The following is a 272,351-nucleotide window of genomic DNA, read 5'->3' as shown; positions in this document are numbered from 1 at the left end:
TTTCTATTTAAGTTTTCATTCAAGTCTATGCTATAGGCTGTACACCTTTTCCAAGGTAGACCCTCCTTTGTTCTCCCTCCTTCCCCACCCATCAGTCCCTTCATCATCCTAGACAGTTTTATTTCTAGTTTTATGCCATATACACATACTCAATTGTATATATCTATATACAAAAACTAGGGACCACAAGTGAGAACACACCAATCTTTATGGCACTGCTTACTTTTCTTAATGTGATTATCTCAGGGGGCACCTGTTTTCCTGAAAATGACATTAATTTGTGTCTTTAAGGCTGAATGAAATCCGACTATGAATGCATTCTGTTTTCTTTATCCATCTCTCAGTGGTTGGACACCTGGTTTGTTCCATTTCTGTGCTCTTGTAGATAGTGTTACAATAATTACTGATGTGCAGTTATTGGGGTATGCCAATGTTCTTTAGGTAAATAGTCATCAGTGGGATAGCTGGGTTATATGGAAGATCGCTTTTCAGCCTTTCGAAAAATCTCCATAGTGGCTTCCATAGTGACTGGGGTAGTTCACGTTGCTACTAGCAGTGTATAAGGATTCCTTTTGTCTGCATTCTTGCCTACATTGGTTGTTTTATGAGCACATGTTAAGCACACATGGTACTAGGTTTCACTATAGGACTGCCATATTTAAGTGTGCACAGTGTATTTAGATCATACTCCCTTCTCTACAACTTCTGTTCTCCTCCACTCCAACTGATGTGTTCATCTTCCCAGACAATTCTGCTTCTATTCTCCCTCCCTCCCCCTCCCCTCTTCCTTCCCACCTCTCTCCTTCTCCCTCCCTCTTCCCACCTGTGTGTGCATTTGCATACACATGTGTGCACATGTGTGTGCACATGCACGCATGTGTGTGTTTAATGGACCCAAAACACCTATGTGGAGGTCCGAGTATGATTTATGAGAATCGGTTCTCTTCTCCCTCCCTGTGGGTTTCAGGGATGAAAGTTAGTCTGTGTGTGTGTGTGTGTGTGTGTGTGTGTGTGTGTCCCCCAATGAGTTTAAGTAGGGTTGCCTACAAGAGCATAGGTGAGAGGTTATGTACAGGATCATTGACAGCCTACCAGTGGATATACCCTCTATCTCCCTATTAACTACCTATTGATACTCAAGAAGGAGGGTGCTTCATGAGCTCGTCCCCTCCTCCAGGAGCAACCTTGGCAGGTCTTGTGTGTGTAATTGCAGTTGCTGTGGGTTTGGGCCTTGTTGTTCCAAGTTATACAAGGTATACAAGTTACTCACTTGAGATTTCTCAGGTGTTTTTACATTTATGTATTGATTAGTTGATTGACTTGTACATGTGTGTGTGCGTGTGTGTACATGTCTGTGTATGCACGCATGCATGTATGTGAGCGCATGTGTGCACGAGTGTGCCCATGTATGTGCATGTATGTGTGTGTGCATTGGATCCAAAGTGCATATATGTAGGTCAGAGTATAACTTATGGGAGTGGGGTCTCTTCTCCCTCCCTGTGGGTCTCAGGGATGAAAATCAGACTTGGTGACAAGATCGTTTCCCTGAGCCAGCTCACTCGCCACTCTCTGATTTTTAAGTGTAGAATCTTGTAGTTATAAACATTCCACTAATGACAACTTGCACTTATCTATGCTGCCTTTTCATCTTCATTCAATCCCAGGATTAAAACGGCTTTCATGCTGATGTCTTCAATGATTCATTCTCATTCACTACTGTGTTCTTCTCTGTGTGTTTCAGTGTTTCTCCTGCTACTGATTTGTGCTTCCAGTGTGTTCAGATAGAATAGAATAGAATAGAATAGAATAGAATAGGTTATTTCAATTTTTCTATGTTTGCTAAGACTCATTTTGTATCCTATGTTGCTATCTCCTTTAGAGAAAAGTCCATGGTTTCTGAGAAGAATGTGTATTGTGTAGTGTTGGAGTGTTCTGTATTTTCGTTAGTTCCATTTGACCTATGGGGTCATTTTACTCAAGTGGTTTTCTGTTTAATTCTGAGGATGGTGTATCTAGTGATGAGAGTGGACTATTGAGTTTACCCACTGTTACTGGGTTGGGACTCTATGTTTACATAAATTTGCTTCATGAAATCACATACATCTGGGTTTAATGTATATATATTTCCATGGTAACATCATCTTCTCAGATAATTCCCCTAACTAGTGTGAGGTGTCCTTCTTTAAACATTTTTTTATTTTATTTCTAAATTGTGTGTGTGTATGTGTTTGTGTGCGTGACCTTGTGGGTGCAGGTCCCCTGAAAGGCCAGAAGAGGGAGTGGAGAACCCCTAGAGTAGCTCTCAACCTTCCTAACACTGCTACCCTTGAATACAGTTCCTCATATTGTGATGATCCCCAACAATAACATTATTTTCATTGCTACTTCATAACTGTAATTTTGCTGCTATTATGAATCATAACATAAATACCTGCGTTTTCCATGGTCATCGGCGACACCTGTGACCTGTGAGGGTTGTTTGGCCTCTAAAAGGGGTTTGACCCACAAGTTGAGAACCACTGTTCTAGAGCTACGGTGACAGTGGTTTTGAGCTGTCCTACATGGGTGCAGGGAACTAAACGTAGGCTCTCTGGAAGGATAGAGTGTGTCCTTCACTGCTGTCCCATCTCTCTAGCCCAGAAAGACTCTGTCTATGTATTCTGACTAGTTTTGTTTTGAAGTCTGTTTCTCAGATATTAGAATGATGCAAACGGCTGCTTTCTACTGACTTCTGCTTGGATGCTTTTTATAAGCTTTCATCCCGATGTGGGTGAGATCCCATTGATGGAGACATGAATTTCTTAGAAGCAACTATATATATATATATATATATATATATATATATATGACTTGGGAACTGGGACCGTAAACGTTCTGTTGGCATTGAAAGGTGTGCACTGGCTTCTGTCTTTCTGCGGAGTTTTGTATTTTCATGTTCCTCATTTACTTGCCAGCTGTTCCAGCGTTGTCTCTTCTGTCCTGGAGCATTGCAGGTGTGTTGACTTTCCTTTTTAGTTCAGAGAATTCCTTCCAGTGTTGCCTGGAATGCAGACTTAGTAGCTATGAATTTGCTTAGCCTGTTTTTATCATGGATTTTTTTCTTATATATCCTATATGTATTATGTGGTACCATATGTATGTATCCAAGTAGATTTTCTTTTTAAAACATTTTTATACTAGTATATATTGTGCATTTAGTCTATGCCCCCAGCTCCAAGTAGATTTTTTTTCATATGACTGAGAATTAGAACTGTATTGATCAGCAAAGTGTAATTCCTAGGCACATAGCACTGGAAACACTGTTAACACTGGAAACAGATGGTAGGAGACATTTGAAACTGAGCCAAGCTCTTTGAGTTACAAAGCATCCTTCAGATTCATTTTGCTATTCATAGAGAGTTACGCATCACACTCTTAACTTACCTAATTGTCCTTAGCTGCAGCTAAGAAGCTCAGCAGCATGGTACTTTTAACTCTCATTAAGATGAGTTGACGTTCATTAAGATGAAATGACATCTTCCGAAGGCACCTTATACTGAGTGAGTGATTTTCATTCATCATCCTCTGGTGCAATTTGAAAATAACAGAACTCATTGAGTGGTATGGACTCCAACTTACACAGTACATTTCCTTTTCATAGATCCACTGGGGAAATGGTTACATCCCCCTCTTACATTCGAAGCCATGGTGTTGTGCTGTGGCCAGATGTGGCTATGTTGGAATAGAGATGGAATAATAATTATGAAAACATATGAATCTGAAAGGATACAGAGCATTTGCAGCTTTCAAGTACTGAGCCATCAGAAACATGTAACATGTGTAACACGTGTCTGGGCATCGTAACTATGAAAATGTTATAATAAGTAACACTCTGAAAAACCTCTTTCCTTTTCTGCTTCTAGAAAAAAAAAGCCATATTGCTCTCACATAACTGTAATTCTGCTACTGTTATGAATCATAATGTAAATATCTGATATGCAGGATATCTGATATGGGGTTGAAGCCCACAGGTTGGGAATCACTGACTTAGTCTACTGTGTTTGTTGTCTTCTCTGAGACAGATCTTGATATGAAAGCCCAGGCTGGCAGAAACTAACAGTCCTCCTGCCTCTGCTTCCAAGTGCTGGGATTACAGGCCACCATTCCTGCCATCGAAATTCTGATAGAAATAATAAAGGAGTTTGGATTCTTTCTGTGTTTCTCTAATTGTCCTGGTACAAGAAATTCAAGGTGTCTAATTATGGAAGCAATAATTTTACTTGATGCTGTAGTTTAGAGGGACTAGTGGAAAATGTGTACAAAGCTCTCTGTCAGACAGTAAAATATAACAAAACTATCTTAGTTTGCTTTCTTCTTAATTTAATTTATTATTTTTTTTTATTTTTTCCCTCTGTCTGTCCCTCCCAGTTCCTCCCCACCTCCCCTCCTGTTCAGCTCTAGCTTCTAAGTGATAGTAATAAGATAAAATAAATATAAACACATTGGGATACTGCAAAACACACAACAGAAGGAAAAGGTCAATAAAAGGCACAGGAAACACAGACACCTGCTCATTCACGCACTCAGGAGTCCCATGAAATCCCCTTGAGAGTGGTCTGCTTGCTCAGTGAGACTCTGGTTAACAGTTGGAGATAGTGTCAGGGTTAGGGTGGAGGCATGTGTCCACTTCTCCTTGCAACTCGGGGACCCCATCTGGTCAGACCCGTGCCAGCCCTGTCCATGCTGCCCCAGTCTCTGTGAGTTCAGTAAGCCTCAGTCCTGTGGTAAGGAGGCTTTGTTTGCTTGGTCTCTTCCATTTTCTCTGTCTTTTATACTTTATGCCTCTTCTATGGGTGCCTTGAGCCTCAGGGGAAGGGATTTAATGGAGACATACTTTTTATGGCCCAGTGTTCAAAGGATTCTCCCTCTCCCCATGTTGTCTGGCTTTGGGTCTCTGTATTGGTTCCCATATGCTTCAGGAGGAACACAAGATATGTCAGGTACGAGTTCCGTCTTGTGGAGTGGGCCTTAAGTCAAATCAGATATTGGTTGGTGACTCCCACGAACTTTGTGCCACCATTGCACTAGGGTATCCTGAAGGCAGGATACCACTGTAGATGAAAGGGTTTGTAGCTGTGTTGGTGTTTATGTTTCTCCTTTAGTAGTGTGCTGAGTACCTTCCTGTACCAAGAACACAAGCGCATAGTGGTGACGGCTCGAGGTTGGCAACCTAGAGCCGTCACCAGCCCGACTTCATGCTCAGTGAGTTGCATAGGTGTTGCTTTCAGCAACAGGGTTTTGCTATCAGTTTGTGGAGGTAACCTATAGTCTTGGCAGTAGCCTGAGTTGTTTGAGGGTCCCCAGGGGACCCCTTCAGCCAATGACTCGATTAGATGTAATCCATTGCCAGTACTGGAAGCTTCATTCGGTGACAAGAGATATCCAGTAACGCTCTGCCCTGTTACCTTGGTGATTTCATTTAGGTCACCCTCATACACATGGGAGCTTCTACCATATTAGATTTTTTTTTTTAGTTTGCTTTATAGTGCTGTGATAAAACATGATGACCAGAAGTAAGTGGGGAGGAGGATTTGTTTGGCTTATACTAACTTCCATGTGACAGTCCTCACTGAGGGAAGTCAGGGTAGGGACTCGAGGCAAGCTCCTGGAGGCAGGAGCGGATGCACAGGCCATGGAGGAGTACCATGTCCTTGCTTGCTTTCCACAGCTTGCTCAGTTTGCTTTCATGGAAAACTTATGACCACTTGCGTAGAGATGGCACCTCCCACAGTGGGCTGGGCTCTCCCACAACAATCATCTATCAAAAATGCCTGAAAGTTCCAGGACAGCCAGGGCTACACAGAGAAACCCTGTCTCGAAAAGAAAACCAAAAAACCAACCAACCAACCAACCAACCAACCAACCAAACAAACAAACAAACAAACAAAAAAGCCAGGCAGTGGTGGCGCACGCCTTTAATACCAGTACTTAGGAAGCAGAGGCAGATGGATTTCTGAGTTCCTGGCCTATAGAGTGAGTTCCAGGGCATCCAGGGCTACACAGAGAAACCCTGTCTCAAAAAACAAAAACAAAAACAACCCAAAACGAAAGAAAGAAAGAAAGAAAGAAAGAAAGAAAGAAAAAAGAAAGAAAGAAAATGCCCACAGACATTCATACAGGCCAATCTGGGGGAAGGCATTTTCTCAGTTGAAGTCCTTTCTTCCCAGCAACCCTCACTTGGGTCAAGTAGAGGAAAAACTAATTATCAAAGAAACAGAATGGAGTGTTCACTCGAATTGTTCCCTTCCAAGCATGCAGGGGTAGAGACCAGAGGTCAGCGCTGAATGGCATCCTAGACCACAGCCCATATTAATTTTGAGACAGGGTCTCTCACTGAAGCTTGGAGCTCACCAATTTGTCCAGGCACAAACTCCAGGGTCTTCCTTTCTCTACTTCTTGGCACTGAGAGCTGCATACAACCATGCTTGAATCTTGTGTGTGTGTGTGTGTGTTGCTTGCATGTATATATATGCATCATGTGCACATAGGGCTCATGTCTGTGAGCAGCCGTGTGAGATCTAGGAATCTAACTTAGGTCTTTTGGAGAGAAGCCAGTGCTCTCCAAAGAGAGCTGAGCCATCTCTCCAGTTCCATGCCTGAATTTTTACGTGGGTGCTGGATCCAAGCTCTGATCTTCATTCTCATGCAGCAAACACTGTACCATTGACCCATCTCCCTAAACCCCTCATGTGGATTTTGAAGCTGAAACTTTAACAAGAATTTAAACCGGTGGTAGACAAAGTTGCAGCTGCGGGTTTTGAATCATATTTCTCCCTTCTCTTGATTCACATCTTTAAGCGAGTTGCTTCAAGTCTTTGTGTCTTAATTCTTCAGTCTTCTCATCTGTAAAATGGGAATAATACTTTTACCTGCCACGCAAGATTCTCCTGAGAAACAGTGATTGTTTTTGCTAAACAGCAGAAGAATGTTAGGCATCTAGTGAGATTTCTTTGACAGAAGTTATTTTTATTTTTATTTCTAGATATCCAAGATGTCTTATTTAACATTTTACTGCTGTGAACAGGCACCATGGCCAAGGAAACTCTTATAAGGACAACATTTAATTGGGGCTGGCTTATAGGTTCAGAAGTTTAGTCCATTATCATCAAGGTAGGAGCATAGTGGCATCCAGGCAGGCATGGTGCAGGAGGAGCTAAGAGTTCTGCAACTTCATCCAAAGGCAGACAGGAGAAGACAGAAGAAGGCTTCCAAGCAGCTAGGATGAGGGTCTTAAAACGTATGCCCACAGTAACACACCTACTCCAACAAGATCACACCTCCTAATAGTGCCACTCCCTGGGCCAACCATATTCAAATCACTACACAGGAATTAATCTTTTGTTATCTTCTTTCAGTGTCTTCTTGTCTTTCTCTTGAGACAGGATCTCTCACTCTGAAGTCACTGTGTTGTAGCCTCCCAGGTGGGCCTCACACTTGAAGCAATCCTCTGAGCCTTGTCTTAGCCTTTCCACAGGGTTTTCATGACTGGAGTGCAGCAATTCTCTTCGGTTGATCTTTGCTAATATCTCAGGAATGTGCTGTTTTTTATGTCTCTAAGAGTAACTGTTTTAGGGCGCTGGGAAGAGAGGGAGTGACTTAGTTTCATTGGGCACGGAAACAGAATATTTTCCCCCAAACTCTCAATTCCCTCTGAGTCATGGCTTGGACCCACTGATCCCAAAATATATAAAATCAGCTCTTTAACCCTCTTGTAAGTCATGGATGTGTGTGTGCAGCCTCACTGAATAATGGTTCATCTGAAATGATTTTTTTCTAAGGCAAATAAAAACTAAAAACAGCATGGAGTCAGTCTATCTGCTGTGCATTTTCTGCCCTTTGGTTTTCCTTGTTAGCTTTCAAAGCAAAAGAGGACAAAGTAATCTGCCAAACTTGATGGTGGAGTTTCAGTGATGGAAAATCTTTACGGCCGTGTTCGAAGCAGTTGCCTAGGGAGATTGCAATGAAGCACAAAAGGTACCAACTCTCTAATGAGCACTAGTAACGACGATTACCAGCCAAGCTCCCTAAGATACAAGGAGGGCATGTTTCTGCTCTGGGCCTTAACAGGGCACTGACCCATGAGTCAGACCAGCAGCTTCTCTTGAAGAATACCAGTTCACAGGACAAATGTCCCATCAGGGTGTGAATGTGGGCTCGGTAGACATCTCTGAAGTGAGAAACCCTGTAAGGTAACCCATGAGCAATGCCATCAGGAATTTCCTAGTTTTCTATGCTAGGTTTTGAATGTTGATGCTTTAGTCTATAATCCCGTTCTTACTATTCTTGTTTTGTTTTATGATTTGGTATGAGTGAAGCAGAGACAGAGGGCTTCTCCCTACAAGACCTCCATTCAAAGCTTCCCATTGGCTAAATTGGTCCAGAAACCAGAACCGGAAGGAAGAGTTTCCCTGTGACACACAACAGCACACATCAGCCAGAGACAGGACTAGGACAGGATTCCTGCCCTCTGCAGAAGTGTCCCTCTCTTCCTCTGTCACTCAGGCTGCTCCTGCTTCACCCAGGCACCCTCACACTTGTGCACAGGTGACTGACAGGTGATAGGTGACAGGTGGTGGCATTGGTAGGGTGTTGCTTTCTCCTCCCTGCTTTGGATCAGTCTTTCTGGCTGTAATGGCGTCCTTCCATGGTTAAAACCCTAATCATAACTCCAGCTCCACAACTCATCAGGTCTCACAGAAGATGTTCTCTTCTATTGTGGGGCTTTGGGTACCTCAATATCACTTTGTTGATCCCCCTAATCTTGCCCCCACCAACATAAATTCTTCCCCATGCCCGCTTCTCCCTCGGCATACTTATGAGCTGGGCTGGAGGGAGAGATGTTTAGTGTGACACAGGTGAGTGCCTAGCAAAGGCAATGAACACACCTGGGAGCAGCTTCAGAGAACTGGTTGTTTTATTGGGGGTAGGGGGAAAGAAAAGGGTAGTTATGACCCCGAGGAGGTGGCCAGGATTTCTGGGGCAAAGTTTGTGTGACCATGTTCTGCATGACATCTTCTCATTTAAGCAACCTGGATTGAATTCTATGTGTAGGCAGAGCCTTGACTGATGCTTGGCCTCATGGCTTCCTTTCTGTGTCCTTATGAGTATCAGCTCTTCCCTTCTACATAGAACAGCAGTATGGCACAGTCAAGAGACTATGGTTCTGGTGGCAGACATACATAGCTATACTATGGGTTCAGCAGCAGTAATTCATTGAATACCTTCTGGGAAAGGTTAAATAGCGTACTTGTAAATCCCCATTTGCTAGTGGAAATGGGTCTCAAGAGTTTCAGTTGGCTTACATTGGAAAATCAGCCCTGACCTGTGAATTATATGTCCCCTTGCTGTGCTATCCTAAAGCAAGGTCTCACGAAACAGTCTCCCCTTTGTATTCTGGACTTTAGTGGCATAAATATTTGACTAAAGGAGATTACTCCCTTCAATTATCTCTATTCATTTCTAAAAGTTTCTTTAAACAATCTTTCTTTAATAGCTGTTCCAGGTTACTGTCCTGTCTTTTCTCTTCTGCCCCAGTTCCCACATATTTATCTTCTGTCTCAGACTCATGGCTTTGCCAAGGCTGAATCTTCTCCAGTGACATGGCCCATCTGTAGAATACAACTAGTGCCAAGGGTGTGGACTTTTATGCTCCTTAAGGATCTGGTCCTTGGAAGCCAACCTTGTGACCCAGGCTTGTGGGGTTAAAGGGAGAATGGCCATCTTGGCTCTGAGTCATCTCAGTCCTAAATAGCTTATGCTATAGAATCTCTCATGTCACTTCACATGCGCGCATGCAAGCATATACTTTCTCTCTATCTCTCTCTTTCCCTCTCCCTCTCTCTGTCACACACACACACACACACACACACACACACACACACACACACACGGACACACGGACACATGACCCAATTTTCAAATTTGTTTACCTAATTTATTAAATGTATCAACCATCACAGGATGAAAAGAGCAGGGGTGGTCAGGAACCTTAAATTCAGATGTCATCTGTGGATGAGAGACCAGTACATTTATAGAAGAATAATTTCTACTACCATGTACAGCATGAAGTAAGTTCCTGATAAATCTTAGATGCTATAATCATGAAAATGGAAAAACCCATTTCTGGACATTCAGATAGCTAGCACAAATATAAACACACACACACATACACACACACACACACACACACACACACACACACACACACACACACACACTGAGATGGTATCTTAGTTTGTGTTACTATTGCTACTATGAAACACTATGACCAAAAGAGCAAGTTGGGGAAGAAAGAATTTATTTGGCTTATCCTGCCACATCATTGTCTATTGATGAAAGAAGTCAGGACAGGCACTCCTCACACAAGGCAGGAACCTGGAGGCAGGAGCTGATGCGGAGGTCATGGAGGAGTGCTGACTACTGGCTGGCTCATCATACTTACTCAGCCTGCTTTCTATTAGAACCCAGGACCACCATTCCAGAGATGACCCCACCCACAATGGGCTGGGCCCTCCCACATCAATCACTAATTAAGAAAACACCCCACAGCCCAATCTTACGGAAGCATTTTCTCCACAGAAACTCTCTCCTCTGTGATAACTATAGTTTGTATCAAGATGACATAAAATTAGCCAGCACAGATGGCCTCTCATTACGTTACCCAGACTACCCTGGAGCTCAAGTGATTTCTTGACTTAGCTTTCTGAGTAGCTGAGACCATAGGCAGGTGTATCATGCTTTACCAGATGGTATGAGGTTTTTTTGAAGTTCAATTTATATGTTTCTTCTTACCAAAAGTCTGCCTTGCTCGCTTAGCATGAAGTGATCTCTCTACACAAACTAGTTTCCTAAGGCTGGTTACAAACTATCCAAACAGGGTGGCTTGAAACAGTAGACATTTATTCTTTCCTATCCCTGAAGGTTAGAAGTTTGAAATAAAGGTGCAAAACTCTCTTGCCTCTGTTACGCCAGGCTATGTTGTTCTTTGGCTTGGCTTATAGAGCATCACTCCAGTCTCTGACTCTGTTCTGTGCACACTGGTGTCTCTGTTTCCTCAGATACTGTTATATAAGGATAATAGTGGATCTAGATCTGTTGTGGATGAGCCTGTGAACCAGTCTCCTAATGAATAAAGGAGCCAATCACTGGGTGAGTAGGAGGGACTTCCCGGTTGGACGGAGGAAGAGAGGAAGCAGGAGAGAGTGAGGTTCTTTTGGATGGGGATAGCATGGGGACGAGATGTAGCTACTAGTGTCTCCCAGTTTCAATCCTGACGGATCTGCCACCAGAGGACTTAGATTTAATAAGGCTTACAAGATTAGGATTTCAGTTGTTGTACCCAGCAATTGAGTTACCATCGTTTCTGAACTAAGTTTGTGTTGTGTTTTCCTTCATGCAGCGTCTTGTCCGTGTTCACGAGAGAAAGGTATGGCAACAAAGCGTGGGTTTGCCTGAGGTGTACCACAAAGGCCATGGGGGGATTTGAAGCACAGGGCCGGAGTGGTAACGACCCACCAGTGGGAACCTAACGAGCTGGGTGGAGATGTTTCAGGAACTCAGGCCAGAGAGTCTCTTCAAGATAAGAACAGAGTTGCCAGCGCAAGGGCAGGAGTGTGCAGGTTCTCTTTAATATTTCCCGCAACAAAGTTCCTCTCTAAGGACCTCATTTTAACTTCATTATACCCTCAAAGACTTTAATTTTTTTAGAATCGCTTTTCTTTATTCTTTGACAATTTTATATATACACGTGATATATCTTGATCATACATACCCTCAATTCTTCCCACCAGCCCCCTGAAACATCCCTCGATACATCTCCCTCTCAAGTTCATGCCCCCCTCTTCATTTTTGTAACCAACCGAGTCAAATTAGAGATGCTTGTTGTAATATTAACTAGTCTTGTTGCCTTGACCTGGTCTAGGTTCCTACAGGTTCCCATAGCTCCAGTGAGTTCATGGGTGTGATGGGCATACAATATCCAGAAGCAGCACTTCACAGGACCCCTCCCCCATCTTCCAGCTCTTACATTCTTCCTACCTCCTGTTCTTTCCCTGAGCCTTGCAGTGTGTGTGTGTGTGTGTGTGTGTGTGTGTGTGTGTGTGTGTGTGTGCGCGCGCGCGCGCGCGCACATGCAAAGGGGGAGCACTGGGGTCCCACTTAGAGCTAAACACCCAACTGCTACTTATTCTCATGATGTTCACCAGCTTTGAGCTCCTATATTATTGCTCACTGAAGAAAACAGTTTCTCTGCCAAGGTTGACAGCAATGCTAACCTCTCACATAGTATAGAAGTCAACTTGTCCACTTAGCAAAATAACCTGCAGTTTAAATGTAGGTTTCTTCCAAGGCCTATGAACCTTTGACCCAAGGTCTTTTGGCCAGAGTCACAGCACCAGGCACAACTTTCCTCTGCTAGAGCACCCCCAAATCCAACCAGAAAGCAGTTGACTACCTGTTTAACTTTCATGCTACCATTGCAACAGTGAGTACATCTTGCCAGGCATGTTGGTCTGTGTCGTAGGACCTTTCAGAGTCAAGGACCAAGTAGGAGCACTGATCTCATTTCTTCCCAGGGGCCTAGCACCTTTCAGCACTGTGAAAGCTAGCCAGCAGAGAGTAAATGTTTAGGTCACTTCCAGTTTTATCTTCTCCAGCAACAGGTCTCATTGTCTAGTTATAGCTGGTAACCAAGAGCCTGTGTTATTTCAAGGAGTCTCTGGGGCCTCCCTGACCAGTACTCATGGGGAAGTATTGCACACCTGACACTGAGATTTTTATTTAGCAACCCATTTCTTTTGGGGGGAATACACTATTTCGGCTTTTTTTGGTTTTGTTTTGTTTTGTTTTCCAAGACAGGGTTTCTCTGTGTAGCCCTGGTTGTCCTGGAACGCACTCTGTAGACCAGGCTGGCCTCAAACTCAGAAATCTGACAGCCTCTGCCTTCCGAGTGCTGGGATTAAAGGCGTGCGCCACCACACCCCGTTTACACTATTTCTAAGATCAAATTTTGTCATACTTAAGAGTTAATATTCAACAAATGCTCTTGGAGGGTACGATTCCATCTATGGTACAGTCCAGAAATATTCTAAAAACGTAAGCACCACAATCTTACCTCTCCTTTGACCTTTGTCACATCGCTTATTTATCCTCCCATGTACATTCCAAGGGAAGAAGCTATTTCTGATTTGCTTTTGTGCCTCTGATAATACTTAGTAAGCAGCTGGGTTGGGGCTCACGCCTCCCTTTTCTGACTCATGGGCAATCTACTAGATTAAAACATGCTGTTTTCTTCCTGTTAGGTACATGAGGGAGTTACTTATGATTTCTGTTCTTCAGGTGATTTTTTTTTCTCCTTAAAAGTGTATCTATCGGAAAGAAGGGTTTGACAAACTGAAATAGCCATTTACAGTCACTTCAAGCGGTTCAATATTTATTGAAATTGAAGAGTAGGCTTCATTCTACCAGAAAGGCAATCTTGTTTGTCTCCAGTTTATGGCTCCTTTTTCTCTTTTTTATCTTCAGCATCCCGATGATGCCCTTGGTGACAGTTGCTATGGAAGTATTTTCATGTTGCCTACAGTGTTGGGTGGTGGGTTACCTGGAGCTGCTGTTAGTTCGGATTTATGATGATGCCTCAGCTGCAGGTTTAAACTGTGTGCTACTTTTCTAGGCTGGTAACTGCTTGTCAGTCGGGAGGTGATACTCGTTTTATTTTCACAGTCTGACTTATCACATGAATATTTTTTTCTTTTTTTCTTTTCTTGGTGGGCTCCTCAGTAAATATATGCAATTCCTTTGATGCATGGTGAGGTGTGGTTTAGCCCTATGAAAGCTGCAACATTGTGTGTCTATGTGCAGGATTTGTGTATGTGTGTATGTGCATTTATGCATCCTTTTTTTGGGGAAAGAGTTTGACCTTAAGTTAACAAGGATTTTATTAGGTTTATTTCATATATAGAGAGATATAGATAGATAGATAGATAGATAGATAGATAGATAGATAGATATAGATATAGATATAGACATGGATATGGATATGGATATGGATATGGATATGGATATGGATATGGATATAGATATAGATATAGATATAGATATAGATATGAGAGAGAGAGATGCTTGGTATGTAGTCTGTTAGCCTTGAACTCTCAACCCTACTGTGTTGTCCTACTAAGTGCTGGGAATAAATGCATATATCACCAAACCTGGCTTCAAATTATTTCTTTGATATAATAACCTTGCTCCTGTGCATCTGCTGCCAGTTTGGAATGTGTTGCAGTAAACTTCTAATCTCAATAAGCCCGTGCAAAAATACACAAGTCAGTAATTATACTTATAAGCTGTACTCCTAGATTGGGCAGATTTCCCACTGCACCACTCTATTCTCCGTTTACAAGATTCCCTTGCTACCTGTAGCTTCTTCAGGCCATGTGCTTCTGCTCCATCTTCCTCCCACCTCTTCTTCTTTCTTCTCCTCCGTTGTCCCCCACCCTTCCCCCACTCTCTAAAACCTCCAACGTCACCTTTCCCTTCCAGTGCCCAATCACAGGCTCCAGCCTGTATTTGACCAGTTAGAAGGTTCAGTAAAATCACTCCTCCTTGGGGCAGCCCCTCTGGAGGAAGCAGAGTTAACATCAGAAAACAAACAGCACCAGGGCAACCTACAACAGGAATGTACCTATTATTTTTCTTCTATGAATGCTTTTGTGTTTTCTCCTACTTTGGTTTAACCAACACCAAGCAGCTTGAGTCAGTGGTGAGTACATCGACACTGGCTCGAGTAGTGCACACACGGCTATGGGGAGTCTGCCAATTCTCCGAGCAATTCAGGAGGTACTTAGTGATTGACATGGTTTAGTTTGAAAAATGATCAATTTGCTCTACAGATGCTCTGGAAACTGATATCACTGCAAGTCATTGAAATTTATAATACGTCATTTCTTGCTTGACAACTCTGGGTATTTTTATTATGTAGCTTCTCTTGAAGGATTTTCAGTTTGCTCATTTGGAACAAAGTCTGTGAGTTAAAGGCAGTTAGTTCCTAGACACTGAGTCATTTTCCAGATCTGAGGACATTTCCCCCAGTTGACATTCCCCTACCAGGATACGGTCCAGCTTCTCCAATGTTCTGTCAGCGTACTCTCGGCTCACCATCAATGAGGAGCAGGCTTCTTGTCCTCTCTTAGGAAAAATAATGAGTCAGATAATTTAAGTTTTAAATGACAAAGTTAATAAAACATAGTGTTTAGTTTCAAGATTGTTAGTGGAAATAACCTGAACCAAAGAGACATCTAGAAACAGGAGGAAAATGCAGAGTTTTCATGCTTTTAAGTAGAATACGCAGAATTTCTCATTACTTTAAATAATTGTAGGATGAGTGAGTTTAAGTAAATCAAGAAACTGGAGTTTTGGCAGAGATAACAGCAGTTTCAAGCTTGAGGTTGTGTCTCTGTTCAGATTTGAGTATCAAGTCCATTCTGCTTCTAGGAAACAAATCCAGAAAGCCTACAGAAGCAAGAGGGAGCATACTTTCTTTGCTAAGGGGCTAATGATATTAACTCTGACAGTAGCAAAACCTTTAGCTTTGCCTAGTCAAGCAGTCAGCCAGACGAATCTTGCAGCCACAGCTGCTTTATGGGACTGGCTGAGTGACTGATCAAGTCAAGCCCAAGTTCAGCTAAGCACATGTTGCATAGATTTGATCCAGCTGTGGCCAACATAGCCCATATGTGTTGTTCATGTGTTCCCAGGGGACAGGGAGAGTGATTTGTTGCTGTTGAAGTATTTGCCTTAGGTACATACACATGTGTGTGCTTGGGAGTTCCTATGTGTATGTGCACATGTGCACATTGAAGTCCGAGGTTGTTGACTGTCTTCCCAATCATGTTCCACTTTCTCCTCCTTATCCTTCTGTTTCCTGTTCTTCATTATCATCGTCATCACCACCATCACCACCACCACCACTACCATCACTGAGACAGGGTCTTACTATGTAGCTTTGGCTGCCCTAAAACACAGGGATGTGTAGACCAGGTTGGCTTTGAAGTCACAGAGCCCCGACCACATTTGCTTTTGGAATGCTGGGTATCAAAGGCTTGCACGGCCATCCCTGGCTCCATATTATCTTTTGGTACAGTATCTCTCACTGAATCTCCCTGCTTGGGTAACTTGGTTGGCCAGCAAGTCACAGCAATCCTCCTGTCTTTGCCTCCTCAGCACAGAGATTACAGACAGTGCCACCCCGGGATTTTTACCCAAAATGAGAAGCCATCTCATGGAGGGAGCTCTTGACCTCCATGAGCTTTTAGCGTCCTTTTGAGACACTACCTAAAACCAACGAGCCCAACGAGTGTTGAGCAACTATTTACCTGGCCTCATTCTGTATTAACATCACTTTCTGTGAATATCACTACATGAAACTTTGGGCCACCCTTGCCATAAAGCGCAGTTCACATGCGTGGATGTGGATGGTTGGATCAGAGTCCGGGAGCCCAGGAGCTGGAGGCTCCAGGCTTTGAATACGCAGAAGACTGTATGGAGAAGAATTCAAGGAAGGGCCGCATCAGAGGGTAGGAGTTTCTCAGAGTGGCTCCTTTGGGGAAGGCAGTGCGCCATCTCCTTCCTACAGCAGGCACATGAACGTGGAACTCTGCTTTCTTCTCGGCCGCCTTCATTACGCTCTTTCAGCGATGATAAAATGCGAGTTTCACAGTTTTTATTAGTCACTCGAGGTTGCAAACTGAGAACCACAGCTGGGAAGGTTGGGGTTTGAGTTTGATTTGCGGAGTACATTTCATTCTCTGTCTTAGGCAATAATATTCTTTCCTTCTCTTGTAAAATGTTCAGTGAAACTAGTTAACTCTGGACACGGAGGAGGGATTCGTGTCCGGTGGCAGAAAACACACCTTCCAAGCTCTCCTTTACCGATCAGTGCTGTGTACTAAGTGCTGCATGCAAAGCCCTCAAAGGACTTCCCTCTTGGTTTAAGAATCTGAGGGCAGGTGTTGATTTCTGATTTTGGTGGGCATTAAATGCTTGGTCATCTCCATTGGTTTGATTCTAGCAAAAAAAAAAATAGCCTTGATAATTGTTTAAAGCAGTAGCCACTGCTATCTCCCTTTAATTAGACTTGAATATGCTGTTTAAGTGAATCTTAGGGAAATCTTAGGAAAACAGAGACGATTAAAAACCAAGAAAAGGGGAAAGGCATCGTAAACAAATGAAGGCTAGAGACTGAAGCAAAACTGAAGTCCAGTTCCAGACAATGGAGAAGATGGGACTGAACTTCGAGAGTGGTGAGGAGTGAAGCCTTTATCCTGCTGATGGGAGGAGAGGTCCCTGGCCTGGAGGAGCTGAGCACGTGGTCTACTCAGCATCTCTCAGCATCGCTCAGGGCTCTGAAAACGAAGTAGATCAACCTGGTTTTACAGCTGAAGTGAGGCGGTTATGGAAGAGCCCTGTGAATGAAGTCGACTTGTTTGGGTGGATAGAAGGTTCTGTGAATTATGTAAGCTGTTGCTTCACTGCAGAGAGGGAGGGATGGTGGTCTGTGGGACCTCAAGAATGTACTGTGTTGTCATTCTTTCACATCAGGAATGTAGCCAGAATGCCCTCTAGGTAGCACTCAAATTGCTATGTACACTTCTGTGCTCCGTAGAATAAAAGATTACAAAATGTTAGAACAAACAACCACATCACCACCAACTGGACAGAAAATAGTATTTAATTCAGCCTTTGAGACATGAATATATCATCTGTTGAAAGAACTAGCACGGCTTTTTAAATTTTGTGTCATCAAAATATCTTTGCCACCAATCGAGATGGTGACATACCTTTTTAATCCCTGCACTCAGGAGGCAGAGGCAGGCAGATCTCTGGGTTCCAGCCTAGCCTGGTCTACAGACTGATTTACAGGACAGCCAGGGCCACATAGAGAAACTCTGTCTCAAAAACCAAAAGCAACTATAAGAAGAAAATTCTTTGCTTAAAAGGTGGGATTAGGGGTGGGAAGAGCTTCCTTCCAGCCACGATCAACATCCTTGGTAGGATTTAAATTGCAATTAGTACTTTCCAATTATCTTATTATCTTATGTGTATCAGTATTATGCCTACATTTTGTGTTGCAACATGTTTTCGCTACTACCTAGGCAGGCCGGGGTATTGGACCCTTTAGAAGTGTATATATAGACAGTGTGAATTACTGGGTGCTGGGAATTGAACTCAGGTCCTTTGAAAGAGCAGCCTGAACTCCCGTATCATAGTACCTTTTTCTACTGAGTTTTGAAATGAATTCCAATGTATTAGTTACTGGGGAATTATAAGACCATTCATTTACATTCTCCTCCTAGTTAGCCTCATCTGTCAACTTGACACAGCCCAGAGTTACCTGAGGGTCCAGGCCAGTGAGCAGCATTCCTCTGTGGTTCCTACCTGGAGGAATTGCTGCCTGGCTTCTTTCAAAAGGTGAACTGTGTCTTGAAGCATAAAATCAGTAAACCTTCTTCTCCCCAGGTTTCCATTTGTCATGGTGTTTATCACAGCAGCAGACAGCAAACTAGGACAATGATCACGTTTTTCTTGAGATTTTCCTATAAATGAAAATGTTGTTTTTATTTCCTCAGACGGAAGGGATGAAATGAGAGCTGTACCCCAGCTTTATGAATACATGGCTTGGGGTGAACCCTGAGTGTTCCCTTCTCTGTACTAACTATCCTAGGCCTAGGCCTGGAAGCTTCTAGCCACCATACAGTCTAATCTCCTACGAGCCCAGACCTTGAAGGCTTCAGCTTGCAGCCTCCATCTGCTAAGCTAGGCCTAGAATGTCTTAGCCTCTGGGACTTGCTGCAGAATAAGCTCAGTCTTTCCAGCTCTTTCTGAGCTCTGGCTGGCTGATTCAACTCAGTTGTTCTGGCTCAAACTCCTCTCCAAGCTGACTGATTCAAGTTGGCTTCTCTCAGCTTCTGACTCAATTGCTCTGCTTAGAAAGACTGCCTCTGAACTCTACGGACTGAACTGCTCCCAACGGAACGTATCCAATCGACCTTCCTCTCTCCCTCACTGCTCTTGAGAGGGTCACTGAGAAATAAAAACCTTAAAAGTGGAAATGTTTTCAGTTTCCTAGGCTCCTCAGAGAAAGCTATTGATAATGGGTCTATAATCAATAATCACCCTGAAGTAGGGAGGATAGCTCCAGAGATCAGATAGTGCCCTGGACACCTGGCAGGGGGAGCTAACAAGGCCAGAGCTGAGCTGGTCTCTGAAATTCTTCAATGTCTCAGCAATTACAATGAAACTAACATAGTAGCCAATCAAAATTATACTGATGTCACTGCTTTGCCCCTACCCTATTAGAGGTTACCTAATCCTTCTAGAAAATTCCCCTGCATAAAAGGGGCCTGTAAGCCCCTCTGGTGGTCATCATTTTGATGAATGTTTGACCTCCCCCACACCATGCTGGTAATTTCTGCAGAATAGATGATCTATGCCTTTGAGTCTGGGGTCTTCCTTCAGCGATTCTTGAAACCTAACACTTTTAATTAGCTTCTCTTTCCTGTCTGTTTGAGAGTTGGCGGATCCTATCTCTGACTCATTCTGTCAAATCATTCTCTTATTCGTCACTTTGTCTGCCTCTCAATTAGATGTTGTTGTTTGGGATTAAAGGTGTGATGGAAAAGACATTTTGATGACACAAAAATTTAAAAGCCATGATAGTTCTTTCAACAAATGATATATTATTTATCTCTCAAAGGCTGAATTAAATACTATTTTCTGTCCAGTTGGTGGTAATGTGGTTGTTTGTTCTTTTTTGTTTTTTGTTTTTTGTTTTTTGAGACAGGGATTCTCTGTGTAGCCCTGGCTGTCCTGGAACTCACTCTGTAGACCAGGCTGACCTCGAACTCAGAAATCTGCCTGCCTCTGCCTCCGGAGCGCTGGGATTAAAGGCGTGCGCCACCACGCCTGGCTTTTTTGTTTTTGGTTTTGTTTTTGGTTTTTTTGTTGTGTTTGTTCTAACATTTTGTAATCTTTTATTCTACGGAGCACAGAAGTGTACACAGCAATTTGAGTGCCACCTAGTGGGCATTCTGGGACATTCCTGATGTGAAAGAATGACAACACAGTACATTCTTGAGGTCCCACAGACCGCCATCCCTCCCTCTGTCCACAGGGATTATTGCAAAGCCAAAATTATAAACCCACCTACATGTCAGCTCTCAAAATGAAGTAATCAACAGTCACATGGTAGAATATTATACAACAGTGGCAAGAGAGGAAAGTTAAAAACTGTTGAACCTGTTGCATGCAGCTGTCAACTCAACACTTAGGAAGCCGAAGCAGGAGGATTTCTGTGAGTTTGTGGCCAATTGAGACTAGATGGAAAAATTCTCTGTCAAAAATATGCGAGAAAACAAAATCTGTAAACCATTATATAAAAGAAAGGATTCCATTATATTCATAGTGGAATTGTCTGAATTTGTAAGCTGAATGGTTGCTAGAGAAATGATCATGAAGATATACTTTGTATTTTTTTCCCAAAGTTCATGATTCAGATAGCATATAAACTAGTCTGGAGTTCTCTGTGTAGCCCAGGCTAGCCTCAAACTCAGGATAATCCTCCTCCCCCAATCTCCGAAGTGCTGAGATTATAGGTGTAAGTCCCCATGACTGGGAAACTTATGCTTCTCTTTACATATCTCAAATAAGCAAAAGGAGATTGGGGAGGTGCAGGGAGAAGATGAGAAAGAAAATAAGGGAGAGAATGAGGAGAGAAGGTTAGACCTTTGAAGGCCACCAGAGGAAAACAAAGAATGGAAGGCACCTGAGTTCCAGGAGGCACACAGTCAGTCAGGAAGCCATGCTACAAATCTGGATGTTGTTCTCTGATGACCTCATACATCAAAGGCTTGGCCCTCAATATATGGCATTGTTGGAAGTGTCTAGGCTTAGTGGAAGAAAATTAGGTAAGGGGAGCATCCTTGAAGGGATATCAGAGTTCCGATCCTGTCTCTCCTTCATGTCCTGGCTCCCATGAGCTTGCCACATCTCCTTGCCTTTCATTACCCATTCAAATCCTGATCCAAATAAAACTTTCCCTTATAAAGTTAATCATATGTTATGTCAGAACGATGGAATGCTAGCTCAGTCCCCATTAGTGAGACTCAATAGGGAAAGAGGAATGCAGGGAGGGGAAATCTGAGTTCAGACCTCTGGGAAAATTAAATGAACTAGGAAAGATGGTGTGGTGGCTTGAACAGGAATGTCCCCATAGACTCATGTGTTTGAATGCTTGGACCACAGTCAGTGACACTATCAGGAGGTGGCCTTGGAGAAGTGTGTCACTTTTGGGGTGGGCTTTCAGGTTTCCTATCCTCAGAGTGTGCACTGAGACGCTCCTCTTGGCTGCTTCTGGAAGCCAGTCTCCTTGCTTGCTGCCTTCGAATCAAGATGTAGACTACTCAGATCCTTCTCCTGCTCCATGCCTGCTGGATGCTGCCACGCTCTCACCTTAATAATAATGGACTGAACCTCTAAACCTGTAAGCCAACCCCAGTTAAATGTTGTTCTTTTTAAGAGTTGCCTTGATCATGGTGTCTGTTCACAGCAGTGAAACCCTGAGATGGAGGCATTCTTTCCAAATCTGATGGGGCATATTCAGTTTGTTACCCATAGTGCTCTCTATTGTTCTAAGACACAGGTGTCAACAAGTCAGCCATTGGGCCACCTTTGTGGAGCTCCTTATTTCAGTGATTAATCTTTCCTTTCTTCTCAGGAACTTGGCGGTGTGAATAAACAATGGGTACTCACTTTACTGCATGAAGGCCACTGGGTGGCCTGGGTGGATATCTTTTTTACATGTTGCAGTTCCTTATTACATAAAACTCTACCGTTCGACGGGCAGTGGTGGCTCACACCTTTAATCCCAGCACTTGGGAGGCAGAGGCAGGTGGATTTCTGAGTTTGAGGCCAGCCTGGTCTACAGAGTGAGTTCCAGGACAGCCAGGGCTATATAGAGAAACCCTGTCTCGAAAAACAAACAACAACAACAAAAAACAAAACAAAAAAAAACTCTACCTTTCACTTGTTTGTTTTTTTTTAAATTTTTTTCTCCCTCCCTCCCTCCCTCCTCTGTGTAGCACTGGCTGTCCTGGAATTCTCTCTATAGACCAGTCTGTCCTTGAACCCAGAAGACTCCCTGCCTCAGCTCTCCAAGTGCTGGGATTTCAGGCGTGTGCCAGCACTCTGTTTCTCATTAACATTAGTTCTTAGAAGTTTTCATATTCTGTTTCCATTAAAAGTAAAAGGCTCTTGCTACCTAGCCCAGTCAGGCCTCCTGCCTCTGCTTCTTAAGTGTGGCCACTGCAAATAGACTTCTCTGTATCAGGCTCTGGTGGGTTGTGTGTTTGTTTGATTTTTTTAAAAGTGAACACATCTTTTTGTTGTGGCCCTGAGCACCGTCCGCAGGCCAGCACAAGCACACCAAGCACTACCACTGACCCATGTCTCTGAACACCGATCTTCTAAAAAGTAAACGTTCTTCTGAGGATTGAATTCGGGGCTTTGTGAGTGCTAGGTACTCTACCAACTGAACTATAGCTTACTGTGTAGCCCAGGCTAGCCTTGCATTTGAAGCAGTCCTCCTGTATCGCCTTCCCCAGAGCTATGATTGTAAGCATTTATGAAACTATGCCCAGTTTTTTTTTAGGAACCCTTTTAAATTTGAAATAATTTTACATTCACAGAAGTGTTTCAAAGGCAGTATAAAGTGTACAGTATGAAGATGATCTTCCGAATGCTTGTTTCTCAAATGTTAACATCTTCCTTGCTTCCATGGCTTGTTTTTTGTTTGTTTGTTTTTAATATATTGGCTGCTAGTATTGCCAGTGAAATTTGCAATTGTCTGTTAGTTAGAATGGAGAGCCACCTTAATGCTGGGTTATGTGTACACTCCCAGTCTGTAGCTCACTTAATGCTGGGTTATGTGCACACTCCCAGCCTGGAGCTCACTTAATGCTGGGTTATGTGCACACTCCCAGCCTGTAGCTCACTTAATGCTGGGTTATGTGCACACTCCCAGCCTGGAGCTCACTTAATGCTGGGTTATGTGCACACTCCCAGCCTGGAGCTCACTTAATGCTGGGTTATGTGCACACTCCCAGCCTGTAGCTCAACTGCACTAGAACAGGAACAGATGTCCTCTGGAGCTGGTGCACTCACCCGGGACTGAAGCAGGTGCTCCACTGTGGGTCAAAAAATGGGGTCCCCTGGGCGCTGGGCGAGGCGGACATGGGGAGTTTGACTGCGTGGACCTCAGGCTCTGGCCAAGTGGGCGTTGGGGTGGGCGTTGGACTGTGAGAAGCCTCGGGATCCAATTCCAGGGGTGAGGAAGGCTCAGTCTGGGGTCCCCGTGGACCTGCTGGAGTAGAACTCCGACTCTCAGGCACCACAGATGGTGGCACTGGGTACCGCGGAAGAGCCAATTCTGGGGTCTCTGGGCCACACGAAGGCCAGGGGCAGCAGGTTCTAGCTCTTAGACATCCCAGACACCTCTGTATGTGTCAGAAGAGCTGAGAACAGGTGAGGACTCTTGGGTGGACTCTGGCCCAGGGGCCGAAGGGAAAAGGGCAGGAGGAGAGAGCTCTGTGTTACCGTGGACAGACAGTCCTAGACAGGTTCTGTGCAGGTTGGTTTAGCAGAGACCATAGCTGGAGTGCAGGAAGGCTTCCTGGTGGGAGGTTAGATGCATGACTCTGTAGAAAGAGAGATCTGCTTCATTGCTCCTGCTCCATTGCTCCAGCGGGTCCTGATGAGAAGCGGCAGTCCATGGTTTTAAGGTATTTATTGTAGAAAGGCAGAGAGAGGGAGAGAGTGGGGAAGGAGAGGCCAGCCATAGCCATGTGGAGAGAGGGGAAGCAAGAGTAAAAGCAAGAGAACAAGAGGTAAGAGAGTAAGAGAGTGAGGAGGGGCAAGCAGCTCCTTTTATAGTGGGCCTAGCCTGGCTGTTGCCAGGTAACTGTGGGGGTGGAGGCCAGACAGAATACCAGGACGTTGGGGCATTGCCTGCATGACTGATAGCCTTAACACCTCTCTGCAGGGGGCTGTGGGAGGCTGTAGCTTTGACAGGAGCCAGGGGCCCAGGAGGAGTGTCAGGCAGAACACCTGTCCATTAGGGTCACTGGTGTTGCAGGCCTGTGCTCGACCAGGACCAGGCTGTCTGTGCACAGCTCACTGCCCCACACTCCACAGACCAGGCAATGCTTCCCCCCCCCCCCCCCCCCCGCCACGTCTGTGTGTGTTGACCTTCACATTTCTAGGCCTTAGGTCCAGGCTTGAAAATGTGATCTTTGTGACTCAATGCTCCAAGGTATGCTAATCATAAAACCGATAGTGACATTCCTCCACCCATCTGCTTCCTGGGTTCAGGGAGTGTTTGTTCAAAAAGGACCATCCTGACCATTCATGGAACCCGCTATGAAAATGTGCTATTGTTAGAGGCTCATAGAAACTGTCTTGAGAAATAACCCACACAATTACCAGGTATTCCTTGTGACTCTTATGACTTCCACTCCCTCGTGACTCTTAGCTGGTATTTTTGGTATTTTCCAACAATGCTGCCACCCACCTTGAGTTGTGGTTTCTTCCTTTAAATAACCCCTTACCCAGCTACTCAGGGCGCCACAGTCCTCTACCCCTGCGTGGTGTATGACTGTGGGCCTGAGAGGGCTCTTGAAATAAAAGTCCTCTTGCAGTTTGCATCAAGACCATTTCTTGTGAGTGATTTGGGGTGTCGCCTCTCCTGAGTCAGAATGTGGGGGAGTCCTCATGCTGTGGGTCTTTCAGTAGCAGCTGTGTGTACTGCTTCCAGATGAATCCCCACTCACTGAGACATTGATATATGACTACTAAGTCTTGTTCCTCATGAGGAAAAAGCCATAATATGGAGCTTCCATGTGACATTGGCTAATTTTTGACTCTGGGTTTGATCAAACATTTACTGACATACCTTAAACCAAGATGAGTTAGGCTAAGATGTAGAGCCCTGAGTTGAACACTGTGGTCCTTGTATTCAAGCAAAGCTTGCATACACTGCAACATAGTACTTCATTTGTGACTCATTTGTTTCAAAATCACGTTAATGCTTTTGTCTGAAGGCATCCTCCAGTCGGGCTAGGTGGGACTGTCTATACAGATTTCTTGTTATGCTATACATTTCTTGAGACTGAGACTGTGCACCGGACTTTGCTGTGATGTGTTAAAGAGTTTGATCATCTGAACTTCATTCTTTATGTCTTTCTCTAGAAGGTACCCTGATGCACCATCCCTTCAGCTAGTGCTTTGAGACTTTGAGCCTGGGGGGTGTTCCCCAACAATCACCTAAGTGCTACTACTTCAGTGACTTGTGTTCATTGCAAAGTCCAGTGACATTTCCTATTCATCCCGTTAGGTAGGGGCCTTGGTGAACTATGTTCTCCACCACATTAATAAGTTGAAGTCCCAACTCCAGTGCCTCAGAATATGAGTGTCTTTGGAGATAGTATTTAATAAGAAAATTGAGGTATAAAGATGGGCTCTAATCTAACATGATGGGTTATCTTTTGAGAGCCCTGAAAGAGACTACCCCTCCTTTTTTCCCAATTAATTAATTTATTCAATTTACATCCCAATCACAGTTCCCCTCTCCTTCCAGGTCCCCCTCACGGCCCCCATGCCCCCTTCATCTTTGAGACGGGCGAACCCCCACTTCCCGCATACCAACCCACCCTGACACCTCAAGTCACTGTGGGACTAGATACATCCTCTTCCACTGAGATCAGCCAACATAGCTGAGCTAGGGGAACAGGATTCACAGGCAGGCACCAGAGTCAGGGTAAGCCCCCATTCCAGTTGTTGGGGGACCTGCATATGTGCAGCAGGGCTAGGTCTAGCCCTTTGTATGAACTTTGGCTGGTTGTTCAGTCTCTGGGAGCCCCCAAGAAGACCTTACCCTTAACAGTTTATGTTAATAAACTTTAAGCAGATTCCTTTTTAATGCATGCTGTCTACTTTGTAAAACGTTAAGACCATTTTCCAAGGAGGAACACTGGCTTTTAGATGTGATCATCTATCACTCAAGTTGGAATGAAATCTTGGCATCCTTAACGGAGTCATATTTACACCTTCTTCAGTTTCCAAATCTCAGCCAGTGGAAAATATTTTCATCAGGAGTTTCGATCGGAAAGCCAAAATCAAGAGTGAAAACCTGTCTTTGAGGAGGATTACATCATATGGCACATGAAAGCCCATCTGGCTTAAGTCAGGGATAAATATGTAGAAGTTCAGTCCAGTTCAGCATCCCGCAGTGGAGTGTCTGTTCTGGGATAGAGGCAGAGCAGAAAACCCAGCGAGATGGTCTCTTCCATCTCAGGACCTTGCGGTCGAGGAATCAGACTTGTGTTTAAAAAATAAATTTTCAGAGAAGTGTGACTTCACATGGCAGTTAAAGGCTGCCAGGATCTGGCTGGGGTGATGTGAAATGACCTAATGACCTGTTTACTTTAGACAATCTCACCGAGGAGGTCATTAGGACAGTGCATCAAAATGCTGTCCATGTGCATGGTAAAACTGGGGTTGAGGGCAGTTCTTGGATTTTTTTAGGCAGTCTGTTTTTCAGGCCAGCTCCTTTGAACATCACTATTGAAGATGATTGGAGGATGATGTGCCCTGTACAATGGAGTTCAGCCCAACTTAAATTTAAACAGAGAATAGAATTCTACTAAATGCTTAGGCTTGAATTGGAGATTTTAAAAACCGTGCATCTCTCATAATCTTTGGACACTGTCAGAACTCTTCCAGAAAGTTAATTTGACCAGAGAAATGAAGCCTTTGGCCTTGTGGTGCCTACACAATTATCTATGTAAGATGTGGCTCATAAATACTAATATTTAGAGTTAGCTTCACATTGCTAAAGCAAAGGTGAACTTTTAAGAAAGTCCTGTATTCCTTTCAGTCTCATATCTAGAAACAATCCTCGAGGAGAACAGCTTTGCTGCTACCATGTTCATGTGAGGTTCACCTCACCTCACCAACAAACACATTGGTCTAGCCTGGGGATTCTGTGGTCAGCAGCACACTTTTCGAATCTGAGGGACATGCCCAAATTAACACACAAACCTCCCTCCCATTGCAAACTTCTAGATGTAATCAGGGTGCTGAGAAGGTCTGGGCAGGACAAAGTGTGTCTGGGATGTTAAGGGGGTCCCTATTATGTCATTATTGCAAGGTGCATGTGTGCATGCACATGCATGCATGACGTGTGTGTGTGTGTGTGTGTGTGTGTGTGTGTGTCTGTGTGTGGTTACTGGCAAGTGGAGGTATGAAATCAGGCAAAGGTGTGGCTTACTGAAAAGAACCTTCATGCCATGCCTCCATAGGGTTCAGAGACAAGACAGAGGAGGAGGAGGGATTGTGATGTGAAGGGGAACAGAAGTTACTTCTCTGGAAATCTCCCCACTGAGATGTCAGGAATCCATTTTCCAAAATCTCATTTTCTTTTACAATGTTACAAGGTCTCTATGTATTCCCTCAGAAGAGAAAGATGGCACAAAGCTCCCATCAATGCATCTCTGTTCTGAAGGCTGCTAGTGTCTTGGATTGAATCACTGTCTGTCCTTCAGTATGCATTCTTCATTACTATATCAATTAAATCTTTAGACTTTTCATATAAATCCTGAATTGTATCAGAGTCCAAGAGAAAGCAGATGGTACACTCAAAATATGTTAATTTTTTTGTGTGTTTGTGATAATCTATGAACATGTGCTCTAAGTCAGTTTGTTATGTTGCTAGTCCTGTGGAGGGACAGGAATTGTTACCAGACCCAAAGCCAGTGGGCCATTCAACATCAGCCACCTTGAGATGTGTAGTGATTGAAGAACACAGCCCTACAGGGAGACGGCTTAGGAAGTAAACGTGTTGTGCCCGACCCCCCTCCCCCCCACTTCACTTCTTCAGGTCTCCTTCTGGGACTAAGCTTAAGTGTAAGCACATGGCACTTAAAAAATGCTTATAAATCCCAAACAAGCTGCTATCAGAAAGCAAGAGAGAGGGATGGAGTGATTTTTTTAGGTAAGGGATGGGAAATTAAATACACCTGGAAGGTGACCTGCTTATGTCCCCGGGCCAATACTGCTTGCTCCAGCTGTAGTTCATTTGTTTACATTTGAGGGGTTTGTTTTTTGTTTTGTTTTGTTTTTTAAACAAAGGCCAAATTTATTTGTCCATTTCCCTTCCCGCAGTGGATAGTATCTGGTGTCTTAGCGTTTTGATGTGCCTGGGAATATTCTTTGTTTGTTTGTTTGTTTTTTGTTTTTCGAGACAGGGTTTCTCTGTATAGCCCTGGCTGTCCTGGAACTCACTCTCTAGACCAGGCTGGCCTCTAACTCAGAAATCCTCCTGCCTCTGCCTCTCGAGTGCTGGGATCAAAGGCGTGAGCCACCACGCCTAGCCACCTGTGAATCTTCTTGTGTGTTTTGGTGTATGGGCACAGAATTTCTCTGGGAACTCTTCAGTGGTTAGATTTGAACTCTTGAGCTGGGGCAAACACGTGGACACCTCCAGGTCACACTAGTTTAGCATCGGTTCATCTGTTTCTGAAGCATGTGACGTCTTCTTGAGATTCTGCATTCTCAGACCTGGACTGGGGTGTTCCTGTGCGTGACCTTCTCCCTGGTTGTTCTTGTGCTTTCACGCGTTCTTATGCATTTAGTCAGCACTGTTTCCTCTGCCCCGAAAATGCCCCCTCCTTGTTTACTATTTGTTTATCTACTTATATTTATGGAGATGGGGGTGTCATTGCATACAGGGTGGCCCATCCTTGGGGATGATCCTCCTGCCTCCGTTTCTCTGTAGCTGGGGTTACAGTATGTGCCACCTTGTTGGTTTATGTGCTGCACAGGATCGGGCCCAGGGTTTCCTGCACACTAGGTAGGCATTCTACTAACTGTGGCATATCCCAAGCCCCGCCTTTTTTTTTTTACTAGTTATATTTGGATATTAATTCTGTGTTGGTTGCAACTGTTCCAATTCTGTGGATATTAGAATACGTGTGTACTTAATTTTAGACTTAGTTTTTTTTTTTATTCTAATGTATCTTCCCAAATCAATCTGTTCTTTTTATATTCACCTTCATTATCCGCTCTTGGGACCTGTTACTTTTTAGCTTGTGCTTTTAAAGTGGTTAAAAGATATACAGCACAGAATTGTCCATTTTAAGTGTACAGTTCAGTGACAGTGTGGACATTCAATTCATTGCACGGGCATCATTGCTCTCCAGCTCCAAACTGTTTAATATTTTTCTTCTTTGTAGTTTATTTTATAATTCTGTATCTTTCTCTTTCTCTCTGTGTGTCTCTCTGTTTCTCTCCGTCTGTTTCTCTGTCTCTCTCTGTGCGTGTGTGTGTATGTGTGTGTGTATGTCTATGTATGGGCATATGTACATGAGTCCAGAAAAGGGGGTTGGGTCTCCTTGTGCTAGAGTCACAAGGCTGTTGCTGTCTGTCTGATATGGGTGCTGGGAACTGAACTGGAGCCTTCTGCAAGAGAAGTACATGCTCTTTATTACTAAACCCTCTCTCCAGCCTCCACTGCTTTTATTAGTGTCTCCCCCACCCCTGCCCCATCTTAGTTAGAATTTTACTGCTGTGAACAGACACCATGACCAAGGCAACTCCTAGAAGGACAACATTTAATTGGGGCTGGCTTACATGTTCAGACGTTTGGTCCATCATCATCAAGGTGGGAGCAGGGCAGCATCCAGGCAGGCATGGTGCAGGAAGAGCTGACAGTTCTACATCTTCATCTGAAGGCTGCTAGTGAAGGCTGCTACATCTTCATCTGAAGACTCACTTCCAGGCAGCTAAGATGAGGGTCTTAAAGCCCACGCCCACAGTGACACACCTACTCCAACAAGGCCACAGCTCCTAATAGTGCCACTCCTAATAGTGCCCTGGGTCAAGCATACAAACCATCACACCCCCATTTTGAATGTGGTTTTGCTGTGCTGTTCCAAGTGGCTTCCAGACCTTAGGTGTAAGCCATCTCATTACATTAGTCTCCCAAATAGCAGAGAGTACAGGTGCCTGCCAACTGTGCCTGAAACATCATGCATTGTTTAAGGACTTCTTTGGGGGCGAAACAGTATAAAGACCATGTCTATATTTGTTCTGAAAGTTTTACTAGTTTGTCTCTCTTGAGTAGGTCTTCCACTAGCTGGAGTTGGTATCTGTGGGTAGTGAGAGATAGAGAATAAAACTGCTCTCCCACAGTCAGTCATTTGTCCTTGTGTCATTTGGAACTGTCCATCTTTGCTCCATTGACTTGAGCAGTGGATTTGTCACATGTAGGCTTATTTATAGGTGTGGGACTGCTTCTGGATTCTCTGTTCTGCTCAGTTAACTTGAATATTCCTGTTCCAATATCACAGGGTTGTAAGACTGTAACAATCTTCCCATTGGTACACGCTTCAAAGGTACAAAGATAAAATCCTTACTTTTCTTACTGTCGTTGCTTCGTAGTCACATGCTTATCCAGCCTTCCCCAGCCACTCAATCTAGAATTTCTAAGGCTCCTCCAAACACTATGCATACTCCTTCTCTGGTTGAATTGTTTATTGCTTGGCAGCTATTTATATTAATTCATAGGTTAGTTTGTTTATTTCGTTTCCCATTAGACCATAAAGTTCTAGAGGGTAGAGGTGTGTGGCTCTTCCGTCAGAAAACACTGCCTGGCACTTAGTAGGGCTCTCTGATGTTTCCAGAATAAAAGAAACCGTGCTTATATCTGGGAGGCCATTTCTTCCTCCCCGTAGTACCTCTTAAGGGAATGTTTCCTCTCCTGCTCTCTTGACCTTCACTGATGGAAGCCAAGGGAGAAAGAACGGGATGGTTGTTTCTAGACTTTTTCCATAGCCAAACTCTCGGAAATAGGAAATGAAGTCAGGAGGGTGGAGGGAGCAGAAGGTGGCCAAGTTTTTATGGGTCAGCCACTCTGCTGGAAAGACTTCTTTTCCTGTGACTCCATGTGAGCAGGGCTGGAAGGGCTGTGGTCACAGATGCTCTCTTGGTAAAGATCCTTAGCACATCCTCCCTTTAGGATAACATAACCCAAACTGGAAAAGAACAGGGATGCACTCTGACTTAACCAAATATGGCGACTAAACCCTCAACTGTGTAATGCACCACACAATAGTTCTGGGGCAACGACGTCAACTACGGGTGAATGCCAGCTGGGTTAGACGGTCTGCAGCTGGTATTGTCCAGCAGCGGCTCCGTGCTTGGTGCTCAGCAATGATTCATGGAAATTATGCTGCAAAAGGTGCTCTGTGCTTTATTCTGGGATAAACTGAGGAGCCGAGTCATTCCAGAAGGAATGCGTATACAGTTTTCAGATGAGTGCTCGAAGTTTCTTAGGTTAGAGTCACATTTGATTCAAACCATCTGTTTAATGTGAAGCCGAACCCAGCATCTTTCCAGGACTCATCAATCTCGTTTCATAAATAATTATTAAAGGCTCTTGGAATCCGGGAGCTGTGGTTACAGAAGTGGCACAGTCGTCCCTGCTTGTGACTGCTTATGGTTTAGCGAAAGTAAAATTGTGCTTGTGTATATATATATTTTTCCCTTTATGAAATCAGTGTCCATAGTTTGCTCAGTCTTTTTTGCCGGGGCCATTATATTAATCCATCATTGTTGATGAGATGGATGTATGAGAGCTCACTGACAGCATCTCTGAGATGTCCATATCATTGCTGGGACAGGGATGTCAACCTTCCAATTGCCTCTGGATACAGAAAACAATTTATATAGTGTGCAGTGACCTACCCTGATACTAGGAAATTACGACGCTGGCATAGCTGATAGACTCAGCCTATTTTCTTCTCTGAGATCAAATATAGGTTTTTAGGGGGATGGAAAGATGGCTCAAGCAGTCCTGAGCACTCTCTGCTCTTCCAGAGCCCTCAGGTTCCAATCCCAGCCCCCACCTGGTGAATTACAGCAGCCTGTAACTCGTCCCAGGGCATCTGATGCCCTCTTCTGGCCTCTGTTTGTCAATGCATTTAACACATAAATACTCAAAACCACCCCTACCAATATATATATACAAAAACAAAATAGATTTTTGGTATGTTGTAAAGGCAGCTATTCCATGGCATAATAAGATTTTTGTGTGGTTAAACATATTTTTTCTAGTTCTTTATGAATTAGTCATAAAATGACATTACTTATGTCATATTTTAACTTTGAAGGTAGGCGTTTAAGAGATTGTATTGAAAGGTCCAAACACCTTGGGGATAAGAATTTTCACTTCCCTGGGAAGCAAACCAAGCTCCTCAAAGGAAGCCACTGACAATGGGCCGTTGATCAGTGACAGCCCTGACTTAGGGAGGATAAGTCTCCAGCTGATTCCATTTCTGGGACACCTGGCCAGAGGAGATAACAAGGCCGCAGCCAAGCTGGTCTCTGAAACTCTTCATGGTTTCACTAAATATAATAGAACTAATATAGCAGCCAATCAGACTTGTCCTAATGGCACTGCTTTGACTCCTATCAATCACATTAGAGGTTACCTTACCCTTCTGGAAAATTCCCCTAGCCCTGCATCAAAGGGGGCTTATGAGCCCCTCAAGCCGTTGACATTTGGATGAATGGTTGACCATTCATGCCATGCTGTTTGCTGGCAGTTTCTGCAGAATAAGCACCTTTGCATGCCATTTGAGTCTAGGGTCTCTCTTTAGCAATTCTTGGACCCTAATAGTATAAAGGGGTACATGAAGAGAAATCAAAGTGGCTGTCAAAAAAAAAAAAAAAGCTTAAAATCAAATAGCCAGGGAATTCTTAACAAGCCTTAAATCATTTGAAACTACAAAATTGGCTGACTCATAGGTGCATTTTTTTAAAGAAGACAATATTTTTTAGTGGTTCATGTTTGGAAAAGTCTGTGGTAGAGGGTTATAAACATAAAAATAAATCGGGCACAGTGGCACGTGCCTTAAATCCTAGCACTGGTGAGGCAGAAGCAGCTCTTTGTCAGTTCAAGGTCAGCCAGATCTACACGTGCCATTTCAGACCAGCCTGGCTTACATAGTGAGACCTTGTTTTATAATCAGAGTGTGGAGAAAATAATGGCACCATATGGGGATCATAAGGAATGAGGGTGGGACTTCAAGGGAACGACATATGTGGCAACAGTGAGCTCTTTTATTGTGAAATATTTGCCAATTTTGCAAGGAAAAAATTTCATTGCCGACAGTAGTAATAAACATTTTCATACTTTTATGAGCTAATTGTTCAGTTCCTGTTAACATTTTCTCTAATAAACTCATACTCTTTCTGACTGAAAAATAATTCTGGGGACTTTTTTAGCTGCACAATTTAATGTTTTTTTTGTTGTTGTTTTGTTTTGTTTTGTTAGCTGCACAATTTAATGTTTTTTTTTTTTTTTTTTTGTTTTGTTTGTTTTTTTTTGTTTTTTTTCGAGACAGGGTTTCTCTGTGTAGCCCTAGCTGTCCTGGAACTCACTCAGTAGACCAGGCTGGTCTTGAACACAGAAATCCGCCTGCCTCAGCCTCTCAAGTGGTGGGATTATAGGCGTGCGCCACCACGCCCAGCTTTATGTTTTTATATATTCAGATATTTAGTTTTGTTTTCTTTTTATTCTTTGTGATTTCACTTAAATTTCCATGGTGTCCTCATTCTAATCACGGTATCTCTCCTTCTGTGCTTCAGCCCCCCCCCCCCCCCACACACACACACAAGGCAGTTAATATATTTTAGGAGTGTCTATGGATTTGGTGATGATAATTGTATATAGGCCACAGAGGAGAAGTGAGTACCCTACTGTCATACGAAAGAAATCAGGCCAGTGAGGTTGGCAGAATGGAGTCCCCTGTCAGGAATCCTTTGGAAGTCACCGTTCTTTTATGTGTAAATTGGGGCTAATTAACTAGAGTCTGTTTTGTGTGGCTTGAGAATAAAAATTGACAGATAAACAGGTTCCGTTTCAAGGGACAGCCGCCGATTTAGTCTATCTTAGGTGGGTACTTTGAGGCTTCAAAGTACTAGGATATACTATGCATTTCTAAACCCGACCACTCCCAGCCCCATCCCAGAGCTTGTGGGTGGCTTTTGTAGGGGGACACGCCGCCTCGAACACACTGTAGACCGCAGCGGCCGTCCAGGCTCTTAGGACGCCACCTAGCTGGCCTCGCTGTGGTCCCGGAGCGCTTTTTGCTAAGTCCTGCAGGTTCCTCCGCTCCCCGAAGTCTATGCTCGCTCGCGTGTTCCCTGGCGAGCATCGCGCGGGGACGAGCAAACCGACGTCATTCTTACAGCTCTTTTCTCGTCCGGAAGATGAAGGCAGCGTTGCTAACAACGAGGAGGGACAGTCCTTGTGTCGTGGGCAAAGCGGACACGGCGGCTCCTTCCCACCTCCTGGAATGACAGAGGGGAGGCCACCCCCGGTAAAGCGCCCGCAAGCTTCCGGAGCCTCAGTTACCCTGACTCTGGCTGCAGCGCGGGAATGTTTGCCGTTTGCACTGCAGCCCCAAGCCCAAAGGCGTCTCCGCGCAGAGAGGGCACCTGGGGTTCTGGAAAACAAAAACAAAAAACCCAACAAAATCTCCATCACTTGCATTCAAGATATCTTAGGGCGGGTGTTGCGGCTCAGCCTAAGCCCAGCACTTGTGGGAGGTTGAGGCAGGAGGATCGCCACCAATTCCAAGTTAGCCTGGGCTTCGGTGCGAGACATGGTCTCAAAAGAACTCACATCCGTCAACAAAACAAAAAACAAAACCAGCATCAAAAAGTCGGTCGGCGTGCAAAACGCTCCAGACGCGCACTACCTTCAGTCGCTACCGCGCCACACCGCGGTGGGCGGGGCGCCAGGGGGTGGGACCTCTGCGCATCACTTCCGCTTCCCGTTCCAAATGAACTCTCCCGCCACTGGGAGAGAGCGGCTGTCAGCGCGGGTGTTTCTTTCAGCCTGGCTGCTGGCTGGTTAAACAATCTACTGCGGCTTTATTTGGGACGGAGAGAAGCCGTGGAGTTGGAAGCTTGTGAGCTGACCTGGTGGGACCGAGTGACAGGTGGTGTCGGGTCGGAGGGAGGCTCCGGGTGGGATGGCGGGGAGGGCGGCCCGGGAAGGCGCTGGGGCCGGAAGGGAAGTTAAGGCACTTTTGACTATTCTGGAAAGGCTGGATTCCAGAGTTAGAAGTACGAGAAGTAAGCCTCTCATCTAGGTAGAATCTACTTTGCTTTACCTTGATTTCAGGAATTTAACACCCCCCTCCCCTCAAACCTCATCTTGTCTTGGGTTCGCACATGCCTGAGGGTGGCAGGCAGCAACACTTAGTGATCACTCTTTGGCTTACAAGGGCCACCGTCTACATATACCCCAGTTTGAGCCCTTCCCACATTCGCCCCTGTTATTACAGATGTGTATAGAAAATCTAGACAACACAGCAGGGTCTAGGAATAATCCCTTTAAAAAAGTCTGTGCATCCAATATTTTGTGTTTCCATAAATATTTACTCTATTGACTCAGCCTTTTTCCGTCATTTTAACATATATATTGCGTTGCCACCTAAGCACTATATATTGCAATATATACTATATAACATATATATATAATTTATATAATATATAATATAAATATATATTTATATAATTTATTTCACTGCTTTCAAAAGGTGGTCAAGATGCAGTTCTCAGGAAGGATCCGGAAGAAGCTGCGATTGGCGGGTGACCAGAGAAATGCTAGTTACCCTCACAGCCTTCAGTTTTACCTGCAGCCGCCTACTGAAAACATATCGTTGACGGAGTTTGAAAACTTGGCTTTTGACAGAGTTAAATGTAAGTGGCATTTAAAGTCCAATGTTTGTGTCCTTGAGAAGTGCAGTTATCACACGATGAATAAAGGCAGTTCCTCTTTGTTCAGCAGCCCATTCAACATCCGTTGGTGATTTGCTGTTGAAGGTTTGTCATTCACTTCTTCACTGTAGTATGCACATTGAGTACTCTGCTTCCAGGTGGCAGGGACTTTGTAATGAGTAATGCAATTAAGGTCTATGTTGAAACTGTATTTGCTATGTGGAGACAGACGTGTAGAGTTAAAATCATACATCAGATTACTTTCTGCTTTGATAGAAGTAAATATTAATGCCCCTGGAGTGTAAAAGTGAGAATAACTAGCTTAGTCTACTTAAGGAAGGTTTCCTAGAGAAGTTGGAATTTGGTCTGGTTTCTGAAGAAATGAGCAGACAGTAGGGATTTCCCAGCAGAAGCAGTGAAGGGCTTTTCCAAACTGTGATAATGGTCTCTACAAAGGCTTGCGGCTGTGAAAGAGAGCTATGCTTCCGGTGTGAGTAGTTGAGGGAGAGTGGAGACGTGTGGACATTTGAAGGCATATTATAATGCGCAGGACCGAGGTGTGAGAAGGATGCAGCCACTGAACTGGAGGCCTCTTATCCTTTGTGTGTGAGAGAAGAAATGAAGGAGCTAGCTATGAACTGAGACAAATACAAGCCCTCTTAGAGTTTATGTTCCAGAATATTCTTGCTGGAGTAATCAGGAGATGGGAAAACACTGTTCATTTTTCTTAGAGCAGCAAGATAAGAGCTGTCAACGCAGGAGAAAGCACTTATTACTGTCCAATGTAGTGAAGGCAAGAGGGGGGGAAGGGCACAGGAGGCTTAGCAGTGTCACATGTTTCCTAGTGGTTGAAACCCTTGGCTTCGTCGTGTCAGATGGAACCGCAAGGACCCCTAAACAGTGGTGGTGCTAGTGAAGGGCTTGAGAGATGCCAAGTAGGTGTCATGAAGAGTGGTTGGAGGTCAGGACTGAGGGAGCCGGTACGGCAAGAAGGCATGGGAAGTGGAGATGCATGTGGAACATGGTCGTGTTCTTAGGTGGCAGTGCAGAAGATTCATTTCTGGTGTTGAAGCATCATTCCTTGAAGGGATTTCTGTGAGGAAGGCTTGCACCTGGCATTAGGAACCTTTGAATATTCGTGACTTCTATTCAGGATGGCTCCTTCTGATGACCCGGTGCCTCTCACTGCTGGGTAGTCATCAGGAAAGGAAGGCTCTCTCTCTCTCTCTCTCTCTCTCTCTGCCTCCTCCTCCTCCTCCTCTTCCTCCTCCTTTTTATCTTATGATGTACTCAGTCAAGGTAGCTCCAGACTGCAAACCTTGTCTTCACACTGACAGGCAGGCTTTTTCACTTCTCAGCATTTGGTGGCTTGGTACATCAGGAAAGATCATCCACCATTTGTCCTTTCCCTTCCCTTCCCTTCCCTTCCCTTCCGTTCCCTTCCCTTCCCTTCCCTTCCCTTGTTGAGCATCTCTGGGATTAGAATATCATGCATTTTCTGCACATTGGTGCAGTTTATCAGTTTCCAAGCACAGTTCACGTGATGTACCTGCGGAAACAAAGTTGTTAATACTGTCAGATGTTCTAAGAAAAAATAATTAGAGAATTGCTTTCTGTAGGTTTTTATCTTTGATTTATTTATCTTTTGTCTTGGATTTAAACTTTTCTTCCTTTTAATCTTTTCCCCCTAGTGCTTAAAGCAATTGAGAACCTCGGTGTGAGCTATGTGAAAGGAACCGAACAATACCAGAGTAAATTGGAGGCCGAGATTCGAAAGCTCAAGTTTTCCTACAGAGTAAGTAACGGGAAGTCGGCGGCGGGAGAGCGCTCCCTTCAGTCTGTGTGCGTTTATATTGCTGAGTTATGGGGAGAGGCTTTTATAAAGATAAACATTCTGCTGAGCTGATTGACATGTAGTTAGATGATTGACATGTAGTTAGATGATTGACATGTAGTTAGATGATTGTAGTACAGCAGTTTCCCACCCTCAGGCCTGCTCTCCGCCTGGCCTGTTAATTCCTCATTGCAGGACTCCTGTATATTGTGCAGGTTCTTGGAGAGACCTTGCCTTCTGCGCATGGACTGACTACAGAGATCCCCTATGTATTTGTGTCACACAGGGTGAAGCAAACTGTTTTTTTCTGCGTACTTCAGGAGTGTGTGCAGTGGCTACCTGGCTTGGGTGGGGGTAGTTTAGAAGACTGACCAGGAGGAGGTCCTGAATTTCTGCAACTGCTATTTATTTATTGATTGATTGATCAGTTGATTGATTGGTTGTTTTAGAGGGGTTTGTTCTGCAGTGCAAGTGTTCCTAGCACTTGTGATATAGCCCAGGCTGGCCCTGCTCTGTTCCTTAGTCCCTGGAGGGCTGAAGTAGCTGGTACATGGTACCACCTCTGGCTTGGAACTACATCGTGACAGATACCATGACATTTTTATTTTGGGAGGATAACTGCCAGCAACAGGTTGATTGGGTCATGGTGGACAGGAGCGAACAGGAACCTGGAATGATGCGAGTCTGAATTTCTGAGTGACGGGGACGGTCGGGGGGGGATATTAATGATGTAGACTGAAAGGATTTTATTGGCTTATCCCAAGGCGAAACCAGAGAGAATAGTGGCAGTGTCCCTATCTCTGCTGAGGACAGTGTATGAGTTCATTAAGTACCGACAGAATTGGAGGGAGGAGAGGTTTTACTTGTGGCTTTAGCAGTCAAGGCCTGGCAGACTTTGTAAAGGTGGGAGCGTGCAGTTGGGGTTCCTCACCTATGGGGCAGACAGCAGGCAAAGGACACAGCCACAACCAGAAGTAGGTGTAACAGAGGTCTGCCCCTGATGACCTGCTGTAGACGGTGAGGTCCCGTGTCTCCGTAGTGATATTTTAGGGTGTGGCACACAATAAGAGAAGCTAGTCCTAGGACTAAGAAGCTGAGTTTTGTTCCAGACGTGGCTGGGACACATGTGTGACAGGATCTTGTGGACGTCTGTATGTGCAAATCTGGGCTTGGAAGGCGTGTTTACTGGGAGAGGAGCTTCCAAGCTTAGCATCCACAAGGCTTAAGTCCTGGGAAATACTGGAGACGAAATGGGGGACGGCAGGGGAGACTCCAGTGTCTGAGGTGGGTGGATGGGAGGTGTCTGGGGAGGAGATAAGAAGGAGCTCTGTGAGGATAGGAAGATGATCTGGGACGCCACAGAAGCCAAAGAGCAAGAGTGGCCGTATTAATACTGACAGCAAAACAGCACCAGATATTTGTAGTCTGCTTATTCTGTGGTAAATCTGGCTGTAAGAACACTACTTACGGACTCTAATGGAATTTGTCTTATGAGCCAGGTACCAATAACTGTCTTATTTTATGAATGAGGGCTCTGTTTGCTTATACTTCATGCTCATAATATGGTAAGTGGTAGAGCCAAGATTTTAGCCGGGGCATTTTATTTTGTGATGGTATTTCTAATCCTAACAGTTTCAGAAACTCAAGGTAGATGACATAGATGAATTGTACAGGGTGTAGTGGATTTAGCATCTGGATGACCTTTGCAGACAGGGCAGAAACCAGAATAGTGGGAGTGGTTGGGGGAGAGAGTGGCGAGGTAGCTATGAATACTCTTGTAAGATGTCTACACAACATTGCAGGGGAGAGGCAGGACAGCATACATATAGACTCACTGTTATCCGTGACACACATCCTTGTTTTTTATTTGTGTGAGTGATGGATGTACGTGTGCAGGTGTGCTCACCCTTGTTGGATTGTCCAGTAGCCAGAGATTGACACTAGGATGCCTTCCACAGTCATTTTCCCTCCAAGGCCACCAGAGGCAGCAGCCAATGAGTTGGAGGTTTTAGTTATTGGACAGTGAAGGAGGGATGCTCTGTCCATGGAGATGGGAGGGGAGGCAACATGCCGTGTTGATGCACCGTCTCAATGCTGTTGGGGAAGGCACTACAACAGAGGCCTCAGGGCAGCTGGTGAAGACTGAAGCTGCTCTCTAAAAAGTGAGGAGGGAGATGTTCACCTATCAATCCCAGCTCTGCTGCTGATAGGTTTAATGCTGTTGTTTGAATCTGGAATGGCTCCCAGTGGCTTGACAGTTAAAAAGATGGTCCCCAGCTTGGTGTATTTGAAGGGAGATGGAAATCTCTAAGAGGTCAGGATAAGGCCCAGTGGGAGGATTTTGGTCACTGGGGCATCCTTTGAAGGGCACAGGACACCCTGGTCTCCCTACACCCTTGGCTACTTCCTGCTGCTCCTATGCAGTGAGTGGTCCTGCCTCAGCATGTGGCAGAATAAGTGACAGTACTAAAATCCTCAAATAGGAGAGGTAAGTTATTGGACCTTTATCCTTTTAAATAACTTACCTCTCCTATTTTGTAAGAGTAACCAAAAGCTGACTGTAACAATTATGTATATGTATGCAATTATATATTTACATGCTTATGTATGTATTCTTGTATATTATGTAAGCATATATATATAATATATAATATATATATGTATACACACACACATACATACTACATTCTAAAGTCCTATCTCTAAGTGCTGAGAACAAAGTCAGTTTTTGGTTACTTGTGTGAATGTGTGTGTGTGTGTATGTATTTAAATAAATAAATAAATAAATAAATAAATATATTATATAAAATTATATATACATACATACATATATGTGTATGTATGTATGTATATATGTGTATGGTTTTTTGTCTATACTTAGAACAGTTGAAAGAAGCTGAGGGTTGATTTGTAGAACTGGTTGAGAGGGTGAGCATCCTGGGTATAGGGAAGTTAAGAGCAGTGACTGATGGAAGGCAGTTGCCGCCCCTGCTCAGGAGCTTTCACTGAGGTAGTATAGTTCTTAGTTTCACCTGGTTGAGTTGATAACCCAGTAATGATCCTGGAGAGTGAATTAAGAAATGTGCTGAGTCAGCGTCTCTTTCCGCCTCTTGTCATTCCAATATGTCCGTTTCTTCACGCGGCCTTAGGAGAACCTGGAGGATGAGTATGAGCCACGGCGAAGGGACCACATCTCCCACTTTATCCTACGCCTCGCGTACTGCCAGTCGTGAGTATACACCTGCGTCCTGACGCTCTGCTCGGATCTTGCGGGTCATAAACTTGTGCTTATGAAGTTGGCCTGTCTCTGAAACGTTCAGAAAAACTCAGAGTAACATCAGCGGAACCAGAGTGCCATGGGCTGAATATGATTGTGCGTTCTTTGAAATAAGTTTTTACTGGAAAATACTGAAAATAATTGGTGATACCTAATGAGAGAGAGAGGCTCTGCATTTGGGATTTAAGTATATAAGGGATTTCATTAGGAAGGCTACTTTTGATACTCTTTCAAGAAAGAGTGGTAATATTACTAATAAGCATTCATTCAATCATGCACTTGAATTTGGTAAAAGTTTTCTAATTAGAGATATAAGAGCTTATCACATTTTAGCTATTTTCAGTCAGTAGCTGGTTAATTGTGACTCAATGCTGCCACCCAGAGGTACAAGGAGTTAATTGCTTTTTTACAATTTAACTTTTTTCCCCTTACTAAATTTTGGTCAGAGATATGGTTGTTTCTTTTTATTAGTGGCTTATGAGTTGAGTGTCTTGAGTTGTCTCCTCTCAAGAACATAAATGATAGCATTTTTGGTACAAAGCTTGAGACCTTGAGACTTAGAGTTTTGGCTTTATAAGAAAACCATATGCAGTTCATATAACTGCCACAGTCACTGAATTATTGGTAGTCTGTAAAAGTCATCTCACAGAAATGAAACTATATTTTATATTCAGTAGTTATAGTGTGAATGCCACTCTAATGGGTTATAATGTTATTTTGGCTTTAAAATATTGAAGTTTGCTATAAAGCTTACAGTGTGAGTTGACAAAGTATAAATGTGTTTATCTGTTCAGAGGTAAAATTACTTTTAAGACTTTGGTGTTTTTAACTTGACGTGGACAAAGCCACCTCAGAAGGAGTGCCTCACTTCCCAATGTGAGTGATTCTTTGAACGTTTACATGCAACGAGCTGTTTTATGTCATCCAATGATTTCGCAGTTTTCCTCAAAATGCTCTGCCTTTTCTCCTTTTTTATAACACTGTTGGGCCTCCCACCCAGTGGCTTACAGTGCTCACATCCTGTATCAGATGGGCCGGGTGCACAGTAGTGACTGTGCAGAGAGCGTGCCTGCTCTTCACTGCCCCCTTGGCACCTGACTTGCTTTGAGTGTCGTCTCAGAAGATCTCCTGAGTCTTGTAAGCACCCCGTTACGGGCTGGAGAGTTGGCTCAGCAGTTAAGAGCACTGACTGCCCTTCCAGAGGACCTGAGTTCAAATCCCAGCAACCACATGGCAGCTCAGAACCATCTGTAATGGGATCTGTTGCCCTCTTTTGGTCTACTTATATATAATAATACATAAATCTTTAAAAAAAAAATCACCTGATTACTCATTATGTTCCTATTTCTGTTTGCATTTCAGGGAAGATCTTAGACGATGGTTTATTCAACAAGAAATGGATCTGCTTCGGTTTCGATTCAGTATTTTACCAAAGGATAAAGTCCAGAGTTTCTTGAAGGATAGTCATTTGCATTTTGAGGCTGTAAGTCTCTCTCTATGTGTGTGCGTGTGCGCGTGTGTGTATGTGTTTCCCACTGTCCCCTCCTTTTGTCTTCATTTTTGTGAGACTGGGTCTTCCTGTATATCCCCGGCTCAGACTTAGGGCAGTCTCTGTGGCTCTGTGTCCTGAGCACTGGTATTACAGGCGTGCCACTGTGCCTGGCTTGTAAAGTACCATGTCCTTTTAAGTGCTGATATTGTTAGTGGAGTGCAGGCTCTATGTCTTTTTATTAGGTACCCAGTTCAACGACTAGCTGATAGCAAGTGATACTGGAAAGCACGTGAAGTCTGGAGAAGGCCGTATGTCACTCTGAAACTCAGCTGTTCCTTAAATCTGCTTGGATAGATTTAAGAAGTAGTTTTTACAGGTGAATCAGAGCAAACTACATTTTGCAGTGAAACAGAAATGCTTGGGAAATTTAGCTTGGAGAATTATTGTAGATAGAAGAAGAAAGCTGCTGTCAGAGAGAGATTGTTTCTGGCAGGTTCCAGCAGTCAGGTGGAAGTGGGACTGTTTAGGACTTTGGTGTCCATGTAAGGCCCATGTTCTGTCTGCAGGCACCTCCCTGGCAAGGCTTCGTCCAAGAGGACAGAGGTACTTGCGTTGTCTGAACTCATTTCTCCCGCTTCCTGTTACACTTTTTTTTTTTTAAAGATTTATTTATTTATTATATGTAAGAACACTGTAGCTGTCTTCAGACACTCCAGAAGAGGGAGTCAGATCTCATTACGGGTGGTTGTGAGCCACCATGTGGTTGCTGTGATTTGAACTCGGGACCTTTGGAAGAGCAGTCGGATGCTCTTACCCACTGAGCCATCTCTCCAGCTCCTACACTTCTGATCAGCTTCGGTTGTATGAGGAGAGTCAGCTAGCAGTGTCTCCTAGGGGGGTGCTTTTCTTCTCAGCGTGTGCCTACATAATACCCCCATGTGGGGCTGCCTGGGAAGTCTCGCACACAGGATCACTGGACCCAAACCCAGAGCTTGAGTGTGGTGCCATGGGGGCTAGAGCGCTGGATTCCTGCAACTGGAGTTGCAGGCAGTTGGGCGCTGTCTGACTTGGGTGCTAGGAATCCAACCCAGGTCCTGTGGAAGAGCAGTTTGTGTCCTTAACTGCCGAGTCATCTCTAGCTTTAATTTATCTTCTTCTCAGAAATAGCTTTTTAAAACTAAACTATTATTGAAATTATTGATGTCTATTAGAAAATTGAAAAAAGTTGTTCTGTTGCTTTTTTTTTTTTTTTTTCTTTTGGTTTTTCGAGACAGGGTTTCTCTGTGTAGCCCTGGCTGTCCTGGAACTCACTCTGTAGACCAGGCTGGCCTCGAACTCAGTAATCTACCTGCCTCTGCTTCCTAAGTGCTGCAATTAAAGGTGTGTGCCATCACGCCCAGCATGGAAATTTTATGACTGGTTGTCTGGCTATCTTCTGTTCTGGCATCATATTTATCGTTGTTTATTTTGGAAATTGTATTAGGTGTCTTACACATTTTCTCCTTCTTTTAAAAAATATTTATTTATTCAATATATGTAAGTACACAGTAGCTGTCTTCAGACACTCCAGAAGAGGGAGTTACAGATGGTTGTGAGCCATCATGTGGTTGCTGGGATTTTAACTCAGGACCTTCAGAAGAGCAGTCGGTGCTCTTAACCACTGAGCCATCTCTCCATCCTGTCTTACACATTTTCAACATACTTTAGCAGCATTTAGCTCCTTTGCCTCATTCCTTTATCAAACTCATTTGAATTAAATAGTCCTTTATGATGAGTGTTTCCCACAAATATCTGATGATCCTTGGTGTTTAAGTTTGAGATACCAAAATAAGGATTATGGTGACGTTATTCAATCCTTAAAACTGTTTGGTTGTTGGATGACCCTTGCCAAGGTTGCCATCCCAGACAGGAAGCCTCCACTCTCCTGCAGGTCTTTGCTTTCATGTAGACATTCTTTTATCAGAGTCCTGGGTACATTGTTCAGTTTCCATGTGGTGGCTTTATTTAATGCTTTATGACTTTGGACTTCATATGTCACACCTGCCCTGTCTGTATTTGATGCTCCTGTGACATTTCTGGTGCTCTCTAGGTTGAGTAGCTTGTTTGGTAGTACCTCCTCCAGGGATGCCACTTCCTCTTGGAGTCTTGTAGTACACTCTCCTCTCAGTTCCCAAAGCAGTTGGACCTTCTTCTCAGTGCTGTGCTTGCCCCTGGTTTATAGTCTTTCTATAGCTTATTGCTCTTTGCGTTTGGCTTTGGAGGGAGTGGAACTCAATATTTATATTCAGCATGGCATGGCTGCCAGAAGCGTCATGGGCTTGGTCACTACAGGTTCTCATGCAGGGGCTGTGGAGAAACATCTGGCATGCTTATTCGAGTGGTAAACAGCTCAGGCTTTGGTGATGTGCTGTTGGGAAATCTCTCTTGTCTTTAGTACCTGTCCGGATTGGGAGGCTCCTGTCTGGGACGGTGCTCCTGCCCTCTGGCTGGGGATGGCAAAGATGCATAGCTGCTCTCTACTCCGGTGCGTCTTACAACTGTGCTTTTAAAAACTTTCCATATATGGATGTTTTTATTTTATTTTGAGATTATAGTACAATTACATTATCACCCCCTTCCCATCTTGCCCTTCTTGCACTTTTTGTTGACTTAAAAAAACACTTTTGTGTGTGTTTGTGTGTGTAAAAATGTGTTAGGTGTACATGCCACTGAACACGTGAGGAGGTCAGAGGACAACTGTTTCATGAGACTTGGTTCTTTTCTTCCACCCTGTGGGTCTCTGGGATCAATCTCAGGTTGTCAGGCCTGGCGAGCAAAGCTTAGTTCCTTATTTATGACTGAAAATGTAATTTATCTGAGTTTCTTAGAAGCGTTTGGATGCTTTTTTTTTTTTTAAGATTTATTTATTTACTATATGTAATTATACTGTAGTTGTCTTCAGACACACCAGAAGAGGGCATCAGATTTCATTATGGATGGTTGTGAGCCACCATGTGGTTGCTGGGATTTGAACTCGGGACCTTTGGAAGAGCAGTCAGTGCTCTTAACCGCTGAGCCATCTCACCAGCCCTGGATGCTTTTTTTCTACTTAACATTGTGACATTGATTTAATCTTTACATATGTGGATTTTGTTTTTGTTTTGTTTTTGAGACAGGATTTCTCTGTATAGCCTTGACTGTCCTGGAATTCACTGTGTAGACTAGGCTGGCCTCAAACTCAAAAATCTGATTTTATATAATCGTTGTTTTCTAGGTATTTGCAGGTTGGCTCTGAGATCGTTGTGTGTTTCTGAGCACTTCTGATTCATGTTACTACATGTGTTTGGATTGCTGACTGGTATATTTTACATGGCTGTATTTCTTTTGGCATGCACACTAATTGTGGTCAACTTCGTTTCTTTTACTTAAAATATGGGGTACTATTTGCCCAATATATATTACATATATTTATATATATTCTCCCTATATAAACCTATATTAATAACCTGCCAAATGAGCTCAGTTTGATACCTGCTGACTGGAGAGCTCTGTTCCTTTTTTTTTTTTTTTCTTTTTTTGAAAGTCAAGACAAAGTTTTACTTTTAAGTGATTACAAGCACACGAAATGACATGTGACAAGTTGAGTCCTAGCATCTAGTGGTTTGGGTTACAAGATACTAACAGCAGCCGGAACAAGCAGATCGTATTCATTGTCCTAAATTAGCCAGGGCAGAGCACTCTGAGGCTGGCTGCTGCTTTACAGGTGTTACCATGACTACTGACTACTCTTCCATAGCTGACGCCCCTGACCTGTAAGAAAGGAGAAGGAACAGTTTACTCCCTTTCTTTCTTCAAAGAATTTTTTCTACTAGACTAATAAAAGAAAAGTCAACATTGATACCCATTACTTGCATGAAGACCCAGGATAACAGGTGACATATACTCCTTAAAGACATACAAGCTAAGATGAAACTTCAGGTACACAATAAGTCTGTACAAAAAGCTAGATTTGATATTCTCAAAAAGTGAAGGGTCCTACAACAGCATAGGGAAATAATTTAATGCCCTCCAGAACAGAAGTCGAGCTCTGTGGAGGTTTTTGGCTCTGTGGGGGCAGATCCCATGCCAACCCACAGAGCAGGCCCTTCTATCCTTTTATGTGGTAGTTTTCATGAATTTCTGGCCAGATGTCACACACAAAGGCCAAGAGGTTATCCAGGACTCCATCCCTGTTCTGCTCGAAGTGGTTCTGGAGGACGTTCATCTTCTCCTGGGTCTCCTTTTCCACCTCACTGCTACAGCTGCCATGGGAGCCCAGTGCCGCAGCTTCCTTCCTTGAACTCCTTCTCCTTCCATAGTGGGTACTGTTCAGTTCCAGCCTGGGCTTCTTTTCTTTCACTTTCGGGCCTCGGACACCTTCTCAGCCACCCACTTCTCGGCCTGTAGTGGCTGCTGGATACTCGGAGACTGACTCACCAGTGCTGTGGGCTGAGAGGACGGCCTAAGTCAACAGTCAGACATACTCAGAAGACCTCGGGTCACCTGACCCACGCCCAGCGCTCTGTTCCTTTTATACCTTTGACACAGTGTGCTTCTGTGAGTTACAAATCTAGTGATAAAATTGAGTGAGGCAGGACGTGCAGATGTAGGAGAAGAACAGGCAGGAGAATACATGTCTTTATTTTATGTGAATGGTTGTTTGCCATGTATGTCTGTGGACTGCATGTATTCTCTCTCTGCAGAGACCAGAGAGGGCTACTGATCCTGGGGGACAGGAGTGACAGCCAGTTCTTATCCCATCCTGTGAGTGCTGGCAATTGACCTGGGGTCCTCTGGAAGAGTAGTCGGTACTCCTAACTGCTAGGTCATCTCGATGGCCCTTTAAAATTTTTAGAAATTATGTAAATTATTTAAATTTTAAATATTTGAAACGTGTTCATACAATACATTTTGGTCATATTCCTTCCCCTTATTCCTACCCTCCCAACTTCATATATTTCTTTCTCTTAAAAAAGGAAAAAAAAAGTCCATACAAAAGAAACACACACATAAACCCCTCTTTTCAGACAAGACAGCAACCAAGATCCCCACAGGCGTCTGTCTGTGTTGGCCAACTGCTCCTGAGCACGTGGCCTAAGCTGGGCTGTGGTCCATAACTAGTGTCACTCCTTTGAAGAAAAATGACTTTTCCTCTCCCAGCAGGTAACAGCTAGAAAAGAGCTTCTTGCTTAGAGGCGGAGCCTTGGGCTCACTTCCCTTTACCTCTGTTTTGGTGTGTACTTATATGTACTTGTGTGTGCGAGAGCCCTTGGAGGTCAAAGGCGATGGATACACTGGGGTTGGAGTTGTGAATGATTGTGAGCTGCGGTGCGGTGTGGGTGCTGGGGGCCAAACCTAGATCCTTTCTGCATCGATCCAACTCTCCGACCCCCGGGGCTCCCTTCCTAAAAGTCAGCTCAGTTATACTTTCTCACAGTGGTTTGTAACCCTGAGCAACTGTAAGGCCATCCTTATGTGTACCGACTGGGCTGGCACAGTGGCAGTGACTTGTATTTACAGAATAGGAGCTTTCGGCTAGCTGTGACCTATTTATCTATGTATGTAATTCTAAACAGTCATGGCGAGTACTCCTTTGTAGTAATAGTGCAGATTTATAGAATTTGGGTTTTCCATATAGAATTACAGATTTAGATTCTGTTCATAAGGTAGCTTTAATCTAGACATTTCCAAAATATGGAATTTCAAGCTGAATTAATTACCCTTGAAGACTACCTTGAAAATTAACATATTCAAACATTTTCAAATGAACTTGTGGCAATCACATTTTTTAAAGTTTTTATGTAGTTTCAAAATATAAAATGTTGTAGCCACATTGTTTGATTCTTATGCCTACAACTCTGCCCTTGGAAAATAGGAGTTTAAATGACCCGAAGTTTCCCATGTACAAAGTCTATCCTACATGTTATAATACAATAGATAAATGTATGCATAGTGTTAAATATGGATTAAAAGGTGTGGAATACTGTCCATGCTTTCAGAAGCTATTCTGAAGTAGACGCTGAAATGAAATATGTATGTTTTCACATCGTAATCTCCGTAAACTTTCCCCTTTTCTGCAAATCTCCTAAACACTCAATCCTCTTGCAGTCATGTGCCCTAGGATAGTTTGAAGTCTGGGTCATATTGACTTGTCTACATCACTTGGGTAAGAGTGTGAGTGTGAGAAGAGTGCTTCTGGGTGTGGTGGGACGTGCCTAGTCAGGGGCAGGAAGAGGACAGCAAGTCACAAGACCAGCCTGGGTCACAATGCATTCCAGGTCTGGCAGGGCTGCACAGCGAGACTCTCACTAATGTCACATAAAAAGTGGAAGAAAAAAGAAAAAGATTGTGTTTTCAGTGATCTTTAAGGTAGTCTTGGTTACAGAGCATGAAAAAAGTAGACATGGCAGCCATTGTCATGTAGGACCTGCTGCTGCGGATTTGCCATTCTGCCTTGCTTACCATCTGAAGGTGTGATAACAGGGCGTCTGTGTCTCTGTTTTTTTTTTTTTTTCTCAATTTTTTATTAGATATTTTCTTTATATACATTTCAAAAGCTATCCCGAAAGTCCTTTATACCCTCCCCACCCTCCTCCCCTACCCACCCCCACTTCTTGGCCCTGGTGTTCCCCTGTACTGAGGCATATAAAGTTTGCAATACCAAGGGGCCTCTCTTCCCAGTGATGGCCGACTAGGCCATCTTCTGCTACATATGCAGCTAGAGACACAGCTCTGGGGGTACTGGTTAGCTCATATATATAGTTCCACCTATAGGGTTGCAGATCCCTTCAGCTCCTTGGGTACTTTCTCAAGCTCCTCCATTGGGGGCCCTGTGTTCCATCCAATAGCTGACTGTGAGCATCCACTTCTGTGTTTGCTGGGCCCCGGCATAGTTTCACAAGAGACAGCTATATCTGGGTCCTTTCAGCAAAATCTTGTTAGTGTGTGCAATGGTGTCAGCGTTTGGAAGCTGATTATGGGATGGACCCCCAGGTGGGGCAGTCTCTGGATGGTCCATCCCTTTATCTCAGCTCCAAACTTTGTCTCTGTAACTCCTTCCATGGGTGTTTTGTTCCCAAGTCTAAGAAGGGGCGAGGTGTCCACACTTTGGTGTTTGTTCTTCTTGAGTTTCATGTGTTTTGCAAATTGTATCTTAGGTATTCTAAGATTCTGGGCTAATATCCACTTATCAGTGAGTGCATGTCATGTGACTTCTTTTGTGATTGGGTTACCACACTCAGGATGATACCCTCCAGATCCATCCATTTGCCTAGGAATTTCATAAATTCATTGTTTTTAATAGCTGACTAGTACTCCATTGTGTAAATGTACCACATTTTCTGTATCCATTCTTCTGTTGAGGAACATCTGGGTTCTTTCCAGCTTCTGGCTATTATAAATAAGGCTGCTATGAACATAGTGGAACATGTGTTCTTATTGCCAGTTGGAACATATTCTGGATATATGCCCAGGAGAAGTATTGCTGGATCCTCAGGTAGTATTATGTCCAATTTTCTGAGGAACCACCAGACTGATTTCCAGAGTGGTTGTACAAGCTTGCAATCCCACCAACAATGGAGGAGTGTTCCTCTTTCTCCACATCCTCGCCAGCATCTGCTGTCACATGAATTTTTGATATTAGCCATTCTGACTGTTGTGAGGTGGAATCTCAGGGTTGTTTTGATTGCATTTCCCTGATGATTAAGGATGTTGAACATTTTTTCAGGTGCTTCTCAGCCATTCGATATTCCTCAGTTGAGAATTCTTTGTTTAGCTCTGTGCCCCATTTTTTAATGAGCTTATTTGGTTTTCTGGGGTCCATCTTCTTTAGTTCTTTATATATATTGGATATTAGTCCCCTATTTTATTTAAGGTTGGTAAAGATCCTTTCCCAATCTGTTGGTAGCCTTTTTGTCTTATTGACGGTGTCTTTTACCTTACAGTAGCTTTACAATTTTATGAGGTCCCATTTGTCAATTCTCGATCTTACAGCACAAGCCATTGCTGTTCTGTTTAGGATTTTTTTCCCTGTGTCCATATCTTCGAGGCTTTTTCCCACTTTCTCCTCTATAAGTTTCAGTGGTTTTATGTATAGTCTCCTCTATAAGTTTCTCTGGTTTTATGTAGAGTTCCTTGATCCACTTAGACTTGACCTTATTACAAGGAGATAAGAATTGATATTAAGAGATATTAAGGAAAAGTAATTGTTGCTTCCTATTATTTTTGTTGTTAGAGTTGGGATTCTCTTCTTGTGGCTGTCTTCTTTTAGGTTTGTTGAAGGATTACTTTCTTGCTTTTTCTAGGGCGTAGTTTCCGTCTTTGTATTGTAACGGGGTGTTTTCCCGTTATTATCCTTTGAAGAGCTGGATTCGTGGGAAGATATTGTGTAAATTTGGTTTTGTCATGGAATACTTTGATTTCTCCATCTATGGTAATTGAGAGTTTTGCTGGGTATAGTAGTCTGGGCTGGCATTTGTGTTCTCTTAGGGTCTGTATGACACCTGCCCAGGATCTTCTGGCTTTCATAGTCTCTGGTGAGAAGTCTGGTGTAATTCTCATAGGTCTGCCTTTATATGTTACTTGACTTTTTTTCCCTTACTGCTTTTAATATTCTATCTTTATTTAGTGCATTTGTTGTTCTGATTATTATGTGTTGGGAGGAATTTCTTTTCTGGTCCTGTCTATTTGGAGTTCTGTAGGCTTCTTGTATGTTCATGGGCATCTCTTTCTTTAGGTATGGGAAGTTTTCTTCTATAACTTTGTTGAAGATATTTGCTGGCCCTTTAAGTTGAAAATCTTCATTCTTATCTACTCCTATTTTCCGTAGGTTTGGTCTTCTCATTGTGTCCTGGATTTTCTGAATGTTTTGAGTTAGGATCTTTTTGCATTTTGCATTTTCTTTGATTTTTGTGTCCATGTCCCCTATGGAATCTTTTGCACCTGAGATTCTCTTTTCCATCTGTTGTATTCTGTTGCTGATGCTCGCATCTATGGTTCCTGATTTCTTTCCTAGGGTTTCTATCCCCAGAGTTGTCTCCCTTTGGGTTTTCTTTATTGTTTCTAATTCCATTTTTAGATCCTGGATGTTTTTGTTCAATTCCATCACCTGTTTGGTAGTGTTTTCCTGCAACTCTCTAAGGGATTTTTGTGTTTCCTCTTTAAAAGCTTCTAGCTGTTTACCTGTGTTTTCCTGTATTTCTTTCTTAAAGTCCTCCATCATCATCATGAGAAGTGACTTTAGATCCATATCTTGCTTTTCTGGTGTGATGGTGTATTCAGGACTTGCTACGGTGGGAGAGTTTGGTTCTCATGATGCCAAGTAACCTTGGTTTCTGTTGCTTCTGTTCTTATGCTTGCCTCATGTCATCTGATTATCTCAAGTGCTTGCTGCCATCAATATATCTAATTGGAGCCTGTTCTTCCTATAATCCCAGTTGATTCAGGACTCCTCAGAGTCCAGCTTTCTCTGTGATCCTTTGATTGTGGGTTCCGGTGAACCTGAGACTCTGGGTGTGTCAGAGTTTTTGGCAGTCAAGCTTCCTCTGAGACCCTGAAATACTGGTGTGACCCAGCTCCTGTTATCCTGGGATCCTGTTGTCCTAAGATCCTGGGAGTGTTACAGTGCCTGGAATTGGTGTCTCCTTTGCGGACCATGGAGCTGTCTGGTCTGTTCGAAATCAAGGTAAACCAGAACTGATCAAAAGGAGCCTGAGCCTCTGGTCAGGAAGGGCTCCGGTGTCCTTGTTCCTACTCTCACAGGCCTGTCTCAATTGGATTGGAACAGATGTTGTGTTCCACTCACCAGTCATCCTAAGATCATGTGGAGAGTCCTCTGGGGACTGTGGGGGTGTCCGCCTACTCTGCGCCCTAGGTGACCCGGTGCTGGTCCTCCTGGAAGGGACTTGTTGGTTCTCCGTTTATCTGGGTGGTAACATGGCTCTCGAGACTCTGTGCCCTTCTCTTGTTGGTCCTCTGTGGCTTGGCTCTCTTGCTGATCTCTGTTAAGTCTGCTGTCCGGCCGGGGTCCCTGGTTTGAGGAAGAGAATCCTGTACGCTACTGGAACATAACCTTTCACATACTTCAACTTCTTTGGGTGATTCAAGGTTAAGATCACTTCATAATAATAGGCAACAGAACTGCATCCAAACTTTCATGGGGTCCTCATTTCCTAGAAGGATGCAGATGACTGAATAGGGTCTGCATCACCTAGAGATGTATGAGAGGAAGCTAGTTACCAACAGCTGACATTTGCTGTGTCCACCGAGTACCAAGAACTTAGCTAAGTGTTTTCTGTGGCTTATGTAATGTCATCCTCCCAACAGTTCCACAAGGACTCTGAAGATCAGAGCAGTTAAGAGCTTCCCCAGCTTTGTATGTGGATCAGAACTCATCTTTATGTTTGTGTGGGACACTTCCTCCTCAGCCCCCTTTACCTATTTAAGAACGTTTTTGGATGTGTTAGTTCAAGATCAATGGTTTACTCATGTAATATTCAAAGATCACTGCAAACTGAGCACTAAACTTTGTGTTCCAGTTGGGAATAATTAAGTTTAATTTATCAGGCACAGAACAGTTAAGGACTTGAATAGATATTCCTCTTAGCTGATAAGAAAGAGAGATATTATCAAGGGAGGTTTACTGGTTATTACACACTGGGGTTTTTAGAAAGGCTTGTTGGCTAGTCCGGGGGTTCTGAGCCACAGTTTCCCCAGTAGATCATCCAGACGTCTTTGTGGTAGTTTTGGTGTGTGTGACTGGCAGATACGTCATCATTTAGGAGACAGGAAGCTGGAGCGCCTGTAGTGCACTAGGTAGGTCTGTGTAACAGAACTTTCCCAGGTCTTCCTTGATGTTTTATGTTTGTGTGCCAACTTCTCAACCATGCCTTTTCCAGTTACTGAATTGAGCAGCAAACATTGCTTTATAAGTCAGCATGAGGTGCTTAGCTCTGTGTTTTGCTTTGGGATTGTAGCTAGCTTTGTGATGTATTTCAAGTGTTAATGCATTTAAAGAAGCGCAGCTTTGATTCTGACAGACCTGAGGCCCACCCTGGCCTTGCAGGTCTCCAGTGACTCTCAGTCGCGCTGTCTAACTGAATAGGACTGAAGGAGCCAGCATTCCGGATGTGTTGTTTTATGCCCTAAGTTCTAGAGGGAGGCTCTTCTATCTCTTGTGAAACACAATCTTAAGTTTAACTCCCAGGGTCACATTCTTATGAGCATGGGACACATTAGACCAAGAGGCAGGAGCGGCACGGCAGGAGGATGCTTTTGTGCTCTCCTCGATAGGCAGACGAAGCGCATTTGCTGTGCTGAATGCCTCGCGGCTCAGAGTTCCTGTGCTGTAGGAGAGCCAGCTTCCTGGAGAGAAAGTATCAAGCCGGCTGTGTGTTCTCAGGTCCTTTGAAGGACAGTCCTTCTCTTCCCTTGGAGACCTCTTCTCACTTCACGTAACGAAGATGCCTTTCTCCTGGGCTTATGCCGCCCATAGAGAGGCTTCTAGTCTCCTGGCCACTTCTTTATGGTTTTTTTATTTTTTTATTTTTGAGTTATAGGGTCCCTAGTTATATTCCCTGTGATGGTTTGTATATTCTTGGACCAGGGAATGGCACCATTTGGAGGTGTGGCCTTGTTGGAATAGGTGTGACCTGGTTGGAGTAGGTGTGTCACTGTGGGTGTGGGCTTAAGACTCTCACCCCAGTTGCCTGGAAGTCAGTCTTCCACTAGCAGCCTTTGGGTGAAGCTGTAGAACTCTCAGCTCTGCCTGCACCATGCCTGCCTGGAGGCTGCCATGCTCCCACCTTGATGATAATGGACTGAACCTCTGAACCTGTAAGCCAGCCCCAATTAAATGTTGTGTTTTATAAGACTTGCCTTGGTCATGGTGTCTGTTCACAGCAGTAAAACCCTAACTAAGACATTCCCTATGTAGCCAGGAATCATGTTCAGCTTCTGCTTCTCCCAAGTGCTGGGATTATAGGCATATACCCGCATGTTCAGTTTTACACAGTGCTGGAGATTTGCCCCTGAGCTTTATGAATGCTGGGGCAAACACTTGAGCAACCGAACTGTCTCCCCAGATTGTAAATATTCTTAAAATTGCCTATTTATGGTTCTGACATAAACGAGGCAGTCTTGAAGAATAGTAATCATAAAAAGAATTTCAGATGCTTTTGGCCAGTGAAATGGGTCAGTGGATCGAGGCACTTGCCGAAGTCTGATGCTCTGAGCTTGGTATCTGGGACTTATATGCTGGAAGGAGAGAGCTGCAGATAGTCTTCTCATCTCCCTGTGTGCACCATGGTGTGTCCCACCCTGCAACAGATAACCACATCAATGTCAGTTATGTCTTAGGAAGCTGTTTTTTCTTTTTATCTTCATTTCAGTTGTTGATGATGATGATGGTGGTGGTGGTGGTGGTGGTGGTGGTGGTGGTGGTGGTGGTGACGACATTGATAGTGAGCCCTGGAAGGTCTCCAATTATAAACCATTGAGGACATTGTGTTTGGAGTAGAGCTCCACAGACCTGCGCTGTCTGCAGGCAGGTCTGAAGATGAACCCGAGGCAGGTCTACAGATCCTCAGGGTTCTCTCTGCTTCTGAGTGCCCGCTGGCCTCTGAGGCTGGCTCCTTTCCCTCCATTTCTCATCAACAGGGCTGGCTTTCCCGTAGTGTCGTGTGCACAGTTCCATAGCTTACTTCAGAGTCTTTACCTCTCTGGTAAATACTGGAGATCTAGATGTCACATACTTTATATAATGTTGTTTAGATGCTACACTCTTTTTCAGTTACAGGAAATACTTTATATGTCCCAGTGTTAATCTTGGTTCTGGCAAAAGTCTTATGACAAGGGAACCTGTCATGAGCTTGGGGAGAGAGAAGGGCAGGAGGGCATTATTGAAGGTTTCTGGGGAGGAGTGTGACACAGATCTCTGATGCAGACGGCCACAGCTGCCTAGGTTGAGACTTGAGGGTGCAAAGTGTCAGAGCACCCATGAGTCATTTCCAAGGGCGTTAGCAGTGTCTGTGTTTGTTGAGTGAAGAACAGAGGGCTTGAAGCTGTTAGTCTTGTGGAAGCAGCCTGAAGATTGGATGGCTGTTAGATATGAAGTGAGGCCTGTGCCAGATCTCGGTACAGAGGTAAGGGTAGTATGATGTTGGCGATAGTGGGTGTCTTCATTAGGGTTTCCATTGCTGCAAAGAGACACTGTGACCATGGAAACTCTTAAGAACCGCATTTAACTGGGGCTGGCTTACAAGTTCAGGGGTTTAGTCCATAATCGTCATGGTGGGGAGGACCGTGGCAGCGTGCAGGCAGAAGTGGTGTTGGAGGAACTGTGACTGCTTCCTCTTGATCAGAACGCAGGCAGGAGGAGGCTTTGATTCCACACTTGGCAGAGCTCGAGCCTAGGAAACCTCAACAAGGCCACACCTCCCAATGGTGCCACTCCTTGGGGCCAAGCATTCAAACACATGAGGGTATGGGGGCCAAACCTACTGAAACCACCGCAGTGGGGAATATGAGAAGGGAGTATAGTTTGGAATAGTGTATTTGCTTGTGGAATGTTTCCAGTGGAGATGGGTGGAGGCAGTTCAGAATGTTAGGCTGAGATTTGGAGGTTAAAGGTGTAATGGTGGAGCCAAAGTACCACACACAGCTGCTCTGAGACTGTGTGTGCAAAGGAAGGCTGCTGGGAGAGAGAGGGGGGGGAGGGGGAGGGGGAGGGAGGGAGAGAGGGAGCGAGCGAGTGCTGGGAAAATTAATTCACGATCACGACTAAGTTACTTTAATGCCTCGTTTTTCTTTTACTGTGATACTGAATGAGAGCACACGGGACATACTTATTTATCAAGCACTTGGATTATTCTATGGAAACGGAACTGATTCTAAGACTTCTGACTCTGGATATTGTATTAAATGTCTAAAGTGCCAGGTGTGGCGGTCTAGCATTTAATTGTAGCACTTGGTGGGCAGATCCGGGTAGATCTGAGCTCAAGGCCAGCCTGGTCTATGTAGTGAGTTTTAGGCCATCTGGGGATACATACAGATCCTCTGTCTCAAACATAACAAAGCAAAGATACAGCTAGACAAGGGGCCTTATTGTAGTGATACTTTTATTCATTCAGTTAGACTTTTAAGTTTCTGATTATTGGATAATTCTAATCTTAACACTAATTTGTTTGATAAATATGTGTTTTAGTTTTGGGCATTTTTTAACATGTCTTTCATTTTAAATATTCTACTTAGAATATAGAAGAATGGGTTTCATAACACTGCTTTCTTACATGCTTGTTGCTGTACCTTAGTCATATTTAACCTCCCTCAGAGCCCTCCCTCCCCAGCCTCCCCTCCTTCCTTCTGACTAAACCTCATTACCCTCCCTTAGAGTTCTCCTTTCCATCTATGTCGTGTGTGTGTGTGTGTGTGTGTGTGTGTGTGTGTTTGAGTGTGCGTGTATGTTAATGTAGTTAATTCTAAATCTAGGATGCTATCTTCGGGAAAGCATGCAGTAGTTTCTCTTCTTCCGGCTGCCTGCCTCTGGGTTTTCAAGCCTGCTGCAGACTTTGACTCAGAGGTTCTAACTTCATTGTTCTCTCTGTTTCTTACAAATCCCCTCAACTTTTGGGACTCAGAGGAAAGTTCTTGGTTGAAATGAAATGTTCTTATTTGGTGAGGCAGAGAGGGGTGAATGAGAGGTAATGATGCTAAAATTGAAGATATTCTGACAGTTTTTTTTTCCCTAAGAAGATGGGCTTCCAGGAACCCATTTGCTTTGGCATGCATTTCTTTCTTGGTTGGCAGGACTATCGTGCTCTAGAAGTGTCATTTGGGGGAGCCAGAGTACCACAGTTACCAGTGGCCCATTCAGTATAGGAGAGAATAGTGAAAGGAAGCCCATGCTGTGCAGGGTGTGTGTGTGTGTGTGTGTGTCTGTCTGTGTGTGCTCTTTCTATAGGAAATGGTTAGAAGGTTATTAAGTAGTAAATGCGTTATACGAAACACTCAGTAAATGTGTAACTTGACTTAACGTTTCACACTTGCATCTTGGTTGTTCTGTTGACATCTTAAGCGCTTAGAGACTTCAGTGTTTTCAGATGAGTAGAGTAGATGTCCTATCACACCGGAGCCGTCGTCGCTCCAAGTCCAATGGATTCCATGTCTCATTGAGGCTTGGCTTAATTACTAAAAATCTCAGGAGTCCTTAGAGGAAGTTCCTCAGAGCTATTGTCAAGACCTGGGTTTAGGAAGTAGAGCATTCCTGTTTAGCTCCCTTGCCCTGGCTTTCCATTAGTTGCTGGGTATTATTTAAAATAGGTTACCTTTTTTTTCCTCCTCGTTTCCTCTCGTCTCGTCTCTTTTCTTTTTTAGTATGTCCTTGAAAGGATTACACTTCTTTTATTTTTGCCACTTCTTTTGTAGCACACGCATGTGTATGCACACAGGGGTCTCCATTCTTTTTTAAATTTTAAAAAAAATTTAAAATTTCTATTTATTTTCTTTCTTTCTTTCCTTCCTTCCTTCCTTCCTTTTTTTGTTTTGTTTGTTTGTTTTTTGAGACAGGGTTTTTCTGTGTAGTTCTGGCTGTCCTGGAATTCACTCTGTAGACCAGGCTGGCCTTGAACTCAGAAATCCACCTGCCTCTGCCTCCCAAGTGCTGGGATTAAAGACGTGCGCCACCACTGCTTGGCTTCGCTTCTTTCTTTCGTTCGTTCGTTCTTTCTTTCTTTCTTTCTTTCTTTCTTTCTTTCTTTCTTTCTTTCTTTCTTTCTTTCTTTCTCTCTGTGTGAGTACACTGTAGCTGACTTCAGACACACCAGAAGAGGGCTTCAGATCCTGTTACAGATGGTTGTGAGCCACCATGTGGTTATTGGGAATTGAACTCAGGACTTCTGGAGGAGCAGCCAGTGCTCTAACTCCTGAGCCATCTCTCTAGCCCAGGGGGTCTCCATTCTTGCCCAGGGGGTGGTATTTTATAGCATGTTAACAGCATGATTTATTTTAGTTTCTCACAGGCTGTTGTCTGTCATTCAAAATTGGTTTTTGAATTTCCTTGTTCCCGTCTTTGGACAGATGCTGGATTCTAGGCTAGAAGTTCTCCGTTGAAGGCATGACCCTGTCTTTACTGGAAATGTAGCTTAATGTGGGTTAGAAATGAAGTGGACTTCTCCACTGCCCTAAACTCTTACTCTTTTCACCCGCTTCTGTTTATCCACTCAGTGCTACTTACTCTGCCCATTAAGAAGGGATTTCTGGCCAGGCTGTGAGAAGAAGTACATATTTCTTAAAAAATGAGTCTGTGAGGAACAAGCTGTTCCTGTGAGAGAGCTGCCATTCAGCTGGGTGTGTATGGAAGCTTGGCTCCTGTTTGTCTTCTTCCCTGTGCAGTGGGGATAGACAAATAGCTTAGTACAGGGACTGCCTCCTGTGAGCCATGATCCTGCCTTGGCTGTGTGGGCAGAGCTCCTCCTTATCTCTCCCTCTGCCTTTTCTCCCTCCCCCCTGCCCTTTCTCTTTTCCTCCCCCCTTCCCTTCCTCCTTCCCTCCCCCCTGCCTTTTTTGTTTTTCTCCAAGAATGCTAATTGCTTTTATTTTGGCTGTAGTTGACTCTGGAGAGTTGATTTAAGAGAAAAAAAAAAAAAAACCTTAATCTTTTTTTTTTTTCTTTAGAGTTTTCTATTAATTTGTCCAGATGGACAGGACTAGGGTAAATTTTGTAAAATGCTAGCTTTTAAGAGGTGGAGATTAAATTTAAATTATGTTTCTTTGTTTTTACTGTATATGCTATAAAATTAGATAATTAATACAGCCTAAAGAAGATAATTAATCAAAATTTAGAGGACTTTTAACTGATGAATTCTGATTCACCTTTTAAAACTAAGAAGCGTTTGCCTAAATTATGTAAAATGCTAAGTAAAGGGCTTAATTTGTTAATCATCTCAGTTTTGATTAGAGGCAGATGCTGATTATCTAAGTGGACTTTTCAGAGATGACTTTCATCATTTAAAAGCAACTTGTCTAATTAAGACACTAACTCAAGTATTAGCACATAGCAGTAGTTACTGTGTACTAGTTATGAGGGTAGGGCCTGGCAGGGTGAGTCACAAGTACTCTGCACCAAAGGTTTGGAGGGTAAAATGCCATGAAAATTTCACTGGCCTCAGGCCAGGCATGGAGATGCTTGCCTAGGTACCTGGAGCCCAGGGTTCTGTCTCAAGCACCTCAGCAACTGGTTGTTGTTGCTCCTGCCTCTGTAATCCAATAAGGACAGAAAGGAGATGGGAGGGTCAGAAGTTCAAGGCCAGTCTGTGCTACATAATCCATTTGAGGCCAGGTGGGATACATATAAGACCATGTCGAAACTGGAGCAGAAGGAAGTGTCAAGAAAAAAAGACTTCAACTCAACTCTCCTCCCCTCCCCTCCGCTCCCCTCTTTCATTACATTTTCTGATCTTTGTTAGTTCTGTGGGACTCTGATTTTGTTTTTTCTGGTTTTCCTTCTGTTATAAGGCAGAGCAGCACACGGAAGCAGAGGTAATCTTATGGGTGTATGTTGAAAGTGTGCACAGCAAGGGGGAGTGCAGCACACGTGTGTTCCAGGCCGTCTTCACTGGTAGCCAGATCTTCCTTTTACACAGCTAAGGGGCGGCAGGAACTGAGTTCATGAATGAGACACAGAATGCATAACGAATACATGATGTTAACTTGTCAGGTCAAAGGCATACAGTTTGCAAAGCATTTAGTGTCTGATACACAGGAAGCACACAGTAAGCTATTATCCATTAACTATTGTTTTTACTGTGTGGCTTTCACATAAGATTTGTGAAAGATTGTGCATGTGTAAGTGTAAAATGTGTGTGCCTGTGTGTCCGTGTGCATGTGTGTGCACATATGTGTGCATAGAACATTGTATGGAATTCAGTGCGAGCTTATCACTCGTGCTATATCTCCATGACAAGGTATAAGAACTTCAGGGGTGTTGCTAATAGAATTTGAAATCCTTCAGGCTTACAGTGAGAGAGTGTAGGTTTTATTTCAGCTCTTGCTTCTTTGCATGTTCTGTGAGGGGGGTTAAGGATACGTATAGACTCTAGAGAATGCCGACTAATACAAAACCCAACCCGCTTTCTTATGTCTACGGAAGCAGAGCAAGTGGCCCTTCTGTACTGGCAGGCGCTGCGGCAGATCTTGTGGCAGTTTGTTTAAGGGCAGGAGAGTCATGGTGAATGTAGATGCTTACAGGCCATTTGAGTCTCCTGCTCAGCTTTCTGGATTCCTTGAGCTGTATCTCTTTTGGGTTTTAGTGATCTTTGTGGAGGTGCAAAACAAAACAAACGGCATGTAGCATTAATTCTGTTTTAGTCCTATTCCTTTGGGAGACTGAGGCAGGAGCTGCAAGTTCAGGGTTAGCCTGCACTATGTAGGGAGGTCAGTGGTAGCCTGGACTACATAATAGGACCCTGTCTCAAAAAACAAAAAAAGTTTTTTTCTTCAAGGTGCTATTATTTCTACAAAGTACAAATAGTAATTCCTACTTTTCATTTGTAAATCAAAACTAGCATTTATAGCCTGGGAAGAGTAACTTAAGGGAGCAAGTGACTGATAGTATTAGAAGGAGCCCAGTGCCAGTGTAACAGTGTGGTCATGGACCTGGAGGGCTGTAGTTTAGTACTGCTCTTTGATTCTGTGGATTTGGGACATGGCATGACTCCACGTTAGGTCAGTAGGACAGGACTTAGAGGGGGAAGGCATCGTCTCGAGGTGTCAGTAAAATAATGTTGATAGGTTATAGGAATGTTAGCTGATCTGGGAGAGCACAATAGTATCGTGCAGCTGTACACTGCAGACTCAAGGCTGATGTTTCCTGATGTGAGGAGCAGGAGGGCAGAGGACTGATGTGGACAGGGCAGTTTCTCCTGCCACCTTCTGCAATTAGAGGGCTTGGGACAGAAGCTGTATTGTTTCTGAGTGGCTTTGTATTTAAATCTGTCCTACAAATGTCAGTAAAGCACTCGAGTGTTGAGTGACTGTCGCTGGGGATGTAGCTGTAGCTCAGGACAGGGTGTAGCCAAGGGGAGGAGGGTGCTGGTGGACTGCGAAGTGTAAGTGTGTGTGAGTGAGGCAGGTAAGGTTAAGAAGGCCAAGTTCTGGCTGGAGAGATGGCTTGGATCCGAATTCTGTCTCCAGTTCCCATGTTGGGAGGCTTGCTAGCTCACAACTGCCTGTATATAATTCTCGTTCTGGGTGAGTCTGGGGTACACCTCTGACCTCTGGGGGTTTCCACACACAGGAACAGACATGCATACATAGTTAAGAAGAATAGAAGAAATTAAAAGAAGAATGTTAATTTCATGGTAGGTCTCCATTGTGAACACCCTTAGAGGTTTTAAATGGACAGGAGCTGTTAGGTTGGGCTAGTTGGCTGTTCGGCAGCCATCAGACCCTTCCCTTCTGGCGGGCTGCTTTGAGAGTTGTTGGCAATTATCCTGGCTGGTTTGAACAAACACAGTGGCTCTGAGGGGCTTCCTTCTCACTGCAAGGACACTGCAGCCACGGCCAGTGCAGAGTCCTCATCTGAAGCCTTGCTGCAGCCATGACCACTTCAGATACTTGCACCAGCTTTGAGAGACCCCACTCTGTGCAAGACAGGCTCAGTGAGGTCCAGGCTCTCTCAGAAAGGAAAGGAAGCACCGTCAGTGACTCAGCACAATCCTGTGATGGATGGCGCTGGAAGTGTTTGCCTGTGTCGCTGTGGACATGGGCCCGGGCTTGCCATGTCCCTTTCCTGCCACACGTGCTCCTCTTCTGACTATATAAGTAAGCTATTTTATATTAGATATGAGTCCTGCAGTGTGAGTCTAGGAGATGGTGTGTGTTACAGAAAATCCATACTAACATGCATATATAGAATGGGAGACTGGAAATACTATTTTTAGGAAACAGGATAAAGTAATTTGGTGCTAGCACGTCAGATCTGGTCTGTGAGTTATGAAAGAAGAAAAGGTGTTTCTGTGTGCTGGGTTAATCTGGAGTTTAGCATGGCTCTGGCAGAAAGGAGGCAGGATTCTGATGGACTGCGTGCCATCCATCACCTTCAAATGTTGGATAATTGGGTGAGGCGTTAGAGTGTTGAATTCGGTCAGCAGACAGACAGACACCATTGTCGGGACAGTAGAACTGGTTTCTAATGTTCTCAGTGCCGGAATACACATGCCGACGTCTCTTAGAGCAAATACTCTCTTCCCTTTGCCCAGGTTCAAGGCAACTCGAGTGTTCTGTCCATTTAAGCTTGAAGACAGTGGAAATGTACATTTCATAATTCCTCACTTACTGAAATGAGCTGACGGATTTGATTTATTGTAGTTGGGAAGAGTAAACGATGGCAGACTGGTTTATTTTTCCTGATCTTATTTTCTGGAGCTCTTTATTTCATTTTCTATTTTCTGAAATCAGTGTGGCTGCAGCAGTGATCTCCATTGACAGCACTTCCCACCTCTCTCTCCCTTGATACTTGGAGTGACAGTCTTTACTCTCCGACTGCTGGTGGCTTCGGGTGACTTCAGATATCATGGTTTTCATTAATCAGAGTGTGGCTGTCTCTTGTCCAAGAAACTTGAAGATGACCAAGCTGCTCAGTAGTGTAAAGATACAGAATCAAGTAAAGTTGAACAGCTGTCTACTGGGCTGTGTTGTAAAAATGGGGAAAGAAATTACTTTCTCTTGTTTTTTTGGGAAAACATTTGCCAGTTGGAGCCTCAAAGAAGATTGAGTTTGGAAGGTTTTTAATTGTGCACCAAAAGGTTATTGCAGAAGATAACATAAGGGAGCGCCATAAAGAAGAAAATTAGAAACTCAGTAACAGAAAACTGTGTAGAGACACAGGCATCCTGCCAGGCGGCTGAGAGCTCAGAATAAATAGCTTGGAATTAAAGACACAGTTACAGATTTCAAAGACTTGATTCACTTAGTTTACTAGTGAATCAGTGGGAATCAACTTCCCACAGAATCAACTTGTAAAGCATGCTATCCTTCATTCAAGTTTTGTCTTAAAATAGTCACTGATTATTAAGTTGAATGATGTAAGATCAGAGGGTTTGTTAATAGTTCATATTAAACTATTAAAATAAAAATAGGATAAAATGAATTATAATATGCAGTTTAGGCTCTCAACTCCTGATTATTGTAGTTAAATAAGTATTTTCCAAACAGGATAAAGTATGGGTGTGGGTGCAGGCAGGGGATCGACAAAGAATGTGAATGGGTTCCTGAGAGGTGGTCCAGTGGTTAAGGGCACTTGTTGCTCTTTCACAAGACCCAGACTTGATTCCCCGCACCCCAACATGGCACGTACAACCATCTGTAATTACAGTTCCAGGAGATCAGGTGCCCTCTTGTGGCCTATACATAAAGCAGGTGAAACACTCATACACATCAAGTAATATAACAGATAAACTCTTATCCTTTGATCTACTCATGTGTTGAAGAGCCCGGGTGGCTATGTAAACAACTCATTAGTACGCAAAAGCTCGTGCTTTCCCATCGTGGAAAAGTAACAGGGAAATGCAAGTGCTTGTCGTTCCACAGATGTCCAGTCCAGGCATTCTTAAGCTTTGTAGTGTGAAGGATAGCTTTAGGCTTTAGTACTGTGCCTTGTTTGGTTTAGTATGGGGAGCGGGGTGGATGAAATGGCCTTTTTCAGAAACCATGGAAACAGAGGGTACTATATTGGAGGAGGTCCTGTGCAGAGAGTGCTGTATGGACATACTGCTGTCTTCGTCCTCCACGTCTGCTCTCAGGAAGTGGGCTGTCTTTTTTTATTGAATGTCTGTGGGTATTTTCCCTGCATGTCTGTCAGTGCCACCTGAGTGCCTGGTGCCTGTGGGAGCCACAAAAGGACTTGTGGAGCTGGAGTCACAGAGAGTTGTAAGCCTCCATGGGGGCGCTGGGAATCAGACCTGGGTCTTGTGGAAGAACAGCCAGCTCTTAAGTGTGGAGCCATCTCCCTAGCCCCACTCTGTTAAAGCTCCTTGTAGGACTTGTTTGCTTCAAACACCCTCGGGTTTAGGAGAATTCTCTCTTAGATGATTCTGCTTCGGTTTTACTAGGCTTCTTTAGTGATGTAGCTGGTGTCTTGTGGAGAGCTTGGCTAGGTGTCTGTCGGCCATCATTGGGTTAGACCCCCGGTCTTTCCGGTCTTTCGCTTGCCTGGGGTGCCAATGTGTTACCGATCTTCTTAGTTTCTTACCTCGTTCTCCGGCTTTTATTTTCTTCTTTGTTCTCGCTAGCAGCGGTTCTCTGAATTGCAGATGGTTTCTTATGAGCTGTCATCTTTTATTTTGACACTTCCCTAGTCTGTTTTGTTTATCCTGCTTTCAATGAGATTTTAATTTTGATTGTTGCGATCCATAGAAGTTTTGTTTTGTATTTGGGAGGCGGGTGGGTGGTGTGGTTGGGAATTAGACCTAAGATCTCGATCGCGGTACATACTGGGTATACCCTCTACCACTGAGCAATATGTGAACCGCCTCTAGGGTTTACTTTTAAATTTATTTTTATTTATTATCCAAAATGTTTATTGGGGTTATTTCTTACACACCCAAGTCAGCTGCCTCCAAGTGCTCTTGCTGGCTAAGTTTTGTCAACTTGACATGAATCTAATAAGACGACCCTTATTTGCGAGAAGGCATCCATTAGGTTGGCAAGGGTGTGAGAGCTTAAGGGTGGGAGAGCCTGTGTCATTGTGGATGTGCCACCCTGGGCAAATGATCCTGGCCTGTATAGAAAGCAGGCTGTGCAGCCATGATAAGCAAGGCAGTAAGCCTCGTCCTCTGGGCTCCCTGCCTCCACTTCTGCCTCTTTGTGCCCGAGCTTCTTCCTTGGCTTCCTTTGATAGTGGATTATGAGCTGTAGACCGAATAAACCCTTTGCTCCCCAACTTGCTTTTGCAGAATGTTTTATAGAGCAACAGTCGGCAAACTCGACAAACTCGTGGGCGCAAGAGCTTGCTCCCAGTCTCCTCTGTCACAGGGACCCAGCCCACTGTTTACTCCCTGCTCCCCAACACATGGGGTCCAGCCTCTATCAGGAGCCATTACTGGGCAGAGAAAGAACGCTGTTAAGATTTGAAACAAGTTAAAGCGAATACCTTCTTGAAATGGTATTATAAGGTTAATGGAAGTTATATTGCTTTAATTATCTCACAGCCCACGTGTCCATTAGGAGAACTTGTGAAGGAATACTTCCATTTAAATGTGCTCCTATTTATTTTTACATTGACCCAGTCATGGCTTCAGAATATTTAACTTATATCATGGGTATCTTTCCTAATTGCTCATCTTTTGTCTGCATTTCTATCAATTCAGCTTTATTTTTTTATGAGTCGCTGTGCTCTCGGTCACCTCTGATTTACTTTCCAGTCAGGACAGCTGAATAGTTTATATCTCTGAGTTTTCACTTCTTTTTGCATGAATTAATGTTTTTTTCCCCCACCCTGAATTAATGGTTTTATGTTTTGATGAATTGTATGCTGTTCATAATCTCCCACTGATGATTTTTGGTCTTTTGGTATTTCATTACCTAGCATCCCTCTCTTCTCTCTTGTTCTATATTTTTCTGAATTTCTTAGATTCAATTCTGTCGTCTGAAGTAGTTTATGTGTTTTAGTCAGGAAACATTTTGTCATGTATTGTAATAAAAACTAAGAATATAGCAAATAGAATACACTTAGGTTCATGTTTTAGTCAAAATTCACGAGTGTGAGTTTCTATACTGTAGTATAAAGATATTGCAATACTCTGTGCTGAGGCATATGGCTAAATAGAGGCATAGACTAAGCGAATACTGCCTGAGGATCTGTGGGGAAGTTTGCTGAGATACTATGTCAGACGTATACAACTCTTCCGGTAGAAACACACTGTGTGGAACGGGGTTTCAGAAATAGTCTATGTAAAGTCACAGAGGGGAGAGCGGTGCTGTGCCGGAGGAAGTTCCGGGAAGCTGATTAACAGAGGGTGCAATAAAGAAAAGTCAAACCAGGGAGGATTCCAAGGCAGCTTGTGCCACCGTGGGGCGCGTGGGGAGGGTCCGCTGTAAGAGCAGAAAGCGGGTTGGGAAGATGTCCGTTAGCGTGGCCGTGGGAGGCTTACCTGTGCTGGCGAAGTGGAGTGCGCATGTGTCAGGATGTCTTCCTAGTCATCATGTGACATCAGTCATTCTGAGCAGTGGCGGGGAGGTGTATGGCACGGTGTTGACAAGGTTTGGATTTGCATGGAGCCTGCCCAGGGGAGGGGAGGCAGAAGGCTTGCTGCCTTCAAGGCCTTAGATGTTGTGGAGCCGTGATCCAAAGAGGATCCTGACTTGGTAGAGGGGCTATGTAGGTTAGTGTGTGCTCGGGCAGTGTCTTTGAGCGATGAAGAAGAGGAGCATTTAGAAAAGAGGGCTGGCTGTGTGATCGGGGCTGGTCGGTGGAGGACAGATGGAAATCGGTGTTCCGGAGTGAGGTCAGTGAGAGAGTGAGGTGGACAGGTGAAAGCAGAGCGGGTTAAATGGGAATAACTATAGGAGCAGGGGGAGAGCGGAGAGGCACTGAGGCAAGGGTAATATAGTAGAAGATTCAATGGGAACTTTACTGTATAACCCCAGTCTCCATACTTAGCTTCCTGGCTGGCATAGAACGGCTTAAATATTGTATTCTAGTCCATTTTCTTATAGGATTAAATCCTTTTATACTCAACTCCCCCTTTTCTTTTGTAATATACTTTTAATTTTCATTTTAGGAATGAGTAAATTTTATTTTATATATTTTTTTAAATTTTCTATTTATTTATTTGTTTGTTTGTTTTTTGAGACAGGGTTTCTCTGTATAGCCCTGGCTGTCCTGGAACTCACTTTGTAGACCAGGCTGGCCTCGAACTCAGAAATCCACCTGCCTCTGCCTCCTGAGTGCTGGGATTAAAGGCGTGAGCCACCACGCCCGGAATGAGTGAATTTTAAATGATTAAATTTTTTTTACAGCTTTAAAAAATTTTATTTATTTATTTATTTATTTATTTATTTAGAGTGTGTGTGTGTGTGTGTGTGTGTGTGTGTATGTATGCTCTAACTGGTGTAAACGTCAGAGGACAACTTTCAGGGTCACTTGTCTCTTTTTACCATGTGGGTCCTAGGGATTGAACTCTGGTCACCAGGCTTGGTGGCAGATGCCTTTACCTGCTGAGTCATCTTGCTGGCCCTTGAGTCAGCTAAGGTTTCTGCATCCTGCTATCTAGAAGAGTCTAGATAGCCCCTTTGTTGCACACTGCCTTGTTATTCATGTATTATCCTTCATGTATTTCTGTATCCATGGCATATTTGTAGGCCGAAGAGCGATTCAGACATGATTTGGAGAGAGGTGGAGACAGTTACAAATACATTAGCTGCTTAGAGGCGGCTTCTAAATTTGATGCCCCACATGGGCTTGCTAGGCTCCGAGGCCCTCAGGATGGGTTGGGTAAAGCATACCCTTCTCTAGGCAGTGTGTTGCTGCCTGGGTCCTTTGCACGGTGGCGGTCTGTGATTCCCCGCAGAGCTGTTGTGATTTAAGTGATTTAAATATAGGTGGTGCCTTAGTGTGTTCTGCTCAGTGTGTCTGTGTACTGCATGCGTGCAGTAGTCTGCAGAGGACGGAGGGCAGAGTCCCCTGGAGCTAGAGGTGAGCTGCTGTGGGAGTTCTGGGAACTCAGTATGGGTCCTGTAAGATCAGCAAGTGCTCATAACCCCTGGGCCCTCTCCATTGTGACTGTTTAAAGTCTTTACCTGGATGGTTTCTGAACTGAAGTGGAATAGGTTCCTGGGGAGAAGTCACCTCATGCCGCGTGTGCTCCCCTATTCCGTTCCCACCCAGCCTACGTGGCTTTCTCATTGCCTTGGGACCCTGTCCCCGCTGCTCAGGAATCTATATACTTCTCTCCCGTTCTCTACAGAGCTGGAGGGAAGCCCCCAGCCTAGCAGAGCTTTTGTTCCTCCTGTGAGTGCTGGCGGCCATCCCTTTTCCTCTCACAGATGACTACTGCTTTCAGAGTTCCGTGCTAGTGGAGTCCACTCTCCTTTGCCTTTGCTAATGTTAAAGTACAATCAGTTTAGGAAGCCTTCCTTTGCTTCTGTGTTTCTGTGAGCGCTGAGCCTCAGTCCCGGGAACTGCTGGAGGAATGCTGCGGGGCGGGCGGAGAGGAACGTGTCCCTCACAGATCTAGTCAGGCTGGGAGGGCTGACTTGTGTCTGGTTCTGCTCTTACTTTGGCATGCTTAGGAAACTTAAGATTTCTAGTATAAGTTAATCCTTGCTATGTAGCGCTGGCTGCCCTGAGATTTCTATGTAGCCCAGGGGTTCTTGAATTCATGGACTTCTTCCTCAGCTCTGGGGCCATCATTGCCTCACTGTTATTATTGTTACATAACTATTATTACATTATATGTAATTGTTACCTAATAATATCATTGCATAACTATTACACATAATAATTATGATATATAATAATAGCATAATAGTCATTATTTTTTAAAGAAGTTTGTTTTTGTATAGAAGAGGAAATTTGTGCTTTAATAAAAAATTAATATTTTTAATTGTAAATTTTGGAACAGTCCATATTCTGCTAAGAAGGAAAACAGAGTAATAATGTAACAGTAACAATGTAACAGTAACAATGTAATTGATCTTTACATTGACCAGCTTGGCTGTATTGCAGATCCATCAGCATACTTACTACAAATGTTAAATTATCACCCACCTTCTAATTTTAATGTTTTAAATAATTATAAATGACAACCTGTGAGGGATGCGCTACAACATCCTACAAACTAGAGTTAGCACAAGAACTTAGTGATAATTATTTCCTTTCTTACTTTATGATTTTGTGTGTTTGTGATTTTCTAATTAAAATATCCCAAATATATGACTGTCTTTTGTACATTTAAATGAAAACATAATTCAACTGAAAATAGAAGTGCTTAATATTTACTTTAGCTTGATGAGTACTGGTAATAGTTGCTATATTGAAGCTGCAAAAACAAAACAAAGCAACTCATAACAATAAAAAAACAAAATCTACCCCCCCCCAACCCTCAAAATAGCAAAACAAAACCAAAAACTTGAGAACCAAAAACATAAGCTTAAAATAATACCCATTTTGTTTATCTCCGTTTGGAAGTTTAGGTTGCTTGGGGTTATTTATTTATTTATTTATTATTCACTTTACATCCTGTTCTCTGCCTCCATCTGCTTCTTATGATCCTTTTATTCCCCTTGTAAGTGAGATTCAAGCTTCTTTGCTTGTGCCTTCCTTCTTGTTTAACTTCTTTGAGTGTGTAGCATGGGTGTGTAGCATGGGTATCCTGTATTTTATGACTGATACGCACTTATTGGTGAGTATATACCATGCATGCCCTTTTGGGTCTGGGTTACCTCACTCAGGATAATATTCTCAAGTTCCATCCATTTGCCTGCAAAGTTCATGATGTCTTGGTTTTTAATAGCCGAATAGCATTCCATTGTGTAGACATACCATATTTTCTTTATCCATTCTTCAGTTGAGGGACATCTAGGTTGTTTCTAGTTTGGCTCTTACACATATAGCTGCTATGAACATAGTTGAGCAAGTGTCTTTGTGAGATGGTGGAGCATCTATTGGGTAGTGGTGTAGCTGGGCCTTGAGGTAGAACTAGTCCTAGTTCTCTGAGAGTCATCCCACAGGGGCTCAGGCCTTGTGTGCTCCGTTCTCACATTGCACCACACTGCCTCTGTTCTTTCTGCTTCAGGCATCCCAGCTGATGTCTCTGTAGGAGATGCTTTTGCCTTGGGGTTTGTGACAGTGACTTATCATTCAAGTGTCTGCTTGGCATTGCTCCAGAGCAACTTCAGTTGCTCACCTGAAAGGCCTCTTTCTCAGGAATGGAAGGCCCGGTCCTCAGGACCCTAAGAGCCCGGTTCTCTCTCAGTACCCAAAGTTTTCAGACCTTGTCATTTTGTTTCCATCTTGGACTGTTACTGGGTGGCGTCTTAGTTGTACTTCTCACAAGCAGGTTTTGTTGTTTCCCACTGGGTCTATCTCTTGTGGGGTGACTTAGTGTTAGGGACAGAGTAGATCTTCTGTTTTAAAAGGAATGGGTGACTTCTGAAAAAAGAAAATGCCAGATGAGATGATATTTTCAGGAATTCATAAGTTGCTTTTTAGGTAAGAGGACTCCTGGGATATGATTTTTAGACTAGTGATGTGTAGAACAAAAAATCGCTTTTGGAGAAATGCTGAAGAAAATTCACATCAGGTTTAAAGGGCTGTGTAGTACCCGGGATGGTAAAGTGCTCCACTGTGCTCCAGATCCTCATCGCTGTATCCACAGATAAATGTAGGTCTCACCCCGTATCCGAGAAGCTTCCTTTTGCAGCAGGAGATTGTTACAGAAGCCACACTAGTCAAATGGAGAGAACAACTCACTGTGAGGTGCTCAGCTCCAAATGACACTGTACAATACCGTTGGCTGGCCTGCTTCTACCCCGACTCTCCAGACCTTGCACCCTGGGCTGGCCTGGAAGGAACGAAGCTTAGCCAAGCCAGTGGGTTGCACAGGAACTCAGTCAGAGTGAGTGCAGGAGAAACAGCCTTCTTTGGAGACTTCAGCGAAACAGCTCTCTTTCATTGGGGCTAACAAGGGCTGTATAAATCTGTAAGAAAGATTAAATAACTTCCTTTTTCTTGGGAGTATAGCTTTTAGAGAAAGGAAGTCGTATTACATTCTTTAATCACTTAAAGTTCTTGAGTTCATTTTTAATTGCATCTGGGTTTTGTTTCTAAGGCACCCGTCTGTTTGGACAAGTAAAGTCTCTTGTAATCAAAGCCTTGATTCTTGAGGCCTCAGAACAGTGATGTGCACTTCCCTTGATTCTCTTAAGTGATTACAACCTGATGCTTTGCTCACATACTAACATTCGAAATTAGGAAATAGAAGCTACTGTACTACAGTGGGAGAACTCTTAGTGGCTGATGTGTTTAGAAGTACTGATGTGTTAAGACAAGAGCCTTCATGTGTGTGTGTGTGTGTGTGTGTGTGTGTGTGTGTGTGTATGTTTAGTGATACTAACACCAGTTTCTTTGCTACTGTAACAAGACACTGTAAAAAGCAGGTTGATGCTCTTGCCTGTAACTTTAGTTTGGCAAATTATTTTGGTGTAAAACAGTACATCTAAGCAATTGCTACTATTAATGGTAGGGAACGTCAACATGCATGTTAAAATTTCAATAAATCTGAGAAATTCGGATTTAAATTGGCTATTCACTCTTGGTCAAGGCCTGTAGTACCAAGTATGAGTTCCCTCCTATGTAGTAGGCCTTAAATCCAGGCAGAAAGCCTGTGGTGACCTCTTTAACAATTATGCCACAGTTGCACCATGGATGTATTTTTCTTAGTCTGATCTTTACTGTAGCTCCTGGGATTTGCAGTGAATGGATGGAACTGGAACAAATTATACAGAGTGAGATAACCCAGATACACAGAGACACGTCTTTTAGATTTGTAGGTTTAACTTTGGGTATTTGTAGAAACCAGGCAAGAGGAAAGGAGCCATTGCAGAGGGGCAGAGGAGAGAAAACTCCAGGAAATTTGTTATAGGACACAGGATGTGAATAGGAGTGGACACGATAGGGAGGGGAAGGGAGAGTGCAAGACAGACGGTGGCCATGAGTGGAGAGAACTAACAAGAAGGACTGTTTCTAACAGCTGAGTAAGATTCTGTTAACATTTCATATTTCCATCATCCATGTGGTTGATGGGCATCCACAGTTTCTGTCTCTGTTACGAGCAGAGCAGGAATGGGCGTGTGTCTCTGGTAGGATATGGAGTCCCTCAGGCATATGATCTGGGAGTGTCATAGCTGGATCACATTACAGTTCCATTTCTACCTTTCTGAGCCACCTCTGTTAGTTTGTAATCCTGCCAGCAGTGAGTAAGGTTCCCACATCCAAGTCACTGCCACTGTCTGTTATAACTCCAGCACTGAGTGAGACCGGCCTGGGTCACCCAGCAGGCCCCACTAGCAAACAAACCAAATCAGTTTCAAGACCGGTGGCCGCTAGCACCTTCCTGTTTGAGGTGTGAGCCACTGTCTGTGCTTTCAGAGGACAGTGGTGAGGATTTCATATGATTGATGTCCATCATTTCTGTACCTTATGTTTTTAGGTATTTTGCCTGCATGTGTGTCTGTGCACCATGTGTATATAGTGCCCGTGGAGGCCGGACTAGGATGTCAGATCTTCTGGAACTGGAGATATGGAAAATTGTCAGCCCCCATATGGGTGTTAGGAAATGAACCCAGGTCCCTTGGAGGAGCCACCAGTGTGCTTAACTGCTAAACCATCTCTCCAGCCCCATCTTCTTTTTTGTATAGGAGTTTAGAATGTTTATCCATTCAGGGCTGCCAGTCTTCTCCTGAGGACATAATCACTGCAAGATAATAAAATGTTAGTTGTTCCTTGAAAAAGTAATGTTAAGTTTCAAGTATTGTATGCGACTGAAAACCTGAGAAATAAGCTAAGCGTCCTTGACTTTAGTAGAGACTTTAGTAAATTAGCATAACTCTTTATTTGGCTAGTGCTCACATTTAGTCTTTAGAGACTTGATTTTTTTTTTTTTTTTAAAGTTAGGATCTCTCTGTGTAGCTCAGGTTGGCCTTGAACTCATATGAAGCTTCTCAGCCTCCGAAATTCTGAGTAATAGGCCTTACTGTACCTGGCTTTCCCTGAGGTGATAGGTCTCACTGTGCCTGGCTTTACTCTGAGGTGATAGGCCTCACTGTGCCTGGCTTTCCCTGAGGTGATAGGCTTCACTGTGCCTGGCTTTACCCTGAGGTGATAGGCCTCACTGTGCCTGGCTTTCCCTGAGGTGATAGGCCTCACTGTGCCTGGCTCTACCCTGAGATGATAGGCCTCACTGTGCCTGGCTCTACCCTGAGGTGATAGGCCTCACTGTGCCTGGCTTTCCCTGAGGTGATAGGCCTCACTGTGCCTGGCTCTACCCTGAGATGATAGGCCTCACTGTGCCTGGCTCTACCCTGAGGTGATAGGCCTCACTGTGCCTGGCTCTACCCTGAGGTGATAGGCCTCACTGTGCCTGGCTCTACCCTGAGGTGATAGGCCTCACTGTGCCTGGCTCTACCCTGAGGTGATAGGCCTCACTGTGCCTGGCTCTACCCTGAGGTGATAGGCCTCACTGTGCCTGGCTTTACCCTGAGGTGATAGGCCTCACTGTGCCTGGCTTTCCCTCTGTTGCACTTCCCTTGTCCTTTACTTTTATTTTCAAGACTGTTTCATGTAGCCCAAGCTGATCTTAAATTCATTCTATTGACAATAGTGACCTTAAACTTCTGATCCTCCTGCCTCCACCTCCCGTGTGCTGGCATATAAGTATGCCTCCATGCCCCATGTAGTGCTAGGAACTGAATGCTGTCACACTAACTAGTAAGTTGGTAGTAAGCAATCTACCAAATGAGCTACCTCTACGGGTCCTTTGCTACTGTTTCTTTTTGTTTTGTTTTGAACAAATATCTTCAAATATTGTCAGAAAAAACCCTTAAAGAATATTAAAGTTTCTTTCACATTTTGCCTTCCTTAGGGTTAGGAATGATTTAACAATCACTGGAAATGATGGGATAATCAATGTATTAGTGTGTTTTTATAAACAGGTGGAATGTTCTCTACAGTGGGTAAATGCTTCATTGAAACCGAAGACATTGAATTTCCATGTAAACTGTGTTCTGCTGTAGATCAGTGACGAGGAGAAGACCCTTCGGGAACAGGATATCATGGCGTCCTCTCCAAGCCTAAGTGGGATCAAGTTGGAGTCAGAGTCAGTTTATAAGGTATGTATCACCACAGCTGCTTCCTGGTGTGAACACATCTGTTGTCACACCAAGTGCTGGGCCGTGCTTCACACTGATATTCTCCTCACTGTGATGGGCTTCTGATCTGTCCCAGTTCATCCTGTTGAAGAAAAGCCTGGCATTGCTGAAGCTCCTGGATATGATGCGGGGCCGCACCAGAAACTTCCTTGGCTGTTCATAGGCCCTTACCCATGCCTTGGCTCATGGCTTTGTGTGGTCTCTTTGCATATGTGCTCTGACACCATAAGCCTGCGTGCTTTCCTGTGGGAAGGCATTCCTGAACCTTAGTATATGGGGCTGGTGTTTGGGTTACACCGCACATTTCCCATTGCTGGACATCACAGCATCTGTTTCCACTGCTTGGGCATTTTTGTTTGCACTGTGGCCACCACAGTAAACTAGAGGCCTGGACGTGGGAGGTTCATTAGCTCCTGTGTTCCTTCCCTTCCCAGGTTTGCAGATTGGGCCTCTGAGGTTCAGAGGAATTTATCTCACTCACTAAATCATAAGCTGGTAGCAGACTAGAACAGGTCGTGGACTTGGGCTGTAGCTTGCTTCCAAATGCTGTTCTGCTCCTGCCTGCATTGTGCCGACCCTTCTTCCTCATGCCTCTGCTGTGCCTTGTGAGCAGCTACCTGTTGGACGCTGTAGCTCTCATGGCTCCCTGGGCAGCTGTTGGATGTTCCACAGGTGTTTTGTTCTGTTCTGTCCTTAAATACATTCTGGACCCTTTGGGGATATCAGCTATGCTGTACACTGTAGTCTACAGTCATGGGCAGCATGCGGTTGTCAAAGCTTTCTAGTTAAGGACCTGTGATCTCAGGCTGGAGACAAGCCTCACGTTATGAGCTCATGTTGTCCTACCAGAGGATCCTGGTTCGGTTTCCAGAAATCAGTTGCCTGTAAGTCCAGCTCCAGGGGCTCTAAGCCAGGGTCCTAACATGTGCTCCGACCCCCACACAGACACACACATAGAGACGTAATGTAAAAGGACAACAAAACAGAAAGCATTTAAATAGCCCCCGGCCCGTGTGAGGTGCTGTCAGCTACACCAAACCGCAGGCATGTGCATTTCACCGCTGCCTGAGACACTTAAGGGAAGTGTTCACCTTAAGTTCTTGCTTCATTTTAAAAATAATGAAAAAAGAATTTTCCAGAAGGATGATTTTTACAGCCAAGGCCACATTATGTTTATGGTGGGAGAATTCATAGTACTTAATCTTTGTTTCATTTTATAACAGATCCTTACATGCTCACAACAGAGTTTAACAGCAAAACTGAAGGGTCGTTGTTTCCAGTTCTCAGCGCTGAGGGCAGCTATTCATGGGTGCTTCTCCAGGGGAGGAGCAGAAGCTTAGAGAAACAGATTTACAAGTAGCTTTGATTATAAGTAACTTTGACTTATGGATACTCTTTTGAAAATAAAAATTAGGACAACACTATTTGACATACAGTTCTCAATCTGTCAGGAGGTAAAATAGCATGCCCAAAGAGTTTGAAGTAGAAGTTTGAAATTTTGGTGCTTACAATTCAGAAATATGTAGGTTACAACTAAAAAGAAAACATTCTGTCTTGGCTCTCTATTACTGTTACTGACTTTTGGAGCATGGGCTCTAGTACATCTATTTTTATGTTGTTAATTTTTCCTAATGCTAGTCCTTTGGTTGTAAGGAATAAATTTCTCTCTTTTTTTGGAGCTGCTGGGACTAATGGGTTTTGTTAGAAGATGTAGGGTCTCCTAACAACAGTTACTGACCTATTTCCCTGTTTTACTTGGGTCCCAGGTCCCCTTTGCTGATGCTCTGGACCTGTTCAGAGGAAGGAAAGTCTACTTGGAAGATGGCTTTGCTTATGTGCCACTTAAGGACATCGTGGCCATTATCTTGAACGAGTTTAGAGCCACGCTGTCTAAGGCTTTGGCAGTAAGTGCTTTCTCTTATTTCCTCATTTGATATCATTATAAATCCCTGGTGATTTTGTTTTGTGCTCTTTTACACAGTAAGTGAATATTTTCATAGTGACATTTTAGATCGCCTCTGGTGTTATGTTAATTGCAGAATCCCTAGCATTTTATATGTTAGTCTCCACACTTGGTTTTGTTATGGCTTCTTCTAGTAGCATGAATGGTTAACTAATGGTTAACTAATGGCTAGCTGGCTGATTATGTCAGTGGCCTCTCTGGGTTACTCAGCAAATGGGTTTTGCTTGGAGATGGACATTGTATGTGGCCCTTAAAACCTTTGTGGCCTTTGGTGGATGCGACCCCTAGATTTCTGTTGTGAATTGCTGTTTTTTATCAGCAGAGGGCATTGTAGAAGCAAGTTTTGGTTTTCTTATTTTGCAGTGTTGGGAGTTGAAACCTAGGGCCTTGTGCTTGCTAGGGAGCCGTCTATGACTGAGCTGTGCCCCCAGTCCCAGGAGAAAGAGTTTATATTTCGGTATCATAAACAGCGATTGGCTGCTGCTGAGAAAATGACCCAGTGCTAGTGACATTCGGGGGAGCCGTGTTGAACAAATGAGGGTGGACTCAGTTTGTTGAGATCTTACTCCAGAGTGATGCCAGTTGGCTTTTAATCTAGGTCGGTTTTTTATCTTTTATTTATGTATTTTTTTTTTGTACTTGATAAAGAGGAGTACTTCAGAGTCAAAGGACAATCATGTCGCTGTAATGACAATCATATAAGCATGTGGCAAGCTTTTCTTTTGAGTTAAAATTGTAGTGTTTTCTGGTATAAATTATTGACTCTGTGGTCATTGAAGCATGCATAATTCAGGTATGTTAGCATTTGGTAGGGCTAAAATATTGACTGTTTCTGTTTAGGTGAGGCAGTTTATGGAAACACCATATCAACATTTAACCTTTTTTTCATGAAAATATGCGTGTGTGGGTGTATGATATTAATGATAGAATCTAGGGCCTTGTGTATGTGCTAACACATGGTCTACTGCTGAGTTAAACCCTCAGCCCTGATTAGGTATTTAGCTGCTAATATTCATCTCTAATTCCATGATATATTAAAAAGCTGTTTTTTAAAGATAGTTGATGCCTTAAAATGTTTCTTTGTTTCTCTGTCCCAGAATGTCTTTATAGATAAGAATAGTGAGGTCACTGCTGTGGGCCAGTCTGTCTATTGGTTGGCTCTCTTTCTTCTGTGGTTCTTGTTTTTCAGTTCATTACTCTACTGATGCTTTGAAAAGCATTCGTTTGTGTGAAAGAGGTACATTCTTCCCAGGACATTACATATCAGTAAATGCCGTCTAATAAATCCTAGCAGTGGCTCCTATTCTCCACAGTCACCCAAACCATCACCATGTATTTCCAGAAGCTTCTAGAATGTTGGTGCTGATTTTGAGGCCAGAGAGGCTCCTCCCTCCCTCCTGTTTCTAATGGTAGAGAGCATCCTGATAGTGCCCTTCTTCAGAGATTCTTGGACACACCAGTTTTTTACACCAGTTGCAAGTCATAGAAACAAGTCTGCTATCTTAACCAGTAATGGAGTGTGTTAGTCCATAAACTCAAGCAGTCCAGTGGTTGAGTGAGTGACGCTAGTGTCCACAGCAGTGTTCCAGATGTTTGTCTGCATTGTCTTTACCCGTATGCATGTGCAAGTGCTTTGTCCTTGGTTTGGTTTTTCTCACAGTAGCAGAAGTGGGTCAGACACTGTATCTCTAACATGGCATCCACACAAGCTTCTTTTTCTTGTGCTTGAATTTCATTCTCTGTCTTCATATTTGTTATGCTTGAAATGGCTTAAGGCACATGTATTACTCGCTGCTCCATCAAAGTACCACAAACTGGGGCCATAGAAGAAGCATTCATTGTCTCCTGACCGTGGAGAGTAGATATTTGGAATTCAGGTACAGGCAGGTCTGTGACCCTCTGAACTGTTGGAGAAAGGCCTTTCGGGTTTCTCTCTGAGTTATTGGTATTGTGACAATGTAACTGTAGTTTTCACATGGAATTATCTATATGTGTTCCAAATGTCTACTCTGTATTGGGTTAAGGCCCCTTGCTCTAGTGTGTCTGCAGTAGTCATATTTCCAAATGCATTCACATTGTGAGGGAGTACCAGGTACAGCTTTGACATATCAAATTTGGGGGTATTATTCAAACTGTATTGTATACCTAGCCAGTTAGTTACCATGGCCAAAAGGATTGCTTACGCTAAGGCTGTGATTCTGCCGCTTTGTTTTCTGATTCATGGGATCAGGAGACTCCACAGGCTCCTACATTATAATCTCCTCAGGAGAAATGCCTGGTGGATTGTTAGGAGCACGTGGAGGGGAGGGTACAGCAGAGGCAGCCAGAGAAACCCTTAGCGCCTCAGAGCTCATTCCGACGGGTGTTTTACCAAGCTTGAAAACACTCTAGTGTTCTTTTCTTGTTTCTATTATAAGTTTGCCTTGCAGACAACTTTTGTGGGGAAGAAAGGAACTTTCTTTTCTACATTGTTTACTGCTCACACTCTTTGTTATTTACCATCTCTCTGACAGTCACTACAAGCTTCTGAGCCAGACGGATTGTAATCCACTTACACAGATGAGAAAAACACAGCTAGGCACACACTGTTAGAGCTGTGGCTGGATCTCAGGGTTTGTGTTTGTAAAACTGTTAGGAATGGTGGGTGATAACTGTGCTGGTGTAGGGGGCTGTACAGTGAGGGGATTCAGATCTTTGAACTCTGGGAAATATACACGTTGCAGAGCAGGTGAAATGTGTAGGATTGGAGCTGTGGTATAGTAGATGACTAGGGGTTAGAGGACGATGGGAGAAGGCTACTTCTTGTCTCACTCAGCAGTCTGAGAAGCTGTGATTTTTTTCCCCCCATAATGATTTGTCTTGTAATAACTGTTTACTTGTTAAGCCATACATTATTTTATATACCACAGATCTTCTACTTAGATAGACAGAAGTTATTCAATTATAAAGCTTGTATTCTAGTGGCAGATAAATAATTACTAAACAACTACACAGACACACAGACACACAGACACACAGACACACACACACACAAACACGCACGCACACACGTGTAAGGGGGAAGAAATGTGTGTTGTAGGTCTCAGGGAGGGAATGCTTGTGTTCTCTTGGTTGAAAGGCCAGTGCTGTGGAAGCATGGTGAGCTAGAAGCAAGTGAGCTTACATCGAGAGGGCTGGATGCAGATGTGAGTGAGCCAGGCCAATAAGTTGTGGTTTTGCCTTATTGTAGGGTAAGTACTGGTACTTTTTGATAAGGGCTGATGTGGCCTGCTCCTGTCTGACATAGGTTACTGTGGCTGCTGCTTAAAAACTACTCTAGAGGGTGCGGGGCAACTGAAGCAGGAGGCTGGACTGGAAATGTCTCATTAATTCAAATAGGTTTATTAGTTTATGTGAACCAACCTTGCCTTTCTGGGATGACGCCAACTTGGTCATAATGTATAATTTTTCTCAATGTGTTGTTGAATTCTGCTTGCAAGTATTTTGTTATTCTCTTGCTGTGAAGAGACACCATGACCAAGGCAACTCTTATAAAATAAAGTATCTAACTGCCAGGTTGTTTACAGTTTCAGGGGCTCAGTCCATTGTCATCTCGGTGTGAAGCACGGCAGCAGGCTTGGCAGGCAGGGTGCTGGAGAAGTTGCTGAGAGCTACATCCTGATCCATAGGCAGAAAAAGGAAGAGTGGGGCTGGCATGGTCTCAAAGTCCTCCCCCAGTGACACACTTCCTCCAGTAAGGCTATACCCCGTAGTCCTTCTAATCCTAGCGAACAAGGCCACTTCCTGGCATTCAGTATATGAGCATATATGGGCCATTCTTTTTTAAACCACCACACCATCTGTGTTTATCAAAGACATTGGTCTATAGTTGTTTTTTTTAAATAGTGTCTTGACCTAGTCTTGGTATCAAGATGATACTGGCTTCACAGAATGAATTTGGTGGTGTTCCTTTACTTTATACTTAATAAAGCTAAGAAGAATTGTCATGAGGTCTTCAGCAGGCGCATCAAACATCACTAGACAATACAAAGAAAGCATCTGCCACCACCACTCATGACCTGCCACCAAGAGAATCAAAGTTACAGCGCCTGTGAGATGCTGAGAAAGGACTTAGAGTATTAGTGTTTGAAAGAAAAAGCCACCACATAGAAGACCCAGATAGATGCTTAAGTTAAGAAAACCTCCCCATGACCTTGACAAGATAGTCTCCAAACTGAACATATCACTTAATAAATTGGAGGTGAAAGTTCAAATATGGAGGGGAAAATTAGCAAGGAGACTGAACCCTTGAAGGAGATTCCTAAAATCCACAAGAGACATTATCTTTAGCAGACAAGATCATGCAGAAGAATGACAGAGCTGGGAAAATAATACATCAGTCATATATGAGGGAAAAAATTAAAGCACTCGAACGATATTTCCAAGGAGTGTGGGACACATTCAGGAGGCCAGACTCCAGCACTGATCGTGTTGGGGAAGGAGCAGAGATAAGCTGAAGGAGTATACAGTCTGGTGAGCTTGCAGGAGAAGACTTGGGAATCCTACAGAAATGGGCTTTTAAACATAGGGCGTTTATAGACCTCCAGGTAGACATGAGCAGAGAGAAAATCTTCCATGACATATTATAGCCAGGATGTTAAAAATACAAAGAAACAATCCAACTTACATACGAAGGCATTAATATCAGAACTGCCCCCGGCTTTTCATCTGCAAGCATAAAAGCCAGAATGAATGAGATTTCAGGCTCCCAAAGTAAGCAACTGTGAACCAAAAAATGTTAAATACTGCAAAGCCATTTTTCCAAACTGATAGAGAAATGAAGGGATTTCAAAGCAAACACAAGTCAAAGCAATTCATGCCAACCATGACTGCACTGCAGAGTTCTTATGGGAAGCGTTATAGGGAGAAGACTGCATAACTCCAGATAAACACGCTTGACCTGGGGAAGAAATAGTCATGTAGACACAGCAACTCAACAGACCTCAAAACTAATACGGGAGCAGGAAAAGAAAGAATTCATCGAGAGAGTATGTCACCTGTTTTAATTAGCGCGCCTCTATTGCTGTGATAAAACACTTCGACTAAAAGCAACTTGGGCAGAGGGTTTATTTTGCTTACATTTCCACACCACAGTCCATCACTGAAAGGAGTCAGGGCAGGAGTGCCAGGCATGAACCTCGAGGGAGGAACTGGAGTCAAGGTCACAGAGGACTGCTGATTAGTGGCTTGCTCCTCATGGCTTGCTCAGCCTGCTTTCTTAGAGAACCTGGGACCACACTTGCTCAGGGGAAGTACCACTCAGAGTGAACTTGGCCCTCCCGTATTGATCATTAGTCAAGGAACTGCACCACAGGCTTACTGGACAATCTGGTGGAGTATTTTCTCAATTGATGTTCCCTTCTCCAAAATGACTAGCTTCTATAAAGTTGTTATAAAACTAGCCTACATACATAATTCAGTTTCTTTTCTTTTCTTTTTTTTCCCTTTTGGTTTTCGAGACAGGGTTTCTCTGTATAGCCCTGGCTGTCCTGGAACTCACTTTGTAGACCAGGTTGGCCTCGAACTCAGAAATTCGCCTGCCTCTGCCTCCCAAGTACTGGGCCTAAAGGCGTGCGCCACCATGCCCAGTAATTCAATTTCTTTAAAGTATCATTTAAAAGCTCCTTTCAAAATTTAGTTTCTCTAAAATATCCAAAGTTTCTCCAAAGTTTCCAAAGTCTGTCTAAAATATTCATGCTCTTTAGAATAACCAAACCAGTTCCAAGGTTTCTATAAAATTTCAAAGTCTCTTGTCTGTGGGATCCTTTTTTTGTTGTTGTTTTAAAGTTACTTTATTACTCCAAGAGGGAAGAACCAGGGCACAGTTAGTTACATTCAAATCAAAGCAAAGCCAAAGTTGAACAGTATAAAGCTCAGAGTCAGATCCCTGAGGCTCAATGTTGGTTTTTCTCCAGCTTTGCCACCCCACAGCACAGCTCTGAGCACTCAGCGCCTCTTCCAGCCCATCATTCCAAATGCCTTCCACAGTCTTCCCTAACTCAACCTGAGGACGCTCACAGCAACCCCATCTCCTTGTACCTGTTCTTCAGGGTCTCTGGTACTGTGATAAAACACCATGAGCACAACAACTTTGGGAGGAAAGGCTCTCCCCGTTTTGTACGTATTTTGCATATATTTTGCATATATTTCCATATAACAGTCCATCATTGAAGGACACTAGGGCAGGAGCTCCAGGAAAGAACCGTCTGCACACAGGCGCTGAAGCAGAAACGGTGGGGAATGCTCCTTATTGGCTTACTATCATGGCTTGCTGAGCTGGCCTTTGTGGCAGGATTTTCCCTGTCCAATTACATTAAAATATTAGTGCAGCAGGAGGCCTGTGATTGGACAGGGAAAAGGGAGGCGGAGCTGAGAGTTGGAGAGACAGAGCGACTGAGGAGGGAGGGAGGAAGCAAGATGGAGGGCGACGGATGATTCAGAACCAGCATGGTTTTAAATAACCGTAGGTAGATATGATATCTTATAGGGATAAAATAATTGGGGTAACTTGTCTAATCTAGGTGGGCAGCTTATACCATTATCAATTGGCCTTGAATTTATTGTGTGGGTATCTTGTGAATTGAGAATTTATTGATACATAAATCTGACTGATTAATTATAAGCTTCTAGAGTTTTGTTTCGACCGGGTTGCTGGGTGTTTTGGCGATTGACTGAGGGGTGGGCAGTCGTTGCATGGGGCTGGCATGGCAGTGACCCACCAAGGGAACTTAGTGACTCGGGTGTGGACATTTCTGTGGCTCCATACTAGAGAGACCACTGAGTTGAGAACACCCTGCTGGAGCAATGCAACCCGATGGTGCCTAGCATAGTACTGGATATAAATATTCTTTTTTTTTTTTTTTTTTTTTTTTTTATTTCATGCAACAGGCTTTCTTACAGCACCCAGGACCACCAGACCAGGGGTGGCACCACTCCTAGTGAACTGGGGCCTCTTACATTACTTGTCAGTCAAGAGAATGCACTATAGGCTTGCCCACGGTCCAGTCTGGTCAGGCATTTTCTTAATCAAGATACTCACTTCTAAAATGAGTCTAGTTTGTGTCAGGCAGACTTAAAGCTAGCTAACACAATAAAACAAATGTGTAGAAAATAACAACCTTCTTTCTATAATAACCTTAAGTGTAAATGTCCTCAGCCCATCACTAAAAAGATACAGAATAAGGGACTGGATGGCAAACCAAGAACCAAGAAGGACATGCAAACACTTAGTATCAAAGGATAGAGAAGAACTTACTAAGCAACCAGAAAATGTGAGTAAGATGGCCTGTCTGTTCTTATAGAAGACAAAGTAAACCCAACCCAGAACCAAGTAGGAAAGATAAAAGGAGCAATGCATATTAATAAAAGAAACAGCCAATTATGAACACTTATATACCAATGATTGAAGCCCTTAATTTTATAAAATAAAAATGAAAAGACATAAAATACTACATACGTCCTGACACAATACTAATCGGAACTTGGATACTCCACTCTCAAGTTGGATAGGTCTTCCAAATTAAAAACAAAGAAATTTCAGAGCTAAAATGTATTATGGATGAACCGGTCTTAACAGATAAATACAGAATATTCCACCCATCAGATGAGGAATATATATTTTTCTCAGCAGCACGTGGAACCTTCTCTAAAACTGATCTTATCATAGGGCACAAGTCAAATCTCAAAAAAAAAAAAAAATCAACATTTTCCATGTCTCTTATCAGACCATGTTGCAATACAACTAGAAATGAATGTTAAGAGAAACAACAGAAACCACAAAATACTTGGAGACCTTTGAATTAATACTAGGTCATCTAAGAAATGAGAGAGGAAATTAAAAATTCTCAGAGGCAAATGATAGTGAAAACACATCCTATTAGAACCTCTAGCAGCAGCCAAGGTCCTGAGAGGAAAGCTCATGCTGATCCTGCTAAAAGTCTGAGGGACACAGATCACCTAATGATGCACCTCAGGCTCCCCAGAAACAAGCAGAGGACCCTAAATACAGCAGATGGCGAGATTAGATAAAGATTAGAGAAGAGGGCTGGCGGGATGGCTCAGCGGGTAAGAGCACTGACTGCTCTTCCGAAGGTCCTGAGTTCATATCTCAGCAACCACATGGTGGCTCACAACCATCCGTAATGAGATCTGACGTCCTCTTCTGGTCTGTCTGAAGACAGCGACAGTGTACTTATATATAATAAAAAATAAAGATCTTTAAAGAAAAAAGATTAGAGAAGAAATTAAAGACATTTAGATTGAAAGAGAACTCACCAAATCAGACAAAGATAGACAAACTCTTAGCTAATCTGACAAGAAGGAAAAAAAAAAGAAAAGAAAAGAAAAGAAAAGGAGGAGATACAAGTTAATCAAATTAGAGATCAAAAAAGTACCATTACTACTGACTTGAATAAATTTCAGAACACCATTAGAAATTACTATGAAAGTTAATATTCTGAAAAACTGGATAATCCAGAGTAGAAGAATTTTCCAAAGAACATAATCTACCCAAAATAAGCCCTGACGATAAAAATAACTTAAATAGGCCCACTTATTGTAAGCAGTGAGGTTGACGCTGTTACCAAAGACTTCCCTCAACGGAAAGCTGGATTTACTGCTGAGTCCTGTCACTTGCAAGGAAGATCCATACTGAATGTGTTTGATCGTTATCTTCCATCTGAAGTATATTTGCTACTGTACAGTGGTAGCCATTATAAGATGGGAATTTAAAACGAATGTGGAAATGACAGGAGGAGATGCTAGTCCTTCTTTCACCATTCCAGTAAGGCCTCTCGCACATGCACAGGCCTTCTCTGGAGCCATGACGGAAACTGTTGCAGTCATTGTTGGGAAGCAGTTCTATAGTATGGATGTGAAAGGGAGCGATTTGGGGGAGAAAATGATTTTATATTGGGAGCGTTGAGCTTATGTAACGACCAGTGCATTGTGATAAAATTTAGGTTGGAATATGTATATACACATGTATTTTATGTAAATATTAGATGTAAAATGTATATATCCTGTAAATGTTAATTTAGACAACCTTTTATTGACACCATTGAACAATAAAAAAAATTAGTGAAACAATTAACAATTAGAAATCATATTTCTAGGTTCCTGATTGATTAAGTGAATTCAATGGAAAACCCTAGTAAATACATCTGGAAGTGCTTTGGAAATGTCAAAGTGTGCTGTGTATTAGATGTTCACTTAAAGGGGTAAAGTCTGAAAAATAATATTCTAGGAGCTTTTGCTTTTTTTCTTTGATTTTTCTTCTACAGTGCTTTGCACAGTTTGTATTTTGTCATGGAAATTGATGAGGGAACTTTGATTCATCATTTCAGGCTTTCTTTGGTTTCTAGTTGTCAGGAACTACTATTAGTGGTGTTCACAGGAAGAAAACAGTACACACTCTTGTATCTTTTTATGTAGGCAATAAGCCTATGTAATGCAAATGGAGCATTGTTTGTCTTATTTTGTATGGTCGGGCTTAGCACATGTCATCTTAAAAATGATGACACTTTTATTAATTCTGAGAATTCTATACATTCACACAGCATATTTTGGTCATGTTTATTCCTCTCTTTCATGCTTTCCTATATAGGAAGCTCTGTATAAAACGACCAGCTTGGCTTCTTAATTTTGTTTAAATGGCCTCCATAGGCCTATAGGAAGTGGCACTATTAAGAGGTGTGGCTTTGTTGGAGCAGGTGTGACCATTTTGGAGTAGGTGTGGCTTTGTTGGAGGTGGACTATGACTAGGGTATGGGCTTTGAGCTCTCAGAAGTTCAAGCCAATCTCCTGCTGCTTGCTGATCAAGTTTTAGAACTCTTACCTCCTTCTCTAGTACCATGTCTGCCTACATGCTACCATGTGTTCACCATGACAGTAATGGACTGGACTCTGAAGCTGTAAGCTGGACACCAATTCAGTGTTTTCCTAAATAAGCATTGCTGTGATCGTAGTGTCTCTTCACAGCGATAGAAACCCTAAGACAGCTTCCAGACTAATGGATGGAGTCAGTTAGTGAAGGACAGAGGTCTTTTACCATGTCTCACTAACATCTTGAATTCAGGCTTTTTAACAGTCTGTTGCCTGTCCTAGGTCCACCTGATCTTCTCCTCTCTGCTGCTTTCTGGGATCACCCTCAGGCAGTGTTTCCATGAACATTTCAAATGCGCCAGTGGCTGTAGCGTAAAGATTATGCTGGAGTCATTTTAATTACTTATTTTCAGTGCTCAATGCCAAGTCTTGTGAAGGTTAGCTACCTAGCTCTGATGAATTGTGATAGCTGGATATTTGGATTTGTGGGTTTTTTGTTTGTTTGTTTGTTTTTTTGTTGTTGAAAAGCAAATGTGGGGTGAATGCACTTCATATGTTTACAAACTGTAAACAAAGCTTGTGATAGCATTTGCCAAGTACCATCTATGCAAACATTTCTGAACTCTTGATGACAGGTATTCTGAGTTCAGAAATCATCCTTTTGTGTTCTTGTTTCTCCGTCTCCCTCATGTGTAGTGAAGGTTAGCTAGTCCCGCACTCTTTTGTAAGTCCTCCTCTTCCTCAGGTTATTTATCATATCAGGAATCACAGTCCCCCGAAAGCGGCTATGCTTAGAAAGTAGTGACTAACTTCACTCTGTCTTGGTTTTTTAACTGACTGTGGAGACTTGTGAGTATGCTCCTCCTCCTCCTCACTAGGACCTCACAGCCTCCTCCTTCTCACTGGGACCTCACAGCCTCCTCCTCCTCACTGGGACCTCACAGGCTCCTCCTCCTTCTCACTGGAACCTCACAGCCTCCTCCTCCTCCTCCTCACTGGGACCTCACAGCCTCCTCCTCCTCACTGGGACCTCACAGCCTCCTCCTTCTCACTGGGACCTCACAGGCTCCTCCTCCTCACTAGGACCTCACAGCCTCCTCCTCCTCACTAGGACCTCACAGGCTCCTCCTCCTCCTCCTAACTAGGACCTCACAGCCTCCTCCTCACTGGGACCTCACAGGCTCCTCCTCCTCTGTGGGAAGCCACATGTGCCGTTGCTGAGTGGCACTGACTACTGCTGGCCACCACGCATAAGATTGGACAAACAACCAATGTGTACATATGCAGTAAAGTTTTTTGCAAAGACACTGCCTGGCCCAGGCATGATAATGAGGTTCTGTAAGGTACTGAGAGTATAACCAATCAGATGTGAGACATGCAAATGAGGTATGATAATGAGGTTCTGTAAGGTACTGAGAGAGAGTAGCCAATCAGATGAGGAACATGCAAATGAGGCTTAGTGCATAACCAATCAAGGTGTGAGACACGCCCCCTCCTAGGCCTATAAAAGCAGCACCAGTTCTGGGCTCGAGGTCTTTTCGCCTCTACAATCAAGCTCTCCCAAGCGCGCGCAAGACTCCTCCTCACTAGGACCTCACAGGCTCCTCCTCCTCTTCACTGGGACCTCACAGGCTCCTCCTCCTCCTCCTCACTAGGACCTCACAGCCTCCTCCTTCTCACTGGGACCTCACAGTCTCCTCCTCACTGGAACCTCACAGTCTCCTCCTCCTCACCCACTGGGACCTCACAGCCTCCTCCTCACTGGAACCTCACAGCCTGTTGCATACTTGTGAGGAGAAAATGGTAGCAAATCCAGTTGCTAGGAAACAGCTGACGACTAAAATGGTGTTGTGAGGGTCTTGTACATCCGGTTCTTTGACAGTTCTGCTCTCAGAGAACAAAAATTTACTCAGCCACTACAGAGAGAGCCCTATCACCTGTCGGTTTTTCAGTTGGAAAGTTTTTGCACAGGGGGAGCTAGTAATATGAAGTGTTACAGGAGTAATTAAGCATTAGGGTATAATTTTTAACAGTGACTGGACATTGAAAAATGATTATGTACCTGTATGGCTTTGAGTTTCAGTTTTCTGACTCATCCTTTATGAGAGAGAGGAGGAGCTAGAAGCCAGCACATTTGGCGCATTAGAATTAGCATAGAGAGAAACCCTGTTATTTAAACCAACTTGGTTTTACAGAGGTAGGTCAGCCAGTGTAGTAGATTCTTCCATGGATTTCATTGCCTAATCTGTGCCAGAGAAAAAATACTGAAAAGCACTATTTGGCTTTCTTTTGTAACTGTTTGTTGTTTATTTTTGTCATAACTGTAATTTTATGTTTTTGAACCCAACGTCCTGTGCATACAAGGAAAATGCCCTGCTTTTGGCTTTCCCCTAGCTCCTAGCAAAAAGATGGTCATTTAGTATCAAGGCAGTACCCACTGGTAAGCATGCACCGAGTCAGGCGAACGGCTACTGCGGAGACAAGTATGACTAGATATCCCAACAGGGCAGTTGGGGAGCGAGGTGGGCAGCGGCATGTTGTGGTCAGTGTAAAAAGAGGGGTTTGGGAAGTACAGAGACAGCAGACAGTGATGAGCTTGGTTTTCCAACTAAGTGCTTCAAAGATGTCACCTTTGGCTTGAGTTTGGCAAGGCTCTTTCTGAGATGCTAGGAGCATCTTGACCTTGTCTCCTTTGGAGGGCAGGGGAGTGGAGGATAAAATGGCTGCTGCTTCCCCTTCTAACTTCTCTCCGGGTCCCTACCCTGGGCTGGTTAGTCCTCCTGCTCCATTCATCAGCTGAGCACTGTTCACGCCCAGGACTGTAATTCTGCGTGTTCAGCTTCACTGCTTGTCCGCTTAATTGCATGCATGAATGTAGGGGGTACAGAATCTAGCTTCTGAATTATACAAGTTGAAGGTTTGTGTCTCAGAAATAAAATTCCTTGGAAGCTTTTTCCCTTATTTAAATAACCCTGTGAGGTTAGGTTGGCCGTTTTAAAAGTTATAGTGGTTCAGAAAATATTTCTTCTAATGTATCCCAGTAATTTGTAAATTCAAAGTAACAGTCAAAACAAAAGGAAAGTTATGAGCAGTTGCTACTATAGCATCCTGGGGAGGTGGGACTGAGGGCACAGTACAGCTTGACTTCCCTTAAAACTCACAGCGTCAGAGTTTTTGTTTCCTTTCTACGTTTTATTTTTATTTATTTATTTGAGTGATTAAAATGTTTGAATGAATGGGCATTTTGACTGCATGTGTGTCTGTGTATCTCGTGGCTGAGGAGGCCAGAAGAGGGTTTTGGATCCCCTGGTAGTGAGGTGCCATTTGGGTTCTAGAAACTGGATCTCAGTTCCTTGCAAGGGCAGAAAGTGTTCTTAACCACAGGAGCCATCTCTATGGGCTCACAGGGCTATAAAATATGGCCCCGTGTCTGTATTTTAAAATGGGAGCTTACCTGTATTACATTGAATTGCCTCATTTTCCCTCTGCTCTTTCCCCCTCCAGCCACCCCAAGGTGACAGCCCCCTTTTCTTTGCTTATTATTTTATTATTGGGGTGTGTGTGTGTATTGTTTGTAGAGCTATGATTTCAAGGCTGATCACTCTGCATTGGACAGTCAGTAAGAGGGCTTGTCCCAGGAGAGGCTGATTCTCCATCTGTGGCAGTCATCTGTTGTCTGTAGTTCTTTGTCTCAGGGTGGGACATTTCCCCTCTTTCATATTAACGTGTCCCTTGACTTGGCCCTTGTTTGAGGCTTGTTTGTACAGCAGTTTCTAGAGGAGACTATTTCACAGGCACTTCCTGGTAATATAGCTCTTACAGTCTTCCACTCCTTCTTCCATGATGTTTCTTGAGCCATAGATGCAGGAGCTGTGATGTAGATCTTATGTTGGCCTGGGCTCCCCACAATCTGTTGAACTCTGCATTGTCCCTGTTTGCTATAAAGAGAGATTTCTCTGATGAGGGGTGGTAGCTACACTTACCTGGAAATGTAGCTTATGTGCAAGAGAATTTGCGGGCTGTGGGTGGGGAGCTAAGTCTGTGGGTCTGATTATTCCTGTTCTTAATGGTAGGACTGGGATCTATTTGGTCTTTCAGTATTAATTATGGTGTTAGCTACCTGTTTTTCAAGATCTTTTTTCCTCAGAATTAAGAAAACTGCTATTTCTAGTTTCTGAGTTGCCTTGGGTGGCGGGTTATGTATGCATATTGAATTTTGTCTTTGGTATTTGTTTACTTATTGAAATGACAATGTGGTTAAACAAAATTTCATTTATTAATGTACTGATTAGACTGATTTAAAAGTATTAAACCAATTTCGCATTCATGGCATAAATTTACCCTGTCAAACTTGTTGCTAAATGTTTTATTCATTTGCCACAAAGGATATTGGTTTAGAGTTTTGTTGTACTATAATATCCGCCTGATGTTGATGCCCAGTTAGTGCCATCCTCACGAAATGATTTGATAGTTTTCCTCTCTATTCATTTTATATGACATTGTAGTAAAAAAAAATACAGTTTAATTATTTTAAGAATGAAATTATTTAAGTTGTCAACTTTTCTTCTTTTCTCTACAAAATAGATCTTAACCAGTATTGTATTATAAACTGACTTTATACCGTATAATTAAAATAAATATTTTTAATATTGAGGTATTTTTTGGAGAAACTGATTAAAATGTTTTATACTGATTTTAAGATTGTAAACCACCCCGCGGAAAAAAATTTAAGTATCAGAATATCTTTAGATAGATTTATGTAGTTTATAATGTTGATTATATGGCATGTAACATTTAGAACATTTATTCAAAGATGTTTTCTTAAAATATCAGAGTATTTTCTTTCTTGCCTTCTCCCTCCCTCCCTCCCTCTCCCTCCCCCTCTCCCTTCCTCTCTCCCTCTCTCCCTCCCTCCCTCCCTCCTTTGGGACAGGATCTTACTATGTGACACAGGCTGTACTCACCCTGTCACCCTCTGCGTTTCTCACAGGTATGCATAACCCCACCCAACTCAGTAGCATTAAATGACTATTATCTATCATCAAGTTTTATTTTTTTTAAGTATTTTTATGTGTATGAGTGTTTTTACTGCATGTATGTGCATGCACCATGTGCCAAAAGAGGGTAGTGTCCCCTGGAACTGGAATGGCAAGTGGTTGTGAGGTGCTGTAGATGTTGGGAACCAAACCTGGTTCTCCTTAGCCACTACGTCCTCTGTGCAGACCCTACCATGTACATTTGATCACTTCTTTATCCACCTCAGTGGCATTGAAATTAATTATTTCCAGTATTTTTGCAGTCACATGCAATGTTGTGTGCACTTCTTTTGTAAACCTTGGTTTTTATTTTTGATCTGTTCATGTAAGTTTAGAAATTATTTTGTGAGAAAGCCTGCTTTTTTGTTTGTGTATGTGCATGTTCCCGCATGTGCAGGCCAGTGTACATGTGTTGAGTCGGAGGCTGATGTTGAGTGTCTTCCTCCATGGCTCTCCACCTGAACCCAGTGTTCACCTACATGGCTAGCCTTGCTGGCCAGCAAGCCCCAGGATTCTTTTCCCGCCTTTTCTAGTGCTGGGATTACAGGCGCTTGAAACTCCAGTCCCCATGCTTGAATGGCTGAAGCTTACCAGCTGAGTGTCCCCAGCCCAAGTTAAGTGTGCTTGATAGCTTAGGGAACTGCCTTTTTAATGTGGTACATCAGCCTGTACTTACGAGAATGTCTGGTTCTATGTTATTCAATATATGGGATTTTAGAGTTATAGAGAACTTGGCTGCTGTGTTAGGCTAAAGTAGAATCTTAGTACTTTTTCTTTTGATAGTAGGAAATATTTAAGAAGTCATATAGAGATCTTTAGAATCGTGTGAGAAGTTATGCAACAGAAGTGCTTTGAGGAAATAAGTTTCTAGAGGCAGACAAAACAGTAACTACATTAGGCTATAGAACTTGCAAGGGAAGGAAGTCTTCATATGTTTAAATGACTTTTTATTTCTCTTGGAAATGAGTGGAATGTTATGGATTGCAGGAGCCATGGGTCTCACGTTCTGATTTCTTCAAAATACCCCAGTTCTTCTTTAACCAAAGAAACCTCAATAGCTCAGTGCTTGGTCTTTATGACTCATATCCTTGATGGGAGTTTTGGGAAAATAGAAGCTTGTTATCAGAAAATAGGTAGGTGTCTGGAACAGTTGAGGTGAACCACATTCCTCACAGCTGTGATACTGATAGACTCAAAAGCAGTCATTTGGAAGAAGTAAAAGAAAATTGCAGTGAAACTCAAACTGTTTGAAAATTTTGACATATTTTGGCTTGTAAAGTAAATTTGATGGGCAATACAGGTTACAGATGTGAGGGCTGGCAAAAAGTCAGCAGACAAGAAAACAAGTGAGGGAAGAGTCTTTAATAAGTCTGTTTTGGTGAATAAAAAAAGTATAAACTGTTAAGAGGAGATTTTGTTATGCCTTTTTTTGTGGTTCGTTGTCTTAGGGTTTCTATTGCTGTGATGGAAGACCATGACCAAAAGTGGCTTGGGGAAGAAAGGGTTTATAGATTTGGAATCACAGTTCCCTGAGGGAAGCCAAGGCTCGAACTCAGACCAAGTGGGAACCTGGAGGCAGGAGCTGATGCAGAGGCCATGGAGGGGTGCTGTGTACTGGCTTGCTCCCCATGACTTGCTCAGCCTGCTTTCTTATAGAACCCAGGTACCACCCACAAAAAGCTGGGTCCCCTTCAGTCACTAATTAAGAAAATGTCCTCCAAGGCTCCTTGTCTCCAGCCCAGTTTTATGGAGGCAGTTTTTAAAGTTGAGGTTCACTTTCCTTAGATGGCTTTAGCTTGTGTCAAGACGACATTAGCACTAGCAAGGGGTCCTGTGTATTAGTCATTACTATTGTTGCAGTGGCAGAATACCAGACAGAAGGGACTTGAGGGGAGAGAGGCTTATCTGGGGTCTTGAGGGGAAGGCAGGTTAGGCCACATTGGTGCAGTGGGGTGGTAAGTTACTCATGCTTTGGTGGAGTAGCAAGCGGAGAACACCTGGACTGGGCCCACAGGTAAACACTGATGTCTCCTCGTCACCGCCCCAGTGACCCAGTTCTAGCTAGGCATGTGAGCCTGTGGGAACATTTGCGTTGAAACTTAAGAATGGCTACATTCATCTATAGTCTGTACATTTCTGTAAAACTTTCCAGACAGGTTATAACAAAATACATCGAAATAGTAAAGGAAGTAGAAAATGAGAACTCATGAGCAAACCCTAGATCCTGCCTGTTGGCGGTTTGTACTGGTCTTTCTTCCTGGGAGGAAAGGTAACAAGGACCCCAGTCACTGACACAGAAAGGAGAGGCTTTGCCAGTTTATAAAATGTAACTTAAAAAAAAAAAGATTTATTTATTTACTTTATGTATATAAGTACATTGTAGCTGTCTTCAAACAAACCAGAAGAGGGCATCAGATCCCACTACAGATGGTGGTGAGCCATCATGTGGTTGCTGAGAATTGAACTCAGGACCTCTGAAAGAGCAGCCAGCTCTTTTTAAGGAATGTAATGTAACTTTTTAAGGACTATGTTCTGCTAGCTAATTAAAAAGTTTTACTGATAGGAACTGCGCAAGTAAATATAGAAACCAATGCTTTATTAGAGTCTTCTGTCTGGAGATCTTGATGAATGCTGGAGTAGACAAACATGATTTCAATTTATGTCTCGAGGTTCTTAATGGCTTAACTATGGAGGAGTTAGAGGAAGGACAGAATGAGGAAACTGGAAAAGGAGGAAGGGGACTCAGGGTGTCATCTTTGAGAAGACTAGGACATTATTGATTTTCATTGAGCCACTTGTCAGGCCTATCACATGCTGTAGAGGAATATTGAGAAGACAGAGCAAAGGCTGCTGTGTCCTTGTGACTGTGGACAGCCGTGGAGAAGGAACAAACCTTCTCTCAGTAGATAATGTCCTTTATCTTAATGTCCTTACCAGCAGAGATGAAGTGCAGGGTCTGTTCAGGTTCCACGGGTGTATTTGGAACGTAAGCCTTGAAGTCTGGAACCCGAGGCACAGCCCTTTCTGTCTCCCGTGATTATCGTCAGATTGGTGTTATTTTTGTCTGTTTGGATAACGCCACGGGTGTTTCCGATTCTTTTGTTTTAATGAGCTGACAGCTCTCTAGTGTGGAAGACTGGGTGAATGCTTTGCTCTACAGTTTTAGTGTTCATTAGGCATTATTATGTAAGCAGTAAGCAAACGCTAGTGAGTCTGATGGTTTGTGACATCTGTTTTTGTTGTTGATGTGACTGTTCTTTGTGAGAATGGTTATTGGTAATAGTCTGACTGTCACATCTTAGCCAGACTGTTGAATAATAGACATTTCCATTCTGTCGTTCCTCCCTTCTGGCCTCGCCGTTCTTATGTACTCTGACTTCATTATTGCCAAAGGAAAAGCTTGACTATTGACGGCTAGATCCCCTGCCACTCAGGATTTCATTTTCCTGCACTTTTGAAGTGCTGTCTTTTACATTTTCATTTTCTCTATTTAGGGAGCCTTCCCTTTGCAGGCAAGATGCTGATAGAATTTATCTGCTGAAAATGAAGGTCTGTGCTCTTGGATTTCTGGCTTCAAAATAATCATGTAGAGCAGCCATGAGATGGGAGAGATGAAAGATTCAGAGATGCCAGTCTTAATTTACAAGAGTTTCTTATCAACAAGACTGGATCATGACTTGTAGCAGTCTTCAAAATGTATCTAGCACTGTAATCTGAGCTGTGATATTTCATCAAACACACAGCCTAAACCTACAGAACTCTGGTTTCCTTGTTTAATTTGTATAGTCAGTAGAAGATAGTGAAATCTAAAAGTATTTCTTGTGAAAGCTTCACATGTGGGCTGGGGAGATGGTTTTGTTAGTAAAGAGCTTGTTGTGTAAACAGGACTGGGGTTTAGAGCCCCAGGGCTATATGGAGGTGGGCAGATTCATCGGCTTCACTAGCCAGACAGCCTGGCTCTAGGCTCAGTGAGAAACCTTGGTACAAAAAGAAGCAGGTGAGCCATTGAGGAAAACACCTGAGGTTGGCCTGTGTCTTGCAGGCGCGTGCATGCACGTACACACAGCCACTCATGTCTGCACACAGATGCACACAGATGCCTTACATTTCCCAGTTATTGTTGGGCAATGCTTAAAGATGAGTTCCAGTTTATCTTCAGTTGTGAAAGATCTTACTATTACTACATTTCATGAAAGCCTTAATTAAAAATACATAGCTGGTCATCTCATTTAGAATTTGCTTCCTTGTAAATTATTCTTTTAAATCACTGTTCCATCTTTTGGCTAAGGTCAAATGTAATTATTCTGCTAATGGAAGTTCCACCTTTTAGGTAGCTTTTATTGTGATTGTTTGAGTTACATTCCTTGCTGTGATAAAATGCCTTGATAATGAACTTTAAGGGAAGAAAGGTACTTTGGGGCCCACAGAGGGCATCAGTCCACGTAATGGGCAACACATGGTAGCAGGCAGGGAAGGCCTGGTGTCGGGACCAGGAGGCATGCTGCACTCAGGAAGAGAGACAGACCATGAACGGAGCTGTAAAGTGACCCACTACCTCCCACCAGGGTCCACATCCTCCTAAAGGTTATATAAGCCTCCCAAACAGTACCATTAGCTGGGGACCATGCATTCAGATACAGGAGCTGCAGGGTCATTCACAGTCAAAGTACAAAGTGCCAAAGTCCCAGGCAGCATCAGCGTCTACAGTAAAGGATGAATGCTGAAGCCCAGCCAGGTCAGCTCCTGTCTTGTCAGATGCCCGGGGACAAATGGATGCTGTCAAGAGTTTGGCATTCCTAGCCTGATCTCCATTTTACTTTAATAATTTAACAGAGGTGTTTATGAAATGATAAAATTAATATTCTTTTTTTCTCTTTAGTAGCTGCTAAAATTTAGAATTTACTTTAGAGATCAAGTTTCTATTAAAAAAGACCTTAAAGTAGTTTTGTTCTGTCCAAGTTTCAGCAGTGATAGTAATGTTTACATTTTTCTTGATGAATCTTTTTTCATGTTGCGTGGCTGGTATACAAATGGCACACTGTTATGCTAAGTAACTTCTTTCCCAGTGCAGCAGAGCTGTTTAGACTGTGACCTTTTAGAATAAATTGGCAAGTACGTCAGGTTTGCTAAGAGCTAGAGTGGAGAAATACATTTTGCAGGAAGATCCTTGGGATGCCCCATTTACTTGAAATTTTAAACAGTGAGATAAAAGGCTTTATGTTGAAGCATGAATGTTTCAAAATGATGATTAATGAGGAACTTGTCACTTGGAATTCACTTCAGGTCCTGTGTTTCCAGTGTCAGCTCAGCGTCCCTCTTTGTAACACAATGGATGATGTTATAATAGCACACACAAGGTTAGTATGCTATGGTAATAGTGTAGCAAAGCCGTGAAAACTCAGTGTCCTTTTCACTTTGAAATTGACTTGCTAACCCATCCAAAGCCCATTTTCATATTTTCATTAATATTTTACTTTTGTATTTTTCTGATAACCTATAGCCCTTAAAAAATCTGGGAACTTCTGGCTTAGGAGCATATTTTAATAAAATTCTCTGTACTTTCCTATAGTGCCTGCTATTTTCTGTTATTTTTCAAGTAAACCTGCATATAATAAATTTTTTTTTAAGCATTGACCTTGATAGTTGAAGCAACCGCAGTGGATAAGGTTGAAGCTGGGAAGTGTGAGAAGCCCATTCAGTATTTAGGGCATAAGGTGAGGTCATCAGTACTCCTGAGGTGACTGTTGGGAAGTGGCAACCTGACCTGTGATGTGTAAACCGAGGCAGGCTTCGTATTGATTGCCTCAGGAACCATTCCTCACTCATTTAACTTTGAGGGACCTGGGGCTGCCTGGTTGCTTCAGCCCTGAGAACAGTAAGCACTATGATTGCCCTGATTAAGGCTAACTGATCGTCATGGGGGTGGTAAATCATTGCAGGTCAGGAGTCTTAAAGGTTCCTCTGGTGAGTTGAGTAAGAACGCTCACCCCCCTCAACAGCTCCCCCTCCGTCCCCGCCCTATAGGCTCATATATTTGAATGCTTAATTGCTAGGGAGCAGAGCTGTTTGAAGGGATTAGAAGGATTAGAGGTGTGGTGAGGCCTTGTTAGAGTAGGTATGGCTTTGTTGGAGCAAGTGTGTCACTGGGTTGGGTGGGCTTTGAGGTTTCAAAAGCTCACACAAGATCCAATATGTCTCTCTACTTGTTGCCTGTGGATCAGGATGTTACACTCAGCTGCTGCTCAGACATCATGCATGCTGCCATACTCCTACCATGCTCCCCACCATGATGATAATGGACTAAGGCTTTGAAGTGTAAGCAAGCCCCCAGTCGAATGCTTTATTTCTTTTTATAAGAGTTGCCTTGGTCATGGTGCTTCTTCACAGCAATAGAAACCCTAAGACAGTTCTTAACTAAAGGCAGAAGCATAATTTGATTCTATATAGTGTCCCTCCTCTGTATGTGTGTGTGTGTGCACGCGCACGCGCGCGTGTTTGCATGTGTGTGTGCATGTGTGCACGAGTATGCTATGGCACACATGTAGAGTCAGAGGACAGCTTCTGGGAGTTGGTTCTCTCCTTCTGTTAAGCTAAGGTCATCAGATTGTAGGATGAATGCTTGTATTTTCTGCACAATCTCACCGACCCCATTCCAGTTTTCATTGTGAACTTAAACTATATTTTTCTTTTCTTTTTTGTAACGGGAGTCTATGTAGCTTGGGCTGTCCTTGAATTCAGTAGCTGAGGGCGAGCTGGAACTTCTGACCCCTTGCTTCTCCTTCCTCAGTACCGGGGTCTGGGATTTCAGGGTACATCCATAAGATTTTTGGTATTTGAGTTGGATTGTAAGCACTTTATTTATTTATTTTTAAGCACAGAATATTTCTTGCAATGTAGTCTAATGCATAAAAACATTGGGTGTTTGAAATGTTAGTCAAAGATCTGAAATTTTCAAGCATATAAAACATTTGGTCAACACAAGTCTTTTTGAAGCATGGATAGATAGTTCTGAAAAATCCAAGATTTCTTAGCAGTCTGAGAAATGAGGAGGCAGCTGTCAGATACAGTGGGCCCAGGGATCTGAGGGACAGGTTGGCAGATATGTCAGAGTTGTCCTGTCTCCTTGAAGCCATGCATGTTTCTAGTAGCACATCTCTTTCTCAGTGGTCATTGCTACTGTTGTAAAATAGGTGAAAAATCATAATGGCTTGCTTGTGTACGGGTCCTGGACAGATTTAGTTTGGAATTATGAAGGTGTTTTAAAACTTAAATATATGTAGACAGCTAGTAGTTCAGCCTTCATTTTCATATAAGGAATGTAATGTATAATTCCATATAAGGAATTATAATGGTTAAAATGTGTAAAGTAACTCATACAAATATTTATAGATGTATACTTTATATATACCAAACTCCAAAAAATTTAAACATATAAATCTTTAATTTATGAGAAGAAATACACCTATGTAACTATGATCTAAAACAAAATGCAAACATTCCTGCTTCTATCAGTAACTTGTGTTCTCTGCTTGAGGCAGCCAGGGAGTGATTTTTGGTATTATAGATTAGTTTTACTTGTTTTTTTTTTTTTTTTTTTTTTTTTTTTGTTGTTGTTGTTGTTTCAGAGTTTTGTAAGCAGAAATTTGCTTGGCCAGCTGTCTATATAGTTTGATAATTGGTGTGTCTGAGTCATTTCTATATCTGAATTGTATTCCATTGTATGAATAGCCCCAAATGAAGAAAGTATTTAAGCAGATATGTCAGAGAGGAAGATATATTGATTATCTTAAAACTGTAAAGAAGATTCTTAGCATGTTTTGTCTTCAAGGAAATGCTTTCAAGCCCAAGTTAGATACAGAAATCTATCAGGGAGAGCTGAAGTTAACAAATCCTACCAATTCTAAGGGCTGACAACCGCATTGTACTCTCTTAGGTTACCAATGGGGCTAATATTGATGCTCTGTGACTGTCAGTTATTTCAAGCTTCCCAACTTAGCCAGGCTTCTTCTTCACAGGTAGGAGCCCAACTGAGACTTGGGATATGGCCTCCGAAGGATCGGTGTTTGCCTCTCTTCAGCATTGTGATTGCTCTTGAGAGCATCCGCCATAATGGACACCAGTCTGGTGCCATGGAAAGATGGCAGGACACCTTCTGTTGTTAAACATGCCTTTACCACATGATGCAACATTCCTACTCCTAGATATTTACTCAAAAGAAATGAGAGCATGTGTTCATAGCAACTTTGTTCTCAATAAATAGCTCCAAACTGGAAACAGTGTAGTATTCACCAACAGGGAATAGATAAAAACATTCAGATAGGTTTTAGAATTTAGTTCATTTTTAAAATATTACTATTATTTGTGTGCAACCTTGAGTGTGCGTGTGTATGTGTGTGCATGTGTGTCAGTGCGGGTGCACGTGTGCCACGGTTTGTGTGGGAGGTTAGATGACAAGCTTCTGGAGTTAGTCCTTGACTTTACCCATGTTTGAGATAGGATCTCTGCTACTGTGTAGACCAGGCTAACTGCTGGAGCACCTCCTGTAGGCACTCTGGCGGTGCACATCCTCGTGCTACTGTGTTTGGGGGTCTAGACTCGGGTCATCAGCGGGTTTGCCTGGCAAACCATCTTCCTAGCCTGGTTTTATGTTTTGTTAATTTTTATATTTCTTGTACATGAGATTTGTTCATGGCTAATGCAGAAATGACTACGTTTTTTAGAAATACCAATGTGGAAAGATTAGTATCAGTACCCAGTTGTATGCTGTGACAGAAACCATACTATACTCCTACTTGTTTTATTCAGTAGATACTAAAAAAAATAGCAAACTTCAGTGTGGTGTTTGTGATGCAGAGTAAGCTGGAGGAAGCCAGGTGCAGTGTACTGAGGCCCTGCCCTCCTTTCTGAAGACGTCTACTTTCTGAACGTTGTAGATTAGAATAGACTCTTCCATGAAATAGGGCTTCAGTGTCAGCCTGGCACAAATTAGCATACACCAATAGCTGCTTGCTTCCCTCTTCCTGGAGTCTTTTGCCCTCAGTTTTGTGTGCTAAGTTTTCTTTTAGAAATTCTGTGTGGCATGTCAGTGTGAGAGTGTGTAGGTCAGAGGACAGCTCAGGGGGTGAGGTTTTTTTCTTCTGTCACGTGGGTGTGGTCTCAGGCAAGGGCCCCTTCCTGCCCATGGAGCCATCTTGCCAGCCCTATGCTATGCTCTAAGGCTCCTCGACTTTACATATTTCATAAATACTTGATCGCATTTTTTATTAGGTATTTTCCTCATTTACATTTCCAATGCTATCCCAAAAGTCCCCATACCCACCCCCCCAATCCCCTACCCACCCACTCCCCCTTTTTGGCCCTGGCGTTCCCCTGTACTGGGGCATATAAAGTTTGCAAATCCAATGGGCCTCTCTTTCCAGTGATGGCCGACTAGGCCATTTTTTGACTTGATCGCATTTTTGAGAATGGATATATCAAGATTACATTTTCCTGGAACCGTATTATAATTATTTTACTTAAGTCTCTATCTCATCAAATAGTGAGAATTTATATCAGTATTGTTTGTGTTGCAGTGTTTCTCTTTTGGATGGGGATGGGGGTGTTTGTAGTTCATCTTGTGCCTTGTATGGCATGCTAAGGGGGGCAGTTCCGTTGCACACAGGGCTTTCCTGCAATGGTGTTGCTGAAGCCAGGTTTCTTGAGCTCCTCATGCCTCACACCGTGTGTATTGTAATGTTACTTTGTCTTGAATTAAGAGTATTTTAATTTGGATTTACAAATGAAATTTGGGAGATTAACGAAAGTTTCAAGCTGTTTCAAGTTAATTTAAATTTTGATGAGGAACTCAGATAGTGATAATTTCCTAAGGGGACGGCAGGGATCCTGTGGCTGCTTCAGGCCGGAGAAAGCCTAGATTAAAAGTAACTCATGGGGGTGGTAGTTATAGAGGGCCTGTGGCTTAATTTCAGGCATTTATAATTGATTTTTTCTTTAATAATTCAAAGTTTATTTATACCCTGAAAGTAGTTAAGGTTTCTTTAATGAACAAAAAGTGTTAATCCTTTTATTATCTTACGGATGAAATAAAACTTTTGGGGCAACTTCATAAGAAACCGAGTATGAATCAACAGGACGGTGAAAGCTCCTCTTGTCCCTCCTCCATCCAAGGCCTTTTTTCTGAAGTCAAACCCAGGAAGAATAAAATTAACTGCAGACAAACAGCGTTGTTGTATCTGAACCATTGCCACTGCTAGGTGAAGAGACATGGGGAAAGAGGCAGTGGGGCTATTGATGATCTGTGCCTAAAGCATTAAGTTTCAATTACTTTCTCTGTATTTACTCAGACTTTCTTTTCCTGGGAAAGCACACCTACAAGTTTGGTGGTGGGTGAGGGGCAACCTAATGTAATTTTTAATTTAGGGTTGGAGGGAGGGAACTGTGCCTGGCAGTGTAGCCTCTGATTGGTTCATCAAGCTTCCCTGTAGAGTCTGTGACTTTCCCTAAACGTCTCTGTCAAGCCTTGGCCCTAATTTTTATTTGGAAGTGATTGTAGAGTAACAGATGGTGGGGAACTGGTACAGGACATTCCTACAGACCACTTAGCGCTCCTCAGTCCTCTCCTAGATAGCGTTAGTCCTGTTAACGGTAAGCTTTGTTCATATCTGACCAGTTTTGAGGTGTCTTCTCCTTCCCTTGGGAATCAAAGTCTGTGTTTTACCCTCACAGTGGGTTCTAGCTAGACCCTGTCCCCATGGAACCATGCTATTGTTAGAGAAGGACAGACATTTGCTAGTGACTCTTGAGGTAGACTGTGTTCCAAGGGCCACTATGTTTGTCATTCAGCTCTGGATCTAACAAGGACAAATGGAGATTTGTATCCAAACATCAGGGTGGAGCTCAGTGTATAGATTATTACTGAGAGAAACCATCAAGGTTAGCAGGGCTCTTCCTAGACCAACTTCACCGGATTCTTGTTAAAGACAGGCATTAGTGGTGGAGTATTGAGAGCAGAAGAGTTTTAGTAAACAGACTCTGCAGGATTCTAAAGACTGGACAAAGTTGTGTCAATGACAGAGTTAGATGGTGGGGACCAGTGGAGGAGCCCTTAGAGGAGCCCTGTTCAGACTGTGTCAAGGAGAGGACTTTGTTCCTGGTATGACTGAACTGTGACACGACCCTTCCCCAACACATGAATGTTGACAGCCTAATATCTTTCTGCTTGCCCGCCCTCCTTCCCTCCTTCCCTCCTTCCCTCCTTCCCTCCCTCCCTCCCTCCCTTTTTTCTTTGTTTTCACCCTCACCACAGATACAGATGTCCCTCTTTCCTCCTTGTTCTTCCCCAACCTCTCTTCTGCCCCTCCCCCTCCCCTTCTGTTTCTCCTCAGAAAGGGGCAGAAAGGCCTAATATCTCATACCTAAGGATATGGCAGCAATGAGGAAAGGGCCTCAAAGGGGCTCAGTAGGTTAAAGTGAAGCTCTGTGAGGGGGTCACAGTCTAATGTGTCTGATGTGTCTTAGGCAGGAGACACAGAGAGACCTACAGCTGCAAATGCAAAGGAAAGGCCCTGTGAGGTCCCAGTGAGGAGGAGGCTGTGAGGTTCCAGTGAGGAGGAGGAGGCTGTGAGGTCCCAGTGAGGAGGAGGAGGCTGTGAGGTCCCAGTGAGGAGGAGGAGGCTGTGAGGTCCCAGTGGGTGAGGAGGAGGAGGAGACTGTGAGGTTCCAGTGAGGAGGAGACTGTGAGGTCCCAGTGAGGAGGAGGCTGTGAGGTTCCAGTGAGGAGGAGACTGTGAGGTTCCAGTGAGGAGGAGGCTGTGAGGTCCCAGTGAGGAGGAGGCTGTGAGGTTCCAGTGAGGAGGAGGCTGTGAGGTCCCAGTGAGGAGGAGGAGGCTGTGAGGTCCCAGTGGGTGAGGAGGAGGAGACTGTGAGGTCCCAGTGAGAAGGAGGAGGCTGTGAGGTCCTAGTGAGGAGGAGGAGGAGGAGCCTGTGAGGTCCCAGTGAGGAGGAGGAGGAGCCTGTGAGGTCCTAGTGAGGAGGAGTCTTGCGCGCGCTCGACTGGCCAGGAAGAACGTCGCTGCAACAGGATCCTTCTGCACACGTTTATTGGGAGAGCTTGATTGTAGAGGCGAAAAGACCTCGAGCCCAGAACTGGTGCTGCTTTTATAGGCCTAGGAGGGGGCGTGTCTCACACCTTGATTGGTTATGCACTAAGCCTCATTTGCATGTTCCTCATCTGATTGGCTACTCTCTCTCAGTACCTTACAGAACCTCATTATCATACCTCATTTGCATGTCTCACATCTGATTGGTTATACTCTCAGTACCTTACAGAACCTCATTATCATGCCTGGGCCAGGCAGTGTCTTTGCAAAAAACTTTACTGCATATGTACACATTGGTTGTTTGTCCAATCTTATGCGTGGTGGCCAGCAGTAGTCAGTGCCACTCAGCAACGGCACATGTGGCTTCCCACAGAGGAGGAGGAGCCTGTGAGGTCCCAGTGAGGAGGAGGCTGTGAGGTCCTAGTTAGGAGGAGGAGGAGGAGCCTGTGAGGTCCTAGTGAGGAGGAGGAGGCTGTGAGGTCCTAGTGAGGAGGAGGAGCCTGTGAGGTCCCAGTGAGAAGGAGGAGGCTGTGAGGTCCCAGTGAGGAGGAGGAGGCTGTGAGGTCCCAGTGAGGAGGAGGAGGAGGAGGCTGTGAGGTCCCAGTGAGAAGGAGGAGGAGCCTGTGAGGTCCCTGTGAGGAGGAGGAGGCTGTGAGGTCCCAGTGAGAAGGAGGAGGCTGTGAGGTCCTAGTGAGGAGGAGGAGGAGCCTGTGAGGTCCCAGTGAGGAGGAGGAGGAGCCTGTGAGGTCCCAGTGAGGAGGAGGAGGAGGAGCCTGTGAGGTCCCAGTGAGGAGGAGGAGGAGCCTGTGAGGTCCCAGCGAGGAGGAGGAGGAGCCTGTGAGGTCCCAGTGAGGAGGAGGCTGTGAGGTCCCAGTGAGAAGGAGGAGGAGCCTGTGAGGTCCTAGTTAGGAGGAGGAGGAGGAGCCTGTGAGGTCCCCGTGAGGAGGAGGCTGTGAGGTCCTAGTGAGGAGGAGGAGGAGCCTGTGAGGTCCCAGTGAGGAGGAGCCTGTGAGGTCCCAGTGAGAAGGAGGAGGCTGTGAGGTCCTAGTGAGGAGGAGGAGGAGGCTGTGAGGTCCCAGTGAGGAGGAGGCTGTGAGGTCCTAGTGAGGAGGAGGAGGAGGAGGCTGTGAGGTCCCAGTGAGGAGGAGGCTGTGAGGTCCCAGTGAGAAGGAGGAGGAGCCTGTGAGGTCCCAGTGAGGAGGAGGAGGAGGAGGCTGTGAGGTTCCAGTGAGGAGGAGGCTGTATACGTGGCCATGCAGGTGTGTGTGTGGGAGTGCAGTTGTTTGCAGAAGCCTGGTGAAGGTTTCATGTCCCCTAGAACTGGAGTTAGAAGCCGCCAGATTCAAATGCTAGGAACATAATTACTGTTCTCACTGAAAAGCATACACACTCTCAACCCTACAGCCAGCTCTCCAGTCCCTTGAACAACATTTTGCTGTATAGATGAACTGTGTGGATGTGTGCAATCATGTGTGTGTACTCACTTGTCAAGGGACATAGCTACTTGTTAGTTTTTGTGCATAGATTTGCCATGCCACAGACATTCAGCTTTTTTAGGTAGGAATATGTTTGTCTAGCACAATACCTGAAATAAGATTGTTGAGTTACGTGGTATCTGGAGTGGTGAAGTGTTTGTGTTCTTCCTGGTAATGTGTGTGAGTTTTGGTCCTCCCTCCCCCCCCCCTGGACATAATATTCATATATATTTAAACAGTTTTTATCATAGGGACCTTTACAGGCTAATCTAATTGTGCTGGTGTCTGGTCATGGCTCTGGGCAGTGTACCATGGCTTTCATTTGACTTTCCTTAATGGTCAGCTTTTTGAGCAGCCTTCATTTGCCTGTCTTCCATCTCTGCCTCCTTGCTGGTGAAGTCATTGTGTCTTACTGTGCTTTGCATTTAGAGCTTTGAAGGCCTGGATCCCAGCCAAGACATTGAGATTGGGGATGGAATAAAAGTCGTTTGTCCTTGGGAGAATGGGAACATTAGGGGCTGGAAAATTATTAGTTCAGCCACAAATAGCCCTTTGAATTGAGTTCTGCAATTGGGGTCTGTCTTTGGTGGCGTGGTTTTTAGTAAGAAAAGCTAGGGCTTGAGCGAGGCATGCATTTTTGCCAGGCTGTTAAAATACTCGAGTGTTTCTCAGGGAGAGTGAGATGAGAGCCATTGTCTGTCCCATATACATCCTCTCATAGTATATTCTGGCTTAGGGAGCAGGGAGCTAACGAGAACCCAAACCTAGAAGACAGGCAAAGCAGGAAACAGTCTCTGTTAGTGTTTTTATGTGTTGGGAACAGGGGCTCATGGGAGACTATTATGTTTTAGAGGTTGTCTTGAAATTCTTTATGCAGCTGCGCTGACTACTTTTATGCCAACTGGACAGAAACTGTGGAGTTATTAGAAAAGAGAACCCCAACTGAGAAAATACCCCCATCAGATTGGCTTGTGCCAAAGCCTATGGTACGTTTACTTGAGTGATGTGAGGGGGACCAGCTCACTGAGGGCAGTGCCACCCTTGGACTAGTAGTCCTGGATACTGTAAGAAAGTAGGCTGAGCAAGCTACAGGGAGCAAGCAAGCCTGTAAGGTAAGCAGCACTCCTCCATGGCTTCTGTTTAAGTTCCTGCTTCCAGGTTTCTGAGCTGACTTCCTTGGATCATGAACCACACATCTGATTATAAGATGAAGGAAGCCCTTTTCTCCCCAGGTGGCTTCTGGTCATAGTTTCATCATAGAATAGAGACACGACCTATCGTAGACGTTGGTACCAGGCAGAGGGGGAATTGCTATATAGCTCTGAGAAGACTTTAGAACTTTGGTTGGAGAAGCCATTGAGTTTTCAGAGCTTAATCTGTGGGAACTTGGAAGTTGAGAATGTTGAGAGTAATGTTACAATGGAGGCCTGGCCTGTGAAGCCTCACAGGGAAGCTGAGAGTCTGTTGTAAATATCTATTAGATCCTTTGATTTATGACATCATTTAACTGTTTATTTTCTGTCTAGATGACCTTTGTATGGCAAGAGCATTGCCATATATTGAAGTAAAAAAACGGATATTGAAGCGCCCACTCTCACTTTGTGAGCCTGGGTGATTTTGTGATTGTTGCAGATGTACAGACTTCCAATCTTCTCTTGGTGGGTTTTTCCTTGAGCATGGAGTGTCCTTCCCTATCTTTTCTGATCAGTTTTGGTAATTTGGTTTGAAGCCTATTTTGTCAGATAGTAACATGGCTGCACCTGCTTGCTTCTTGAGTCCGTTTGTTTGGAATACCCTTTTTTATCCTGTATCCTGAGGAAATGCCTGTTCTTCATGTCGAGCTGTGTTTCTTGGATGCAGCAGAATGATGGATCATACCTTTTTAATCCAGGCTGTTGGTCTGTGTTTTTTAAATTGGGAAATTGAGACAACTAATATTGAGAGTTATCAATGAACAGTGTTTACTGGTTATCATTACTGTGTTGTATGGTGTGGGTTTTTCATTCCCTTCTTTTGATTTACTATTCTGGGGTTATTTATTCCTTGTGTCCTCTTGGTGTGCAATTAATCTCTTCACTAAAGTTTTCCTTCTAGAACTTTCTGCAGAGGTGGACTAGTAGATAAAAATAGCTTAAATTTGGTTTTATCATGGAAGTTGTTCCCCCTCCTCTCTGGATTTTGATTGATAGTTTTGCTGGGTATTGGTTGGATCTGTCATTTGTGGTCTCTCAGAGTATTTGGTATGCCCAGTCCCTTCTGGCCTTCCAGATCTTGAGAAGTCAGGCGCTATTCTAATGGCCTTCCTTCCTTTCTATGTGACTTCATCTTCTTCCCTTGGAGCTTAGAGATGCTTTGTTTATACTTTTCATTTAGTTTTTTGATTATTATGTGTCTTGAGGAATTTTTTTTTTTTTTTTTTTTTTTGGGCCTGGTCTATTTGGAGTTCTATATGCTGTTTTTACCTTGACAGACAGCTCCTTCTTTAGGTCGGGGAATTTTTTTCTTCTGATTTTCTTAAAAATATTTTCTGTGGGCATTTGAGAAATGGCTCAGCATTTAAAAGCACTGTCTGTTGAGGTCCTGAGTTCAATCCCTAGCAACCACTTGGTGGCTCACAGCCATCTGTAATGAGATCTGGTGCCCTCTTCTGGCATGCAGGAACACATGCAGATAGAGCACTCATACATAAATAAATCTTAAATTATTTATTAATATATACACACATACATATGTATATATATATTTTCTTTTTTTTTTCCCTTCTGTTCCTTTGACCTGGATCTCTCCTTCTGTCCCTATTATTCATGGACTTGGTATTCTCATGGTCTCATGGATTTCCTACATGTTTTGTGCCTGGATTTTTTTATTTTTTAAAAGATTTAACATTTTATGACTGAGGCATCCATTTTTTTGTACACCATCTTCAGTTTCTGAGATTCTCTTTTTCATGTTTTATAATCTGTTTGTGAAGCTTGCCTCTGAGGTTTTTGTTTGACATCCTAAATTTTTGATTTTCAATCTTATTTCCATTTGGGCTTTCCTTAGTGATACTATTTCTTTATAAGTTCTAATTTTTATGTCTTGAAATGTCTTCATTATTTTATTAAACTCTTAGTGTTTTCATGAGCTTCCTTGAGCATATTCATAATTGCTATTTTGAAGTCTTTGTCTTGTGCTTCTGCTACATTCCATTCTCAGGGCCTACTCCAGCACAGTTGATGGCTTTCGGAAGAGGCACACCGTTCTGGCAGTTCATGTTTGTGGTTTTGTGCTGGGAACCAGGCATCTGGAGTTAGGATGTATAAGGTGTTTTTGGTGTAGATGTCTGGCCTTGTCTCTGTTGGGTGGATGTTTCATTCTTTGGTTGCTGTTGCTCACCTTGGATCCTAGGCAAGTTGGTGGCTGTGGTGTCCCAGTTGAAGGGTGCTTCTGTGGGAGTGGATATGGCCTAGAAGAGAAGACTGTGTCCCAGCCCCTGGGGAGCCCTGGCTACAATGTTCCTATTGATTGTTGGCTGACACAAGGAATGGCGATGGTTTGAGGCTAGCCCAGTGTAGGGCTTCTGGGTAGAAAGTATTTCTAGGGGATCAGGGGCTGACAGAAAGGAATGGAGGAAGAAAGAAGGCTAAGAAGGTTGGTGGGGAAGAGCTAGGCTGAGCCCCCTGGGAACGGAGGTTCTTTGAGAGGAAGGGCTCCTGCAAGTAGGCTGTTAAAGGTCTTAGAGTGAGTCTACTTTGCATGTTTAAAAATAGTATGTCCTAGCTGGTACTTTTTTACACTCACTCATAGGCACCTGTGGGCTTATAGATGACACTTTAAAGGAGAATCTTAAAAAGCAAACATACATATAGAACAAGTTCAAACATTCATATTCCACCCCTTGCCCTGTGTGTGTGTCTTTCTGTCTGTCTCTTTCTCTCTCTTTCCCTGTGTTTGTGTCTGTTTCCATCTCTATTTGTCTCTTTCTCCCCCAACTCCCCATCCCCTTCAGTCTCATTTAAGTGAGGAAACCCAGAGCTTACTTAGCCCGAGGTAAGCAAGTGCCCTCCCTGAGCTAGTCCCTAGCCTTTTGTTTACACTTTGCAAGCATCCATGCAGAAGCCTGCAAGTTCAAGTCACTGTTCTTAGGGCCTCCCAATCTGCCTGTGGTGAGAGCACACTCAGAGAAGCATCTCCTTCTCTCTGGGGCTGCATGAGGAAACCATTTCCCACCTGGTGTAAGAACTGCTTCTAAACACTAAGTAGTAACACATGGCTGCTTCAGTGTTCAGTGTTCAGACTGCAGCATGACCTTAAAGAAAGTTTAATTCACTTGTGGGATGATCTAGGCCATCCTTAGAGATGCACTCGATGATCTGTCTTAGAAGTGATGCTTGCGTGGTGGACCAGTTGCTGTGATGGAGACTTCCTGTCTTATCCCTCCTCTTTCTTCCGAGCCAGCATTCTTTCTGCTAAGACTTTCTAACCCATCTTTTTTCTCTTCCTCTGTCCTAGGACCCAGGGCCTTGAGCGTGCTCAGCAACTTTGTAACCACTGAGTTATACCCCACCCCTTCTTTTTTATATTTTATTCAATTTGTTTCAGACTCTATAGGAGGTTACTTTGTTCTTGTTCTATAATACAAAAATCAGTTTAAATTTTATTTAATGCTTGGCTGAGTTCACTGTATGTTATCCCAGGAGAGGCTTGGTGTTGGCTCCCGCCTTTTCTACTTAATATTGTGTGTGGATTAGTCACACTTCTCAAGGCCATGGCTTTCTGAGCTGGAAGAATAAGCCTGGATTCATAGTATTGTGGGCTTGATCCATGCCCATAGAAGTTAGTGAAGTTTACCATGGCATATATTGTTACCAGTGCAGCTTTCTTATATAATGTTACTGAAGGTACTCAAACCAAGGGCAACTCTTCTGTATTTTGAAAGCTCTTTACTTGGATGAAGTCTCAAGAAAACTCATGAGACTTTCTTCCCCAGTCTAGTTCTTTCTGTGGCAGTGACCAACGGTGCAGGTAATGAGCTATGCAGTCAAGGAGGCTGCTTTCCTGAGCCCATCTAGTGCAGTCAGTTATAATTGTTGAGTAAAAGTAATCAAAGCAGGTGTTTCTTTTAAGTTTTCCCTTCCATTGTACCTTTCTAACTGTTCTCTTTGACCAGCCTTGCTTTCTGAAAACATGGTGTGGTTTTCATTGGAACAGATTTCAGGGTCCTCCATTCTGTGTAAAAAGTCACCTGTGGGCCTTAGGGGAGGTTAAGCACACTGGCATATGAGAATCATCATATTTGACATTTCCCATATTTTGCTGGTTACTCTTACTGTGGCCAGGTAGCGGAGGGCACAGAAACTCTTGATGGCAAATAGATTTCTGTCAGAGGCAGCAGAGGAAGACAGGAGGAGCTGGAAGTTCCTGCCTCCTCCTTTGCTGTCCTTTGCCTGGGACACTAGTCTTTTGCTTGGATTACCCCATTCCTTCTAACCCCCCTTTTAAACCTTATTTATGTAGACTAGCCATGCTGGAAACAGCCTGATGGGGCTCTGGGCTTGATCCTCAGCACCAAAATAGAGACAGAGAACAAAACAGCTTGATAAACCACAAGGAACTTTGAAAACCAAAGAAGAAAGCAACTAAGGAAGGCACTGTGAGAAGCGCCCCTCCATTGTGGTTCTGCTCCTGAGACTCTGAAGAAGCGAGTCACTCATGTCTTCCCAACAGCTGAGGGAGGGAACAGCTGGCTTGGCTGAACTTTGCCTCCCATCTTTGATTTGAAGACTCTTTCTCCTATTGTGGAATGAAAGCTGTCTTCTATCAGGACTGAACACAGTCAGATACTAGCTAAAGTGGAGGAGGCTTCCATATTCAGTAGCTAGTGACAGCAGGGCAGAGGCTGGCTCTATTTTGACACATGTCAATAAGTGACAAAACACTTTTTGTTATAAAATGCTTACTCATCATTTTAAACTTAGAAATCTTTTATACTTCTAATAGATTCTCCTATGGCGCAATTAGAAAACCAGATTTTGGGAAAATTCAACCATCGTTTTTCATTAATAAAGTCATCCCACCTCTGCCTTTTGTCTGTCCCCTTTTCTTCTTGCTGTCTCCCTCATGGGTTTTGTTCTTTTCCCTCATGCTCTAAAATTCAAGAACTTGCCGAGTCTGTTGGCAGCTGTATTGACTGGGTTGTAATTTTTAAAGACCATGGAACAACATTATTTTGGTTGAAGGGCATTTAAATGAATGGAGGGCGAACAGGCCACATCATATTATAAATCCTTATAAGGACTTTAAGTTTCTTCTGGAACATAATGTGATTTGTCAGTTGTCACCCTGTGTGAATTACAGATATCATCAATCATGAGAGAGAAAAATTCCTATTTAAATGTTTGATCATTTGTCTTAAGAAAATGTGATTCCCCCCGCCCCACCCCCCCATTTCTTTTAGAGTCAGAGCCTGATAAGCAATAATGAGTTGGATTCCCACTGGCAGCACCGACCACTGGGGAGTGTTCATGAGTGAAATCCAGGTTGACTTGTCTTAGATTAGATGCTGCTCACACAGCCCTTGGGGTTCTTGAGCTCCAAAGCTGTGGTGTTGATGGGCAGAGGGCCTGTAATGAAATGCATCTCTGTTTGTTGCATTTCCTGTGAAGTTTCCCTCCTTCTGTTTTCATATGTATATCTTTTCTTGTTCTTGATGAGAACCTAAGTGAAAAAGAAAACTGGGTGTTCCTTCTATGGGTTCTTCAATGTAATAAAATTGCATTATCCCAGTTAGATCTGTCCACATATGTATCTTTAAGAAAAAATATTATTTTGTGAATTACCTTTGAATTACTTTAAGATTGTTTCTTGTTATGTGGTGTTCCTAGGAAATAGATTCCTAATAATGGACAGCTTTTATAAATTTACCCGCTGAGAGAGAGATAGATGTTAGCTTGTAATATCGTTGTCACTCTTTGTCTTTGATTACATTTCTCACTTGGCTGTTGGTTTTTGCTCAAGTTTTCTCCTTGGAGCCTATTTGAAGAGCGTTTATATGGAATGACAGAAATGCAGTGGTGCAAAAATGAGGGTTTGGGTAGGACTTGAACTTTATGAGATTCAAGTGATTAAAGATGATTTCTTTATTAGCAGCTAACTATAAACAGTCTTACTACGCTTCTTTTTGCTTTTCATTTAGATAGCTCTTCTGCTTTTTCTCTTTCTCCATGCCTGCCTCCCTTCCTTCCTTCCTTCCTTCCTTCCTTCCTTCCTTCCTTCCTTCCTTCCTTCCTTCTTCCCTCTCTCCCTCCCTCCCTCCCTTCCTTTTTATTTTTTCAGTGTTGAGATGGAATATTAGGAAGAATTTTTAAGTTGATTTTTTTTCCCCTGGTTCCACTTCACATTTAAGTGATATCCTTGGCTACTAAAAGAGGAAGTAGATATTTCCTCATAGCATCATTAGTTGGCAAAATGTTGATTCTCAGGTGCAGTGCGTCTTTTGTGTGAAGGTTTTAGAAGACGCTGAGAGCAAGGAAAACATTTAAGAAGAGGAGTTTCCTTGGCTTAGGATCCCATTCCCTTTTGCTTCCCTCAAGAGTGGTTGCTTACTGATGTCCTCTGAAACACGCGCACCCGTGTATTTGTTTGTCTGCTCTCGAGTTCAGTTTCCCCGGGTTTCAGGATTTCCCATGGTCTGACTAATGCAGGCCCCATGAAGTCTCTTGACATGGAGGAGTACTGCTGAATTCTGACTGGCAGCATTTGAATCACTCTGCCAACTACCAAAGTTTTGCCACAACTCTGTTTGTTCACCAAATCAATTGGCATCCCAGCAACCTTATGTATTTGTTCACTTTATGTTCATCTTTTCTGTATGGGAAGTCCTGGGGGGAAATTTTGAGCTAAGGCCTTTCTGTTTTCTTTTACTGTAAAACCCAGTAATATTCCTGCGGAGGTTTGGCTGGGAAAGACTACTGTAGGCTCATAGAGTTGAATACTGATCTCCATTTGGTGGAAATGCTTTGGAAGAATTAGGTATGGCCTTGTTGGAAGAGGGCTATCACTGGCAGTCGGGTGGGCTTTGAGGCTTGAAAAGCTCATGCCATTTCAGAGAGGGCACCCCCATCTTCTGTCTTGGCCTCTGCCTCTCTGCCTTGTGCTTGTGGGTTGGATGTAAGTTCTCAGCTACAGTGCCTAGCCTGCCTCCCTGCCACCATGCTCCCCACCATGATGATCATGGACTAGAACCCCCTGGAACTGGAGCTCTAAACTAAATGCTTGCTTTTATAATTTGTCTTGGTCATGATGCTTTTTCACTATAGGCAGACACATGGGGTTGGTGGGAGGCAGAAGCAGGGGAAGGAGAAAGAAAAATTGTGTGTGTGTGTGTGTGTGTGTGTGTGTGTGTGTTTACATGTGCAGTGGAATCTTGAGTTCAGGCTGGTAATCTCTGTGTTCTAGTCCAGCCACTTACAGTTGTTTATAATGCCTTCTCTGGCACATTTTCCACACTTTATGTGTGAGAACAGACTCACACATTTATCCTCAATAGATTTTCCTGTTTGCTTAATGAAAGGGAATTTGCCTTGAAAGACCTCCCAGTCATGATGCTTTCTCCGCTGCTCGATGGCCCTGAAGCTGCCCACGCCTGCCCCTGTTGCCATGGCTCTGCACAGACCTAACAGCTTCCTGTCTTCATCCATGCCAGCCATTAGGCGCCAACTCATCCATGCTGAGGACAGAGAGAGACGGGATGAGAAGAAACGACAGAGTAGAATTATTCAATAATCACAGAGACTCCTCTCAGCCCCATTACATTTTCTTGAAAAATAACTACTTTTATGGCAGGGTCTCTCTTGTTACAAGCCCAGGCTGTTGTTAAACTCAGTGTGGCTGAGGATGACCATAACCTTTGATCTGCCTGCTTCCACCTCCCACATGCTAGGGTTACAGGCATGTGTCAGTTTATTTAATCTAGCTTTATTTTCTTTCATATCATCCCCCCAGCCCCCCCCCCCCCCAAGTCCCTATAGGTCTTGCTCTGTTGCCCAGGTTGACCTTGACCTTGTGATCTTCCTGCCTTTGCCTACAAACTGCTGGGACTACAGGCATGTACTATACACATGTGTAGTGTTTTAAAATAAAGCTCACCCACGCATGTCTGTAGGAGCTTGTAGGAGCTTGAGACTCACAAGCAGCTCACTCATCCTGGAGTTGGTCCTGGTTACTGTTTTCACAGAAGAGAATCACAGAGGTCAGATTCCTTTCCCAAAGAGGTCGTGTTCTAGTAGCCTGCTGTGGTCCCTGCTTTTTAGAGAGCTTGGTGTGGTTCTCCAGCTTTAGAAAGAGTGTCATGTATGTATGTGCTGCCCTTGCTGGCCCAGCATTGATTTGTAACACTGAGGTGAGTCTGTTGTTTGGCTTCTTTACTGTAATTTCTTTAGCATGCTCAGGCATACAAAGTCTTTTCTTGATACTCAGTTTTTAGCATCAGGGTCTTGGTCAAGAACATTTCACAGCTTTAAGTGTTTTGTAAAACTGAAGTATCCTGACCTCTGAGGATAGAATCCGTTTATTCTTTGTTTCTTTTTTCTTTAAAATGCATTCACTCCCTCCACTTTTTAAATATATCCCGTTCCTCTTCCCATTCAGTTCCCTTCAGTAACAGCAGGGCCCCCAGGGATACCAACAAGAAGCAATAAGACCAGGCACAAATCCTCATTGCAAGGCAACCCTGTAGGAGGTAAAGGTTTCCAAGAGCTGGTGAACAAGCCAGGGACATCCCATTCCCACTGTTAGGAGCCCTTCAAAACCCCAAGCTAAACAACCACAGCTTATTGTTCAGTCTCTGTGAGCCCCATGAGCCCTGCTTAGTGACAGTGGTGCTCCACACCTTTAATTCCAGTACTTGGGAGGCAGTGGCAAGTAGATCTCTGAGTTTGAGACCAGCCTGGTCTACAGAGTGAGTTTTAGGACTTCCAGGGTTACCCAGAGAAACTCTGCCTCAAAAAATAGACAGCAGCAGCAGCAGCAGCAACAAAACCAAGCAAGCAAGCAAGCAGAATTCATTTCTTTACAAGGTACAGACTCACGGTGTTACCCAGGGTGACCTCAGACTCAGCAGTCTTACCACCGTGTCTCCTGTGCTTATAGGCATGCACTAGTGTGCTTAGCTCTGAGCCCTTCTGGGTTTCAGATGTCTGCTCTTAAGCTTTTGCCTGCCCCAGGTTGGTGAATAACCTTTTGTTTATGTTCTAGGTAGTGGAAAACTTGCCTTAGAATAGTTTAAGCAAGAACACTTTTGAGTGAGGCAGGTTATGCTCCAGGCTATCCTAAGCTACAGTGTAAGAGTCTTGGAGACAAAAAGGCTTAAGGACAGAGAATTTTGAGGTGACTACAGTGTGATGGGCAAGGGGCAGGAGCTCAAAGTAATGTCCTGGGCTCTACCAGTGCTCGGGTTGGGATTTTGTGAAAAGTTATTTTAAACTATCCTGAAGTCAAATTGAACTTTATGACTTCATTCTGACCAGCAGGGATTAATTTACAACGTAACCAGTGACGGACTGGTGCATATGTACATTTCTACCCTGGAGATGATTATTTAGCTCAAGGGGCTGAGTTTATGTCAAAGAATTATGATCAAATAATTTCTCATTAAATTGGTAAGCATTTGCTCGGAAGTGTCCTTAAACAGTTCTCTTGAACAATTAAAATAACTTTATTGCTCTTTTTATGTCTGCCACTAAACTTGAGAAACTAAATCTTACAGAAAGGAGGAGATGACAAAATGGCAGGTCAGATTGTACAATTATGTAAATACAAGCCCATTTCCCTCAAGAAGAACGACATACCTTTTAAATGAGATCAGTCAACATGTCTCTTACAATTGCCTTCATTGGGATCATGAATATATATTTTTTATTTTTGAAATAGTGCAGTTTTATTCCCCTTACTAACAGCCCTGTCTGTGAGTGAATAAATCACTAGCTGCTGCTAATTCTAAGTGCTCGTAATCACTAAACAAAGGGTACTCGAGATCACACATGCTGTAAACCACACGTGGAAGCAATGCCTTTTATCATCCACAACTTTAATGGAAAGAAAACGTTAATTTAGGGTAATGAAATAGACCTCTAAGTATGATTGGTGAATAGACCATTAGGTTAATTAAAATGAGGGTATGCATCATTGCTATGGTGGAGCGACCAGCATGCAGGAGACAGATTCATTTAGTGCTTGAATAGAACAATTCAGAGCTAGTCTTCCTCCCCACTATGCCATCCCCCCGCCCCCCCCCCCCCAAAAAAAAAGGAATTGCTTGGGCAGTGGTAGCGCATACCTTTGATCCCAGCACTCGGGAGGCAAAGGCAGGCAGATTTCTGAGTTGGAGGCCAGCCTGGTCTACAGAGTGAGTTCCAGGACAGCCAGGGCTACACAGAGAAACCCTGTCTCAGGGCAGGGGGTGGAGTGGGGGGCGGGGTGGGGTGGGGGGGCGGGGAGGGGGGGGTGAGGAATAGGCAGAGTAGTCTCCCTGAGCCAAGATTTACTACAGACAGGGCAAGAGCGATGACAAGGCTTTTTGTTTTTTGTCTCATTTGCCTTTACCTGTCATTGTAGAGAGCTTGCCACATAAAGGTGAGAGTTTGTAGAGCCTTTGGAAAAAAAAATCAATTATATATAAATTCCTCTGCACATCATAGCAGATGAACGAACTACAAAACAAGACTAAGCTATTGTGACGTGCTCAGATTTTGTATCGAAAGACTCAAAAGGTCAGATATTTAAAAGTTTTTTCGGTTTGATAGATTAATGCATGTCTCAGCCTGCAGCAGACAAGTTGTACAATGGATGGCAGTTAGTACAAAACCTCATAACTGGTGGAAATGCAGAGAATTAGGGTCTGTGGAATGCTTAACCACAGCCAGGGCTCAGGGAAAGTTAGTGAGAACCAGAACTCAGGGCATACTGGACCAAATGCTGTCTTCTAGACATGAGGGAGCCATTACACTCATGAACCCACAGCAGCTGTAGTCGTCTGTAGAAGACCACACAAGCTCAAGCTAGTCAGCACTCCAGTGTGGAGGGCGGACAGCCTTAAAGTCCCCTTCCTTTAGACTGTTGGTTGTTGACAGCTTCAGGGGTGTGTGTGTGTGTGTGTGTGTGTGTGTGTGTGTGTAGGGGGAGAATCAGTTTTCTTTCCTATACATATACTTAGATGTACACGAGGTATCTGAATAGTTGAAATTATACTTGGTGTATTTAAAAAAAGAGAGGATACAAAATTGGGAGGGGATATGGGGTAGGTGGTAGATCTGGAGAAAAGGGGTGAATATGATAAAATCTATTGTATCAATGTATGAAATCCTTCAAGAATTAATATAAAAGTATTATATTAAATATTTATTGCTTTCTAAAATTGCAATGGGGATGTTGTACAATTTCTTAGCCTCAAACTGACCATCAGTGTTAACACCCTGCCCCCTTCCTCAGCCAGGGCTCAGGGAAATTAGTTTTTTTCTGTGCCTAACACTCAAGACTAACTAGATGGTGTGTTAGCTAGGTGACCAATTTGCTGATTGAATTTACTGAAGAACCCAGTACTTCACTATAGTATATATTTGCTCTTTGGATTTTCTTTATTTGGTGTTAGCTTTTTATTTTTTGGTCTTTGATTCGTTATTCTCAAATGTCTTAGTGCAGTGCTGAATGGAAGCAGCTATTCAGTGAGTACTTCTGCTTCCCTTAGGAAGGCTTGGATGTGTTTAAACAGGTACTGCGGTCAGTATGGTCTTTAGTTATCATCTGCCTCCCCAGGATATGCCTAACTTAATGTGTTAATTTCTACTTAGGTCTTTTATCCAGGAATAGATCATGTTGTCCAATGGTCATCCAGTCTGCCCTTCCCCATTTGCTTTTTGTTTGCCATCTGAGGATGGCTGAGTAAATGTTCCATCAGGGTGCCTGACCTTGTAAGGTTGCTGTGTGATGTTGTCTACAAAGCATGGTGGGCCACATTCATAGCTATCCTAGGACTTGTGCAGCCCTCAGGTTGGATATACGTATGAGTGGTCGTAAAGCAAATGATGATAAACCTAATGAATGACTTGTATGGTCAGTTAAACAAGAACTGGTTCTGAGCCCAGTATTTCACGGGCACTTTCTGCCTGTTAGGCTTTCTTGGGAAGGCTATAGAGATTAATAACGGAACCAGCTCCTCTGACTCTGTAAATCAGAATTTATGGAGCCGAGATTCACTTTTCTTCTTCCAGGTACTTAGTTTTGAGAAAGTCTTCTGTCTTGTTTTTGCTGTTCTAGTCTGTCCGTTTTCCTGTAAATGACGTCGGAGGCATTTAATGAGTTTACAAAAACATATATATTTAATAGTTTCATGATATATAATATTAACTTAGCAGAGCTTGATCCAGTAAAAATTTAATGCGTATATTAGAAGTGAATGCTTACTCTGTAAATGAATTCACGTTAGGATTTTTATAAGTCATTGACTTAGACATTTAGCAGGTCTCATTTCTGTCTCTTTTTTTTTCCCAGTAAGGCTCATTTAAAGTGTTTAGCAAAAATGAAGGAGTTGGAAAATTTTGTTGAACCTTAGCTGGGTCAAAACACACATACACACACACACAAACACACACTATGAAGGCATTATAATCTCTCTTGTTTTCAGGATTATACTTTCTTGGTATGTTTCTTTTTACATGTGATCTTTCTTCCTAAGTCTTCATCTTTTACTTCCTCAAGGCTTCCCTTTACCTGAGATTTAATTTTGGCACATCAGAAATAGGCTCAGGCTCAGTCTCAACACTGTCACTGTTGTTAGCTAGCTCTTTTGCATTCCCAAGGAAATGCATCGGGTTGATTTGTGAATCAGTTACAGTAATGTTGAGTAATGTTGAAACAGCAGCAACAAAGGGCCCAAACTTTCCCATTCATCCCCCATGTTTGTCTTGGGTTTGTTGGGAACTGTATTCTGTGTTGTCTTTACTCTAGGCCTCAGGCTGCAGCCATCAACTGAAACAAATCTTAGACACAAAGTGTCGAATTCTGACTTATGCACCTTCAATTTAGAAAGAGTAGATCACTTTATCTCACTTTTCATGGTCAATGAGGATACCCGATGAATGAAAGATTGATGGTATCAAGAAATCCACGCCTTCCATATTTGGCGGGCAGCACTTTCAACTACTAATATACTTAGCTTCTCCATTTAACCTCACTTCAGAGCCCATTCTTTCCTCTGGACCACACACCTGTCTTGTCATAGGAGATAGGAAGTCTGGCAGGAGGGATTGTCTCCACACTCAGGTGAAATCTGTAGCTTCTGATATGTGCAGTGTGCTTTCCCTACAAGGCAAGGCTGAGCCATGTGACCTGATCAGCTCCTGGAATGTAGATAGGCCTGAAGTATGCCAGCCTGGAATAGACTCTTTGAATGGAGTTGGTGGGCTATGGGTTGAATTCTTGCATTTTTGTCCTCCGCCAAGCACACAAAATGTCCTAGGTAGAGACTCCTCCCTTACTGTGAATGTGGTATGGACATCTATTGTGCCACACCACTGTGAGCCCAGAGATGTGACTAACAACAGGAGCTGACTTGATATAGCAGCAGGATTGGAATTAGCCAGCCTAGGCGTGGGTGTCAGCTCTGCTAAGTTTGCAATTTGGGGTAAACTTATTTAAGTTTTTTGAGGCTGTGTTTCTTGTGAAGTGAAGATAATAAAGTCTCTGACAGTTCTGACATGAAGATTAAGTTGGACGGCTTTAACAGAGAGCTTAGGATAGCTCTCAGTATACAGAAGAATTCACTGCACGTCACTTTCTTTTCCTTTAATTGCCTCCTTAACATATGTTATTTAAACACATGGTTTGGAAATTCCCTTAGTAAGCATTAATTGTGAGATTAGAATTGGGTAAAATGGTCTTCATTATAGTCCAGTTGTAAGAATTTCTTTCTCATGCTGCTCAAAATGTGCTAATAACTGTTCTTTTCTTCAAATGAGAGAATAGTGATGATTAGTTTTATATTTGGCAAGATTACAACATACCTCTGACCCTTTAACCATTTTAAGAGGAACTGCTCTGCTTCTTGAGTAGTTAGGTTTAATGGAGAGGCCTACTGCTAGCATGACCCAGTCTCCTCCATGCTGGTTGGCCTACTGCTCTGCCATGAAGACAACATGTAGGCACACATACATGCATGCACCCCCCCCCCCCCACACACACACATGAAAAGAAGAGATTAGGGTGGAGAGAGAACAGGCATGCAGAGAGAGAGGGGACTGAGGGTTTGAGGACATGGAGGTTTGTGAGGCCTGTGTGATTTGGGATATTGTCAAAAGTGAAATCCGTAGGCCATCTGGAAATGGAGACATGGCTATCTTAAGCCTAGACTTTGTTGGGAAGGCTCCCTTGCTGGTACAGAGTGTCACATTACAGTGCTCACGCTTGCTTCTGCTCTTACCCTTCAGCTTGTTGGATGAGTCATCCACACCTTAGCGCTTTCAGAGCAGCACTTAAGTCAGTGTTTAACTGAGTGACCAGCTGACGTAATCAGTCATCTAACAGTGAATGTGATGATTTATCCCCAAATCTTACCTGTTTCTTTTTTTTAAAGTCTAAGAATATTTAATGTTTTTGGACCATTTCATATACAGTGTATCTACCCTAAGTTCTCCTACTCTATCTGGACCCTCCTCCAAAATGTTCTCGTTACCTTTATTCATCCTTCCCAACTTTAAAACAGCCCACTGAGTCCAATTAGTGCCCTCCCTGTGCATGTGGGCATTGGGCCATCCATGGAACACAGGCAAACACTACCATCAACCTCACTCCTGAGGGAAAATAACTTCTCTCCATTCAGCAGCTCCTCAGCTAGGGTGGCTAATAAATTCCTATCTATTGCCACACACTCCAGTCGAGTCAGTTTGACAAGCTGAGAGGCTTAAAAGCTACTCACAAGGCAAAAGAGTTTCACAGAAACTCACTCCTGGTGTCTGGCATTCTCTCTAACCCATACATTAATATTCCATTTCCGAGTTAGTCTAGTGTATGGATCTACGTGCTTTCTTTTAGTATTATCCTATTATAAGTGCCTTTTAAGATTGAATTCTGACATAGGTAAAGCCAGTGTTCCAACAGTCTTAGAACGTCCTTGAGCAAGACCATGGGCTTGAAATTCAGTAAGAATGTTGCTATTCAGTGACATTTAGAATAGCCTCTGGTACTACACTATCACTTAAAATAAAAGCCAAGTCGCTCCCATATACAGGAATTTACAATGGTTTAGGAAGTAGATTGGGCTGTGGTTTTAGAGTATTGCATTATTCATGAGATGGTTAGCTAGAACGGAACTCCCTAGTTAGAACCATGACTTGGGTGTGAAAGCCCTTGCCCCGGAGTGTAAAGACCTCACACCTGGCTTCTAAGACTATAGCTGACCTTAGATAGGGCTGACTCTGTCTCAGTTATTTTATTGCCCAGTTCCTGCCAGTCTTTGTGTTTTCATTCCTCTTTTCTGTGTAAGAGTCATTAAGCATCCGGTTACCTCATTTGTACCTTGCGGGTATGTCACCCAACTTCCTTATTGTCTTCTCTATAAAAAGTCTGATGCTCGATTTGACAAAATACATTCAGATTCTACAGAACCTCTCCTGTGTGCATCTGTCTGTCAATTCATCCGACGCTTTGCCCACCCACGACTAGAGACCCGTTCCACGCAGACAAAGTGGCCCAGAGGGTCTGCTGCAATCTATTATGAAGTTAATTCCTTCATCCGTTTGGAGTGTTTGTTGGCCATGGTTCTGTGCAGGTAATGTCATCCTCCGCCTCCTCCCTTGTTGCCTCCTCTTCGGTGATGCTCTGTGAGTTCGAGGAGATTGATGGCGATTTCCCAATTAGTGCGGACCACGTGCAACAGTAACTTATTCTCAGCCATTTGACCAGTTGTGAGCCTGAAGTAATTGCTGTCCTTGGCCAAAAGAAGCTTGTCAGACCACGGCTGAGACCGCACCAATCTGTCTGTGTCCTAAGTGTAGTTTCTACTGTTCCCTCTAGTGTTTCCCCGTGTTTTGGTCATATTATTAAGATCTGCAGCTGTGGGAGCTGCTTATTGTACAGGGGGAGATCAGGAGCTGGCTTTCAGTTGTCTGTGTGATGCACCTTTCCCAGAACCATTTGTTGAAAACTCCATGATGGCTGTGCTGTGTGGCCTTAACTTAAAACCAGGCATGGTGATGTGCCTAGCAGCGTGAAAGCGTTGTTTTTGCTCGGGAGTGCTTTGCCTAGCTAAATGCATTTATGCTTCCATATGAATTTCAAGATTGCTTTCCTTTGTCTGTGACAAGTGTAGATTGGTATTGTAGTGGATCTTGAGATTGCTTTTGGTAGGATGGCCATAATCGCAATACTCATTCTTCTAATTTCCTGAGCATGGGGAATCTTCCATATGCTAGTATTTTCCCAAAATTTTCTTCAGTGTTTTAAAGTTTTTATTATGGAGTTTTGTCATATCCTTATGTAGGTTCATTATAATATGGATGGATGGATGGATGGATGGATGGATGGATTGAGACCTTTGGAAATGGGATTGTTTCTCAGTCTGGTTGTCATTGGTATACAGGAAGGTTATTGATTTCTGTATGCTAATATTTTATCCTGCTGCTTTGTTGAAAGTGCTATCAGTTATAAGAATTTTCTAGTGGAGTCCTTCTGGTCTCATATTCAGACTCACACCAGCAAACAGAGGTACCTTGACATCTTGTTTTCCTATTTTTTATCTCTTTTTTCTTCTCCTGTCTTATTGCTCTAGTTAAGACTTCCAGTACTATATTGATACTAGTAGAGAAAGCATCTTGTTCCTGATTTTAGTGGGAGTGTTAGCTATAGGCTTGCTGAATGTAATCTTTATTGTTGAGATATATTCCTTCTATTTCAAGTTTCTTCAGGATGTTGGGTTTTGTTAAAAGCCTTTTCTGAGTCTATTGAGATAACTGTGTGATTTCTGTTCTAGAGTTAAATTTATAGCCTATATTAATTCATTGAGTCACCCCTGCATCTCTGGAATAAAGCCATCTTAATCATAGGGAGTGATCTTTGTGAAGTGTTCTAGTGTGGTTTATGTCATCTGTTTATGTCATATGTTTATGGTGTCTATATGCAGTACTACTTTGGGGTTGTGACACTTTGGGAATGTCATGCTTAGTTGATGGATATGAGCCACTCATCTTAGGGGTTACAGCTTCACTGTGGCTTTGGCCTCAGTTCTCCCTTCTCTGGTGTGCCACGGTGTGAGCAAGGCACAAGTTTCCATTGCAGTGGGTCAGGCTGGAACAGCATGCCTTCTTCACCATGGTAGGCTTTGTTACTTGAAGCAGAGAGCCCAAAGTAACCCTCTCCAGCCTAGAGTAGCTTTTCTCAGTACTTTGTCATAGTGCAAGTGGCTAATGCAGATGGCGCGGCTGCCTTGTTACCCATAGTTCCAGTATAGCTGTTTTCTCAGGCCTGAAGGAGAAACTTCAGAATGACAAGTAGTTTGTTAGATACCAGGATAATGGGGATAGAAACGAAACAGTAGATAGTCTACTGTTGACTGGCAGGTACCAGCAGAAAAGACAAGGACATGTGTTTAGTGTTTAAAGTGTTGACAGTTGGTGAGCCCTTCTAAGAGCTTTGATGGGTTTTCAGGAACATCCCTGCATCTCAGTCAGCTCCTCCTTTGAGAGCTGAAGGCTCTGCAGACTCTCAGATGGCAAGACTTCTGAAACTACTGAGTGGATAATCCTTTCATGCTCCCTGTCTTCTGTAACAGGTTGAATATGCTACTGACTGGGCTTCACATCTCCCTTTTTAAAGGATGCCTTTTAAGAATCTGCTAATTCAGATCTTTAGCTAGGCCAGGCTTATGGCCCACAGGCTGATTTTCCTTAAAGAACAAATGAACAAGCAAACGATTACCTTTAGATTGAGCTTTGCAGTTGACTTGTAGGTGTGACTTCTGAAGTCTCTGTAGTTTGATTTATGACCAAAGTGATAGCATTAATTTTACAAGTGCTTTTAAGCTATGTGTTCTTTGCTCTTAGGACTTCCCTATGAAAAATGAAGAATGACTCTTTAGCCAGGTTTTATTGGGATAAAGATCAATTTTATGAAGCCTGACGACTTCATATTCTGAATTTTACCTGAGCAATGTTCCAGCTTAACTGAATGGTGTATCGTATTGATTGACTCTCTCATCAGCTACCTTTATTGATTAATGACACAGATAAGAAAGATGTACCTTGTTGTATGGGGATTAGACAGGAAACTACAAGCCCTTCATATCTCAGACAGCTAATATAAGTCTGTATTTATGAATGGCATGATGCATGAAAGAGAAGGAAAGCCCAGGGTTTAGTTACGACTGGGGAGAAGTAGGGCAAAGGGAGAGAAAGCCTTGTGGTGATCTAGCTTTGAAAGGAGGGGCAGCTACCTGGGTGGCCAGCAAGCCTTTGATGCTGGCCAGCGAGTGAGTGTGCTGACCGATGGCTTTATTGATCACAGTCAACTCTGGACAGGTTTGAGGATGTGCACTTTTCCTAAGACTACAGGCAATTCTTGTTCCTTCAAGCACCTCCAAACAGAGTCTGTGTATAAAATACTGCGGAGCTTCAGAGGCCGTCAGTGCTGGCTGGTGCCTTCCACTGCACTGAGTTAGTTAGCTGCTTCTGGAATGCTGTATAAACCAAAGCTATCACAGTCAGTCCACAAAGCATACTGGCTAGGAAGTAAGAGGAGACTCTTGGAGAATTCATGTTTAAGGATTAAAAAATGCTGCTCATAGCAAAAGATAGCATGGTCAGAACTTGGCTTCAGGGACATGTGTGTCTGAGTGTTGGATACTCTTGCTAGGCAGGCTCTGCAAACTGCTGTCTCTTCTGCTTACTAGGGACAGTGACAGGCATGGTTGAGTGAGGTAGTGAGAATAAAGCTCGACACATGGCTGTTCCATGTCCATTATCTTCAGGATGGTGACAGATATGACGACTTCCAATTGTCAAGCTAAATCAAAACATTTCAGAGTGGTGGATGGTTTCTGACCAGTTTGAAAGAATAAGAGGTAAATGATTAATACAAAACCTATGCAAGTGTAAAAGTCTTAATGTAGCAGAAATCTTCCTGAAAATTAAGAGTACGAAGAAAGCTGTTCGGTAGTCTTTGAGAATAATTTATCTGTCAACATTTCCAGTACTGTCCATTTGGATCTAAGGTTTTGACTTTTGCTTTGTCCTAAAACCTTTGAATCAATGCTGTCTTTTCTCACTACTGTTTTATCCTCCTTGATAAAAGGCTGTTGATCTTCAGAACACCAGAAACAAGAAAAATAATACTAACTCCTTTCTTACCAGGTTCCTGAACTCTGAATAACCACAAGGGAGCCCGGTGTGCCAAGCACTGCTTTGCCCTATCTCTGTGCACAGCACCTTTAAACCATCACAACTCCAGTTTTTGAGTAATTAGTGTATTCCTTGTACATTATTAAGTACTGTTTTGTGTTGATTAATTTAATTTTTAATAGAATCCTTGAAGGTGCATATATATTAGCACTAGGTTTCTTGGTCCTTGATGCTATTATGCCAGTGGAAACTCCGAGAATGGAACTGAGCCAAACAGGGGAAGATTATCGAGTGGAATTCATGATTGCATTTTCCCAAGTTCCCAGAAAACAAAGGTTGTTGGCTAACTTGGGGTCTTAATTTGCTCAGGGAGAGAGACTCCTGTGGAAGGGATGTAAGGACAGGTCACAGGCAAAGCGTATTCTGCTTGTTGGTTCAGGAGCTGCCTGTTATTCCATTCAGACTGGGTGTTACCACTAGGTCATGGTGGGTTGGAGTCTGATGCCTGTGTAGAAGGGCCTGTGCCCTGCATGTTTATTTTCTGACTGCAGTTGAATCAGCCAGCCAATCCCAGGACTGTGGCCAGTGCTTTTACTGTTAGCATCCTGTTGAGCCCATGTTTATTAGTTAGGTGGCCCCAGCTTGTTGAGGGAAGACAGTGAAGCAGGTGTCCTGACGACAGTTGGATGACGTGACCCTAGGCTTGTCCTCTGTCACTTCAGGAACTGTTAAGCTTGTTTTTCATGTGAGGAAGTTGAGGTTAGTAACTTTACTGCTGTTTGTACCCATGCACCCTGTGTGCCCCATCACTGAGACGGCTCTACAGTTGGGAACGTTATAGGGAAAGACCAAAAGCGTGTGAGCATTTGTTGTTTAGAGCTGTGCAGCCCGTTGTTAACTGCTTTGTGCCAGCACACTAGCAATGGGACCATGTTTTTTGGGATTTTTACCTCTTATTTTGGTTACTGTGAATCTAAGTGCCTAGGAAAAATCTTGTACTGTAGAGTCTGCTCAGAAGCAGTGACCTCGAGGGTGAATAGCAGGAAATAAGTAGTAGTATGCGTCCTGGGGGCATTGGGACATTTAGGTGAGTTAATTCAGAACTGGGTTTTGTTGGAAGTGTCCTGATTTTTTTTTTACCATTCCTTTTGAATATCTTGTAAGTACATTTTCTTTTTCTTTTTTATAGCAAGTATTTTCTTGTGATACTTGTCACAACTCAGAACTCAGAACCCCAAATAAGACACATAGGGCACATTGGCTAAAAACTGTGTATGGCATAGTTGGGAATATAGCTCAGTGGGAAATCCTTTGCCTAGCAATCATACCTCCTGGGTTTGAGCTCTAGCTTTGCAAAACAAGCATTACAATAGAATTACGGGGTTGCTTTTGTGAAAAGGATTTTTTTCCTCAAGTACATTCAAAGTAAAAGCTCCTGGTCTGAAACAGCACTTAGTCTTCTCCCAGGGTTACTTGCTTCATTCTGAACTTCAGGGTTTCACGCTAGGTTTATCACAGTATTTGTAAGCCCTGAAGCAGAGGTGGGGTAGTTTTGAGGCAAGTGCCTCATGGAGAGACACTGGCTAGTCAGGCAGTGATTTCAGTATCAGCAGTTTTGTGATTATTATGGTGTGTGTTTATTGCTGGCAGTTCGTACTTTTTACAAAGAGCCTGTTTAACTGCTTCTCCTCCCAAGTGAAGAGCCACTAGCCCGAGTTTCCCTCTGGAAGCGGTTTCTGCAGAGCACTGTACTTCTGGCACATTCCTTTCCAGCCTTCCAAAGTGGAGACTTTGAAATGAGAAGTGTCATGCAAGGTGAACTATTGGTATTTTCACAGCAGGCACATTTTACCATCTTCTTTGTAAAAACACTATTGAATCACATTTATGGTTTTGTCACTTTTACAATGAGAACAGATAGTGACATTTAAGCCTAGGAAAATCCAGTCTCTGATATCGACTGTTAATGTGGATATCTTGAAGAAGCAGGTAGAACATTGTGACCTTATGATGTGAATTCTTTAATTAGAGCATACAGATCAGTCAAATATTTGACTTATTGATTTTTGGAGAACCAAACTGTTTTGTATGCAAGGTATGAACATAGTAGGGGATGCTGCCCTTGATTCAGAATAAACAGTTAGTCAAGGTCTTGTCCAGAGTAAATAATATACATTTCTACTATTTTAGTGTACACTAACAGATATAATCGGTTACCTCATTTATAGCCATCCATTTAAAGTGATGGTTGGTGTTTCTAGCACCAGTTGTCTAAGATAGCATTAGCTGGTAACTATGTACGTTTAAAAATACAGCATATCCGGGGCCTAGCAAACACAGAAGTGGATGCTCACAGTCAGCTATTGGATGGATCACAGGGCCCCCAATGGAGGAGCTAGAGAAAGTACCCAAGGAACTAAAGGGATCTGCAACCCTATAGGTGGAACAACATTATGAACTAACCAGTACCCCGGAGCTCTTGACTCTAGCTGCATATGTATCAAAAGATGGCCTAGTCGGCCATCACTGGAAAGAGAGGCCCACTGGACTTGCAAACTTTATATGCCCAGTACAGAGGAATGCCAGGGCCAAAAAGTGGGAGTGGGTGGATAGGGGAGTGGGGGGGAGGGTATGGGGACTTTTGGTATAGCATTGGAAATGTAAATGAGGAAAATACCTAATAATTTATATTTATATATAATATATGTAATATATATATGTAATATATATATATATATATTACAGCATATTAATGGTTCTAGCCTATCTCCAGTTCTTCTGTGTCATTGATGAACCCACAGAAACACTTTCTTTTTTCTTTTTTTTTTTTCCATTTTTTATTAGGTATTTAGCTCATTTACATTTCCAATGCTATACCAAAAGTCCCCCATATCCACCCACCCCCACTCCCCTGCCCACCCACTCCCCCTTTTTGGCCCTGGTGTTCCCCTTGTACTGGGGCATATAAAGTTTGCAAGTCCAATGGGCCTCTCTTTCCAGTGATGGCCGACTAGGCCATCTTTTGATATATATGCAGCTAGAGTCAAGAGCTCCGGGGTACTGGTTAGTTCATAATGTTGTTCCACCTATAGGGTTGCAGATCCCTTTAGCTCCTTGGGTTCTTTCTCTAGCTCCTCCATTGGGAGCCCTATGATCCATCCATTAGCTGACTGTGAGCATCCACTTCTGTGTTTGCTAGGCCCCGGCATAGTCTCACAAGAGACAGCTACATCTGGGTCCTTTCAATAAAATCTTGCAAGTGTATGCAATGGTGTCAGCGTTTGGATGCTGATTATGGGGTGGATCCCTGGATATGGCAGTCTCTACATGGTCCATCCTTTCATCTCAGCTCCAAACTTTGTCTCTGTAACTCCTTCCATTGGTGTTTTGTTCCCAAATCTAAGGAGGGGCATAGTGTCCACACTTCAGTCTTCATTCTTCTTGAGTTTCATGTGTTTAGCAAATTATATCTTATATCTTGGGTATCCTAGGTTTGGGGCTAATATCCACTTATCAGTGAGTACATATTGTGTGAGTTTCTTTGTGAATGCGTTACCTCACTCAGGATGATGCCCTCCAGGTCCATCCATTTGGCTAGGAATTTCATAAATTCATTCTTTTTAATAGCTGAGTAGTACTCCATTGTGTAGATGTACCACATTTTCTGTATCCATTCCTCTGTTGAGGGGCATCTAGGTTCTTTCCAGCTTCTGGCTATTATAAATAAGGCTGCTATGAACATAGTGGAGCATGTGTCCTTCTTACCAGTTGGGGCATCTTCTGGATATATGCCCAGGAGAGGTATTGCTGAATCCTCCGGTAGTACTATGTCCACAGAAACACTTTCTATGGGGAACTCACTGCGATAGGTTGCAGGTAGGTGATTTTCATTCTGCTTCCTGGCCTCCATTCCAGTCTCCAGAATTCCTCCTAGTCTTTGGGTAACCTACTTACAGGAGCTCCCTCCCACCTTACTGCCTACTTACTTACTGCCATTCCAGTGTCCCCCTAGCTCTTCTGGCTGCCCTTCTCAGCCTTTCCTCCAATCCATTTATGTTCCTTTGTGTCACATGTCAACCCTTAGAAGCAGACTCTAGCAGACATCACGGCCATAACGCTTGCCTGTGATCCAGCATGAGCAACAGCAGCCTGAGAATGGAGCACCCACAGATCAGATCAGATCAGATCAGGTAGCTACAACAAAAACCCCTTAACTCTTATAACTCCAGATGCCTCGGTCCAGCACAAAACCACAAACACACACAGCCAAGGTAGTATTCCTCCTCTAGAAACCAGTGACCCTATTGCAATAGGTTTGAGAAGCAGTTTAGCTGATGCAGAAGACAAGCTGAAGTACAATAGCAATTATGAATATGTTGAAGATCCTTAAAGAGGATGTTCAATGTGAATAAATGTATCAATGAAGGCTGTGAAAACATTGTTGAATGAAATACTGAAAACATCTTTATGACATGAAAATAGAGATCGAATCTCTACAGAAAACTCAAACTGAAGGAAAACCAGAAATGAAAAACTTAGGAAGTTGAACAAAAACCTCAGAGGTAAGCCTTGCCAACAGATGGAAGACATGGAAGAGGGAATCTACCTTGTTGAACACAAGGTAGAAAAAAATAGATAGCTCAGTCAGAGAATGTGGTTAGATGTGAGAAAATCTAGGCACAAAACAACCAGGGAGTTTGGGAGATGATGAAAATACCAAGCCTACAAATAATACAGTGACTTTCAACCCGTGGGTCGCAGGGCGTGGCCCAGCAGCAAAGCAGAACTATGATCAGGCTGGCCTCATCCTGGAGATGCAGGGGTGACTGCGCATCCTTGATAAGTAGTCTTAATGCAATCCACCATGTAAACTGACTGAAAGGCAAAGCCCATGATTATCTCAGTAGATGCAGGGAAGCCGTGACAAAACTGAACATCCTATCGTAATAAAAATCTGGAGAGACAGAGGGGACATTCCAGAACACAATAAAGGCAGTTTACAGCAAGCCCAGAGACAGCATCAACAGAAACAGAGGAACTTAGTGAATATCTACTAAAATGAGGAACAAGACAAGGTTGTCTACTCTCCATATTTATTCAATAAAATATTTGAAGTCTTAGCTAGAGCAATAAGACAGCTGAAGGACACCGAGGGAATACATATAGGAAGGGAGAAGTTAAATTATCTTTATTTGCATATAGTATGGTTTTATACACAAAAGACCCTTATACCTCTACCAGAAAACTTTACAGGTAATAATATTTTCAGCCGCTGGGTATGTTAGTATACAACTTTAATCTTAACACTTGGGAGACTGGTGTGTGGTGTGCAAATGGGTACAGCTACTGTGTATGTATGTTGTAAGTATGTATGTATGTATGTATGTATGTTGTATGTATGTGATGGTTCCTCACAATGCTTGGAGTAAATCTGTCTCATGAGGTGTATTATAGTACAGCTATACCACTCTTGAGCATACACCCGAATGACTTCATCGCCTTCTGCAGAGAACATGCTCATCCATGTTCACTGCTGCTATATTCATAAGAGCCAGAAACTGGAGACAGCCTGATTATAGAGTAGTCAACCTGGTGCCTCACTGGATGCTACACCCATACTGACTAGTATTCATGATATTGTAAGGTACTGTACATGCTACCAGAAGGAAAGGTAGTACCAACTCTGTGACCTAGAACAGTGACTTGTGTGTTAGATATCCTGGTGCAGTAATGGCATAAATGTTGAGGAGTGTCTACCCACTTCTTATAATTGGATTTATGGCCCACTCTATGAGATGGAATCCTTATTTATCACTGTTAAAGTGCTCTAGAATCTGAGACCAGATAGCCCATGAACCTGGGGAAAACCTAATACTGTTATTCTGCTAAAGGAAAATTGCAATACAATTACTGTTAATGACAAACTGATATACCTGTAGATCAATACCTTACTCAAACCACATCAGACAAGGCTCTTCTTCCAGTAGATGGCTGTTAACACAGAGACAGGCAACTGGACAGTGTAGAAAGTGAGAGACTGATGCCCTACATGGGATATCTTCATCAAACCCCTCCCCTCTAGGCTCAAGGATTTATGAGAAAGGGGAAACAGACTGATTGTAACAGCCAGAGGTGATGGTTGACTCCAAGTATTTTCTAGACACAACTGAACTGCTCACATATGAATGTCAAGACTGTAGTACATTCATTTCCTCCTATCTAGTATTTTGGATGCTAAAATAGATTGAGCTACCGAGATACATTAAAAGAACCTTTCCATTTTATCTTAAGCTCACCTTAAGAAGTGGTGCACACTTTTAATCCCAGCACTTGGATGGCAGAGGCAGGCGGATTTCTGAGTTCAAGGCCAGCCTGGTCTAGAAAGTGAGTTTCAGGACAGCCAGGGCTACACAGAGAAACCCTGTCTCGAACCCCCCCCCCCCCCAAAAAAAAAAAAGAAATAGAGATTGCCTTTAATCTGTTTAATAAATTCTACTCTGTAAAACAATAATGAAGGTTGATTTGTACTTGAGTGTTAAGACATTTCATCAGAATTAACTTCATTTTCTTGATCTCCCAGCCACACCCTCTAAACATTTGAAGATACTCTTTCTAACTCTGGGTAACCTCTTTGTCCTTGTGGGTTGTCTTCTAGCCATTTCTCTCCTTCACACCTTGGTCTGTGTAGTTGGCTCTGCATTTAGATTCCATCACGCATTAGTTGTCTTCCATTTTTAGCTTTCTCATTGTTTTAGTAAAACATTCAGATAAGGGTGAGGGGATGAGGGTGGAGCTCTGGAGTGTTGGCTCAGTGGTTGAGAGAGCTTGCTGCATTTCCAGAGGACTGGAGTTCAGTTCCCAGCACCCACATGGTGGCTTATAACTGAATGTAACTCCAGTTCCAGGGGATCCAGTCCCATCTCTGGTCTCTGCTTGCAGTGTATGCATGTGATGTCCAGACATATATGCAGGCAAACAGTCCTACATATAAAATACACATTTTACTGTTTTTGGCAAAGGACAGTCTTCAGGCGACTTCCCCCAAGCTTGAACTGTGCTCTTTTCTGCTTTGGTTGAACCTTGTGTGGAGAATTAATAGGAGCCGCCATGTTTCAGAATGACTGGGGGAAGCCCGAAATCCCAGAATTTTGACGTAGTTGCTAAATATGGCTGAGATTTAATACCGAAAAAAGGTAATTAATAAATAATTTATGTAGCCATTTGCTACCAGATGTTACTAACCAATTTGTTAGAACTAATGTGTATAATATACAGTATATAAAGTTTTAAAAGGTTCCTTGGTTTCAGTTAACAGTCTGTTACCTCAGGTTTCCATTTTACGGTTCAGAGATGGATAATTTAGATATTAGGGATATTAATTTTTTTTTCTTCTATCCAGTCTCTAATTTTTTTAGCCCCTTGGAGTTTTAAATTCCACCTTTTTTCCCTCCTAGGGAGCATCTGCTTTGGGAAAGGTAATGCACAAGGGCTTGTGGGAACGAGACAGGACAGAGAAGTAAACTCACTAAAGTGGTGGCTCAGGCTGAGGGCAGAGCAAGAGAGTGATGTGTGCAGAAGGTAAGGAAGGCAGCTTGTGGGAGAGAGGGAAGTAAGGCAGACTGACGGAGAGTGGATATAGCGTGGTTCTCTGTTGTGTGGAAAACCAGTGGCACAATAGAGATAAAGGAGAGTCACAGTTGGAAGAGACGAGGAGGGCCAGTGTGGGAGAAGGCTAGAAAGACAAGGAAGGAGGAAGACAGATTTGCCTTCTACCCAGTGCTCTACTCTGCACACCTCTTGAGATGGGCACGGCGGTCTGCCTATGTTGAGAGTGAAAAGCCAGCAGTGCAGGGCATACCAAGTAGCTGGTTAATGGCCACAGCATCAAGAGCTAACCAGGTCAACACCAGCTCAAGTATAGTTGAGTCAGGTTATCTCATTTTCCTCTGAAAAAAGCCAGTCACACACTTTGGTCAGGCAATTTGTGTGTTAGTCATGGTTTACTGCACACACGAAAAGTTGGATTTCACATACTTTATTCAAGATATGAAAGAAAGCACAGCTCTAACCAAGAGCTGAAAGTCACTGGAAAATGAACTTTGGTAGCATCCATTGTAGCTGGGGTTGTGATATGCTGCTTTTTTATTTTTCAGAGGGCTGCCGCTGTTGAGCACTTTACCTGGAAACAGTCTAAACCTTCTGGTTCTCTGGCGTCGGCTGCTGTTAGATTGCTTTGGTGTGGGTCAGAGGGAGAGCCGACCACAATTTGGAGCTATTGGTTTGCACCTTGCCACAGTGGACAGACAGAGCCACCCAGCCACAGGCTTGTGTGCAAAACAGCAAAATCTGTCAAGGGCTGGTCTTTCCTTCTGAGTGACAGTGTGGCCCAGAGTCCTGCTTACCCTCCTGTATAGTCACTACCATTCAGTGGTTCCTGTATAGTTACTGTATAGTCACTATCATTCAGTGGTTTCTGTATAGTTACTGTATAGTCACTACCATTCAGTGGTTCCTGTATAGTTACTGTATAGTCACTATCATTCAGTGGTTCCTGTATAGCTCCTGTATAGTCACTATCATTCAGTGGTTCCTGTATAGCTCCTGTATAGTCACTACCATTCAGTGGTTCCTGTATAGTTACTGTATAGTCACTACCATTCAGTGGTTCCTGTATAGTTACTGTATAGTCACTACCATTCAGTGGTTCCTGTATAGTTACTGTATAGTCACTACCATTCAGTGGTTCCTGTATAGTTACTGTATAGTCACTATCATTCAGTGGTTCCTGTATAGTTACTGTATAGTCACTATCATTCAGTGGTTCCTGTATAGTTACTGTATAGTCACTATCATTCAGTGGTTCCTGTATAGCTCCTGTATAGTCACTACCATTCAGTGGTTCCTGTATAGTTACTGTATAGTCACTACCATTCAGTGGTTCCTATATAGCTCCTGTATAGTCACTATCATTCAGTGGTTCCTGTATAGTTACTGTATAGTCACTATCATTCAGTGGTTCCTGTATAGTTACTGTATAGTCACTATCATTCAGTGGTTCCTGTATAGCTCCTGTATAGTCACTATCATTCAGTGGTTCCTGTATCGCTCCTGTATAGTCACTATCATTCAGTGGTTCCTGTATAGCTCCTGTATAGTCACTACCATTCAGTGGTTCCTGTATAGCTACTGTATAGTCACTACCATTCAGTGGTTCCTGTATAGTTACTGTATAGTCACTATCATTCAGTGGTTCCTGTATAGCTCCTGTATAGTCACTACCATTCAGTGGTTCCTGTATAGCTCCTGTATAGTCACTACCATTCAGTGGTTCCTGTATAGTTACTGTATAGTCACTACCATTCAGTGGTTCCTGTATAGTTACTGTATAGTCACTATCATTCAGTGGTTCCTGTATAGTTACTGTATAGTCACTATCATTCAGTGGTTCCTGTATAGTTACTGTATAGTCACTATCATTCAGTGGTTCCTGTATAGTTACTGTATAGTCACTACCATTCAGTGGTTCCTGTATAGTTACTGTATAGTCACTACCATTCAGTGGTTCCTGTATAGCTCCTGTATAGTCACTATCATTCAGTGGTTCCTGTATAGCTCCTGTATAGTCACTACCATTCAGTGGTTCCTGTATAGTTACTGTATAGTCACTATCATTCAGTGGTTCCTGTATAGTTACTGTATAGTCACTATCATTCAGTGGTTCCTGTATAGCTCCTGTATAGTCACTATCATTCAGTGGTTCCTGTATAGTTACTGTATAGTCACTATCATTCAGTGGTTCCTGTATAGTTACTGTATAGTCACTATCATTCAGTGGTTCCTGTATCGCTCCTGTATAGTCACTATCATTCAGTGGTTCCTGTATAGTTACTGTATAGTCACTACCATTCAGTGGTTCCTGTATAGTTACTGTATAGTCACTATCATTCAGTGGTTCCTGTATAGCTCCTGTATAGTCACTATCATTCAGTGGTTCCTGTATAGCTCCTGTATAGTCACTACCATTCAGTGGTTCCTGTATAGCTCCTGTATAGTCACTACCATTCAGTGGTTCCTGTATAGTTACTGTATAGTCACTACCATTCAGTGGTTCCTGTATAGCTCCTGTATAGTCACTACCATTCAGTGGTTCCTGTATAGTTACTGTATAGTCACTATCATTCAGTGGTTCCTGTATAGTTACTGTATAGTCACTACCATTCAGTGGTTCCTGTATAGTTACTGTATAGTCACTATCATTCAGTGGTTCCTGTATAGTTACTGTATAGTCACTACCATTCAGTGGTTCCTGTATAGCTCCTGTATAGTCACTACCATTCAGTGGTTCCTGTATAGCTCCTGTATAGTCACTATCATTCAGTGGTTCCTGTATAGTTACTGTATAGTCACTACCATTCAGTGGTTCCTGTATAGTTACTGTATAGTCACTATCATTCAGTGGTTCCTGTATAGCTCCTGTATAGTCACTACCATTCAGTGGTTCCTGTATAGTTACTGTATAGTCACTATCATTCAGTGGTTCCTGTATAGTTACTGTATAGTCACTACCATTCAGTGGTTCCTGTATAGCTCCTGTATAGTCACTACAATTCAGTGGTTCCTGTATAGTTACTGTATAGTCACTACCATTCAGTGGTTCCTGTATAGTTACTGTATAGTCACTATCATTCAGTGGTTCCTGTATAGTTACTGTATAGTCACTATCATTCAGTGGTTCCTGTATAGTTACTGTATAGTCACTATCATTCAGTGGTTCCTGTATCGCTCCTGTATAGTCACTATCATTCAGTGGTTCCTGTATAGTTACTGTATAGTCACTACCATTCAGTGGTTCCTGTATAGTTACTGTATAGTCACTATCATTCAGTGGTTCCTGTATAGCTCCTGTATAGTCACTATCATTCAGTGGTTCCTGTATAGCTCCTGTATAGTCACTACCATTCAGTGGTTCCTGTATAGCTCCTGTATAGTCACTACCATTCAGTGGTTCCTGTATAGTTACTGTATAGTCACTACCATTCAGTGGTTCCTGTATAGCTCCTGTATAGTCACTACCATTCAGTGGTTCCTGTATAGTTACTGTATAGTCACTATCATTCAGTGGTTCCTGTATAGTTACTGTATAGTCACTACCATTCAGTGGTTCCTGTATAGTTACTGTATAGTCACTATCATTCAGTGGTTCCTGTATAGTTACTGTATAGTCACTACCATTCAGTGGTTCCTGTATAGCTCCTGTATAGTCACTACCATTCAGTGGTTCCTGTATAGCTCCTGTATAGTCACTATCATTCAGTGGTTCCTGTATAGTTACTGTATAGTCACTACCATTCAGTGGTTCCTGTATAGTTACTGTATAGTCACTATCATTCAGTGGTTCCTGTATAGCTCCTGTATAGTCACTACCATTCAGTGGTTCCTGTATAGTTACTGTATAGTCACTATCATTCAGTGGTTCCTGTATAGTTACTGTATAGTCACTACCATTCAGTGGTTCCTGTATAGCTCCTGTATAGTCACTACCATTCAGTGGTTCCTGTATAGTTACTGTATAGTCACTACCATTCAGTGGTTCCTGTATAGTTACTGTATAGTCACTATCATTCAGTGGTTCCTGTATAGTTACTGTATAGTCACTATCATTCAGTGGTTCCTGTATAGCTCCTGTATAGTCACTACCATTCAGTGGTTCCTGTATAGTTACTGTATAGTCACTACCATTCAGTGGTTCCTGTATAGTTACTGTATAGTCACTACCATTCAGTGGTTCCTGTATAGCTCCTGTATAGTCACTATCATTCAGTGGTTCCTGTATAGTTACTGTATAGTCACTACCATTCAGTGGTTCCTGTATAGTTACTGTATAGTCACTATCATTCAGTGGTTCCTGTATAGCTCCTGTATAGTCACTACCATTCAGTGGTTCCTGTATAGTTACTGTATAGTCACTATCATTCAGTGGTTCCTGTATAGTTACTGTATAGTCACTACCATTCAGTGGTTCCTGTATAGCTCCTGTATAGTCACTACCATTCAGTGGTTCCTGTATAGTTACTGTATAGTCACTACCATTCAGTGGTTCCTGTATAGTTACTGTATAGTCACTATCATTCAGTGGTTCCTGTATAGTTACTGTATAGTCACTATCATTCAGTGGTTCCTGTATAGCTCCTGTATAGTCACTACCATTCAGTGGTTCCTGTATAGTTACTGTATAGTCACTACCATTCAGTGGTTCCTGTATAGCTCCTGTATAGTCACTATCATTCAGTGGTTCCTGTATAGTTACTGTATAGTCACTACCATTCAGTGGTTCTTGTATAGCTCCTGTATAGTCACTACCATTCAGTGGCTCCTGGCAGGATGCTCTCAGGCTTGTAGAATCCCCAGCGATGCGCCTTTGGGTTCACCTTGATTTGTAGTTTTATGTTGGAACAATTTTATCTAATGTATCGTTCAGTTCACGGAGCAGAAGAAATTAATCAATGCGAAATCTTAGAGAGCACAAATCTCCGAGTAACTAATTAATCAGACAATAAGCAAATGTGAAAGTTTGGCCTTATTTTTTCTATTAGATTGAATATAAGGGAGTGGGAGGGAGGGGCAGCCAAAGAAAAATTACTTTGCTTAAATTAGAGCATACTTTAAAAAGTTTTCTTTGAAGTACCCAAGGAGCTAAAGGGATCTTCAACCCTATAGGTGGAACAACATTATGAACTAACCAGTACCCCTGAGCTCTTGACTCTAGCTGCATATGTATCAAAAGATGGCCTAGTCGGCCATCACTGGAAAGAGAGGCCCATTGGACACGCAGACTTTGTGTGCCCCGGTACAGGGGAACACCAGGGCCAAAGGGGGGGAGTGGGTGGGTAGGGGAGTGGGGGTGGGTGGGTAAGGGGGACTTTTGGTATAGCATTGGAAATGTAAATGAGCTAAATACCTAATAAAAAATGGAAAAAAAAAAAAAAAAAAAAAAAAGTTTTCTTTGGAGAGCAGAAAGTAATTGTGTTGTAAGTATGTGTAATTATTTGCGTCCCTTTCCAACCTCCTTGGGATCAAATTGGTTTTCTCCAGGAAAGGCAATTGCAAGCACGGCGCCTTCCACTTTTGTTGAATTACTGTGTGTTGCATGGAGTGTACCCCACAAACCTGAAATCAGATGTACTGCTATGATTTATAATAGCCATTAATTACAGCTTTGTATTAAAGCCTTTTAGTTTTCTGCATCAGCAAGCCTAAGTTCTCCTTTGAAGAAGAGTCACTTACATTAGGTCTCATGCTAACTAGTGAATCCCTTCCGTAGCAGCTGATCAAAGGCACTGATGCACTTCTCAGTTAGCCTGAAATGTGCTTTCCTGAAGCTCTTAAATGTTGTGTGATGTTGAAATAGCTGGGAAGATCCTGTTCTGCTGATGAGAATCCGGCCCAGGTCGGGGCTCAGAGTATTGATAAAAACCACGCAGTTACCACATCTATCAACCTCACTGCACAGTCCCCTTTCTTACTCCCCCTAGCGTGCAGTCTTCAGGTCCCAGCTCCAGCTCCTTAGCTCCCCCTGTGGGCTTACAAAAGGCTCAGGTTCTACTCCTGGAGAAGGCAGTACTAAGTCTAGGGGTTTGTAAAGGGCTCCTTGTGAAATCAGGTGCAGAGCAGAGATTGAAAACACAAGTCCCTTAGTGAATTTTCATTTGAAAAACCAGGTTTCCCTGCCTATCTGAGGTAAAGAGTATCTGTAAGCCAGTCAAGTGTGCAGAGCCAGGTCACTGTGTCTTTTGGGCATCTTTGATAGGCTCCTTCTCTATTTGGGGGCCAGCGATTCCCTTACGTTTGCAGCATGCCCCTTTCTCAGTCTGATGTATATCAGCTATGAGTTCTTTGCTGACCTCCACCGTTTTATGACTTTGTTAAAAGCTTCTTGCTTCTTTTTATTGCCTTCCTGTGAATAAAGCCACATTTTGATTGAGAAAAGTCTAAGATTAGGGTAACATTTAATCACATACTTCTTAGAAATTACTCATTGAACTTATTTTCTTCAGATTTCATATGCCCAAGAAGCAACTTTTATCTTTTTTCTTTCTTTCTCTTCTCCTCTACCTCTTTGGCTCCCTCTATCTCCTCTTTTTCTTTTTTAAAGACAGTGTTTTGATAGGTAGTATAGGCTGGCCTTGAACTCGAAATTCCCCTGCCCATACTTACTTAGTTCCTCGTACTCATTGTTTAAGAAGTATACTAGGCACAGTTTAATCTTGCCATTGGACTTAATGTGTAGTACTCACTTCTGTTACTTTGCTGTGCTTCATCTGAATATATTTGGGAATAATTATTTTCACAAGTGCTCCTAAATAGTCTTGAAGGCAGAGTAATATGCTCTTGTGGTTTGAATGTACTGTGTCTAAGTTCAGATGCTGTTATCATGGTAGTGTTCAGGAGTAGGGCCTTTCAGAGTTGGTTAGGGCACACGGGCTTTTCCCATGCTGGTGAGGCTAGGTGCCTCATAAGTAACTCCATGTTGTATGCTACTGTTCCCAGGGAGATGGAAACAAATGCCTGCCGATCCCACACAGGCACCCAGCAACAGGTCAGAGGAAGGATACCACGGTGTCCAGCTTGGTGAACCAGTTGTTTATTGGGGTTACTAGGAGGAATATGTGTGGAAGGTCATTTGCAGGAACTGAAATGACCCAGAGACAGCTTCATTACCAAAGTCCACCCCAACACGTATTGAGAGCTGGAGACCCAGGGCACATGCACAGTCTGCAGGCGGCTTGGCAGGGTGGAGGGTGTCCTTTCGAGGCACCTCAGTTGGTCTAGCCTCTTCTAGGCAATCCAGCTGGTCTTTCCTTTTCCCAGATAGCCCGGTTTATCTGAGACTATATCTCAGTAGTCTTACCATTATATATGTTTGGGGAGGGAGGAGAACTAGTGTACCTGTTCGGTTTCAGGGACTTCTGGAAGCCATTGAATTGTTTACTTCCTGAACTTAACAGTGTTCCTTGAAGGACAGGGTGTTTGACCTCCCTGTAAAGTCTTGTGTCTTACAGAGCTTCCCCCTTAAAACATCCTGCATACAGACTATCCTGGACCCAGTTTTACAGGAGAATAAAACGGAGGCTGGTGGGTGGAAAGGCCTGGCATCGTAGTTACCAGAGCTGTGGTTTCCCCCACTTCTGCTCATTGTTGCTGAGCCACACTCGTGTGTGGAACGACAGCTAGTGCCCTTCCTTCCAGAGCTGCTCCTGGCCTGGCCCTTCAGTCTGCCTCAGCATCTGGCACCCAGCGGCTGTGGGGGAGTGGGCAGTGCATGCGGGATGCAGGTGCACTTTGCAGCTGGGGGTAAGAGAGAGGCAAGAGGTCCTGCAGAGGTTAGTAAGTGTTTTCTTCCACAGGGGAGAGTGCAGACCAAGTGGTGATCATATCTATTTCTTCTGTTCTCTTTCTTGTTTTGCTCCCAGATTTGAGAGAGAATTCACATGCCATGTAATTTAAAGTTTACCATTGTGATTCTTGGACTCACAGAGCTGTACAGGTAGCAGCTCTGTCAGATTCGGAACATTTTCAGGACCAAAGGGTAAAATGTCTCAGTCTGGCAAATGCTTGCCTGGAACTTCATCCCCTCCTCCTCCCCCAGAATAGCTGCCAGCAGTTCCTATCTGAAACTGTAGAGGCAGAACTAAGACCAAAAGAAAAAAAAAAAAAAGATCCACTGACCTCCACCTTGATACTCCTATCCCCACTTCCAAGTCCTACAGAACCTGAAGCCCCCAGTGCCACAGCGCAGTTTCCTCCTCTTGAGAGCCTGCAGCCTTCAGCTGTTCTGATGAAAAGAGTGACTCTGCTTCTAGAGGCGCCTGTCTTCTAGCTTTAGTGTGCACACGGCCCCCATCAATCCCGGTCTCATGCTGACCCTCTATGGGAGCAAGCACTGATCAATGTCACCATTGCCTTGGCTTTGTCCCACCCCACATCTGGGCAAGTATCAGTCAGCTGCTTCTGTATAAACTCCCCTCTGGGGACATTTCCACCCACATGGGACCATATAAGTGTGTGGTTTTCTGAGGTTCTCTTCATGTAGCATGCTTTCAAGGTTCATACATGACTGCATTAATATGCCATTTTGTTATAATGCTCAGTGACATTCCCTTGCATTATATACAAGGGTGGTATCTGTGGTATTATGGCTTCAGTCTCTCTCTTCCCAACCCCTTTTCAGCTATTGTAACTGAGTACAATTCTCCTATTAACACCACAGACCAGCCTAGAACAGAGAATTGTATAAAGTTGAGCCCCTATCCACAGGTGGATGGTACTGTTTACTGACTTACTTCCCTTCCTCCCTCATTTTTATGGAGTTTTTTTTTTTTTTTTTTTTTTTTTTGGTTTTCTGAGACAGGTTTTCTCTGTGTAGCCCTGACTGTCCTGGAACTCACTTTGTAGACCAGGCTGGCCTTAAACTCAGAAATCCACCTGCCTCTACCTCCAAGTAGAGTGCTGGGATTAAAGGCGTGCACCACCACTGCCACTGTCCGGCTTTTATTGAATTCTTGATGTATAAAAAAAACCACCATTACACTTTATGATGTAATAGCTCGAAGGACATGACCTGTTTGTTTTCTTGCAGAGCATATAGTCACGTTGAGGCAATGAGGTAATCTGTGTGTCTTCAGGTATGTTACATGCAAAGTCAGGTTTAGAGGAAGAGAGCAGTTGCTGCTTGTGATTTCTGGCAGTCAGTATTCCAGGTTCCCAGGTCAGTGGCTGTGTGTGTGTGTGTGTGTCCCTGCACCTATTCTTACCTCTGTTGGCCTGGGTAAGATTTGTAGTATATTCAACAGAGTCCTTTTTGCCACTTCTCTCACATATTAATTTAAACATTATAATAGCCATTTTTTGAAGTTTTCTAGTTTAAAACTAATAAGTAATGGTTTATTTTATTTTATTAGATATTTTCTTTATTTACTTTCAAATGTTATCCCCCTTCCTGGTCTCCCTCTGAAATCTCCCTCCCCTTATCCTTTCCTCTCTTCCCCTCCTCACCAACCCACCCACTCCCACTTCCTGGCCCTGGCATTTCCCCATGCTAGAGCATAGAGACTTCACAGAACCAAGGACCTCTCCTCCCATTGATGACCCACTAGGCCATCCTCTGCTGCATATGTAGCTAGAGCCATGAGTCCCACCATGTGTATGGTTGGTGGTTTAGTCCTTGGGAGCTCTAGGCTTACTGGTTAGTTCATATTGTTGTTCCTCCTATGGGGCTGCAAATCCCTTCAACTACTTGGGTCCTTTTTCTAGATCCTTCTTTGGAGACTCTGTGCTTAGTCCAATGGAGGTCGGTGAGCATCTCCTTCTGTATTTGTCAGGCACTGTCAGAGCCTTTCAGGAGACAGTTATATCAGGCTCTTGTCAGCAAGGTCTTGTTGGCATCTGCAATAGTGTCTGGGTTTGGTGGTTGTATATGGGGGATGGATCCCCAGGTGGGACAGTCTCTGGATGGCCTTTCCTTTATTCTCTGCTCCACACTTTGTCTCTGTAACTCCTTCTATGGTATTTTGTTCCACCTCCTAAGAAGGACTGAAGTATCCACACTTTGGTCTTCCTTCTTCTTGAGTTTCATGTGTTTTGCGAATTGTATCTTGGATATTCCAAGCTTTTGGGCTAATATGCACTTATCAGTGAGTGCATATCATGTGAGTTCTTTTGTGATTGGGCTACCTCACTCAAGATGATATCCTCCAAATACATCCATTTGCCTAAGAATTTCAAAAATTCATTGTTTTTAATAGCTGAGTAGTACTCTATTGTGTGAATGTACCACATTTTCTGGATCCATTTGTCTGCTGAGAGACATCTGGGTTGTTTCCAGCTTCTGGCTATTATAAATAAGGCTGCTAAGAACATAGGGGAGTATGTGTCCTTATTACCTGTTGGAGCATCTTCTGGGTATATGCCCAGGAGTGGTATTGCTGGGTCCTCGGGTAATATTATGTCCATTTTTCTGAGGAACTGCCAAACTGATTTTCAGAGTGGTTGTATCAGCTTCCAATCCCACCAGCAATGGAGGAGTGTTCCTTTTTCTCCACATCCTTGCCAACATTTGCTATGACCTGAATTTTTGATCTTAGCCATTCTGACTGGTATGGGGTGGAATCTTAGGGTTCTTTTGATTTGCATTTCCCTGATGACATAAGGATGTCAAACATTTCTTTAGGTGCATCTCAGTCATTCGGCATTCATTCCTCTGTTGAGAGTTCTTTGTTTAGCTCTTTACTCCATTTTTAATAGGGTTATTTGTTTCTCTGGAGTCTAACTTCTTGAGTTCTTTGTATATATTGGATATTAGCCCTCTATCAGATTTAGGATTGGTAAAGATCTTTTCCCAATTGGTCGATTGCCTTTTGGTCTTATTGACAGTGTCCTTTGCTTTATAGAAGATTTGCAATTTTATGATCTCCCACTTGTTGATTCTTGATCTTACAGCACAAGCCATTGGTGTTCTGTTCAGGAATTTTCCCCCTGTGCCCATATCCTTCAGACTCTTCCCCACTTTCTCCTGTATAAGTTTCAGTGTTTCTGGTTTTATGTGGAGGTCGATGAGCCATTTGGACTTGAGCTTTGTACAAGGGGATAAGAATGGATTGATTCGCATTCTTCTACATGATAACTGCCATTTGAGCCAGCACCATTTGTTGAAAATGCTGTCTTTTTTTTCCACTGGATGGTTTTAGCTCCTTTGTCAAAGATCAAGTGACCATAGGTGTGTGGGTTCACTTCTGGGTCTTTAATTCTATTTCTTTGAGCTAGCTGCCTTTCACTGTATCAATACCATGCAGTTTTTATCACAATTGCTCTGTAGTACAGCTTGAGGTTAGGAATGGTGATTCCACCAGAGGTTCTTTTATCCTTGAGAAGAGTTTTTGCTATCCTAGGTTTTTTGTTATTCCAGATGAATTTGCAAATTGCTCTTTCTAAGTCTGAAGAATTGTTTTGGAATTTTGAAGGAGATTGCATTGAATCTGTAGATTGCTTTTGGCAAGATAGCCATTTTTACTATATTAATCCTGCCAATCCATGAGCATGGGAGATCTTTCCATTTTCTGAGATCTTCTTTGATTTCTTTCTTCAGAGACTTGAAGTTCTTATCATACCGATCTTTCACTTGCTTAGTTAGAGTCACACTCAGGTATTTTTTTATTATTTGTGACTATTGTGTTGGGTGTTGTTCCTTTAATTTCTTTCTCAGCCTGTTTATCCTTTGTGTAGAGGAAGGCCACTGATTTGTTTGAGTTAATTTTATATCCAGGTAATTTGCTGAAGTTGTTTATCAGGTTTAGGAGATCTCTGGTGGAATTTTTTCGGTCACTTAAGTATACTATCATATCATCTGCAAAAAGTGATATTTTGACTTCATCTTTTCCAATTTGTATCCCCTTGATCTCCTTTGTTGTCTAATTGCTCTGGCTAGGACTTCAAGTACTATATTGAATAGGTAGGGAGAGAGGGGGCAGCCTTGTCTAGTCTCTGATTTTAGTGGGATTGCTTTCAGTTTCTCACCATTTAGTTTGATGTTGGCTACTGGTTTGCTGTATATTGCTTTTATTATGTTTAGGTATGGGCTTTGAATTCCTGATCTTTCCAAGACTTTTATCATGAAGGAGTGTTGGATTTTATAGGATGCTTTCTCAGCATCTAATGAGATGATCATATGGTTTTTTTCTTTGAGTTTGTTTATATAGTGGATTACGTTGATGAATTTTTGAATATTAAACCATCCTTGCATCCCTGGGCAGAAGCCTACTTGATCATGATGGATGATTGTTTTGATGTGTTCTTGGATTCGGTTTGCCTGGATTTTATTGAGTATTTTTGCATCAATATTCATAAGGGAAATTGGTCTAAAGTTCTCTTTCTTTGTTGGTTTTTGTGTCGTTTAGGTATCAGAGTGATTATGGCTTCATAGAATGAATTGGGTAGAGTACCTTCTGTTTCTATTTTGTGGAATAGTTTGAGGAGTTTTGGTATTAGGTCTTCTTTGAAGGTCTGGTAGAACTCTTCACTAAACCCATCTGGTTGTGGGATTTTTTTTTTTTTTGTTAGGGAGACTGTTAATGACTGTTTCTATTTCTTTAGGGAATATGGGACTGTTTAGATCGTTAATCTGGTCCTGATTTAACTTTGGTACCTGGTATCTGTCTAGAAAATTGTCCATTTCATCCAGGTTTTCCAGTTTTGTTGAGTATAGCCTTTTGTAGTAGGATCTGATGATGCTTTGGATTTCCTCAGGTTCTCTTGTTATGCCTCTCTTTTCATTTCTGATTTTGTTAATTAGGATGCTGTCCCTGTGCCCTCCCGTTAGTCTGGATCAGGGTTTATTTTATCTATTTTGTTGATTTTCTCAAAAGTCCAGCTTCTGGTCTCATTGATTCTTTGAATAGTTCTTCTTGTTTCCACTTGATTGATTTCAGCCCTGTGTTTGATTATTTCCTGCTCTCTCTACTCCTCTTGGGTGAATTTTCTTCTTTCTGTTCTAGAGCTTTTAGGCAAGCAGTTAAGCTGCCACTGTATGCTCTCTCCAGTTTCTCTTTGGAGGCACTCAGAGCTATGAGTTTTCCTCTTAGGACTGCTTTCATTGTGTCCCATAAGTTTGGGTATGTTGTGGCTTCATTTTCATTAAACTCTAAAAAGTCTTTAATTTCTTTCTTTATTTCTTCCTTGACCAAAGTATCATTGAATAGAGTGTTGTTCAGCTTCCACGTGTGTGGACTTTCTGTTATTTATGTTGTTTCTGTTATTTATGTTGCTATTGAAGATCAGCCTTAGTCCGTGGTGATCTGACAGGATGCATGGAATTATTTCAGTCTTCTTGTATCTGTTCAGGCCTGTTTTGTGACCAATTATTTGGTCAATTTTGGAGAAGGTACCATGAGGTACTGAGAAGAACATATATATCCTTTTGTTTTAGGATAAAATCTTCTATAGGCATCTGTTAAATCCATTTAAACTTCTGTTAGTTTCACTGTGTCTCTGTTTCCATGATCTGTCCAATGATGAGAGTGGGGTGTTGAAGTCTCCCATGATTATTGTGTGTGGTGCAATGTGTGCTTTGAGCTTTAGTAAGGTTCCTTTTATGAATGTGGATGACCTTGCATTTGGAACATAGATGTTCAGAATTGAGAGTTCATCTTGGTGGTTTTTACCTTTGATAAGTATGAAGTATCTCTCCTTTTTTGATAACTTTAAGTTGAAAGTTAATTTTATTCGATATTGTAATGGCTACTCCAGCTTGTTTCTTGGGACCATCTGCTTGAAAAATTGTTTTCCAGCCTTTTACTCTGAGGTAGTGTCTGTCTTTATCCCTGAGGTGCTTTCCTGTATCCAGCAAAATGTTGGGTCCTGTTTTTGTTTCCAGTCTGTTATTCCATGTCTTTTTATTGGGTAATTGAGTGTATTGATATTAAGAGATATTATGGACAAGTAATTGTTGCTTCCTGTTATTTTTGTTGTTAGAGTTGGATTCTGTTCATGTGGGTATCTTCTTTTAGGTTTGTTGAAAGATTACTCTCTTGCTTTTGCCTAGGGTGTCATTTCCCTCCTTGTGTTGTAGTTTTCCCTTTATTATGCTTTGAAGGGCTGGATTTGTCGAAAGATATTGTGTAAATTTGGTTTTGTCATGGAATACCTTGTTTTTTCCATCTATGGTAATTGAGAGTTTTGCTGCGTATAGTAGACTGGGCTGGCAATTGTGTTCTCCTATGGTCTGTATGACATTTGTCTAAGACCTTCTGGGTTTCATCATCTCTGGTGAGAAGTCTGGTGTAATTTTCATATGTCTGCCTTTATATGTTTCTTGACTTTTTTCCCTTACTGCTTTTAATATTCTTTCTTTGTTTAGTGCATTTGGTGTTTTGATTATTATATGATGGTAGGAATTTCTTTTCTGGTCCAAACTATTTGGAGTTTCGTAGGCTTCTTGTATGTTAATGGGCATGTCTTTCTTTAGGTTTGGGAAATTTTCTTCTATAATTTTGTTGAAGATGCTTAGTGCCTCTTTAAGTGGGAAATCTTCACTGTCTTCTATACCTATTATCCTTAGGTTTGATCTTCTCATTGTGTCCTGGATTTCCTGGATATTTTTGGTTAGACTGTTTTTTTTCATTTTCTTTGATTGCCGTGTCAATGTTTTCTATGGTATCTTCTGCACTTGAGATTCTCTCCTCTATCTCTTTTATTCTGTTGGTGATGCTTGCATTTATGACTCCTGATCGCTTTCCTAGGTTTTCTATCTCCATAGTTGTCTCCCTTTGTGATTTCTTTATTGTTTCTACTTCCATTTTTAGATTCTGGATGGTTTTGTTCAATTCCTTCACCTGTTTGGTTGTGTTTTACTGTAATTCTTTAAAGGAATTATGTGTTTCCTCTTTAAGGGTTTCAACCTGTGTTCTTCTGTACTTCTTTAAGTGAGTTATTTATGTCCTTAAAGTCTTCAATCATCATCATGAGAAGTGACTTTAGATCCATATCTGGATTTTCTGGTGAGATGGTGTAACTGGGATTTGCTATGGTGGGAGAATTGGGTTTTAAAGATGCCAAGTAACCTTGGTTTCTGTTGCTTCTGTTCTTACGCTGGCCTCCGGCTATCTAATCTCTAGTGCTTCCTGCCCTCGATATTATCTGATTGGAGTCTTTCCTTCCTGTAATCCCAGTTGAGTCATAACTGCTCAGAGTCTGGGTTTCTCCGTGATTCTGTGATTCTGTGATCCTGAGATTCTAGGTGTGTCAGAGTTCCTGGGAATCAAGGTGCTTCTGAGACCCTGGTGTGACCAAGATCCTGGGATTCTGGAATCCTGGAATCCTAAGATCCTTGGCATGTTAGAGTTCTCTGGAGTGGAGGCTCCTCTCCTCTGGGCACCTTGTGACTGTCTGCCGAGATTGTGCCCAAGTTTGTGCGGTGGGGACAGGAAGGAACCTGAGCCAGTGGTTGGGCGGTGTTCCTGTGTCCATGGAACCTGTTGGTCCCAGTTACTCCCGGTGTGTTGGAGCAGATGTTGTGTTCTACTCACTGGTGTTCCTAAGATCCTGGGTGAGTTAGAGTGCCTGGGAGTAGAGACTCCTCTTGTCCGGGGACTGTGGGACTGTCAGCTGAGATTGTGCCGGAGGTAGAGGGGTGCTGACTGGAAAGAACCCGAGGGCCAAGGTTTATTGTAGCCTTTGAAGGTTGTGGGTTATGATGGGTTTAAAAATTTAGTATCAGCACCAGATTATACAGAAATGTTCAGACATGATAAAATACATTGAGCTCAACATTGCCTCATGGTGATATCCTTTTTAAGTCAGCTGGAATTGAAGTTAAAGGCAGGATTAATGGATGGAAACCCTGTAGCATCTCTGGACCCTGATAAGTATTGCAAGAAAAGCACTCGAGTGAACAAGAGAATTCCTACAGGAGAAATTCTGCTTAGGATATTTTGAGATACCATTCACCTGCTTCATGTAGCTATGCAGGTACCATGTTATTTGACACTCTGCCATCTAAACAGCTTATACTGTAGCCACCATTACATTTGTAATGTAGCACAGCTGTGCAAGGTCAATTTTAAGGTGTGTACGGACAGTCTTTTTAAATAAGAATGCAGACTTGACTGATGAGTGACTTAAAGAGCATGCCGTGTGATTTAAGTGCAGTGCTGTCTGAGAAGCTGCACAGCCCTTTCACTCACTAATTTCTGAGCCAGTCCCTCTCAGAGGACCCAAGCTGGGAGTGTGGCTGGGGAGTAGCTGTCCCTGAAGCTCCCCTGGAGAGAGGGGCTGGAGGATCTGAGCCCAAGCATGGTTTGAGTTCAGGAATTCAAGGCTAGTGAGAACTAGTGCTGGGGAAGAAGTTTTCAAGTTTAATTCTTCAGTTTTTTTTTTTTTTTCTTTTTCCGAGACAGGGTTTCTCTGTGTCGCCCTGGCTGTCCTGGAACTCACTCTGTAGACCAGGCTGGCCTCGAACTCAGAAATCCGACTGCCTCTGCCTCCCAAGTGCTGGGATTAAAGGCGTGTGCCACCACGCCTGGCAATTCTTCAGTTTTAAAATTGGTTTTTAAAGAGAATTTGTTTATAAATAGTACTGAGTGGTTTGTATATAGCACATTTTAAAAATTGTTATTTAAAAGCTATCTTTATAACATTAGATGTCAAACATGTCTCATTACCCTTGAAGTCGAAAGTGTGTGCATTTAACAGCCATGAATCCTGTGAAGTATAGGAGTTTCTCATTCTACAAAAGAAAAAACTAAGGCATATGGAGTTATAGTCACTGAAGGTCACTTGAATTTGACAAGTCCAATATCAGTGTACTGGCTGTTATACTACCTTTGAAATTTTTCCATGTCTTGCCTTTAAATTATAAAGTACTGTGTGAGTGTGTGTGGGGAGGGGGAGGTTACCAAGTTGAGCAAGTAAGAAGTACCTCTGAAATGTACATTTCTTGACACATACAAACACACAAGAGAGATACTAACACACTCTACTAATATCATTTAATTTTTACTTAGTAAATTGCATTAGTTTTAGCTTGAAATTAGCAAGTGAACTATATTTGGCAAATGTACCAGAGTTTATCCCACTTTGGAATCTGAAAAATCTGGCCTAGGGTCTTGGCCTGCTGGCTGCTGTGTTCACTGGAGCAAACTCCTTGACATCTTCGAGAATTTCCCATCCGTGAAGCATTTATCTGTATCCCTGAGCTTCTGTGTTAATGCCTTCTGAGAGTAGAGATGATCAGTTAAATCCCACATTAATCATTTCATTCCTGATTCCAGTCACTGCTTAAAACTGGGATGGAATCCTGTGCGTTAAGAATGTACTCAGGGAGTAAAGCAAGCTTCTTGCAAGTGTTGGGAATGGAGTTCTGACATCCAGAACATACACACTTGCTGGTGAGAAGATGTGATGGCCCATGTGACTCCACCTCTCGGGATGTAGAGATGAGATGTCCGGGGCAAGCTGGTTCAGTAGACAAGTCAGAGTCAGCCAGCTCTAGGTTTATTGAGAGCTCTAGTTAAATAAAGTCAGATTGCTGGACACATCTGGAGAACATACGCATACACATGTTCACATGCACATGTCTGTGCACATGTAGCTGTGTTCCCTAGGCAAGCATACATATGTACATTTGTGCATACAACACACATGCTCCATTGCCCCTTTAAAATAAGTCATCTGATTTCTCTGAAGATTGCTGACACAGAACATTTAGAGTCTGTTTTATAAAACAAGCATTGGGAATTGGTCACCGTTACTTGGTTAACATGTCATATTCTGCTTGAAAAAGAGAAATACCCAAATTAAAATGACTCTTTCAGGACTAACAGGAGCAAGGAAGGTTACTGTAGACCATGTCTATTTTGTAGTCTTTTATTAATCTTTAATGACTTTTCCTGTCCAAGCATGGGTAGCTTGCAGATGTTCCTTGGAGAGTTTTAAAGGATACACTTTACAGTGTAATCCACTGTGCTCTTATTGCCATTTTACAGGGGGAACCTGTCTTACAGCTGGATATTTTGTCCAGTATGTACATGGCCTTTAAGGAACATTCTAGTGTCCCCACACTACTAATTATATCCTTCATATATATGGTTGAGGAAATAATTTAAGTAAGATATTTAAGCATGTGTGTGTGTATTACTGCCTCACTCCCTGATTTATAAAGTACTCTGCCTGCTGAAAACCCAGCCAGCATGTATTACGGTTTCCCCTGCTAGATGCCCAGCAAGGTACAAAAAAGCTAGTAACCTTGTGTATGGAGAACCATGGAGTCTGAGGGAAGATAAACCTAGCAACTCTTATTAAACAAACACAGCACTTCCCGTTAAGACCAAGATGTATTGTTATATATGAGGAGAGACCCTGTGTGCATGAAGGAGGCAGAGGCTGTGCTGTGGTAGACAAAGGTACCTTGGAATGTGCATGAGTGGTGAGCAGTGTTTCTTAAGGTGTCAGTGCTGTGTCAAGACATAGGTGATCTGGAGTGGAAAATTTGTTAGCTGATATTTGAAGTCTAAGTGCGCACGGCGTGTGTGGTTAGTGAACAGTACAGGCCGACCTGCAGCTGAGGAAAGAGGGAGGAAAGAGGGAAGGAGCAGGGCTCCGTGAAGGAACTGACTCGCCAGGACACACAAAATATGACTTTGTAAGTTGGGTTTATTTTGCACATACATAAGAAGTTGAAAGAGAGACATACAGAGGGGTCCTGTGTATCCTTTGTCCAGTTTCTTCCCACGGGAAATCCTATGTAACAATCAGTATACACCTGAGAGATAGACATTGGGAGAATTCATGGGGCTATTCAGAATGTTAGTGTTAAGTGTGTGTGTGTGTGTGTATAAGTTTCCTCGCATTGGTGGATTTGTTTAACCATGACTTCTTTTATGTCATCACCTCTTATTCCCCTCTCAAGCCCTGCCATCTGCTAACCTGTTCTATACTGCTATGGCTTTATTTAAAAATAAAATATGGAATAATACAGTATGGAACTTTAAAATATAATTTTAAAATAATAAGAGGGACATGGGGAATTGTAAATGTGTTTCAGAGAGCCCCTTGCATGAGTTTGCCCAGTGGTCGCATCTCATATATCTGTAATTTCAAAGCCAGAAGGTTGACACTGCACAGTATGCATGTATGCAGTTTTGTGCTGTGTTCTCCTGTGGATCCATGTCACCAAACCATATTGAAAATGCAGTACTAAACTCAACTCTCTACAGTCATACCTATTCTGTCTCAATTCTATCCCTAAGCACTACCCAGAAGTAATCTATTTCCCATATAAGACTACCATGTAAAAAGTGTTACATGCGTGGACTTATACAAAATAGGCTCTTGTTTAGCATAAAATTCTCGAGGAATGTATATATTTTACATCACTGAATAATATTTGTTTGTTTCTTCATCTGTTGAATAACATTTATTTGTCTTCATCTTTTGATAATATGAATAAGTGTGCCACCAGCTTTTGTGCCATACTTTGTATGAATAAATATGCTGTTTAAAAATTCTCAAGAACAGAGCCCCAGTGCTGGGCTTTATGGTGGTTGCATATTTGCTTTTCTTAAAAAAAAATTAGATATTTTCTTTATTTACATTTCGAATGTTATCCCATTTCCTAGTTTCCCCTCCGAAAATCCCCTATCCTCCCCACCCCCTTCTGCTCTCCAACCCACCCACTCCCATTCCTGGTACTGGCATTCCATTATACTGGAGCATAGAGCCTTCACAGGACCAAGGGCCTCTCCTCCCGTTGAAGACCGACTAGGTCATCCTCTGCTACATATATAGCTAGAGCCACAAGTTCCACCATGTGTTTTCTTTGATTGGTGGTATAGTTCCAAGGAGCTCTGGGGGTACTGGTTAGTTCATATTGATGTTCCTCCTATGGGGCTTCAGACCCCTTCAGCTCCCTGGGTATTTCTCTAGCTCTGTCATTGGGGACCTTGTGCAGTCAAGCTTCCTCTGAAACCCTGAGATCCTGGTGTGACCAAGCTCCTGTTATCCTGGGATCCTGGAATCCTAAGATCCTGGGTATGTTACAGAGCCTGGAAGTGGTGTCTCCTCTGGCATCTGTGAGGCTGCCTGCTCTGTTCAAAACCAAGGTATACCAGCATCGACCAGAAGGGAACCCGAGCCACTGGTCAGGCAGGGCTCCTGTGTGTCCTTGCTCCTGCTGTCACAGGTCCCTCACAATTGTTTTGGAATGGATATTGCGTTCCACTCACCAGTGATTCTAAGATCCTGGGCGTGCTAGTGCACCTTCAGTGTGGTAGAGTCCTCTGGGAACCTTGGCATTGTCTGTCAAGTTCACGCCCAAGGTGGCCCAGAGCTGGCACCAAGCTCCTGGTCGGGTGAGTTTCCTGTGTCCTTGCCCCTGCTGGCACAGACCTGTCACGATTGGTTTGGAACAGATGTTGTGTTCCACTCACCAGTGATCTGAAGATCCTGGGTGTGCTAGGGTGCCTGCGGCGTGGAGAGTCAGTCCTCTGGGGACCATGGGACCTTCCACCGAGTTTGCACCCAAGGTGGCCCCGCATATTTGCTTTTTAAAGGTACTACCAAATAGTATCTGTACCATTCTGTATTTCTGCCAGTATTTTGTGCTTTCTGAGGCCTCCTTAATATTTGGCATTGTTATTTTTTAATTTTTTCTTTTCTGATAGGTCTCTAGTATTCTTGTTGTGTTCCACTTTGCTTGTCCTTAACAGCTAATGATGTCAAACTCCATTTTCCATTAGTGTCTTTTAGTTTGGTATTAGATGCTTAGGGTTTCCACCCAAGAGACACAATGGACTGGCAAATCATAGACTCATCCTGAGTCACTAATCAAGTTCTAACAATTACCCTAGAAAGTTAACAACAAGGAATGCCTATTAAGGCCGTTTAGTGCTAAATTTTAATTAGAGCATGCACTTAATTTAGGTTTGAGTTACTATCTTAAAGTGTACCTTATATTCATGTAGATATCTGTGTAAATACATAAAGGGATATATAACTGGATATACAAAGTAAATGTGTGTATTCATGTATGTATATATTTCTTTGAGAACTATGTACTTTTTAATCTCAACAAAAATGTAAGACATATATTTATCATGTTTGGAGCTATGTTTGTTTGGAACCGTGAGGGTTAGCTTTAACTGGAATCAGTGAGGAATTGTCTGTATTGGGCTGGCTTGTGGGCAAGTCTGTGGAAGGCTGTCTATCTAGACTAATTGATGTGGGGACACCTAGCCCATTGTGGAGAGCATAGCTTCCCAGGCATTGAGTCTTGAACTGGTTAAGATTGGAGAAATTGAGCTAAGCACAAGCAAGCATGCAAGTGAGCATGCATGTGTTCACATCTCCCTGCTCTTGGCTCTGGTGTGACTAGCTGTCACCTTGACTTTAGCACACTGACTGTAGTGTGGAACTGTAAGCCAGACTAAAACCTTACTTTCCTGCTTTGCTTTTTGTCAAGCTCTTTTATCATAGAAATAGAGATGAAACTAGGACAGAAATAAACTTATTTTTATGGTAATGTAAGCAGCATATTTAGACAGAGTGAGACATAAGCATATTTAACGTGCAAAAATAGTATTTTATTAAAAACCATAAGCAATAAATAACTTTATTTTTTCCATCTTGTGCTGGGGATTGAATCCCATATCTCATACTTCCAGTCAAATGCTTTACCATTAAACTAAACCCTCAGCCAATAATTTGATTATTTTCAAAAGCAGACTGGATTAAATGAGAATTGAAATAAGTAGAGACCCCAGTAAATGTGTGGATAAGATACTGTTTCCCCACGACGCCTTATCACATGATTCAAGTAGAGGTGATAATGCTGCAGTGAGCATTGTATTCTAGCAGGGTCAGTACCATCAGTGGCTCCAACCCAACCTGATGTGCTCTTATGTGCTAAGGAGCACACGGGTGACAGGCACTGCGTGTGCCTTTCCTGGCTCCGGTTTAGTTTTGACATGTTAACGGGATGAGGACATTGAGACTCAGAGGAATAAAGTCATTATTTCAGGGCCACACAGGTAATAATGGTTAGGATTTAAAAAACGTAGAGAGAATGGCTTTGAAACTCAGGACACATAGCTGGTCTGTGCTCCTTTCTTCTTGCTTCTCAGGTCCCTATGAGATTAGCTATGGATAAACTTCAAGAGAGGACAGTGTAGATCCAGAGGAATTCCTGCAGTGGCCATGAGAAGTCGGCCTGGGTAGTGGTTTGAATAGGAATGGACTCCATAGGCTCATCTTATATATATGAAGTCTTGGTCATCAGGGAGTGGCACTGCTTGAGAAGGATTAGGAGGTGTGGCTTTGTTGGAGTAGCTGTGGGCTTGTTAGAGGAAGTATGTCGCTGGAGGTGGGCTTTGGGTTTTCAAAAGCCCTAGCCAGTCCTAGACTGTGTCTCTCTTTTTTCTACCACTTGTGAACTTACATGTAAAACTATGAGCTACTTCTCCAGCACATGCCTTCCTGTGTTCTGCCATTTTCCCTGCCACAAGAAGAATGGGCTAAACCTCTGAACCTGTTAAGTGTTTTTTTTTATAAGAGTTGCTGTGGTCTGGTGTCTGTTCACAGCAGTAGAACATTGACTATGACAGCCTGCTCTGAATAGATGAGCTTGTGTGGGTGTCTGAGCCTGTGGTATAGTATGATCTTGGTGGAGGCAGATTTTTCTAAGCTGTCTTTATTGTAAGCTCTGGTTTTGACCTTTCTCCAGTACCTCTGAGACAACAACTTCTTGCCCTAGTGAAGAAATGGATGTCTGTAGGGTCATGTCAGCCTGCTGGGTAAAGAACCGATGTAAATGGGTATCAGCCACCAGCTATGGAGGGCAGGTGTTTGCAGATGGCACCCTGTAGACTGCCTTATTCCAGTGCTGTTTCTGTGGCTTTACAGGCTCGCTCTGCCATAGGGACAGCATGTGTCAGACAGCAAACTTACTGATGAAGAGTGCCTGGGCCTCATCCTGTGTGTGTATCTTTCTCATTGATTCAAGGCGATGGTGCTAGGATTTGCATTTGGGCCACTTTCATACACATTTCTAGACCCAGTAGGTCATACCTTTAGAGACCATGAACACAAAAAATATAGAAATGTGAAGTATAACCACTGCTATACTGCTATACCATTATATTGCAAACAAATAACCGTCAATACAGTAGTACTTCCTTATCCTGGCTTTTAGTTATATGTAGTCAACCACAGTCCAAAATTACTATTGTATGTCATGTACTAACCTTAACATAGGTATATGTATATGCATGTAAATATGTAATTATATGTAGGGCTTAGTACTTTCCGTAGATTCAGTGATCCAGAGGGGGTTTGGAATATTCTCTGTAAGTAAGGGGAGACTACTGTGCCAGGCCTCATGAAACAGAGTCATGAGGACAGAGGGCTCAACACATAAGCATAAGTTACTCAGCAGTAAGAACAGCAGTAATATAAAGAACAGAATGAACAAAGTGGGAAGATTTACTCTGACAAGCAACTGTTTGAGGCGAGGAACCTAGACACCAGATGAGTAAGCTGGGTATAGGCAAAGTTAGTTACTGAATATCACACTGAGGAGCTCTCAGGGTGAGGGGAAAGTAAGAGAGCAAAACTAGCCAACCAATCAGATAGCTGGCCGAACGCCAACCCAAAACAGAAGCCAGAGATGGTAAAGTGATGGGTCCAGCACTCAGGTAGCAACATCCACAGAAGTAGGAGAGGAAATGCTCAGAGATAATGATGGCAGATTCCTTAGGATAAAGAAACAACAATTGCATCATGTAGAAAGAGCCCTCAGTGCCATTCAGGAACTGTGAAACGACCCGCAATCTGGCAGGATATTGTGAAGTTGTAGAATCTCAGCATCAAGGACGTCTAACAACTTTTGTAGTGAAAGAATGGATCATTACAAAGGAGCATGAGTCAGGGTAAGTAGTTGTGCATCCCGAGGGGCTCAGTTATTTTGCATATTGATTGAGGTGTAAGACAATCATCTGAATAATATATAATTTAGAGCTTCATAATTCATAAATTCATATCCTTTTTGATGAAGTATTTATCAGTGTAACAAGAGCAATGTTTTCTTTATGATTTTCATAGCTGTAAGAAAAGCTATAGGGTGGTAGATCATGATATATGGTTTTATAATTTTGTATGAATATTTAGAAGTTGCTATTTTTTTTATTAAAGAAATGTACCTCTCTTTACTCTTGGGTGCTTTGTGTTTGCTGTTGTCTTTGGTCTCATGTTGGAACACATTTACTTAGAGATATGTTTTAAAACTTGTATATGCAAAATACTTTTTTTTTTGTTTTTTGCAATCGAATGTAACACAGGTAGTTTGGGCAGCCCCCAGCCTCTGGAGGTAAGCTCTCTGCCACTGAATTTTAACTTCAACCATACAAATGGTTATTTTTTAATTTACTTTTTTGTGCTCTTTTAGATGGCATGCTCCTGCCATTTATGTTCTGTTTGTATGGTAGACAGAAGTCATATTCATTGATGGTTCAGGAATCCTTGTCTAGTAGAAGTACAATGCAGACTATATTTTTCTACTATCCACATAACATTTATAAAGGATGAAATTAATTGTAAGTATTAGTTCAGTATGTAAACTACTTTTGTATATCAGTGTACAGAAGCCATTGAGGTATTTTACAGCCTGTATATGAGAGTTTTGACATTGGGTATATGTTTTGTACCATATCATGGCTGGATGCATTTCAAGGACTCGGTGGCCACATGTGTTCAGTAGACACGTCACCATCCATACATTGCTAGAGCAAATGCTACTTGGGCCACTTTTTAACAGCTGCCTTCAAGCCATCCATTGTATGGCTTTGGACTTGGGTAAGCATTGATACTTGTCAGTTGATGCTGATAATATCACGGAGCACCAGGGCTTCTGGAGGTCACTGGATCACACTAGATTTTCTGCATAGAATCTATGCTAAAGCATGAAAGCCTACGGACTTCTCTGATACTGATTGGAGTTTTTGTTTTCTTTCCTAAGCCCAGGCAGATATTCTGCCTGCATGGCTGATGGGCAGTTCAGGGTGAACTGAATGCCTCACCTTCTTTTCCGGCTTTGTTCTTGCTTGTGTTAATGAATAGTGTATTCATTCTTGACTTGTACATGCCAAACCATCTTTGACTTCTAAAGTGACATGACAAGTCAGTCTGCTACTCCAAAGAGTTTCCTTAAGTCTTTTGCTGCCTGTATGCTTATGATGGTGTGTCTTTAATTACAAATGTTTACTGATTTTTAGACTGTCTGTCTGTCCATCCATCCATCCATCCACCCACCCACCATCCATGAATGCATTTGTCTATTTATTTACTTACTTACTTCTGTCTGTGTGTCTGTGTGTCTGTGTGTCTGTCTGTCTATCTATCATATTAATATGTTGGTGTTTTGAGACAAGGGCCTTCTATGTAGCCCTGGCTGCCTGGAACTAGCTCCATAGACTAGCTTCCCATAATGCACCGAGAAGCTACTGACTCCTAAATGCAGGGATTAGATGCGCTACCACACCCAGCCTAATGCTTTGTATGAAAAGTAGCTCAGTGGCAATAGCTGCTTTTGGTAGATGACTTTAAAATTTTGTGAAGTGTTTGGTATTTCACGTAACATTATTGCAATATCTTAGTAGGGCACATTCAACTTTATGTTGACATTCTCTTATATTTGATTAAAATGCATAAACCAAGAGCTGCACATAGTGGAAGAGGGAAAGTCAAGCTTTATAGTTAGTGCCCTAGTTAGCTTCATTTATCAGTTGTATTCAGCCTAGAATCATCTAATGGAGTCTCAGTAGATGGATTTCCCGGGCTACTTTGTGGACATGCCTGTGGGACATTGTCTAGATTGATAATTGCTCCTCCTTCATGGTAGCCCTTACTGTCCTTAGGCAGGCCATCTTGAGTCATACTAGAAAGTTGAGAAGGACCCAGCAAGCATGCAGCCTCTTTCATGGCTTCAGCTCCTGCTTGAACTCTTGCCCTGACTTCCTTCAGTGATGGATCCTGACCTGGAAATTTAAGTAACCCTTTCCTCCCCCAGGTTGCTGTTGGTCATGGTGTTTACCATAAGAAGCAAACTTGAATAGTTGGTATCATGCTTTTTGTCCAGAAGATCTTTTGACTCATTCAAAATATGTTATCAGAGGAAGCAAAATGTAAAAAAGAAAGTAAGATGCAGATTATTTTTCTTAGTTTCAGTAGATAAACTTAGGGATAGTGAGTGCTTTAAAATACAAATTTTGGGACTTAGTGTGTATTATAGGTAAGATCTCTTGGAACTAACATTGCTTTTGGGTTTTGGATCCCTTTCTGTTTTCTAAAACTCTTTAATAAAACATGGAAATATTGGATATAAAGGACGCAGATGCTCAGGTTTGCCCTTTGCCTGGTGGTTATCCATCAGACACCATCAAACCTCTCATGCTTTTGGAAAGTAATCAGTTAAATGTGTTCCAAGGTCTTTTAAAGTCTCAGCCAGTTGTTTTGGTATCAAATGATACAACTAAATGGTTTTTCTTAAAGAAGCATATCTCTCAACTTGTTCACTTTATCCCCAGTTCTTGATTTTATGCCATGGCTGGTGAGGTAGGTATACCTATATGTATATGCTATATGTATATGCTATAGCATATGCCACACACATACATGCTGCCAACAGGAAATGCCCAAGGTCTGTTCCAGTCTGCCATTTAGATAGGAGTTAATAATTTGGGTTATTAGAACAGTGAGTACATTGCTATAGCTACATTTTTATTATTTTGTAATGCTTAAACTAGCACCTAAGGATTCAGACCAACCTCTCGCCCCCTCCTTCCCTCCGTCCCTCCGTCCCTCCCTGGAATTTATTAGACATAAAAACAGAAAAAGGTCATAATCTGAAAACAAGAGATAATGAAAAATACCTTCTTTTCTCTTAAGAAAATTTGCATGCCATTTTGATTTATGCAGTGGCTTACACTGGCCTTGAGCTCATAGTGTTGGTGTGAATGCAGTAAGTTCAGAAGCTGTGCTCTGTTATTGAATGACTGTATGTCATTGCAGACTTCTAGAGTTTAGAAATGGAAGACAGTGCATGTGCTTCAGGTTGCTACTTGCTTCAAACTAGGAAGCTTTAAAAATAGGATGTCATTACTCAGGAACTTGAAGATCTCAAGTTTGATAAAAATCTGTTTAGTATTGTAGATTATTAAGACTGAAATCTGAAACAGTGAACAGCCTCAGGTATTTTACTTTAAGATAAAAAGGTAAGGAATGAAATGGGGAAGGAAGGAAGGGAGGGAGGGAGGAAGGAAGGAAGGAAGGAAGGAAGGAAGGAAGGAAGGGGTTCTGTCAATCTGTATGTATTTATTGAAACATTCAAAATATGCAGCTTCTTCATATTTCTTCAGTTAGATCAAAAGACCTCTAAATTTTGATGAAATAAGGCCCCTTTGTAAGTTTATCTTATTTAAAGAGCCGTGATAACGTTGGGGTGAAAAGTCTAGATGGTGTATGTTCAACATAGTGCAGTAACTTTTCTGTCTTCATTTGTGTGTTGACCTTGAGCATGTGTGTATTGTATATAAACACGTGTGGCAGTACAAGTTGTGTGTGTGTGTGTGTGTGTGTGTGTGTGTGTGTTGTGTGTAGGCTTGATTGATATTGGTTGTCCTTTCTGTACTGATCTCTAACTTTATTTTTGAGACCAGTCATCTTTCACTGAACCTGAAGCACGTAGATTCTGACAGGCAGTCTGACAATATCAGTGTCTGGATAAAGAAGTAAGTACTGAGCGTGTGAGATGCCCAGGCACATTAGGCTCTGTTTATGTTCAACTGAGAACCCTTCTATATTCACACAGGCAAGGGCTCCCTTAAGGAGAAGGCAAGGCAAGCAGCTAGAACACTGAGCAAATGTGTCCTCCCAGCAGCACCTGTGAACAGGAGCAAGCACAGAAGGGCTGGCCGTGTCCTCAGGCGCCTGGGCCACGGTCCTTGAATCACACGTATGGAACAGTGGTGTGAGGTTTTAGCTGTAGGGGAGATGGAAGCTTCTCTGTATCCTTTTTGATTGTTTGATTTTAGTCACCCTCATGCTCCCCAGTACTTCAAGGGCCATGCTTTATAGAACAGCCATTTCCAAAGCATTCATACAAATCTTACCTACAAGCTCTGCTCTGTTCTCCATTGTCCGGCGTCCACTTCCAGGAGAATGGAAGTCCAAGTCAGTGGGAAATGACTTCTTGCAAAACCAAACAAACAAAGTATGTATTTGCACATACATATCTCTGTCTCTTTACTTTGATAATTATAGTTAATGGTGGCTCCTTTGATGTTAATTCCAGATTCCTTGATAAAGAACATGCTAGGTATAGGGCCACACAGAGAGCATCGCAAGCATAGGACACTGCATGGAGGAGTGTCAGTGTGGTGGCATCTTAGACTGCTTATTTGAACAAGATACAGAGTCAGCAGGATTAAGGAATTGTTGAGCAAGCTACTTAGAGAATATGAACCGTGTGCACTGTGGAAACCCCTGTTAGACACTTACCACAAGTCTGTAGAGACAGTTGGCATCTCTGGTGCATGGAGTATGATCTGTGTGCTTATTTAGGAGGCTCTATGAGCAACTTCCATCTGATACAATTCAGCTTAGTATTCATGCTGAAGGAACAGTTCTACAAAACCCAGGAAGGGCATTGTGTTTCCTGTAATATGAAGTAAAAATATCGAATTTATATTTAGGTAAGTGTGGTACAGATACTTGAAAAGACAGATAATGATTGAAAATATAATGATAAGGAGCTTTAGTACTTCAGTTATTGTTTCACAGATGTATTAAACGAGTCATTATTTAGAAACTTAAATGATTTCTACTGCCTTTGAATATAAAGATTTTGGGCTGAAACAAATGCTCGCTTCATCTCTTAGAAGTTGTGGTGAGTACAAGACTGAGGTCCAGATCCATTCTAGCTCCCTCTCCACTCCAGGGGCATCTATCACAGGGAGAGGGAAACATAAAGCCATCTTTTTAAAACAACAAGATGTGCAGGATATCCAGGAGAGTCTGCAAAGCCACGGTGGTGGCACTGTCCCTACCCAGAGATGTCCAGAAGCAGTGCGTATGTCATCTGCATAGGGCGAGTGATAGCAGACAGTGAGAGGCGAGTGTCATTTGGAGCGACAGGGCTGGCTGGTGTGCTACCTCTGAGACAGTTGGCGATTCGGCCATCAAAGCTTCAGGGACTTTGGGTGGACCACTTTTGAGATGCTACCATGTTGGGGAGTGTCCTAAATATGTAAAAACCCTCTTGAGTGTTACTTAGGTGGCTCTGCCCTTTTTCCATAAGAAAAGTCTCTTTAAGAGGGCACTAAAAAGTTCAGTTTTGATGTGAAGAGTTTCAGTGTTCCAAGTCTCATTTGCTGTATTCTTCTTCTGTCCTTGAGAAGCCGGCTGTGAAGACAGACTGGGAGACTGATTGCGAGACTTAGAGGCCAAGGTCCTGTCTAGCGAATACCAGGCCCTGGGCTTCATCTCCAGGGCTGAAGAAAGGAGGAGAGGGAAAGAGGCCGAAACAGAGGAGAAAGTCTGTCAGTTCACCTGAGACTGCCTGCATTACCTTAAGACTTTTGAGCCTAAACTGTGAAGGTACTTTCAAAGCCACAAGATTTTTCTGAAGGGAAACTAAGTGACCCATGTGTGCCCTGTCTATCTCTGTAGCCTTTTTTGCCCTACTCAAGCAGTTGTTTTATATTTTACGTCTGTATATGATAGTGGCATGTTGAAGTGCCTATTGTACCCTGATAAAATGATCCAAACCGAGAGCTGGGATATCTGTTTCCATGACTCCTCCCAGTCAGCCAGCCTTCTAAACTGGAAACATCACCTCTACAGTGCTTAATATTCTTTGGAAGTCAAAGGACTTGGCGTGCTTAGAACTCAAATGGAATCTGTTTTGCACAGCAAGGTCATTTGCCAGTTTTGGAACCTTTGTACTGAAAGTCATGGTGGCCAGCAGATAGGGTAATTCCAAGCGCAGCCCCTGACTGATAAAGCCACAGACTGATAACGCCGATTTCATGATGCCGTGAGATAACGTGTTCCTGAGCATCATGAAAACTGGTAGATTCTGGGGGCGTTTGAGTACTAGGTGTTATTATTGGTCAGGAGCTGTCTGACCTGCTAAGGAGATTATAAGCTGGGAGAGCACATGTGGCTACAGGAGAAAGAAGAAATAGAACATAGACATTCACAGTGCAGGCTATGTGAGTGGGAGCCTTTGCTGTTACGAGAGAAGGTAGTTCAGAAGGACGCAGGACTCTCTGTTGTTAAAATCAATGAAGTTAAAAGAGCAGCTGCTTGTAAAAGTTAATTTTCTTTGACATCTGCTTTGGTCCCAGTAATAAAAAAACGATAGCTCTGTTGAGCAGTCTGCCCTATCTAAACCGGCATCTTCTTGTGATTGTGAGATCAGTTTGGAAAACTGTTGCCTTTTGTTTTCAGAAAATGAATATTGAATCATTTGTCCTTTAAGATATATGCAAAGGCATAGTATATGCATCTTTAATTTAGTAGGACAGATTTGAGTTGGTATCCTGGGGATTACAGGATACATAGGGCCATCCTAGGGATTACAGGATACACAGGGCCATCCTAGGGAATTACATGATGCATAGGGCCATCCTAGGGAATTACATGATGCATAGGGCCATCCTAGGGAATTACATGATGCATAGGGCCATCCTAGGGAATTACATGATGCATAGGGCCATCCTAGGGATTACAGGATACATAGGGCCATCCTAGGGATTACAGGATGCACAGGGCCATCCCAGATCTGTGCTATGAAGAGCAGGTGATATTTTGATAAACATTTTCTATTCCCTTTATTTAAACATCTAAATTTGATTCTTCTTAGTGTTTGTGAAGATACACCGCTGCCTCTGTCGACTTTCAGTGAGACTGGAGACTGCTTTGCTTATTTGAAGAGTCGGCGCTAAGTGACAGACAGTGCCTGGCTCTGCATCGTTCACCTTGGGAGGAGTGCACCTTTGATATGGGATATTTTCATTTCTTGAGTTCTATAAGAAAGCAGAGGTGACTGGTAGAGGGTAAAACCACCAGGGAACAAAACGGAGCAATATTTTCCAAGTGACCCATGTTTTCTCGTCATTTTTATGTGTTTTAATTTAGCCAGTGTTGGGCAAGGAGTTCAGAGAGGGGGATTTATCGTTTCAAAATGAGCCACCGTGCCCTTCGTTGTCAACGGATGGAAGCACCTTCGTTTAGGAAGCATCTGCTGTCCCTTTAAGATCCATTTACTACATTTCACTATGTTTCCTCCTCATTTATCATGGTCCCCCTTTTCATGCCTATCTTCTAGAAAAAACATCATGAAAAAAGTATTTTTTTTTCTATAGGCTCCTTATGAGCCCCTTTAAAATTTTATAGAGAAATGACTTTGTTTATTTCTATGTGTGTATGTGTGTGTGTGTGCCTGCATGTGTATCTCTGTGTGTGTCTCTGTGTGTGTGAGTGCCTGCATGTGTGCCCATGTGTATGTGTGAATGTATGCATGTGTGTCCATGTGAGTGTGTGAGTACCTGCATGCATGTACTTGTACCACGTGCATGCTTGGCATCCTCAGAGGCTAGAAGAAAGTATTAGATCCCCTGGAACTGGAGTTATAGGTAGTTGTGAGCTTCCTTGTGGGTGCCTGGAACCCAGCGGGGGGACTTCAGCATGAGCAACAAGTCTACAGGTTAGTAACTGGGTGGCAACAAAATCCTTTTTTTTTTTTCTTTTTTTTTTTCCATTTTTATTAGGTATTTAGCTCATTTACATTTCCAATGCTATACCAAAAGTCCCCCATACCCACCCACCCCCACTCCCCTACCCACCCACTCCCCCTTTTTGGCCCTGGCGTTCCCCTGTACTGGGGCATATAAAGTTTGCGTGTCCAATGGGCCTCTCTTTCCAGTGATGGCCGACTAGGCCATCTTTTGATACATATGCAGCTAGAGTCAAGAGCTCCGGGGTACTGGTTAGTTCATAATGTTGTTCCACCTATAGGGTTGCAGATCCCTTTAGCTCCTTGGGTACTTTCTCTAGCTCCTCCATTGGGAGCCCTGTGATCCATCCATTAGCTGACTGTGAGCATCCACTTCTGTGTTTGCTAGGCCCCGGCATAGTCTCACAAGAGACAGCTACATCTGGGTCCTTTCGATAAAATCTTGCTCGTGTATGCAATGGTGTCAGCGTTTGGATGCTGATTATGGGGTGGATCCCTGGATATGGCAGTCTCTACATGGTCCATCCTTTCATCTCAGCTCCAAACTTTGTCTCTGTAACTTCTTCCAAGGGTGTTTTGTTCCCACTTCTAAGGAGGGGCATAGTGTCCACACTTCAGTCTTCATTTTTCTTGAGTTTCATGTGTTTAGGAAATTGTATCTTATATCTTGGGTATCCTAGGTTTTGGGCTAATATCCACTTATCAGTGAGTACATATTGTGTGAGTTCCTTTGTGAATGTGTTACCTCACTCAGGATGATGCCCTCCAGGTCCATCCATTTGGTTAGGAATTTCATAAATTCATTCTTTTTAATAGCTGAGTAGTACTCCATTGTGTAGATGTACCACATTTTCTGTATCCATTCCTCTGTTGAGGGGCATCTGGGTTCTTTCCAGCTTCTGGCTATTATAAATAAGGCTGCTATGAACATAGTGGAGCATGTGTCCTTCTTACCAGTTGGGGCATCTTCTGGATATATGCCCAGGAGAGGTATTGCTGGGTCCTCCGGTAGTACTATGTCCAATTTCCTGAGGAACCGCCAGACTGATTTCCAGAGTGGTTGTACAAGCCTGCAATCCCACCAACAATGGAGGAGTGTTCCTCTTTCTCCCCATCCACGCCAGCATCTGCTGTCACCTGAATTTTTGATCTTAGCCATTCTGACTGGTGTGAGGTGGAATCTCAGGGTTGTTTTGATTTGCATTTCCCTGATGATTAAGGATGTTGAACATTTTTTCAGGTGCTTCTCTGCCATTCGGTATTCCTCAGGTGAGAATTCTTTGTTCAGTTCTGAGCCCCATTTTTTAATGGGGTTATTTGATTTTCTGAAGTCCACCTTCTTGAGTTCTTTATATATGTTGGATATTAGTCCCCTATCTGATTTAGGATAGGTAAAGATCCTTTCCCAATCTGTTGGTGGTCTTTTCCACTAAAATCAGGGACTAGACAAGGCTGCCCACTTTCTCCCTACCTTTTCAACATAGTACTTGAAGTATTAGCCAGAGCAATTCGACAACAAAAGGAGATCAAGGGGATACAAATTGGAAAAGAGGAAGTCAAAATATCACTTTTTGCAGATGATATGATAGTATATATAAGTGACCCTAAAAATTCTACCAGAGAACTCCTAAACCTGATAAACAGCTTCAGTGAAGTAGCTGGATATAAAATAAACTCAAACAAGTCAATGGCCTTTCTCTAAACAAAATCCTTTTCAGAGCAGTTGTGAGCTTTGGTGTTCCAGGTAAAATGTCTTACCCAGATTTTTTTTTTTTAAAAACAAAACAAAATGGAATTAACTTGTTTAGATTCAGCTCCAAATGGAGCTGTGGTATTCCAACTAACAAATGTAATTGCTTTTAATTTGTGTTTCAAAACTTTTAAGTCTATTAGAGGAAATAGTTCTGTTTCTTTTATTATTTTGCCTTAGGCAGCAGATACCTAACCTCCTATTCCATATCCAGAGTAATACATTAGTAATCAGTCAGAACTGTTTCCTGGACATGGCTGGCTCTGATGGCTTCAGGGTGTACTGCTCCAAAATCCACCTTTGGGGAAGCCACAGCAGCAGGAAGGTCCATATCATACTTGGATCTCTTCAAGATACTTTTATGTATTCATTTGTATGTTTATGAATTTTCACCTACAGCATGTTTGTGCACCACATGCATGTAGTGGCTGTGAAGATCAGATTCTCTGGAACTGGTACTACACAGGGTTGTGAGCCACCATGTAGATGCTGGGACCTGAAACTAGATGCTCTGCAAAGAGCAGCCAGTGCTCTTAAATGTTCAGTCATCTCTTTAGCTTAAGTTTTTGGTTTCAAACATCTGAATTCAACTCTTTTAATCTGGCTGATTGATTGATGTTTTGAGGACAGGCCCTCATGTATGCCACAGTGGCCATAAACTCCCCATCTTCCTGCATCAACCTCTTAAGTGCTGTGACTATTTGGCCACCAGACCAGCTCTAAAAGACAATAGAGCCCTTGCTTTGCCATTGACATTAGTACACTTGGCCACCTGCCTACGGTTCTGGATGTCCTCCTCGACTTTTGGTTCCAGAGCTCCGTGGCCTGTACTTCCTTTGTATTTCTCATGTTAACATCTTTCTCCCACAGCGGTGTCAGCTGTAGTTTGGGTATTCATCTTGAATCCCTGCATGCACTGTACTCCTTAGTTTCTCTCCTTGCTGCTGTGTAATCTTGCCCTCTGCAGTGCCTTTCACTGCTGGAGAAATAGCTCGTCCTCACTTGTCTTAGGTATTTCAGAGTCAGGACTAATGGTGTGGGAGATAGATACTATGGAGACAATCTTCCACCTCACATCTGCGTGGTAGCCATTTAAAGAGGGCTTGTTAGTTAGCAAGATGTGTTTATTTTTGTGTGTGCACATGTGGGTATGTGGAAGCCAGAGGCCAGCCTGGGTGTTGTGCCTTTGCTGGTGTTCCTTTAGTGTTACTCGTTGGGTGTTGCCTACCTAGGTTTTTTTGAGACCTGGTCTCTTACTAACTCTGAGCTTGTTGGATAGTCTAAGTGGACTAGCCATGGAGCTCCAGGGAACCAGCCACCTATCACTGCTGCCCCAGAGGTCTCATTATAAATGCACACTACTATGCCTGGCACCGTTTTATGAGGTTTTGAGAATCAAACTTAAGTCCTCATGCTTGAATGGAAAGAACCTGGCTTCCTGAGCTGTCTCCTGACCCCATCCTCATTATTTGTACCCAAACATTATATATATCTCAAAATTTAAGATTATTTAATGATATCAATCTTTTAAGAATTGTTTTTATTACTTTTAAGACGATGTGTGAGTATATGCACCACTTTTTTGCAGTACTCTAGGAGGCCAGAAGAGGGCAGCAGATCTCCTTGGACCTGGAGTTACAGGTGATTGTGAGCTGCCCATTGTAGGTGCTAGGAACCAAATTCATGTTCTTTGAGGAGTGAGCAGTATGTGCCTTTAAATGTGGAGCCATCTCTCTAGCCCCGTATCAGTCTTCAAAACACAGTTTATCTAGGCATCACCGAGTTCAGTTGTAATAGCTCATCCCTGTACTATCAGCACTCTAGAAATAACGCCATGAGGATCACCTTAAGTTTGAAAGTTTGAGGCCACCTGATCTGATCTACATGATGAGTTCTAAGCCACTCAGGGCTATATAGCAAGGCCCTGTCACAGGAAACCCAGTGGGGAGGAAAATCAGTTAAGCTTGCAAAACTTGTATTGCTTAATTCAAATGTGCTAGATGTATTTTTAGGTCTGTCTTCTCAATACTGTCTCAGGCCTAGGCTATGCTAACTTGTATGCCTGTTCCCCTGAAGTAACCATAACCTGGGATTCATAAAGAACAAGTTTTTGTGTTTTCTATATGTAAACAAACAGAAACAAAAACCCTCAAAAGGTAAACACCCCCCAAATTTGAAAATGAAATTTCTTTCTTTGATTACTATTCATTTTAACTTGTAGAGAAAATACTTTATATATCTACTAATAAACACTTTGGTATGATAGTCTATTGTCTTTTCAGAAGGCTGATAACTGTCATTTAGTTTTGATTTAGATTTTTTTTTTGTGAAAGCAGAAATTTGAAAACTTACCTATCAAATGCAGACATACAATTTTTTGTTCATCAATTAATAGAGTGAGTTGCAAGTTCTTGCCACACATTCTGAGCTGGCTATCTGTTATGAGTCTGTTAATCATTATTGCTAGGGCGGTGGCAGCCTCAGGGAAGAATGGAGCAGAGAACCAATACAGTAGCTTAGGGAGGCATTCGGAGAGCATCTGTGATGATGATCTCGTAGTGACAGCCTTAGCCATTTGAAGTCAGTGTACGGCCCTGCCGCTTTCTGCAGTTTGAGGATAGGTTCCCCACCATGCCTCCTTCACCCCAAACCATGCACTACTTTTGAAAATGCGAATTGTTTTACAAGATGCAGAGGAGAGTCCTCAGGCACATTCTACTCAGATCTCCAGTTCAGAAATCATCCTTGGTAGATCTTTGTCCAAGTCTGCATTTTGTTAATACAATGAACACCATGGCCAAAAGCAACTTACAGTCAGTCAGTCAGGGCAGGGACTCAACAGTAGCCCAGGGAAAGAAACTGAAGCAGAAGCCATGGAGGACTGTGTACTGCCTGGGTCCCTCTGGCTCATCTTCTGTTTCCTTTTACCAAACCACAGTAGCCATCAAGAAAATGCTCCCCCAGGTCAGTTGGATGGAAGCCATTCTTCTGTTGAGGTTCCCTCTTCCTCCTGATGTGTCAGGTTGACAACCAGATTGTTGTCAACCATTACAGTAAACTGAAGAGTAAGTTGGTGGTAGAGGAACTCAAAACCAAGTCACTCTGTCCTGGGAAGCGGAGTTGTGACAGCTCTCTACCAGGGACTCTGCTGCTCTGTCTTGTGTAGCTGGCTGGGTCTGGGGCAGCCACTCACTCTCGGTTGAGTACCTCACTAGTGTGGCCCCAAAATGAAAAGTTTGCAGATGTTGGATGTAAGGTCATTGTAATAACTTTAACCTGAGAGCCTAAGAGAATTCTTTGCTGATTTTAATTAGGGAAGAAATTAACTCTTAATTTGAAAACTTCAATCTTTTAGTCAGGGATAAATTAGGAAGGAAGCAAAACAGAAGGCAGGCCCGGTAGAAAATGGAGATGTGTTAATAGTTCAGGGAGAAGGGCCGGAGGATGGACAGAGATGAAGGACTTGAGGAATTTGCCCGTTTGGAGTGAGCAGCTGTCTTGTGGCGCTGTGGTAGAGAGGTGTCTGCTTCCATCTAGAAGAGATGCTTAATTAGGAAGCTGTGGAAACTGACAAGTGCTTGGAGAAGTCCAGCTTGTCTGTTCTGTTCTCAGAGAACTGGCTTTTAAACCATCTAGATAGGTTAATTAAATCTGCTTAGAGAATAGCTTTGGTTCTGAGACATGGAATCGCTAACAATGAAAGTGATATTTTGCAGAGGGATTTGGCATTAAGAACTACATTATAGGATAGGCCGAACGTTTGCCTATAAAATCTGATGACTTTGATAATCTTTCTGGTGGTGACACACTAGGCTGGCATTTTTCCTAGACCCTAAAGACCTGCTTTTGCTAAAATTACAGCATATTATTGTGTCACAGTCTTATATTTTAAATTCATAATTTGTGCATGTGTTGACTTAGGTGAAACCTGGAATGCTTGCTAGTCATTATTTGATCAAATTATGTTGTTGTTTGTTTTTGGATCTGTTCTGCCACGAACTTACAGCCCCAACCCTGAGACCCACAGTAGAATATTTTAAACATTGTATCGCTATTTTTATTGATATAATATAAACATCAGTTTGGTAAGTTGTTTTCTGATTTTGGGAAATCTTTCCTGAGATCAGCAGTGTGAGGATACAGTGTATAATAAATACCAAAGGATGTCTTGTAGTCTGTTACTTTTCCTCTGACTTTGTTTTAGTAGAATATAAGACCTCTTTTAATGAGAGATTTACTTGTTTTGTTGTCTTGAGTCTGTTTCACATTCTCAGACTACATCGGGTGGATGAGTGTCTTGACTTCCTAGTGGAAGTTCTCAGAGGAAAATGCAGTTCACATGGCTGTGAACACACAGAAGAAGCCGGTCTGTCTGCTGTTGGTTTGATGCATGGCATTTATTGCAAGGGTTTGGCTTTCAGTTTGGTCTCCAGGCTTCATTTGAGGTCACATTTCAGAGTTAAATACATTTAGTTTGTTTTGAGTCTTAGGAGATGTTCTTGGTTTCTTTCAGTAATGTGGTTGTGAAAATTATGGAAATTATGAAGGAGTCGGTGTGTATTCCGATTTCCTGATTACTTAGCCATAAGTGGAAGTTCCTCTCCTTAATGCTATCATTTTCCTAGTATCATAACTGGAAAGCTTTTTATACATCTTAATGTTTAGTGCTTTCTCAGATTTTCCATACAGAGATAACATGCTTGTGAGTAGAGGCTCGTCCACAAACTCAGATGTCTGGGCTCTTTTCTTACATTCCTTTCTCATCATTTGAAGTGTAGTAACTTAATTTATGTCCTCAAGACAACGTAGTTGGCTTTCACTTTTGTTTTGCTTCTCTGTGCTCCTGCCTCAGCCTGTGCTGGAAACATGGAGTTATTCAATCCTGATGAATTAATGATTAAGTCCTTGATTTAAAGCAGAAAGCGTTCTCTCATATTTGTGCATGGCCTCCCTGGCTGCCTCCCCTCCTTAGTGTCCCCTCAGCTGTCCTGTTTGTCTTCAATGTTACCCGCCCCTCCAGCCCACCACTCTCCTGACCCTTTTCTCTGATTTCAGCTAACGGCCAGGTCGCTGCCTGCTGTGCAGTCCGATGAACGACTTCAGCCTCTGCTCAACCACCTCAGGTAACAAAGGCAAAGCCTTGGCACACTTTTCAGTGCTAAACTACCTCAGTGTCTAAACATTGCTTTTTATTTGCTTGAATTCTGTAAGTCAACTTGAATACTTGGCTATCCTTGGCTAATTCAATAAGAATATGTAAACTATTTGTTTACACATTTATACTATTTATAGATTTATACTACACACACAGTGCATATGTATATCTATGTGTGTGTCTATAAATAAATAAATAAACAAACAAATAGAACTATTTATACATTTATACCATCTCCTGACTATTTGATCTCAGGTATTAAAGTATAAATGATTGTGACTCTTTTATTTGCTCCGAGTCATTCTCTCTACATTTTTATTTAGCCTACTTATATTTACAAGACTTACATAGTCAAAAATACTGTTTCTCTTTACAGTTTCTAAGTTTTAAGTTTTTAAAGATTTATTTATTTTATGAGTATTCTGCATGTCTATATGTGTGGGCACCATGTTCTAGCTTTGTGGGAAGAGGTCAACTGGAACTGGCTTGTGAGCCTTCTTGTTGTTTCGGGAACTGACCCCTGGTCCTGTGCAAAAGCAGCCAGTGTTCTTACCCACCGTACCATCTCTGTCCCCAAGCTTCCCTTTCTCCCTTGTCACTCAGAAATTTTATATTCAGGCATTATTGTTTTTCATCTTTTCCACTGCTTCTTTTCCTTTCCTTTGCTCCCCTGGGGTCAGGGACTTTCATTTTTCCATGTAATTGATTTTGTGGGGCAAGGCTGTGAGGTGTGGTTAAGGCTAGTATTCCTGGTGTCTACTAGCATTCATCCTATATACATATGCTTCACCTCCTAGAGCTGCACTCACAGGTCAAGAAACCCAGACCTCAAGTTTGAGTATGTTGTTCAATCTTCACTCTCTGACCCTTCTAAGTCTTTTGATTTTTATCTTCAAAGTATCTCTCTTACTTCACTAGCTTGTTATCCATTTTCCTTAACTCATGCTTTTCCCTCTGATGTAGTTCACACTCCTGCCAGATGTGATTATGTTCTTGGCTTTAGCTGCTCTCTGTCTGTTGCCCTCCACCCCCTTCATTCTGCTTAAAGCCTGAGCCTGGTGCCTACTCTGGAATTCCTGCTGGTAAGAACTATAACTGGAGAATGGTTGTGTGTCCTTTAGGTCAGGTGTCATGTTCTGTGGTCATGTAGTTCCTTCTTTTCGGCCTGACCCAGACAGAGGCAGTTTCCTGCTATTGCAGGATTTGATGCTGTTATTGTCCTCCCACTGCCCGTAGCCAGGGTTATATCCCACACCTACTAGGTGCCATGTGATCTGCAGAGTGAAGTGCAACATATGCCTACAGATGTCTCTGATATCTTTTGTTTTCCTTCTGAATGAAATTCTTATATTTTATAAATCAGTTTGCCCTAAAATTTTGCTGGTTCCACACGTAAGTAAAAGAGGTTGCTTCTTAGCTCTAGTGGATACTTGATTCTGTGCAATCATGACAGATTCGCTTCCTTCCATCTCAGTATGGTAATTGTCACCTAGAATTTAGATTAACTACCGATGTCTCTTTGAGTCCTTGAAACTTGAACAAACTGTACATTTGTTTAGGGCTTTCATTCTCCATGGAGTTCATTCAAGACTGGTTGCTAGGCAACTAGGCCTGGATGTTGCTTTTTTATTGTTATTAAACCAAATGGCTTCTCATTTTATTACTGTGTCAGAGGCATCTGTAGGTAGGGTGGCAGCTGGTGTGCATAGCTTGGCACCTCCTGTTCTACAGAGTAACCCTAGGGGATGTGCCTTTCAAGCATGTTGGATTGTCTCTTGGCTGTCAAGTATGATGTTTTTCTTTGATCTTTCCTTTTTTAAGGCCAAAGTGGCAAAGAACTGGGCTAAGGACGTAGCTCAGTGGGTAGAGTGCTTTTTATAGTGAGCATGAAACCTTGAGGTCGATCTCTCTAGCATGACATCAGCAGGGTTTGGCAACATATGCTCTTGGGAGATAGAGGCATGATGATTACAACTTCAAGGTCATTCTCCACTGTGTAGAGAGCTATAGGCAGGTCTAGGATGCATGGGACTTGAGGGAGAGGGAGAGGGAGAGGGAGAGAGAGGGAGGATGCTGATCACGTGACTTGAGAGAGTCTAATGGCAATCTTGTTAGGAAAAAATAATTATTGAGTTGCATGAACTATATAACTTGTGTGACTTGGAGGGTGTTATTGGAATCATTATTTGTCCTAATGTTGGTGCCTCTAATGATGAAAGAGAAAAGATGAATAGCATTTGAATAGCATTTTAATTAAATTTCTCAATAAATCTCATTTGGGAGATTATTCTGATACCTATAAAAGTCAAAGGAACAGTAGAGAGAAATTGCCGAATTATTTTACAGAATCTCGTCACTCAGAATTAGTGCAATACTTTTGCTAACCTGGTAATGTAGGCCATTTTGTTATAAGATATTACTGAGACTGAAGATGTAGCATATCCATATTTTTTCATTGAATTTAGCTCTCTTATTAAAAGTTAAACACAGAAAACCATTTGCCTGAGTATCGTGTAGAAGTAAGTTTATTTTCACATTAACAGTACTCAGTAGTTATTGAGTGCCCACTATGTGTCAATTGAGTGCCCACTATGTGCTGATGAGGTAAGGTACAGTTTGTTATCAGAGAATTTACAGGTTTGGCTTCATCCAAGAGATCACTGTGTTAGCGGGTTACAAACCTTTGCTAATCTTTTGGTTAGAACAGGATAGCAGGCACACAGCTTTATTAATTAACCTGCTTACCCATGTGATGTCTTCCTTAAATGATGGTATCAAGGCTCACTTGCTTTACATTTGTTCTTTCTAACTCAGTAGTGACTCAAATTGGCTGCTCAAATCAGAGGAAGCCTTAATCCTACTTGCAGAGTCTTTAACTCCAGGGTAGAGGAGGAGACTAAGGTTGCTGGTGAATTAGTAATTTCAGACAATTTAGGTTTCAAATGATTGCAAGGAATATGTAAAGGATGTGAGTAGCTAGGTACAATGTGAGGGTGGTTTTAATGTGGGCAGTGTTTGCTGGTCACTCTCTAGGTGATGGCTACAGTCAGGGAAATGGCTGAACTTACCAAAGAGAGATGAGAGAGGAAATAAATGTCTTGAATCCACAGCATATCAGAGTTTTAACCATATGGGCAGCAGGGCGTGGGAGTGGGGGTGGGGTGGGAGATGAGTCAGAAGAGAAACTGGTAGAAATACCATGGAGAGATTTTCCCTAAGGCCTAGCCAGAACACACTGAGAGGACATTGTTTCAACGATGCCAAAGGAAAGCATGGAGTATTGTCACACACCACCGGGAAGTTAGGTAAGAGGTGTACAATGCTGACTGAATGTAGCCCTCGGACTTAGCCACAGTGTTATAATAATGGTACAGCTGGAAGTCTGTGTCCTACCAAGGAATAAATAAGAAATGAGGCCGTGGGGACCGGACATGCAGGCTTCTCTTAGGCTTCACCCTAAGGCAGGGAAGCAAGAAGGGTACAGTCATGGGCTTCTAGGTTGAAGGAAGTTCTAGTTTTTCTGTTAAACGTGCAGGGGTTTCTGATCATCAGTAGACGTTTCCTTCCCTCTTCTCTCAGTCCCTCCCTCCACCCCTCCTCCCTTTCTCCTCAGAGAAGGGCACAGCTCCCATGGATAGCAACTGGCCTTGGCTTATTAAGTTGCAGTAAGACTAGGCACATCTTCTCCTATTGGGGCTAGATAGAGACAGCCTGTGTTAGGAGTAGAGGAACACACGTTTATGGGTGAGGGAAGAGGTCTGTGGGACCTAGAGGGAGCATAGCTAAGGGAGTCAGGCAGGAGAGGGTACAGAGGAAGAGAACCAAGGACTCACAGGGGTTGGCACTGATCTTCATAGTATGTGAGCTCCTGTTGAGAAGATCCCACAGGGATAGCAGGCAGATGTGTGTCTGTAAAAGGGGGTAGAACTTTAGAGAAAGTGCTCCTCATGAAAGCTTAGTTTCTTTAAAATGAACACTACAGCCCACCCCTCTCCTCAGAAGATGGTCCTTTGTAGCCCCAGGGACTTGGGAGATCAAGACAACCGGTGACTTGAACCCTGGAGTTCCAGGCCGTGAGGCTTAACACAGCAAAACCCCTTTTAGAAAAAGATGATGAATGAATATTTCATAAGATACTTCTTGTTAAAAATTTTTGTTAGGAATATTCTTCAATTAGGAAAGTTATCTGATTTTGAGTTGCTGAGAAGCCAAACAGAACAACCAAAGAAACTCCCCCCCCCCCCATGATTCCAGACTAGGAGAGAGAGTTTGTATGGATACCTTCTGTTTTTCTTAAACCAGGCATCGTTAGCTGTCCGTGTAAGCTCATTGTCGCCCCTGTGGCTCTCCCCCTGCATTTTCTAGGCATGGTTATTTAGCGTACTGGTTTATTTTTGAGCCGTACAAAGATCTTTGGTTATGTTCCCATGAACCTAGGCATTTACTGTAAAGGAGAATCTTTTACTCCCTAACCCTGGTACACATGAAATACTATTTATAAAGTAGTATAATTTTTAAGAAAACATGTATTTGTTTATTTATGTATATGTGTAAAACAACTTGCAAGAGCTGGTTCTCTCCTCCTGTCAGTGGCCCTGAGGACCAAACCCAGGTTAGCAATGGTGGCAAGCACCTTTACCCACTGCCCCAGCTGCCAGCCCCTCAGGCTCCAAGGGTGTATAATAAAAAGTATTATTTCCACTTACTACCTCACTCAGAATTTAAAGTATGAAAGCATGAGGTTAGAGAGGAAAACTTGGATACCAGTTTTCCATACAGTAATTTGCCAGAGATTTTATCCCTTAAATATACTGTAGTGCCTCCTCATCATGTGTGTACCTCTCTTGCACCGTCCACTTGAAGATAGGAATGGTGCGTGTGGGGATATGTTACCAATCACCTTTCTTGTTATTCTTTTTTTTTTTATTTTTTTATTAGGTATTTTCCTCATTTACATTTCCAATGCTATACCAAAAGTCCCCCCCCCCCCCCAGTCCCCTACCCACCCACTCCTCCTTTTTGGCCCTGGCGTTCCCCTGTACTGGGGCATATAAAGTTTGCAAGTCCAATGGGCCTCTCTTTCCACTGATGGCTGACTAGGCCATCTTTTGATACTTTCTTGTTATTCTTATTTAATGTCTTGCCCCTTATTGAAGAATAAATAGCTTTTAAACCATGGTTGTTATACTTTTTCTCCTAATTCTATTATCCTGTTTCAGCTTGAGTGAATTAAAACTTAAATAGTGCTAATACAACCTAGCAGCCACGGGACAGTTCTGTGCAGAGGATTAACTTGTACAGCATCCTGAATCTGTAAGGTAGTCTTACTGATCTTACAGCATTGCTTACACTAATGAAGCACCTTGCTTCCTCTCTATTGCAGTGTCACATTCTTATAGTTGCTTGTATAGAATTCCTGTTCCCACTGCAGTGCATTTGCTTACATGCACGTGTTTCTGTTCAGGCCTCTTAAGAATGTGGTATCACTAATCCCATGTCAGACATCAGACAGGCAGCCTCTGGAGAAAGCTTCTCCTGGTAGGCACAGTGATAAACTGAAGTGTTTTCTCTTTGAATAAACTCTCATTTTCAAATCAGAACATTGCCTTGGTATTCATGTGTCAGTTGTGGTAGAAATGAAAGTAAATGTTAGCAAATGGTTTGTAGACTGGGGCTCCCACCAGTCAGAGGCCGCAGTGAAAGCCGGATTAATCACAGGCGGCAGCTGTCGCCAGCTCTGTCTCATTCCCAGTTTCGTGAACTATGTATTTTCTTTCATTCATGCAGCAACACAGCTTGTAGTTCCCTGATTATTGCAAAGCTCTGTGCAGTAAATTCATAAGATTATTATATTTAAGGTTATTCAGGGTCATTATAAACAAAATAAATTAGGATATATAATTTTAAATTTATAAGCTTAGAATTATATTTTTTCATACCTGTATCAATAATGACCATATCTTCTTAAGGATATATTTGCTAAACATTGGATTTAGAGTTTTTAGATATGGTTCCTTAACTCCAATCTATTTACAAACCAACATTTTTGAACACACACATGTCTATGTATATCTTACTAAGTAGAGAAAAGGCAAGTCTCAGGAGAGGTAGCGTATGCACATGGATTAGTTTAGGAATTTAAGGCTGGCTTAGCAGTCTTACCAGTGTGTACTACTCTTCAAGAAGACGAGCGTTTCATGTCCAGGACTCATATCTACCTGTAGCTCCAGCTTCCACACACACACACACACACACACGTGAGAAAGAGAATGGGAGAAATGAACTCTTCTCCCCAGCGCAGCCATTGCTGACTCTGTTGTAACCCTATGGGTATTTGCATGTAATTATAAAGCAGCTACATTTTGAAACAGTTCTTTCACCTACGTCATAATAATGTGACAAAGTAGAAGTTGATTTTCACAACTCTAGTGTTGAATGCCTGCACATTGTTCGGTGGAGAGCAGGCAGCTCTGTCTTTTGCTTAGCTCCTCTGTGTGTGTATGAGGAGGGAGTTGAGATTCTGTGTGATGAGGGAATTTGCTTTGGAGGAGAAACGCACTAACACTCCTATGCTGGACTTTCTCTCTAACATTGATTGGCCTCTAGATAAGTTAAAAAAAAATCAATTTTCATCTGCTGGGTCAATCCAAAGCTCTTTCCAAGTACAGAGGGCTGAGGATAGGGGCACTGGCTTTCTGAAAAGACCCAAGGATGCACTGTAGCATCTACTGTAAGACATTGGCAACTGCACAGGAGTTTTGCACAGTTGAACTTTCTGGGAAGATGGCTGTACTGATGATTCCAGCAACCAATAGTCATGCAGCTACCTTATGCTCATCACATACATATGCCCAGAGGTGATGGATCACAAAGCTTAAAACACTATCTATCAATGGTGGAATCCACTTCAGGGTTAGTAATTGAATGTACTGTTAGGGGTTGGCAGAAACTCAGGAGATGGGAGAAGCTAGCTGGAAGAAGTATGTCACTAGGAGGATGCGCCAGGATGCTATATTTTATCTTAGGCATGCACCTACCCCCTCTCTTTCCCTCTCTTTTTCTCTTGGTGTGTGTGTGTGTGTTTCCTGGACACCACAAAGAGAATAACCTCACCTATCACATACTTCTGGCTCTGTGACATTCTGCTTTACCTTAGACCCAAGCAATGGAGTCAGCCTACTCTTCTGAAACCATGACCCAAAATAAATATCTCCCTCCTTAAGGTAATCGTTGGAAGTATTGTTACAGTGGAAAGATGACTTACATGGGTAAGCTCGTAAAAGCTTCTCTTCCAGGGTGTGGTAAGACATTTGGGTAACTGAAGGTTATGAGTCATAAAGGGAGGGTAGGTTCTTTACTTGGTGTGGCTTTTGTCTCTTTGTGTTTTCCAATGGTCTTAGGAGACCCTTGTGAAAGGGTCCGTGCCTCCCAGCTGAGCAGTTTATCTGTGCAGGAGTATAGCAGAGACTGCACAGAGGAGGGACAGTTGACTAGGACCTCCTGCTTCAGCCAAGTGCTAAGATGACACCACCCCTGGCTCCAGAGTTCTTCATGGCAGCTGAAGGTGTGGATGAGAATGGCCTTCATATATGCTTGCATGTATAGTCTCCAGTTGATAAATGGTTTTGGAAGGATTAGCAGGTGTAGCCTGTGGGTGTAGATGTTTTCGTATCAGAGGAGGCATGTTTATGGGGGTGGGCTTTGTCACTTCTGACAGTCATGTTGCCCATGGATGAGGGTATAAAGCTCTCAGTGACTGCTCCAACACCATGCCTGCCTGCTTCCTGCCGTGATAACAGTGGACTAAACCTCTACAACGGTGGGCAAGCCCCCACCTCAACGTGTTCTCCTTTATGAGTGCCTTGCTCGTGGCCTGTCTTAATCCCAAGAGGACAGGAGCTAAAACAGCAACACTACCTGCCCAGTCATTTTCAGTTATTTACCTGGGTGGTAATAGTCTAGAGTGTAGTCTCTATGAGAGTAAAGAATTGGCACATCTTGTTTACCTTTGTTTCTCTGTTACTTAAACAATGACCGTCATAGTAAGATACTAGTGGCCATGAGAATCTAGTGCATGGGTGAATGAATGCATGAATGAATGATACAAGCTCTACACTTTTGCAATTCGTTCACTTTTTCAAAGTTGCTAAATACTGAGTTTGAATGAGATCGTAGTTTGTTGATGGTATTCTGAGTGTCAAACCCAGAGCCTCTCTCGTGATAATGAAGAATCTACTCTAGTCCTGAGGTGACAATTAGGCCCATAGTCACAGAGCTTTTAGTCATTTCCATTTCAACTCTTTACCTTCTCAGGTAGGAGTTTTGTCTTTGTGACTTAACAGATTGTCCATGTACACAGGACTTTCCATTCCTGTGTGACTCTGAAACTTACTGAATCTCACAGACTAATATTTAAGTAGCAAAGCTGTTAGGATTTAATGCCTGAAACAGAACTCAGACATGATGAGCCTTCAGTGACTGTTTCAGGATTAAAGGAAAATGCGTTATGTGATTCTTTGAGCTGTGACTTTTAGTAAAAATCTCACTAGCTGTCTCCACACCTATTGCCTGGCCACCCCACCCCTGCTAATGTTGAATAATTGAAAAGCCTACCCAGTTTCCCCAAGCACAGAATCCTTGCTATCTGTGAACGAATGTGGTGGTGGTGGGGTTGTCTTAGAACTCCATGAACAGGATTCTAGCTCAGAAGCTTTCTGTACTCTGCACGCTATTTGTAAGGGGCCGAGAGTCAGCCAACAATTATCATGTTGATTGTTGCTGGGACCTGCATCACTTAGGGATTGATTGCCCTAGCTGTGGTGATGGGAGTGAAGAAATGGCAGACATAGTTCAGAAGAGCTAGGATTGGGTGGGGATGGGCTCTGATGGAGACCGGCAGTGGCAGGCAGAAATCCTGTGTTTATTATGTACAGTGTCCAGGAGAAGGGTTGGCTGGTCTGAGCAAGCGTCTCTGTAGGGATTGATCTCACGGGGAGGATGGTTTTGTCACAGTGGTTTTAGCAGAAGGTCAGCCTTTAGCCAACATTGTACTCAAGCAGGGGACAATTTTGCTGTTCTCTAGCTTTACCTGCAGAGGGCTTTGCTATCCCCTGGGCCTGAGGCATTGGAGTCTTTGACACGGCCATTCTCACGTCAGCAGCACATCCACTTAGGACTTCATCTCTTCTCCATAAAGTTTGCAGGAAGTTCATCCTTCTAGCCTTTATTCTTCCAGCCTCTTCTTCCTCACTACTGCCCCAGCAGGCACCCTTTCTTAGTCTTAGGGATCCTGAACCACTGCCAAGCAGCCTGTCCTAGACCATCATTCACTGAACATTACACCACCAGAATATGCACCAAGAATAAAGGGATTGTAAGACATTTACTGGTGCAGGCAGAGATTTGTTAGTGGCCTTGTATGGTTTTTATAACATATACACATGCGTGCACACACATGTATGTTATATGTCTATGTCATATGTTTTTATGGCATATGTGTGTGTTTAATTTTATGAGTGTGTGCGCAAGAGAGAGTGACAGACTCATAGACATACTCACATTTTGTAATCCAAGTTGGCCTCAAGTGTAAGGTTCTAGGTGTGCGCTGGAACGCTCTCCCTGAATTTTACCTTTGAAAGAGACTTTAAAGAGAGATGCACCTATTTAAGGCTATCTTCTGCTGAGATTTGACAGTTGTAGGCTGCTGATATTTTTTGCCAGAAGCACAATATGCAGAATCCAGTTTCATTGCAGTTTCTTGGATTGTTATGTGTATACATTGGAATAAGCAAAACCTGGGCCACATGGGGGAGACGAAAGCACCTGGAGCGAAGCAGCAGCCGTCTGGGGGCAGCGCTTACCAGTGGCAGAGCCCCGCTCACTCCTCCTCCTTACCATTGCACCTCCTGCTCTCCAGAAATACAGATTGTACTGCATATTGTCTGATGATAGGTTTCTGAGTAGACTTTTTAAAAATAAAATTGAGTAAAATTCATGCTTGTGGAAAAATAATTTATATTCAATTTTGTCTGAACTTTATTGATCGTGTTCTCATTTGGAATAACTGCCAGGAAACTCACCTGGGCTAACATAAGACAGATACCATTTACCAGGGATTTAGCTGTAAAAAGAAACTCATTTCGATTTCAGTGGTGACAGCTGCTGAATAAGTTTTCTTGCGATGTCCTTCACAGCAGGAAATGACATGATGGGACTCTGTCTTCCATGATTTCATACCCACCCAACAAATCCACACTGCAGGGGGATTTGCTTTCTAAATGTCTGAACTGCCTAGCTTATGTGGGCAGAGTGGTTTTTCTTTTTCTTTCTTTTTTTTAAATGTCCAAAGTAGGTAAAATTGTGATTACAAAATGGGTATCTGTGTGACATGCAGAAACCCCTGTCTCCTCTTTCTGAAATTGTTTTTCTCTGTGCTGTGACACAGGTGGCTTTATTTGACAGGGTCAGACTGAAACTTGGGATTCTTTACAGAATGCTGTAAGCCATTACTGTTGATTTTGGTAGATGCCTTAATTTCCCTTTCATGGAGCAAACCAATGTGATTTCTGACATGCCAGTTGGTTCAGTTCCCTTGTGCTTTCTTTGCTGATTTCCTGTTTTATATCATCGTGCAAATGATAAACTCAAGCTTTCCTGACGGAGAGGGGTGATTTGTGCTGACCTGTGGTCCTGTGGTGCTGGGCAGTGTGACGCACAGATGGGGCAGTGTGATGCACAGATGGGGCAGTGTGATGCACAGATGGGGCAGTGTGATGCACAGATGGGGCAGTGTGACGCACAGATGGGGCAGTGTGACGCACAGATGGGGCAGTGTGACGCACAGATGGGGCAGTGTGACGCACAGATGGGGCAGTGTGACGCACAGATGGGGCAGTGTGTCGCACAGATGGGGCAGTGTGATGCACAGATGGGGCAGTGTGACGCACAGATGGGGCAGTGTGTCGCACAGATGGGGCAGTGTGACGCACAGATGGGGCAGTGTGATGCACAGATGGGGCAGTGTGACGCACAGATGGGGCAGTGTGATGCACAGATGTGGGGCAGTGTGACGCACAGATGGGGCAGTGTGATGCACAGATGGGGCAGTGTGATGCAAGATGGGGCAGTGTGTCGCACAGATGGGGCAGTGTGCTCTGTATATTGTGCTTGAGAATCTCTCTGATGAGGAAAGGCATTCCCAGAGGATGGGAGAGCAAGGCTTTTACTGTGGTATAGCATCGCAGCTGCACTCCACACCTTATAGATGAGAGAAGGAAGGAGATGGCAGTTGCATGTCTAGGTAGACCAGGCCTCAGATAGTAATGTGTGGAAGCTTGGTTTTCTCCAGACTGAACCTGTTTAGTTTACCTCCAGCTAATCCCAATCTTAAGATTGCTTAAGGGCAAAGTACGTCAAATACATCGAACACTGGGTTTCCAAGTAGAGTGTCTTAGAGACAAGCTCTTCTGCACTCCTTACTCGGCCCCGCTGTAGCCTATGTTATGCCCACGAGTCTTGGCAATTTTAGTTTGGCAGGCTAGTGACTATTCTGTGAATATGCCTACCTAGCCTAGGATCATTTGGCTGTCTCTCGTCATTGTGCATATATGCTGCAGTACCCTTAGAAAAGCCATAGTGGGAATCACATGTATACTTTAACATCATAGGCAGGAAGGTCATTTTAATGGCTTCTTTTTTTACTTAATATCCAAACTATGATTTTAGTGTGTAATTGACATACCAAAGTATTAATGAAAAATTTTATATTATCTCATTTTAAGTATTTGAAATCAAGAGTACATTGTAGTTATTATTAAACATCTTAACCAAGAATAAGGAAAGCTTAAGGGCTCAGCAGTCACATTTGGCTGGTGGTTCCTAGCTAATGTGGACAGAGAATTTCTATATTTTATATGCCCAAGGAGAGTAAAACTGATTGAATGAAGTTGGATTCCATTTAAATCTCCTGTATCTGAAGCCAAACTATTGTATTTTGGAAATGTCCCAAAGGAGTAATTGTTCCTGTAATGGTAGAAAATAAACCCCCAAACTTCCAGATATTAGGCATCCAAGAACAGACACCTAAATGCTTCTACCTCAAGATGAAATATTTCTTACAATGGTTTAAAACTAGTAGATTAGAAAGGCCTTCTGGTGCTCTCTGGAAGAGATTATAAACAATAAGCATAGAAAGCTGACACAGTAGCGGCGAGCCGTGAGCTATGTCTACCTTTATGGGGCAGAGGCAGCGGTACCTCTGTGAGTTCACAGACAGTGTGGTCTATCTTGTGAGATCCAGGCCAGCTATGGCTTTTAAAAAGAAAACCAAACCAAAGAAATAATTCAGAAAGGAAAACAACCAAGGCATGTTTAGGTCTAATACATTTAGGCCTTGGTGAAGAAAAACTTTGGTACAGATTATAGTGATGGAGTTTACAAATCCCCTGATCTTCTTGGTCACCTTTGATGCCACTACCCAGATTCCCTTTATAGTCCCTGCCTATTGCAGAGCTAGATAAAGATTCTGAGAGCCCTGCTTATTTCCTTGTTGGCTGAGCCTCCACAACTGCCCTGTACCAACTGGGCTGGGTGCCGCACACAGAAGAACTGCCACTGAGACCCCACCAGTTGCAAATGCTCCAACAGAATTTTCGCTCCTACCTACCGTCTGGGAAGGAGATGAAGCAGCTGTCAGCCATCCTTGACTGATGTGTCAGGGTGCCACTGAGGGGTGACGTTCATCGTGTGCTTGTCATCAGTGCCACAGCGTGAGAAGATCCTCTCCACCCCAACCAACTAGTCTTTCTGGGAGACCCACAGACCCACTTTTGTATAATTTCTGTTTGTTTTTTTCCCTCCAACTCTCAGTTTCCACAATTCAATAACTGTCCCTAGTGCAGGTCTATGTATTCAGTTTCCATGTGTGTGCATCAACGGGACTTACATTTCTGTTGCTCCCACAAAGCCCAGAAGGCCTGCCTCTCACTTGGGATTCATGGGTGGGTGTGCGGAGAGGTGTTTGCCACATCTGTCTTTTTAGATACTCATGGCTTATTTATTTAGATATTCATGTGTTTGTAAATTTGTATGAGTGTTTTGAAAAAACCGTATGTCAGTGTAACTGTGATTGTCTGTGTTCTTGTCTCAGTCATCTATCACACCCCCACTCCCCAATATTGCATGGACTTAACTGGGTTAAAGGTAGCACCCTGTAAACTTGGGTATATAAATATAGGTTTGGGATTCTGATAATTAATCTTGATTGTCATCTTGACAAGGGACAGGCCTCCGGGCATGCCTGTGGGGCATTGTCTAGAAGAGGTTTACCTCTCGGAATCCCTGTGAGGAATTACCGAGTTAGGTTAACCAAGCGTCAACAGCCCTTGGGCTGAGCCAGCCGTCTGTTTTGTTCTTAGTTTTGTCTTATAATTTAGTAATTAGGATTTGTTACATAAGGACAGTAACTGAGATGTGGGAGAAACTTATTAGAATCTGAACGTCTAATAGCATTTTTAAAAAAGAGTCCATCCTGTGTTATATGTTCTGGTCAGTTTTGTTAAGGCTGGGACTAGGTTTCTTTTGCGGGTCCACAGCACTGTTACATTTTAGTAAAAGGACACTCAGTCCTTTTACAACCAGCATCTTCAGAACATCTTCCAGTGCAACTGAAAACCCATGGGGCCACACCCTTCCTGCTTTGTCTACTTTTTTGTAACCCCAGAAAGCCTCCTAGCTCACCCTTGGTACCTTTTACAGGCCGCTCAAGCAAATGATAAGTAATGTACCCATAGAATAACGTTGGAATTCCTAACCTTCCCCGAACTAGTTAATCAAGCGTTATGAATGAACCAATGGGTAGTGTGTCTTTTTCATTTTATATTTATGGCAAATTAGTATCTCAGATAAGAAACAAAGATCTATTTTCAAGATTCCCTGATTAGTTAATCAAACATTTCTCTTCATATTTGGCATGATAATGATCATGGACACAGTATGAATTTTGTGAAACATTTAAATGGCCTTTTAAAATTTGTTTTTGGAGGAAATGGCATATTATGACACAAAAGGTCAGGAGTATAATTGATATTAACTTGTTGAAAACCAAACAGTGGTGAAAATGAATCGTCTTCAGAATTAATATTTTCTGTTGGATCTGCATGTGTGCTGTTACTCAACAATTAATGAAAAACAAACAAACAAACAACAACAACAACAACAAACAAGCCATGAATTGGAAAGAAAGCTCAGAAGCGAGGGAAGGGAAGAGTGAAATGATGTAATTGTTATAATCTCAAAAATAAAAAGATAATGAAAAGAATGCTATCACTGTTTTTCTTTATTTAATATAATCACTATGGCATATTTATAAAACAAATGCACTATCTTAACATCACAAAATAAGAATGTGCCTGGAGTTACCATCACTGAGTTGACAGGCTTTCCTTTGGAAGCATCGTGGTACCGAGGTTGATGGCACTCTGGGTACAGTGGAGACCCACGCCCCTCACTTTTCTCAGTCCTCTTCAGAAGCATCCCTTGGGCTCTCCATGCAAAAGCCAAAATTGCTGTGCCATGAGTTAGCGTGAATTAGGCGTTTTCATTCTTTGAGGCAGTGTTGCTTGCTTGCGTTCTGTTCGTGTCTCTATCTTTGAGTTGTTCCATGAGAAAACAGGAAAGTCAGCCCTGGAACTGCTCCAGTGACCTAAGGGAAGCCATTAGTTACCTTCATTCTTGGGACCAAAGATGCATGCCAAACACCTTCTCGGGGAGCCTTGATTTCAGCCCATGGGTTTAGTGTGCCAGGGAAGACAGAGGCAGAGTTTGTGGTGCAAGAACATGTGGGAGAGGTTCCTAACATCCCGGTGGATCAGGATGCAGAGACCCTGAACAGGACCAGAGATGGGAAGGTGGGTGTTCTCTTCACAGGTCCACCCTCAAATTCCAGTCAGGCTTTCTGGACTTAAAAGGTTCCCTGGCTTTGAAAATAGATTGAGCATCCAGAGGTTTCTCTTCGTACCTCCTCTGTCTTTCCCTTCATCCCCCACTCCCTCCCATGTCTCTGTGTGTGGAGGGTCTCAGAGGTTGAACTCAGGCCATTGGACGTGAAGGCATTTGCCGTTACTCACTGAGCCATCTCACTGGCCTGAGCTGTGGGTGACATTTTTAGCATTTAAGCCAGAGCAGAGCTTTTTGTGATTTTGAACTTACATTAAAAAATTCTTTTAGCCGGGCAGTGGTGGCGCATGCCTTTAATCTCAGCACTTGGGAGGCAGAGGCAGGCGAATTTCTGAGTTCGAGGCCAGCCTGGTCTACAGAGTGAGTTCCAGGACAGCCAGAGCTACACAGAGAAACCCTGTCTTGGGAAAAAAAAATTCTTTTAGTGTTTATACTCAAATTGAAGTTTTATTTCATTAAAATAGGTTTTCTCTGTTGAAGGAGAATTTGTATCTTGGAAGCATTCAAGTAACTGAGCTGTAAGTTCCCTGGGACTCTTGTCTTCTCCCCTAGGTTAAAATCTAAATCCATCTGTTGAGATAAGTCAAGCTGTTACCTTCCCTGGCCTAGTTGTAATACTGCCTAAAATAGTTTCTTAGTGTCCAGTTTCTCTACTTTCTATTCATTTTCCCACTCTGCTTCTTTAAATGAAAAAACAGTTTTAAGCAAACACTGTGTAAGTTCAGTGCTTGGAGATTCTCAGGGTTTTCCCATTGCCTACAGAGCACAGGCTCCAAGGGTTTCTTGTCATCTGTCTTTGCTTTCCATGTCAACTCTATTACAGCCAGTGTAAGCAGTCTTGAGTGTCCAGGATCCTCATTGGTTGGTGCATAAAGGATCCTTACCATAGATGAGAAGGGGAGTGTACTGGCTAGTTTTGTGTCAACTTGACACAGCTGGAGTTATCACAGAGAAAGGAGCTTCAGTTGAGGAAATGCCTCCATGAGATCCAACTGTAAGGCATTTTCTCAATTAGTGATCAAGGGGGAAAGGCCCCGTGTGGGTGGGACCATCTCTGGGCTGGTAGTCTCGGTTCTATAAGAGAGCAGGCTGAGCAAGCCAGGGGAGGCAAGCCAGTAAGGAACATCCCTCCATGGCCTCTGCATCAGCTCCTGCTTCCTGACCTGCTTGAGTTCCAGTTCTGACTTCCTTGGTGATGAACAGCAGTATGGCAGTGTAAGCTGAATAAACCCTTTCCTCCCCAACTTGCTTCTTGGTCATGATGTTTGTGCAGGAATAGAAACCCTAACTAAGACAGAGAGTCACATTCCCAGTTCCATTTCTGTCATCACTCCCAGTGGACTCCACCTGAGGCATGCGTGACAGGTGCCTTCCTTTCTAGATGTGCACGCTCTGTGTACTCCCGCTGTAGTGTGCTGTGATTCTCTTTTGCCTTTACCCTTTTCTTGGAAGTTAGCTCATTTGTATATTATGTTAAGGCTGATGCATTTATATAAATACTTGGCATATGTATATGTATATATATTTTGAAGATGTATATATCTACATCAATCTATATATCTACATATATGCAAAAATGACAATTATTTTTATAAATGCATAATATGTGTATGTATGTGTATGTGTGTGTGTGTATATATATATATATATATATATATATATATTTCCAGAATGACGATTATTTGTGTAAAATGAATGAGTCTAAATGTGTGTGTGTGTGTGCGTGTATTTTTCCTCTTCTTGGACTGACTTCATCCCTTGCTGTGTAGTTCAGAATGGCGTCACATTCCTAATCTCCTTACCCTGCTAACAGGTGTGTGCCACTGCTCCCTGCTTGTGTTTCTTCTTATTCCTCTAAACTCAGTATGCCACATTAATCTGGCTAAGACAAGTTCCTGTGGTATAGGAATTATTTGACTGTGTTTTATCAATAATCACCTATAATTATATCTGTATATCATTTTACCACTAAAATGTGTAAAACACCACTATCTGTGTATTTGCAAATAGCTCTTTTAAGTGACTGCAATCACCAGTCTTAATTATGCACATGGATACTGAGGTTTACAGGGGTCAGAGACACAAAGTAGCACAGAGCCGGATTGTGTCCCCTCTAGGCGCCTACCGACCGCCTTGCCGTTTGCCTGTAGTCTATTCACTGGTAAAGAATGCAATTGCTCTGCTGTATAAGAATATACTTTACTGATTTTTTATTAGCACATTGAATCAGTCATTTCATGTGCTTTCTCCAGCATTTCTAGTCAAGTCTGACATCTGTAATTCCATTTTACAAATAAGAATGTTGACAAATCAGGGTCATTACGTGACTTCCAGTTGTAGAACTGGTGACTTAAAACCTGAAGCAAGAGGTCTTCAGACTTGCAGCCTCTGCTGTCTCCATTACCCTATGGTACTTCTCTGCTTTCCTGTAAGATTGGGAAGAGAAGTAGGTTTTTATTCTTGGGATTTTATAGAAATAATGGTCTTTTATGCCTATGTAAGAGTCTAAAATGAACTGGGGAGATGGTTCCATGGATAAAACACTGTTACGCACGCATGAGGACTGGAGTTCAGGTCCTGAGCATCCATACAAACATGGCCTGCCGGGCATGGTGGGCACAGGGTAAGCTGGCTAACTGGCTGACCCAGGGAAGCCCACATGTAGACGTTACCTCTGGCCTTCACATGCATGTGCACATACTCAGAAGCCACCCTCACACCTGTGAACCTAAGTATACATACATTGTACATACATAAACCTGCCAGACAGTCTCAGTCATTAAAGTAACAGCAGTGGGTTTCCTGTAGCTTGATCTTTGTATGCGTTATGTTAAATGTCATTGATGGAATGTGTCAGAACAAATCATACATTACTTCCAGAAGAGGGAGACTGTGGGAAGGAGACGCTTACACTTAGGTCTGACAGTCTCATGAGGTAATTGCAGCATCCCAGCATACTACTGTGGGCTTGTCCCGTAATTCATATCTGTTCCTTAATCCGTGGGATTGACCGACTGCAGCTGCTTAAAGAGCATGTGTGCAGTTCAGTGGGAAAGGAAAAGTCTGTGCCCAATAGACATGAAGTAGAGCCTGGAATTCTTTATGGTTAACTCGGCTCTTATCTCCAGTGTTTTCTTCAGTTGCATCTCTGTAAGCACGAGTTGACTGGATACGTTTCTCTATGGAATACAGCAGCTGCTCTTTGTTGTGTCAAACTGAATACCATGGGAACTTTGTTTATGGGGTTGGACATGGGTAGTAGATCTTGTCATGGATATAGGAGATTACAAAAGATGAATGGCCTCAGATAGTGCTTATCAACTTGGTGTTTCCACATTTGTAAATAACACCAGAGAGATGTTTATGACTGGAAGAGGATGACAGCATCCAGAAGAAATGGAGTGAAGAGTCAAGTTTGCATTCGGCTGCACAGCAGTCTTGGTGTTTTGATCCTAACATGTTTCTAATTTCTTCATTTGCTAATGTAAGCTAGGTGTTCTCTTGGAATGGATATGAGGACTTAATTAGAGACTGCACTAAGAGATTCCTTGCACATTTACACACTTGAGTATTTTAATGCCCAGGGCTTCTACTGCATGTCAGGCCTTTAACAAAAATGATGTCGATTTGGATTTCAATTCAGATCCTCCTGTCAGCACTGACAGCAGTCACCATCATCTCCATTTGACAGAGAAGGAACATGGGATGCCAAAAGGCTAAATGACTGCTCAGGGATCTGTGGGCGGGTGTGTTCTCTTGGACACGCCCCTTTCCTTGTGGGTCTGATGCAGCTTTTCTAATGAGGCTTACATAGCAGGGCTAAGCTTTCTCAGTGTAGGTTACTTGTAAGTCATGCAATTGTTGCCCTGGGTTAGGAGTCAGGAGATCCAGGCTGCTGCTACGTTGTGTGTTACTAGGAAGTAATTCATTGCATATGCCTTATTAAATACATATAAAGCACTTGGCTTTCTGCTAAGCTTCATGGGTAAAATGTCTTATTATAACTTTGATCTGAGAGTAAAAGTTCTCTTTGAAGAGATAAAAGTATTTACAAATCTCATTTAGTGTTTTGTTCTGTCTTTGCTTTTCAGTCATTCTTACACTGGTCAAGATTATAGTACCCAGAAGAACACCGGCAAGATTTCCTTAGATCAGATTGATTCGGTAAGCGCCAGCCCGTTACAACAGACTTGTCTCAAGTAGAGATCCTTGGGTGGAAGCTGGCAGAGTGCTTGCTACCTTGCTGCTTGCTGATCATTTTAAGAGAAAAGGCTCGTATCTTATGTATGTGACTCCTTTTATTTTAATTGTAAGAAAACCAAATTTAAGGGGAAGTAGTTTGCAGTCTTTCAGTTAGTTTTGAGGATAGAACTTAGTTGTTCTTTACAGAGAGACATTAGATGCTCACTAGAGGGGGCAGCAAAGGCAACAAGTGAGGCCTGGTCCTCCTGACAGGGTCCACAGGCAAGTCTGCCCAACGAGAGTTCAAGTCCTGGGAGGAAGGATGTATCTGAGGACATTAGAGGGAATAAGGATGAGATGGAGAGTGAAAATGCTGAGTTAAAACCAAGGAATGATGCTTCATTTTTTTAAAAAGAATTATTTTGCGTATGTGAATATACTGCTGCTGTCTTCAGACACACCAGAAGCAGGCATCAGATCTCATTACTAGTGGCTGTGAGCCACCATGTGGTTGCTGGGAATTGAACTCAGGACCTCTGGAAGAGCAGTCAGTGCTCTTAACCGCTGAACTATGTCTCTAGTACCATGATATTTTAGTTTTGACATTAAAACAAAAAGACCTGTGAATTTTTAAAGTATCGGCTAAACATTAATTTGAATTTTCTCTTTGAAATTGTTTCTATTAATTTTGTGTTCTTTATGTCTGGTTTATGTTATAAATCAATTTCCTATTTTCAATTGTATTTTCAGACTTTTCTCTTAGAGAAATGGAATATTATGTCCATATAAACCCTCTTAGAATATTCAGAGCAGTTTTGTTTGTAATAAAAAGATGGACAATATCTAATGCTCTTCAGTAAGCAAACTGCAGCATATTCCAGCTATAGACTGCACCTGGTCATTGACCTATCCTGAGTTGTCCCAGGCCAGCCTTGAACCAAGGATAAGGAATTACCAAGAAGCCAGTCTTCAAACACGACATGCTATGTGATTTTGTTTAGTCCGTTCTCTTGAGATGACAATGTTACTGAAATGAACAGATGAGCTGTTTCCAAGTGTTAAGACAGGAGGAGGAGGAGGCAGGGGTGGAGGAGGAGGCAGGGGTGGTGTAGGACACAGAAAGCAGCAATTAGCCAGCAGGAGGAGAGCCGGTGAGACGTCTCGGTTGGTAATGTGCTTGTTATGTGTGAGGACTTGCATTGGGATCCCAGCATTTACAAAAAAAAGCTGCATGTGCTGGTCTGGGCCTGAAGTCCCAGCACCAGGAGGGGGCGGGCAGACACAAGCATCCTAGAAGCTGTGCTGGCCAGCAGGTTTAGCTGAAGCAGTGAGCTTCATGCTCAGTGACAGAAATAGAGGAAAACCTCTGGTCTCCACACTCAAATTCAGGTGTGTGTACACACCTGCAGTAAACACAAACAGGAAATCGGGACCCTTGTGATGCTGAAGTCATTTTGCATCCTGACTGTGGCGATGGATGTATAAACCTCTCTCCATGGTGTAACGTCCACACAGAAGTAGATGCACAACTGCGGGAACCTGAGGAAAGAGTGGGACATATCCACTTTGTAGTTGCCTGTCGTGCAAGAGTTTATATCTGAGGAAAACTGAGACACGCTGTATCTCTGTATTACCTCTGTATTACCTCTTGCAACTAATAATGTGAATCACTAGTTATCCAAAGAAAAAATTTAAAAAAGGAACAAGGGAAACAGATATTATATAACCTAGTATGTTCAAAGTGTTACCAGCTTGACTTTGAATCATTATAAAATAATGTCTTGTTTATAATCATAGTAATATAGGAATGCTTTCTGTGGCTTATCTTCTTTATTCTGACTTAGTCAAATCTACAGTCACAGCAAATATGACATGTGGTCTAGTATATGTTCGGCATTGCCACAACTTGCTTTTTTGTCTTGTAGCTGTCTACAAAATCCTTCCCACCTTGCATGCGTCAGCTGCACAAGGCGCTGAGGGAGAACCACCATCTCCGTCACGGAGGCCGGATGCAGTACGGCCTGTTCCTCAAGGGCATTGGGCTAACGCTGGAGCAGGCATTGCAGTTCTGGAAGCAGGAGTTTATCAGAGGAAAGATGGACCCAGACAAGGTAATGCTGAAGAGCCATAGCAGCAGCAAATGAAAGCTTGTTAGTCTGAAACTACAAGATTTGTTTTTGTTTTAAGAATATGTATTTATTTATATAATGTATATGAGTGCACTGTCACTGTCTTCAGACATACTAGAAGAGGGCATCAGATTCCATTATAGGGTTGTGAACCACCATGTGATTGCTGGGAATTGAACTCAGGACCTCTGGAGGAACAGTCCATGCTCTTAACCACTGAGCCATCTCTCTAGCCCCAAGATCTGTTTTTAAAATATGCACTGAAACACAGGTAAAAGTATATAAGGTACATGTATCTTAGTTTATGTAAAAAGAAATTCACACCTTTTTTATTTCTTTGTTAAATTTATTTAATCTTTTTTTACAGTCCAGATTTTATCCCCCTCCTGGTCTACCCTCTGGCTGTTCAACATCTCATGCCCACTCCACCCTCCCTGTTCGCTGCCCCCCTCTCCATTAGAATGTCCTCACCACCCCCACCCTACCAGACTTCCCCATTCTCTGGGGCCTCAAGTCTCTTAATCTAGCAAGTGCCAAAAGCCTAGGCCAGTGTCTTTTTCAGTAGGCATGCTACCAGCAGGCTAAATCTGCTTTCTGAGCTCTGTTTCTATAAGGATGCATGCGCACGCGCACTGTGAAGTCAGTTAAAATGCTTTCTTTCAGACTGTGCTCTAGAGCATTTATTTCAACAGCCATCACTGCAGACCCTTCCAGCTGCCTTTAATGAGTCTAGAACATCAAGTCCTCAGGCCCACTCCTCAGTTACTTTTCTTTTCTACTAATATCAGATGGTAAAATTATGTCTAGAAATGTGCTTTTTGTCTCATGTCATACACCACATGAAAAAACGTTTGTGTCGCTTTGATTTGCTTCTTCTGGATCAAAGGCTAATAGAAAATGAAGAATGTTTACATGAAGAAATGCCATGTGTGGTCTCCTATTAGCTTTTAGAGCTGCCATAACAAAATTCCAAGTGTAGTGGTTCAAGCAACAGAAACTTAGTTTCTCGTGGTTCTGGAGTTTGGAAATGCAAATCAGGATGTTGGCAGATTCCCCTGTTCCTGCGGCCTGGGCCTGTGACTTGAGGACCTGTTCTCTGTGTGAGTCCACAGCCACTGCCACTGGCCGCCACTGCTGCTGCCAGGCCTCTGCTTGTTCTGCACTAGCTGCACCGGGTAGTATCTTATTAACCTTGCTTGCAGCCTTTAAGGCACTTTCTCAGGACAGAATACAGTCACATCTGAGATCAGGGCTTAAATGTAAGAACATTAGGATGGCATGACTCGGTATGTAACACATGTTTTATTATATACTTTATTTAAAGACCTGGCTCTGTGTGTGTGTGTGTGTGTGTGTGTGTGTGTGTGTGTGTGTGTGTGTGTGTGTGTATGTGCGGGGTGGGGGGAGCACTCCATCCCATACATGTGGAAGTGAGAGGAAGACTGCAACCCTAATTAAAACATAATGTCCACATAAAACATTTATGTGGAATGCAAAGCAACTTTTAGGTAAAGTGAAATGTGAAGGTAGATTGTTCTAGAAAACATTGATCTGGAGCTGAAGGACATGAACATGGAGTAAGAAGGAAGCGGGCAAATGTTTCTGCTTACCCTTTCTTCTCTATAGACTGTCTCCCCGGCTGGCACGCTGTTACCTGGTGTTAGGGCTGATTGTGGTCTTGGCTGTTGTCACTAAGGAGTTTCTGCTTCTCCGTTTGCTCTTGCATTTGATTTTCTTACATACACTTTTAGAGGATCAATGTTGAGCATCAATAGATACATCATTCCTAAGAGGACAACATTTTGTTGTGAGATAATATCCTGAGACCAAAAGCTTTGAAGTACATCTCACTCCAGGGAATTAGATTTAGAGTGTAGATTTTAGCCTTAGTTTTAACGGTTGTATTAATATGTGTGATGGATTAAAAACTTATAGACAAAGCCTTCTTGTCAGGGCAGGGCACTTGAAAATTGCACCTAACTAGTCAAATACAATTCTTTGGTTTATAAATGACTTTCACAAGAGGTATTTGAAGTTTTGAATCTCATATTTCTTAAGTAGTTTCTTATATTTCTAACATAAATACATCATGCTTTATGGGAATGAATGTACTTAAGTAATCATAGCCCGTGTTTGAGGAGTTTCATTTTGTTAATTTAAGTTTTTTACTTATTGACTTTACAGGCTGTTCCCTAATCCCTCCCCACCTTACAATCCTTCTCCTTCCCGATCCCCTTCTCCTCTGAGCAGGTAGGGACCCCCTTGGGTGTCCCTCACTCTGGCACTTTAAGACTCTGCAAGGCTACATGCTTCCTCTCCCACTGAGGCCAAACAAGGCTGCCCAGCTAGTAGAACACATCCCACATACAGGCAACAGTATTTGCGATAGCCTCCATTCCAGTTTTTCGGACCCACATGAAGACCAAGCTGTCCATCTGCTATGTATGTGTGGGGAGGCCTAGGTCCAGCCCGTGTGTGCTCTTTGGTTGGTGGCTCAGTCTCTGAGAGCCCCAAGGGTCCAGGTTAGTTGACTCTGTTGATCTTCCTGTGGAGTTCCTATCCCCTTCAGGGCCGAAATCCTTTTGAGGAGTTTTCTTAGTTATAATTTTTGTATTTTAATTGCCAGTCTACCTGAGGAAAAGCCTCACCTTGTATCCCACAACACATTAAATTTATCAAACTTTTATAAAGGTGTGAGGACACACAGCATTAAAATATTCTTTTAGTTAGAACTTGGTTATTAAGTTGCTCAGTCACTAGAATTAAGTGGCACTGGGTAATTGTGACGCATTCACAGCCCTGTATCCTCTCAGCTGGATTGCCTGCAGTGGTATTGATCTCAGTTGCCTTCCCCTGGCTCAGCTGGACATTTGGCGCTTAAGTGGCCGCAGGGTCCTTGCATGCCATATGCAGGGTCCATGGCTTGCTGTTGTGACTGAGCCAAGGAACATTTCACAATATTTCGTTTGTCTGAGACACCAATAGGTAATAACATAGGATAGATTTGAATTGTTCAGCTTACTACCAATCACTCAAAATTAAGTTAATTTTCTTTTTAACTTATTCACTTACATTCTGTTCCCTGCCCCCTCCTGGTTACTTGATATGTGTGCGACTATACATATCAAGATGTGGGGACAGAGCCCACAGTTTGTGTTTTCAGAACCTTCCACATGAAGGTGGTGTTCTCCAGGTTAGATCGAGAAAAATGGTTTTGGGAACTACCGTTAAAAAATTCAAGTTGCTAAATGGCTTATTCAACCAGTAGCCACTGCACATCTTCAGCTCTCAGTTGTTCTGTCTGCCTCCCTAGGCAATTTGGGCATAATGATCTGTCCTGTGTCAATAATCCATACATACATTTAAAAGCCCGCTACATGCCAGGTCCTAGTAAATGCTAAGTGAGTATGTACAGCAGAGTGTCTCAGCTAATGTACTGCTAATGAATCTCCAATATACTCCAGTATCGATCCCATGAGCCCTTGGGGAAGCCAGGCTGGACCTGGAGAACTCATAGCTTGTTGCCTTCCATTGTAAGTAGTGCCTTTGTTTTACTCTAGAATGTTTTCTGAACATCCTTCTCTCTGTGCCAAGTGATGTGAAAAGGGTAGGAAAGAACTAACAGAGAATGCAGGCTTGGACTTAGGCAAGCATATTTTTTTCTGCCATACATAAGCTATATAGCTCTGTTAGGGTTCTCCAGTGGGAAAGAACTAGTAGAATGACTGTTTATTAAAAGGGGCTGTATTAGGCTGGCTTATTCAGTACTGTCTGAGATAGTGGCTGTCTCACTCTGGAGAGCCTGAGAACCCAGGTGCTAGCTGTTGAGCCCCCAAGGCTTCATGCTTCAGAGCCCTAACCTGGTGCCAAGGGCCTAGAGATTCCCAGAGAACCTCTGGTCTTCATTCCACATTGGAAGACTGAAGAAGCAGGGTTCTTATACCAGCAAAGGAACATCACAATAGTAGCAGCAGCAGCCGCAAGGTAGATGAGCTTGCTAGCCAGAGAAAAAGCTTTTTTTTTTCCCCCCCCCAGATCTCCTTAGATTTGTGCTGGCATTGTAAGATGCCACACACATTTAGGTTGGGTCTTCCAACTTTGAATAACTAAGTTTGACTGTGATAATTCCTCACAGGTAAACACTTTACTCTCAGCATCTCTCTCTCCTACTCCCTTAAGTTGTACAGCAACCGGACATAGAATTCCTCACATAGCTCCTGCATTCTATTGTGGCTGTTGCTATCTGTCCAGGGCTTTTGTCAGATGTGAGGAATGGAATACAGCTTCAGTTCCTAGTCTCTGAGACCATCATACGGGGGCAGCAAGGGGGGTGGTGTTCATAAAGGAATTCACCAGTGTTTTAAAAAATGTTAAATTATAGAATGGCAGTTTGACCACTTATTGATATCTGGTGTTTGACAGGCAATGTAGTTGTTATTGTATATCTGATTGTATAGTCCTGAAGAGAAGCATTCCTTAAGTGTATTTTCCTGATAGAACAATACTAGACCCTATGATCTATCTAGTATCATTCATCCTTAGTTAGCAGTATTTTGTTTTTTAACTGTGTCTCCTGGCCTTACAGTAAAGCAGAGAAGACATAAAATGAGCTCACTCAGGCTGAGGGTGGAAAGTGGGATACTGCTTTAATTGAAGCCTGAGACTCTGATTCTGTTGAAATTTAGAGCATCACCCGTGGTAAACGTTACCCTTTTATGAAGAGTGCAATAAGATTTAGGCAAGAACATGGTACACCAGTAAACCTGGCTAGGTTTTATTTTAAACGCTGTATTTCCTAGTGTCTGGAAAGAGACATGAGGCACATCACAGGTTGACTGTGTTGTGAAAATTGTTCAATTTGACACCTTTTGTAATAGAAATTTTCAGTTTTCTATTTAGTCACTAGAGGTACAATAAATGAGGTCTGATGCTTAATCTTATTTTCTACCTTGGTGAGACAGGAATCACCAGGGAAACCGGCCACAGCGGGTCTATATGGGGTGTCTTGATTAAACTGATGCGGGCTGTCCCCTGTCCCCTCCCCCAGTAGGAGTAGTGTGCCCTGGGGTTTCTGCATTGTATTAAAAGAAGATGAACTGAGCATGCACTGTTTGGTTGTGGGTGTGATGTGGTCAGCTCTCTCAAGTCCTGCTGTACGACTCCTTAACCTCAAATGTGGCCAGGATGAACCTGCTCTCCTCTTTAGTTGCCATCGATAGGACATTTTATTAGTGCAGGAAGAGAAACTAAGGCACAGATAGTGATTGTCTGCTAAGGGTTACAGAGAAGTAACTGTCTCCATGAAATATGAGAACTAAATTGACACTTACCATTTTAAATGCTTGATAAGTGCACTACTCTATAATCATTCACACATTTATCATAAGGGACCTATCAATCCAACTTGTAGAGAAACCTTACTCAGGTGATTGGCTACCTACATTTTGATTTTCTTTTTATTGAATATCTATGTTGGTGATATGCTAAGAAAGTAATTGGAATGGATTAAACAAAGGTTCTGCAAAAGGAGTCTAGTCATCAGAGTTTTAAAGGTTCTCTCTCTCTCTCTCTCTCTTTTTTTTTTTTCCGAGACAGGGTTTCTCTGTATAGCCCTGGCTGTCCTGGAACTCACTTTGTAGACCAGGCTGGCCTCAAACTCAGAAATCCGCCTGCCTCTGCCTCTCTGCCTCTCTGCCTCTCTGCCTCTGCCTCTGCCTCCCGAGTGCTGGCATTAAAGGTGTGCGCCACCATCGCCTGGCCTGTTTTCCTGAAAATGACATCAGCTTATTCATTAGTTGAAAGCCAGGTAGACTGGGCTATGTCAGAAGGCAGGTGAGGGGGCAAGAATGAGATAGAGATGGAGCAGGGGGAGGAAGGGAAGAGGGAGGGAGAGGGAGAGAAGAGGGATGGAGAGAGAAGAAAGTAGAAGAAGGAGAAGGGGGGCTATATGAATATGCAAAGGACATAGGGGACAAAGTCTTCACTATTTTATTATAAATTGGGATCACCTTCCAATTTATTACAAGTTCTCTGGGAAGCACAGACGTTGTTTTGATTTTGTATTCAAGTAACATGTATTGGGTACTCCAAAATGGTTTACATCGCTCAGCAAACAAGTCTCTTGAGTAGGGTAATTCCGCTTGATTTGGGTGGCAGCATAGGTTAGTTGGGGGAGTGTATACTTTGGAATCAAATTAGAGCCCAGACCCATCTGCTCATTATAAGTTGTGTGACTTTGTGTGAGTCTGCTCCCAACTCCAGCTCCTCGTGCCTTGGGTAAGGATAATGCTGGGATTTATATGATGATTGTATATGATACTATTCTTGCTATACCACATATGAACAGTGCCCACTATTTAGCAGAGAATCTAAGTTGATTGCTCCTAAGTTCCCATTTAACGGGAACTAGATTGTGGTAACAACAGCAGGAGCTTCGAGTGAAATAGTATATCTGCCCAGGGGCCTCAGAGGGTTTTTCTGGAGAAGTTAGTATTTGAATTGGTCCCTGAATGGTAACAATATAGAATTGGGAGACAGTATTTTCTGAATCGTGCTATGTTTCTATTATAAAGGCTGTTGATAACTGTGGTTTGTCTAAAGATATCATTATTCAAGTGGGTGATTCTTACATTCAATCTTGGTAAGAGCTGGGTGTTATTAAATCTCAGCTAAAACCTTCCTGCTGGGTGCTGAGGAACTGCATGTGGGTATCATTGCTCTGCAGTTGGATGGAAGTGAAAACCTAAGTGGGTGATTCCAGTGTCGAATGCCAGAAGAGGGTTGGTGGATCCATGGTCTTCCCTTGGCTTTATGGCAGTGTGGTTGTTGTTTGCTTTTAATCTGTAAGTTGTGCCTTCTCAAAAGTGTATCTAAAGGCCTACTTAGTCTGCAGCCGCATCTGACAGGCTCTCTGAAAGCAGTCTTTCCCTTTGTGGTGGGGATTGGTTTTCTTACTAATGGAAAACTGGAGAGCTGGTGGACAGAGGTCCCAGGACACTTGTGGTTGATGACACGGGTGCTGCTGGTACGCAGCATCTCTGAGGCAGAGAAGTACTTCTTGGACATTTGAGGTTTCCAGGGCATGGCTTGAACCTTGATTATTATATCTGCACCCACGGCAGACAGTGATCTTATTCATTTTGTGGCACTGAATACATGCAGAAGTTTATGATTCCTAACTTACTCAGCCTAGCATTTTCTCTGAGGCCTAGACCCAGATATCTGAGTGTGTGTTTATTATCTATTTTCTGAAGCATATAAATGTAGTTCACAGATCAGCTTGGGTTTCTAAATCTGAGCTCCTGGTCCGTGGAGCAGATCACCACATGTCGTTGCCAGCGCATTCATCTCAGGGAATGGACACTCTGTTATGTTGATGGACTCACATCAAGCCTTCTCTTACACTTGTACAGTCAGAAGAGCAGTCTAACTCAACTCTGAATGTGCACCACGCCTATCTTCTTTGATGTGGAGGAGCCCCGACTTGGTACTAGGAGGTGGTGAGGACTTAAGACCAGTTAGCAGGAGGTCTTCAGGCCCTGGAAGAGGATAGTGGAAAGGTACCCTTTCCTCCTGGCCAGTTCTCAGCAACTTCTTAGGAGGATTGTTAGTTCTTCCTGTGGTAGTGGCCTCCTGGAGCCCCAGAAGCATGATACATTGTGTATTGTTGACTGGAACATTCAAAACTGTGAGCTAAAAGAGGCCTTTCTGTTGACTGTTGATCTCAGGTATTTGGCGTGATAATGAAAAGCTGACCAAAACAACGACTGTATCATCGGTTCTTATAGCCACAGTGCTAGTCTGCACTGTCATTGTGCTGCGGACTCTTGGGATAGCGCCATAGCTCCATTTCAGGTTTCTGTCTCAGAAGCCTTCATCAGTGTCAATAAAAGCAGAGAAGCAGAAAGGCCACCATGGGCTAGTCTTTTTTCCTAATGGGATTTAAAATTCCTACAAGCCCTGGGACAGAACTTTTAATAACATTTTCTCCAGCGTCCTGCCCCAAATTTTGAGAGGGGTAATTATTTCCCTGATACATAGTCAATGGACTGTAATGTGAGAGCATTCCAGTAGAGCTGCTGGTTTGGGTATAGCGTTCTTTGATGGACAGTTGGCCTGTATACCCCAGCTATATTACTAATCCTAAAATATTGAGAGTATAATGCAGTGCGCTCCCAAATGTGTCCGAGTACAATTCCTTATTCTTAGTGATTGAGAGTGCACTTCAGGACAGGGAAGTGCTTCAGGCTGATCACTAGGAACACCAGTTACCATTGCTCAGGAAAGGAAGTGCTGCTTCGTAGAGATTTCAAGTTGAGTTAGTGTCAGAAAAGCAGCTCTGTCTTAAAAAAAAGAAAAAAGAAACTGAATCGCCTGTCAAGCCTATTAGTGCCTAAGTCTCACCTACTATATTCTGATAATGAGTTTGTTTGTGAGTAGTGATGGTTGGCAGGCTGGCTTTATTTTTACTTTTTAAAAGTAAAGTTCAGCTGAGTTCTGCAAACATTTTATTTGACTTAACTTTAAAATTTTATGTTTATTTCCTGATATATGGACATGAGACTCTGATTTAGTGACAGAGTAGAATATATTAACGAGAATGTCTTTGGGACATAATTATGTAGATTTAAAGGAGTGATGGCGTTTTAATTATGCCCTTTAGCTAATGCACTTGCATATTAAATCCACTCGTGTCTTTTTGAGCTTTCCTCTGAACCTTTGCTTTCTCAGGCCTGAACGTGCTCATTAGGTCACAGGAATAACCGAAAGTTATGTAAGATAAGCTGAAGGCTGGCAAAGGATGGCTTCAAAGTACGTTCAGGTTTGAAAAAGAAATGGCTCCTGTGTCTACCGTGTTCTTTGCCAGGTTTAACAGGAAGGAAATTGCAGTCTCTGTGTGTGTTTAGCTGGCTTCCTCCTTTCCAAATAAGCGACATTCCTTGGTTGTACTGTACTGAAGTCAGATGACACGTTCCTTTTTTAAAGCTGGGGTGTAGGAAGTAAAACGAGGGTATTTCAAAATGATGATTGGTTGTTTCTCTTGGGTGGTTGTGCTTGTTGGTTTTGTTTTTGACTTTGTTTTCCTCCATATAGGCTCTCAGTTTAACCAAACAGCTACCTAGGAGCTATGAAGTGATTTGCCCACCTTAGGAGAGGAGAGCACTGTGAAGCCTCCCAGCTTCTTGGTGGGGTTTGCTTTTGTGAGAAGCTGGACTAGGCGAAAATCCTCAGTAAAATTTAAGATGAAAAAAGACAAAAACTAAAAGCTCTGAATTATCATGATTATGATTATTATTTTCCTTTTGAAAAGAACCTAGGACAAACTGGCCTTGAAATCACCTTTGTAGTCAAGAATGACCTTGAACTCTTGTTTGGCAGACTCCTGCTTCCCAAGTCCTGAGAGTTTTCCAATGTCGGGCTATACTGAAAGATCACAGGATTTAATGGCCCCCAGAGGGCCAGATAGTAGCTGTGTTGGCTTCTGTTGCAGCCACTGTGCTGCTGTGGCAGGAAGCCACCACAGGTGGGACCTGTGTGGACATGGCCTATTTCTCATAAGCCAGTTACCCAACTGGATTTAGCCTGTGAGTTGGCTGTAGTTTGCCAGCTCTTAATTTAAAACATGTATTCCTATTTATTCAAACCAACATTCATATTGTATGTATATTCTGTAGCTGCTTTTATGTGCTTTTTATCCATGCTCATTATAATGGCATATAACAGGGTGCTAATATTTAAAAGTTTAACATGGAAAACTACAAGCGTACAGAAACATAAATCCCTACTTCTCTATCACATGGAGCGATTAGCTCTCTGCTTCTACACAGGATTTGTCCTTTATTCATTTGTTACTCATTTGTTTTCTCTGGGTCTTTAGAAAACATTGTTCCAAACTGTGCTTATGTGGTACTGTGTAGGTCAGATTTCTCTAGAGAAACAGTCTCAGTAACACACACAGGTCCAGGGAGGGAAGGTGAGGAATTGTCTCATGTGATTCTGGAGACCAAAAAATACAGACTCTGCTGTCTATAAGCTAGAGACTTAGAAAAGCCAGTGATGAAGTTTAGTCTCAGCCAAAGGCCTGAGAGCCGGGACAGCTAGCAACAGGAGAAGGGCAGTGTTCGCCAGTAAGGCTGTGAGGGAGAAGGGTAGATTTTCTTTCTTTAACATTTGGTTTAGGCTTCCACACATTGCATGGTGCCTATTCACACTGGAGAGAGAACGCGGCTTTACCAAGCCTGTAAAATACTCAGATATTTGCAGAAGTACCAGGCACCACATAGTCCAGTTACAATGCACAAAATCAGCCATCATAGGTAGCCCTGCACTCCAGTATGCTCTCTACACTGCTCCCTGCCCTGCACTTTGGTTGGTTTTTAATCTATTACTTTACAAAGAACGAGCCATTTCTATAAAAGGCGTCATTGTCCCCCTTCGTCATCATCTATGGCACTGTGCCCTTTCCTATTCCATGTCTCATCTTTCCAGTAAGAAGCCAGTCCTGCCAGCTCCAACCGTAGGAATCCTTCCTAAGTGACTCACCCTTACATTTCAGTTTCTGCCACCCAAAGGGGCATAGTGATGCCCCTTTGCCATAGCCTTCACCACTGATGTCTCACCTGATGGTCTGGCAATAGAATGGTCTTCCTGAAGCAATTATGCTAATATTTGACTTCTTAATTTATCGGCCAGAATTGGCCTGTAAAGAGCCTTCCCTAGGTCATCGTGAAGACTGATTTCCCCTGAGATGTAAATCACAAGGAACAGAATAGTTTCAAATCTCACTTTATAGATTGGGTTGGGATCTCAAAAAGCTAGGTTAATTGCCTGAAGTCGCAGACCTCATGACAGGTCTAGCAGAATCAAACCCAGTACTGACAAAATGGCAATGTGCTTTTTAGAACCAGTGCTCAGTAACAGCTCGTTCACTTTTGCTCTGTAATCTCAGAGTGAGCAACATGTAGTGCGGTTTTAATTGTTCCTGCTTCTGTTTCAATGAAGGAGGATTTACACAGTTTCATCTGATAAACTAGAGAGAGTTTTTGAGAATAAATGAGGATAATATGTTCAAACTTCTGCTCCATCACGTAGCAACTGTCTGCTGACTTTGGGCAAATTGCTTAGTCTTACCACAGTCAAGTTTCCTCATTTATATCACAGAGATTCTAATAGTACCTTCCCTAAAGTCTGGTTGTAAGCATTAAACAACCTGTGCCTTGCACACAGTAGGTATTCGGTATCTTTTTGTTTTCTGTAGTTAAACTGTCCTGTAGTTATTATCAGCCATTTAATCTGAGCATTAGAAATATTACAGAAATTGTCAGCAAAGTGACATGAGACTCTTTACTGATGCAGACGGTGATGACTGGCCAGCCATGAACTGATTGTCATTGAAGACACTAGTGTCTCAAGGCTTCAGGCTCTCCTGCAGGATTGTTGAGTATATTTACAGATTGGGCTTGAAAGGATGTAGGCAAACTGAATGTTTTGCGTTTATAATTTTCCAACATTTGAGTCTTATCAAATGAAGGAGGGCTGTTGGGTTTTTGTTTTCATTTTTGAGTCTGCACACTTCCCGCTCTGACAGCAGGGAAAGCGTTCAGGGAACTTGTATCTGCCCAGCTGGACACAGACTACTTTACACCAGGTGGGAAACAAGACACCTTCTGCTCTGCTGCCTTCCCGCCCTCACCTGTTAAAGGCACAGAGCCAGCCCGTCATGTAGATTGCCCTTCTAATCCCTCTGAGTTCTATTCATGAGGAAGCTTTTGGAACATGTTTAGAAGGTGCTAAGGGCAGAGTTGTTCTCATTGCTTGTAGGGAGTCACACTACTTTCCACATGCGCTTCTGTGAAATGTCTCGCAGCGGCACTTTGCGCTGTCTTTGTACTGCTTCGGTCTGAAGCTGAGGGTGGAGGGTGTGTGTGTGAGCGTTTGGCCTGATCCTGGAGCTTTCCTGTTTGCTCCTTTGTACTGACTTTGCTCATTGCACGGCATTGGCAAAGCACATCACTGTATTTTTCTTAAGTTATCAACTGTGTTTTGAGCCATGTTCGAAAGGGCAACTGGTTTATAAATGACTCTTACTGAGAATGTGAAAGAACTTTGTGTTTGGCCCTGAGAAGTGGAACACTTGCATTTTCTAGTGCCTAAGTCGGTGTACAGGCGACAGTGATGCCATCTGGCGTGCTGTGCTCCTCATGGAGTCAGTCTGGTGAGTTTGTGGTTACAAAGATCAATACAGTCTGTTCTTTATCAGTCTCCACCTTATTGTTTACTTGCAAGTACATCACCCAGACTAGGAGGGGGAAGTGTACACTAACTTCAGGTTTGCTTTAGGAAAAAGAATATTACTCATCTTAAACCACAGTTTCAGTATTCTTCCCTATATGTCTTGGGAATTTCTGTACTTCCTAGCGAAACACCACTATACAATTAAAAATGGAATAGAATAAAACTATTTTATTCAAACTTTTGTATTTCGGTAGGTTACTTTTTGTCCAATAAAGGAACGTATGTGTACAATTCTGTTTCATGGATATTAGGGAGGTAGTGAGAACAAAGAACCTGGGGTCCAGTGAAGAAGGTCGAGCTGCGGTCCTCAGGTCCCGAGCTGCAGTCTTTAGGTGTGCATCTGTCCAGGCAGGGCCTTTGCAAAAACACATTTCCTTCCAATTCTGCCTTTCCAGCAAAGTGAACTGGGTCCAAAGCTGAAGGACACAACCAGACCCTCACACCATCTTGGAAGCCCCGAGAAGCTGTTCACACGCCTTTCTGCACAAATGAAGGAGAGCGTGCCTTTTGTGTGTGTGCAGCCCCAGAGTTAAGTCAGTTTCCCGGCACTGAGGCTCTTCCTAACCTGTGGGCTGTGGCTTTGCTCCTCTTTCAGAGTTTCTTCCCCAGTTCTGCAGGAGCATGGCAGCAGTCGCTTGAGGTTTGCTTCTGTTCGTGCATGATCTTGGTCAGGTTAGCTTTGCTACACCGTGGGCTCCCCCATGTCCTCATTTGTGTGTGGCTGCTGTCATCTCAGTGTTAGGGGCTTCTTGTGAGGAACAGGCATAATCTCTGCCAGGCGTGGGACACTGTCAGGCATGTGGAGGAGCCTTTGTGCACGGGACTGCTAGAGATAGTCAGTAGAGTGCACATCTGAGATGAGAGAAGGAAGCTTCGGTCCTAGCAATGGGTAGTCTCTGTAGAGAATGTTGTTTGAGATTCTTATTTAAGTTAATGGATAATTAACATGAAAGATGCAAAGTGTAATATTGATTTTTTTGTTTGTTTGTTTGTTTGTTTTGAGACAGGGTTTCTACTGTGTAGCCCTGGCTGTCCTGGAACTCACTTTGTAGACCAGGCTGGCCTCGAACTCAGAAATCTACCTGTCTCTGCCTCCCAAGTGCTGGGATTAAAGGCGTGCACCACCACTGCCCAGCAATATTGATTCTTGAAACCAAGATATTGATGAATAATGAAGTTTTATAAGCCTAAAATTTATATGTGATGTTTTTCCCCTTTTCACTGCTTACTATTTGCAAGTCAGACATTTTTGAAAATATAACTTGAATATAAATTCATCCGAGTAAATTGAGCAGAAACCCCCTACATTTTAGTATTCATATTTAATATAGAATCCCAGGGTAGATTCATCAGCCCTCGGCTCTCACGTTTTTCTCTTTGCTGGTTAACTCTTGTTAGTTACTCTGCCCCTCTTCTTGAGGATGTGAAAGCGGATCGTGAATACAGGAGGAATCATCTGGTTAGTTTGTTAACCCGTCACAGTAGCTGCAGAGCCAGTGACACATCTGAGAAAAGGTAGCAGAGACTCGTCTGGGAAAATGTTAGGAATCAAAGCTAACTGGCATGAAGGAGCTGCATTACACACCTTGTACAAACACCATGGTTGTATACAGGTTGACAGTGAAGGCCACAGGCCTGGGTCTTCCTGTTTTCTCTGTGCCCACCGCTGCCTTTTCTTTGCACTCAGAGTTCATGAAGTTGATTCCTTTCCTTGCTCCCCATGGGACATCCCAGCTCGGTCTCCGTTTCTCTGGTTCTGTTACAGCAGTACTTGTTGTCATGTAGGCAAGTTTCCTGTACAGACCTTATAAAATCCTTGGGTGCTGAGAAAAGATGGATTTTTTAGGATTCAGGTAAAAGAGTTGGTGGCTTTGCAACATGTCCTCTGTGACTTGAAGAGGCTCCTGCCTTTCAGCACGTTTGCAGGAACGAAACTAATTGGATGATGAAGACTGAAATGCCGACAGGTTTTGTTTGAAAAAGAAGATATATTTTCCTGTGTAGTGTCTCGGAGCTGCATACATATGCCCTTGTGGCCACATTTCATTACAGCTACCAAGCTTACTCTCAGAAAGTCAGATCCCAGGGCACTTTATACACTGATGTGAAATACCATAGTATCTGTTGGAAGAACGGCGTTGATTTTATACTTATACTTATACACAAGGTAAATCTAATCTTATAGCCAGACTACCCTTAATATAGTCACATTGCATAACAGGTATCTCAGATCAGCTTCTTTGATCTAGAAGGAAGCAGTTGGCGATCAGTAGTTTACCTTTCAATCTGGGAAATGGGATGGACCACAGGACTTGGAAAATAGCATCGGATGCTGCTTCACTTGCTCAGTCACATTTGTAACGCTCTAGGACAGTGTGGAACGTTAACCTTTTCAGGGTCAGTGAGACAGCTCAGGGGGAAAGGCCCATGCAGCCAACCCTGACAACCCGGGATTGTCCCCAGGACACACAGGGAGAGGGAGTTAACTGAATCCTGCAAGTTATTCTCTGGTCCCCAACCTGGCACATGCACACACATACACAAATGTAATAAAGGTATTTTAACAAATTGTTGCTGGTAGGTACATAGACTACCTCTAAGGCCCTCAGCTGAACTAACTCCCTGGGAGTGCAGATCTCATTAGTACCTTTACTGCTCAGAGCCCCCATTCTTCTATCTATGAGGTCAAACTGGATTTGTTTTATAGTGTTAAGATTTAAGCAAAATAAATGTAAAAGCATAAACATACTTGAAGTGCTTCCCGAACACATGAAGTAAATGGATATCCACCATTACAGCCTTTACAGCTTGGCTGGAATTCAGGCACAGGCCTGGGACTGTGAACTCAGGCTTGTCACTTAGACTTCGCTGTCACTGTCTCATCACTAATGAGGAGGTATAGCCCCCGGTCATCAATTTTTAGTGAGGCATATCAGGAAATGATATTTCCTCAGCTTTGCAACAAGAAGAATGTTTTTTTTTAATTAAAGTTTCCATCAAATTGGTGCCATTTCAATATATTTTCTTTTTGAATCCAAGATGTATGAATTGGCAGTTTACTCACAGAATTTTTTTTTTGTGACAAAAAAATCTATTTGATTTATGTAATGAAAAAACAAGAAAGACTGCCTGTATTTCTCTAGTTTCCCTGGAATGGGATACATGAAAGGTGTTTTCTTGTTTCTTTAAAGCCTGTGGACCATTCCCCTTTAGAATGTCTATTGTTTCCGCCAAAAGATTTTTCTGCATAAACTTAGATTTTATTGTATTACTGTTTTGAGTTTTAGGCTGGCAAGTAGGAGGTGGCACATCCTCTTTAAATCATGATGGAGACAAGTCCGTGAGGTTGGGTAAGCATCCTGTCTACCCACCCTGTCACCACACAGAACTAAACCAGCGGGAGTGTGCTCACTTCTTGAGAAACGCAAGGAACCAAAAATATCATCACTAATTAGCTCACAGTTTTGAAGTTCATAAGCATGTGTCAGATCTCTTTAGGACATGGGGTGTGTTCATGGGCTGTTTGAGCCTCCAAGGGAGAGTTGAGTGCTGGTTAACTCAGGTATAACCATGTGTATGTGTGTCTGTGTGTGTGGGGGTGGATATCTCCATGCACCTCTCCTACCCCTGTGTTAAAGTCTCCCCACTTTACCCCTGGAAACTCCTGTCTTCATGTGCTTATCATTTGTGAATACTACTTTATATCTCTGAACAAAAATTTGAAATAAAAACATCCATCTTTTTTATTTTTTTCCAGCATCCCCCATAATGCTCGACTGTCTATTTGTTTAAGGAAAAAGTTTAATTAATGAACAAGGTGCTGTCAGTGTTGTGCAGCAGCAAAGAAGAGAAGACAGATTAAAGCTTCTTTCATTTGGCTCCGTTGAGTCCCAAATGAATGCCGTAGTGTTGAGGAGCAGCCAAGATGTGGAATTTGAGATTACTTGTTTCAATATTGGATGAAGGCTCAGCTGAGGGAGAGAGTGGTGGGTGCAGGGTTCCCATGGGGGAATTGAGGTGACTTCTTTTGCATACCATGTCACCTTGTCCCCTTCCTTCAGGAGCTACACAACCTGTGTTTCTTGAACAGGCACATTTTGCAAGTTTATGTATGGTACACGATGTTTTCATAGCAGAAAGAAGAAGAAGAGAAGGATTATATGAACCAGGAAAAAGTCGAGATCTCGCACTGCACTGTGTGTTTATGTGCATACCTACTGAATTTAATTAATGATTTTTTAAACCATTTCACTATCAAAAAAGAGTAGGCGTAGGAATCAGAGGGGTGCCCCTGCATCATGGCCATTACGCATCCACATTGGAGAACACAACTCAAACCTACGTCATGTAACTGTCTGTGTGCACGCATGAAACCAGTCTATGGAGCAAACGTTGTCGCTTGTGACTTGGGTGGTACTGAGAGAAGATGAATCCTTTCATATTTATCTAAAACTGTCTCATGTCATTGTTTGCTGAGGACTCATTGTCTGCTGTTACTCAAGTTTCAAAAGTAATATTGTGGTTGTATTTCTTCAGAGACAAATTGATTTGGGGGTTATTAGTATTCAACAAATTACTCTTTTAAAGCTGCACATCAAAATATTATTCCTGTAATTTTATGAGCATTGTGTTTCTCATTCTGGGTCTGCTCATTTGTATGCCAGGGAGGCCCTCTGAAGCAGCGTTTGAATTTCAGTGGAAGTTAATCTGCATGTGAAGAGGCTTGTGGTCCCAGGAGCTGGCAAGGCAGAGCCCGTCCTTAGTTCTTGGTTTTCCCCAGCCTTGCTTGTTGTTAGATCTCACCATTTAAATGATTCAATTTAAATGAATATAAAAAGTTCTTTCTTTAGGAACAGCTGTTTCTTTTAAACAGAATGGGAAATGATTTCTATGAATGTGAGTTTATGACACAGTAATCTAAAAACCTACAACAGAAATTTCTATAGCAGAATGGTAATTTGAGACATTAGTCACATGCATGTATTTAAAGATAATATGCATGTGTGTGATCATCAAGAGGAGTATTTTGCATAATAATATATTCAAATAAATGATTGGGGTAAAATTATAAGCAGTTGTTTTTTTTAATGTCTCCAAGTGTGATGTAGCATAGAGAAACAAAACAATTGTATTAAGGGGAGGAATCCTTTACATAATTAAATACTATAAAAGAATGTTAATATCTATACACATTTGTGTATTTCTACATAGCCGGAACAAATGAAATGAGTGCAGCACAAAGTGGAACTTGGAGACTTAGTGAGATAATCATATTACTCCGTTATCTTAGCTCTAAAACGGGGATCAGAACATGGGGAATGCTCTTGTAAAATACTGCTTATTGTAATTTGCATGGCTGCTTTTAAGTTCGAATCTTTGAGAGTTTATCACTATTTATTTTAAACATATTCACCACCCCATCTCCTTCCCTTTCTACTCTCTCCTCCCACCCATCTTTTCCCATCCAACTCTTGAGACTTCATCTCTTCTCTCCTTCCTTCCCCAAGTCCAGTGTGTTTCCAGCAAGCTTTGTGGTTGGGGCCCACCATGGTATGTAGTTAGCCTATCGCAGGTCATATCATTAAAGGAAACTCACTCTCCTTTTAGCTATTGAGTATTAATAGTCTGTCAACTGCTGTTGGGGTTGTGTCCTCCTGCCTCCTCCTATGTTGGCATTTTGTCTGGCTGGAGCTTCTGAAGGCCTTGTACATGCCATGTGATTGGTGTGAGTGAGTCCTTCCTTTGTGCATCTAATCTCTCCTGCTGGCGTTGGAAATCATTGTTTCCCTGATGATATCCACCACCTCTGACTCTTACAATCTCTCTATTCTCTCTGTAGGGGCGGGACCTCTATATTAATTGGCATTTACTTCAAGGAAAGGCTTCTCTGATAAGAATTGAGGAAAGGCTCGCTCATTTGTGGATATGTCATTATGGGCCATATGTCCATTTAGAAGAAGAATGCATTGGGTTCTCTCCCAGGGCCTATGTCTATGTTTGTGTCTCCCTTGACGGTGGCTGGTATAGGTTTCATTTCATGGAGTAACAGGCCTTTGATGCAGTCAGAAGGTGGTTGGTTATTCCTGTAACATTTGTGTCACTATAAACCAGTGAGGCTACCTTATCGGAACAGCTGTGGCTTGTAGGGTTCACAGCTGGATGAGACTGAGGCTTACTTTTCTCCAGTAGTATGTGTAGCATCCTCTATAGCATCCTCTAGCACCATGAACACTAGCCGTACAGATGAGGCGTTTAGCTGAGTACAAGCTTGCCTGCTGTCTCCCAAATTCTGCAACTCAGAAGGGAGAATGTCCTCCCCTCCCCTCCCCTCCCCTCCCTTTCCCCCCCTCTCTCTTTCTTCATTCACTTTACATCCTGATTCCAGCTCCCTCCCTCCTCTCCTCCCAGTCCCTCCCTTACACTCCTTCCTCCCATTTCTCCCCCTCCTTCTCAGAGAGTGGGAGGTCCCTCATGGGTACCAGCTTGCCCTAGTACATCAAGTTGTAGCAGGACTAGGCTCATCCTTTCGCACTGAGGCCAGAGAAGGCAGCAGAGACAGCCCCTGCTCTACTTGTTAGGAGACCCACATGAAGACCAAGTTGCATATCTGCTACTTATATTTAGCGGGCCTAGGTCCAGCCCGTGTATGCTCTTTGGTTGGTGGTTGGCTCATGATCCCAGGTTAGTTGACTATGTAGGTCTTGTGGTCTCCTTGACTCCTCTGACTCCCTCAGCCCTTCTCCCCACTCTTCCATAAGACTCTCTGAACTCTGCCCATTGTTTGGCTATGGGTCTCTGCATCTGTTTCCATCAGTTGCTAGATGAAGCCTCTCAGAAGACAGTTATGTTAGGCTCCTGTCTGCAAGCATAGCAGAGTATCATTAATAGTGTTATGGGTTGGCTCTCTCCAATGGGATGGATCTCAAGTTGGGCTATCATTGGCTGGTCATTTTCTCAATCTCTGTTCCATCTTTATCCCTGCACATCTTGAAGGCAGGACAAATTTTTTAGGTCAAGGATTTTATGGATGGGATGATATTTCCTTCCCTCCAATAGAAGTCCAGCTTGGCTACAAGAGATGGCCTGACCACTTAAGGCTCCATATACCCTACAGGGAGGAGTCTTAGCTAGGGTCACCCTCATATCCTTCCAGGAGCTTCCCCTGTCCCAGGTCTCTGACTCATCCCAGGAATGCCACCTCCCCACCCCGATTTCCATTCTTTCCCCCAGCCCTTCCCTCAACACCTGACCCCCACCCATGTTCCCTGCCTCCATCCACTTCTGAAATATATTTTACTTCTCCTGCTGAGTGAGATTCAAGCATCCTCCCTTGGGTCCCTCTTGTTGCTTAGCTTCTTTGAGTCTGGATTGTAGCATGGTTATCCTGTATTTTATGGGCAATGTCCACTTATAAGTGAGTGCGTACATCTTTCTAGGTCTAGGTTCCCTCACTCAGGATGATATTTTCTAGTTCCATGTATTTGCCTGCAAAATTCATGATGTCCTTTTTTTTTTTTTAATAGCTGAATAGGTATTACAAATAAAACTGCTATGAACATAGTTGAGCAAGTGTTCTTGTGGTATGGGCTGGGGAGATGGCTCAGCCATTAAAGGCTAGGCTCACAACTGAAAATATAAGAATATGTGGTATCTTCAGTAATAGCTTACTGTGTAGATCTGGAGGTAGCCAGGAGTATTGGCACTAACCTGCTAATAATAACCTAAGACATTGAGAAAAGGCCATTTCTGTCTTCATTACAGTGATCAACCATTGTCTTCAGTGCCCCAAATGCACCAGACAGAAGGAAGGGAGAGCCTAGAGCTGTCAGACGACACAGGAGCGAGTCATCTGCTCCACTCCACTCCTCCACAGTCTGTCCTTAAAAAAGATGGCACTTTTTAAAAAAATAAATCTCAGTCCCATAGGAGAGGTTATAGAATGAGAAAAGATTATTTTTTTTCATTATTTAAACAAGTAGAAGTGGAAATATATGAAATTTGCCAATTGTATAGATTGATACAGTATAGTCTGGCAAGTCCATAGTCCCTGCCTGTTATGTATAGAGCTATTATGTGCCACGTAGGTGTAAAAGACATAGAGTTTAACAAAATAGACAGACAAAGCTGTGTCTTGATGGCTTGGGTGTCTCTCCTTAGCCCAGTTTTAGTGTGTCCTGATGCTGACCCTCCATCTCTTCTGAGACTCTAGACAAAGTTCTCAGTCACAGCACAGCCTAAACCAAGTCCAGTATTATTCTTGCCATCCCTAGAGAGAGTGAGTGTATGACTGTGCTCCAGTTGTCTCCCCCTCCCCTCAGCAATCCCTCCCTCCCTCCCTCCCTCCCTCCCTCCCTCCCTCCCTCCCTCCCTCCCCTCAGTTCACTCACTCATGAGCCAGCCCCCCATCAGTAAGGCAGTCACTTCTACAGTCTTATCCCTAGTCCCCGATTTTGGGATCAAACCCAAGACCCTGTGCATGTTAGGTAAGCACTCTACCACTGACCTACATCTTCAGCATTAGGCTTTACTCCTTATGATAACTTTTGAGTGTTCTCATACTTATACTTTTAGTACTGAACCTATAGCTCAGGAATAGAGTCTTTGTCTGGCATGTCCATGGCCCTGGGATCGAACCCCAGCACTGAACAGAAGGAGACCCCAAACTGTAAAAGCATACCATATTAGCCAGCAGCAGCCCTGTATGTTCCTGTCTCTGGATGTGTCAAGAGACCACAGTGATTGACTTATATTCTGTGCACCTTACTCTGTAGACAAACTCTCCTCTCGCACTAATGCACACTTCCCAGAAAGTATATCTATTGTTAACGACACATGTCTGTACTTCAGTGATTCTGTGAGAAGAGTTACTAAGTGGTTTGAAAGTTAGCTTTTAAAGTGAGAATTGATATGAAACATAGATAATTTTACTATTTGTAGTCTAATTTGTGCCTGTGCCTCTGTGTGTGTTTCAGTTTATTAATGCACTACAGATAGAAACATACGAGTCTGTATTCAGGAGACAGTTTGCCATTCCCCAGCTGTCTTTTGGGCATGTTCGTGTTTGACCAACTTACTACTGACATTTTAATTTTACATTAAATCTCTACAAATGACTGAGAGATTTGTTACAGCATCCAGAGCACCTGTAATGTGAAATAATGGTTTCCTTTCAACATGAGTACGATGGTAAAACTGAAGGGAAAAAAAGGCATTTCTTCCTGTTTCATATCTTCTGTGTGTAGATAGTTTGAAAGAATAGCATAGCACCATAAATCAAGTGTCTTAATGAGGAACCACGCTGTTGCTGTGAGGAGCAAACAGATAACCTGAAGCCAGACAGTGAAATTTACATAGCTCTCCCCTGGTAGAGCCATCTCTTTGCTTTGCTGAGAACACAATCTGTCAGTAATTTGTTACGTGTGGTTACAAGGGCGAGCACGTTGTTTTGGGCTCTGATTCAGAACCTTCATCACGATCTGCAGGGTGGAGTAAGCTGTCCTGTAGCACACCCCCAGAAGGAGGGAGAAGCAGTTCTCTTCCATCCAGCATCCTTCCTCTGGTGTGTGCTAAGCTGCCCCTTTGTAGTGAATCCTGCTTGTGTGTCATTTACATAAGAGTGTGATACACTGCTCTCATTACACTGACACAACTCTGAGCATGTATTCTTTCTGTAAGAGGCATATTTGAATCCTGTAATTACATATTTATACCCATTGAGGTTAGTGAACTTTGTTACTCGGCCTTTTTGTCCCTGTCACTAGGAAGAACTGTAGTGTTATAATTTGTATGGTGTGCAAGGCAGGCTGAAGCTTACAGTGGCTTTATGCAAACACAGACGTACATGATATATGTCTTACTGCTATAAGACAGAATCTGTTTTCGTTTGCCTGATACTATGGAGTGAAGTGACCAGACAAATTAAAATAGGAATAGACTTGGGAGGAAGTGGACAGAAGCTACAGGTAAAACGTAGACAGGATGATGGTCACCTAGCAGAACCTGAGTATGTTTACTTTTGGGAAGTGTTTGTAAGTCACTATTGCTTTATCCCTGAGGAGAGATTCTCATTTGTGTGCTCTCATGGAAGAGCTGGCAGGGCAGTGGGCTTGGGTTCCTAGTCAGCCCACAGCCATAAAGCCAAACATCTCATCACTCTAGGGCATGTCCTGCCGAGTCCGACATTTGGTAGGGTAGGCCTATTTAGTGCGGTTTTTATTTTTAGTGCTTTAAGTTTATGATAAGTTTACTGAAATGACCCAGTCCATAGGCATCTGTGCTCAGAATCTTAGGAGTCAAGACAGCTTCCATCATGCACCAGGAGATTGTTGCCCACACCTGAGTGCGGATGGTGTCAAAGGTACAGTGTGAATTGTTGGCTTGGCGTTTATGAATGAGGGACCAGGATGGCCGTCCGAGCTGAGCTGTGGTACCGTAATGTTACTAAAGTAAAAGCAGATCTGGACAGTAAAGCAATATCCAAGGATTTCCTCGAGGAACTACTAGAACAGAGAGAATGAGGCCTTATCATAGAGCAGGGCACATCAAACAGTGTCAGCAAGTGAGCATTTACAGCCTAAGAATAAGTGCAGTCAGTAGATGTAAAGTTAGGGGAGTATTCCATGGGTTTGGAAAGATGAGCTGAAGTTCTATCCTTTGTCAGTTGCCTCACTGACTGCCAAGCCTGGGATCCCAACACCCTGATATTTGCTGGATCACTTTCACAGTGAGCCTTAGTGGAGAGCGAATGGCAACTCTGCCATAGTGTATGCCTTGTGCTTGCTTAGTGAGGTTGGAGCCCAGACCTGCCCTGTCCACTCAGGCTTTCAGTTTATTACCCATTGGCACAATTATTTTTAAGCTAAAAAGTCCCCCATTTTTTCTCTCTTCCTATGAAGTACTTTGAGTGTTATGCTTAGTAATTTCACAGAAAATTTGCTCAAGAACCCTTTGCCTCAGCCTCCTGGAATATGCATTTTATTTAAAGAAGCACAGAAATAAAGTGTAACCTTTTATAGGCATTTTATTCTGACTGTTAGATTCAGACCTCTCAAGATTTGCCCTTTGGAGGTGACTCATTAAATGTCTTCCACGGCTTCTCAGGACTTGGCAAGTATTACCTAGGTGCCATGGAGAAACACTTGATGTACTCTGTGAACCCCTTATAGCTTCTGATAACTTCGTCTTGAGAGCTTGCGAGCATACCGAGTAGTGAAAGCAAGACATAGTCCAAGATTCTCTTCCAGTTGTAGAAAGACTTTTATGGTCTGCTATTTGTCATGGTCTGATATTCATTTCAGAAACTTGGTTGGTGTTCTCATTGGTCTCGCCTAAGTTATTACTTTATGTGAGACATTTAATTTCCATTTCTTCTCTGTAAAGTTAGGCTTTACCTAATACTGTGTCAGTGAATATTCCTCTAATCAAACATATTATCAAAGATACATTATCTGTCTGTCTTTACTTGACCAATGGGTTATGGACATCAAAAAGGTTCAGAGGTTCAGTCCATTATCATCAAGGCAGGAACATGGCAGCATCTCGGCAGGTATGGTGCAGGAAGAGCTGAAAGTTCTACGTCTTCATCTGAAGGCTGCAAGTGGAAGACTGGGTTCCAGGCAGCTAGGATGAGGGTCTTAAAGCCCACACCCACAGTGACACACCTACTCCAACAAGGCCACACCTTCAATAGTGCTATTCCTTGGGCTAAGTATATTCAAACCATGACATGCAGTATTATGGAAAGAACTTGGGTTTTGGAATCAAAGTTTGCTTTTCAGGTTTGCTAATTCTTTAGTGTTTGTCTTGTGTTCCATTGCTTCTCCTCTTTGAACCACAGTGTCCTCTTGTGAACCGCCATGGGGACTGATGATCTGAACCAATCTTTTAAAAGCACCCAGCAGCATGCCTGGTGGCGCCTAAGTGCCTTTCAGTGAATGTTAAGTCCCTTTCCCCTTGTCTCATTCACTGAAAGTCCCATGCATCCCATAAGTGTGTTTTATGAATGCAGAGGCAGGCCTTCCAGGTAAGAGGCAGTTGTAGAGGGAAATCAGAGGGCAGCGTTAATCATTTGAAGAGGCATTTCATATGTAGTGAGTCAGGATGTAGTTATTGAAGGACAGCTTAAGAAGAGGAGGGTGTTCCCACCCAGTACAATCCCCAAAATCAAATTCAGGGGGGCAGACTGATTATTCTTTTCTGGAACAGATTAATCTCATCATTGCATGTAGACAGTTGGCTCTCACATCCTTAGACTCAGTGATTGAAGTATTCAGGAAAAAAAAAATCTTTTCATTGCTATCATTCCCTAACAATGATGGTGTAACAACTATTCTATAACATTTAGACTGTATTACTTGTTATAAATAACTGGTGATCATTTAAAGTAGGTAAGAGGCTTAACAAGTTGGATACAAATATTACACAGTTTGTAAGTTATTGGACACTGGTGTGTAGATTCTCATATCCCTGAGATTGCTGGGAAGCATCCCTGTTAGACACCAGAGACTGGGGGATGATTCTAACCTTCACTGTCTCCTCCCTGAGAAAGTTTGTATTGTTATTGTTATTTAAGATGTTTGTTTAGTAAACTTCAGAGACCAGGGGCATGGCAGTAACAGAAAAACCCTGTGTGTGTGTGTGTGTGTGTGTGTGTGTATGTGTGAGAGAGAGAGAGAGAGAGAGAGAGAGAGAGAGAGAGAGAGAGAGAGAGAGATGAAAGACCCATGGCAGTAACAGAAAAACCCTGTCTGTGTGTGTGTGTGTGTGTGTGTGTGTGTGTGTGAGAGAGAGAGAGAGAGAGAGAGAGAGAGAGAGAGAGAGAGAGATGAAAGACCCATGGCAGTAACAGAAAAACCCTGTGTGTGTGTGTGTGTGTGTGTATGTGAGAGAGAGAGAGAGAGAGAGAGAGAGAGAGAGAGAGAGATATGAAAGACCCATGGCAGTAACAGAAAAACCCTGTCTGTGTGTGTGTGTGTGTGTGTGTGTGAGAGAGAGAGAGAGAGAGAGAGAGAGAGAGAGAGAGAGAGAGAGAGATGAAAGACCCAGGAGATACACAGATTGTTGGGGGGCAGCTCTGACAGTGTCTTCAGGATCCAAGGAGGAGATGTGGGATCAGCAACTAGTGTAAAGTAGGCACACATGCGTAAACACACGTGGTGGATGAAGCAAAGCTCCAACAACTTTATTGTTTCTCTTAGTCCTTGTATACCTTAATCAAATACCCCATGCAGGAAGAAAACACAGTCTAATCACCACCACCACCACCTCTTATTCTTTCTTCTTCTTCTTCTTCTTCTTCTTCTTCTTCTTCTTCTTCTTCTTCTTCTTCTTCTTCTTCTTCTTCTTCTTCTTCTTCTTCTTCTTCCTCCTCCTCCTCCTCCTCCTCCTCCTCCTCCTCCTTCTCCTCCTTCCTCCTCCTTCCTCCTCCTCCCTCCTCCTCCCTCCTTCTCCCTCCTTCTTCCTCCTTCTTCCTCCTTCTTCCTCCTTCTTCCTCCTTCTTCCTCCTCCTCCTCCTTCTTCTTCTTCTTCTTCTTCTTCTTCTCTTTTCTTTTCTTTCTTTTTTTTTTTTTTTGGTTTTTCGAGACAGAGTTTCTCTTTATAGCCCTGGCTGTCCTGGAACTCACTTTGTAGACCAGGCTGGCCTCAGAAATCCGCCTGACTCTGCCTTCTTAATCATGAGTTTCAATTACATATAATGGTTACAAATCTCATATTTTTAAAAACAAGTTATTCTAAGTCCCACATCTGAACACTCAGTTTCTCCTGTGGTTTCTTTCCATAATGCATCTATATCCGAAGGTAGGAGCTTGTCTATTACAGAGTAGCAGAATCTGAGTAAGCCAGATCTTTTCAACAGCCGGTTTCTCTTGTCCTGGGAGGTTTGCGGTTACAAGAAAGGAGATAGATATCATGTTATTTTAATTTCACACAATTCTTATTCTCCCAACACAGTTAACCATCTACCTGCCCTTATCCTGTTTTCATAGTAAAGCACATATATGGTCACCTGGAGCACTTCAGGTCAGAGATGCTTTGCTTTTCTTGAGACAACAGAAACAGAAGGATCTGCTCAGGCCGCTGGCTGCGCAGCAGTAAGTCCTCAAGGAGCCCCAACGCTCGTCAGCAAATTCATAAAACCAGGAAAATCAGATTCCCAGTAGACACAGAAGCTCAATCTTTATAGTGGACACCGACACCCAGTTACTACCTTTGGTCATTAGCCTGTCCCCTGTAGGTGAAACTTCAAGAGCCCTTTGTAACCAGGCTTGCCTGGTTCTTGTTCTCTGACCTTAGCAGGCCTTTTACTCGGTAACTAAGAATGTGCTTTTTATCATTGTGTTGTGCCCTAGGATTTCTGCTACAAAACAACTGGAAAAATACCCTGACCTGATTTAATTAATTGTACATAAAAAGCATCTAGACCCCATCTTTTTATCTTTTTAACTAAACATACTTTTACCTTTTTTATAGAAATCGTCAGCTAAATTATTAATCTATCCGAGTGGCATTGATTTTTGAGAAATCACTACTATTGGTATGCATTGTGATTGCTTTACCCAGTGGGGAATTGGAAACCTCCCAAGGATATTCATGCAGTACAAAACCCAGGGTGACTGAGTCAACAAGAACTAGCAGCAGTAAGGGGTCTTCAGCAAACAGGACCCTCCCTCGGGGTTTTCCCTCTCTGGGATACACTTATCTTGGCTTCACTGGACGGTGAGCTGTTTTCCTCAGGCTCCAATACTGGCTGCAGATCCTCCACTGCATGGCTACTGCCAATGGAGCATGTGTGTCTCCGAACCCCGAATCACCTTGTTGTTTGATCCTAGCTGGTATCGCTGATGCTGTTACTACTGTATTGAGTGATGTACTCTCTCTGTCTCTCTATCTCTTCAGTTTGATAAAGGTTACTCTTACAATATCCGGCATAGCTTCGGAAAGGAAGGCAAGAGGACAGACTATACGCCTTTCAGTTGCATGAAGATTATCCTGACCAACCCACCAGGCCAAGGGGATTATCATGGTAAGTGCTTGTGATGGATGCTGGTGAGTGCTGTTTGCATTAGTGAAGGACCTAGCTTGTCTGTGTCTAGTTGGAGCCCCATTACTCTGACAGTAGTTTGTCTTATTGCTGAGCTCACTCAGCTTGTGCTTGGCTTCTGCTGGAGTAGGTTTCCTTTCCTCCTCTGTTCTTGTCTTGTGTTCTGCAAGGAGCTTGGGATAGAGGTGTTTTAAAGCTGTGAGAGGTGTGGAAGCCCTAGTTTCACAATAACACATTTTGTTGATGTTCAAAAGGCCTTGTGCTGAGGCACAGTGTATTGTTTGTCTTACTACTGTCATCTGAGTAACAGATTAAGTAAGCAGTTTAACAAAGCCCCGGTGTCAAGGGTGTATGCCAGTTTGCCTAAGTTGTGTACACACACACACACACACACACACACACACACACGTTTTTCAGTTCAAAAACGTATTTTCTAAAATAATTCAACCAGCACATCTTTAAAAGCTTCCCATTTTGTCTGGTATGTCAGGGAATGATTAATAGTTTATATTAGTAACCTTTCTAGATTGCCAAAGCTTGCTGTAACCAGATGTCAGTATTTTGTTTTGTTTTAGAATCTTAAATGAAACCACCATGAAAAGAACATACCGTTAAGCTGTTAAAAATTGGGCAATCATAAACAATATTTTTAGAATTTCCCTCCCCTCCCCTCCCCTCCCCTCCCCTCCCCTCCGTTTCTGTTTGCTTGATAGGTGAATCAAGTTGCTATAAATAGATGTGGCATGGTATGTGGTCTGTTTTCGAGTGGGTTCCATGACTGCTGCTTGTAATATTTGTCCTGTTTCTCTGGATGGCATATTTTATAGATATGTTATGTGCATTTGAGTATAATGCAGTTTAATCTGAAGCTTCATTGTTGGTTTTTGGGCTAGGTGATCTATTTAGAGATGAAAGTGGGGGAATCAGAATTATTTTATTATGGCCTATATGTCCTTTTGTGTTTATCAATGTTTGTTTTAAGAAATTGGGAGCCTCAACATTTGGTGCACATATATTCACAGCTGTATCTTGTTAATATGCGGTGACTTCATCTCTTTTGACTACTTCTGGCCTTGAAACCAGAGGAGCAGAGTTAGCTGGTTTTCCATTTCTGTTTGCTTGATAGATGTTTTCCATCATGGGCGTCACCATATGTATACTAGTAAGAGGTGCATCTCGGAGGCATCAGGCAGGAAACCAGTTCTTAATTTCTATAGTGTTTTGAATCTGTAGCTCTTAAAACTGCTTAGGACTTGTGTCTGTCCGCTGACTCCAACACCTGTTCTTGCAAGCTGCCCTTCATTCTCTAGCATATGAATCACAGTGTTCTAAGCCTGGTCTCTTCATCAGCAACCCTGCTATTTTACGTCTACTGCCTGCTTGGCATCTTCACATTGAGCCTCTCCAGTGCTTTGCAGGTTTTCTCTCCTTGAAATAGGCTTGAGATGCTCTTCCCCAAGAATGTCAGGTTGCAGGAGACTGGGCAAGGACTCTGTTCAGATGGCGTTCTCTGGGGAACAGAATGTTCTAATGGAACTACTTTTCCTGTCCCTCTATAGAAGCCTGGTTTACGTATCCATTTATATTATCTATATGGTAAACACTGTGAGATGATAGATTTTCTGGATGTAAAACTCAGAGAAGTATTAAGCTGTCCTAATGTCATCTCTTGAGCTACTCTGAGATGTGTTTATGCTGAAACTTCAATCACAGATCAGCCAGTTGGCTCTGCCCAGGGCACTGGCTGTGATGGAGTTCTGCTCAGGAGTTTCATCTTCTGTCAGTTGCGAATCTCTGCACTTACCTCAAATAGACCTTGAGACCCTGTTTCTTTGTTACTGATTTTTTTTTTCAGGGAAATAGGGTATTTTTTCTTTATTTAGGATAGAGAAGTGACATCTGACCTCAGTATATGCTCAGTCAGAAACTGGACATGTGTCCTCTTTTGTTTTCTTATTAATAAAATTATCAGCCACCTACATTGCTTCGACTTCATCACCTAATGCTGCTTAGAATAGTTGAAGAACCAGTTATGAATCTATGTAAGTCTAACTGTATTCTGGCCTATCGTCTCTTACAGCTGTATCATTCTGCACTTTTGTTTGTTTGTTTGAGTTCCTTCTTTTTATTAACTCATGCACAACTACTTGTTTTCTGGTTTGTTGAAACAGTAAGTCAGACAACACTTGCCACAGTAATGCCTGTCAAAGTGGCTTCTTATGAAAACTCCAGCACCACATTCATCAGAAGGACACTCTCGACGAAGTAGGCAAATTTTGCCATTTTCATCCACCTTATAGTATTTCAGCACATCCAACTTAACCTTCTTCCTCTTATGCTTGTTCTTCTTGGGAGTGGTGTAAGACTTCTTCCTTCTCTTAGCACCACCACGAAGTCTCAACACCAGATGAAGGGTGGACTCCTTTTGAATGTTGTACTCGGACAAAGTCCGGCCATCTTCCAGCGGAGGTCAGCCTCTGCTGATCAGGAGGAATGTCCTGGGTCTTGGCCTTTACATTTTCTTTAGTGTCCGAGGGTTCAACCTCTAGCGTGATGGTCTTCCCAAAGATCTGCACTGTAGATCACCACCTATGCCATCTCCACCCACGAAGCATCAGAAAGATCACTCTACTCTTTTAACACTGTTGTTAGCTGTGGGTGTGTTCACCTGTCTTTTATTATCTTGTTTGTTCAGCCCGAAGATCATTCTCTTTGAAGTGAAGAGTAGGAACAGGGAATGTTATCTGTAAAAGTGACACCAGCCTGGCTAAGTACTGGCTTACTTCCTCTGAGTTCTGAGTGAGCATATTGGGAAAAGAACCTTCCTTGAGTTTCCTTCAGTTTCCTCCTGGCGTTGTCTTTCAGGACTCTTGCGTGGGTCAGTTCACCTTGTCAAGTATAATTTGGGTGACACTGTTCAGTCTCTCTCTCTCTCTCTCTCTCTCTCTCTCTCTAATACACCTTAATTCTTCTTTAATTATTGTAAATTAATTATTATTAATTAATGGAAACAACCAATAATTACCATTGCTTCTTTCTCATTGGGTTTTTTTTTCTATATTTCAAACCCAGATGCTGCAAAAATAGGCTCTTTTTAAAAATCCAGTAAGATATTTGTATTCTTTGAGAATTTCATACATGTATTCCCACTCTTTGATCATATTCATCCTCACCACTCCCCTAACTCCTCCCAGACCCACCCCTCCTCACCTCACCACTTCATCTCTCTGGTTTTTAATTTAAATAACTTACTGTGTTCCATTTGTATCCAGTCAGCCTTGTGGAATGCCAGAGTCTTTACTATGTATCATATGTTTTCTCAAAATGTTTCCTGTACTAAAGTGTATTTGTTTAAATCTGAATAAAGGAAATGCTATAAATTTGCAGTTTTCATAGTCTTAGAGATCTGCAGGGTTACAATGGAGGCTTGATTTATACTCAAGCTCTTCCAGAAATGAATTTTTCCTTCCTGGCCCTTTTCCATTGCGTTTTCACCCCCAATTCCCACTGATTTCATATAAAATGTGCCATTGCTCCCAGTTAGCTTGTCTGTGTATTATGCTGTGCTTAAACAGTCTCTGTCTTTCTTCTAGTGGCCCATTCTTTTATTTTGCTCATGAAATAGTGATAATGCAAATACACAATGTGTAGTGTTTCTTTCTAACAGTGCCTGATTGTCCACGTTGTTCACCGCTCTGATTCCTCTGAGTTTTGGATATTTCTATTATCTATAATACTCCTTTTCTGTACCTTTATGCAAAATTTTCAGACTGCATCATGAGAGTATGCAAATTTTAGGTAAACTGTTACAGCTACTTGGTGATTTTGTGTTCTGGTAAGAGAGCAACAAGATTAAAACTGTTTCCCTCTTCCTAGTGAGTGGCCGTGTGAGCCTGAGAGTGCAGCACTGTTTTACATAACTCTTGAGCCTGCAGCATCCTGACAACACAGCAGCTAAATCCCCATTTAGATAGAGAGGAAAGTGGTTGCACCTACGGGCAATTGACTTTTTATTAATAAGCTGTTAGACAGTTAAGGGCCCTTCGGCAGCCACTCAAGCGTGGTGCTGTGCTGAATCCTGGTAAATAACCTGGTTGTCCTGCGGCTTGTGTTCTGTTGTCAGGGTGCCCCTTCCGTCACAGTGATGCAGAGCTGCTGAAGCAGAAGATGCAGTCCTACAAGATCCCTGCCTCGGGGATCAGCCAGGTAGGTCCACTTCTGCTTAGGGTCCTCCATGATTGGGCAGCTGCTGTCCTCTCAGATTTGTTTATAGGAGTGATGCTGTGTAATGAGTGCATCAGGACTCACACCACACTCCTGTCTTCTGGGTGAACGGGGCCACAGCCGTGACTTTTCTGGTTCCTATTCCTTGGAAATCCCAGGTCTTCCGTCTGCTATGCTGCAGTTTTGTTTCTCCAGGCGGTAAAGGAGCACAGCAATCCCACCCCACAGCTTGTTTGTTTCTTTGCTTTTCTATCAGCTGAGGGCCTCGTTAAAAACATAAATATATGTTTAATGTATTGAGGTTTAATGTAGTGATGCTAAAAATTCTTGATAGAGTCTTTCATTTTGGAAGGCTGTTTTCCATGGAAATAAGATGCTGTGCAGTCCATCCAGGAGTGTTCTGGTAGGCAGCAGTGGTTGCTTGGTTTAATCCGTATGTCTGATGGCAGCTAATTTAAAAACAAAACAAAACAAAACAACTTTGTTTTGTTAAGAATTTAAGTAACAAATGCACAAACTGTAAACAAAATATTCAAGCGATTACATCTTTTAGTAAGTCTGTTTTTTAAAAGGTACCATGACGCTGTTAGGACCATTGTCTACAATTCAGTCTGGACTTGCTTTGGATTCTGTGAGCTGAAGGAGCCTCTCTTTCCTGGCCCCAGAATAGTCATGGTCCATTCTTAGACAGTTATTTTTTTATTTGAAAAACATCAATGTACAAGAAAGCACTACTGTCCAAAATTTAGACGAGTCTAGTTAATTCAGCTTGCTTGTTCAGTTCTGACCCACTTATTCTAGGCAAGGAGAAAGTCTATATGCAGTCTGGAGTCTAGGTAGTATTTTCTGAAAGAACTGATCGTGGAGTCAGGAACTGGAAGCAGGAATGCATGAATAAAAGACAGGACTGTGTAGGGTCATTGGTATTCAAGCTAGTGATGATGATGGATCCAGTACTGCCAGGGGCTAGCCTCAGATGTTCTTTCTTGTTGGTTCTTCTTGAGGCAGGGGAGGAGGAAGAGGAGAAGGTCAGCAGGGGTAAGACTTGGTCTTAGGAGATATTTAGGGTTGCTGTATACTAATAAAACATTTACCTGCCTTAAATCTAAGTCACTTGGCTTCAGTAGCTGACCTGTCTTCTGAGTTCCTTTGAGGTGAGAAACTGTTTAGCACCTTGTCATAAAACAGCAGGAGATTAAGTAAAGTAGTCCTTGCTCTATCTACCCGGGAACTGTGGGGCTCTAACTTCCAGCCTGTTAGTTGAAGTCCCAGGAAGAAAAAAAGAACTCTTTGAAAAGTGATTTTCTAAGTTGTAAAAAGTTTCCTATAAAAGTTCTCTAAGAAAAAGGGGGATAGCCAGGCAGTGGTGGCGCACGCCTTTAATCCCAGCACTCGGGAGGCAGAGGCAGGTGGATTTCTGAGTTCGAGGCCAGCCTGGTCTACAGAGTTTGTTCCAGGAAAGCCAGGGTTATACAGAGAAACCCTGTCTTGAGAAACCAAAAAAAAAAAAAAAAAAAAAAAGGGTGGGGGAGGGGGATAAGGGTATATCTAAATAAAAGGGGAAATAATCAGTAAAGGGGATCTGGGCTAAGAAAATCAGGACAAGAAAAAAATTCTTTGTCCTCAGCACAGATGTATATCTCTCAGAATACATGATCACATGGTAAAAAGTTCATCACAGGTTTACACATAAATTCAAGTCAAAATTGAATAAGGAGTTTACAACAGAGAATGTTTACATGCATATCCATTAGGAGTAATTATCTGGCTAAACATTTATCATTTGTCCCAAGCTTAACAGGTTCATGGAGAGTTGAAAACTCTTTGTGGCCAAGGTATTAGTGAAGGTTTGTATAGATAAACCTAGTCAATATTTTATCTTCTGTCCTAGCACCTATAGTATATCATTAGTTCCCTTTTTATGACCTTTGGTTAGTGGTTTTGCAACCTCTTGGAATTTGCTCTGAATAGTAGATGCCTGCCTGCTTGTATGACACTAAAGACTAGCAGCATTCTCATTGCAATTTTGATTATCTGAGAGAAACTAATAGCAGTCTCACTATAAAAGAATATAATAATTACTAATATAATTTTAGGAATTCTTATAGGATCATCATTAAGGATTCAGAAATCAGCAATTTGTCTATATAGCATCACTACAAGACAGTATGTTTTTGTTGTTCTGCAGAGATCTGCTCAAACAGGTGGGCTAGTGACTACTAATTATTATGTAAATTTAATAACAGGAAAAGCATATTAATAGCAGGAATCTTTCCTAAAATGAATTTTTCCTGGACCTTGCCTACTGGGGTAAATTTGTCATAGATTTTAATCCAAGGTGGACCCATCTCAGGAAGATCTCCTGCTAGTTTTTAGCTTCTCCTATGATGGCTCCTGACACAGTATATAAGCAAATATGGGCATCTTAGAAGAACTAGTTAGTTTGGGAGTTGAGTTTTATATGTAAGCAAATTAGAACAGCAGAGAGAAGTGGTTTTAAAGCTAATTAGAGAAGCCACGGCAATAGTTCCTAGTTATAGTTATAAGATTGGGAAGACTATTAGGAAGCCGAGGAGTCTGGATGTGATGATCCATAACTAGTAAGCTGCTGGTGGTAAGCTGAAGTCAGCTCTTCTGAGGCTGGGGAAAATCCAGGCAGAATCCTGGCTACTGCTGTCAAGATAAGAGGGAATGGGACTAAGAAATTCAGAACAGAAATAGGAGCAGAGGGAATGTCAGGGTTCTGTAATATAACAGAACTTACAGAATGAATCTGTATATATAGGAGGATTTGTTAGAGCCACTTACAAGCTATGGTATAGCAAATCCAACAATGGCTGGCTATGAACAGAAATTCCAAGAAGTAAGTAGTTGCTCTGTTCATGAGGCTAGATGTCTCATGTGGTCTTCAGCATAGACTAGAATCCTGAAGAAGTAGGTTCTAATGCCATTGAAGGAATGGGCTTGCTAGTAGGTGAGAACAAGCCCAGAGCACAAGCTTCCTTCTTCCTTGACCTTATGTAGGCTTCCAGCAGGAGGTGTGGCTCAGATTAGTGGTGGGGATTCTCAGCTCAGAAAATCTGGATTAAGGGTGTGTCTTCCCAGTAGTCTAGCAAGACTGTCCTTTCAGAGAATCCACTGAATAGATGACTCAGACAAATGCCTACTCCCACAGCCAAAGAGTAGATGGATCTTGGGAACTCTTACGGAAGAAAGATTCGGAGGAAGGGTTGTTCTCCCAGAGGGGATAGGAACTCCACAGGAAGACCAACAGAGTCAACTAACCTAGGCCTCCCTGCACAAATGTAGCAGCATGTGCAGCTTGGTTTTCATGTAAGTTCCGAGCAACTGCAGCGGGGGCTATTCCAAAAGCTGTTGCCTGGACATGGGACATGTTCTTCTAGCTGGGCTGGCCACCTTGTCTGGTCTGGCCTCAGTGGGATGAATGCACCGAGCCTCCAAGAGACTTGATATGCCAGGGTAGGGAGAGAGAGAGAAGGATTGTGGGAGAGGGTGACCGGGATGGGGGACAGTGAGCAGGACTTAAAGAAGTGGGGAAAAAAAAAAGTGTGTTGGTGTGTCTTCCTATCTCAACTGGATTAGAACATCTTCCTGTTTCAAATTAAGCAAAATCTCCTCACAGCTGTGCCCTCCATTGTTGGGTTTTAGTTAATTGTAGATGTAGTCAAGTTGGCCATCACAGGAAGGAAATATATCTGCAGAAAAGGTTAGTTTTACAAAATATCTTGTAGAGAAGAGCTTTTAAAAGATGATTGAGTTCTACTTTTGTAAAGTAGTAGCTGTATTGTTGAATGGGTTATTCATTGTTGGTGTTGGTCTAAGGGTCCATAGAATGGTGGGAACGGAAAGCAAAAACTTACTTCTTTAAAAGATAATGAATAAAGGTGACCGTGGGTGACGCAGGAAAACTGCCTGAGTGATGCCCAGGAAACCACAAGCATGGGGCTGAGGGAGGATTCCATCAGGATAGAAATGCTGAAGGGAACTCAAGCCAGAATGAAGATGGAACTGAAAAGCCCAACAATCCAACTAGAAAGTTCAAAGGCTCTAGGCCAAACAATCAAGGCGTATGAAAAAAGTTTCAACATAGGAACGGGCACAGAGGCAGTATGAGACAGCATAACAAAAAACAAGCCCTAGAACTTTAGGTGGAGATGAGGGAGAAGAATCCTAAGTTCTTCAACAAGATCATCGAAGAAAACTTTCCCAAACTAAAGAAAGACACCCCCACCCAGATACAAGAAACTCTGAAGAACACCAAATGTGGAAGAATGAAATTAGACCCATATCTATCACGTCCTTCAAAAACTAACTCCAGATAGATCAAAGACCTAATTAATATATTCCATATTAATAATTACATATTAATTAATACATGCATATTATATATACTATATATAAATATAGTATTATCACAGATGGTTTCTTTTTTCATTAAAATAAGATTGTTTTCATATACAGTTAGTCATTATAAGTTGTAAAACTCACAAATTGGTTGCATTCACAAGATTTTTCAATCACCACCTTGTCAAGTTTCCAATCTGTACATCACCTCAGAAGATAACCAGTGTTTATTAGTCTCCAGCGCTTGGCAAGCAGCAGTCCACTGTCTTCCACGATGCTCTCTCCTAATCTTCTCGCCAACTTTCCTCAGCGTCCTGTCCGAGATCCCTGGACATTAGTCACAAAGTCTTAACTTAGTGTCCTTTTTTTTTTAAATTTATTTTTAGTTTTTTAAGTTTCTACTGGTAGAGGAAGTGTCTGTTCATGTATTTTGCTCACTTTTCTGTTGGTTTGTTGTTTTCTTGATGAATGTAATAATTCTTTTTGTAGATAAGGCCCTTGTCAGATATATGACTTAAAACTGCTTCCCCTTACTGTAGACTATTAATTTCTTGATAATGTAATTTGATGGAAGCAGATTTTAATGTGGGTGGAGTCCACTGTGTATTCTTTTGTATCTCATGTCTCTGATGTTGTATCTAAAAGTCCATTTGCCAGCATTAAGATCATGAAGATTGACACTGCGATTTTCCTGTATCTGCTTTATAGTTTTGAGTCTTTAATCTGTTTTGAGTTAGGTTTTGTGTACAGTGTGATGTTGAGTCTCTTTGCATTTTGTATGTTAATGTTCAGTTTTCCAAACACCAGTCATTTTAAAAGGTAGCTTGCTAGTTGGGGGATGTAGCTTAGGGATGAGACCTCCAAAATAGTGCAGAGTAAGTTGAATGTAGGTGTATAAGGTGTTTTCTGAACTATTAGTTCCATTGTTTTGGTCTGTATGTCTGTCTTGATACCAGTACTACAGTTTAGATATCACAGCTTTGTACTGGGTTTTGAACCCAGAAGTGTGAATTCTCCAATTCTGTTCTTCCTTTTCAATACTGACTCGGCTATTCTGAGCCTGTTGTAATCTCCTATCCATTTCTGGATCAGCTCTAGAACTTCAATGGGTAATACTTAGTGTGCTTGGGTCGTACTGATGTCTGAGCATTGCATGCAAGTTCCTAACAAAGGACATCTTTTCTTTATTGGCCAGTCACTCACACAGGACATCTTTCTTTTACTCAGCCAGTCCCTAACATGGGGCAACTCTCCTTTACTCAGCCCCTTCAGTTCCCTCCTTGTGTTCCACATTCCTCGGCATAAGCGTTTCTTCTTTCTCTGGCCATTCATGACTAGCTTTAGAAAGACTTTTTTATTCATGTATCTTCCAGCATCGGTAGGTTAGTTTATCATAGTAGGTTTTGATGGATTCTGTAACAGCAGGTCTTCTGAGACTGGATGCAGCATTATCTCCTTTGCATCTGGATGCCTTGCATTTCCTGTGTAGTTGCCTTCAGGATTGTAAGTAAATCCCTCCCACTCCTGGCTTAAGTAGGAGTTTTTGTTTGAACCTCCTGAGACAGTGGGCATGCCAGGTGCCTTGTAGTATCTGTTGAGGCGGGTCACAGACTTTTGGTTTTCTTCACTTTAGCAAGGCGCTGTATTATGTCAGTTGACTTTCGTACTTCAGACCACTTAGTGTCAGTCCAGTAGCCATTGTCAGGGCGTCTATCCTTTAACTGTGCTGCTGGATTTGATTGGTGAGTGTTTTGGTTCTGTTTATACCAGACAGGCACTCTGCCACTGAATTGTAAACGCAGTCCAGACTTGCTAGTATTTTATTGGGGTTGATGTATGTATATATGTATATATTTATTCATAAGGGATCCCCATCCATTGTTTTCTCATGTTTAAAGTTTTAATTACTTTGCTGGGAGGTTTTGAAATTTTGATTTGATATTTTGCTTGTTATAGTTTTGTCTGATCTCTTGGGTCAATTTTGACAGCTTATATTTCTAATAATTTGTCTACTTTTTGTTTGTTACATGATTTTCTTGGTTTCTTTTAACTCTTTGAACATACTTATGGCATACTGTGTTGTTCGTGGCTACAGTGTATTCCACCTGTGAGTAGGTCACACTTTCTTATTTCTTTGGATGTTTTATACTGTTCTTTAGGAAAGGAGAGAATCTGAACATGCAGGTTTCTATCTATAGAAGTCCAGGTCTTTATGTGTGACCCATGTTTATAGCCTCGTGTAGCAGATGGTTCTCTGCGTACTACAGTTGTAGTATGGTGACTGACTGGAGTGGGCTGACCAGATATTGAATTGATTTCTCCAACTTGGGGCATATCAAGAGGCAGTGTGTTAGGAAAGCCGCTCTGGAAAGGCTTGGGTGTATTGACTCATTTATCAGTATAACTGCCACTCATCAGACCAACAGCGGATGGTGCTGTACCTGCTGTGTGGAGCTGGCTGGAGTTGGATCTCAAGCCACTGGAGTCAGTTCTAATGTAACACTGTTGGTGTTAAACACACCATATGAAGATTCATATAGAAAAGCATTGTAAAGTAGCTTTGTCATATTTTAGATTAATTCCATGCTAGAAATGATAATATTTTTGACATATTTATTTTAAAGTACTAAAAGTATGTTGTCTGTTCCATTTGAGCTTTTTACGTGTGACCATAGAAAAGTTAAAATACCAGCCATGCCCTGGGCTATACCTTGGTAGGAGAGCCCTGCTCTCGATGGTGATCTCTGAGCTTTGAGTACTCGAGACTTTTCATTATCAGAGTGATTAGGTTCTGTCTTCACATTGTACCTTAGTACAACTACTCATTTGGTAGAAATCATACTATTTATGAATATCTTTAGTTTCTTTTCCATTTTAGTGTTTTTCAATAGAGAAGGAATATTTGTTTTGGAATTTTGATTCAGTATAATCATTAATAATTATGATACAATTATGTAAATATTATAATATTATAATATTATTCACTAAAGTGGATCTGATTAGTGCTTTCAAGAAACTTAAGTAGTGGTATTAAAGCCATTGAATGTGGAAAAGTATATGTTCTTTGTACTTTTTGGGAGGCTAGTGGACCTGCTTTTCACAGTCCAAAAACTTTCAGGCAATTACTGACCCTATTAAATCTAAACTGGTAAGTGCCTTTTAATGAAGAGATCCTTTTAAATGGACAGTTTAAAAGGCTTCAAAATAACTATGGCAGGGTTTCATGGCAGAGCTGATAAGCGCTCCTATAAAATCTCATGGCTCCTTATTTATGTGTGTATAAATCTGAGCTACCGAAGACCATTGTCATGTTGTCAGATAAGGAGCACCCACTATGGGTGATGGTGTCCAGTCTCCATCACTGAGGGCACAGTGTCTGCTGTGGTGCCAGGGCTACTTCTGACTGGACAGCAGCACTGGGTACTGTCGTTAGTGGTGGAGTTGAGAGTGTGTCATTAGTCAGTCGCAGAACTGCAGTAGAGATGTGATAGCCAGGATTATATGTTTAGTTTTGTGACAAAATCATCAAATATTTAATTCAAGTATTAAAATACTTTTTCCCTTTTAGAGGCCACAGATAGTTATTTATTTAAAAAATACTATTCAAGATAAATAGTTCAAGGAAAAGTCACACATGAAGTTGAATAACATTTGCCTTGGTTGATGAAAACATTCTCTATTTTTTTTAAAAATAGAAAGTGTATTTTAAAAAATAGCATTTTTATAGTTATGTATTTTCTATAGATTTTTCTATGTCAGAAATTTTGATATAGATAGAATAGTATTTATAGGTACTGATACAGATAGATACAGATAGAGTGGTATTTGGTACTGTTACATAAATCCAACGTGTCCACTGTAGCCATAAAACTGCTTTTCTTATTTGTTCTTGTGGCCATTTTTATAGAGCATTTTGTCAAAGTCCCCATCTGTTTTGTAGAAACAGGCTTTAATAGAAAATTAACTAACTGTATTTGTAAGTCAATACTTGACACTCTTAATTTTCTCAGCTCTGACCCACTTCAGAGCCATGGTGTGCAGTTCCTGTTAGAGAATTAATTCTGTCTGTCTGTCTGTCTATCTATCTATCTATCTATCTATCTATCTATCTATCTATCTATCTATCTATCTATCTAAAGTGTTTATATGTTATACGTAATGCATATATACATGCGTATAATGCATATGCACCTTGAATTCCTTTATCCTTGGAAAGCTATTCAGTGGCCGGCTTTAAGTGTGGCTTCTCTTTCTATTATACTAGCATTTCCATTAGATACAACTCATCCTTTTATAAGATCTTTAAAAATACTCACGAATCAGTATAAGTGTCTTCCACCTGCCTATAAAGCTCATAGGGCATAGCAGTTCTGAACTATCTTGCTTTTTCATCAGGACAAACAAGAATGTATCCAAAGCAGAGCAGGAATTTGGGACTACATGCTGGAGCTGAGGGTCACACTAGCACCTGCTGTGCCTCTAAGTAGGCGTGTCACCTGAGTCCTCAGTTGCCTTTCCTCCAGTTCCTAGTTCATTTAGTTGATGATGTTTCCTAAACACAACACACTGACATTAATCTGCACGGAGAAATTCAGTACCTGAGACAACATTTTAATTGCTTTGTAAGAATCATTTGGTACCTGTTTTGCTGAATGAAGAATGATAAATGCTCTGATAAAGACCAGTGTAATCAAGGTGTCACAGATCCGAAGGAGAGCGGGAGAGAGTCTGCCACGTGGGGATGGTATTCAAATCAGTGGCAGGAAGTGAGGACACAGAACAAGAAAACCACATTCACCCAATGTTAATGAACAGCCATTTGGCTGGCACAGTGACTCAGCAGGTAAAGATACTTGCCACACAAGCGTGGTGACCTGAGCTTCATTCCAGAATCCATATAAAATGTGGATCGAGAGACCAAACTCTACAGTTAGCTGTCCTCTGGCCTCCACATGTACAATGTGACTCTATCCCAGTTGCTGTTGAAGACACGAGAAATACTGTGAGAGGTGATACTAATGAGACCTCCCTGATGGAGCTAACATCATGGCAGGTGCTGAATGCAGGGGAGGGTTGGCATTTAGGAGCAACTCTGGTGACAGTGTGGGTCTGTTGGAAGGGAAAACCAAGAAGCCTGATGATAAGACAAAGTGATGGGGGCTGGGCAGTAGAGAGCAGAGGGAAGTCTTAAAGGCATTTGGAAGTAAAATCCGATCAAAACTAGACTTGTAAACAGTAACAAATGAGCAAGGAAAATTCTTGACATGCTATGTTATCAAGCAAATGAAAGCATATTTTCAAGAGAGAGACACTTGGCCTTGTTCTCACTAGTGAAGGTCATAGCAGAGATGCCATGGCTGATGTTTGGGATATAAGCAGAGCACTATATGCAGGCAGGTTGCACACTTCATACCTCTCTCTGCCAAGCTTCCCTTTCAAAATAAGGAAGCTTAGTGGAGTGGAAAGTCTGTGTGGTCTGAGTCTTGAAAAGTCAAGCTTTTCAGGACAAAGCAAGACTGATGTTGCTTCTACAGTAAGACACACGCTGACCTTGAATCACACACGTGAGCTGCACATGATTCTAGTTGGTGGGTGCAGCGTGTGCTGCTGTGCTTGTGCATTGTGCCAGTCACCAAGGCCAAGGGTGGGCAGGTGGCAGCTTTCTGCTGCCAAGCGACCCTTGAGCATCACTGGCGGGCACTGGAGTAAATGGTGGGAGGAAGCTGCACCTGCGCTCAGAGTTTAGACTTGGAACATGTACCGGGCATTGATATTTATGTTTATTTCTCTTGTTTGTGTGGTATTTCCCACCCGTGTGGGTGAACATCCTATGTGTGGATTGGCTTGGCAAAGCTCAGTCTGAGAGATCGCAGTCATTCAAATCAGAATGACGGTTACTTCATCTGTCTTCAGAGACATCTTGGTTATCCCACTTTCTGAGGATGCCTTTCAGGTGTGGTGGTAAATGTCTGCCGCACCAGCACTTTGAAGGTGGAAGCAGAAGAGCCATGAGCTTGAAGCTAGCCTGGACGACATAGACTGTGGCTGCAGGTGCAAACCAGAGGACTTGCAGCACTGAGGAGAGCGGTGAACACAAAGTCCCATCCCTAACTGAGAAGCCATTTGTAACTGATGCCTGCTGGAGAGGGGAGATGTGTTTTCTCCAGATGAGTTTCTGGGTAAATCAGTCACACTCCAGGACAGGCTCACACCCTAGGTACTCACACTGGGGACAGGCTCACACCCTAGGTACTCACACTGGGGACAGGCTCACACCCTAGGTACTCACTCTCCGGGACAGGCTCACACCCTGGGTACTCACACTCCGGGACAGGCTCACACCCTGGGTACTCACACTCCAGGACAGGCTCACACCCTGGGTACTCACACTCCGGGACAGGCTCACACCCTGAGGACTCACACTCCGGGACAGGCTCACACCGTGGGCACTCACACTCCGGGACAGGCTCACACCCTGGGTACTCACACTCCGGGACAGGCTCACACCCTGAGGACTCACACTCCGGGACAGGCTCACACCCTGAGGACTCACACTCCGGGACAGGCTCACACCCTGAGGACTCAGGCAGCACAAGGCTAACTTTGTGGGGTTTGGAGGTGGGTGGATGGGTAATTTTCTTTATTAATTTGATATTTGTTTGGTTTGGTTTTTATGTAATTGGTGTTTTGTTTTGGGAAGGGACAGGGACACAGGAAGAGAGATAAGAGGCACAAGGACATGAAGTTGTGTGGGTAGGGAGAGAACCTGAGGAGCTGGAGGAAGGGCAAACATGATCAAAATATAGTATAAGAAAGAAATGCAAATAAGAAAGAATACTGACAAAAGGGAGAAGAGAAAAATAATTCCCTTAGAGAAATGATCAGTAATTTGTCCTGAGGATAAAGTATAATTAATTTCCTTTGCTAAACATAGCAAGTACAAATGGATGAACTTTTTTTGTGAAGATGAAAAGCTGAATTATTTTATTTTTTAAAGTTTAAATTCTTGGTGGATTTTATTTGCCTACTAGAGGATAAATGAAAGTTGAAGGGGAAATCAAGGCATATACATGACATAAACTTTGTCCTCCTGTGTCACTGAGAGCCAGGCTGCTGTAATGATGCTCTTGCATCAAAATTTTATTCTATAAATACTGGGATGAAAAACCAAAAGTTGTATTGCCATTTGAGCACTAGTGCCACATCTTCATGGAAACTTTTTCTTTTGTAATTTGTTTTCAAGGTCGGTGTGGCTGTTAAGCTTGATGATACTTTTCTGGAGCGTAACTGGAAAACTCGCTGGGCAGGCTTAGGACTTGCCTGTGGCTTATTTCCTTCCAGCTTTCAGGAGCCGCTCTTTGGAATTAGTGCTGCCTGCGAGAGGAAGTCTTTTTCTGGGGTCTTTGTTGGGGACAGGAAGACTGGAGAGTTTTGTCATGGCTGTTGAAGAACCCTCCGAGCTACAGCAGCCACTGGAGTACCATGCTGCAGACTTCAGGGCACTTCCCGCACTTCTCTGGCTTTCCCAGTCCCCCATCCAGTTCCCTCTTCCCACTGTCTGCTGCTTTCTGTCCTCCTTACGTGAGTGCCCACCTCTGTGTGGATTGTGTTTCCTTGACCCATTCTGATTCTGATCCTTACTCTGCACTGATCTCTGCCTACTGTCCTCGGAAGGACATGGCTGGCCTATGGTTTCAGTGTTTGCATGAGCTTAGGCTCACCGTGGTGAGCACGTGGGGAGTCTAGCCTAGTGAAGATGACGAGTGAAGGTAATTAGGCATCCTCTAGGAGGGAGTGACAGCCCCATGAGATTGGCCTGCTAGGGCTTTCTCAGTCTTTTGGCTTCCTGTCTTGTCACATGATACCTTTCTTCCATTTCATCCTCATTAGATGCCAAACTGATACAACTACACTATCTTGGGCTTTTAGCCTTCAACATGGTGAGCTAATAAACCTGTAGTGAATCGGGTACCCACTTTAGAGCATCCTGTAATGGCAGCACAGTGTGCACTATGCAGCACACACTCATACAGGGAGTGATCTTTCTGAGCTCCTGGGACTGTGCTGGAAAAGAACTCTGTTGAGAAGGACTGTCCCCGACTGTGTCGTCTGCCTTCCCCAGTTCTTTACCCTTAGCAACACTTCGATTCTGACCCAAATTCTGATCCCCAGAGTCTCTTAGGCCCTTCTTGGATTTCTTGAACTTATACTTGTGCTTTTTATCACAAACTTAGAGTATTGGGGGCATATCTTGGTCTTCCCTTCCATCTCTAACTTTGTATTTCCTGCCTTGAAGTCCTTCAGTCCAACAACCATTCTATTCATGCCTGTCTTGCTAACTGCCTTAACACAGTGTTTAATAGTGACGTTCATGTCAGAAAAATTCAACAAAATCAATAGCAAACCTGCATCATATCACACTAGATAGGCTAATGCTATCACATCTGAATCACACAGGATGTTAGCATTATAGCTGCATGTGTCATAACTGTGTTATTTCCTTCCTCCCTCCCTCCCTACCGCCTGACACGCGCACACACACAAAAAACCTCAATTAGCCGAGTTTATATGGTATTTTGTATTTTATATGAGAAATAAATGCCAACATATAAGAAACAGCTGAATCATTAAAAAAAAAAAAAAAAAGACTCATTTTCACCTCCTTTACGAGTGGTGAAGAGATTGTAAGAGCTACAGGACCAGGAACTCATCTGAGAAGCTGTGTCTTCTCTGTGGGACAGGTAAGCTGCCCCGTGAAACCTCAACAGCATGGCTACCTAAGCAAGACCTGAACACACACACACACACACACACACACACACACACACACACAGGAACAGCAGGTGACATACCAACACTGATGGGAGAGATCTCACAAGCCACCACCACTAGATGAAGAGTTATAGGCACTTAATGGCTGCTAAGAGAGGGAGAATCAGACTTCCCACGGATGAGCCCCTTAACCTGTTTATCCAGTACCAACTGTCATCCCTAAAGCATACACACACAAGCAGTTAAGTGGACTGCACGCTGTATGACCGTAGATAAGGTTATGTGGAGGGAGACAGTGGGAGACAGGAGCAGGGTAGGACTTTAAGGGACAGAAGATTACCAGAGGATATTATGCGTATCTACCAAATGTAATAGTAAAAGTCATTTGTACAACTAGTAAATGAAGATGTAAAGGCTTTGTATGTGCCTTGTGTCCTGTTGTTGGCGAGTTCAAGTCAACCTCTTAGAAAGACACTGTTTTTAATAACCTAGATCATTATGTTAGGAAAGCATTTGAGAAGGGTGGTTTTGAGTGATGTTGTAAAGCATCAGGGCCCGTTCTGCTTGGGTGTTTTCATGTGAAGTACCTGCCTCTTAGAAACAGTGTCTGCCTGTTAGGAAACGCTTTAGTTTCTAGTCTGAGTACTTCCAACCACTGTCTCTGTTCTCATCCTGGTGGGACCCACCAGCCAGACCCAGAGTCTGGAAAATGCCCTCTGTCCTAGGCAGTCTATAGAGTTAGGCTGGATTGGAGAAAGTCAGTGCACTTAAGCCCCGAGAGATCACCTGTCAGCCTGCATCTCTGCAGTATAGATCATAATCTAGACTCTTAATAATTGTGTTCTTAGGTAGCTTCACGTTTTCTCTTAAATTTTGAAAGACTTTAAGTTGTTTGTGTAGTCCTCTATGGAAAACTAGATTAAGCTACACATGATTTCTTAATTCTTCTTAAAATTGATCCTGTTCCTAATGAGAGCTCCAGGCAACTTTGTTTTAACAGGATGCGTTTCTCATCTGAAATGAAAATAGCATCTGACAGCACTCCCTGATTGCCTCAGAGTACTCTGTCTCTTGGAATTCTCCTTGGCTCACTTTTTCCTCCGCGAATTTGGTTTTAAACTTCCTCTGCTCCATCTCCTTTATTCTAAACTTGTCAGTTTTTCTTGCTAGAAAACAAACAATAACAACAACAAAAACCCAATATCGTCTTTGCTTTCATCAGATCTATAAAGTTAAACCAATTTTTTGTTCATCTCCAATATGCTATGCTGTGGTTAGGAAGGCTCTTTTAAAATAGATGTGTGAGTGATTTCAAATCAAAATATTTTTGTTACAGAAGGGTCTCTTTTGTAAGATGAGTGATGGCAGATATAGCTGTGTTCATAATCTGAATTTAACTAAAAACAAACAACAACAAACCCTGGAATTTTCAATTAAGTCTGCATTTCTTACCTTCTGTCTTACTTTTTTCACTTTAGTTTTACATGTGAAGCCACATGTGCTGGGGAGCTTTACCCAACAACTTGACATAAGCTAGTCTTGCGTGGGAAGAGTCTTAGTCATGGGTTATCTGCATCAGGCTGCTTGGTGGGGGTTACCTTGTTCGTTCATTGATGTCAGAAGACCTAGCCAGTTGTGGACTGCACCAGTCTCTTGTTTTAATTTTCCATGAAAGGAACATAAACATACCACATGGTTCAGTTTTATCTCTGAATTAACTTCATTTTCAGGTAATTTATGGCATCAGATATTAAATTTGTGTTTGAAGTCTTTGAAATGACTGTTGATATATGTTAGTCTCCTGCTGTTGTTATCTGTAATTAGTTGCAGGTTCATTGTTACACAGCTATAAAAATGGCCGTGGGAAAGCATTGGGATGTAAGCTCAAAGTGCTCGTGTCACAAAATTTGTGATTTCATTTTTTTATTTATTGTCATTCATTTTCAATGTATTTATTTTTCATTTTTCTCTAATTAAGGAAAACGTGTCATGGAGGTAGACAGAGTCCTGGGTTCTGTGACAGTTTGACATTTACACAGATTTTTTTTTTTCAGATGAATGTTAATTGAAGGTGATATAAAATTTGGTTTAAGACAGTTGGAAGAAAACAGTCCTTTAACAAAGTCTTGCTGCTACATGATGCCCCTTTTACAACTGTGATTTTCTTGTGTTCTGTCAACTATAAAGTGAGATTCCATGGAGGGAATACCAGGACTTCCGGGCTGTGCTCATTTCCGTTGTGGCAGGAAGGTTAGCCTTTTGAAAGCAGGTACAAATGAACCTTTCTCCGGAGTTCTTTTCCCTTCATCTGAGGTTATCTCTTAATCCCAGCATTTTTCTGCGCTTGCTAAATGGCTCAAATATATATTTTATTTATTTGGGTGTGCCAGAGGCAAAAGACAGGGTGGTGTTGCTAATAGATGCTCAGAATAGGCTCTTTACTCTCATGTAACTTCATTACAGAATAGGGAAGTTGACTGAAGGTAAGCCATTGCCTCTCTATGCTGGTCTAGAGCAACTTAGCTCAGTTTTCCTGTTGGATTCACGGCAGTATTAGTGCTGTGTCTGTGTAAATAGAGGATGTGAAAATAAGTCTGAAGAGTGTATTTGATTGCTTTATGACTCCATAATCAGATTACTAGATTCATAGTTACAGGTTTGTTTTTTTTTTAAAGACCTTGCAATATGAAATGCTGACAGTAAGCATCAAAGTCAAAATACCAGATTCTATTCTCATCTTGTCAAATCAATGTTATTAAAAGCCACGGGTGGCAGGTCAGAAAGCTCACTCGCTATCACTTGCCATCTGTGTTTTAATGCTGAGCTGCACCACTTCTGGATAATCTCAGCATCATTGTGCTGTCTGGGCTGCAGGAGCACAGCACGCTACGTGATTATTTATTGAGTTTCTTCTTTGGAATGGAGATTATGAGAAGGCCAACAGCTGTGGCCGCAGTGGCTTAGAAGAAACTTAACATGTTTTGTCTCTTCTCTCCCTCTCCCTCTCCCTCTCCCTCTCCCTCTCCCTCTCCCTCTCCCTCTCCCTCTCCCTCTCCCTCTCCCTCTCCCTCTCCCTCTCCCTCTCCCTCTCCCTCTCCCCTCCCCCTCCCCCTCCCCCTCCCCCTCCCCTCTCCTCTTCTTCTCTTTTCTTTCTTCCTTTTTTTTTCCCCATTCATTCTAGATTTTGGATTTGGTAAAGGGGAATCATTACCAAGTAGCCTGTCAGAAGTACTTCGAGATGACACATAATGTAAGTAAATTGTTTAACTTTATAGATTGGTTGTATGTGGCTTGTTGCTCTGTGTTTTGTTTGGTGCTTTTATCATGGCATGGTGTTACTTAAAAGGTTTATAAAAGGGCCAAACAACTAAGATGGACCATACCAGAAAACCAGAAATACTATGTGGAAGATGTGTCATAAGACGACCTGACCACACTAGAGCTGTACCCACCGCTCCACATCTAGGTTCAAGGTTGTTAAGGTTTTTTGTGAAGAGACAGATTGGAAAACCTTTAGGCTTTATGATGTCTATCACAACTAGTCAACTGTGCCACAACATTGCAAAAGCTATCATAGAAAATACATGTCATAGCTGAGAACATATAGAAGTTTGTCCTTAACAGCAGTTTTCAGTCTGTGGGTCATGACCCCTGTGGGGTTGAATAACCCTTTCACAGGGGTTGCCAAAGACAATTGAAACACACAGTTATTTATGCTTCATAACAGTAGCAAAATTATAAAGTAGCAATGAAAATAATTTTATGGTTGGAGGCCACCACAACATGAGGAACTGGATTAACAGGTCTTGGCATTAGGAAGGTTAAGAACCACTGATCTATAAAGAGGGCCAGAGCTGACTCAGAGGTCTTAGTCTGCCAAGTCTTCAACACGGTTAGATCTGGAACCTTAGCTATTCCTGTCCAGAAGAACCAATGGCACTCTTCTCAAAGAAAGTCTGATATATTGTGGCTGCTGCTTAATAGTCATCTGGTCTGCTTCCCTGGTCTCCTGTGTTTGTACGTACAACCATGTAGCTGCAAAGGAGTCAAGAAACAGGATGATGATCTTGCCTGCCTCCTTAGTACTGAAAGTCCTGAGGGTAATGTAGATGAGCACTGAGCGCTTCTGGCGGACACAGTGGGGCTTGAAATCTGGAAAGCAAGAAGCACAGGCTCGAGAGGCCTGCAAGTGGTACACCGGAGAATGTATGCCCTGCTACAGCATTCACGTGGACAAAATCCACAGCTCTATGCAAGCCAACAGGAAACATGTCTAGCACAAATTCAGCCCGCTGGGTCCCTCATTCACAGCCGATAATTTGGACATGGATTCCACATGGATTCCAAACCCAGGACACACATCTAAGTGTACCGTAGGCTTTGGAGGTCCATGCACCTCCTGAAATAGCTTGTCACTGAATCCTGATGTGCACTGTTGTGGATAGTGGTGTCCTGAGCCCTTCCCTGCCCCCAGAAAGGTGCTGTTTTTGTTGAGCCCATTATCAGATACTGTGCTAGATTTTATATTCATGTTTTCTATTAAGCTGTCAAAAGATTTTTAAAAAAATTCTCTTATATAAATTGCTGAATTTATAAGTGTTCATAGGAAAATTGTCTTATCAATAAATGATAAATAATATGAGTCTACGTTTGTGGAACCCTTAATCCATACTACGCATATCACTAAGTTCTTTGAGCCCTCCAGCCAGGCACTAATGTAACACATTGATGAACACAGCATAGAGAAGCAGAACAGCCCAGGGAAGTTCTTGTTGGAATGGAACATGGATTTGAACCTGTGCTATCTAAGTCAGTAAAGGTCTGATTGCCTTGCCATGCTCTATTTCTGATACTAGAGTTGAAGGAAATCTGGAGGTTATTCCTGACAGGAAAATGCTAAACACTGAGGCACATTCAAGGTTAGCAGATCTAACTCATATACTATGGCTTATGTATGGGAAACTGTGATTCCAAATGACTCACTCCACCTGTCTCCATTGACCAAAGGAACAGGTAGAGCTAGAGATTGGCCCGCTGTGAATCCTATCTTCTACATCTAATAGGAAAATATTACCTTTGGTGAAAACACCGTATTTTTATAAAATTTGAAGTATTTATTGTAAGCAATAACAAGGTTTCTTTAGCTTGATCATGACAGGACCCACATAGCATCCCGTGTCTGGGCTTCTCAGCACCAGCCTTGAATACCTGCTCAGCGAGCACTTCTGGGGTGGTCCCGGGTCAGCACCAGCCTTGAATGCCCTGCTCAGTGAGCACTTCTGGGGTGGTCCCGGGTCAGCACCAGCCTTGAATGCCCTGCTCAGCGAGCACTTCTGGGGTGGTCCCGGGTCAGCACCAACCTTGAATGCACTGCTCCCTGAGCATCTGTGTGGCAGGTCCTGGGAAGATGGGAACAAATGTGTATTTACCTAAACAGGGACCAACCACAGACCAAGGTGTAGATACTGTCGAAGTCCAACTTGGTGAACCAGTGAGTTTTATTACACAGGAATATGGGTGAAGGTTACTTACAAAAGCAGAAATTACTCAAAGAACAGCATCATCAAACTCCACCCCAGCATGAATAAAAACTTAGGAAATCTGGAGCATACTGTACAACCTGCAGGCACTCAGCAGTTATGAGTGTCCTTCCCAGGTGACACATTTGCTCTCAGCCTTTTTTAGGTCCCTTGTCTGGTCTTGACTTCCTCTGGTCAGCTTAGCTTACCTGCTTCTTCCAGAAATGTCAGCTTCTCTGAGAGTTTCTGAGCAGTGCTAACAGCCTATCTGTGACTAGAGAGGGAGAGAACCCAGTGAATCTGCAATCTCAGGAATTTCCTGACGCTTATTGAATCATTTACTTCCTGAGTTTAAGGAGCTTCCCTGCAGGGTGGCATAGTTCATCCCTTTTAACATGTGTGTCTCAAGGAGCTTTCCCTTAGAACATCCGGTCGTGTGTCATACCCCCCCCCCCCCACACACACACGCGCGCACTTGCGCGCACACACACACACACACATTTTTGCATCCTTTTTCTCACAGGTTTCCTTCCCAAATGGAATATTTTAACCTCAGAGGAGACTACTTCATGTTAGAACCTAGTGTCTTGCTTAGCTTGCTTAGCTTGAAACTTTTAACTTCATAATATGCTCTCCATCATTTGTGAACCTTTTAAGTAAAAAGCCTCCAAACTTTCAGGTTTGAGATCCTCTTATCTTTAATTTTTAAAAATAAGTTAGGTTTAAGATTGAGTTATACTAAATTATCCCCTCCTTTTCTGTGTTTTGTTTTGTTACTACAGCTTGGACAGGCCTCAGTTGTTATATAGCCCAAGCATGACCTTGAGTTCCTCATCCCCTGCCTCGGCCTTCTGAGCACTGGGGTAATAAGCAAGCGCTGTACTGAGTGAGTCACGGCCCAGCTCACCGAGTTCTTAAACATGGCCAGTGCAACGAGGGCTACTACAATTGCCTGTTTCAAAATCTGCCCTAGTTTACTGAAGATGTGCATCGAAATCCTTTCCGATCTAGAAATAGGGTAGCTTAGACTGTGTGAAAACCAATGAAACAAGGTTGTGGGGATTCTCTAGATCGATTACTATAGATTTTTAAATGCAAATACCTCCATTTATTATCTTTAGAGTATAAAAATAGAATCTTTTTTATTACTCACTTCCTGCCATCCCATCTCCCTCCCCTGTAAACCTCTGGGCTCATTTTCCCCAGGTCTCTGTGATGAAATTCACTTAAGTGCAAGTTTTGAAAATGAACTCCTTAATTGGTACCATTTGTAGCAGCCCTGTGATAGCTCCATATGGCTCTGTGGTAACACCAGCTGCCTCATTACAAGCTGTCATCTCAAAACCTCTTGATTAAAACCCAGATATCCCATAGGTAGGCAGCATTGCTCCCACTCTTCCCTTCTGCGTTTGCCGGGGCACACATACGAGACCCATTAATGTGGAGGTCATTGTGTGGAATATGTTGATTCCTCCAGTGGCTGTCAAAAGCTGACCTCATGAAAGCTGTCTGCCTCAGTGGTTTTCGGTTTTGTATTTCATGTGCAATGGTGTTTTGCTGACATGCGTGTCTGTGTGAGGGTCTCTGAAACTGGAGTTGTGGATGGTTGTGAGGTGCCATGGTGGGTGCTGGGAATTGAACCCGAGTCCTCTGGAAGAGCAGCCTGTGCTCTTACCACTGAACTGTCTCTCCAGCTCCCAAGGAGTGGTATTCAAGACAGTTGCATGTTGCTGCCTCATGTCATTTGCATTCCTGTAAGCTTTGTAAGTGGAAACATCAGGCCTTATATAGGTTAATCTCTGAATCTTAACTTAAATTGGCTTCTTTAGAGATTGATCCCTTTGAATATTGACTGGAGGTATATTTTCCAAACTGTAGAGCTCAGCTTCTTCACCATCATATAAATTGCTACAAAAGTCTTGTGAAAACCTATCACGTTTTCTTAAAGCCACACCACCATCTCCCATTTAGAACCCCATCGTAGCTTCCTAAGACATTTCTCAGAGTCTACACATGCCTCATTCCATTTCTTCCTTCTTCACACAGCAGGGAGTGATATTTACACTAATGGAATTTGATTATTTCATTAACCTGCTTTAAAGACCTCTCTGTGGATTTCCATTTCTCTGAAGATGAAATTTGAAGTTTATAATGGGTTTTATTAAACACTGTCCTGGTTCTTACTAGTTCTGTGGACCCTCCAGGTTAATCAGTTACATGCTTTATATCTGAGACCACTTCCTCCAAAGGCCCATGTACAGCCCACAGTAGGGCCTTTAGGGGTGGGATCTAGTGGAAGGAAGTTAGGTCATGGAGATGATGTGCTGGGATGTTGGCCATTGCTCTCCACGCTCCCATTGTATGATCTACTGCCTCAGTGCAGGCAGCATCGGACAAGGGACCATGTATAGAAATCCCAGAACTCTGAGCAGCAATAACCTTTCCCCCTTTACAGATGGTTTGAGTATTTTATCACAGCAACACAAGGTGCATAAAGATGAAAAGGCACCACAGTGTGTCTCTCTCCTGATACCAAAACATAATTCAGAATCATCTACAAAGAAACCATCACCATCTGTAGCAGTCGGTGAGGAAGGGGAAGCAGAAGCAGCAGGGGATTTGTGTACGATAGTGATGTGTTTCCACATCATGGCTCAGGGGTTCCCAAGAACGGAGGGAATCAAACAGAGTTGTATCTGTATTTTTTGTTGAGTAATAAAGAAAATGGCAATTGCAAAAAGAGGAATTTGGATAGTGTCCTTTCCACAGGTTGACTTTAAAGAGTGCTTACTATCATTTTGGTGTGATTTCCATTTGTCCCCTTTCCATAACAAGCACACCAAGTTTATTTTTCTGAGCAAGAAAAAAGACTACATGGACCCGTATTCTTCAATACAAAAGGGAGACAGGGTTCACCCAGAAGTGCAGTAGAGTCAGAACATTAATCACACCAACAAGCAGCTTCCAGACCACAGGTTTAGCAAACTGAGTTAGGGCTGTGTGTGGTTGAGAGAGAAAGCCAGAAACACCACCCAGACCATGGCAGCAGCTGGTCTCAAACCCCTGGGCCCTGCTGCAAACGGTTAGTAAAGGTATTAAAGTGGAAATTCATAAAAGTACAGGACTTAAATATATTTAAAGGTAAGTCACTTAACTCTCCTTCCTTTGTCAATCCTGTGATGTAAAAAGCAAGGAGCTGTTGAGTATAGTCTGTGGTTAAATTCAATTCCATCTCTCTTTCATACCTGTAATATGCAAGCAACAGTTTCTAGGTTGGGTTTCTTTAAAGTGGGAAGAAAAGGTGTAACCGTGACTTTTTTCTTCTGGGAACTCTACTGCATTTTAATTGATTTATCTTTCTTGACTCTTAAAACATGTGACTTGGATTCCATAGAACCACAACTCTTAAACTTTATATTCCATTAGTTTACCCCATAACAAGCCAATGTCATAGCACCGTTATTACACCCATTTCACAGATGAGAGAGTGAGGCTTAGAAAGGTTATTGTGAGAGGCAGGCCTGGTGTACAAAGTGAGTTCCAAGACAGCCAGGGCTACACAGAGAAACCCTGTCTCAAAAAACAAAAACAACAAAAACCAAAAACAACAATGAAAGGTTATTGTGTTTTGTCTTGCTCACCATGAATTCTGAGACTTCGGTTTAGTTCCGTTATCATCTGCAGTTATGGCTGTATTGAATACTTTAACAGCTTAAAGGAAAGTGTTGAAAAATCCCTCATATTACAAAAAGAAAGAAAATCCCCCTTATATTACTATTTTGCCAGGTATTAGATGACTTTTGTGAGATTTTTCTTTTGTACAGGCTTTGTAAAAACAATCTTTAATGGGGCCTGGAGAGAGCTCAGTGGTTCAGAGCATTCTGGTGATTCTTGAAGAGACCCAGGTTTGGTCCGCAGCACAACTCTCCGTAACTCCAGTTCTGGGGAATCCGGGATCCTTTTCTGGGGACATTTGCATACATGCAAACAGAACACTTGTGCGAATACATAAAAGAAAGAAAGCTTTTAAAAATAATATTTAAAGCCAAGTTTTATAAAACTTTGCCAGTGTATTTGACTTTGCATAAAGCCTTTTAATATCAGAATATAAGTACTCTAGTCAAAAGGCCTCAGTTCCATATGTTTGTTTAATTCCATCAGTGTGTAGTCCTGTGTATAGTAGGACATTTTCAATGTGTTGTGTGTTGCGCACCCCTCCCCCCATTCTTACCCTCTTGTTAGGCCCTTTGTTCCTTTCAACAGTTTCATGTTTCCTTTCATACCATAAACACATACACGATTTTAATGTGTGTGTAAAGTCTGGGAACCACAAACAAGGGAAAAGAGAATGTTCATCTTTCTCAGACTGCCATAAATTCCTTACTAGGATTATCTCCAGTTTCCATTTTTCTGCAAACAACATAACTTCATTCATGGTGCACACAAATATTCCATTGTATGTATGTACCACGTTTTCTTTTATCCATTCCTTGGTTGCCAGATGGCTAGGCTGGTTCATAACTTACCTATTGTGAATAGGGCTACAGTAAACAGTGATGTACAGATATTTCTAAGATACATTGACCTCGGTAAATACCCATGAGTGGTGTAGCTGGAGATACGTTTTCATTCATATAAATCCAGTTACTAGCTTGATAACTGAGTAAGCTATTTACTCTCTGTAGGCATTAGTTTGCCAGACTATACATTGAGGAGGTTCAGTTTAAAGGAATTGTAGTGTCCTCATGGTCTCTGATTTTCTGTACATAAAATGTGACACTTTGTGATTGAAATGTTTGAACTTCTTATGAAACACATCAGCTCTTTCAGGAGCTAAAGGAAATCAGATATAATAAAGAAGTTCATGAATTATGGTATTGTTAATAAAATTATAAATTTATCATAGAGCATCGAGGAAACACTTAGAAGTTAAGCAGCCTCCTCGTTAAAAAGATAAAGATTGCTTTCTTGGTGATCTGGGTAAAACTATATATATATATATATATATATCTTAGAACTGTCTATAAAGAACCCATCACTTCACACCACAACCTAACTAAAATGCCTGGCCGCCATTTATTTAGCTGCTAAAGCAGCCTGGAGCTCCTCCCCAGGAGGTGCTCTTTTTCTGTCATCCTCTACTGACTGAGGATGAGCAGTCTTAGCTCTTTCTCCCTCCCCGTCCACATTAACGCACCAGACATTCTGTGTAGATCTGATCACACCCACTCCTCCTTAGGGACTCGTACAGTTCCAACTCCCTTAGGCCTAGAGAGTTATGCAAAACAGACCTTGACTTTCCAGGACCTCTGAGGTGTGCTCCCCACCAGTCTGTCTAACCTATCATGGCTTCTATCATGAGCTTTTTACACCAGGCCATGGAAGTAAGGCACTTGCTCCCCAGGCGTCCCCTCCACGGCTTCTGCAGCCTCTGCACCACCTGCCTCCCCCTCCAGGCTTTCGCCTTCTCCCTCTCCCTCTCTGTCTACCCAGCCCCAGCTCAAACCCTTGCTCACAAAACCTTCTCCCCTCCACCTCGCAAGAGTGACAGGCATTTATCTGTGGCTCCTACAATTCCTATTTCTGAAAATGATGTTTCAGCTAGGAATTACAAGGCTGTGGTTTTCTTTAGCTTTAGTTTTAGTCAAGTGCATTCTCATGTTCTGAAAAACTACTGCTTATAACACAGCCATGTATATAATAAGCCATGTGTATAGTAAGATGTGAAGTATATGACTGAATGTTCTGGGCTCAACTCAGTAAATATTCATTAGATACCTGCTATATACAAGTGAGTTCAAGACAAAGAGTTGGGTGTTAAAAGCTGAAACATGGGGCCACAGACCTGTGGTCTCAGCTACTCAGGAAACTAAAACAGGAGAATTACAAATTCAAGGCCAGCAAGGCTCACACAGCCAAAGAATAGATACAAACACTGTCTTTAACAAATAAGTAAATAAATAGTAAGATAAATAAGACATAGTATAATGGTTTCTGGGCTAAAAATAGCAAATGAAAATCCCACATTTATAACCAAGCAAAGCTGGAGCCTAGTGGTGGCTGTTGTCACCTGTAACTGCAGACAGGAATGTTGGGCTTCACTTCAGGTTGTGTGTCACATAGCAGCAGTCCAACCCATTAACTGAGCTGAAGAAAGTGACTTAAGGGTCACATTTTAGGTAGAAGTCTCCGTTATATTATGCCACACACTGAATATAAAAGCCTCCTCAGTTTTCAGGAGTAAATGCTGTATATGTTTGCAATCCTTTCTTTCACCTTGGCTCAAGGACAGTCATACAGATCGTAGCTCCATCCTTGGGCAAGATCCTTCTCAGTTGTGTTACCTAAAAACCCTGAAGACCATTGGTACTTTAGCTGAGTGCATGGAGTAGAATGTGGTTATGTCACCTGGCACACAGTGGGTGGGCAGTAAACATGGAGTAGAATGTGGTTATGTCACCTGGCACACAGTAGGTGGGCAGTAAAAACTTGCTGATAATAAGATGTTTTTGTTCATCATTGGTAAATTTTAGGATCAAAATCAGAATAATACTGCTTGCCCCTCCATTCTTTTGATTGCTAAAGGCACAGAGTAATGAGAAGAAATACGAGCTAATCCTCAAGGTTCAGTGTTTGAGGAAGAGAAATAGCATAAGCTCTTAGGTTCCCACTAGGTTTAAAGAGATTTTTCTACACCAGGATGGATTACAGGATGCCCCCAGTTAACATGAAGAGGTTCTGTTAAGTAGGCTTGCTTGTTCAGCCTGTTCATTATACCAAACGAGATTCCGTATGCCAGACTTAAGCTTTGAAATACACTGGTGCCAGGGACCAGAATCAAAATAGTCAAAGTGATTTTAATAGTACTTCAAAAAAGCTTGGCCCGAGATGTGCTAAGCCTCTTGCTAAGGCCTAGGGATGCAGTAACGTGTGCACCACCAATGACTATTGTAACACAGAGACTTGCCCAGGTATGTTTCCCAGACTCTTACTGTCGGGCGGGGAGCCAGAGCCCAGGTGGTACACATGCTAGAGAAGGGCCCCACCACTGAGCTGCACTTCCAGCCAGCCTTGTGCAGTGTTATATTTTATTCTGAGTATTCATCAGCAGACACTGGAATTGAGAGTGCACAGGATGCCGAGGGCTGAGTGGCCATCCACAATGTTGCAGCTCAATTACTGTGAGCGGAGGTGGGAAGCAGTGCGTTTGATGCATGTTTGAGCTGTGTTGAGTCATCTATTCTGTTGAGTAGGTAGTGACAGGAGTCAAAGCCAGCTGCAGAGGTGTGGCCTGAGCATACACAGGTACTAGCCATGATGCTGTGGGATCTTCAGCAGAAGCTCCGCTGCGTGGGGTAAGGAGTAGGAGCAGCTGAGCTCACAGGTCTTCAGCTGTAAGATGGGGTGGGGACAGCACTGAAAGCTATATTTCTATCTCTGCTGTGTGCTAACATGGTACAAATTTGCTTCCTTGGGCAGGTGGACGATTGTGGCTTTTCTTTGAATCATCCAAATCAGTTCTTTTTTGAGAGCCAGCGCATCCTAACTGGTGGCAAAGATATCAAGAAGGAAATCAGTCAGCCAGAAACACCTCAGCACAAACCTAGCACCCAGAAGACCAGGGATGCTGCATCTGCGCTGGCCTCCCTAGACTCCTCCCTGGAAATGGACCTGGAGGGGCTGGAAGAGTACTTTTAGTAAATGATGTGGCCACTGTAGTATCTCCTTTCCCCCAGCGAATACATTCCTGTTTGAAAGGTTTACAAAGGCACACCCATGCACACACACACATTTACTGGGAAGCAGGCTTGCTTCCACCTTACTTTTGACAGAATGGGAAAGGAAGCATTCCTATTGAAACTGTTAAAATCCTCAAGCAGCAAGACAATTAAAACTAACTTTTAAAGTTTTGTATAATGTTGGCCAAGTCCTCTTTTGGATTGTTTTTGCTAATAAACAACATGTATATGACTATATCTGTGCAAGTGGGAGTCTTATTTCACAGTGGATCAGGTATTATTTCTTTGTTTGAAATAAATGCTCATCGCTGTCAATCGATATGGGGGCAGAGGGAGCCCTGAGAGAGTGTGTACTGTTGACATGGGCAAGGCCTTGCTAGGACACCAAGGCCTGAGACTTCTGGGATCGGCAAAGCCTTTCTATTATCTGGGTGGGAATGCTGACAGTGTTTTGCAAAACCAACCAACCAACCAACCAACCAACCAACCAACCAACCGCAGCTTCCTCCTCCCGGTGCCTGCAGCCTAGCACTGCAACCCCACAGACGGCCTTCTGAGATTAGCTCAGCTGTCTCCTCGATGCACGTGTAAAAAGCACACCGAGTTTCTGGTTGCTGCTGCTGCTGGTCACTTCATCAGAGCAAGCACGGCCTATGCAGTCCCCTGTCTGCTGCAGATGTGTCTGTGTTCTGTCCTGTCTTCATTCCACCATTGTCCCGGTCTAATGAAGATTAGACACTTTTCCTTTTTTTCCTTTTTTGATTACCAGCTAGGAGAAGTTCTGGTCCCCGTGAGTGGCAGCAGACTCCCTGAAATGAACAGTGACTTGAGAAGCAGACACTGTAGCTGTTCATTTAAGAGACAGGCTGTTAAATGGTGCTCTCCATCTCTGTCATTCTCCTCCTGCTTCTTACTGAAGAAAGGAGGTTTGGTAATTCTGAAGCATGAATTACCAAATAGTTTGGCGACTCGTGTTCCTTTCAGGACAAGCAGTGGAGCTGAGACTGTAGAGAACGGAATGCTTTGGATGGAGAGAATATTAGTCCATTTCAGACACTGTGGTTAGAAAAGAGAGTGATACGGTTTCAGTCTTACGATGTGTCAAAGGTTTCTTAGAATATTTAGTCACACATTTAAATGAGAGGCCAACTGAGCAATTGATTGGTTTTGTGAATGTTACTTCCTACTTCAGAAATCAGCCTTACTTTACTGTAAATGACTGCTCTTCCATGGAAGCCTCTGCTGCTCCATCATCCTTAGACTTCTCAACAGGAATCAGATTGGAGTCTATCATTGTAAACTCCGCATCTGTCTGTCTGTCTCTCTCTTTTTCTTTCTCTTACTGTTCTTACTGTTTTTGGACACCAATGACAAGGCAGTGAAATAATAGTGCTAATAGGATTTTCAGTTCACCGTCATAGAATAATGAAACTCTTTAATGTTTTCCCTTATTTTCCCCTTACACTGGAGGCTTGGAAAGAAGGTAAAGTCAGCACACAACGCATTTACGACTCTTCATAATAGGGAAATGAATCAGCACGCATTTCCCCACTACCTCTATTCACATGGTATATTTAGTTTTAGCCTGCACATGAGCCATAGAAGGTAGCAAAATTGCTTATCAAAAAAGACATCATAGGGGCTGGAGAGATGGCTTAGAGGTTAAGAGCTCTGGCTGCTCTTCCAGAGGACCTGAGTTCAGTTCCCAGAATCCCCATGGTGGCTTACAACCATCTGTAATGGGATCTGATGCCCTTTTCTGCCATGCAGGCATACATGCAGATAGAGCAGTCATATACACAAATAAATAAACCTTTAAAGCAAAAGGACATTGCAATGCACATTTCTCTTTGATCATCCCTTTTTACTGATTCAATACTTATTTAATATTTTTGTACCACCCTTAACTTTTGGTTTTTTGTAGAGTTCCTGCCTGGTCCTTAAGTCACTCTGCCAGTCTCTGTGAGTGAATCCATCCATCCATCCACTCCCATGGTATCCACTTCCAATATATATGCAAATGGTTCCCATGCCTTACCTCCTATGAAATCTCTCCTCAAAGCACAGACCAGTCCATACCTGCTACATAGCTTTACTAGATCCGACATGCAACTTATACTTAATGTATCTAAAATCAACCCTGTTTTTTTTTCTTCCTACATCTGCTTTTTTTTTTTTTATCTCTCCCTATGTCACCAGACATCTAAGTCCTCCTGAGATTCTGTTTTAATATTAGAACTGTTTTAATGTCTAAACCAGTGGGTCTCACTTGGGGGCAGCTTTGCCTTGGGAGTTATTTGGTAATGTACAAAACATTTTTGGTATTTCTAACTAGCAGGGACTTAGGGGATAGAGACTAAGGAGCCTGCCAAGCATCCTACAAGATAATACTCCACAACAACGAGCGTGTCTGGCCCCAAACCGTAGCTGTAATATGACTGAGAATCCCTAATCTAAGGTTTCCTTTCTTCCTTTCCTACATTGAACTGCATTAAACTCTCCTTACCATTGTTAGCATTAAGTGCTAGGATTATCACATCATACTGTGAGCTTAGTACAATTCTAATTATTAGGATTTGAAATATGAACACACACACACAGAGGCATTTACTATACGTAGGTTTTATAGTCCGATGAAGGGGAACATAATAGATGATTGATCTTCTAAGTATGATAATGATGACACATGAGATGGTTGAATATGACATCGTCTTACATCTGAACCTGGTCCCCTTTCCATATCTTTCCTTAAAATTTAACCTAAGCACTTCTTTCCATGACTCTATCACATACATCAGGGAATATGATTGCTTTATGTGAGTCTTTCCTTGATAATTTTCACTGTCTCTCTGGTTCCATATTGTCTCTCCTCATTCTGGGCCTTCCAAATCAGCCTCCTTGGTACCCACAGTGCTTTACGCCCTCTAATCCCATGTGGACTCCATGTCACATGTTAGCCAACTGACATATGTTATAGATAATGTGTGTATTCATCTTCACATGTGAATCCCTAATGAATACATCTTGTAGGCAGATGCTTGACTACCTCAGGCACTCAGTAAGCATGTAAATAAATCATTGCTTGCTTGTTATCCCACAGGAATCTCAAATTCTGTGTTTTAAAACCTACAAGTAAAATTGGATTGTGGACTGTAGAGATATGGCTCAGTGTTCTTGAGTTTGTACAGCACCTACTTTGGGTGTCTCATAAGGGCTGTCACGCAAGCTGCATCTCCAATGCCTTCTTTGACCCCTGGGCACCACACACACATGTACAAACCCACACTCAGACATCATTACGTCCATAATTCTTAAAAATACAGACTGAAGGAAAGGCCATCCAGAGACTTGCCCCACCTAGGGATTCATCCCATCTGCAAACACCAAACCCCCATACGAATGCTGATGCCAAGAAGCGCTTGCTGACAGGAGTTGTATCTGGCTTTTCCCTAAGAGGTTCTACCAGTGCCTGACTAATACAAATGCTGATACAGCCAACCATTAGACTGAGCCCAGGGACCCCAATGGAAAAGTCCCCTTCCCAAGGGGAAGGACTGAAGGAGCTAAAGGGGACTGCAACCCCATAGGAAGAACAATATCAACTAACTGGACCAGCCAGAGCTCCCAAGGACTAAACCACCAACCAGAGTACATATGGAGGGAGCCAGGACTCCAGATACCTATGTAGCAGAGGATGGCCTATCTGACATCAGTGGGAGGGGAGGGAGGCCTGATACCCCAGCATAGGGGGATGCTACAGGGGTGAGGTGGGTGAATGGATGGAGGAGCATAGTCATGGAGGCAAAGGGGAGGAGGGAGGGGGAATAGGAAGGATGGGATGGGGGGTTGTGGAGGGGTAACCAGGAAGGGGGATATCATTTGAGATGTAAGTGAATAAAATGATTAATAAAAAAATAATGAACTTTGACTCCTGAGAAAAACCATCATTAGCCATGATCTTGTCAATTTTCCCAGTTTCCTGAGCTTCCTTGCTTTACCTGTGAAATGGGTATAATAATCGCACCTATTTTAAGTATCGTTAATTAAGTGCTATCACGTGCACAACACAGAATTCTGGCAAGTGGAAACAGTAATTGCTAAGGTGCTGTAATTTGATGTTAATCCCTTTTAAGAAACACCACACATGGCTCCTCCCTGTTTTGAGTAGGTATCCTGTGAAACCTCTTCAGGTGAGAACTGTTCACAGGGTACTTACTGGCTGTTCTTAAATGGAGGGACGGAGGTGACAAGAATGTCTGTGCTGAGAAAGCAGCTGTACATTTTTCTTGGGGCTCTCATGGACACATGACTTTCGAGAGAAAGTGATGCCTACCTATGTGGTACCCTAGTTTCCAAGGACTTAAATGGCAAAGGAGTTTGAAACAGGGTCTCATCATATCACCCAGCTGATCTTAAACTGGTGGTCAGCATCTGGGATACTGAGTTATAGATATATGCCCCCAGGCCCAGGCTTAAAGAGTGCTTCCCAGTAGATTTCCATCTTGGCACTTCCGCAACAGACTAAGAAGAGTAGACATCTGGATTTTCCCGAAAAAAGGAGATTCTGGGAGACAACTCGTATAGACTGACTATAGATGTACTGACTCCTGGCCTGGACATTTTCCCCTATGCTTGAGTTTCACATTGGGGCCTCCACCTACCTGCCTTGGCCAAGAAGCTCAACTGTGCCTCAGTGAGACCAAGTCTTTGCTATTATCTTGGGGAAGTTACTTGAGCTTCTTGCTTAGCTTTTTCAGTTGAGAGCATTACCTAAATCATAGAACATCCAAAGCTTCTTATGTTGAACTTGATTCATGGTAAGTTCAAAAACAAACAAACAAAATAAACAAAAACATTGTTAGCTATTCTTTTAGAAGAAACCTACTAAATTTTGTTTGCAGGACTATCTAAATAAAGTTTTCAAACTGCAGTGAATATTTTTGTGGATCAGAGTCATGTTTTAGTTTAAGAAACATAATAATTTGTTCCCAAAATGAAAACACTATAACCCTTAGCCCTTCAGTTAAGGAGTTCCCGGTGCCAGGCTTCCTAATTTAGTCTTTGACATCATCAGAGACAGACTGAGAAGTGTAGAAGCAGATGCAGCATACAAAGACATGGTAAATAGGGTCATACCTTGTGTGCTTGTTTCTCAAACGTAGTTGACATCATCCCCTGCTGGACTCAGGAATGTGTGCTATTCCCTTGTCTACACTGTGGCATCTCTCCTATCCTTGCAGCTCAGTTCTTCCTGGACTAGGCTGTGAAATGCATCAAGACAGTTGGAATGGAGAATGACTCATGCCTTGTTGAGGAGAACCAGCCAGCTTGCAAAGGTGTCAATGGTCGTTTAAAACGCAGTCAGTGAAAATGAAAATATCCACAGATTCCCACCATTTGCATTAGATGAATACAGTCTTGGAAGTCCTTGGGTGCTCCCTTCTTTCAAGACTGACAACAGACACTTGTCCAACCTCTAAACCAATGAAGTGAATATTTTATGTTGGGGATCCCGCTATCTCTCTTGTAACTACTCAAGTCTATTTTTATAATGAAAAGCAGCCATGTACAATATGTGGACAAATTAATGTGACTGTTTTGAGTATGAAACAGGCCAGATTTGACCTGTGAGAAACAGTTTGTCAATGTGTAACCTAGACGAAGAGAAAAATATTTGAAGAATAAGAATTAATGGAAGTGACTAAATCTTGTGTGTGTGATATATATATGTGTGTCTACATACATACATATATGTGTATATATGTATATGTGTGTGTATATGTATATATATATATATATTCAGAATGGAATGCATGACTTAATACCTTCCTTCAAGAAATAGATCCAGTCCAATGGATCTATTTTTCACTGGCAAGTCCTGTCCAATGTTGAAACAAATTAAGACCAGTTTTATACAAAACAGGAAAGTAATGACTAGAAATTCCCCACATACGTTCTGAAGCCCGCATTGCCCTGCAACTAAAACCAGACAAGAAAAGAAAATGATAGGCCAGTATCTCTTAAATATAGATGCAACAATCCTTACCAAATGAACAATAAATTCATGACCAAATGGGGTCTATTGAAGGATTGTAAGGTTGGTTTAATATGCATATATCCATGTAGCTTACCATGTTAACAAAGAGGGAAACATCATTTAGTAGAGAATAAGCATTTGACAAAATAACATCTGTCCGTACATTCTAGAGGAGATACAATATTAAATGGTAGAAGATAATCACCGGGACACACATTCTCACTATTTCTCTTCAATGTTGTGCTAAGAGTTTTAATTATTGTAATGAGGTACCTTAGTTAGGATTTTATTGCTGTCAAGAGACATCATGACCACAACAACTCTTGTAAAGAAAAACATTTAATTGTGGCTGGATTACAGTTCACAGGTTTAGTCTGTTTTCTTAATGCCAGGAAATATGGTGTCTTAGTTACGGTTTTATTGTTGTGAAGAGACACCATGGCCATGACAATTCTTATAAAGGACAACATTTAATTGGGGCTAGCTTACAGTTTAGTCCATTATCATTATGTGGAAAACATGACATCATCCAGGCAGACGTGATGCTGGAGCTGAGGGTTCTACATCTTGATCTGCAGACAGCAGGAAGAGAAGTGGCTTGAGTTTCTGAAACCTCAAAGCCTACCCCCTAGGGACACACTTCCTCCACAAAGGCCATACATACTACAATAAGGCCACAACTCCTAATCGTACTACTCCCTGTGGGACAAGCAGTCAATCACTCGAGTCTAGGGAGGCCATTCCTATTCAGTCTACTACATGAGGCAAGAAGGAGAGCAAATTGTCCAGTCAAAAAAGATCAGCCTGTTTCGTCACTTTGGCATGACTGTATCATTAGAACATCTTACTCAGTCTTTGGAATGAATCAGTAAATAAATATAGTAGGGTCCAAGGAGGCCCAGATAAACATTACTAGCAGTCATCAAAAGTTGAAAATTTTATAAATATCATTATGATAGCTTCTAAGTCATGGAACACATCAAGTAAATTTAACATAATATGTAAGACCTATGCACCATGTACTTCAACACACAGCTGAAAGAAAAGCGAGATTAAGATGGCTTCGGGCTTAAACCATCCTGAGACAGCCTCTCCAGAAATGTCGATGCATACAGCTGTTAACACAACCAACTTCCCGAAAGCCAAGGGAACTGGGTGAAAGCACAGTACTTGGGTTTCAGCAAACTTAAAGCTGAAGTGGAGGAGGCAGGAAAGAAAGGGTTGTTGCCTTTGCAACTGCTTTCTTTAAGCAGAGTGTTTCACAGAAAGAGATGTCTCCTCCTCTGGGAAAAGACAGATAATTAACTGCAGGACTTAGTCCTGAGCACATGATGTATATTCCCAGGCTGTAAATGGCGCCTCTGCAATAGGCGCATTAACCTCATGTCTCAGAACCCGTCACTCAACCTCAAACAGCATCAAGTTGAGAAAGAATCCAAGCACTGGGCTATTATAAGTCAGAGAAATAAGCACAGAATTTGGCCTTGAAACTCAGTGCTAGGCCTACTACGGTGAAACCCAGCATTTAGCAGAGTCTAATGTCTTTTGCCCTGGGCCAGTGTTCATACATGAGGCCCCTAAACCTGATCTGGTTTCACATGGAGCCCAAACGGACATTTGTCTTCTCACTAGTGTTGTCTCTAGGCAGCCACATGGTCTTCACCATGAACATACCTGATCACCAGGCACGCAGAACAGTGTGGACTCTGTTGCTGCTGGGGAGCTGCCTGGGTCTGTGAGCCCTACATGTAATTCAGCCTCATAGTTCTGAGGCCAAATAATGATGCAGATTCCCCCAGTGCCTGACCAAGGCTGTTGACTGTAGACTGGTAGGGTAGGCAGAGGTTTGCAGGGGATGGATACTAAAGGTATGTTCAGAACCTATCCCAAGAGGCAAAGGTTTAGTTATGAGAAATAACTCTCTAAGGCCAAAACAGTGAGCACAATGACCAGGTTCAGTGCAAATCCCATTTGGGGAGTCCACTAAATGAGATATCAGCAGTGGACACAGGCTCAGAAAAACAAACAAACAAACAAACAAACAAACTGTTTAGAATTTCTGGAAGGATGGGTAAAAATAAGTAAACGATCATGAGTGTATTTCCAGCACTGGTGAATTTAAGATCACAGGGCCAGTCTGGGCTACATACTGAGATCCTGTTTCAGAAATGCAACAAAAGCAAAAACGCAGTCCAGATTGGGCAGGCTGGAATGCACAGGTTTCACCACCTGGTACCAAGCACCTCGAACTTCCAAGGAGCTCATCATCTAAAGGGCAAAGGGAAAGCTCAGGCATTGAACAGTCGACATATGTTTTAGAAGACAAGATAGACTTTTATAAACAGGAAAAAATTCAATTATAATGGAACTTAACAAAGGAGATGGGTGCAACTTGCAAAAAAAAAATTGGGGTTCCCGGATCCCACCGAGTATAGTCTGTGCAGGTGAGAGTGTGGACTGCAGAAGCTAACAGCTTCTGGGACAGGCAGAAGCCACAGTGCTACTGAGGCAGCCCCGTTTCGGGGTCCAGATATTTGGGCACCTACTCTGCCAGAGGAGAGGTGTCTGCCCCGCCCAGGAGGTCTTTGCTGGAATATCTGGGGGAGCCATCTTGGTTCCGGGATCCCACGGAGACTAGTCTACTCAGGTGAGAGTGTGGATTACAGAAGCTAACAGCTTCTGGGACAGGCCCTGTTTTGGGCCTTCATCTTGTGCCAGGAGGCAGATCTGAATGCCAGGAGAGCTTGCCTGCAGAGAGTGCTCTAACCACTGAAACTCAGGAGAGAGCTAGTCTCCCAGGACAGCTGCTAGAAGCTAACAGAATTACAAGAGGAACAATCTCTAACCAGAGACAACTATAACAACTAACTCCAGAGACTACCAGATGGCAAAAGGCAAATGTAAGAACTTACTAACAGAAACCAAGACCACTCACCATTATCAGAATCCAGCACTTCCACCTCAGCCAGTCCTGGGTACCCCGACACACCCGAAAAGCTAGACCCGAATTTAAAAGCATATCTCATAATGATGGTAGAAGACATCAAGAAGGACTTTAATAAGTCACTTAAAGAAATACAGGAGAACACTGCTAAAGAGTTACAAGTCCTTAAAGAAATACAGGAAAACACAACCAAACCGGTAGAAGTCCTTAAAGAAATACAGGAAAACACATCCAAACAGGTGATGGAAATGGACAAAACCATACAAAACCTTAAAAGGGAAGTAGACACAATAAAGAGAACCCAAAGTGAGGCAACGCTGGAGACAGAAACCCTAGGAAAGAAATCTGGAACCATAGATGCGAGCATCAGCAACAGAATACAAGAGATGGAAGAGAGAATCTTAGGTGCAGAAGATTCCATAGAGAGCATCGCCACAACAATCAAAGAAAATGCAAAATGCAAAAAGATCTTAAATCAAAACATCCAGGAAATCCAGGACACAATGCGAAGACCAAACCTACGGATAATAGGAGTAGATGAGAATGATAATTTTCAACTTAAAGAGCCAGCAAATATCTTCAACAAAATTATAGAAGAAAACCTCCCAAACCTAAAGAAAGAGATGCCCATGAACATACAAGAAGCCTACAGAACTCCAAATAGACTGGACCAGAAAAGAAATTCCTCCCAACACATAATAATCAGAACAACAAATGCACTGAAGAAAAATAGAATATTAAAAGCAGTAAGGGAAAAAGGTCAAGTAACATATAAAGGCAAGCCAATCAGAATTACACCAGATTTTTCACCAGAGACTATGAAAGCCAGAAGATTCTGAACAGATGTTATACAGACCCTAAGAGAACACAAATTCCAGCCCAGGCTACTATACCCAGCCAAACTTCCAATTACCATAGATGGAGAAACCAAAGTATTCCATGACAAAAGCAAATTCACATATTATCTTTCCATGAATCCAGCCTTTCAAAGGATAATAACAGAAAAAAACCAATACAAGGAGGGAAATGATGCCCTAGAAAAAGCAAGAAAGTAATCCTTCAACAAACATAAAAGAAGACAGCCACAAGAACAGAATGCCAACTCTAACAACAAAAATAATAGGAAGCAACAACTACTTTTCCTTAATATCTCTTAATATCAATGGACTCAATTCCCCAATAAAAAGACATAGACTAACAGACTGACTACACGAACAGGACCCAACATTTGCTGCTTAAAGGAAACCCATCTCAGGGAAAAAGACAGACACGACCTCAGAATGAAAGGATAGAAGAAAATTTTCCCAAGCAAATGGTCTGAAGAAACAAGTTGGAGTAGCCATTCTTTTTTTTTTTTTTTTTTTTTTACTTTCTTTTTTTTCCATTTTTTATTAGGTATTTAGCTCATTTACATTTCCAATGCTATACCAAAAGTCCCCCATACCCACCCACCCCCACTCCCCTACCCATCCACTCCCCCTTTTTGGCCCTGGCGTTCCCCTGTACTGGGGCATACAAAGTTTGCGTGTCCAATGGGCCTCTCTTTCCAGTGATGGCCGACTAGGCCATCTTTTGATACATATGCATTCTAATATCTAATAAAATTGACTTCCAACCCAAAGTTATCAAAAAAGACTCATCAAAGGTAAAATCTTCCAAGAGGAACTCTCAATTCTGAATATCTATGCTCCAGATGCAAGGGCAGCCACATTCATTAAAGAAACTTTAGTAAAGTTCAAAGCACACATTGCACCTCACACAATAATAGTGGGAGACTTCAACACACCACTTTCATCAATGGACAGATCGTGGAAACAGAAACTAAACAGGGACACAGTGAAATTAACAGAAGTTATGAAACAAATGGATTTAACAGATATCTACAGAACATTTTATCCTAAACAAAAGGATATACCTTCTTCTCAGCACCTCATGGTACCTTCTCCAAAACTGACCATATAATTGGTCACAAAACAGGCCTCAATAGATACAAAAATATTGAAATTATTCCATGCATCCTATCAGACTACCATGGACTAAGGCTGATCTTCAATAACAACATAAATAATAGAAAGCCAACATTCACGTGGAAACTGAACAACACTCTTCTCAAGGATACCTTGGTCAAGGAAGGAATAAAGAAAGAAATTAAAGGCTTTTTAGAGTTTAATGAAAATGAAGCCACAACATACCCAAACTTATGGGACACAATGAAAGCATTCCTAAGAGGAAAACTCATAGCTCTGAGTGCCTCCAAAAAGAAACTAGAGAGAGCACACACTAGCAGCTTGACAACACACCTAAAGGCTGTAGAACAAAAGGAAGCAAATTCACCCAAGAGGAGTAGACAGCAGGAAATAATTAAACTCAGGGGCGAAATCAACCAAATGGAAACAAGAAGAACTATTCAAATAATCAACCAAATGAGGAGCTGGTTCTTTGAGAAAATCAACAAGATAGATAAACCCTTAGCCAGACTCACTAGAAGGCACAGGGACAACATCCTACTTAACTAAATCAGAAATGAAAAGGGAGACAAAAGAACAGATCCTGTAGAAATCCAAAACACCATCAGATCCTTCTACAAAAGGCTATACTCAACAAAACTGGAAAACCTGGATGAAATGGACAAATTTCTAGAAAGATACCAGGTACCAAAGTTAAATCAGGATCAGATTAATGACCTAAACAGTCCTATATCCCCTAGAGAAATAGAAGCAGTCATTAATAGTCTCCCAATCAATAAAAGCCCAGGACCAGATAGGTTTAGTGCATAGTTATCTCAGACTTTCAAGGAAGATCTAATTCCAGTTTTTCACAAACTATTCCTTAAAACAGAAGCTTAAGGTGCTCTCCCCAGTTCATTCTATGAAGCCAAAATTACTCTGATACCTAAACCACAGAAAGAACCAACAAAGATAGAGAACTTCACACCAATTTCCTTTATGGATATCAATGCAAAAATACTCAATAAAATTCTCGCTAACCGAATCCAAACACATATCAAACAATCATCCATCCTGACCAAGTAGGTTTCATTCCACGGATGCAGGGATTGTTTAATATATGGAAATCCATCAACGTAATCCACTATATAAATAAACTCAAAGAGAAAAAACACATGATCATCTCCTTAGATGCAGAGAAAACATTTGACAAAATCCAACACCCCTTCATGATAAAAGTCTTGGAAAGTTAAGGAATTCAAGGCCCATACCTAAACATGATAAAAAAACAACCTATAGCAAACCAGTAGCTAACATCAAAGTTAATGGTGAGAAGCTGGGAGCTATCCCTCTAAAATCAGGGACTAGACAAGGCTGCCCACTTTCTCCCTACCTATTGAACATTGTACTTGAAGTCCTAGCCAGAGCAATTCGACAACAAAAGAAGATCAAGGGGATACAAATTGGAAAGGAAGAAGTCAAAATATCACTTTTTGCAGATGATATGATAGTATATATAAGTGACCCTAAAAATTCTACTAGAGAACTCCTAAACCTGATAAACAGCTTCAATGAAGTAGTTGAATATAAGATTAACTCAAACAAGTCAATGGCCTTTCTCTACACACAGGATAAACAGGCTGAGAAAAAAAAAATTGGAAAAGAACACCCTACTCAATAGTCACAAATAATATAAAATACCTTGGCATGACTCTAAGGAAGTGAAAGATCTGTATGATAAGAACTTCAAGTCTCTGAAGAAAGAAATTAAAGAAGATCTCAGAAAAAGGAAAGATCTCCCATGCTCATGGATTGGCAGGATCAATATAGTAAAAATTGCTCTCTTGCTAAAAGCAATCTACAGATTCAATGCAATCCCCATCAACATTCCAACTCAATTCTTCAACGAATTAGAAAGGGCAATCTGCAAATTCATCTGGAATAAAAAAATACCTAGGATAGCAAAATCTCTTCTCAAGGATAAAAGAACCTCTGGTGGAATCACCAGGCCTGACCTAAAGGTGTACTACAGATCTAGTGTGATAAAAACTGCATGGTACTGGTATAGCGAGAGAAAAGTAGATCAATGGAATAGAATTGAAGACCCAGAAATGAACCCACACACCTATGGTCACTTGATATTTGACAAGGGAGCTAAAACCATCCAGTGAAAAAAAAGACAGCATTTTCAACAAATGGTGCTGGCACAACTGGCGGTTATCATGTAGAAGTGTATGAATTGATCCATTCCTATCTCCTTGTACTAAGGTGGATCAAGGAACTCCACATAAAACCAGAGACACTGAAACTTATAGAGGAGAAAGTGGGGAAAAGCCTCGAAGATATGGGCACAGGGGAAAAATTCCTGAATAGAACAGCAATGGCTTGTGCTGTATGATCGAGAAGAGACAAATGGGACCTCATAAAGTTGCAAAGCTTCTGCAAGGCAAAAGACACTGTCAATAAGACAAAAAGGCCACCAACAGATTGGGAAAGGATCTTTACCTATCCTAAGTCAGATAGGGGACTAATATCCAATATATATAAAGAACTCTTAAAGGTGGACTCCAGAAAATCAAATAACCCATTAAAAAATGGGGCTTAGAGGTATACAAAGAATTCTCACCTGAGGAATATCAAATGGCTGAGAAGCACCTGAAAAAATGTTCAACTTCCTTAATCATTAGGGAAATGCAAATCAAAACAACCCTGAGATTCCACCTTATACCAGTCAGAATGGCTAAGATCAAAAATTCAGGTGACAGCAGGTGCTGTCGAGGATGTGGAGAAAGAGGAACACTCCTCCATTGTTGGTGGGATTGCAAGCTTGTACAATCTGGAAATCAGTCTGGCGGTTCCTCAGAAAATTGGACATAGTATTACCAGAGGATCCCGCAATACCTCTCCTGGGCATATATCCAGAAGATGTTCCAACTGGTAAGAAGGGACACATGCTCCACTATATTCATAGTGGCCTTATTTATAATAGCCAGAAGCTGGAAAGAACCCAGATGCCCCTCAACAGAGGAATGGAAAATGTGGTAATTTACACAATGGAGTACTACTCAGCTATTAAAAAGAATGAGTTTATGAAATTCATAGGCAAATGGATGGACCTGGAGGACATCATCCTGAGTGAGGTAACCCAATCACAAAAGAACTCACATGATATGTACTCACTGATAAGTGGATATTAGCACAGAATCTCAGAATACCCAAGGTACAAGATACAATTTGCAAAACACATGAAACTGAAGAAGAATGAAGACCAAAGTGTGGACACTTTGCCCCTTCTTAGAATTGAGAACAAAACACCCCTGGTAGGAGTTAGTGAGACAAAGTTTGGAGCTGAGATGAAAGGATGGACCATCTAGAGACTGCCATATATCAGTCCCATACGCTGACACCATTGCATACACTAGGAAGATTTTGCTGAAAGGACCCTGATATAGCTGTCTCCTATGAGACTATGCTGGGGCCTAGCAAACACATAAGTGGATGCCCACAGGCAGCTATAGGATGGATCACAGTGCCCCCAATGGAGGAGCTAGAGAAGGTATCCAAGGAGCTAAAGGGAACTGCATCCCTATAGGTGGAACAACAATATGAACTACACAGTACCCCCAGAGCTCGTGTCTCTAGCTGCATATGTATCAAAAGATGGCCTAGTCGGCCATCGCTGGAAAGAGAGGCCCATTGGACTTGCAAACTTTATATGCCCCAGTACAGGGGAATGCCAGGGCCAAGAAGTGGGAGTGGGTGTGTAGGAGAGTGGGTAGGGGATGGTCTGAGGGACTTTTGGGATAGCATTTGAAATGTTAATGAAGAAAATACCTAATAAAAAAAATAGAAAAAAATAAAAAGGAAAAGAAATCAAATAGGAATCATCATACTGAGATCATGAAAAATGACTCAGTGGGTGGAGCACTCAGTGCACAAGCCTGATGACTAGAATTCAATCCCCAGAGCTCACAGAAAGGTGGCTGGAAAGAGCTGACTCCACAGCCTTGTCCATACACCTCCATGTGGATTGTACACCGTGCTGTGCCCCTTCACAACAATTCTTCTTTAATTTGAGAACAATCCTCATACTTGAAGGTATAGGAGTGGAGATAATTCTCTAGAAGTTATCACCAACCATCTTGTCAAAGAAAAGAATCAGTGCAAAAACCAGCGGCTTGAAAACACATCTGGAGAGGAAAAGTGTGCAAAGAAGGAGACAGCTTCTGGGAACTCTGACACTGCATTTAAAAAAGCAAATATCCTGAGGTTGCAGGAGAATAGCAAATAGGTGGGAAGTTGGTTCAGAGACACAACAGAGAATGTCCTAAAGCCTGAGTGAGATGAAGATATCCAGGCAAAATACAGTTAAAGGTCACTAGTCAGTTTCAACGCAGCCAAGTCTGCCCCAAGATATAATCAGGCGCTCAAGAAAGCATGAGGAAAGAAATAGCACGTGTCTTAATTTACTTGACAGCAGAGCTCAGCAGAAACCTTATCAGCCAGGCAGGAGTAGGGTGCGATGTAATTGAGGGCAGGTGGAAGAGAGGACACCTTCCAAGCAAGAATGCTGTATTCACAGAGCCCTTTGCAAGCAAAGGAGATGTGGCCTGTAAGAAATGCTAAAGCAAGTTCTTCAAGCTAACCCTAAGAGGCACCCGTGTGTAAGAAACAAATATGAGAATGCATAAAACTCATGAGACTTACCTATAGAATAATCCAGAATGCACTACTGTTGTAAACACAGCAACCAAACTATTATAACTGAAGTATGAAGACTAAAAACAATTTAAACATAAGTGTGCTAAGACACAGAAAAATAATGTTGAAAACAGAAGTTATTCAAAAAACAGAGAGCTGGATATGAGTATAACTATTTTATATGTCCATGAATTTGTAAATGTCTGTGTGCGTATACACACACACACACACACACACACACACACACACACACACAGGAGGAGTGCATACACAGGGGTGGTCAGAGGCCAATTTGCAGGAATTAATTCTCTCCTTTGACCATACAGGTTTGGGAACCAAACATCTGTTGTTAGGCTTTGTGTTGTATTGTTGAGCACCTTTAAAACCCACCAAGACATTTTATGGGCCCGGTGTATGTTTTAATTATTATTTTCCCTGTCTTTCTGTTGTTTCTTCTACTGAACTCATGATTAGTGTTAAATTCCCTCCTATTACTCATCAGCTCATTGGCATGAGAAAGCAAAGCCTGTAATAGGCACCCTGAAAATCATGAAGCACTAAAATGATTAGAAAAAAATAAAAGCACAGAGCACCAATAGGAGAGCTCAGGAAATGAAAGAAAGAAGGAAAGAAAGAAAGAAAGAAAGAAAGAAAGAAAGAAAGAAAGAAAGAAAGAAAGAAAGGAAGGAAGGAAGGAAGGAAGGAAGGAAGAAAGGAAGGAAGGAAGAAAAGAAGAGACTAAAACCAAAAAGTCAGCGTAAGACACAATTGACAAATGATACCAGTTAGATCTAACCTAGAAAAGTAACTGGTGTGACCCCCCAATGAAAAACAGAGGCTGAAAGGATAATCATAAAAGACCAAACCAAATGTTGTTTGTAAAAAGGGAAAAAGAGAAAGCTTACATGACATCTCAGAACATGTGTGATGGATAGTAGAAGTTTGGAAGAATCTATTTTAAGTGCACGGAATACAGAGGGATACAGAAGTAACCATACTTACCCCAGGCAAGTCGACTTCACATAAGGCAGTTTCTAAATAGGAAACGAGGCAGGTTAGTATATTACGATAGAGGAACCAGTCAGCAAAAGAAAATAATGTTTTTAGGTCCATTGACTATGGAAGCACCTACCTACACAAAGCAAATATAATAGACCCACAGAGAAAGACAGGCCCAATACAGTGACTGTAGTAGATGGTTTTTAATGCGCGTGAATGACAAGACGCAGGACTCCCCTTCTCCACAGAAAACCATGAGAGAAAAAGGCCTGTGGCTGCATTTGGAAGGGGAACATTGGAGGGAGAGTGGAACATTGCTAGATTCAGACACTAGTATAGAAAAGAAGAAATCTGTATCTCCTAGCAATTGCCACAGTGCTACCAGCTCCTTGAGAGGGTGACTCCATTGTAGAGTAAAAATGAAGGGAGAGCCCAGCACTGTGTCAGCATGGCTGCTGGCAAGTGTCGCTAAGGGAAAGTTTCGGTCTGTGCTGACTGGCAGCTCAGGTAAACAACCTGAAATCTGTAGAGTCTTGGTTTTGGAAAAGGAAGCCCCATCATCTCTCTGGCTACAGTTGCCAGAAGCCTTCTGGAGACATGAGGCAGTATCTGATTTGGTGCTGCTCTGGGGGGTCGGAAACCCTTACAGATTCTCAGATCTAGGGTTCCACAGGCTCTCACTGCACTGGCTTAGGGACCAACTGCTTTGTGACTGTTGGAGACCATTATGTGGCAGCGGGGGACAGAGACCACCATCCTAGAGAGCCAGGAGGTAGTAGGTACTTTGACTCTGAGACTATAGGCCAACCCCACATGTACCTGTATCATCAATAGGACTGAAGACAGGCATCCATGCTGTTTACCACCACCCTCCCATATGTACTTCAGGTGCCTGTTGTTGCTGGTGCTGGAGTGCTGGGGGCAGGGAGGAAGCGAGGTTGTGGTTATCACTGGTGTCCCACTGCTGGCTCATTCTGAGACCCTGAATAATTCTACAATGGCAGCTGCTGCTGCATATATAGATACTATGCTCAAAGAGCAAGAGAAATACTAGCTCTCCAGCTGCATCCCAGGTGTGCACTGCTGCCACAATCCACAGAAGTATCTGCCCTGTCCCATTGCTGCCCCAAACCACTTGATTAGCATTCTCACTGCTGTGGTGAAACACCGTGACCAAAGTGTCTTGGGGGAAGAAAGGGTTTATTTCATCTTACATCTTAAAAGTCCATCACTGGGGGAAGCCATGGCAGGAACCTGGAGGCAGGAGCTATTGAAAAGGCCATGGAGGAATGCTGCTTACTGGCTTGCTCCTCTTGGCCTGCCCAGCTTGCTTTCTTATAGAATGCAGGACCACCTGCCTAGGAGTAGCATCACCCACAATGGGCTAGACCCTCCCCCATCAATCAATAATTTAAAAAAACTCCCTATACTTTTGCTTTCTGTCTGGTCTTACGGAGACATTTTTTTTCAGTTGAGACTCCCTCCTCTCAGATGGGGCTAGCTTGTGGCCAGTTGACACAAAACTAGTCAGCATATCTATCATATCAGAGCTGGCTTGACTACTACAGAGAGGTGGCTTGAATTCCATCAGTATCAGGGTCTGCCCCACTGACTGATTAAAGAAGTGCTTTAGTCTCCTCACCATTACTGTGGCTCCCAGTACCAGAGTGCCTTGCTAATAGCAAAGCTAGAATTTACCCTGCCCAGGACAACCTGCAATGTCCCATTAGAGTCATTGTTCCTATAGTAGAAGTTATTATCCCATGAATACACTACATATCCACACCCACTACTGGATATATCATACTAACCTAAGCAGATGGTGTCTCTACCTACATGGGCCACACAGAAAGAGGTCCCTCAGACTCCACAGTGGCATGAACTGTGCCCAAACTTGTTAATTACAATTCAAGAAACTATAGGGAAATTGTACTATGGTACCTAGATGGGAACATGGCCAAACTTGTAGAAAGTTGATACTCTTAAGACACAGTGGCTTTCAAAGAAAGACACTCAAAGGCTACAGCATAAAAGTGGGGGGATTATTAACTAAACAGAGGCCCAAGTCTTATAGTATTTTTCTAGCATACCCTTCTAAGTCAATGTGGACAAAATGAATAAAGAATTTCAACAGATGAATTTTAGAATCTCAATAAAATCTGAGAGAATAAAGATGTGCAACTAAGATCTTGGTTCCCAGATCCCTCGGAGACTAGTCTGCTCAGGTGAGAGTGTGGATTGCAGAGGATGACAGCTTCTGGGACAGGCAGAGGCCACACAGCTTTTGGGGCAGACCCTGTTTTGGGCTCCAGACATCTGGGCACCTTCCCTGCCAGAGGAGAAGGTGTCTACCCCGCCTGGGAGGGCTTTGCCAGACGGAGCACCTGGGGGAGCCATCTTGGTTCTCGGATCACTCAGAGACTGGTCTGCGCAGGTGAGAGCATGGACTACAGAAGCTGACACTTTCTGGGATGGGCAGAGGCCACAGGGATTCTGGGGCAGACCCCGTTTCAGGCTCCAGACATCTGGGCACCTTCCCTGCCAGAGAAGAGGTATCCGCCCCACCCAGGAAGGATTTGCTGGAGCACCTGAGGGAGCCATCTCTGGTCCAGGATCTCTCATAGAGTAGACTGTGTAGGTGAGAGTGCCAACTACAGAAGCTTCACAGTTCCTGGGACAGGCAGAAGTGGCAGGACTTCTGGGACAGGCCTGTATCAGGCCTTCATCTTCTGCCAGGAGGGAGGTCCGAAGGCCAGATATCTGTGCACCTTCCCTGTAAGTGGAGAGCTTGCCTGCAGAGAGTACTCTGACCACTGAAACTCAGGAGAGAGCTAGTCTCCCAGGTCTGATGATACAGGCTAACAGAATCACGAGAGGAACAAGCTCTAACCAGAGACAACTATAACAACTAACTCCAGAGATTACCAGATGGCTAAAGGCAAACATAAGAATCTTACTAATAGAAACCAAGACCACTCACCATCATCAGAACCCAGCACTCCCACCTTAGCCAGTCCTGGATACGCCGACACACACCCGAAAAGCTAGACCCGAATTTAAAAGCATATCTCATGGTGATGGTAGAGGACATCAAGAAGGACTTTAATAACTCACTTAAAGAAATACAGGAGAACACTGTGAAAGAGTTACAAGTCCTTAAAGAAAAACAGGAAAACACAACCAAACAGGTAGAAGTCCTTAAAGAAAAGCAGGAAAACACAACCAAACAGGTGATGGAATTGAACAAAAACATACAAGACCTAAAAAGGTTAGTAGAAACAATAAAGAAAACGCAAAATGAGACAATGCTGGAGATAGAAACAGAAGGAAAGACATCTGGAACCATAGATGCAAGCATCACCAACAGAATACAAGAGATGGAAGAGAGAATCTCAGGTGCAGAAGATTCCAGAGAACATCAGCACAACAATCAAAGAAAATTCAAAATGCAAAAAGATCCTAACTCAAAACATCCAGGAAATCCAGGGCACAATGCGAAGACCAAACCTATAGATAATCTATAGATGAGAATGAAGATTTTTAACTTAAAGGGCCAGCAAATATCTTCAACAAAATTATAGAGGAAAACCTCCCAAACCTAAAGAAAGAGATGCCCATGAACATACAAGAAGCCTACAGAACTCCAAATAGACTGGACCAGAAAAGAAATTCCTCCTGACATAATAATCAGAACAACAAATGCACTAAATGAAGACAGAATACTAAAAGCAGTAAGGGAAAAAGGTCAAGTAACATATAAAGGCAGGCCTATTAGAATTACACCAGACTTTTCACCAGAGACTATGAAAGCCATAAGATCCTGGACAGATGTTATACAGACACTAAGAGAACACAAATGCCAGCCCAGGCTACTATACACAGCCAAACTTTCAATTACCATAGATGGAGAAACCAAAGTATTTCATGACAAACCCAAATTCACACATTATCTTTCCACGAATCCTGTCCTTGAAATGATAATAACAGAAAAAAAAATACAGGGATGGAAACTACGCCCTAGAAAAAGCAAGAAAGTAATCCTTCAACAAACATAAAAGAAGACAGCCACAAGAACAGAATGCCAACTCTAACAACAAAAATAATAGGAAGCAACAACTACTTTTTCTTAATATCTCTTAATATCAATGGACTCAATTTCCCAATAAAAAGACATAGACTAACAGACTGGCTACACAAACAGGACCCAACATTTGCTGCTTACAGGAAACCCATCTCAGGGAAAAAGACAGACACGACCTCAGAATGAAAGGATAGAAGAAAATTTTTCCAAGCAAATGGTCTGAAGAAACAAGTTGGAGTAGCCATTCTAATATCTAATAAAATCGACTTCCAACCCAAAGTTATCAAAAAAGACTCATCAAAGGTAAAATCTTCCAAGAGGAACTCTCAATTCTGAATATCTATGCTCCAGATGCAAGGGCAGCCACATTCATTAAAGACACTTTAGTAAAGCTCAAAGCACACATTGCACCTCACACAATAATAGTGGGAGACTTCAACACACCACTTTCATCAATGGACAGATCATGGAAACAGAAACTAAACAGGGACACAGTGAATCTAACAGAAGTTATGAAACAAATGGATTTAACAGATATCTACAGAACATTTTATCCTAAACAAAAGGATATACCTTCTTCTCAGCACCTCATGGGACCTTCTCCAAAACTGACCATATAATTGGTCACAAAAAAGGCCTCAACAGATACAAAAATATTGAAATTATCCCATGCATCCTATCAGACTACCATGGACTAAGGCTGATCTTCAATAACAACATAAATAATAGAAAGCCAACATTCATGTGGAAACTGAACAATACTCTTCTCAAGGATACCTTGGTCAAGGAAGGAATAAAGAAAGAAATTAAAGACTTTTTAGAGTTGAATGAAAATGAAGCCACAACATAACAAATTTATGGGACACAATGAAAGCATTTCTAAGAGGAAAACTCATAGCTCTGAGTGCCTCCAA

At 42.6% G+C, this 272,351-nt stretch overlaps 1 protein-coding gene, 1 long non-coding RNA gene and 2 pseudogenes across 8 annotated transcripts; 1 reads left to right on the top strand and 3 right to left on the bottom strand.

Annotated features, from left to right (window-relative positions):
- Window positions 1-34,061: 34,061 nt before the first annotated feature.
- On the bottom strand, window positions 34,062-34,950 carry 1700001G17Rik (RIKEN cDNA 1700001G17 gene). Its single transcript, NR_033199.2, has one exon. It is a non-coding gene; the product is annotated as an RIKEN cDNA 1700001G17 gene (long non-coding RNA).
- A 15-nt stretch (window positions 34,951-34,965) lies between these two features.
- Window positions 34,966-250,966, top strand: Prim2 (DNA primase, p58 subunit). Of its 7 annotated transcripts, NM_008922.2 has the most exons (14): window positions 34,980-35,150; window positions 35,754-35,916; window positions 37,626-37,729; window positions 40,918-40,997; window positions 42,408-42,528; window positions 74,341-74,436; window positions 76,242-76,379; window positions 171,411-171,478; window positions 190,557-190,629; window positions 192,573-192,758; window positions 219,966-220,092; window positions 224,234-224,316; window positions 240,653-240,721; window positions 250,470-250,966. In NM_008922.2, exons 2-14 carry the CDS (start codon window positions 35,763-35,765, stop codon window positions 250,686-250,688), a joined length of 1,518 nt encoding a protein of 505 aa, NP_032948.1. In that variant the 5' UTR covers window positions 34,980-35,150; window positions 35,754-35,762; the 3' UTR covers window positions 250,689-250,966. The 7 variants fall into 7 exon arrangements, 5 of the variants coding, with proteins under 5 accessions (XP_006495856.1, XP_030108155.1, XP_006495860.1 ...); XM_011238455.2 differs by lacking the exons at window positions 34,980-35,150; window positions 35,754-35,916; window positions 37,626-37,729; ... (2 more) ...; window positions 74,341-74,436; window positions 76,242-76,379 and adding exons at window positions 162,325-162,462; window positions 163,733-164,575; window positions 165,846-165,874; XM_030252295.1 differs by lacking the exons at window positions 171,411-171,478; window positions 190,557-190,629; window positions 192,573-192,758; ... (2 more) ...; window positions 240,653-240,721; window positions 250,470-250,966 and adding exons at window positions 96,619-96,692; window positions 162,264-162,288 and having other exon boundaries at window positions 34,969-35,150.
- Gm17813 (predicted gene, 17813) lies at window positions 46,101-47,085 on the bottom strand (annotated as a pseudogene).
- Gm29228 lies at window positions 222,160-223,372 on the bottom strand (annotated as a pseudogene).
- Window positions 250,967-272,351: the final 21,385 nt, after the last annotated feature.

The sequence above is a fragment of the Mus musculus genome, chromosome 1 (assembly GCF_000001635.26).
Source record: "Mus musculus strain C57BL/6J chromosome 1, GRCm38.p6 C57BL/6J".
Classification (NCBI taxonomy): Eukaryota; Metazoa; Chordata; class Mammalia; order Rodentia; family Muridae; genus Mus; species Mus musculus.
Note: the sequence above shows the minus strand (reverse complement) of the source record. Positions and strands in the feature narration are given on the sequence as shown.

Bases quoted from the DNA above. Each gene is read 5' to 3' on its own strand.
- Prim2 (NM_008922.2), top strand. From the start codon at position 35,763: ATGCAGTTCTCAGGAAGGATCCGGAAGAAGCTGCGATTGGCGGGTGAC. The intron at 35,917-37,625 runs GTAAGTGGCATT...TTTTCCCCCTAG, and splicing joins GGCTTTTGACAGAGTTAAAT to TGCTTAAAGCAATTGAGAAC. The intron at 190,630-192,572 runs GTAAGCGCCAGC...TTTGTCTTGTAG, and splicing joins CCTTAGATCAGATTGATTCG to CTGTCTACAAAATCCTTCCC.